Source organism: Lontra canadensis, unplaced genomic scaffold (genome assembly GCF_010015895.1).
Source record: "Lontra canadensis isolate GAN:19392208 unplaced genomic scaffold, GSC_riverotter_1.0 scaffold146, whole genome shotgun sequence".
Classification (NCBI taxonomy): Eukaryota; Metazoa; Chordata; class Mammalia; order Carnivora; family Mustelidae; genus Lontra; species Lontra canadensis.
In genome coordinates, this window is record NW_022631140.1 from 815,929 (window position 1) to 1,104,286 (window position 288,358).

General features: G+C 43.2%; 2 protein-coding genes, 1 long non-coding RNA gene and 2 pseudogenes across 10 annotated transcripts; 3 read left to right on the forward strand and 2 right to left on the reverse strand.

Moving 5' to 3' along the window:
* Positions 1–24,459: 24,459 nt before the first annotated feature.
* Positions 24,460–24,996, forward strand: LOC116859033 (annotated as a pseudogene).
* A 1,381-nt stretch (positions 24,997–26,377) lies between these two features.
* Positions 26,378–39,389, forward strand: LOC116859034 (transport and Golgi organization protein 1 homolog). Its single transcript, XM_032844027.1, has 7 exons — positions 26,378–26,471; positions 27,514–27,632; positions 27,881–27,955; positions 28,901–28,964; positions 29,131–29,269; positions 31,734–31,835; positions 39,320–39,389. The coding sequence occupies exons 1-7, from the start codon at positions 26,378–26,380 to the stop codon at positions 39,387–39,389; spliced, it is 663 nt and encodes a 220-aa protein (XP_032699918.1).
* A 77-nt stretch (positions 39,390–39,466) lies between these two features.
* LOC116859040 lies at positions 39,467–39,835 on the forward strand. Its single transcript, XR_004381078.1, has 3 exons — positions 39,467–39,523; positions 39,603–39,670; positions 39,793–39,835. It is a non-coding gene; the product is annotated as an uncharacterized LOC116859040 (long non-coding RNA).
* Positions 39,836–88,612: 48,777 nt separating this feature from the next.
* LOC116859035 lies at positions 88,613–96,044 on the reverse strand (annotated as a pseudogene).
* Positions 96,045–108,681: 12,637 nt separating this feature from the next.
* Positions 108,682–213,659, reverse strand: TNRC6A (trinucleotide repeat containing adaptor 6A). 8 transcript variants are annotated; one of them, XM_032844050.1, is made up of 25 exons: positions 213,576–213,659; positions 212,079–212,126; positions 187,010–187,097; positions 179,070–179,091; positions 157,361–157,786; positions 145,286–147,868; positions 143,722–143,898; positions 142,467–142,642; positions 141,280–141,312; positions 139,421–139,501; positions 139,025–139,076; positions 134,769–134,911; positions 134,243–134,389; positions 133,938–134,075; positions 133,371–133,430; positions 132,893–132,970; positions 132,430–132,640; positions 129,011–129,142; positions 117,600–117,758; positions 116,279–116,419; positions 114,665–114,772; positions 113,056–113,277; positions 110,762–110,832; positions 109,876–110,015; positions 108,682–109,425 (listed from the first exon to the last, which is right to left on the reverse strand). In XM_032844050.1, the coding sequence occupies exons 1-25, from the start codon at positions 213,623–213,625 to the stop codon at positions 109,050–109,052; spliced, it is 5,862 nt and encodes a 1,953-aa protein (XP_032699941.1). In that variant the 5' UTR covers positions 213,626–213,659; the 3' UTR covers positions 108,682–109,049. The 8 variants fall into 8 exon arrangements, 7 of the variants coding, with proteins under 7 accessions (XP_032699941.1, XP_032699942.1, XP_032699939.1 ...); XM_032844048.1 differs by having other exon boundaries at positions 108,683–109,425; positions 133,371–133,499; XM_032844049.1 differs by lacking the exon at positions 213,576–213,659 and adding an exon at positions 212,496–212,769 and having other exon boundaries at positions 108,683–109,425; positions 133,371–133,499.
* Positions 213,660–288,358: the final 74,699 nt, after the last annotated feature.

A 288,358-nucleotide genomic window follows, 5' to 3' on the forward strand; every position in this document is an offset into this window, starting at 1 on the left:
CATTCCACTGTTAATGATATTACATCGGTTCACTTGGTTTCGATGGTGTCAGACACATTTCTCAATTAAAGGAACATTTAGGTAAGCATGTAATTTGTGGGACAATACTGCATTCTGTGTGAATATCCTATATCCTATTTCCTAATAACCTTCATTTAGAAGATACACCTTCCAATAATGATCCTTATCTGAATCAATGACTGCATGGGAGGTTACAAAAGGATTTCCAAATTCTCTCATTTTTCTGCATTTACTACCTGCCATGTTCTCAAAAAAGAACTTCCCTTCCTCCTCCTACCCCCTGTATCACTATTGAGTCACGGAATTTTATTTATTTATTTATTTATTTTAAAAGATTTTATTTATTTATTTGACAGACAGAGATCACAAGTAGGCAGAGAGGCAGGCAGAGAGAAAGAGGAGGAAGCAGGCTCCCTGCCAAGCAGAGAGCCCGATGTGGGGCTTGATCCCAGGACCCTGGGATCCTGACCTGAGCCAAAGACAGAGGCTTTAACCCACTGAGCCACCCAGGTGCCCCGAGTCATGGAATTTTAAAACCTCAATCACCAGTTGCAGTGATTATTCTTTTTGATGTCCAGATTTTCTCAAATTCAGTCAATGAGAGCCCTTCAACGGACTTCCGTGTCCTTTTGATGTGCCTCCACCATTATTTGATTACTTCTTTACTTCCTGATCTAACAAGAGGTCCCAGACTTAGCTGGTATTTACTTTGCTCCGTACTTGCAAATAATCAGTTTCTCGTAGGATCTCCTTGAATAGGCAATGATATTTAGAAGTCATGATCTAGACTCTATGTTGATTCATTACTATTAGATGCCATTGTTTTTTTTTTTTAAGATTTTATTTATTTGACAGACAGAGGTCACAAGAAGGCAGAGAGGCAGGCAGAGAGAGAGGGGGAAGCAGGCTCCCTGAGGAGCAGAGAACCTGATGTGGGGCTCGATCCCAGGACTCTGGGATCATGACATGAGCTGAAGGCAGAGGCTTAACCCATTGAGCCACCCAGGCGCCCCTGGATGCCATTGTTTTGAGGACCTTTTTAGTACACAGAACTGGGAAAAACAATTTCCAAATCAAACTTAACAGGACAGGTTTTTTAAAAAAGATTTATTTATTTCTTTGAGAGACAAGAGAGTGGGACGAGGGGCAAAGGGAGTGAGAGAGAGAGAGAGAATCCCAAGCACACTCATCACCAAACACAGAGCCAGATGTGGGGCTCTTACGACCCTGAGATCGTCCCTGAGCCAAAATCAAGAGTCAGATGCTTAACCAGCTGAGCCACCCAGGCTCCCAAAGGTAGTTTATTTATCATTATTCTTATTCTTATTATAATTCATTTATCTATTTATTATGTCCAATTAGCCAACATATAGTACATCATTGGTTTCTGATGTAGTGTTCAATGATTCATTAGTTTCGTGTAACACCCAGTGCTCATCACCACACCTGCCCTCCTCAGGACCCATCACCTGATTCCCCCATCATTCCATCCCTTCCCTTCTGTAACCATCTGTTATTTTTTTTAATGTTTAAGGAACATTTGCTTATAATTTCCTGTAAACTGTCTATTCATGTATTTTGCCTATTTTCCTACCAAGTTTGGTCTTTTTCTTTTTAAAGAATTCTGGATATCTTAGAGATAGTAGCTCTATGTCTGTTGCATAAGTTGCAAATATTTTCACTCAGTACCTCATCCGTAATATGTGATCCCCCATTAGCCAGCCTGGAGCTAATTTCTGAAGAAGGGCTCCTTCTCCATACAAGCAAAACATGGGCAGAAGAAAATGGTATTCCTGTTTCTTGGGTGTCAGGCACTGTTCAGAAAGCTTTGTGAACATTTTCTCACTCGCCGCTTATGAAATATCTTTCAGTATTATTTCTTACCTGAAAACCATATGGCTAATGTGTTTTAGAATTCATTGTTTCACAGCTTTTAGAAAGGTACATGTATGGTACATAAAACCATGGAGCTGCATCTTGAAATCATACCAATAAATATTTGTGCATTAAAACTTATGACTATGCCAAATGGTTAGGATAAAGACTGCAGAGAGTTTCACTTCCTGAAAGGTCAGGTTTTGCATCAAATGAGATATGAGAAGCAGTTTTATTTTTCAGAGCTTCTTTGATTTTGGAATGGGGGATAGGAGATGTTGGAGCTCTATCACCCTTACGTTATAGTCAGGGGAAAAGAGTTCTGGTGTTTGTTTTCTAACACATCCCCCGACTTTCACCCTTTTCTTTTTTTTTTCTCTTTGTTTTGTAAGGAAGGGAGGAGGGAGCAAGCTGGAGAGCTTGAAGACTCGAGCAAGTACCATGAAAACCGTGGTGTCTCTCCACTTCTCCTCTCTCCGCTTCTCTTCTCTCCACTTCTCTTCTCTCCACCTTCCTGCAGCCAGGGTGAGACTGAGATGTGAAGCTCCTCGGGGAGCCCAATATTCTTCATAACGAATATTTAACCAACATCCTTTATGCACTTGTTCAACATCTGTTTGGAGGAAAAGCTGTTTGCTGCATGGGGAAGGATGAAAAAGAAAGATATAGGTGACAGTGTGCAGCCTCATCCCCAGAGTGCCAAGCAAGGCACCTCTGGCCCCAAACTTGCATGCCCTTCTCAGTCAGAAGCAAAGCCCTGCAGTTGGTCTGCTCTGCTTTGCTTAGGTAGGTGATTAGCAACTTCCTCCTTTGAATCATGTGTCCTTTATGGGTTTCTTAGACAATATCCCAAATTACTTCCAGCCACACACTCTTAGTCTCTCTGAGAAGAATTAATATACCGCACATTTCTTTGTCTTATTGCTTTTCTGGTTCCCTGGAAAGATTATCCCCCAGACAAATACGGTACAGGCCCTGGTGTGTAATGAAATATTTTGCCAGAAGGGCTTGTTTTGCTTCATTATCTCCACTTCTCTGGCTGCATAGGGCCTCCTTCAGGACTGTGGAGTTTTATGGTTTTTATATTCTGGTTTTTCATGACCTGTCTCCTTTCTCCATCAAAACCAAACTATCTTGTCTCCTTGTGCCTTAATGCACTACTGAAAATCTAGTGAGGAGTGACTGGTCTCGTGATCCATCTCTCCCACAGTTCTTTGAGACGATACCTTAGGTCAAAAGTGCTCTAATGACAAGCAGGTATTTTAGACCATAGCGTGGAGGTAGAGGAACTGCGAACTGAGGACTTTTACTTTCATAATGAGCTCACCACCCTCTGCTCAGTCTTACTCAGTTAGGTGTCCAACTCTTGATTGATTTTGGCTCAGTCATGAACTTTTAGTTGTCAGACTGAGTCCCATGTCAGTGCCAGGGTCCGCGTGCAGTGGGGAGCCTGCTTGAGATTCTCTCTTCTCTGTCTCTTTCTCTTCCTCTGTCTTCCCCTCTGACCTTGTGTGCTCTGTCTCACTCTTGCTGTATCTCAAATAAATAAACAAACCTTTAAAAAGCCAGTGAGAAGAAAACAAGCATTCAGATTTTAAAATGAGAAAAGGACAGTAAACATAAGAAAAACTTCAATCTTATGAGTAATCAAAGGTCAAATAAGATTAACATGAATGATTTATCACTTTTCACATTGGTGAAGACTTAAACCTGATAACATCCAGTGTTACTCTTCCTTTACTGTCTGAAAGGGTTTTTGTAATTTTGGTATAAATTACAGAAAGAAATTTTGTAATTTCTTCCATAAATGTTTGATAGGATTTGCCAGTAAAACTACTTGGATCTTATGCTTTCTTTCTGGTAAGGTTGTTAATAATTATTTCAGTTATTAAAATAGATATTGAACCATTTAGATTTTTGTTTTATTCTGTGTGGTAAGTTATATTTTTTCTTTTTTTTTTAAGATTTTATTTATTTATTTGACAGATCACAAGTAGGCAGAAAGGCAGGCAGAGAGAGAGGTGGAAGCAGGCTCCCTGCTCAGCAGGGAGCCTGATGCAGTGCTCGATCCCAGGACTCTGAAATCATGACCTGAGCCGAAGACAGAGCTTAACTCACTGAACCACCCAGGTGCCCCATAAGTTATATTTTTCAAGGCATCTTTCCGTTTCATCTACATTGTTGAATCTGTTGACATAAAACTGCTCATAGTATTTTCTTTTCTTTTCTTATTATTTTTTATTTTTTAAATTTATTTTCAGCATAACAGTATTCATTGTTTTTGCACCACACCCAGTGCTCCATGCAATCTGTGCCCTCTCCAACCACCTGGTTCCCCCAACCTTCCAGCCCCCACCCCTTCAAAACCCTCAGATTGTTTTTCAGTGTCCTCCATGCTATTTGTTATGTTCCACAAATAAGTGAAACCATATGATAATTGACTCTCTCTGCTTGACTTATTTCACTCAGCATAATCTCTTCCAGTCCCGTCCATGTTGCTACAAAAGTTGGGTATTCATCCTTTCTGACGGAGGCATAATACTCCATATGGAGTATTATGCTCATAGTATTTTCTTGTTATCTTTTTTTTTTTTAAAGAAGATTTATTTATGTATTTTAGAGAGAGAGTGTGAGGGATCGGTACAGGGGTAGAGGGAGAGAAAGAATCTCAAGCAGGTTCCTTCCTGAGCACAGAGCCTGACATGGGGCTCGATTCCATGACCCTGAGATCATGACCTAAGCCAAAACCAGTGAGGCATACACTTAATCAACTGAGCCACCCAGGGGCACCTAACTTTTTTAAGTGTGTAAGATCTGTAGGGATAACTCTTTTTTCATTTCTGATATTGATACACAAAAATTTTATATTAAAGGATGGTCATCCAAGTGTTTTGTGAAGTAAAGAATTAATAAGCAAAACAAAAACAAGCCTCCAACAGTGAAAGATTAGTAAACTAAAAAACTTTATCATCTTGACAGAATGAACCACTACATGGCCCTTAAAATTATGTGAAAACTCTGATGAAATAATATTGTATTCTTACCAGGATAACTAACGTTTGAAAGATTCATAATAATAAGTGTTGTTGAGGGTATGAAGCAAGTAGAACTTTTTAAAAAAGTTTTTCTTTAAATTCCAGTTACTTAACATACAGTATAATATTAGTTTCAAGCGTAGGTTTTAGTGATTCAGCCACAGTACAAAAGCCAGTGCTCCTGACAAGTGCTCTCCTTAATCCCCATCACCTGTTTCCCCCATGTCCTCACCCACCTCCCTTCTGGTGACCACCAGTTTGTTCCTACAGTTATAAGTCTCTTTCTTGGTTTGCCTCTCTCTCTCTTTCTTTGTTTGCCTCTCTCTCTCCCTTTTTCCTTATGCACATTTATTTTTTCTTAAATTCCACATATGAATGAAATCATATGGTATTTGTCTTTTCTGATTATTTTGCTTGGCATAATTATGCAAATGGAACTTTTTTTTATCATTTTTAAAAATTTATTTTCAGCATAACAGTATTCATTGTTTTTGTATCACACCCAGTGCTCCATGCAATCCGTGCCCTCTCTAATACCCACCACCTGGTTCCCCCAACCTCCCACCCCCCCACCTCTTCAAACCCTTCAGATTGTTTTTCAGAGTCCATAGTCTCTCATTGTTCACCTCCCATTCCAATTTCCCCCAACTCCCTTCCCCTCACTCCCCATGTCTTCCATGCTATTTGTTATGTTCCACAAATAAGTGAAACCATATGATAATTGACTCTCTCTGCTTGACTTATTTCACTCAGCATAATCTCTTCCAGTCCCATCCATGTTGCTACAAAAGTTGGGTATTCATCCTTTCTGATGGAGGCATAATACTCCATAGTGTATATGGACCACATCTTCCTTATCCATTCATCCGTTGAAGGGCATCTTGGTTCTTTCCACAGTTTGGCAGCCGTGGCCATTGCTGCTATAAACATTGGGGTACAGATGGCCCTTCTTTTCACTACATCTGTATCTTTGGGGTAAATACCCAGTAGTGCAATTGCAGGGTCATAGGGAAGTTCTATTTTTAATTTCTTGAGGAATCTCCACACTGTTCTCCAAAGAGGCTGCACCAACTTGCATTCCCACCAACAGTGTAAGAGGGTTCCCCTTTCTCCACATCCCCTCCAACACATGTTGTTTCCTGTCTTGCTAATTTTGGCCATTCTAACTGGTGTAAGGTGATATCTCAATGTGGTTTTAATTTGAATCTCCCTGATCGCTAGTGATGATGAACATTTTTTCATGTGTCTGATAGCCATTTGTATGTCTTCATTGGAGAAGTGTCTGTTCATATCTTCTGCCCATTTTTTGATATGATTTTCTGTTTTGTGTCTGTTGAGTTTGAGGAGTTCTTTATAGATCCTGGATATCAACCGCAAATGGAACTTTTATTCAACTTCTATTCAGCTTCCACTGTGGTAGGAGTATAAGTTAGGAATTAGAAAACTGTGTGGTAATAACTTAATCAAACTTAAAATATGTACACCTTATGATTCCGCATCTCTACTCCTAGATCCTATCAATCATAAAATCCCTGCAAGTATTCAGCGACATGTACAATAATATTTATAGCAATTTTATTCATGTTATCCCAGATTGGAAGCAATTCCATTCTCTCACCAAAAGTAGAGTGGAGAAGTACATTTTAGGTATGTTCATAGAATGGGATTCTACATTACGATGAAGAATGAACTCTTTATACAGATATAGATAATGACATGTATAAATCTCACAGGCATTATTTGGAGAGAAAGAAGTCAGACACAAAGACGTACAGACTGTATGACTCCATTTGTATAAGTGAGCAGGCAAATTTGATCTATGGTTTTAGAAGTCAGAATAATGGTTACTGACGGCAAGAGATGTAAAGGTAAAACTTGAGACCTGTTAGAGTTAAAAGGCTAGTGCTTCATTCAGCATTAACTACAGTGGGGAACGCTCAGAGGGGAGACTTCCTGAGCAAAATTTAGTTGAGTTTTTTAACTTGAGTCAAAACACTGGGAAAGCAAGTTTGCAGTTTTAGAGAGTGGGATGTTCAAATTGTTTGTCATATTGAATATTGTTGTGCTTTTTGTGGTTGGCCAGCTCTGAATCGGGATGGCCCATGGAATCTGCTTGCAATCATCTGCCACTCAGAATTTATTGCTCTTGGGATTTACTGGACTTTTCTCAGGTCCTGAAACTGCTTTTAGGCACAGAAATCACTGCCAAGTTCATCAAAGGGGAAGTTCAGTTTTCACAGAGGTCTGAGGACATGAGGGAGCCTATCGGGGTGCTGGGAATAGCTTGTGTCCTGATCTAGGTGGTGATCACAGGGGCATAAACATGTAAACATTCGTTGGGCTATTCATGTAAGATTTGTGTGCTTATTCAATGTATATTTAACTTAATTAAAATGCTAAAAATGGTATTATATAAGTTGCTCTATTGCATAGAAAAATTTTTTCTCCTACTGCTGAGTGAAAAAGACAAGTTATGCTAGAATATTTCTCCTTCAGTTCACTTCTACTAAAAGAATGTTTCTACATAAGAAGAAAGAAGACTAGTAGAATATACACCAAAATATGAGATGAATGACTTTTTAAAAATTTTTGCCACTTGCGTTTTCTAAACTTTCTCTAATGCTTATGTATCTGAGGTGGTCCAGAGCCCTCCCCAGAGCACCACAGCCTCCAGGCTCAAGAGCAGTTACCAGAAGCATCTGACCTCAACACATCTGTGACGTCACCAGCTCTTGCAGTCCACCAGAGGTAACTATCTTCATCCATGATCCCTCCGTGCCCTGTGAAGTAAGCCACATGCACTCTTGCTGAAGCATATTCCTCCCAGCTCACCTGAGAGAAGAACAAATTCAGAAACCCAGATTCACATAACTTTCACAACCATTTAATGGTGTGAGCTGAGCACTGTGCTCGCCCTGAAGGGAGACAGAGAAAAATAACACAAAATCTTCACTCTCTAGGTGCTTCCCATAGAGAAAACACACATGCAGATTTTTTGTTAAGATTTTATTTATTTGAGAGAAAACCAGAGAGAGTGTGAAAGAGAGAACACAGGGAGAGAGCACAGAGGGAGACAGAGAAGCAGACTCCCCACTGAGCAGAGAGCCCAGCATGGGGCTTGATCCCAGGACCCTGGGATCAGGACCTGAGCTGAAGGCAGATGTCCAACCAACTGAGCCATTCTGGCATCCCCAGTATCCACAGATTCTAACAGCACTTGACTCTGACTGCTGTTGAAACCATAAGACCAGTTTGTCTAGGTTCTCATCTCCCAAAAAATCTGCTTAATTAAAGTTCTAATGAACTTTGGTAAAACTCTATGTAAGCAACTCATTCTCAAATAGCACAAGAATTCAAATAGGTGTATGAGGTATCAGAATCTCTTGTTTGGAAACTCTATATTGTGGAAGAGAAAGAGACTTTTTAGTCTCAGTGTATTTGAGTTATGTTATCAAAGTTTGAATATATCATGCATTATTCCTTATAGAAATTTTGTAATACTAGAACTTTGAGAAGACAAGAAACAGAATTTTAACTCTAGAAAACAAATGGTTATCAAAGGGGAGGTGGGTGAGGGGATGGGTGAAATAGGTGATGGGGATTACCAAATGGACTTGTGATGAGCACCAAGTGTAGTATGAAAGTGTTGAACTATTGACGGCACATGGGTGGCTCAGTCATTTAAGCTAATGCACCTCAAGTCATAATCCCAGGGTCTTGGGACCCAGCCCTGTATCAGACTCCTTGCTCAGCAGGAAGTAGAACAAAAATTAGCTAGCCTTTAACTCAGAAATTTGGCTTTTGATAAGCTTTCATAGGAAATAATTAAAATGAACATCTCAAGAGTTAACAAGGATACTCATTGGAAAAGTATGTTTAATCTAAAACATTGGAAATGACCAAAATTTCCAGTAATAGTGGATATATTTTTTAAGATTTTATTTATTTACTTGACACAGAGAGAGACACAACAAGAGAGGGAACACAAGCAGGGAGAGTGGAAGAGGGAGAAGGAGGCTTCCCGCTGAGCAGGGAGCCTGATGTGGGGCTCAATCCCAGGACACTGCGATCATGACCTGAGCCGAAGGCAGACACTTAATGACTGAGCCACCCAGGTGCCCCAATAGTGGATATGTTAAATAAATCATGATACTTCCATTTGGTAGGGTACTTTGAAATTCATAACATTTTCTGTAATATAAGAAGATTTACCCATATGTGAAAATCATAAGTATAAAAGCAAGATTGAGAGCCTTCAGGGAGAATGTCATTCCAATTTTATAAAATAATATATGTACATAGAAAAATGTATATCCAAACGTTAATGACTAGAAATGGTGGGATTATGAGTGAAAAGAATTTTCTTTGGCCTTTTTCTTAGTTTTTTGAAGTTTTCTATTTTGAACATAGAGTTTTATTATTAGAAAGGTTGAATAAATAATATATATATTTAAAATAATTAAAAGGAGGCTTCCCTTTACAGAAAAAAATGGCTATCTCTTTATTGAGGAATGCCACCTAATTAATATGTAAGGAATGATGGGTTGAAAACCACCATTTTGCATCCTCCATTTTCATAATTGATTCAGGAACGAATCATCAGTGCATGCTAAAATCAAGGGGTGAAAGTTGATTGGAGAATAAGGTATTCACAAAATGTCAAATCGTTCCACACAATTACTTTTTAATTGTAAAGAGGAAAGTGCATCTTTACAATAGAGAGATATGGTAGTACCCCATTTACCAAAGGACCAATATTAACAGCTCCCAAAGCAGGACAGCACGTTTCCCCAGTAGGAAGAATGAGAAATATGCATCATCACTTATGTAGTATTTTTGTCAAAAATGTTTATCCCGAGTCTCACTATAAGGAAACAATAGATAACTCTAGAGTGTGAGACATTTAACAAGAGAACAGTCCTCTATTCTTTAAAACTGTCTGTATCATGAAAAACAAAAAAATTGTTGGAACTTGTTTTAGATGGGAAAAAACCCTCACAAACCATAAGAACCAATGAAATGCACAAACATTGAGTGAATTCTGCATTTAGAAAAGTAACAAATTTTGAATAGTTTGGGAAAAATATAAATATGGACTAAATATTAGATAATATTACAGAATTATTACTATTTTAGAGATTTTATTTATTCGAGAGAGAGAACAAAGGAGAGCGCCCATGTTGTGGGGAGGGAGCAGACTCCATGCTGAGCCAGGAGCCCTTCATGGGCCTCAATTTCAGAACCCTGAGATCATGACCTGAGCCAAAGGCAGATGTTAAACTAACTGAGCTACCCATGCACCCCAATAGTAGAGATTCTAATACCTCACTTATATCAATGGATAGATCATCCATACAGAAATTCAACATGGAAACATTGGCCTCCGATGACATTTTAAACCGGATGGACTGATTTGACACAGAGAATATTCCATCCAAAAGCAGCAGAATGTACATTTTCTCCAGTGCACATGGGAAGTTTTCCAGGATGGATTATATGTTAGTCTATAAAAACAAGTCTCAATAAATTTAAAAGATTGAAATCTTAACAAGAATTTTTATCTGACCACAATGGTATGACCCAAGAACTTGATTATGGAAGAAAGCTGGACATATCACAAATATGTGAAGATTAAACAACATGTTACTGAAGAGTAATTGGCTCAATGAAGGCATCAAAGGAGAAATGAAAAACATATCTAGTGACAAAAGAAAACGAAAACGCAGTACTCCAAAACCTATATGGGATGAAGCAAAGTGCTTTTAAGAGGGAAGCTTATAGCACTACAGGCCTACCTCAAGAAACAAGAAAAATCTGAAGTAAAGAAACTAACCGTACACCTAAGTGAACTAGAAACTTAAGAACAAATGAAGTCCAAAGTTAATAGAAGGAAGGAAATGTTATAAATCAGAATGGAAATAAATGAAATACAGTCTAAAAAGACCATAGAAAAGATGAATGAAACTAGGAGCTGGTTCATTGAAAATATAAACAAAATTGGCAGACCTTCAGCTAGACTCATGAAGAAAGAAAAACAGTGGGTTCAAATAAATAATGTCATAAATGAAGGGGGAAAAGTTAAAACTGTTGTCACTGATAGAAAGACCATAAGGGACTGCTTGAAAAATGATACACCAACCAACTGGACAACTGAGAATAAAATGGATACATTTCTAGAAACATGCAGTCTTCCAAGACTAAATGATAGAGGATATCTGAACGGACCAATTGATATCAAGGAGATTGAATCAGTAATCAGAAACCTCTTAAGAAACAGAAGTCCAGGACAAGATGGCTTCACTGGTGAATTTTACCAAAGATTCAAAGAAGACTTGGTACCTATCCTTCTCAAACTCTTTCCAAAAACTAAAGAGGAAAGAATGCTTCTAAATGTATTTTATGAGGTCAGCACTACTCTGATAGCAAAACCAGATCAAGATACCACAAAAAAGAAAATTACAAGCCAATATCCCTGATAAACACAGTTGCAATAATCCTCAACAAAACACTAGCAAACAAAATAGAACAACATGTTAAGAGGATCATGCACTATGACCAATGGGGATTTATTCCAGGGCTACAAGGATGGTTCGACATCTACAAATCAATCAACATGATTCACCCCATTAATAAATGAAGGAAAAGAAATCATATCTTAATAGATGCAGAAAAAAAATTTGACAAAATCGAGCACTCATTTATGATAAAAACTCCCAACAAAGTGAGGATTGAGGGAATGTACCTGTATAAGAAAGGCCATATATGACAGACCCATACCTTACATCATACTCAAGGTGAAAAGATGAAAGATTTTCCTTACTCCTCCAGGAGTAAGACAAGGATGTCCACTCTCACCACTTTTATTTAACGTAGTACTAGAAGTCCACAGCAATGAGGCAAGAAAAAGAAAAGACAGCCAGATGGGAAAGGAAGAAGTAAAACTTTTGCTATTTGCAGAAGACATGATACATACATATATATATAGAGAGAGAAATCCTAAAGACCACCCAAAATTGTTAAGAGTCCTATATCAATTCAGTAAAATTACAAACAAAATCAATATAGGGAAATCTGTGTTTCTAAACACCAAAAGTGAACTATCAGAAAGAGAAAGTAAGAAAACAATCCCATTTAAAGTTGGATCAAAAAGAATAAAATACCTAGAGTCTAATTAACTAAGGAAGTAAAAGATCTGTATACTGAAAACTACCAGACACTGCTAAAAGTAATTGAAGAAGACCCAAACAAATGGTAAAATATTCCATGCTCATGGGTTGGAAGAGTTACCATGGTTAAAATGTCCATACTACCCAAAACAATCTATAGATCCAATTCAATTCCTATGAAATTTCTAATGGTGTGTCATGCTAACACTTTCCAGGTTGAGAGCAGTTGTCTTGGTGTCAGGGTTCTGCTCTAAACTGTGAACCCTCACGTGGTCCTGCAACCACTTTCTGGGACTGACTGGCAAGTGTGGCAAGATCCTCCCTCCGACCAATAGTGCAGGTCGACACCACAGGAGCCCCTGAAAGTCTCACACGTGGATGGGCTAAATGCAGGGTTCAGATGGAAACGTGCTAATCTAATGGGGAAGAGTATGCAGAATTTGCATGAATATTTAAGATAAAGGTTGAGAGTTCCATTAGGTTTCAGGCCAAGGGAAGCTGCTAGAGCCAAGGCCCAGAGCTTGGGGAGGGCTAAATCTTCACCCTCCTCCCTGAGCAGAGGCAGTGAGGTGAGAAACGCTGGGGAGCGTGCAAATGATATATTTCTCAGCGCGGAGTGCACATTGTTCATGTTTGGGGCCAGATACCTGTGACAGAGCCAGGTCCCAGGTATCTGGCTCCCTGTGACAGTTTTCCTGCAGGCCAGAGGTAGATGTGACCCTCCAAATCATGAGACCTGAGGGCCTGGGTCTCCTGGCCCGGGCAGCTGCTCAGAAACCAAGCAAGAGCCATCGATCCTGCAGGAACCGCATCGGGCCCTCGGAGGTGGAGAACGTCCTGAGCGAACATCCGGCGGTGGCCGAATCAGCTGTGGGGAGCAGCCCGGACCCGACTCGAAAGGAGGTAAGAAGGACACAGAGGTCGTTGTGTCAGTGTGTGGGCAGTAAGGCAGGTGCAGGGGAGGGTTCCTGTGTCCCCTGCCTGGGACCTAGGGTGAAGGGAGGGCCCAGGAACGTGGATGTGCATTTACGCACTGTGGTCAGCAGAGGGCAGTGTGGCCTCCCTCGTGTGTGAGGGATCATGATGCTTGCGGATGTGGCTTGCTGCTGGGGCTGCTGCTGCCCATCTCCTAGTTACTGTGCCCTTCCTGCCTGCCGCCTCATTTCCCGCACACAGCAACCCCATTAATTAAGGACTCTGAGACCCTCTTTTACAGAGACAGAAACAAGCATGAGGAAATGAAATAAGTTGCCTGATCACAAAGCTCTAAAGTGGTGGAGCCGGAATGGGAATCTGAGCAGCCTGGCTCCAGAGCGCGCATTCATTGATTCCCTGTGTGCTGAGCGCCTACTGTGTACAAGGCCCTGTGCCCTGTAGTAGCGACATAAATAATATCAACAGAGTTAATCACCACCACTTATTTAATGCCCACAGATCTCTATCTACAGTAATAGTGAAAATGGTGATTATAGGTGCACCTGGATGGCTCAGTCAGTTAAGCATCTGCCATTAACTCGCATCATGATCCCAGGGTCCTGGGATGGAGCCCCACATCCGTCTCCCTGCTCAGCGGGGAGCCTGCTTCTCCCTCTCCCTCTGCCTCTGCCCACGACTTGTGCTCGTTCTCTCTCAAATAATAAAATCTTTTTTAGAAAGTAAATATAAAGTTTATTTAGCATAATGTTTAGAATAATAAGTTAAGTCTTTAAGAAAAAAATGATGATAGTGATAGGAATAACAACCAGTTTAAACTAGCTTTGTGGTTTATATGACTGATCTCAATGAATCTTGGCATCCATGCCCTGAGGCATGGAACCGTGCTGTCCCCACATCACCGAGAAGGACACGGAGGGTAAGAGAGGTGAGGTAATTTTCCAGGGAAAAAGTAGAAATTGGAAGAATGGACCCTGGTCCTGTTCTCCTCCAGAGGCTCAACTGTCAACTTGTTTTTTCCATTTCCTTAATAAACGTATACTTTTCAGACTATGAACCCATGCTAAATTCTGTCTCTGCAGGATTCTGCCCAAGCCCCGTGAGAGAGGGCTCTGGGGCCAGATTCTCCCTCCCTGTTCCGGGGGCCCTGGGTGACTCCTTCTGTCTGTTCAACAACCAGGACACAGAGGTCTGGGGAGGGACCCTCCCTTGGCCACCAGTGTCCACCTCTGCCTGGCTTGCCCAACCCCTGCTGGAGGGTGAGGTCAGGGTCAGAGGTAGTGAGGTGGCTGGGGAAGGAGGAAGAGGCCAAGGGCAGCCCAGCCTGGTGATTCCACTTACCTGCCAGACCATTTTTCCCAGCTCCATCCAGCATCCCACTGATCTGCTGCTGCAGCTGCTTCCAGATCCCCGCCAGCACCAGCAGGAGTGTGGGAGGGATCTGCCCTGTGGGGACCCAGGAATCTTGTAAGATGCCTCCAGCCCTTTCCACGGGTGCCCAATCCCCCATTCCTTCCAGGGAGCCCCAGAGCTCAGTTCCCCAGTCCTGTACGATCGCTCACTCGCTCACCCTTCCCACGGTCCAGGAATCTCTCAGTCTTGTCAGGGGCCCAGAGCTCTCCCCACAGTTCATGGGGTCCTCCTGCCATCTGGAGCCGGAAAGCTGATGTGGGCAAAGGGCAGGGCATAGCACAGGCCTGAAACAGGAGGGCCCTGTGGTTGTCACCCGGCCTGCCATTAACAGCTGTGAGACATGAGGCACTGGATCTCCGAAGACACTCAGCCCATGGAGATGATGCCGCCAGTGTCTATGTGTTCTCAACATGTGGCTTCTTCTTGTCCTCCACACAGTTATGGACACGGGCATGGACACTCCCCGTTCACTGAAGGAAACGGGCACCGGGCCACACAGCAGGTGAGCAGGACAGCTGGATCTCAAACTCTCGGCTCCCGGCTTGTCTCCAGGGGCTCCAAAGGGTTTCATAGATGGGAGGCTGACACTGGCTTTGGGGACACCTCCTCAACTCCGTGACCGATCTCACCTGTTTGAGGCCCCCAAACTCTGTTCCCTGCTCCCGATTCCAGTTCTAATCAAGGTGACTCTGGCCATCTTTCATGGAAGTCCCTGGTCCCCCTTACAGGCTGGGCCTCTCTCCTCCTGTTCACTTTTGGGCTAGTCTGACTCCACCCCTTCCATAGCTGGTCTCTCCTACAACCAGGGCAGCCCAAGTCTTGGGCTCTTGAGGTGGACAGCGGCCTCTAAGCAGAATTTAACACTTTGTTTTGTTATCCTTGTTTTGTTGTTGGCTTGTTTTTTATGGTTTCTGTATATGTATGTTTCAGATGTTGTTCTGAGGGTGGCAGGAGTGGAAGTGGGTGGGAAGGATGGGGTGGCTGGGGGATGGACATTGGGGAGGGTCCGCGCTTTGGTGAGTGCTTGAATTGTGTGAGACTGATGACTCCCAGACCTCTACCCCTGAAACAAAAACTGTATCCTATGCTAATTAGAAAACAGTTCTGTTTAAGCAGTAGTAGAATGGTTCCTATTGACAAGAAATTTACATAATAATAAAGTGGTGGTTTGTAGAGCACTGATATTCAGCTGTCTTGGGCCAAAAGGAGTTGAGAAAACATTGTGGGAGTCCTAGGGAGACAGAGTTTAGGAAGTTCAGCTCAGGACAGGGCCCAGGAGAGAGGATAACAAGGGGTTTGTCTAGTCTCCTGGGTCCCTGGCCCTGCCCACTCAGCACATCTGGAGCTGCCAGCTCTCTGGGTGTTGTCCTGGGTCCGCCAGGGGAGAAGCTGATGAAAGTCTTCTCTTAAAATGCTCTCATTCCTGGAGGTCCCAGAAGATGACATGAGAGTCTGATTGAATTGTTTCCCTGTGAGGTTCATCATGTAAAGCCGAAGCTAGTGGGTAGGAGGGTCACAAAGAGAAGGGACAGATCTACTCTGTTGGAGGTGTTCAAATGTCTTGGCCAATTAGGGATGATTTTGAGACTGCGCAGTCTTCTCAGACTAATACCGGAGGATATTCCAGCCCAGAAGACATATTTGATTACAATTGTATCATCCTCATATCATTCAGTTGCAGTGTTTCTCTTTTTCTTTTCTATTTCTTTACTCCTGTCTCATTAATAGAGGTACTTCTCAAATTCTAAACATATGGGAATTTCTAATTAGTTTTTTTAATCAGTGATTTATAGCACATTATGTTACCACAACATGCTCTGTTGTTGTCTGTGATTTCATGCCTCTGGAAAAAAAATTGAAATTTCCTTTCTGGCCAAAGTAAATGGGGTGCATTTTTTTTTAAAGATTTTATTTATTTATTTGACAGACAGAGATCACAAGTAGACAGAGGCAGGCAGAAAGAGAGAGAGGGAAGCAGGCTCCCTGCTGAGCAGAGAGCCCAATGCAGGACTCGATCCCAGGACCCTGAAATCATGACCTGAGCCGAAGGCAGCGGCTTAACCCACTGAGCCACCCAGGCACCCCAATGGGGTGCATTTTTGTAACGGTCTCCTATGTGCCTAAAATCGTTACGTCCTCCAGAGTGGATATGACTGTGGACAGATGTATGGAGACAACTGTGGGATTCAGATGGTTTGCCGTCAAGATCTACGTCTTGTGGATGTTCTGTCTGCCTTGAGTTGCTGAGAGAGGGTGGAACCTCCTACTCTGATTGTGTATTTGATTTTTGTTGCAGTTTGGTCCTCCTCTGCTTTCTATGTTGTCCAGCCAGTGGCTCTCAGATGGGAGTTTGGAAAGGAAGGAGAGAGCGCCCAGAAGACAGAACTGAGACCTGGGTTGGAGGGAGCAAACAAGAAGGATGGCCAAAGTTCCAGAGAGGACCTGTCGTTGGGATGGCACGTGGTGGGGTATCAGGTGGGAAGGGGGTTTGTACCCAACGAGGTCACCTGTGGCATCCATGTTGAGCTACGAGGGGCAAAGGCAGCTGATTGGTGGAGAGATTAGAATGTTTCTAGGTTGCTAGGAAACGTTCAAACCTGGGAAGGCTTGGTGGAATTGGATTCTTCATACCAACTGCTCCTGAGAATTTACTTTACCTGCTAATGTGTCCTGCTGACCTCGTGCTTTACTAACCTGCTGACCTAACCTCTGTGAACTGTGCTCCTTCCCCTCAAGTCTTTAATTTGACCCTGACACTGTCCCTGACCCCTTCTTCTCCTGACCAACACCTTCCCCATCCTACCCTCTATTTCCTCCCTATTCCCATCCCTAATTATCACCCTCTCCCCTCCCCACCCCTTCCTAAATCCCCCATCCCTCCCTCCCCTGCCCCCCAGCCATCTCCACCTCCTCCCTGGGCCCACAGTGCCCCTTAAAAGGACCAGGACATGATGGTGCAAAGGCTGCTCTTCTGGCTCGTCTTGCTCCAGTGTCCCAGTTCCCCAAACCTAAATGTGAGTAAATGTGACACTTCACTGGTGTCTTCCTCCTTCTTCTTATTTTTTTAATATGATTTCTTTGGCCAAAAGAAAGGGCACAGGTGATGGGGAAGGGCAGAGGAGGAGGGAAAGAGAGAATCCCAAACCAGCTATACATTGAGCCCAGAGCCCAAAGAGGGGCTCAGCCTCAGGACCATGAGAACATGACTTGACCCAAACCAAGACTTGGTCACTGAACTGACTGAGCTACCCAGGTGCCCATGAGCTGCTAGTGGTGTCTTCCTTCCGACTGGGTTCTTTCACACGGTGGTTAAATACCAGCTTTTTCATGGGGTTCCTGATGGGAACCTCAGAAGAATGACAGTTCTTCCTGAAGACTGGGCACAACAGGGCAGGTTTTTCAGTCAGCCTTAAGGGGTTGTGGCCACAGCCATTTCCATCATGTTTTGGGTCCTGTCTGTGCTGCTTGGTCCAAGAAGAGCAGCTTTGGTAGGATGGAAACCTGAAGAGACCAAGTTTATAGTGTCAAGAGGAAGGATTTGTGAAGATACAAAAAGCCATTGAGCTCTTTGTCCTCATAGGGGGGCTTGTGTGATATGTACATTATATCTCTTTAAAATTGTCTTTGAAAATGTCAGGAACTCTAATTTAGTAGGAGCTAGGGGTATTAGATTGGCCCCTGGAAGCCCAGTGATGATCCTGCTGCAAGCCTGGTAAATTCAGGGTCCATCTTCTGTGTAGTTGGTTTTCCCATCAGCACATTGTTTATATTTGTCCTGTTTGACAGCCCTGGGTATCTTAAGCATTGGTGTTGGGACTAGAGTGTTAAAAAGTGAAATGTCTTTTGTGCTCTGAGCTTCTTGGTGTGCTAACTTTTAGCAACTTCTGAATCAGCCCTTTCCTTCTGGTCTTGGAGGCTGTCCCCAGGGACCGTGTGTCCTACCAGGTCCACGGAGACCTGAGAATCCCAGAAGACACTAAGTGACCACATCCTGCTGGGATATATGTCACAGGAAAATCACTAGGAGTGATATAATCAGGAAGTGAATGAGTTGTTGTCCTTTCTTTGACCAAGTATGTGCAGAGTGTTGATTTCCCCAAAATAAGAACGTTCTGGATGTCCTTAGGATTGTCCAAATACAAAGAAATATGTGGTTCCCAACATGAATATTTCACTCTATCATGAAAAAGTAAAGCCTGTACCCCCAGAAGAGAGAGAGAGTCAGCCCACAGCCAGGGAACACCCCTGGAAATAAGTAGACTTCTTTAGATCTGCTTGTATCAGATCATGAAAGAGGGGTCCGGAAGTGTCCGTGTTCAAGAAAGACCCTTGTATTGAGGCAGACCCATCCCACATGAAGACCTCTAGTCAAAATAGACTTCATTCTGTTTCATTTGAGTCTTCAGAAGAGGGAATTTCTTGGTCGTCTTGATTGGAATCATTCCCCTCTACCTGGGCTGCTTCTCATGGATCGGTTCCCCTTTCTCACCCTCCCTCATCTCTGAACTCTTGCCTAAACGAACTGGTCTTGCATTTCCCACCTCCACCTGCTCATGGCCACTGTCGGAGAACCTAGTGTTTTTGGCCCCGCTGGCTGTCATCTAGTTAAGACTCAGCTACTGGTATCAGCATCCAGACAGCTGCCAGATGTACTGAGTGCCCACAACTGGGCGTGTTTTACATTCCTGACAAGACGGCCTCTGTCTTTTGTGCATTCGATCCCCATGATCAACCATTGTGCTGACAGCTACTGCTCTCTTCCAGACAGTGGCTATTCAAAGACAGTGTACGTTTCCCACCAGCACACGTTTTTCCTGACCTCGGCTGTGAGGGCTGAAGAGGAAAATGTTATAGATTTCAGGAGCTCCTTTCTAGAGAGGTGTGTTTGCACAAAATTCACGGTTGGTGTGAATCAGTATGAATTGCATTGTTAGTGTCTTCTACGCTGAAATACTTCTAAATGTAGTTTTTGTAAAATGACGTGTTTCTTGCCTTGGTGTTCATATCCAGGAATTTCATATTCTTGTAGAATTCACAGGCACCTGGGTGGTTCAGGCAGTTAAGTGTCTGCCTTCGGCTTGGCTCATGATCCCAGGGTCCTGGGATTGAGCCCTGGTCGGGCTCCCTGCTCAGCTGGCAGTCAGCTACTCAGTCTCCCTCTGCCCTTCCCCCTCTCTCTTTCAAATAAATAAATACATCCGTTAATATTTTCTCTCTTTAAAAAGTTTAATTTTATAGCTGTTATTGCCTGATTTAATTACAATACTAAGACAGAGGAACATGAATTCCTTCCATTGGCTTTTTGGAGATACTAAACCTCACAGATATCCTTAGACCATACATGATCACCTGATTATGCAAATCTTTATGCACTTCAGAAATCTAACATTTGGCACTGTGATTCAGAAGCAATGTGAGCATTGAAAGAAAACACCAATGTTTTCAGAAACTAAGCAATAACTCTAGTTTATTTTTATTGGAAAATAATTACATATCATATTAATGAGCAGCCTCCCATCTCTCTCACTTATGTCCTAATCTATAAACATCTGTCCATATAGCATGCTCCTTTGTACCTCTAGTACATTATATTCATGATTTCTCTCATTCTTCCATAAATTTTGGGTGTAGTTGTGGAAATGTTCCAAAGGAGTTTTCCCAGGTCCTTCATGGATGTACAATAGAAGTCACTGACTCCTCACCTATTCTAAGTTTACATTGACTTATCTTGTCTATTTTATGTTGGCTTATAAATTCTCAAGTTCTGTTAGTTATAGAAAAAAATTTTGCAATGTGCTTGTAGGTAAAATAAAATCTCTTAAGATTTGTCTGTTAGATGTTGCCTACAGCTTCAGTGTGTTATAATGTATATGTGATCACAACATCTTTTCAAAGAATGCTGTTTGTTGATATTGGACATAGGTAAGTAATAAGGAAGCCATCATCATGGTAAGATGATAAACACATTCATCACTGCCACAAGTTTGCCCCAGGTCCTTGGAAATCCCTCTGTGCTGCTTCTCCTCCAGGAGGAGGTAGTTGAGAGGTATGCTTAGCTCCTGGAGGCTGGTTGAGGGTTTGTAAAGTTGATTCTTTGTGACAGATACACAGTAAATGTCTTTGAGATTCCTCATTGTCTCAAATGGTATTTCAGCTTGTCCTTTCCTTGCCTGACCATTTCCATCTCGGCCCTGATGGGATTGAAGTCCTGTGGAAGCTTCTCATTTTAACTGCCTCCTTGGGAACTTGTGCCTTTCTCATTTACCTCTGGAGAACCGTCCTCACTGTAAGTATACTAATGTACCTTCTTTTTTTTTAATTAATTAATTTATTTGACAGAGAAAGAGGTCACAAGCAGGTGGAGAGGCAGACAGAGGGAGAGGGGGAATCAGGCTCCCCGCTGAGCAGAGAGCCCAATGCGGGGCTCGATCCCAGGACCCTGAGATCATGATCTGAGCCGAAGGCAGCGGCTTAACCCACTGAACCACCCAGGTGCCCCACTAATGTACCTTCTATACTTTCATTCATAAATAAGCAGAAAATGTTACAGTCCCTGGACATTTTCATGTCCATTCAGTAGTACAAATTTCCCTCTAATATGTCAATTTTGATTATCACCTAGATTGATGTAGTTTTAAATTTCTACTGACGTGCCTTCTTGATCCATATGTTCTTTTTTTTTTTTTAAGTTCAATCATAATTGCCAAACAGTGTAATGTGAATTTCAGGTGTACAACATGACTCAGCAATTCTGTACATTTCTCAGTGCTCAGCACAAGAAGTGCCCTCTTCCTCCCCTTCACCTCCTTCACGCGTCCCTCCACCCACCTGACCTCCCTCCCATGTCTTGTTTAGAAGTGTGCTGTTGAATCTCCATTTTTGGTCATTCTCCAGCTGTCTTTCTGTTCTTGATCTCTAGTTTGAGTCGTCTGTGGTCTGAGAGCATAATTCCTGTGATTTCGATTCCATTGGTGGTTCACATGGGTTGTATGGCCCCGAGCATGGCCTCTCTCGGTGACTTCCACGTGAGCTTGAGAAGAATGTCTGTACCTCGTTGTTGAATGAAGTGTCCTGCCGATGTTAGTGGATGCGGTGGATGGGTGATGCTGGTCAGTCCACCTGTGTTCATGGAACTTGTGCATCTCTGGGTCTGTCAATGACTGATAAGAGGGTTTTGAATTCTCCAGCTGTAGGAATGGATTCATCTGTTCCCACCAGCACTATTTTCAGTTTCTGCCTCATGTGCTCTGATACTCTGTTGTCGATGCATGCACATTAGAAATTGTTGTGTCTTTTTGGAGAATTGACCCCTTCATCATTGAAATAATGTCCGTCATGATCCCTGACGGTTTTCCTTACTCTGTGGTGTGTTTTGAAGGATCATTTCACTGGCCACAGGTTTCTAGTTTGATGTTTCTTTAAACACTATAAACATGTCATCCTTCTTGAAGGCATGGTTTCTGAAAAGAAGTGTGATGTCGTTCTTATCCTTTTTCTCTGGGGTAAGGTGTGACCGCGCCCCTCTCCCGCTTCTCCCACCCACTCCCAGCCCTGCTCTAGATTTGCAGAACTGTTTCTTTGTCTTTAGTGATCTGTAGCTGAATAGTTTAGATTAGGCATCGTTGGTGTTTTTTGTTCGTTGTTTGTGTGTGTTTTGGTATTTATCCTGCTTTCCAATGTTTTGATTTTCCTGGATCTTGATTTGGTCACTCCATAAATTTCAGAAAATCCTCTGTCATTGCTTCAAATATCTCTCTGTCCATTCTCTTCTAGGAATATTACGTGTGTGTTACACATTTTGCAATGACCTACCAGTCTTGGATTTTCTGTGCTGTCTTTGTAATCTTTGTCTTTGTGTTGCTTTTTTTAATATTAATAATTTCTTAAAATTTATTTGACAGAGAAAGATCACAAGTAGGCAGAGAGGCAGGCAGAGAGAGAGAGAGAGAGAGGAGGAAGCCGGCTCCCCACCAACGAGAGAGCCCGATGCGGGACTTGATCCCAGGACCCCGAGATCATGACCTGAGCTAAAGCAGAGGCTCAACCCATTGAGCCACCCAGGCGCCTTTTGTGTTTCCTTTTTGGAAGTTTCTACTTGACATTCTTAATGTCAATGATTCTTTCCTCTATTTTATTTTGAGTCTCTTAATGAAGCCAGCACAAGCACTCTTGATTTCTGTAATGGTGTTGTTGTCCAGAATCATGTTACAGTCTTAGAGTTTCATATCTCTGCTTACATTTACCATCTCTTCTTCTTCTTGTGCACTTTTCCCTTAGATCCAGTATCATACATGGAAGGGACTTTAACGTCCCAGCCTGCTAACCCCATCACCTCTGCCACAGGAAGTGTGATTCTCATGCTTGCTCTCTTGGGTCTTACCTGTAGTATGTCTTGTAGGGTTGTGTCGAAAGCTAGATACTGTGTGTCCTGGTAAAGGAACTGAGATAGGTGGGTGTTAGGGTGAGGTTTTCTGCTCCTCTGGCTCGGGGTTAGAGTGAGGTACTTGCCGGTGAGACAGGGAGGAGATGGCACTGGAGTTGAGTATTTCCCTCACCTCCGTGGCTTAGTCTTTGGGAAACCCCAGTTAGACTCTGGAGACATAGTTTCACTTGAGGCCAGACCTTTCTAAGAAGAAAGAACTCTTTCGAGTTTCTTTCTAAATGGGAATATTCCCCCTGTCCCTGCCAATGGAGAAAACTTCCCTTCAAAAAGAAAAGAAAAATATGTATTTGGTATGCCCATCGACCTTTCCATTTTCACTGCCTATGGGTCTGATGACATGGGCCAGGGGAGCTCAGAGGTTCCTAATCAACATGTGAAATTAAAGGAATAACTATGGTTTTCTGATTGCCCTGCACTGATGCACTCTCCCCAACAACATTATTATGACTGGTTTGTTGATAGCATGGTGATATTCCAATATCCTGGCAAGATATGGGGTTTGGCCTCAGACTCTCATCATCCTATAAAACTTTTTTTTAATTTTTATTTTTATTTATTTGACACAGAGAGAGAGAGAGAGATCACAAGTAGGCAGAGAGGCAGGCAGAGAGAGAGGGGGAAGCAGGCTCCCTGGTGAGCAGAGAGCCCCATGTGGGGCTCGATCCCAGGACCCTGAGATCATGACCTGAGCCAAAGGCAGAGGCTTAACCCACTGAGTCACCCAGGTGCCCCTCATCCTGTAAAACTTCTGAATGAGGAAATATGTTAATGGTGTCAAAATGAGGTCTTGCCTGGATGTTATTGAGCTTTAATAACATCAGGGTGACTCGAGTCTGAATTGCCTGGCTCCCCTTTTTGGAAACATCAACTGTCTTTTCTGTCATGGCTTATGCTTCATCTCTCGTCATGGGCCACTCTTTTACTCATCCGATGGCTTTTACTTCTTTTTATGACACTGCGTTTCAACAGTCTGGGAAACTTCATAGCACCTGATGTGCCATACCTGTATGTGAATTCAGGAAACAGCCAACTCTTTGTAAGGTTTCAGGAAAGCTTTGTAGAGAAGAAAAGAGGCATATCCTTGACACAGCCTTTGCTCCCTTGCCTGCCTGCCTGGCTTCTTTCCTCCTTCCTTCCATTTTCTTTCTTTTGGGACTTTAAAAAGTCCCAGGTTCTATACTTCAGTGCAGATATTGTGTTATAAAATATTTAGGAAATATGCTAAGTGAAATAAGTCCAGTAGAGAAAGTCATTTATCATATGGTTTCACTTATTTGTGGAACGTAAGGAGTAGCATGGAGGATATTATGAGAAGGAAGATGAAAATGAATTAGGGGGGCAGAATCAGAGGGGGAGATGAATCATGAGTGACTGTGGACTCTGGAAAGCAAACCGAGGGTTTTAGAGGGGAGGGGTGTGGGGAGATGGGTGAGCCTGGTGATGGGAATTAAGGAGGGCACGTATTGCATGGACCACTGGGTGTTGTACAGAAACAATGAATCCTAGAATACTGCATCAAAAACTAATGAGAGAGACACAGGACCAGAGCATGGGGACACAGCTAGATCTCGGGATGTCCGGCACCGGGGACCTTCCTAAAGGAAAGCACCAGAAGCATTCACAAAGGAAACGAACCATGTTCACTGAGAAACAACTGGCCATTTTGGAATCCTTGCTTAGCAGGAACCCATACCCCGCTTCCCAGCCTTCAGAAAGAAATGGCCTCGAAACTGGAGATCCAGCCCACCGTACTGCAGGTTTGGTTCAAGAACCACAGAGCAAAACTCAGGAAAGCTAAACAGCAGTTAGCTGGAGTAGAAGTCAAGACCAGCACTTCCAAGGGAACCATGGATGCCCCTCGAGGTTTCCCCCATGGTGCCTACCAAGATTCCCTGATTTATACAGATCACCTAATACCTTCCTTCCAACTCAGCATAAGCTCCAATCTGAAGGTTCTCCCAGACCATTCTGTTGGCCACAAAATCGTCCATGTGGGCGCTGCCAAGCCCCTAACAGATACTCCATTTGTCCCATTATGGAATCTCAAATTCTTCCCACAAGTTTCACTGCTAATTCTCTTGGTTCCTCATCTCCACAAAGACCTTCATGAGTGAAGCCAGACACAAAAGGTCACACATACTGTAATGATTTGTGACGATCTCCATCTAAGAGATTTGAGATCCACGCAACGTGGATGCATCCCAGAAACACGCCCCATGAAAGACAAAAAGGACACACAGCACCTGTCGGGTAGAATCGAGTGGAAAGAGGCACTCACCGAACTGCCAGTGGCGGGAATGTTTTGTGTTGTAATTAGGCTGGCAGGAACTTGCACTAAATTCATCTGAAGACACAGAACAGTGATACTCTATTACATGTACCACGAAAAGCAAATACGGGGCAGGCTGAAGGGTCAGCCATGGTGGTAATCATGTTGCGATCTATAAATGTATCCATCAATGCACTGTTCACCTGATACTTGTATCTCAGTAAAGCTGGGGACAATGTTCAAATTCTATCTCAATAAACATAAACAATGAAAAAAAAAAACGAATGACAAACCGTATGGTTACTAACATAAAAAAAAAAGCTAGGGAAATGTGAAAAAATGAATATTTTGTAAATGTCTACATGACCCCTTGTCACAATTAAATAGGTTGAACTTTATTGAATAGAATATGAATAGATTCGGGGGTGAAAAATAAGTTATACACACTTGTGCTGTTTATCAGAAATGGATTGTGAACTGTTTTGACTTAATCAGGAAATTCTAATTTTGTCTTCCTTTTTAATCCTGTAAATTCATGCTGCTAAGCAAAGTGATCATTGTAATATCTTTGGATTACAATCGCGGTACTATCTGTACTATAGATGTTTACTCGTAATAGGTTTTGACATCCAGCTTATGTTTGTTTCTTCCTCTCTTAGATAAAGCCTCGACAATATGAAGGTAAGATTTTGGGCTTCGGTTTTCTTTGCCACAAATTCTCGGTACCGGTGTATGATGCGGGTATAATTGGACGAGGGATAAATATGGTGACTTCTGATGTCTCACTGACTTGTTAAGTCTGGAAAATGGTTCTCTTCCCCATGTGGAGGCTAAGTGACAATGTGGAGGGAGTTGCCATCTCTAAGAGACCAGGAGGAGGAACACCTGCTGGGACTAGGCAGAATACAAGCTGTAATTTTGCAGAGAGATGTTTAGGAGGCAAGTGATGATGACGGCATGAGGTCTGGAGTGAGTACTTTGTCATGAGCTGGCTCTTGCTGAAATGTCAAGAGGAGAAAATTGTCTGAGCCGAGCAAACCGGCTACACGTAGAGAAGAGGGCAGGTATTGCCACACAAAGCATGTGTCACAGGAGAGGATTAAACTGTGGTTTTGAGTCTGAAGTGGAGGGAGGCTTTCCTGCCAGGGGAGAATGAATGGAAGAGGCCTGTGCCAGCGGGGATAATGGATAGTGTCTGAGGCTCATGGATTGTGGTGATTGCATGGTGCTGGCTGTTGATGGCCTGGGTGGCCGCCTGGCACTTAGGAAACCGTTGAATGTCATTGTTCGTTCTTGTGAGTGTGGCAGTGGTGCCGGTGAGAAGAGAGGTCTCAGAGCAGGAGAGCGCTCACAGTGGGCCAGGTGAAGAGAAGTTTGCACTTTGAGGAAAGATGAGAGAATTATTTTTTAAGAGATTCTGTTTATTCATTTGATAGAAAGAGAGAGAGAGCGCACAAGCAGGCAGAGTGGCAGGCAGACAGAGAGGGAGAAGCAGGTCCCTGCTGAGCAGAGAGTTGGATGTGGGATGCGATCCCAGGACCCGGGATCCTGACCCCAGCAGAAGGCAGACCCTTAACCAACGGAGCCACCCAGGTGCCCCAAGATGAGAGAATTAAGTGGCTCTTAGAGGAGTCTGTGTTCTAGACCTTTCATGTGTCCTCCAGCTGTGATCAGGCTCCTCTTGAGTGTTGTTTTCCTGTAAGGGTGGAGCATAACATTCTCCTGTTGCGATGAAAAAAGCTTGTCTGATTGGGTGTGTGCATTATCCGGGCCCTCCAGAGACTCTGTGTAACGTGGAGATTGTACCCAAGTGTGTTTATAGCAGAGATCTTGTCCTCCAGAGCCTCCAGCCTGGCTTTCGTGAAAGATGATCTGTGAGCAGCAGAAAGTCTTTGGAGGCCTGTGAGTTGTCACTCACCTGACATTTGAGCTTTCGTTGTGTGGAATTCCAAGTAGGACCTGGAGGTGGACGTGGGACTGAGCAGGACCAAAGGATAGTTTTGCTCATTTTGGGTTGTTTGCAGGGACCTGCTTTTGGATCTGAATTATTGGAGGAGAGATGTTAGTTGATAGGATGCCTGATTTTACTGTCTGAGCTCTGGCGATGACATCAGCATTTGCAGGGATTGAATTTTCCAAGAATGGTGCTTACAGATGGAAGAAAATGAGAAGACACTTGATTGCATTTCCGTATGTTTGAAAAACATTTTAAGTAGGAATCTCACTGATATAGGAAGTCTTAGGTTTCAAATGCTACTACAACTTGCTTTCTTCAAGCACAATGGGAATGTTAGCAAGTTAGTGACACCCAAGTGTCAGAGAATGTGTCTCTGGTGCTAATACACTGGGATTATTCAGTGTCACTGTTTTTGCTCATTATCTTAACATTCCTTTTTCTCCTTTCAGTTACTTTAGAACAAATCCGGATGAAGATTGATCACCTTAAAAAAGAAAACAAGGATCTAGAAAAAAACATAGCGAGTTGGGAGGAGAAGGTATGTGTGCCCTTTCAAATATTTCTTGTGATTTCATTTTGGTTACCTCCCCCTCTGGTAGTTCATTCTATCGATCTATTTTGTGTGATCCAGAAGCAGTCCTTGAGTAAGAGAAGCTTCACAGATGTAGCACACTGCCTTTCTCTTTGAGAAAGGAGTCACTCATTGCTAGAGAGGTTTCTCTAACATGCTATTTTGGAATTCTGATTCCTTGTTCATATGTTTTATAGGTCAGGGAAGCAAAGAAGCAAGGAGAAACAAAGAGAAAACATGAGCTTTCCCTTGCTCGAGTACATAAGTTGAAAGTAAGAATCTTTCTTTGCCTGAATTGTGTTCTAAACAGAAATAAAAGTAAATGAAGTATCATTATTATTAGTAGTAGTATTGCTATCATTTCTAAGATTGATTTATTTGAGAGAAGGAAAGAGTGAGGGGAGGGGGTCTGAAGGAGAGAGAGAGAGAATGCCAGGCAGACACCGTGCCGAGTGTGTCGCCTGATGCAGGGATCAATCCCATGACCCTGAGATCAGGACTTGAGGCAAATGAAAGCAGGAGTCAGACACTCCACAGACTGGGCCACCCAGGTGCCCCAAGGAATGAATCATTGTTACTCATTCAACATATATACATTTCAATATATTTTCTTGAAGGAGAACATCAAAAAGGTGGAAGAGATTAATGAAAATTTGAAGGACTCCCTTCATTGTAATCAGGCTCTCTTACAAGCTGAGAGAGAAAAGAATATCAAGAACGTGGACATGGTTAGAGTTAGATGTTAGTTGTCCTCTAATATGGCTTGGGAGGCTTTTGGTTCATTGGGGGAGGTGAGTGCGGCATAGTCTTGTGCTGTTGACGCAGTAGAGGATGGGCGCCTGGGAACTGCAACTCCTACTGAACCGTGAGCTGTGATTTCACTTAGGACCACCCCGATGAGGTTTCCAATTTCAAGGTCTAGGAAGTGTAGTTTATTTCACAGCTGGGTCATCATCATATTCAGCACTGCCCTCCAAGTTATGTAGAAAATCCCACAAAATACGTGATCGGTGAAGGGCGACAGCAAGCCCAATTGTATAGTAGAAGATTATTTTCTATCTGTTCCACTAAGAAAGCCATTTGTGCGGTTTTTGACATGAACTACTTTCTTGACTTTCCCCTTATTCTATTTATGCCTCAAGGGCTTTCTTTGTTGCCCTCCATGATCCTGTCCTCTTAGGTGCCCTCATATGTCTTTTCTCAAATCTGTCTTAAAGGGCCAAGATGAATTGGGGGATCAAGAGCTTGGAGCCTTGACATCTAAGAACCAAGAACTGAAAGGTATTTTGTTGTGGGGGAAGAAATCTCCATATGGTGGCAATGAGTTTGCATCGGGCAGGGAAAGAATGCCTTCCTGCCTTCAAGGTCTTGCCCTTCTCCTTTCCCCATCGAAACGGAGTTCTTAGGTCATGGCACAAACACACAAAAGCAAACTCATCCTTTACAGAAAGGAAAACGTTCCTGGAAGACCGGTGTAATGCCCTGAGTTCTCAGAAAACTGCTAAGGAAGCAGAATTGGACCTGCTCAAGAAGAAAGTGGATATGGTGGTGGAGTTCTCTGAAAAACGAAAACGGACTGCAGAAGAGTAAGCTATTGCTGTGTTGTCATAGATACCGTTGTATGATTTTTTTGTGGTGGCAAGTCTAGGTAACTGTATTTGGATCTTCTGTAATTGGATCGTAGAGTACTTTTGCCAAATGCATTCTGTAGAATTGTGCCTGCCCTTCCTATCTTGATTTGTGTAACCTGCATTTTCCTTTCTGTTCTAATGACTTGCCACACGTTGGTGTGTGATTCATTGGGGTAGAAGGGGAAAGGTACCAGCATTAATCACTTTGATACCTGGATCCCCTCTGGGTCAGTCTACATTGTCCTTTCATGTTCACTCTCATCACGTGCTCTTACCACTCCTGCATTAGGTCCATCTCTTGTTCAGTATGAGACTTGGGTCCAGAATGTGGAGAGAAAAATGGAATTCTCTTCCTGCAGAAACAGGGAAAGTTTCTTTGTAGAAAGTGTGCTGGGGCTCCAGCAATACTGGGTCCCTTCATCTGGCGTACTACTGAGATCATTTGCTGCAGCCCAGTCCCTAAGCAGGCCAGGGTATTTCCTGTCCACCTGATTTTCTTTTTCTTTTCTTTTCTTTCTTTCTTTCTTTTTTGGGGGGGCGGGATTTTATTTATCTACTTGACAGAGTGAGACGCCACGAGAGAGGGAACACACTGGGAGTGGGAGAGGGAGAAGCAGGCTTCCCTCCGAACAGGGAGTCCAGTGTGGGGCTCTATTGCGGGACCCTGGGATCATGACCTGAATCAAATGCTTTTAAGCAGATATGTAATGACTGAGCCATCCTGGTGCCCCTCCACACGATTCTCTAGGTGTAACTCTTTTGGATCCCAACCAAAGCCTGCAGTTTCACTGAGTCTCATCTTTGCTGGCTGGACCGGACCTTCTCTTGTTACATTCCAACCTGTCCCCAAAAGGTTGCTTGTTCATTTACTTTGTATTCACTCGCCTGTTCCAGAATTCACTGATGTTTCCTGGGGGAGATTGGCTCCCACTGCCAGGCTGACTTTCTCCCAGGCTTCCTTCTTCTCCATCCGGTTATCGTGTTTCTTCGTGTGCTCTTTAGAAATTGGGTGCATTTACTCACAAGTTTGCTCTCTTGTCCAGTGTTTCCTTTTATATCTCAGGAGGAGATCAGGACATTGGAGTCGCTCATTCATGTGGAAAAGCAGAACTGTTCCCTGTCTCCCCCGGAGACTCAGCTTTGTGTTACTCCTTCCCACACTGGGGGTGGGGGCCGCTCTCTCTCACAGGCACCTGGGTTCTGTTCATTGGTAAGTTCTTGGGGCAGGTCCACTGTCCTGACCACATTTCTCTCTTCAACACCATATTCCTGAGCCACACACTGACTGCCACTCCAGAAGACATTTGCTGAAGGATAGTTGAGAGACCAGAAGCAGATGCTCTTGTCCTTTTCTTTCTAGAGCTTTTGTCTGTCTCTAAGTCTTTCTGCATGAGATTCTTGACAAGTGTCCTGTTGAAACCTTGTGAATCAACACCATGAACAAAAGAGTCGAGGGCAGCCCAGCGGACCAACCTTTCTAAGCATCGCTGTTTGCTGCCTTCACCATCCATGCACTTGGTCTTGTTCAAGAACTTTGACTCGGGGCGCCTGGTGGCTCAGAAGGTTAGAGCCTCTGCTTTTGGCTGAGGTCATGGTGCCAGGGTCCTGGGATTGAGCCCTGTATTGGGCTCTCTGCTCAGCGGGGAGCCTGCTTCCCCCTCTCTCTCTGCTTGCCTCTCTGCCTACTTGTGATCTCTCTCTGTCAAATGAATAAATAAAATCTTTTAAGAAAATGTTGACTCAATGGAGTTGACAGTTTTCCATCTGAAGTCTGTTCCCCTGAGATAACACCCTGAGTATGTGTCAGTTCACATGGATTATTTGCGGACATATTTTCGGCACTAAGATTGGCCTTTTCCTACACCAGGATCTTTGACGAGGGGCCAGGGGTTGTGCTTCTAAAGCCTAGAGATATGTGGGAGTGAGTTTCCATGCCAGTGAAGCCATATTCTGGAAGGTCCCTTTGGGCTGACTGTGTGGGGCACAGCCTTGGTCTGAGGATCAGGGCTCCCTATGGAGGTGTGAGACTAATGATGGGCCCCTGCTTCATCCTAATAATGTAGGATGAGTGTAGCTCATCAGGCTTGGCTTTTCCCTTTGAATTGAAATGAGCCTTCACCATCTCAAACCAAAGACGTATTCCTAGAGGGCACAAAGTGCAATGTTATTTGGTGACATGGTGAATGAATTAAAGTAGAGAAGTATAAAGACAGCCCCGATTGCAGGGAGCTTGGCCAGCAGCCAGAGTTCGATTTTTCTTTAACCCTAAACGGGGCCTTCCTTCATTTCCCTGTTGTGTTGTCAGTCTGTGCTTTTAGCGGGGACATTCCAACATAGGCCATAAAGTGTGCTGGGAGAATAAATGGCAGAAATTCAGGACCTTGGCTACTGGACAATGTATATACCTCTCCCATCTTAGGAAGCTAGAAGAGATACTTTGTGAATTAAATGCAACGAAGAATGAGCTGTTAGCTGCCGATGAAAAGCTGAAATTAACCAAAGAAGAAATGGACAAGTACAGGTAAGTTCAGACACTACATACTATTGGCTCCTGAAAAACCTGTTCCCTTTGGATTTTTTAAGAATGTTTTAATTTTCTTATAAACCTATAATGTATTATTAGCCCCAGGGGTACAGGACTGTGAATCGCCAGCCTTACACACTTCACTGCACTCACCATAGCACATACCCTCCCCAGTGTCCATAACCCCACCACCCTCTCCCTAGCCCCCTCCCCCCAGCACCCCTCAGTTTGTTTTGTGACATCTTGTTTCATTTATTCTTTTCCTACCCCCCAATTCCCCCACGTTGCATCTCCACTTCCTCATATCAGGGAGATCATATATGATAGTTGTCTTTTTCCGATCGACTTATTTCGCTAAAAGTAATTCCCTCTAGTTCCGTCCACGTCATCGCAAATGGCAAGATTTCTTTCTTTTCATGGCTTCATAGTATTCCATTGTATATATATATACCACATCTTCTTTATCCATTCATTTGTTGATGGACATCTAGGTTCTTTCCATAGTTTGGCTGTTGTGGACATAGGTGCTATAAACATTCAGGTGCACATGCCCCTTCAGTTCACTACGTTTGTATCATTAGGGTAAATAGGCAGTAGTGCAATTGCTAGGTCATAGGGTAGCTCTGTTTTCAGCTTTTTGAGGAACCTCCATGCTGTTTTCCAGAGTGGTTGCACCAGCTTGCATTCCCACCAAAAGCGTAGGAGTGTTCCCTTTTCTGCGCATCCTCGCCAGCATCTGTCATTTCCTGACTTGTTAATTTTAGCCCTTCTGACTGGTGTGCGGTGGTATCTCATTGTGGTTTTGATGTGTATTTCCCTGCCGAGTGATGTGGAGCACTTTTTCATGTGTCTGTTGGCCATCTGGATGTCTTTGCAGAAATGTCTGTTCATGTCCTCTGCCCATTTCTTGATTGGATTATCTGTTCTTTGGGTGTTGAGTTTCCTAAGCTCTTTATAGATTTTGGATACTAGCCCTTTATCTGATATGTTGTTTGCAAATATCTTCTCCCATTCTGTCCATTGTCTTTGGGTTTTGTTAACCGTTTCCTTTGCTGTGCAGAAGCTTTTGGTCTTGATGAAGTTCCAATAGTTTGTTTTTCCCTTTGCTTCCCTTGCTTTGGACGATGTTTCTAGGAAGAAGTTGCTGTGGTTGAGGTTGAAGATGTTGCTGCCCATATTCTCCTCAAGGATTTTGATGGATTCCTTTCTGACATTGACATCCTTCAGCCATTTTGAGTCTATTTTCATGTGTAGTGTAAGGAAATGGTCCAGTTTCATTTTTCTGCATGTGGCTGTCCAATGTTCCCAACACCATTTGTTGAAGAGGCTGTCATTTGGACATTGGACATTCTTTCCTGCTTTGTTGAAGATTAAATTGACCATAGAGTTGAGGGTCTATTTCTGGGCTCTCTCTTCTGTTCCATCGATCTATGTGTCTGTTTTTGTGCCAGTACCATGCTGTCTTGATGATGACAGCTTTGTAGCAGAGCTTGAATTCCAGAATTGTGATGCCACCAACTTTGGCTTTCTTCTTCAATATCGCTTTGGCTCTTCAAGGACTTTTCTGGTTCCATATAAATTTTAGGATTATTTGTTCCATGTCTTTGAAAAAAAGAATGGATGGGATTTTGGTAGGGATTGCATTAAATGTGTAGATTTCTTTAGGTAGCAAAGACATTTTCATAATATTTGTTCTTCCAATCCAGGAGCATGGAACATTTTTCCATTTCTTTGTGTCTTCCTCAATTTCTTTCATGAGTACTTTATAGTTTTCTGAGTATAGTTTCTTTGCCACTGTGCTTAGGTGTATTCCTAGGTATCTTATGGTTTTGGGTGCAGTTGTAAATGGGATTGGCTCCTTAATTTCTCGTCCTTCTGTCTTGTTGTTGTGTAAAGCAATGCAACTGATTTCTGTGCCTCGATTTTATATCCTGACACTTTACTGAATTCCTGTACAAGTTCTAGCAGATTTGGAGTGGAGTCTTTTGGGTTTTCCACATATAGTATCATTTCATCTGCAAAGAGTGAGAGTTTGACTTCTTTTTTGCCGATTTGGATGTTTTTGATATCTTTTTGTTGTCTGATTGCTGAGGCTAGGACTTCTAGTACTAGGTTGAATAGCAGTGGTGATAATGGACATCCCTGCCGTGTTCTTGACCTTAGCGGAAAGCTTTTAGTTTTTCCCCGTTGAGAATGATATTTGCGGTGTGTTTTTCATAGATAGCTTTGATAATATTGAGGTATGTGCCCTCTATCCCTACATGTTGAAGAGTTTTGATCAGGAAGGGATGCTGTCCTTTGTCAAATGCTTTTTCAGCACCTATTGAGAGTATCATATGGTTCTTGTTCTTTCTTTTCTTAATGTATTGTATCACATCAGTTGATTTGCGGATGTTGAACCAACCTTGCAGCCCTGGAATAAATCCCACTCGGGGGTGGTGAATAATCGTTTTAATGTACTGTTGGATCCTATTGCCTAGTATTTTGGTGAAAATGTTCGCCTCTGTGTTGATCAAGGATATTGGTCTGTAATTCTCTTTTTTGACAGGATCCTTGTCTGGTTTGGGGATCAAGGTGTTGCTGGCCTCATAAAACGAGTTTGGAAGTTTTCCTTCCATTTCAGTTTTTGGGAACAGTTTCAGGACAATAGGAATTAATTCTTCTTTAAATGTTTGGTAGAATTCCCCTGGGAAGCCATCTGGCCCTGGGCTTTTGTTTGGAGATTTTTGAGGACTCTTTCAATCTCCCTACTGGTTATGGGTCTGTTCAGGTTTTCTATTTCTTCCTGGCTCAGTTGTGGTAGTTTATATGGTCTCTAATAGTGCACCCATTCCTTCCAGATTGTCAAATTTGTTGGCGCAGAGTTGCTCATAATATGTTCTTATAATTGTTTGTATTTCTTTGGTATTGGTTGTGATCTCTCCCCTTTCATTCATGATTTTATGAATTTGGGTCCTTTCTCTTTTCCTTTTGGTAGGTCTGGCCAGGGGTTTATCAATCTTATTAATGCTTTCAGAGAACAAGCTCCTAGTTTCATTGATTTGTTCTATTGTTTTTGGGTTTCTATTTCATTGATTTCTGCTCTGATCTTTATGATTTCTCTTCACCTGCTGAGTTTAGGCTTTCTTTGGTGTTCTTTCTCCAGCCCCTTTAGGTGTAGGGTTAGGTTGTGTATTTGAGACCTTTCTTGTTTCTTGAGAAAGGCTTGTATCGCTATATATGTTCCTCTCAGGACTGCCTTTGCTGTGTCCCACAGATTTTGAACCACTGTGTTTTCCTTATCATTTGTTTCCGTGAATTTTTTCAGTTCTTCTTTATTTTCCTGGTTGACCCATTCATTCTTTAATAGGATGCTCTTTAGCCTCCATGTATTTGAGTTCCTTCCAACTTTCCTCTTGTGATTGAGTTCTAGCTTCAGAGCATTGTGGTCTGAAAATATGCAGGGAATGATCCCAATCTTTTGATACTGGTTGAGACCTGATTTGTGGCCCAGGATGTGATCTATTCTGGAGAATGTTCCATGTGCATTAGGGAAGAATATGTATTGTTGCTTTGGGATGGAATGTTCTGAATATATCTGTGATGTCCCTCTGGTCCAGTGTGTCATTTAAGGCCTTTAATTCCTTGTTGATCTTTTGCTTGGATGATCTGTCCATTTCCGTGAGGGGAGTGTGAAAGTCCCCTACTCTTACCGTATTGTTGTCGATGTGTTTCTTTGACTTTGTTATGAATTGGTTTATATAGTTGGCTGCTCCCAAGTTAGGGGCATAGATATTTAAAATTGTTAGATCTTCTTGTTGGAAAGACCCTTTGAGTATGATATAGTATCCTTCCTCATCTCTTTTATAATAGTCTTTGGCTTAAAATCTAATTGAACTGATGTAAGGATTGCCACCCCAGCTTTCTTCTGATGTCCGTTAGCATGGTAAATTGTTTTCCACACCCGCACTTTAAATCTGGAGGTGTCTTTGGGTCTAAAATGAGTTTCTTGTAGGCAGAATATTGATGGGTTTTGTTTTTTTTTAATCCATTCTGATACCGTGTGTCTTTTGATTGGGGCATTTAACCCATTTACCTTCAGGGTAACTATTGAGAGATATGAATTTAGTGCCCTTGTATTGCCTGTAAGATGACTGCTACTGTATATTGTCTCTGTTCCTTTCTGATCTGCAACTTTCAGGGTCTCTCTTTGCTTAGAGGACCGCTTTCAATATTGCTTGTAGAGCTCGTTCAGTGTTTGCAAATTCTTTCAGTTTTTGTTTGTTCTGGAAGCTTTGTATCTCTCCTTCTACTTTCAATGATAGCCTAGCTGGATATAGTATTCTTGGCTGCATATTTTTCTCGTTTAGTGCTCTGAATATATCATGCCAGTCCTTTCTGGCCTGCCAGGTCTCTGTGGATAAGTCCACTGCCAATCTTCTATTTTTACCATTGTATGTTACAGACTTCTTGTCCCAGGGTGCTGTCCGGATTTTCTCTTTGTCGCTAAGACTTGTAAATTTTACTATTAGATGACGGGGTGTGGACCTATTCTTATTGATTTTGAGGGGGGTTCTCTACACCTTCTGGATTTTGATGCTTGCTCCCTTTGCCATGTTAGGGAAATTCTCTACAATAATTCTCTCTGATATACCTTCTGCTCCGCTCTCTCTTTCTTCTTCTTCTGGAACCCCAATTATTCTAATGTTGTTTTGTCTTATGGTATCACTTATCTCTCGAATTCTCCCCACGTGGTCCTGTAGTTGTTTGTCTCTCTTTTGCTCAGCTTCTTTATTCTCTGTCATTTGGATTTCTATATCACTAATTCTTTCTTCTGCCTCATTTATCCTAGCAGTAAGAGCCTCCATTTTTGATTGCACCTCTTTAATAGCTTGTTTGATTTCAATTTGGTTAAATTGTAGATCTTTTATTTCTCCAGAAAGGGCTTTTATTTCTCCGGATAGGGTTTTTTTAATATCTTCCATGCCTTTTTCGAGCATGGCTAAAACCTTGAGAGTCGTCATTCTGAACTCTAGATCTGACATATTACCAGTGTCCGTATTGATTAGGTCCCTAGCCTTCGGTACTGCCTCTTGTTCTTTTTTGTGTGTGTGTGGTGAGTTTTTAGGCTTTGTCATTTTGTCCAGATAAGAATATATGAAGGAGCAAATAAAATACTAAAAGTGTGGCAAAGACCCCAGGAAAGCTTGCTTTAACCAAATCAGAGGAGACCACAAATCATAGTGGGGGGATAGAGGGGGTAAAAGGAAGCTCAGAACAAAAAATTTAACAAAGAAAACAAATAAGGAAATAATATAAAAGAGAAAAAATATGTATACATATTAGACTGGTTACTAGAACAGGGTCACTCACTTAATTTCGAATGTATTTTGGTCTCTTAGAAGAAATTACCTCCCAAAATTTTAAAGAATGAAAAACATATATAAGGTAAACACAATGAAGGGATAGAATATGAATATTAAGATGAAAATAAATTTTTTTAAATTTGTAAAAAAAGGAGTTGATAGGTAAGTTGGTTGGGAGAAGAAAGAAAAAGAAAGTGGAGAAGATTTGCTCAGGCTGGAGAGTAGAACAAGCCTGGTGGTAGTTTTAAGGTGTATTTGATCTATTAGAAGAAGTTGTACCCCAAATTTTTTAGAAGAAAAAATCCTATGTGTATACCAAAACTGAAGTTAGATACAATGAAGGATAACATATGACAATAATAATGAAGGTTCGAAAAAGTTTTTTTATGAAAAGTATTGTTAAGATAAACTAGTTAAAAAACATTAAAAGAAGAAAGGGTAAAATTTTAAAAAAAAATTAGCAGAAGAAAAATAAAATTTAAAAAAATTAATTAACTTTGCAAGACTAAAGTATCATGAGGAGACAGCCATGAATTCCATGGTTTGCTTTCTCCTCCTCTGGTATTCCGCTGTTCTCCTTGGTAAGTGAACTTGGTCTTGGCTGGATTTCTTGTTGATCTTCTCGGGGAGGGGCCTGTTGTAGTGACTCTCTGGTGTCTGTGCCCCAGGTGGAATTGCACCACCCTTTCCATGGGCCAGGCTAAGTCATCCGCTCAGGTTCGCTTTCAGGAGCTTTTGTTCCCTGAACACTTTCCGTAGAGTTCCGGAGGTCGGTAATGAAAGTGGCGGCCTCCCAATCTCTGGCTTGGAGGAGCCGAGAGCTCAGGGGTCCCACTCCTCAGTGCGCCCCCAGAGAAAAGCGCTCAACCACTCCCCTCTCCCTGGCCTTCGGCTGCACTCAGAGCTCACCCAGGCTGTGAACAAGCGTCTCTGTCTCCGGCACACAGCTCCACCTGAAGTCTCCAAACCCCTTTGATCCCTGAGCTCTTCTGGGGGGGTCTGCCCGGATTTTATGGGGGCCCCACTCACAGAGCAGTGGCCTGTGCCACAGATTACGGTTCAAGGTAACCCCAAGTTGAGAGCTCACTCCTCAGCTCTGTCTCTGTAGTTGACTTCCCTGCTGTAATACCTGCAAGTTCTGTGACACTCAGACACCCCCAGTCCTTCTGTGACCCTGCAGGACCTGGGGCCACGCCGTCCGCACGTGGGCTTCACCCCGGTTTAGCCTCTGGAACGATGTCCCTCAGTGGACATCGCTTTTAAAAGTCCTGATTTTGTGCTCCATTGCTTGCCAGGAGCCGGACCCTCCCCCCTGGGGTCTATCTTCTCATCGCTTTGGATTCACTTCTCCGTGGGTCCTACCTTTCAGAAAGTTGTCAATTTTCTGTTTCTAGAACTGTTGCTCTTCTTCTCTTCGATCTCCTGTTGGATTTGTAGGTGTTCGGAATGGTTTGATAAACGATCTAGCTCCTCTCCTGCTACCTGATGTCATCTCAGCCTGCTGCTTCTCCGCCATCTTGACTCCTCCGTCCCTTTGGATTTTTAATGTTTGTACATTTTGAGGACTCAACTAAGTAATATACACCAAAATTCAGAGGATGTATCCAGAGAGAATTAACAGACACGGAAAGATAAGGCACAAAACAATTACGTTACTAAACATGTCCGGATCCCCAGTGTTGGCCTGACTCTGTGGGAACTGGCGCCACACCAGTGTCCTTGGGGTGGTGTCTTGAGGAAAGCAGTTTGTCCTAGGATGAGTCCTACCCATAAACACGGTAGTGCCATCTGGTGGCGCTGGTCTTTGCAACCCTGGGAACCATGGCGAGGATAGAAGTTAAAGGAGAATAGAGCTTCATGACAAAAGACATTTGTCATGGGATCACTGAGGGAAAGATTGGAAACGGGTAAGGAAGTTCTGTCAGTTCTGATCCTGCAGGCAAAGAAAAACGGTTAAGGAAAGGCTGTAAGAATAGCTTTGATCCTACAGTCCAATTATAGTCCGGTGAAAGTGTTTCCTGTGTCAGGATCAATTGTATGAGGGGACAGATAAGAGGAGGATGGCCACATGGGCAGATGATTGAAAATCACACCCAGTGTTGGGTTTTGTCTGATGAAAACAATTGTCCCTCACAGACAAGAAGTGGAAGAAATGGAAGATCAGCTGCTGGAGGCTGAGCTCACCTTCAATCACCAGGTAACCTGAGTTGTGCCCAACACACTGACCCCTTGGCGCCCCTGCAGGTGATGGAAGTGCCCTTTAGAGCCCTGAACATGGGCTTTTGGTGTGTTGGCTTTTTTCAGATCGCAGTTCAGGAGAGAAATGCTCTGGCTAACTGGGTAAGTGTTGTCTTTTTCCTCGTCTTCGTTTGGGGCACAGTCGGGCACAACCGAAGGTGGCTGTGTTTTTCTCCCGCAGATGAAGGCTCGGTATTGGGAAACAAGGATGATGCAGCAGAGCAGGGAGAACGCCTACCTGAAATACAGGTGTGAGAGTCTGACGTGCGTTTTGCGTTTGTTTGGAGAGGTGACGGCTATGCTGTTTAGTGCCTAGGAGAGGAGGTGGTGTTGTCATTCTTAGAGATGTCCATTCTTTCTCTGTGGTCAAGACTGCGCATGATGGAAGGGGAGACGCTGCCTGTGGGATCCATGCGGCGCGGACCCATGCCTGGAAGGCCCAAGTTGCAGGAGCCTGTGTGGCAAGGTAGGGAGCACGATGGGAAATGCAGCAGCCTGATTTCTGCTGTGAAACCACACGGGGTCCTTCCCGTTGCTGTGGGTGATCGCTGTGTGTCCTGGAGAGAATCACAAGCCTGCAGGTTGTCTGAAGAGGTGACAGGAGGGTGCTTTCCTCATATGCCCCCAGGCAGCAGGACACTTGTCCCCGTGATAGGTGGCGCTCACGCCGCTCCACACCTTCCCCCCTGCTGCCCCCTTTGGAAGAGCTGAGCCTGAGAAGGTGGGAGCCGAGCGCCCTTCCCACCTTGACTCAGTGGTCAAGCCTTGGCAAAAAAAAAAAAAAAGACTATTTGTGAAAAAGGGCATTTATTTACTCGTTATGGAGGTTCCTATATTTTTGTTTTATTTGTCATCTATAGGACCATATTCAGCAATGAATTATCTATTACTCCTCTCATGTTATCCGTGTAATGCCATAGATTTATTGCTCAATCTGCCTATGTTTTCTTTGTTCGTGACTATACGAATGTCTGTTTCTTCCCTGAAATGTTTACTTGTTGGCCAGTCACGCATGCTAAGTCTCATCTGCAGGATGGAAAAATGAACCATCCACCTGTGGCCTGAGAAGAGGACACACGTGCGTGTGCCTGGCTATTTGGACACACTGAGCAGTGAGCAGGTGCCATTGTTGGGAAGGAAGTGTCTCCGTTGCACAACGGCAGACATCTGTCTCTAACCGTCGTGCACATCCAGCATCCACCTATGTTGTTCTGGGAGGGATGAAGCACCTCTCCCTTCATCTGCAGCGTGTGGGGTTTAAGCTGTCATTTCCTTAGTTGTGTAAACGCCTGACACAGGGCTGCGGTCCCTTCATTGTTCACTAGCGTAGGGGTCTGCCCTTGTCCTCTGCAGTCTGGAAACTTGTGGGTAACGCTCTTGTCCGGCCGGGGAGGGGAGAATGAGAAAAAGTGGCATATGCCGGAGGCAGGTGTAGAGGGTTCGTTGGCATGTCGCTCAGTCACTTCCAGGGGGAGAAGCTTCTGTCTTTCCCATGGCGTGGGTCAGATACAGATGCTGGAGCGTCCTCCACAAGGACCAGCGGTGCTGCCCACAGGCCTCTCGTGTCATGGCGGAGCGAAGGCTGCTAAGGACATGGTAACTTTCTTCCCGTTGTTCTGTAGATAGAATTGATGGACCTTGTCTTCCAGTCATACTGAGGGGGTTGGCAGGTCCCTTGTGGTGACAGAGAGCTGCCCTTCTCCGAAAGCTGGGCACAGCAGGTGTCGCACGCGGTAAGGAGACAGTGCTGTGTGCTCTGGGAGGGTTGAGGCCTGCTCTTAACGTGAGGAATTGAGGGTGTGTGTCTGAGAGAAGGGAGGGACGCACTGATGAAAGGGCATAGCCGGTGTGTTCCGTATAAGGGAAGAACCAGAGACGTATCCAGAAGGAAGGGAGGGAGCCCCGAGTCACACAGAAAGAAGAGGTTGTGGCTGCCGAGAAGGCTGGAGGTGCTCAGGGAGAGGCTGGGCTTCTCTCAGGGAGGGTGAGGCCGTTCCCGGCAGGCCGGCAGCTTGAGAGTGAGTGTGAGGACACCGTGCGGTCCACACCGGCTGCTGCATGTGTTCACTCACACGGTGTGGATCACGCCGTTATTTGTCTCAGAATGTCGTTTTTGCCGTGAAGCCATTCACTCACAGTCTGTGAAGAGCGTTGTTTCCCTGAGTTTCTGAAAATTCTGAACCCTGTGAAAAAGTGTCGTGGAGATTTGGAAAATTTAACTTGTCTTTGGGGATTCTTGTCTGGCTGACTTTACGTCCCCCAGTGAGAAAACGTGAAGTCGGGACCGAGACCCAGCGAATGTGGCCCTCGCCTTACCCCGAGTCAGACCATTCGTGGGGGAGTCAGGGTTGGCCCGGAGCCACCCTAGCTGGAGCCCTGTCACCAGGCCTCTGCATCTGCGTCACCACCCTGCCTGCAGCTGTGCACTTCCCCGGGACTTCAGTCCCAGTGTCCTTCGGATTTGCCTGTGTTCCTGATTTCTCAGCCCAAATACCAGCTCTCGGTGGGGCCTTCTCAGGGCCCCAGCTTTTATTTTAATCCGTGATAGAGAGAGCATATGGGATTCTGAGGTCACTAGAGCAGTAGGAGTTGAAGTACATAAAGAACCTGCAGGGGCCCCTGGGCGGCTCAGTCGGTTAAGCAGCAGAATCTTGATTCCTGCTCAGGTCATGATCTCGAGCTTCTGAGATTGAGCCCCAAGTCGGGCTCGGTGCTGAGTGTGGAGCCTATCTGGGATTCTCTCTCTCCCTCACCTTCTCCCCCTTCCCTCTTCGTCACAAGTTTGTCCTTTCTCTGTCTCTGTCTCAAAAAGAAAAAAAAAATAATTGGCAAAGTATCTGGGTACTGACCATTCACTGTTCTCACTGTTTGAATGAAAATAGCTCCATGCCCATGAGCATCAAAATATGTTCATTTAAGTTCACAAAATACATAAAGAGGGTAATACCTCAGCCCAGGTAGTGGCAATTCTCATTTCAAAGACCAGGCAAAGAGCCCCCTTTTTTCTATTAAATGTCAGGTCTAGCCACAATGAAGTAAAAGATAGTTAAGAGAACAGGTACAATCAGAGATTTCTATGTGAGATGTGAAGACAATTATTGCCTATTACATACAGACTCGCAGATGAGGCCACACACTCAAGTGTTCATCCAAGGCCTCAGATACACTATGCGAAGCAGCGAGCATTTAGGAAAACATAAGGTCTCATTGTACTAACCCCAATCCTTTTGCCTTACAGGGTAATCATTTTGTAATGTGAAGACTTCCTTGATCTCCTACAACCAGGCTCCAAGGAGTTTGTATTTAGTAAACATATGAATATTTTCTGCCTGGTGGTCTGAATGCTTTCCCTGCCCATCCTGTCCCCTGTGCTTTGTCTCTCCTGGTATCCCCCCAATAAACTGTTGACGGTTCTGTCTCTGTGTCAGCATCTCCCTTCAGGGGGACCGACAGTCCCTGTCCTTCGAGGGCACAGGGTGAAGCCTTCAGACACAGATAACACCCTGGCAGCAGTGGGGGGACGGAGCATAGAGCAAGATTACCCTTCGTGGTACCTCTACTGCAAGGGACCCCAGGAACCCTTCTGGGGCTGGGGCCCAGATTGAATTTAGATCTGCTGGTGTTTGTATTCACTCTGGTGACAGATCCTCTTGAGCACATGGACCCTGCTAGTTTGGGGGGGGTAGTGATCAGCCAGGCAGGTGGCTGTCCCCAGGCAGTGGTCTGCTGTGACAGTGAGCAGAGAAGGAAGTGTCTGGAGAGGCCCTGAGAGCCTGGTGAGGAGGCCCTGCATTAATCCAGGTTTTGTGCAGGGTTTTCACCTTACCAGCTGCCCCCCAACCACAGGGGGGCCTTGAGGGGAGCTGATGGTGGCAGTTTTCTTGGTGAGACCCATGATGCCCCTCAGTCCTCCCACAGTTTCCCTGTTGAGGGATGGGCAGGGCAGAGGTCCCTGAGAGGAGACCCATCCCATCTTCAGCAGCAGGAGGAGTTGGGGGTATGCTTCTGTCCCCTTTTAGGCCCTTTTTGCCCATTCCTTCTGCAGCAGAGCTGCTGGATCCTGCAAAGCCCTCCTCCTTCCCAGGTCATGGACGCAGCCATCCTCCAGCAGCTTTGGGGTCATGGCTGGGCCACCGAAGTATCAAGGTCAGTCTGTCCACATGCTACCCAGGAGCGGCTGGTAACTGTACTACGGCAGTCACTGTCCGCCTGAGCAGCCTTTGTAAATGGCATTGTCACGCCCTGTGGCAGGGCCTGGGCCGAATGAGGGCAGGAGAGAGGGGGAGACAGGAGAGGTGGTTCCCTGTGGGGTTCCTGGACAGAGCTGCACTGAATGGAAGGCCTGAGGGTCTGCGGAGTGATAAAGAGGCTGTCAGGGTGAGACGCTGAGTGAGTGGTGGGGGGTTGGGCAAGTGCTAGCAAGGGACAGGAAGTAAGGGGGACAGGGTAGAGAGAAGCAGAGACAAAGAATATCAAGGATGGAAAGAGGCTGCTGGTCTAGGTGTGTGGAGCTGGAGCATGGACCGGGGTGGAGGAGGTCTAGGTAGGGGCTCTGAGCATTTGGACCAGAGAAGGTGGGAATCCTGGGCGTGAGATTTCCCTGAGCCCATAGCTCAGACCTCTCTGGGGCTGAACTGTGCAGAGGCCGTTTCCCTTGGGAAGATGGGCCCACCTCTTTCTGCATGGGGTTGTGGGGCGGAGCCTCAGGATCTGTCAGGGAGAGAGACAGCGCCCTCTGTCGCTCCAGCTGAGATGCCATGACTTGGAGCATTGCCGGGATGCCCAGGGTGACCAGCAGAGGGAGCCTGTGCACCTCCAACAGGAAGGGGGTGGTTTCTCTGCGTGCTCAGTCATGGCCAGCAGAGGGCGCGCCATCGGCTTTTCTGACCCAAGGGGCCTCAGGAGGGAGGGCTACTGCAGCCGCCCAGGGATCCAGCTCCAGTCTCACCACCCCAGGATGGAGAACCAGAGCTGTATTTCCAGCAGGTTCCCCCGACGCCCGGGGAGACCGTGGGGCTTTTGCAGCGACTTTTTGCCTCCTGAGGTGTGACGGAGAAGCTGCCTTGTTGGCTGAGTGCTGAGGAGGGGGCTCTGGGAGCTTCCCCAGGACGTGCTGGTAGGTGAGAAAGTACAGGCGCTTACATATTCGGGTTCTTCCCAGGGTTTGGTCCTCATTGTCCCTGAGGGCATTTGAACAAGCCCTATTTTACTCAGGGGTCTCTGGATGGAGACGTCAGGGGACACCACATCAGAAATGCTGTGTTTTGTTTGTTACTGATGCTGACTTGTTTCTGGGGAGAAATCGTGACTCAGCTTCAGAGGACCTGGAGCTACATTGGGTTGGGACAGGAATGCAAGAACCGCTGACCTTCAGGACCTTCTAGAAGGAGGAGCTGGGATCCCACACTCTGAGTTCTGCTAGACCCAGTGCCCCAGGTAAAAGCACAGACTGTCCTGCACTGCACCATGCTTTTATTACTTTTCAGTGTTTATTGTTTCCAACAGTGTTACAGTAGTTGGAAAACGAGCGCATACTTGACAGGTACCTGATTCCATAAACCTTTCTTTCTTTTAAGGTTAAATTTACAAAGAAAACAGGAATTGTTTTATTTATCCTTTCTGGTCTTCATTGGAAGGAAACTCATCAATAATATCTTCAAAACGTGCCTTGTACCTCATCTCCTTTTCTCCGTTTTCTTTTTTAACGATTTTATGCAAGTGCAGTGGTGAGGAGGGGGAGGCAGAGGGAGAAGGTGACTCAACACTGAGTGGGGGACCCCAACGTGGGACTCGATCCCAGGATCCTGAGATCAAGACCTGATCCACCCAGGTGCCCCTGCTTATCTCCTTCTTTTCAACTGAGATAGGCCATGATTTCTATTTTTCTCATGAGCTGGTAACAATCTTCAGCAGTTTTAAATTGGTTACAGTTCCCTAAGAGCTCTTTCGCAGGGTTCCACTGAGACTTCTTCTGTTCAGAGTGTCAAGACCACTTCTCAATATGCGGAAGATTGTACTAAGCAAAATTTGTGAATCAGCGTTTGAAGAGAAAGCTGCTGCTATTTGTTGAAGATATTAAAATAGATGCTTAGCACCACTGATTTTTGCACTTCCCACTTTTTTCTTTTCCTTTTTTTTCCTTTTCCTTTGTTTCTTTGGTATTTCTAATTCAGATATCATAGTCATAGCTCTTCCTGAGTTTTCCATGCCTCACACGTACTTTCAACATTCCTTCCTGTCACTCGAAAAAAAAATATCTTCTGGTGAGCGTGCAACTTTGTGTCCCGTCCGGAGTTATTGTTTACAACTCTATTAAGGTTTCCCACCCATTTGAAGCTATCATGCCACCTTGGCATATTACAAAAGAAGTGTAATCTATATGCATCCGTGTAATTTCATTTAAGTATAGTGTATTTCTTTATTTGAGATTTGCTGTTTAGGACTAAGGCCTGAGAATATCTCCCAAGTTCATTGATTTTGGAAAAATCATATATCCTAAGTATGAAATTTTGAAAGTTTGCATATTGGAATATGGAATATGAAAGATGCATGTTTGCATCTCCTAAATGGAGATGATGTCCCTATTAAGTTAAGGTTATTTGCTGAGCAAGGTGCAAGGGGACATAATCATTGTGGGGGACGAAATAATGTCTTCCATTCTCTTCCAAACATGCTGCAGTTGCTCCATTACCTTACGTCTGGATATGGGCAACTATTGTTTCTTTTCAAATTTTTATTTAAGTTCTACTTAGTTAACATGCAGTGTATGGATATAAGCAATCTTACGACGGTATCCTTTTTTTAACCATTTATTAATTTCATACATTAACATATCATTTTTTCTTCTCCATGCTAAGAAAATCAACAAATGTATCATCTGTTTTTATGACCCAATTTTTTGTTTTTAGGATTTTATTTATTAATCTGAGAGGTAGAGAAAGAGAGCATGCATGGGGCGGGTTAGGCAGAGGGAGAAACAGACTCTGCTGAGCAGGGAGCCTGCTGCGTGGCCAGACTCCAGGACCCTGAGACATGACCAGAGCAGAAGGCAGGAGCTTAACCCCCTGAGCCACCCAGGCGCACCCTTATGACATTCTTAATATGACATCTCTTATCATTGAAGCTTTTCCTCACTGATGGTCTTTGTCTGTTTTCCCATCATACCAAGGGGTAGCATTTTTCTTTGAATATTCTCAATAGTGTTTCAGGTCTAACATAATGTGGTAGTAGCATTACAAATTCTTTTTGAATTTTGTTATACAAATAAGACTGGATCTTATTATCACTATATGATTAGGCATATGGACATTATAATAGTATATAATACTCTCAGTTCAGAATCCTTCCAGAGTTTGGGCTTTCAATATTTTCTTGTGATTTCCTAAGATGTAAATTGTTTGTTGCACAAAACTTATCTAAATCGCTCCCGAAATATTCTTTCATTTTTTTTGTATTTATAAGAACTTTCTTTTTTTTAATTTATTTTTTTATTTTTTATAAACATATATTTTTTTCCCCAGGGGTACAGGTCTGTGAATTGCCAGGTTTACACACTTCACCGCACTCACCATAGCACATACCCTCCCCAGTGTCCATAATAACCCCACCCCACCTCTCCCAACCCTCCTCCCCCCAGCAACCCTCAGTTTGTTTTGTGAGATTAAGAGTCACTTATGGTTTATCTCCCTCCCAATCCCATCTTGCTTCATTTACTCTTCTCCTATCCCCTTAACCCCCATGTTGCATCTCCTCTCCCTCATATCAGGGAGATCATATGATAGTTGTCTTTCTCCGATTGACTTAAGAAATATTCTTTCATTTTAAAATGTTTTTTTCACTTGCTACAAAGCACAATGGAATAAATTATGAGTTTGAATAACTTTTGAACTTTGTTTTGGAAAAAAAACCTTCATGTTGAAATATTGTATCTTCATGGTGACAGATTCTGAGTCTGTTCTGTGATATCAGTGAGCCAGAGACGGCCCCTGTGTATTGGCAGCTACAACCCGTGAGCTAAAAACCTGTTGCTGGTGCCTAAGTCAGACTTGGTTTCCAGTCTTTTAAAAACATAACCTGGAGAGCAGATGTTTAGGTATTGACTGCCTGCCTGAATTCCATTTCTCATGAAACTGTGACTAACATTTCCTTATCATAAATAAAGTCAGTGAGTCAATCAAGCAATCCAGATTAACCCTTCAGCTCTAAAAGACCCTGAACAACTGTTGGCCTTCTGATCCCTGATGCAGAGACCCCGCACCCCCAGCCAGGCTGCAGAAAGGCATTACTTAGGCTCATGTGTACCCAGTTCAATGTCCCCAGTATTGGAAGGATTAATACGGTGATGGGCCACCCCTCTTGCAAACCTGTCAGTCTCCCAGGAAAGGGGGTTGCATGTTACTGCCACCTCGTGGTCACATCTTTTTCCTTCAGCCTTGAACTCACTCTACATTCTTCCAGTCTTGGAATGTCTTTTTAAATTTGAAATATTTGTCCTATTACTGCTGAAGGGGATGAAGGGGAAGAAGAGAAAAACGAGGTATCCTGAGAACAAGTGAGCCAGCCAACATGAATCACTTGGCCACATGTAAATTTTTGAACAGGTTCAGCCCTGCTGTGAAATATCATATCCTCTATTGTTCATTTTTTGAGGAACCTCTACACTGTTTCCCAAATTGGCTGCACCAACTTCCATTCCCACCAACCGTGTGAGAGGGTTCTCCTTTCTCCCAACTTCTCCAACACTTGTTTATTGCTTTGTCAGTTTTTGCCATCCTACCTGGTGGAACGTGGTATCTCAATGTGGTTTTGATTTGTATCTCCCTGATGGCTAATGATGATGAACATTTTTCCATGTGTCTGTTGGCGATTTGTATGTCTTCTTTGCAGAAGTGTCTGGTCACATCTTCTCCCCATTCTTTGCCTTGATTATTTGTTTTTTGGGTGTTGAGTTTGAGAAGTTCTTTATAGATGTTGGATATCAGCCCTTTGTAGTGTCATTTGCAAATAAGTTATCTCATTTTGTGGGTTGCCCCTTTGTTTTGTTGAGGGTTTTCCTTTGCTGTGCAGAAGCTTTTGATCTTGATGAAGTCCCAAAAGTTCATTTTCGCTTTTGTTTCCCTTGCCTTTGGAGGTGTGTCTAGTAAGGAGTTTCTGTGGCTGAGGTCAAAGGGGTTGCTGCCTGTGTCCTCCTCTAGGATTTTGATGGGTTCCTGCCTCAGTCTGAGGTCTTATATCCAGACTTTTCACGACAGACAACAAAGTGATGGTTGGCAGCCTGGGTGAAATAGGTGATGGGGATGAAGGAGCAGCTCGTCCTGATGAGCCCTGGAGAATGCATGGAAGCGTTGAATCACTCTGTTGTCTTCCAGAAACTAACACTGTATGTGAACCATAATGGAATTAGAAGAAAAGGAAAATGGTTGGCAAACTGTGTCAGGTGTATGGAAATGTTCAGTCCTGTCTTTCCTATTTGGTTTTGTTGGTAAATCTAAACCTATTTTAAAGTGAAAAGTTTATTAGTAATCATTGTTTTTTAATTTTTAACACATAATGTTGCATAATTAGTGCTACCATTACTTAGTAGTAATGGACACCTATTCTTTTCTATTGTTTTATTTAAATAATAGCATTCATGTTACAGAAATTGAATAATACACAACAATATAGAAATCACAGAAGGAGCTATTACAGATGTTTTATGTTAAGGTAAAACATAGATAACATTCTGTATTCCATCATAATGTAGTTTTCTAATCTAGAATGGGTGTGTCATCCCATGGCGCTCTGGGAAGTTGGGGCCTGCCATTCTCGGGGCTAATTATTCATGGGGAGATAAATCATGGTCATTATACTAGAACAATTAATACCAACAAAGGCTATTTAGAGGTTACTGGAGGGGATAAAAGAGAGTTGGTGGGGGAACACCTGGGGAGCTCAGTTGGTTAAGCATCAGAGTCTTGATTTTGCCTCAGGTCATGATCTCAGGGTCATGAGACTAAGCCCAAATCAGGCTCCACACTGAGCATGGAGTCTGCTTAAGATTCTCCCTCTCCCATGCCTGGGTGGCTCAGAGGGTTAATCCTCTGCCCTCAGGTCAGGTCTTGATCTTAGGGTCCTGGGATCGAGCCCCACATCATGTTCTCTGCTTGGCGGGGAGCCAGCTTCTCCCTTCTCTCTGCCTGCCTCTCAGTCTACTTGTGATCTCTCTGTCAAATAAATAAATAAAATCTTAAAAAAAAAAGATTCTCCGTCTCCCACTAGCCCACCCCACCCACTCATTCTTCTTTCTCTCTCTCTTTCTCAAAACAAAACAAAACAAAACAAAACAAAAAACAAACAAACAAAAAAAACAGGGGTGCCTGACTGGCTCAGTGGGTTAACGCCTCTGCATTTGGCTCAGGTCATGATCTCAGGGTCCTGGGATCAAGCCCCACATAGGGCTCTCTGCGCAGCAGGGAGCCTGCTTCCTCCTCTCTCTCTGCCTGCCTCTCTGCCTACTTGTGATCTCTCTCTGTCAAGTAAATAAATAAAATCTTTAAACACACACACACATATATATATGAATAATGTATATGTATGAATGTATACATGGTTGATTTCAAAATACACAGTTAATTGTTAATGTTTATAGGATGGGAACATGATTAGATTTTTTATTTTGTCACTACCACAATATACTGTCAATTGCTGTTCAGCTTGTAAAGCTGTGCTTATTAATACTGATTTCAAGGATAGTGAGCACTCTTAAGCCTCAGATCCTATGCCTTCTCAGACTGTAAGGAATGGGAATTTTTTCATGGAGGACAAAAGTGTTCACTGTTCTTGGCACAAGGTATACGCTGCCGATAGTCCTCCATCCCTTGTTAAAGGTGCATGTCTTTGTTCCTGGAAAGATTTGAAGAGTGCTTGGAAGAAGAGTTGCTTGAATTGAAACTTCTGGAGTGAAAGAGTGGGGTTGGAGTAGTCATGGGACAGAAGTTACTTGTTATTTAAGAAGTATCGGTGTTGGGACTGTAAGTGATCGGGAAAGTAAGGCATCCTGGCAGTCATTTGGTGTATGATGGGCAGCACTACACTAATTTCTCAGTATTTCAGATCCCATGGGTCATGATAGGGAAAACACCCATGAGAGGAGAGGGTCGGTGCCCTCTGGTGTCTTTACTGGCAAGGCCTGTCTTGTGCACACAGTGGCTGCCTCCTGCAGTTGCCTGCAGCTCTTTGCCTGAGGGTGTCCATTGGCTTCCTTGGCTTCTTTGGCCATGGCAGTGAGCTCGTCAGCCAGGTAACCAATGTCCATAAGAGCAACACTCATCCCATGCAGGTCTTTTTTCACTTGGTTGGGATGACTCGGGGCTGTTCCTCATGTATTTAAAACGTTCCCAGTGGATAGAGACCGAGTAGCCCAAGCAGTGACCTCTAAACTAACGCCCTGTCTTGTGTGTTGGCTGCACTCCTCCTTCAAGTCTTATCTCCCATCATCCCTTCCCACCAAAGACCCTTCCAGAGAAACTACTTATACTCACATCCTTGTCTTAGAGTCACTTTCTGAGGCACCCAACTCCCCATAACTCCTGGTATAGCCGAGAATGGTGGGAGTTGTCCCTCTGTGCCCCAGGAGAGGGTCTGCCTTTTAAAAGACACACATTCTTGGGAGATCTCAAAGCTCAGTCATGAGAATCAACTTACATTTTTCCCTTGTGTAGGAGAACTGAAAATCCACGAATGCAAGGCAGTAGAGTGACCTAGATAATAGTGAGATTATTCAACTTGTCACACAAAGTGGAACGCTCTGGTTGGAAGGATACATTTATTGTAGTACCATTATCAGTGGTACTGTTACTGAGTTCAAACATCCTATCCCTTGAATGCTCTTCTTTGACTCCTGTCTTGCCCATAATGGTACTTCTTGGCTATGTGCTCACCCTCAACTCATGCCCAGTCCTTATCTTTGTATCCAGTCCTCGACTCACTCTCATCCAACCCTACCCTCCTCATTCCCACTTTCTGTGTCCCTTCCTCCTTTTCTGCTCCCCAAGGTTTCCCAAGATCCATCTTGGCTCCAGACTCCCACCCTTCAGGTGTCAGAGGTTCCTTGCATCCACCATCTCTCCTGATCCCCTCTGGTTAGTAGGAGGGGGTGTGAGTATAAATGAAGGTCTTGCTCTACCTTCCCTTATATCCTGGCCCTCCAAGGGGGAAATGGGCCGCAGTCTGGAGTCCTGGATTGCCTGGATATTAGTCTATAGCAAAGGAGGAATTGAATTCAACACAAATATGTTGAACTGTAGGCCTTTGCTGGGCACCGGAAAGAGCACCAGCATATTTGAGGGAGGGTGGAGGTCAGCAGACACAGTCTGGTTAGGCTTTGCCAGGAAAGATGATCCAGATGTGAATCCAGGAACTAAAAAATGCGAGGGAAGGAAATGTAAGTAATAGGATGTCCTGGTTTTGAATGTTCATGTCAGGTATGCTCCAAAGACCTTTATTAATCATTCTGTTCTCAGGGGATAGTGCCCTACAGTACGTAAATCTCATTGTCCTCCCCATTTTGGAAGTGAGCACGTTGAGGCTCAGAGACAGGCACGCAGCTTGGGAGGGCGGGAGCTAAGATACCAACCAAGAAGGAGCCTTCCCTTCCACTCAAGACTCTCTAAGCTTTTGTAGAGCTACTTGCCACTTGATTGTTACTGGTGAAGGGAGAAAATGGGTATTCAATCCTAAGAGACTCAAAATACTCTGCATGGAGGAGAGAAAATTAAAAAAAAAAAAAAAAAAAAAAGGCCCTTCCACGAAAGAGTAGTTTCAGAGTGCCTGTCTTGGGGGAAGACGCTGTATTGACCTCAGGTCAGGGCCTACTTAGTCCACCTCTGATGAGGTTACTTATCAACCAGAACCTTCATCAGACCCTTCAGGTTGTTCCCCAAACTTCCTGGACTCTGGTGTAGACTGAGAGACTTTTGTACCCAAGCAGACGTGAATCTTTCTCAGCCTCTGGTTTCCGTGCCTGAACTTGTGTGGACTGAGAATGAGGATATCTTCATGTGAAAAGGATGCAGGAACCAGCTTGAAAGGGTCACCATTGACCAAATCAAGACAACCTGCACCAAAATGAATCATGGCAGGAGTGCTTTCCCAACACTGAATAATAATCCGTAAATCTAGAGTACTACTTAAGAGACCCTTTAGAATCAGGATTGGAGAGAAGGGAAAGATTCTTACAAAAGACTGCTCAGAAATAAAGACAGAAGTAGAAAGTGGAAGGAAGAAATCATCTTTCAAAAGCATATGTAAAAATTCAGCCACCAGTTTTCAGTAGATGCTAAGGTCTTTGCGTGAAATGATGTTGGAGCACAAGACATGGACCGTGGGAACCACAGTGAACTTAACACCACTTCCTTATAGTGAAACTAGGCTGTTGCCATGTGGCTCATGGGGCAGGATCAAAGTGAAGGGCATGATATCAGATAGTAACCAATTTTCAAAAGAAGCAAAAATAGAGAATTCTGGACAAATAAAGAGCAGATCATGAGATGGTGAATGTAAAGTTGAAGAGAAAAGGGTCCCAATGAACGCGAATGGACAGGAAGGTCAGATAAAAACCCACAACTTGACCAACCAACCAACCGACCAACCACTGTAAATTTTTGATAGGATAATCCTCTAACAGTTAACGTTGTAGATATTTGGAAAATAAAACAGCGGAAAAACAATGAACCATGCAAACACCAATGAGGGAAATGCTGCTCTGACTATAGTAATATCAGGCAAAAAGCATTACTAGATACAAAGAAAGTTGGTACAAAATGATAAAAGCTGTAGTTTACCCAGGAAAGTAAAAATGTGGGTCTTAGTTACTTGGATGTCAAACGTATAAAGGAATGTTTGACAAGACTGCAAGTAGAGGAGCACCTGGGTGGCTCAGTCAGGGAAGCATCTGCCTCAGGTCATGATCCCAGGGACCTCTGATGGAGCCGCACATCCAGCTCCCTGCACAGCGGGAGTCGGCTTCTCCCTCACCCTCTCCCCTTCCCTCCACTCATGCTTTCTCTCCTAAATAAATAAATGCAATCTTTAAAAAAATACTCCAAGAAAAATAAAATCCTCCATGAGGCAAATTTTCACAGCCCTCCCTCAGCAGCTGATAAAAAGTAGACCCCAAATCAGTAAGGATGCAGAAGATTTAGATGGTTAAGCCATCTGAATGTAGAAATAGATACATAATCAGATACAAGTACATATCATGTAGAAGTATATACAAAATAAGTATATGGAATGTATGTACGGTAATTATACATGTAGATATTATCCGCGTGTCCAATGAGCATCCTGACACAGGATGTTAGGTGGACGGTTTCCACCGCTGCAGCCTTCTCTTACATCCAAGCAGAAACGTCTACTTCACCAAGCCTCCTTCTGCTAATGAAGAGATGGCAATGAGTACTCGAAGATAAAATTAGTTCCTTACCAGACTGATGGAAATGAGTTCATCCATCTACCATGTCTAAATCCCCTTTCATTGAAAATATGATCTAAAGAGACATTCAGTAAATGCATAACGCATGTATAGCTCTGTTTAGCTTTGCATTTTGACCCTGTCACCTATGTGTCCCCAAACACTTTATTGGCAAGGTTGAAAATAAAGTCTCACAATCAAGATCATAGTGCTAGATGATGTCTTGTATCAGTGGACTTTCATATATCCTGACCTGACTGGAAATTCTTCCTAAAGGAAGAAGAAGGAAAGAAAAATTAAAATAGTGTAATGGGTGTCAGTGATTTATGCAGTAGGAATATTTGGGTGGGTAAACACAGTTATGTGTAACTTTACATTTGTACGTCTGTAGTCTGTATTTTTTGTAAAAGATTTTATTTTACAGACAGAGATCACAAGTAGGCAGAGAGGCAGGCAGGGAGGGAGAGAGAGAGAGAGAGCGAGAGGAGGAATCAGGCTCCCCACTGAGCAGAGAGCCTGATGTGCGACTTGATCCCAGGGCTCTGGGATCATGACCTGAGCCGAAGGCAGAGGCTTTAAACGACTGAGCCACCCAGGTACCCCTGTAGTGTGTATTTATCAAAGGAGGGGTGCAAGCACTACATATATTGTAATAATTTCAAATTTGGCTTCATTCATCACTCACACAGAAAGGAGAAGGTATCAGTTTCTTTGTGTCTGAGGCGCTATCACAAAGTTCTCAGTGTAGAGAACCGGCTCCCTGGGACCAGAGCTGCCTCAGTACCTCCCGCTGAGCCGACCCCCACTCCCGCTTAGAGCATTGCAGAGATTCCCAGAGTGTCCGGCAGAGGGCGACCGCGCACATCCAGCCGGCGGGGGGTGGGCGGGGGCTGTTTGTCTGCGCCTGCGCACAGCAGCCTCAGGGGGCCCAGTGCGTGCCATGGCGTCCTCTGACGCTGGGTTCTTCAGGGCCCAAAGGGTTTCTGCCACCAGCTGAGGACCCAGTACCCCTCAGAGCGCCAGGGCTGTGTTTGCAGCAGTTGGTGCCCCTGTGGTGCGATGCAGAAGCAGCCTTGTTGGCTGAGAGCTGAGGAGGGGCCTCTGGGCAGCTTCCCGAGACATGCTGGTAGGTGAGCCGCCTCCTTGTTGCATTTTTGGTGTTGTTCCCACGGTTTGGTCCTCATTTTCCTCGAGGGTATTTGAATAAGACCTGTTTTACTTAGGGCCTGATCTGTGGATGGAGGGGTCGCACGATGCCATACCTGAGATGCCGTGGCTGGTTTGTTACAGAAGCAGGCCTGTTTCTGGGGAGAAATCCCGACTCAAATTAAGAGGAACAGGAGCAGCATGTAGTTGGGAGCTGAAAACACAAAACTGCTGACTCTCAGGGTGTCTTAGAAGAATGCGCTTGGGGCCCACTTGCGGATTACTGCTGGAATCAGAGCCCCAGGTAATATCAAACTGCCGTCCAGTTTGGAACCTTCAAGGTTAGAAGTATCAGCAAATGTTGGGTTTGTTGAGAAGGAAGGAAAACTGAATGTAGGCCAAAGAAGCTCTGACTGATCCTTTGGCACATTGGGGAACTTCGGAGAGGTTCACTGTTGTCAGAGACGGGGCAATTTGAAAGGCTTTTAAAACCAGAAGTGCATTGGAGGCATCTGGTAGTTGAAATGTTTATGGCTTTTCATGGGTGAGTCTTGTTGGAGGAGGTGGGGGGCGGGATAGAGATGAGAATAGAGTTCTGCTAGCTGGAATAGTGGGGCACCCATGTGCAAGATCAAGTCCATGTCCTCCTGTTGGTTCCCCATTTATTTGGAGTGGTGGTGTGTCAGAACACCCCCTACCAAAACCTCTTCCCTCTCCTGTGACATTCCCCTTATGACTTTGCCCCTTCTGATCAAGATTTGCCTTGATAAATGAAATAAGTCAGTCAAAGAAAGACAGGTACTATACGATTTCACTCATTTGTGGAAATTATGATATGAAACATACGAGCAAAGAGAAGGAAAAAGAGGCAAACTAAGAAACAGACTCTTAACTAGAGAGCAACCTGTTGTAATCATAGAGGAGGTGGTGGTGGGGGGATGGGTTCAACAGGTGATAGGGATTGAGGCGAATTCTTGTGATGAGCGCCAGGTGTTGCATTGAAGTACTGAATCACGATTATACACCTGAAATGAATAGAACAGTGTGTGAGTTAATTGTAATATAAATTAAAACTTTAGGAAAGTTTCCTTGGAGGAATTTCAAATCGACAGCCAAGTTCTTTGTATTTAGTGGTTTTGTGTTTCAGTGCCAGCAAGGCCTTTTCTGGTTGGCCTGTCTCATGTTGGAGGGTATGTGCATCACAGTTGTAAATTATTCAAGTGACCACTGAGGAGCAGGGAGGGTTAGAAGGCAGAAACTCTCACCAGCTCCCCATGTGAAGTCTGTATCTGCTCAAGATTGAGATCAGTGAGTCAGCATCACCTCACTGGGGACAGTGTTTCTACACAGGATTTGAGAGACAACAAGTGCAGAGCCAAAGCAAGGTGACAATTCCAAACCATATGTTGGTTCTAAACCAGGACCCTTCATATTAAAGGAGCCACTGAAAATATTTATTGGCACTTGTTTGAACTGAAGGAGAAAGATGTTCTCCCTATGAAGGCCAACTCAGAGTCCTGTATGCCTCCTGGAAGTGTCCTCCACAAGTGGCTATGAGCAAAATAGTGAAATACTGGGAGAGTGCACTGAAGGAAATCAGGGAGCATGTTTGGGGACATAGGATACACTGAAAAACGTGAAGCGTTCGTTAGAGAACTTGTTGCAAGAATAGGAATACTTCTGGGACTTTCCCAAACTGTATTGTTTTTTTCAAAAGAACTGTTTAGAACTCTATGTGTTATCAAAAGTGGTCTGTTATGTTGTAATTTCCGAAACCATGCATTTGGCTTAGAATCAGGATTCAGTTAATAGTAGAGGTAAAGGAACGACTTTTGAATTCTGAACCTTCTAAATGTCTAGAAATGCTCACAAGATCAAAAGGAGTGTTTTCTGGAAAGGTCATAATCCAAAGAAGTTTCCTCCTTTTGCAAGAGACTGGGAGATGCAGAAAATGGCATGTTCTTTGTACAGAAGATGGAGGAGGAGCAATAGTGAGGAGAGGAATGCAGTCCTGGTCCGGACCTGTGGGGAAAGCTGTCTTTGTATTACAGTTTTGTATTTCAGTGGGTGCAGTATTAACCTTCTTGTGACCAGATGATGTACAGGTCGAGTCAGGTTTTAGTGACTTCTTTAAAGGTGTCCCGAGGACCCAAGCATCCATTCCCTGGGGTTTGGCAGTGCAAGGTTTGGTTAGCAGTATTGGAGAGGGGCCTCTCAGGGGAGGTTGGAGAGAATCTTTGTGGAGATCTTTCCCAGCAGAATCTCCAGGTTGCAAGGTGTGACGGTCAGGGTAAGTGTCCCCTGGGAGTGCACTGTGAAAAAGTCTGCTCTACTGCAGTGTGGTTAGGTTGAAGAGAGGCAACTCGATCTTTGCTTTATTGAAATACATCCCCTTTTCCCAACTGTGGGTCCAGAGAGGCAGTGGTCGAATGCGCGGTGTCCAGTGACTATCTCCCAAGGGGAGACACTGATTTCCACAAAGGGGTGGACTTGAGATTTAGGAGTGATGGCAATCCCTTTGACCCAGGGATCTGGAACATCTCCGTAGATTTTGCCAATTGAGTCCCCAGTAGTGCGGTCATTGTGTGAGACTAACTTTGAAGATAGAGGACAGTACCGTACAATGAAATTGTTGTAAAACTAGCGAAACATCACAAACTAGTGAAACGCCTGCATGGTTAAGTGGGTTTTCTGGTCACTGTGTACACTTCAAGAGGGCTTCCCTGGGAGGGGTAATTTTTTTCTAACAGGATTTTAGCCACAGAAGAGTCATTGCCCTTCTCCAAGGGAAAGCTTTTGTCCAGTGAGAAGACATAGGCACATTGAATAGCCCCTACTTATATCCATGAGATGAGGAAATTGCATGAAATCCAGTTGCCAAATGTCGGATGGTTCATTGAGTGGTTTAAAATGCCCAGGGGAGGATCGCCTGGGTGGCTTAGTGGGTTAAAGCCTCTGCCTTCAGCTCAGGTCATGGTCTCAGGGTCCTGGGATCGGGCCCCACATCGGGCTCTCTGCTCAGGGGGGAGCCTGCTTCCCCTTCTCTCTCTGCCTCTCTGCCTGCTTGTGATCTCTCTCTGTCAAAATAAAGAAATACAATTTTTAAAAAAAATAAAAAAACATGAGGGAGCCCAACCAATTTAAAGATGGTGAATACTTGGCTATGATAGATTTGGCCAATATGTTCTGTTCAGTGCCTATTTCAACATCCGCTCAGTCACGCGTGCCTCAACCTTGAAGGAGACATGATTTACCTTGTTATGCACAGGGCATCTAAACCGCTCTGCTATCACAGGCAACCTCTGTGGGCAGGAACTTACTGCACCCATCTTTCTCCAGAAACATAGGTGAGACATCACATTTAAGACATCCTACTGTGCGGAAATTTATTTGGCAAACTTGTTAAGGACCTACAAATGGGGGGCTTCCCCGGGTGGCTCTGTCAGTTAAGTGTCTGCCTTCAGCTCAGGTCCTGACCTCAGGGTCCTGCAACAAGCCCTGCATCAGGTTCCCTGATCAACGGGAAGCCTGCTTCTCCCTCTCCCTCTGCCCCTGCCAGCCCCTTGTACTCTCTCTCTCTCTCTCTCTCTCTCTCTAGTGTTCTATCAACTAACAAGTTAAATCTTTAAAAAGAAAAAAGGACATAGAAGTCCAACATCTTTCAGTACTTTTTTCCTTGTTTATAAATTTTACGGAAGCCCGTTTAGGCTGTTACTTGTCAATGAGCCCACGTTGAGGCGGGAGGGTCTCCCCTCAACAAAAGGCTCTAGGGTCTATGCAAGTAAAAATGACCTGTTGAGGGTGACGGGGTGGCTCAGTTGGTGAAGCGTCTGCCTTTGTCTCAGGTCCTGATCTCGGGATCCTGACATCAAGCCTGGCAGGGGTGTTCCCTGCTCGGTGGGGAGCCTGCTTCTCCCTCTCCCTTTCACTCCCTCTTCCAGCCAGAGCTCTCTCTTAACAAATAAATAAAAATCTTTTTAAAAAATCACCTGTTAGTGCCCAGGAGAAAAGGCTTTAGCAGCCTCCTCTCCCCTTCCTGGAGTCCCTGGACCACCCATGCTATCTGTCAATTGTCCATGGGCTCCCAATGCAAGAAACGGCCCTCCTTGGCCTTGGGTTATAGACCATGAAAGCGGCAATCACTGGCCATTCACTGGGCTCTCCTGGAAATAGTCTCTCTCACAGGCTCTGAGCCTTCCTGTCCAGCTGTCTAGTATTCTCTGGGTCATAGCACCCCCACCAGCTTCATAGAGTCACCAAGGCCTACTGGCTACAGGCTGAAGCCAAAGTCTGCATATCCTACCTGCAGGTGGAGGTGGTGGCTTCTGTCCACAGTGCGTTGCCAGATTCCATGGTGCTGGAGGACATCAGCTCTTCCTTCTACCCCTTGGCCACCCAGGGATTTCCTTGGGATCAACTGCGTGAATATCAATGGAAGTTATTACATTTTGGTTTTGATGACCACGTCTCCCTCCTGCTTACGTGACAGCTTCACGTCCTAGAGAAGCACCTTTCCTATGCCTTAGGAGTCTCAGATGAAATGGATGTCCCAATATCAGAGTCCATTGTGATGGAAAGCCCGAGATTAAGACTCAATAGGAAGTGCTGTCTTGGCATCCGGTAACTTCGGAGGGCCTCAGATGGCCTCATCCCATGTTCCCTTCCCACTCTGCTCCCACAGATCAGATCCTCTGGCCAACAAGCCCTCCTTAGCACAGGTACCAGGCACAGTTTCTCCCCAAGTAGTAAGCTCCAGTTCCCTGACAGCCTGTGCAATGATCCAGCAAGCCAATCATTCCCTCCTGCCGGAAGTAGGGCTCACCTTTGCTCTCCTGTTACTACATAGTCTGCACCCACAGCCCTTGTCCATTCTGTTCCCAGGTGCAATGTCCCCCATGGCCTTGCAAGATGTGTGTGTCCTTCTTCCCTAGGCCATGAGGATAGGTCGGTAATAAATTACGGGGGATCTCAGCTATGGAGCACCTGGACATCGCATAGCTTTAGGGTTGGAATCCCTCCCTTCGCCAACGGGTGAAGAAGAGAAGAATGAAATCTTTCTCACTTGTACCTTTGTCAAGGCACAATGATGAGGCTCATGGACTTGAAGTTATTTGGATAATAATCTATTTGGGGCTTGCAAGAATTCACCTGGAGCTAAAGGGCAGCCTTTATGTGAATGATGAAGAGGAAGGAAGGCTGCAAAGGCAAGAGCTTGAATGGTCTCTTAAAGGTCAAACTCCAGGCAGTGGGGGGGAACCCTCCAGTAATTACAGCAGGGAAGAAACATCACATTTCCATCTCAGTTCATCCTGACAGCAGTGTGCAGAATGGATTCAAGGGAGGCCAAGAGTGGAAGCAGCAAGATTGTTAGGGAGTCTACTGCACCAGTCTGAGACAGCAGTGGGTGAATCAGAGCACTGACAACAGGAAAGCAGGGAAGGAATGACCATATTGGGCAGGCTGAAGAGACAGCAGAATGGAAAATTAATGGAATGAGGTCCTTAAAGAAATCTGAATGGATCCTTTCCAAGGTGCAATGGAACAATTCGCCTCGAAGGACAAAGGAAAATTTGAAGGGGCTTCTGAAGAAATGAACAAGGGAGTTGACCATGGACATTCCAGGTAAAAACCACTTAAAGCCTAATCAAGGGGAGCTATTTGCGTAATTTAGGGTAGAACCATGAGCTGCTGGATTTTCGTTTAAAGAATAAGATGGGATTCATTCCCATTTCAAATGGTCTCCAAGGCAGAGTGATTTGGGGGGAAAAAAAAACAAGTCAGAGAATACAATACTCCTAATTAGGCAAATATACATAAGGCCCGAGAGAACTCAGGTTACCCATGAGTGCTTTTGCAGACAACAGAAAAGGAAATTATTTTGAAAAAATAGAAAATAAAAAATAAGCTAACAGAAATGAGACTTAACCTGGGAAAAGCAAACTTGCCTTTTTTTTTTTTCTACATTATATTCATCTTGTACTTTCGTGCTCTTCACCTTGTTTCCCATATAAGGAGTGTGTGCTCGTGTATTTGATAAATTTGGAAGACTAAAACAAGTTGATGTGTTCCCTAGATCAGATTTACGAAGACCCCTGACCCTTGTGAAAACCTTAAAGCATTACAGACATTATTGGAAGAATCCTGTGACCACAGCCTCCAAGCCCAGCAGTGTCGACACTCCTAAAAAGGTCACCGGTGTTGTGGCATCTGGGTGGCTCAGTCTGTTAACCGTCTGCCTTTGGCTCTGGTCATTATCCCGGGGTCCTAGGGTCAGGACACAGGTCTGGACCCCTGCTCGGTGGGGAACCTACTTCTCTCTCTCCCTCTGCTTCTCCCCCTGCTTGTGTGCCCCCAATTTCTGTCAAAAAAATAAAGAAAATCTTAAAAAAAGAAAAAAGTCACCACTGTTTTCACTTTGGCGAATACTTCTGCAGTTATTAAATGACCCCTTTTTTGTTAAATCATAAAAATATGTTTATTAAGCTGAAAGCAAAACTGCAAATAGTTTACATTTTGAAAAAGGACATTTGGGGTTAAGGTAGACACAGAGAGTGACTTGGGATCTTCAAAGCGTGGCCTCGTCTCTGGCTTGACAATCATCTATTTCTCTGAGAGGTCTCTGGCCGCCATTCCAACCTTCTTGGCAGGTGACAGTATATAGGGCGTGTACCTGGGTAAAGTATCAGAGATGACATTTAGAAGAAGGTGCTCCGATCCATCCATTTCTGGTCCAGGTGGGTTAATAAGAGACACAGCAGTTGTGCGGGGCTTGACATCTTTTTTGGGGGGTGTGGATCTCAGGGTAGCATTCAGTCGTGATGGGCCTGGTTTCTTAGGCAGTTTTCCCCTTCCTCCTGAATCTGGGGGCTTCATGTCATGAGCAGAGTTTTTGGGCGATGGAAAAGCTGAATGAGATTCCACTTCTAGAAACTTGATGAAAAGTCCTGAAAAAGAATGATTGGCCACAGCTTGGTGATTTGGTTTTGCAAGTGCGTTGGGGGTGCTTCTGGACCCAGGCCCCCCAGTTGCCCCGCTGGGCACACCCGCGGGCTCTTGACCGCGCAGCTGCCGCAGCTGGTCTTCTCGGATCCCCAGCGCGCTTGCCATCAGCCTCAACGCTTCCTGCCGTTGCGCATCAGCTGCCTGCAAAGATCCCACAAAGAGTCTCCTTAGGAGGGTTTTGTCCACCATTCCTTCGGACTGACTTACTAAGGTCAAGAGTTTCTTCTGTGTGTCCTCCAGTATCTCCCGCTGCACCTCATTCTGTTTCTTGAACTCTTGGACTTGGTCTTCCTTCACCTCCAGGTCGGCATTTGTTTGATGCCATCGTCCCTGTAACGACTTCAGTTTCCCTTCTAGGGCGTCTGCCTTTTCCATCCATTCGGCGAGTTCCAGCTTGAGGTTCGCTAGTCGTCGATCATAGTGCCTTCCCTCTTCCTGGGAGGCAGCAAGCCTGAGCGCAGCTTCCTCCTTCTGCTGGGTGACCACGTGCAACTGCTCCCACGGCGACTCTACCTGTAGACTGACTCCACGGCTGGCCTTTTCCATGGCAGTGGAAGACAAAATTAGTTTTCCCCGCAGGACCGTCACTTCTTCTCTCAGCTGAGCCACTTGGTCTTCTGAGGCCAAAGGTTCCCGGTGACGAGAATCTTGGGCTTCTGCAGTGAGGTGCCACCCTCTCTCCAGCTCCTAGGTTAGGCGCAATTCTCTCTCACGTAACTGGTGACCCTCCTTCTGGAGGGCACAGGTTTCCGTTTCTGCCTGTTTCAGTGCCAACACGACGTCATCTCTCTCCTGTTGACACACAACTGCCTTTTCCTGCTTTGACCGAACAGCTTCCACAAGACGGTTCAATTCCCCCGTCTCGCCCTGTTCTTTCTCTCGCAGCATTTGCTCCAGCGCAAGTGCCTTCTCTTTCATCGCGGCATGCTGGGATTCCTCCTCCCTCCGCATCTTTGAAAGCAGCCGATTTGTCTCTTGCAATGCCTGATTTTCCATGTCCTTTTCTCCAGATGTTTCCACGATCTTCGCGTTTTCCTCTTTCAGCCGACACACATGCACTTCGAAATCTGCTATCCTCTCCTTCAGACTGGTGACGGCCTGCCTCAGCAGCTCATTCTCACTCAGCTGGCCCCTCAGCTTCTCCTGTAAAGAAAGCAGCTCCTCACTTTTCGCTTGGATTTGGAGCTCCTGAGCCTGAAGGAAGTTTTGTAGAATGGCCGGTTTCTCCTTCAGCTGCTCCATGTGGGAATCGGAATCACTATGTTCCCGTGGTTTGCCTTCTCCTTCCCCCGTGGCAGCCCCTGAAGCATTCAAGTCTCTGCTGATCTTCCTGGAGGGTTCGAATCATTGTATCTTTTCCTTGCCCTGATTTTCTGAGCTCTTCTACCTCCTCTCAGAGCACCTGAGAAGACTCACTCACTCGGTCAGATTTCACGGCCTTCAGGGAGTTGGCGGACTCTGCGGAGTCGCTGGAGGTTTGGAGGAAAATCACATCAAGGTTCCCTAAAAGGAGGTCCTTGGCATTGCAAAGCTCCCCGATGCGGAGCTGAAGTTGTGCCAGTTCCTTCTCTAGATCTTGTAAGTTTATTTCATGTCCTTGGGAAGTTTGGATCTGGTCAAGAGAGGTCGTCTGGAATTTCAAAACCTTCTCGCTGTTGGTGCAAGCCCACGCCTGGAGTTGTCGCAGATCTCTCTGAAGCTGGGGTGACTCACGCTTCACATTTTGGACTGTGGTCAGCACCTGCTCTTTCCACTCTTCCATGATCTTCACTCGCTGTGTTAATGTGGCCCGTTCCTGTAGAAGCTCCTGGAACTGATCGATACAAACTCCTCCAACCTCATGACCAGTACTGGGTGTTTGCAGGATCGTCAATAAAGTCTGACATTTCTGGCTTAATGCATCTACTTCCAGGACTTGTTCTCAAATAATGTGAGACAAATTCCGAATCATTTCTCTAAACACCTCCTGGCTGTTGCTTTCCATTCTCATGGGCCATTTTTTATTTACCTCTTGCATCCTCTGGAGTCTGCTTCTTTTGCAGCAAGTCAATGGGTCATTTCATGATAGTCCCTTTCCAGATTGCTATTCTCCCTTGTCTTCTCATTTAGGACTAGATCTGTTCGCTTTTCAAAGCACACTCTTGCAATTGCCGCTGAAGTTGCTCCATGGGCCTGTTCTGGCTGTGAGAAGCCTCAGAGATTCTGCTGGAAAGACCCTGAATCTCCACATCCTTTTGCTGGATAATCCGAGTGAGCTTCCCGACCTCCTCCTTGGAGAGCCGATCCACCTGCTCGGTCAGTCGGATGTTCTGTTCAGGGAGAAGCTTCATCTCCAGCTCCTGTTCTTTGATTCCTTGGACTAATCTTTGAATTTCGGCTTTAGATGGGTCACGCTCTTCACTTCCGTTCTCTCTGGGGAGAGGCTGGCTTGCTCCCACTTCCTCATCCTCACAGGGTTCTCTCGGAATTTTCAGGCTTTTGTCGGGCAACTGGGCTTTCAGCTCTTCTAGCGTGACTTGCAGATTCCGAATCATCTTGTCTTTTGCTGCAAGGAGCTAAGCGTGTTCACTGTTCATCTCCTCCTGCCGGTGTTGAAGACGGTCCACTTTCTCCTTCTGCTCCTGTAAGGACTAAGCAGTGCTCTCTTCCCCTGCTGCTGGTTGTGAATGATCTTCTGTTTTTCTTTTATTTTCTCCTTGAGATCATCTTTTAAGTCGTTGAGCTGAAAGACCTCACACTCAAGTTCAACAATCTCCTCTAGGATTTTAGGGTCAACCAGAGGGACAGCGCGACTCTTGTTTGGCGCTCTAGGTCTCCGTTCACATGAGGATGTCCATCTGTCACGGATGGGAGATGCATGTCTTTGTCCTCCACGGATGGCTGTTAAATGTCATTGCTTCTTAAGGTTTCGGTCGACTTACCGAATTCCTCCTAAAGCTCTGGCCTTTCTCTAAGCTCTTCAATGTACACGTCTTGCTCTCTTACGCATTGTGTCTGCCCTGCGGTCCCAGCCTGGCTCTAGTCCACCAGTTATGGTAAGGAACCGCTCTGGCGGCTGCCCCGCCTGAGCCCCGCTGCCTGCCACTGTCGCCATGGTGAAGCAGCAGCTGGCCAGCCAGACCCTGGGCGGAGGAACTCGCCCTTTCAGGCCAGCTGCCATTGCGCCGGTTGTGGGGTGGGGCAGAAACAGGAGGGTTGGCTGCTCTCCGGGGGGCATGCTCCTGCCCCCCTACCACCACCAGGCACCAGGCACAGGGGGCCCGGCCAGGGACTGTGCCACACCACAGACTGGAACCCAGCTCAGGGTGCCGCCAGAGTCCCGGAGGAGCCGCTTGGTGGGTCGGTCCTTGTCATCTTTCTCCAGCGCCTGCTGTGGTGCCTAGCATTGGGTAAAAACCCCATAAACATTTTTAACTCAAGGGTAAATCTAGTTCTTACCAGATTGCCCTGGCAGGGTGAGTCCAAGAATGAGAAAATGAAAACTGGATAGAGTCAATGGTGACTCTGGCCCTGATCTTTGACTGTGTTTCTTTATTGCTCGATGCCAGCAGAGGTCGAGGCAACTACCGAGCTATGAAGGGTGTTGCTCCCAACATCCAAATGCTTTTCCTGGGGAAGCTTCTGAGGGATATTCTGTAATCCCGCCACTCCAAGCTGATGTGGTCATCCATCTCCCTCACCCAATGCTGTTCTGTCCCTGACGGTGTCCTTCAGTTTCCAGACTGCAGCTGAGTCTGAGCTCTTCAGTCCCCCCTGCGATGAAGACTGGGACAAGTTCTTTCACTGTGTCACTTCTGCCTTCAGTGTTAGGATTGCATTTGGAGGGGCTGTTGATTTTTGCTGTACCCAGATGACATCAGCAAAGTCCAGCACATCTCTGGAGAAACTGAAGGTGTGGCCCGTGAAGGAAGTCTCACTGCCATCCACTTTGCCCAGGGAATGGCCTACGCCAGAGTCCCAGCAACCAACCCAGGAGAACAACCCTGCGGGTCATAAAACTGACCAGGTCTGCTGTGGAAAAGTGTCCAGCACAGCTAGACTACCCCACCAAGTGTCCCAGGATTCCTGCCCGAGGGAGGCCTAGAACCAAAAGACAATAGGCAATTGTAGGCAACGCTCACCTGGGGCCCAGCCACTGCAGGCCAGGTGGCTAGAAAAGGCTGAGACTGGGGCCCTTCAGTAGACCGGCTCTGGCCACTGGTCCTAGACCCAGCAGCCCATCCCCATGACTTCCCACACCCCAGCTGGGCCTCTTCCCCTTCTCCCCCTGCCTTGGTGGCTATCCCAGATGGGCCCTGAGTGGCTCCCACCTGCCTGCCCTTGTGCCTGCCCACAGAAAATACACCTGGCCCTCAACTTTCCCCCAAAGTGGTATCACACTACACAAACTCCCACTGCCTTGCTTTCCACACATTACTTTTCTTCACTGAGGTGAAATGTGATGTGGAAACAAAGGCTGAAGAGCAAATATGAAATTAACCAATTTATTGTCAATTAATGTCAATTATGACCATTGACAACTCCTTGAAACAGGCAAGGAACATTCCTCTAGGGACTCAACTGTCTCTGTGTTGACACCCTGCAAAGGGCAAAAGGCAATCCTAGCCCAAATCCCCCTCCCAGGATCCTGGAAGCCTACTTTAACATATAAAACTTACTTTGGAAATTTCCTTTATCTCTAGCCCCCAAGAAACATGTTGGCAATCATCCCTCAAGCATATAGTCCACTGATCTAGGCCTGAAGGGTGTCATGACTAAGACTTTATTAGTTTTTTATTAATCATGACCTTTTGCCAACAACAGCTAGCCCCTCATGGTCCTGGAAACCTTCCTTCCAGAATTCCTTGGAGACTTACACTATCTCCAACCCCCTCAAACTTGAAAGTATAGAATAGGCCATTCCTCATGACCACATGGCAGCCCTTTTTACCTATAGGACCTGTCCCCGGTTTTTAATAAAATCACCTTTTTGCGGCACCAGAGACAGCTCAAGAATTCTTTCTTGGTCATGAGCTCCGGAGACTATGATGGCAAAATTGGAAACTCTAAGGTGCAGGACCAGAAAATGTGCCTAAAGAAGATACAAACACACAGTTCAAAAGCAAGCAAGAAAACATGAAGAAAAAATCTTCCCCAAACAGGCTGATGAGGGACTTTGATCAAAGACTGTATCTTTATGTTCTAAAGGATTCCCAGCAATTGAAAAGAAAATAAAACTGCAACATTTCCAATGGATGTTTACAAAGAAACCCAGCAGGCCAGTAAAAGGAAGGAAGGATACTCCATCTCATTGGTACAAAGTTCTTTAAAAACTGTTAAATTAATAAGTTTGGCCATTTGGCAGAATTTTTTAAATGATAACAGCCAGTGTTAGGGTGTATGGAAAGGGAACCCTCATCTACTCTCATGAAAATACAAATCAGTAAAGAGGGTCTTGAAGAACGGTTTGGCAGTAGCTATTAGAATTCACAAGGGACAATTCCTTGAACATACGCACGTGTACCTGTGCTTTCTACAGCACTGCTTAAGAGAACACCATAAAACACACAGCTATCTAAAGGATAATCGTTACTGAATACATTAAGGAAAATGGAATTTCCACGCTGAGGAGAACTAGAAAACCATCAGAAATGAGAAGGCAGACCTATAGATGATGACACGAAGATAGTCATGGGTCGCTAGGTTGCAGAAAGAGCGAGCTAGCTACAAAGCAGGACATATAAATGATTCACTTTATTAAAAGGACACCTGAATTTACTGATTTTGAGAAATACAGATTCATTCACTCAACAGATACACACTGAACTACAACCTATGTATTCATTCAGTGTGTATATATGGTCTCTCAACAAAAATGTATGGGACCCTGTATGTGCCAGGCACTGGATTATCTTTCTGTGTGTGTTTTCTCATGTGTGATGTTTATCCGTCTCTAGGTGTGCTGTTCATCCACAAGAGAAAACACCCTGAATCCTGCTTTTCTTGGTGGGGGGAGAGATTATGGAGCGTGTTTACTTTCTACTTCATACATTCCTGTATGATGGATCAAAGCTAATGCAAAGTGTAGGCTCTTTCATTATCAGTAATCATCCTGACCCACTCAATATGCAAAGAATTGTGACAGCCACAGTGTGGAGAAAACAGCTAGGCCAGGAAATGGTAAAGCCTGCACAGGATCCACTTACTATTCGTAGAAGGGAAACAAGGATGGGGGAAATGTTCTTTTCTGGGGGAGTTTCTTCACTAGGAGCATGAGCATGGCACTGTGGTTGCATAGAGGCCTGTCTGGTTGTCTGATGTTTCCTGTGTCATCTGTGTCCACCAACCACAAAGGCCATCCTCTCTGGGCATGTCTCCTGACAGGAATTATTAAGAAGTCCCTTGAACTACTCCGTCAGACTCAGACTGAAAACGATGGAACATTCTGGAAGAGGTTTCCCTTGGTTCAAAAGGGAAAGGCTTTAGAGGTGAGCAGAGTGTTACTGGCAACACTCATAATTAAAACGTGAGGGTGAAAACCCGAGCAGAGGGGCCAAGGAGGTGACATAATGGGCAGAGCAGGTCAGGTACAGACAGCGGGGAGCAATGGGGGTGGGACTGAGGGTCTGATGCTGCCAGAATGGACGCTCCCAAAGAAAGCTGGGAACAGAGATTTTCAGGAAAATCTATTTTGGCATTTTTTGGAAATCAGTGAAACACATTTTGTAAAGATTTAAGAATGAGGACCTATGCACATCTGTTTTAAATTCCTTCACAGTAAACGCAATGCAGTGTAAACGTATCACAGAAGTATATGCCATGTGACATCATGGGCGCACACATGCAGGCTCAGAGTCAGACACACACACACACACACACACACACACCATTTTCAAAAGAAAAGGGGAAAGAAAGCAGAGAGAGTTCTATAGCCCATACTGCAACACGTAGGTGAAGGGTACTTGCCGATTTGAAGCGGGTCCTCTGAATGTAATTCTATGATGGGTTGTAATAAGAACGGCTTGACTCTGTGGGAAGCTGGGAAAGACCGAAATGAGGCAAGGAGCTCAGTTTCAGCAAAACTGCAAACACCCTCTCTAGAAACGGCAAACACATCCTGCTCCTGTTCAAAGCAAGGGCCGCTCACTGCACAGGGCCTTCTGCTCCGTGACATCTGGCCTTCAGCACATGCAGTCACACTTCGGCAGATCAGGACTCAGGGGAGGTCACTAAGCAGGACACTCAGAATCGGATGTCCACTCTCAATCTCATCAGGAAATACTGAACACTCAGAAATCGCTCAAGAGGGGTCAGCAAGAATTTGCCCGATGTTCCAGTGTTTTCCAAGTTGTCTTTAGTTTCCTGCCTCTTCTCCAACAAAAGGTATAACCCAGTGCTTACTGCTCACAGTTATCTGGAAAATGGACTCCTATACAGACCTGAAGTCAGTAATATTTATGTGATGAGTCCTCTCCTCCAGGATATGCAAAAAATTAGACCTGAGAGACCTGAATCCTCTATCACAACAACCACACACAAAGGCTAATGCCTTTTCCAGCCTAGAAGCCACCTCTGGGCTTAAGCGAGAGCCCACGTACTCTTATTTCACCCGGGGTTCTACCAAGCTGGATCCTTCTCTGCAGATACACAGTCTCAGATGCCAGGCAGCAACTAAAAAGCATATTTACTGTAACAGAATCTTCTATTTGGAAAGGGTGGAAACCCTGTTTTCATAGGATATAGTAGAATAGCCTCATACTAGAAAACTATTTCCAGATGTTGAGTATTAGACATCTTTGAAAGACAAGCTGAAACTTTAAGGTTCACTAAATTTTTTTTAAATGTAAGACTTGGCATTCTATTTAAATCACTCAATGAGAAAGAAGGAAGGGAGTACAGGTTAAAACCAGTAGGAAACATTGACCTTGGGCTTGAGGCCAGGGTTTATTTATTTTTTAACATCTTAATTTTTTTTCAGTGTTCCACTATTGTTTATGCACCACACCCAGTGCTCCATGCATTACATGCCCTCCTTAATACCCACCACCAGGCTCACCCTTCCCCCCACCCCCTCCCTTCCAAAACCCTCAGTTTGTTTCTGGGAGTCCACAGTTTCTAATGGTTCATCTTCCCCTCGATTTCCCCCAACTCACTTTTTCTTTCCTTCTCCTAATGTAAAGATTGTAAAGATTTTACAAGTAAGTGAAATACAGGATAACTGACTTTCTCTGCTTGACTTATTTCACTTGGCAAAAGCTACTCCAGTCCCATCCATGTTGATACAAAAGCTGAGTATTCGTCCTTTCTAATGGCTGCACAATATTTCATTGTGTATATGGACCATATCTTTATCCATTCATCTGTTGAAGGACACCTCGGCTATTCCACAGTTTGGCGACTGTGGACATTGCTGCTATGAATATGGGGTACAGATGGCCCATCTTTTCACCACATCTGTATCTTTGGGGTAAATACCCAGTAGTGCAATTTCAGGATCATAGGGTAGCTCTATTTTTAATTTTTTGAGGAATCTCCACACTGTTTTCCAAAGTGGCTGCATGCACCAATTTGCATTCCCACCAACAGTATAAGGGATCCCCTTTCTCCACATCCTCTGTAACACTTGTTGTTTCCTGTGCTGTTGACTGGCCATTCTAACTGGTGTAAGGTGGTATCTCAATGTGGTTTTGATTTTAATTTCCTTGTTGGCTAGGGATGATGAACATTTTTTCACAAGTCTGTTAGCCATTTGAATGACTTCTTGGAGAAGTGTCTCTTCACATATCTGACCATTTTTTGACATGATTATCTGTTTTTTGGGTGTTGAATTTAGGGATTTATAGATCTTGGATTTCAGCCCTTTGTCTGTAGTGTCAATTGCGAATATCTTCCCCCATTCCATGGGTTGCCTCTTTGTTGACTGTTTCCTTTGCTGTGCAGAAGCTTTTGATCTTGATGAAATCCCAGAAGTTCATTTTCGCTTCTGTTTCTGTTGCCTTGGGAGACATGTCTTGAAAGAAGTTGTGGCCAATGGTAAGGAGGTTACTGCCTATGTTCTCCTCTAGGATTTTGATAGATTCCTGCATCACATTGAAGTCTTTTATCCATTTCAAGTTTATCTTTGTGTATGGTGTAAGAGAATGATCTAGTTTCATTCTTCTATACATAGCTACCCAATTTCCCCCAGGACCATTTACTGAAGAGACTGTCTTTTTTCCACTGGATATTTTTTCCTGCTTTGTCAAAGACTAGTTGACCTTTATCTCTAGCCCCCAAGAAACATAGTTGAGGGTCCATATCTGGACTCTCTACTACTGTTCCATTGGTCTACTTGGAAAGGGTGGTCTTTGTGTCTGTTTTTGGTCTATGTGTCTGTTTTTGTGCCAGTACCATGATGTCTTGGTGATCACAGCTTTGTAGTAAAGCTTGATATCAGGCAACCTGATGCCACCAGCTTTTTCTTTTTGAACATTTCTGTAGTGATTCCAGGTCTTTTCTCATTTCATTCAAATTTTAGGATTGCTTGTTTCAGCACTTTGAATAATGCCAGTGGAATTTTGATTGGGATGGCATTCAAAGCATAGATTGCTCTGGGCAGTACAGACATTTTTTTTAAAGATTTTATTTATTTATTTGACAGACAGAGATCACAATTAGGCAGAGAGGCAGGCAGAGAGAGATGGGGAAGCAGACTCCCCACTGAGCAGAGAGCCTGATGCAGGTCTCGATCCCAGGACCCTGGGATCATGACTTGAGCCGAAGGCAGAGGCTTTAACCCACTGAGCCACCCAGGTGCCCCAGGACAGACATTTTAACAATGTTTATGCTTCCAATCCATGAGCATGGAATGTTTTTCCATCTTTTTGTCTTTTCAATTTCCTTCATGAGTGTTCTGTAGTTCCTCGAGTACAGATCCTTTACCTCTTTGGTTAGGTTTATTCCAAGGTATCTTGTGTTTCCTGGTGCTATAGTAAAAGGAACAGAATCTCTAATTGCCCTTTCTATATTTTCATTGCTAGTGTATAAGAAAGCAACTGATTTCTGTGCATTGATTTTGTATCCTGACACATTAGTGAACTGCTGTATAAGTTCTAGTAGTTGGAATCAGAGTTTAAATCTCAGGTCCACCTCCTCTTCCACAGGTGCCATGATGGAAATTCACTTCACTGCTCTGAGCCTAGGTTTCCCCACCAGAATTCACGAGTCTGCTCTGAGCACTGAATGAGATGATCCAAGTGAAGCATTTCACATGATGCTACAACAACTCCCAGCAGAGATTCACAAACTCGTCCTCAACAGCTCTGCAAACTTCTTAAAACCTGGCCTCAGGGTGGCACCTGGAATATCTCACATATAGGGAATGTGTAAGTTTAGCCTCCTCATCATTCACTCAAACAATATTTACTATGCATCCCCTCTGGGCCAGGCACCTCTCTCTGCCCTGGAGATAACAAAGGAGACAAAACACACAGAACAATTCTGATGATCAAATTACTATAGGTCATTTCTTTTCAAGGTTCAGAGAAATGACGCTCATGGACAGAACAGTCGCAATGGAGGGTGTACTGCATTTGAAAGACTGCTCCACAGGTTGGAATGAGGATGCCGGGACCAGCAAGAAAGTGGGGAGAGGGTCCAAGAGAAGCCCTCTACATGAGGTCCCTGGCAAGCAGACTGGCCCCCTACTGACCACTGCCTCTGAATCTACCTGGCTCTGTTGTCTGGTCCAAGCCACACTTACCTGATACAGTGCAGCTTTCTCGTGACCATCACCGGAAAGTGGACCTCAAAATATTTTCTTGGGAGAAGATCTTCATCCTGAGGAAAAATACACAGTAAGTTTCCTAATTCTATATTCCCTCATACATTTACTGACCATCTTCCTGTACCGAGTACTAAGACCCAAAGAGCAAAGGAGTATTTCAGGGTCTAAATCAGGAATGATATGGTTAAAAATGCATGTTTCAGGTGACTTCAGTCTCCATGTGGAGAACAGACAGAGGATGAAAGTTAGGGGGTTCTCATAGCCATCCAGGAAGAAGGCCCAGGGAGGAAGTCATGGGGAGCCGGAATTGGGGAACAGCCACTGGGATGGAGGTAGAGAGGCACTGAGAGGCCCTGGGGAAGTAGGACCTAACAGACTTTGCCAAAAAGCAGACTGAGACAGATTAGGGAGGGTCAGGAAACCGATGTGGGGGTGGGTCCAGCATGTGGGGGATCAAATAGGATACAACAGCAAATATCACGAAGCACCCACCACGGTGAAGGCAAGCACTGTCTTTTGCTACATTTACTTTTTCCTGTGAGGGGAGAGTGTGGTGGAGGGAAAGGGCAGGCACTCTGGAGCGGGGAAATGGGGTTCAGATCCCAGCTCAGCCACTTGTCTGCTATGAGGTGCTGGGAAGTCACTCAACTCCCTGGGCCAAGCTTTCTGCATCGACAGTAGAGAAGGGACAGCACCTTATGGGGCTGTGAGGATTCCTGTAGAAAGAAATACTCCAGCGACACTCACAGCAGGACCTGCCAGAGTAAGCGGCATGGGTGGGCCTTTATGATGTACTGACACGCGTACACAGATGTGCGGCCTGGCCTGGGCTGTATGTTTATTTCTACTGTGGGCTGCAGTAAAGAAACTGAAAGCCACACCCAAAGACAACATGGAAACACACAAACACATACACTGAGTCAAAGAAACACATCTCACAGAGACACTCATAGACACACAGAGACACACAAAGACAATGGGATACACTTGCAAAGACACACAGACACACACACACAGGTACACACACACACACACATAGACACAAACACACACACAGCCCCGCTCCCCCATCTGCATCCCTAGTCTGGTCACCCCCTGGCCATCCTAGCATGTTCTCTCCATGTCTGTCATATCCAGTCACTCAGCCCTGATGACTATTCTTGAACGCATTCTCTCCTCAACCCCCAGCTACAGAGACATCCCTTTTTGGCCTCTTCCAACCACACACTATGTGTTGCCTGCAGCAGCTCCTCATGACCTTACGGACTAGCAAGAAACAAGGTGCTCCGTACCTGCTGACATGTTCGGCATTCCCCCTCCCCCATGTATTCTTTGAACACCTGTGTCCACCCATACGTCTATTCCAGAAATACAGAACCAATTTTTTTAAGGGGAAAAGACAAAGAAAAGACAGTTGCTGGTATCCAGAATCTGGTCGCGGTGTCGCTATTGCAGGCTGGGATGACACCCCCATTTCTGATGTGAGCAACTGCATAGGCAAGAGCACCATGTATGCAGACAGTCACCAGTGATGGGAAGCAGAGACTGAGGGGTCGCCAACCCCAGGATCAGCATGATGGGGGCAGAAATCATGAGCAAGCATTTCCTAATAGGAGGGGACCCCGAAGGGTGAGTGTCAGAACTGTAGGTCCAGCTACCCCCCACCCTTGTGGAAAATCTCAGGGGGTCAGGGGGAGAAACTAGAGGACAGAGAAAAAGACCGCTTCCTGGGATATCAGAAGACACAGGCTCAGCCATCCCAACCGTTCACACTCACAGCTGCTATGCATGCCTGGCCATGTACAGAACACGGTGATAAATGAGCCAGCTGAGGCTACTGGGAGGAAATGTTTATAGCAGATGAGGACATAACTTCTGCTAGGATACCTGAAAACACCCTTCCAGAATGTTACTCCCACGATAGGAAAGGTTAAGGAGAGTCTAAAATTCCAAGACAATAAGAATGATTGCAAGCAAATAAGGGACAGCATACACTCCTATACCTTGTGCTGGACTTCTTACTTTATTATAAGGAGCTTTCCCTCGGGGCATCTGGGTGTCTCAGTCGAGTGAATGGCCAACTCTTGATTTTGGTTCAGGTCACGATCTCATGGTCCTGGGAAGGAGTCATGTGTCCAGTTCAGTGCTCAGTGGAGTCTACTTCTGGACTCTGTCTCCTTTCGCCTCTGCCCGACCTCCCTCACTGTCCCTCCCTCTCTCTCAAATAAATAAACATATCGTTAAAAAAAAGAAGTTTTCAATTGGTGTCATCATATGTACATATTTGTTTTACAAATAACTTGCATATAGGATAATAAAAGCACTGCATTAATAGTATTAAAAAAAAAGATGTTTTCCCAGGTATCAGATACCCTCAGAAGAATTCTGAAAGGGGTCACTGTGGAGGGAAAGCTATCCAGAGGCACACCTGGAGCCTCTAAGGAACAGACATCTTTTTTCTGGGCTTTGGCAAGGAGTAAATGGCTGCAGCATGTGACACTTCCACTTTTGATTCTGGGATCCCTAAGCCTGTCTGACACTCTATTCATCAGGAGCTGGTGTGTGACAGGAGGTATGGAGGATATGCAGGACGGAGCCTTGCTCCCAGACAGCAGCCAGGGACAGCCATGAGGAAGGACAGCCCTCGGATTCAAAGGGGATCCCGCAGGGCCGACCGCAGCACAGGCTGCCCAAGGTGAGACCCATCCCCTGGGTCCTTGATCCTTGAGTTCTGTGGAAATAAAAGTCAGGAGACAGAGAGAAGCCAAGGTTCCTTAAAGGGGTTAACAACCCCATGACTCTTCATCTGTGGTGGTACTGGCTTTCCTGGGCCCCACTGCTGCCCACTGCCAGAAGGCAGGAGCCTTCAACTGTCCCCACAGTCTTGGGCCCGAGATCATACAGAACAAGCTTCCACCGTGGTGCAAGCAGAAAGCCTGTGACCCGCTGCTAAGCCTCTGCTGGTGCAGGCGGGGGACCATTCAGGGTGGAAGGTGCATGAGACCATGAGACTGGCAGACAAAATTTTCTCCACACTGTCTAGAAGCACAGATCTTTCAATTCAGGGATTAGCAAACTTGTTGCAAATGACCAGAAAGTATTTTAGCCTTTGCAGGCCAGATGGCCTCTCCTTGAACTACTCTACTCCCCTGTTGTTCTGATAAAACAGCCATAGAGAAGACTTAAGTAAATGGGAGTGGCTGTGTTGCAATAAAACTTTATTTACAAAGACAGGTGGGTAGGCGAAATCTGGCCCTTTCAGCCTAGGGTCCGAAAAGCAAACAGGCATTCTTTGTTTTTAAGGAGACTAGATTTTTTTTAAAAACCCTTTGGGCCAATCCAAAACACCTCCACTACATCTTTCCTACCCTGTGCTATGTGCCTTCCTTACTTTGTCTTCCTTACTACTGGAAGATTATTTTTTTCTTGGAAGGGGTACCTAGTCTCAATATAACTGGACCAGAAATAAAAATGTCAGATTTATTCCTTATCAATGCAACTACATGACACAAAGGACAAAACAAATCTAAGGACCAAGTCGAAAGGGTGTGGGGCTGAGAGGAGGCATTCCTCCAGTGGCTTCTGCTCACATGCACACATTCTGCCCCTGCATTCAGCTCCAGCTCCTTCCACCACACCATGGTCACTGAGGTAGAGATGCACCACCGACTGACGGACCGCAAAGACCCCCCTGAGCAAGCACAAGGCTCTGTACAGAGAAACAGGGAAGCAACCTGGACTTGCGGGACCTGCAGTCTATTGGCTCCTGGTTCTGCCACTAACCCGACCCATCTCGTTTCCTGTGAGTGAGCGTAGTTATACCTGTTCTTGCTCATTAACAGAGCAGGTGAGGGATCAAATCAGGGAATAGCTACGAAAGGCCTCTGTGTCATATCACTATCACCCAGCCTTGCACATCTCTAAACTGTACTGAAGACACTGTCACAATGACAATAAAATCTTCGTGATCGTCAACACGGCAAACACAGGGGCTCTGGGGCTCACAATCCCACTGGCAGGGTCTTCCACAAATGCAGAGGACACGTCTACAAGGGTTTTTATCAGAACCCTGTTTGTAATAGCAAAGAAGGACAAGCCAGGAACCCATCCTTCACGAGGGCCCCAGTGACATCAAGTATGTGGCTGATGGCAGCAGCAGGCGCAAGCAGTTGGGGACAGGGGCATGAGACTGGCAGTCACTGCATTCCTCTGAATAAATGTTTAACATATTGAACCAGGCGGGCACCTTCACAAATGAAACAATTTGGGAAAGAAGAGGGTGAATGTTCATTTACCTTTAATCTCCAGAAGGTGGTCTCCATCCCAGTCCCGAGATTTAGAATTGGACAGTGATATTCTGTCTTCTGTAGAAATGCCTTTATCTGCTGACTGATGACATGGACTCGAGCAAAATACGCTGAGAGAGAGACATAGAGACAAGCTATCTCTCAGTGAGGTCGGAAAGCATCCCTGCAGAGCCCGCCCCAGGAGAAGAGCAAATGAGGATTCGGCTGCTCTTCTACGGGGTCAGTGATTTATCTGTGGACTCTGGGGAGAAATCAGGACTTTCACATTCTCTTCCTTTTTTTTTTTTTTTTTAATTTAAAGCTGCTGGAACCAAAGTAAGTACAATCTATTTAATGATTTAATGGTGGAACTAAACATCTTAGAAATAAAATGTCCCTTGGGGGACCAGTGTGGCTCAGTTGGTTAAGCGTCTGCCTTTGGCTCAAGTCAGGATCTCAGGGTCCTGGGATCAAGTTCCGCATCGGGCTCCCTACTCTGCTGAGAGCCTGCTTTTCCCTCTCCAATAAATAAATAAAATCTTTAAAAATTAAAACAAAATGTCCCATTATTGTACTTAGGAAAGACAAGTGTTTTACATCAAAGTGGCAGATCTAAATGTTCCTCTTTGAAATATGCTTTTTTGTGGCCAGGTACAAACTAAGCTTAGGAACTTAGGACTAAGCTAAACCTCAAAATGCAAGATCATGATGCAATAATATTTTGCAGTCAGAAAATGGGGCAGATAAATGGCAAAGCAAAATAAAATAAAATAAAAATAAAACCATATTTCTTACCACGTTCCCTTCATTTCCATCCTGTGTGGGTAAAAGCCTCTATGTTTATAAATTAGCCTCACAGACCGTCCGCGGGAGAGGAAGGCATGAGCAAACATTGCCAAAAAAAATGGACTTATTCAGCTCCAGGGTGGAGAGCTTGAGTAAAAGAGATGGGAAATAAAAGAGGGGGAAAGGAAGATAAAATCTGTGTTCTAAAGCCTTGCTGCTTAAAGTATAACTATTTTAAGAACAAAATTTGAGTAAAACGTACTGCAATGTGATATAGGAGTTCTAGGTCTACTGATTCTCCTAATAAATAATTTGAGCTTGTATTTTACAAGTTATCTTGCATTTTATGTTTCTAGGAAATCATTTTTATTGTATGTTATAGAATATTGTCCACAACAGACTGGATATTGCAACAAAAATGTTAAAGATGCTCACCACACCCTATTTGGGAAGCACTCTCTTAGTGTGCTGCAGTCTGGAGATACCAGCCCAGGCAGAGGAAGAAGGAAGGCAGGCCGCTGACATGCTGCCTGGGCACCCAGCTCCCAGGGCTCCAAGGTGGGTCCCTGCCTCTGCAGCATTGGTTAGGAAAGCTGCCTCAGGAGCCTGGGAGGTAGGCTTCAGGCCTCTTAGGCAGGCCTGGCCCCATCTTCCTAAAGCCTGGTTCACCCTCAACTCTAAGTAAGGTCCATGTTCTTAATTGTCAGAGACCACCACTTTAAACTGTCTTTGCGTTTCTTACAGAATCTACCCATAGGCTGCATCTTTAGGGCCAGGATTCCCTGCATGCCCAAGGATTGGGGTCATTTGGCTAATTTCTCAATCTAGTTGAGACTGAGTCACCCTCCCATCTCAATCATTTCATTGCCTGATAGAATATAAGACTTGCAAAGCCTAATAGTGTTACTATCACTTTAATAAAGCCAAAAAAGTAATTCCTTACTTGAACAGTTCGCAGTAATATAAATGGCTCTTAAACATATAAAAGTGATCCTTAACTTCAGCCCCAAAATAAGAGGAATAAAATAAAATTACTGTAAGATACCATTTTTTACATGCCAGATTAACCACAATGAAAAGACTCCTAATACACTGTGTTGGTGTGGATGTTGGGGAATGAACAGTTTCCTAAGCCACTAGAAAGAGTGAACATTCATTTGAAGAATGAATCCCTAAAAACTCGGGCCTCTGGGATGATGACGGGATGTTGGGAGGGAGGGAGTCACTTGCCTCTGTTAAATTTGGGGGCCTTCCTCTCCTTAGGTGGTCTTAAAAATGCTGGATGGAAGCGTCAAGCCAGTAGCCAAGGCTTACTGCAAACCTGGAAGGGAAGGAAGGAGGGAGGTGAGGTGAGGTCAGTAGGTTCTGGCCCAGTTCTCAGGAACCAGGTCAAGAAGGACAATCAGCTACCTCCAAAGGCCAACAGAGGCACGTTTGGTGCTCCATTACAAATCTCAGCAGACTCAGCCATCCGTCTTGGTGCTCACATACATGGCCCCTCACCCTCCCTACGGTGGCCATTTCTTCTCTCTCTTTGCTCATGTGCCTAACTCGTTTCCCACGACCCTACAGAGCACAGCACCTCACCTCATACCTCACCTAGAAGACCTGCCACCATTTATTCCCTCAGCAAACTCACTGACAAGAACCAGTCAGACAACTCTGCTCAACCACTAGTTCTGTGTCCATAGGAAAGGAGATCCACAATTGTTTCATAAAACTCATGAATGACTACCAAAGCCTTTACCCCGGCTCTGTATTAGGTACCAGTCCTTCCACATCCCTTAAGCAGGTCATAATGGGAAAACCAAGAACCAATAAACACAACAGCTACAACCTAGAAAATACTGCAGTAGCCTGAACTCTGGTCTACACAACCTGGAAAATGCTATGGTAGCCTAAACTCTCCCCAGTCTATATTACAAGGAACCAAAGTTTTAGTGTTCTAAACCAGGACCTAAAGCCCAGATTACCAGTGAAGGTCTTCTGCCAACTATAAGGAACCAGCCTTAGGAAAACAAGAAGAAGTGGAAGGAGCCTGGATCCCTAAGGCCATGTGAAGCCATTTTGGCCTTTGCTCCTTAATGGATATCTTGGGAATTAATAAACATGTTTACCACTCAAACCCAATGGAGTTGCATGGTGAGCTCTTGGTTTCGGCTCAGGTCACAATCTCAGGGTCCTGGCATTCAGCCCAGCATCAGACTTCATCTTCAGTGGGGAGTCTGCTTCAGGATTCTCTCTCTCTCTGCCCTTCCCCCCACTACTCTCTCTCACTCAAAGAAATAAACCGTTAAGAAAAAGTAATAAATAAATCAAATTGAGTTGGTCTTCTGTTACTTACAGCGTAAAACATCCTAAGTGCTGTCCTGAGCACCTTACCTCATTTCCATTTGCTTGATTAGTAAGCTGAAAGGGGCAGGGTGCACGCGACTGTGTGTGTGTGTGCGCGTGCGTGTTTGTTTTTACCCAGCTAGGTTCTGAGTTCCCAGAAGCAGATAGACATCATATGTTCTCATCATATCCACTGACAAGGCTTACGGCTGCCCTATGGTCTGTTCTAATCCTGTACATGTCCCCACCAGTCTCCCACAGATGGCCATGTGCCCACCTCAGCAGGCACCCTAAAGGAAGCACATACCTTCAGGTACTCAAGGCAGCAACTCAACACAGAAACACACTAAGTATGTACTAAGGGACACAATTACCTACAAGCCCAGGCTATCAAGGAAAACTGACCCATAGAGTTTTACAAGGGTGAAGAGGCTCTGTTGTCTAAAATAGTGCTTTTCAAACAATAAATTGTGACACATCCATGTCATAAAATCAATGTAATAGTCTGCAAATCCCCGGCTTAGAAAATGCAGACGACAAGAGTTAAACAGGAAATATCAGCATCCATTACATACTGTAAGAGTTAAAGATTGTTTAGTGAAGTTGTTGTTGAAAAGTGTGTTCAGGGTTTAAGTGCCATGAAAAATCTGTTCTTCAAACAAACAAAACCAAATAAACTCTTCAACACAGAAAGCAAACTGGTGACTGCCAGAGGGAAAGGCGGGGGAGCAAAACTGGTGATAGGCATTAAGAAGTACATACTTTCCTTTATATAAATAAGTTGCAAAGATGAAAAGTTCCTCAGAATATCATCAATAATATCATAGTAACACTGCACTGTGACAGACGGTGACTATATGTAATCGTGATGAGCGCTGAGTAATTACAGACGTGTCAAATTACTACGTTGCACACCTGAAACTTACATAATATTGTACAGATCAACAATACTTCAATAATTAGAAGAGAAAATTGTGTTCTCACTGTCAGGGGTTTGATAAGCACTTTCCTCCAAGGGATCATCTAGTGCCTTCTAGTGGTAAAATCCAGATCTGCAGTTGAGAAAGAACCACAGGCCAGAGAAAAGAGTCCTCAAGCATGGATACCTGGTTGGAAGAGGCCTTCCAAATGATCTGGTCAACCCTGACATCCAGGGCAAGAACCTGCCAACAACACCAAGCCACTGCCTGAGCACAAAGAAAGCACTCGCTCCACCGATGTGCAGCTCTACCTGCTGAAAAGCTGACCAAGCTGCCTTCCTCTAGGAGCCCCTCCCTGGACTTCCTACTGCCCTCTCCTGGATGACACGGAGCAACTTCTGTATTCGCCCTCAGCTAACACTATTGATCCAGACAAACAATACTTGTTGAGTGTCTGCAAAGTACCAGGCATTGGGGATCCAGCGGGGAACATATGAAGTAAGGGCTTATGCCAGGTGAAGGACAACAGCATGGGGGATGGAAAGACCTGCATCAGACAAGGTCAAAGGGCAGGCCTTTTGAAAAGGGGAAGGTTGTGTGGAGTCCCACCAAATTAGAGAAAGCTGTGCAAAAAGCACTCCGGACAGGACGAAAAGCACATAGAAATGCTCTGGGCAGGAAATCCATTGGAATGTTCCAGTGGCAGAGGATAGGCAAGGAGGCTGAAGAACAGCAGAGAAACAGGAGAAACCTCAGAGATTTCTGGGGTGTGTGTGTGTGTGTGTGTGTGTGTTTTAATTTCTTTCTGTTTTTAAAATTTTTCTAGACTACCCATATGCCATATTTCATTCTAAGACACGAGCAACTTTGAGACTGAAAAAAGAAAGAAGAAACACTTTCAGCTAGTCAGTGTTTTTCCAATTGCTTAAAATTTTAATTTAATTTTAATTTTGTGGTGATGAAAAAGCCGGGACTTATTTGAACATAATGAAAGGGTAAAAATGAGTGATGCGAGTTGGTTAAATCTTTTATGTTTAGGTTTATGATCCTTCCCAAATTTATGTCTCTGTACAGAATGACATAGGGGTCAAGGTCCGTTTATTTCCACATCAATATCCAGTTCACCCAGGATTATTCACTATAAAGACTCCCCTGGGGCATCTAGCTTGTTCACTCTGTTGGGCATGGTCCTTGGCTCAGGTCATGATCCCTGGGTCCTGGGATCGAGCCCCACATCAGGCATCCTGCTCAGCGGTGAGTCTGCTTCTCCCTCCCCCCTCCTCCCTGGTCATGATCTAGCACTCTCTCTCAAATAAATAAATAAATCTTTTTTAAAAAATGACTTCTCTTTCCCCCACTGAACTGACTTGACACTCTGGGCCAAAATCAATCAACAGTACTTGTTGTGATTGATCTATTTTGTACACTGTGTTCTGTTTCATTGATCTATCTTTATGCCAAAGACTTTGATTACTGTGGTTTTACATTTAGTCTTAAAATTGAGCAGAAATGTGCTGTGAAGTGTGTAAGCCTGATGATTCATAGACCTGTACCCCTGGGGCAATTAATACATTATATGTTAATAAAAATAATTAATAAAAAATTGAGCAGGGATAATCATTGTAGGTTCTTCAACTGTGTTCCTTTAAAGACTTTTGTGGCTAGATCCTTGACATTTCCATATATATTTTGGAATCAACTTGTTCATTTCTACTAAAATAGAGGGAAAAGATGGCAAGCATTTTGACTGGGATTACATTGTCTGCATGAATCAAGTCATGGAAAACAGAAATCTCAACGACATCAAATCTTCCGATGCATGAACAAAGCATATCTCCCAATTATTTTGGTCTTCTTGAATTCCTCTCAACAATGCCTTATAGTTTTCTGTGTAAGGCTGCTTCATATCTTCCATGAGATTTATTCACAGTCAGTTTGCTTTTTTGTTGTTGTTTTTGTTTAGTAAGTAGGCTCCACACCCAGCATGGAGCCCAAAGCAAGGCCTGAACTCACAACCCTGAGTTCAAGACCTGAGCTGAGATCAAAAGCCAGCTAAGTCATCAACTGAGCCACCAAGTCACCCCAACCAGCTTATATCTTAGATGCTACTGTAAAATATTTTAAATTTTCATTCTCCTATCCATGTACGTTTATCATGCATCTGTCTGACAAAGAATTCCTATCCACAATACATAATAAACTCCAAAAAGTCAAAACCAAAAACAACATTGACAACAACAATGGGCAAAAGACTTGAACAGACAGTCCCCAAAAGATGTAGGAATGCCCACTACACACACGAAAAGGTGCCTAACTCAGATCATTCGTCACCAGGGAAATGCAATGTGAAAGCATAATGTGATGCTATTTCACCCTCACTGACAACACAGAATGTTAACAAGGATGCTGAGCAACTGGAGTGTCACTATATTGCTGGTGGGAAGTGTAAACTGATCAACCACTTCGGAAACTAGGCTAGCACTCTGATATATCCCCACCCTGTGACTAAGCAATCCCACTAAGCAAGTTCAGGAGAAATTTAAGATTTCTGTAAGAATGTTTATTGTAGCCTATTCACAATGAGCAAAAACTTAGATACAATGAAATGTCTAATCATCAGATGAACAGATAAATAAATCATGGTACATGCAAACTACATACAAAGGAGCAAACTATCTTTACACTGACAAAGACTTTCTCCTTGACCAAACTCTACCCAGTGTCCTCTGAGCCCTCTTCTCACCTAGACCTCAACCTTGACTTATCATACACAGACTTCACCAAACACTAACATAGTTTCTAACAGCTCAAGGCCCCTCACTGAGGATGGCATCAGTCCCCCTTAGCGCCTCCCTGAGAAAACTCACAGTAGCTACTATTTCTTCAGCTAACACTGAAAAATCAGGCCCCTGCCTCCCAGTGAGCAAATCCAGGAGGTTTCACAGGGACAAAGACCTTTCCTACTTTTTGTCATCTTTTCCTTCCCTGACTTTATTCAGCCCCGGCCTTACTCCCTCATTCTCTCCTTAAAAAGCCCTCTGGACAAATCCAGGTTGAGTTTCATGCATACAGGACTCTTTTCCTGATTGTAGTAGTTATTAGATTAAAATCTGTCCTCACCACTTGCACTAAGATCTGGCGCTGTTTATCTTTGATACGTGCACACAACAGGGAAAAACTTCAAAGAACATGCAGAGTGAAAGAAGACCAAAGAATACATGCTGCATGATTCTGTTTATATAATGTTCAAGAACAGGCAAATCTAATCTACCATAGATCCTGAAATCAGAAAATGACCAGTGGGGGTAAGGAGACCAACTAGAAAGAGATACAAGGGTAACTTCTGGAGTTACAGATACACTTTATGTCTTGTGTTTGGGGGCTGGTACACAGACACACAGTTGACCCTTCAACAATGCAGTGGCTAGGGGTACCCATTGCTGTGCAAAAATTTGCATATAAATTTTTTCTCCCCCAAAACTTCACTACTAATTGCCAACCATTGACCAGAAGTCTTACTGATAATAGAAACAGTTGATTAACACATATTTTGTATCATAAATGGAATATACATTGTATTCCCTCACTAAAGTACGCTAAAGAAAATATTCAGAAAATCATGAAGAGGGGCGCCTGGGTGGCTCAGTGGGTTAAAGCCTCTGCCTTCAGCTCAGGTCATGATTCCAGGGTCCTGGGATCAAGCCCCACATCAGGCTCTCTGCTCAGCAGGGAGCCTGCTTCCTCCCCTCTCTGCCTGCTTCTCTGCCTATTTGTGATCTCTGTCAAATGAATAAATAAAATCTTTAAAAAAAAAAGAAAATCATGAAGAAAAGACATTTTCATTACTGTACTATATTTATCGAAAAATCCTCATATAAGTGGACCCATGCAATTCAAATCCATGTTGTGTACATTTCTTAATGCTCAACAAACTGAACACTGAACACCTGAGCATTTTATAAGTTATCTCTTTCTCTACCCTTCCCTCCCACCTCCATTTTCTTCCTTCCCCTCCCCCTCTGTCTTTAGGAATACCTGGGGTAATTCTTTTCTTTTCTTTTTTTTTTTTTTCTTTTAAGAAGGCTCCACTCCCAGCATGGAACGCAACATGGGGCTTGAACTCACAACCCTGAGATTGAGACCTCAGCTGAGATCAAGACTCACACACTCAACCCAGTTAAGGCACCCAGGTACCCCTACCTGGAAAAATTCTAAAGGAAAAAAGAAATAGATGAAAGATGTGACTGACCCAAGTTCCCCTTTCAATATTAACCTACCCCTTCTTTAGTAAGAGGATACCAATTTTTATGAGGTACCAATCTGCCCTGTGAGAAATTCTCCCCTCCACATGTTCCTGCAGCTAGGGGTAGGACCACATGCCTAGTTCTGGCCAATGACACATATGTTGAAATCTTCATGGTAGGGCTTCTGAAAAGCTATTGCTCTTAAACATGTGCATTTTGTCAGTGTCCCTTTCTTTTCTTCCTTCCTGGAGTACAGTGGCTCAAATGAACTAAGAAAACGGTGCTGTTCCCTGGTACAAACCTATTACTCTGAGAAGCACACTATGGGACCTCTCAATCAATTCACAACTAAGTTACATTGCAAGTCAAAATGTGTAGGCATCAAAATGAAAAAAGCAAGTCCAACTGGAAGTGAGGAAGGATATGCACATGGCTGTGTTAACGCATATATAAGAATTTGGTATCTAAGTGACATTTCAAATCCATGGGGGATATAGACCATTGCTAGGTGGTGTAGGACAAAAAGGGCTACCTTATAACATACAAAATAATATGGATAAATGGTCTAGACAATAGAAGCCAAAACCATAAAAGTGCTAAAAGAAAATGTAGTACTGATTGAAAATGTCTTTTAAAGCATCATCTCAAAGCCACAAGCCATGAAGTTAGACTGTCAGATTTGGCACCATAAAGATTCAGAATGAAATGTATCATGAAATTTATGATACAAACTAAACTCAAAGAAAAGAAGAGTTTGGAACAAAATACTGCAACAAGTACAGAGGCCAAGGACTACCATTCTACACATAAAAAGTTCTTAGAAATCAACATAAAGGGGCACCTGGGAGGCTCAGCCTTTGGCTCAGGTCATGATCCCAGGGTCCTGGGATCCAGCTTTGCTTCCAGCTTCCTGCTCTGGTGGGGAGCCTGCTTCTCCCTCTCCCTCTGCCTGTCACTGTGCCTACTTGTGCTCTCTCTCTCTGCTGCTCACCTTGCTTATGTTTGTGCACGCTCTCTCTGTGTCAAATAAATAAATAAATAAAATCTTTTTTTAAGATTTCATTTATAAAAAAGTAAGTAAAGATATCATTTATTTCTTTAACAGAGAGAGAGATCATAAGTAGGCAGAGAGGCAGGCAGAGGGAGAGGGGGAAGCAGGCTCCCTGCTGAGCAGAGAGCCCGAGGTGGGGCTCAATCCCAGGACCCTGAGATCATGACCTGAGCCCAAGGAAGAGGCTTAACCCACTGAGCCACCCAGGCGCCCCAAATGAATAAATAAAATCTTAAGGAAAAAAACCTCAAAATAAAAAATAACAAATCAACAATAAAAACATAAATAATCAAACAGACAACCCAGTAGGAAATGAAAAGGAGAAACGGTTCAGGTAAAAAACTATCAGTGACAGTGACCAACTAAAAGTACTCAGTCTTCCTACTGATTATAAAAATATAAACAGGGGCACCTGGGTGGCTCAGTGGGTTGAGCGTCTGACTCTTGATTTTGGCCCAGGTCATGGTCTCAGGGTTGTGGGATCCGGCTCCACTCGGGCTCTGTGCTCAGAGGGAAACATGGTTCAGATTCTCTCTCCCTCTCCTTTTGCCCCTTCCCCATTCTCTCTCTCTTTCTCTCAAAATACAAGGAATCTTTTTCTGCCTACCAGCTGACAGTTTAAGAGACTGAGACTATTCTGTGATGAGCATCTCACTTACCATGGGTGAGAACAGAAATTGACATAACCTCTTTTGAGGACCATTTCATAGAAGCTTCTCCCCTGAAATCCATCTCACTGGGAAATTCAAACACACATCCAAAAATGTTCATCACAGCCCTAATAGCCACCCAAATGATGAACTGAAGTATCGTCACGGAAGTACAACCACACTGTGGAATACCATTTAGCCGATTAAAAAAAAAGAAAAATGAGGCAAGAACTTATATGCCCACTTTATTTAAATTAGGATACTGGGTGGGGGAAATGTATTCACTTTTGTCATTTAGAAAATTAATCCTAAAGGGGCACCTTGCTGGCTAGTTGGAAGAACAGGGGATTCTTGATCTGGTGGTTATGAATCCAGCCCCAAGTTAGGGACACAGATTCTCTGAAAATAAAATCTTAAAAATTAAAATTAAGTGTAAAAGAAAATAATTAGTATTCTAGATCTGAAACCATTGTTTTCCATAAATATTTTCCAAATTTTAATTTGTTCCCTTTTTCAAAAAATGGGGGGGGAGGTGGTGAAAAGCCATGATTTATTCAACTTTCTTGATGGGCAAGTCTGGCAGCTAATTTATCCTCCTTAGAATGAGAGTATTCTCATTCTCAAGTGACCTATATTCTCTGGGGAGGGAAAACAGTCACCCCCACCTTCAGAATATCTCAGATCAAAATCTCAACCTGTTCTCTGGGCTGAGCTGTGTAGATGCCAACACTGTGCTGGAAAGGCCTAGGCTGTCCAGAAAATGCTGCCTCTGCCAAGAGGTGATTCTGTGACCCATTTGCACGTCAAGGGGGACATTTTTCTGTTTGTTTTTGTTTTTGTTTTTTTAGAGTCTACAGTGCTTTTTATATTCATCTTAGATTTATACATTTCATATATGTGTTTAAAGCTTCAGTTAAGGGGCTCCTGGGTGGCTCAGTGGGTTAAAGCCTCTGCCTTCAGCTCGGGTCATGATCCCAGGGTCGTGGGATCGAGCCCCACATCGGGCTCTCTGCTCAGCAGAGGGCCGGCTTCCTCCTCTCTCTCTGCCTGCCTCTCTGCCTACTTTTGATCTCTGTCTGGCAAATAAATAAATTTTTAAAAATCTTTAAAAAAAAATCTTCAAGGGACACCTGGGTGGCTCAGTTGGTTAGGCGGCTGCCTTCGGCTCAGGTCATGGTCCCAGTGTCCTGGGATCGAGTCCCACATCGGGCTCCTTGCTCGGCAGGGAACCTGCTTCTCCCTCTGCCTCTGCCTGCCTCTCCCTCTGCCTCTGCCTGCCTCTCAGCCTACTTGTGATCTCTCTCTCTCTCTCTGACAAATAAATAAAATCTTTAAAAAAAATCTTCAAATAACAGTTCGATGCAAAATAAAAAATATAGATGGAGCAGTAGTTCTCAGGCACATAATTTAGGAGGAGACTGGAGCAAGTTTTTTCCTAGCATATAGTGAATATTATGACCCAAAATAGTGGAATGTTTCCATCTGACCTCGCTGCCTTTTTGATTGAATTTTATTACAGTGAACAGCTTTAGTAGGTATGATATTGCTAATTGGAAAGAATGAGGCTGAAGTATTTTCTTGAAGTCTGTAAGACCTAAATGATTACTTTTCTCCTAATTGAGCTCCAAGATCATCCAATGAAAATAATATTGTCCATAAAATATCTGGAGCATCAGCCTAAGAACCACTGGCCATGGTTACTCAGTGTCTTCAGGCCTCACAGGATGAGGTAATGGTATGACGGATTTCTTCTCAGTGTCTCTGGAAAGAGCTTTCCTCATATCATAGGCATCCTCATCAGGCTCCCTGTTGCTGGTTGAGTGGGACTCTATGACCCGTCCTGTACACGCTGTAGCCCAGCCGCTTGTGCATGTTAACTGCAACTTGGTTAGAAACTCTTACAAAGAGATCACTGAAAAATCCACCCTTTCTTTCTGAAATCTCCTCTAATAACTCCATAACTTTAGCAGCCAAACCAAGGCATCAAAATTTTGTGGCAACAGAGAGAGCAGTGATGTGCCTGTGCCATTCTTCCCTAGCTACTGAGCCTACTGCATTACCCGTGATGTAACCCATTAACTCTCCACCAGGTGCCTCCGCAAAAATGAAGTACTCTGGCTAGTGGGCAAGGTACTGTAAGTAAAAAGGAATCCCATAAGTTTCTGTAAATGGATCAAAGTTTATGTTGTTGAAGCGAAACAGGTCATCGCATGTGAAGGCCCGGAGCATAGTCACTGCACCGCCGTCGTGAAAGCTGGCTTAGGAGGCCCCCCACTGACAAGGGGGACGTTTTTTAATGAGGTTAAAATCACATTAACAGGAATTCTCACAATAGAATTTCAGAAGTCTTACAGCCCCTGGCCTGCTTTCTAAAACACACAGACCACTAAAAACCAGTGAAATAGAACATGGCAATTTGGAGACCTCATCAGGAAATAAAACCTTGAGCATCTAATTCAGTTCCTCATCACTCTGCTGGCTGAGAAGTACTTACTGGGGTCTACAGGGCACGAGGCACTGAGACACACATGGTCCCTCCGGGCACCATTATTCCCACAGGGTAAATAAGATGTCTGTGTTGCGACAGGACTGACTGCCATAAAGGACATGCACAGAGAAGAGATTAGTGGGCTAGACCTTGTCTGTAGGTGTCAGGGGCCTCTGGAGGGAGCCGCATCTGACATGAGCTAGAAGAGCCAGAGGCACCTTCTTGAGTCATGGGGCTCATCCACATCCAATCTGTCAGCACATCCCGTCAGCTCTTCCTTCAACATGTACCCAGACTCGGGTCGATCAGCAGCACTTCCACACCTACTACCCTGATCCAAGCCGGCAGCATCTCTTGTCTTGGGGGAGAAAGTGTCTCAGACAGAGGGAGCAGCCAAGCTGCCCCATGACCAGCAGGCACAGGGCACATTGGAAGGACTGACTGGGTCCTATAGGGCAGGGAAGGTGAGCTGGAAGCAAGACTGGAGAAGGAGGACAGAGCAGCCGTGCAGACACAGAAGGAACGTTTGGGTTCATCTCCAACAGCAACAAGAAGCCATGAAACTAAGCAGTGACATGATAGAATGGGCCTTCCACACACCTGTGGCTCCAGGGGAACATGGGAATCTGGGGAATGGAGAAGAACCTGGAAGCTAACTGAGCAGACTAACCATGGCTCAAAAGACAAATGATCATAACTCGGACTGCAAGAGCAGAAGCAAATGTAGAGAAAACATGGTAGATTCCAAAAACTATTCAGCAGATAAAATCACAGGTCTGGGGGAGTGACTGCAGAAGGGGGAAGAAAGTCAAAGCAGATGACTCCTTCCTTTTGCACGGGGGAGCTGAAGGACACAGTGATCCCATTCATGGAGCTTGGTGGGTGGAGGTGGCAAGAAGGAAAATACAGGAAGGGAATCTTGAGAACAGTTTTGGAAAGACTGGATTTGAGATAACGCTGAGACATGCAAATGCAGATTTCCAGTTGGCAGGAGGAGTCCCAGGGTACCATGGGAGGATCATGAAAAGCAAAGGGAGTCACTCCAAGCAGTACAGATTCTCACCTTGTAGCTCATGGGGAATCAAAAGGTTTCCAGTAATGCATTAACAGGAGAAGATGTGGGATTCCAAAAAGATCACCCTAGCCAGAGCAGGAGCACATGGTTGGGAGAGGGAGCTGGAAGAGAAGCAGGTAGGATGAGGAGGATGTGTTGCAACAGAGCATGCAGGAGAAGGGACCTGAACCAGGGGTCTGCCCACAGGGAAGGAAAAGAGAACAGACTTGCCCTCTGTCACAGTGCAGCTCCCATGCGGCTCCTGGGGATGGTCGAAAACCCAGAGCACATCACCTCCCCCACTTGGAACCCCTCGGTCCTCCCGCATTTCACTCTCTGACAGCCTCTCCAGAACGCTCTCTTGCTCCCTGCTCTCCAACACAACATCAGGTGCCGCTGACACAGCCCTGGGCTTCAGTGTCCAGGCTAGTTCTCCTGTCTGGCAAACACTTGTTTGTCTTGTGAAGACTTCCCTCCTCCACTGGGCAAGAAGGAAGAGCAGTGCTGACATTGAGGAGGCGGCCTGGCACCATGAGCAAGGCTGCAAGGCTGGTAGAAGTGGCCTGGCATGCACAGAGAGGCCATATGGTTCCCCTGTTGGACACAAACGACCTCGCAGAACAGCAGCACAAGGTGACCTGGCTAGGGAGAAGAAGGGAGACAAAATAGGCCCACTCAGACAAAACCAGGTGGTTGGTCCACCACAAAATACCAATCATCCCCTCTCCTGGCTCATAGGAGTGAATGCCTTCCTTCTGAATGACACAGTTCATCTCACTACTCACACCTCCCTCTAGAAAAGACTGATGGAGTTATCCAATCCCAGCACTGATTCACCTCCCATCATCAGCACCCAGCCCAGAGCACACCCCTGCTTCCTTGAACACTCTCAAATACATCTGCTCAAAGCCCAAATTTTGTATGTTCTTTCTAACACCTTTCTTACTGATCAGCCCCACAGTGCCCATGATGTGGGTTCTCCCCAATGATGAGTAATGAACCCACTGTGCTTAAGGACAGGTGTGCTCCCAGTGGCCTCTGGGGAGGACGCTGACCAGTGTCATGGGAGGAAAGGTCAGTTCCCTTTCTTGGAGGGATGTTCATGGAGTTCCAATCTGAAGGTTCCCATCTTCTCTGTGAAGCAGGACCCATCCCATCGCCCATGTTACGTAGAGAATGAAGGAGGAGGGTGGCATCAATTACAGGGTTGAGGAGAGTGCAAAAAGTCTGCTGGAAGGATTCCAGAGAGTGGGAAAGGGAGCTGCCCAGAGAACCATAGAATGGGGGAGCTCCGTGAGGGCACAGGTGAGGCTGGTTCACAGGAACTCACAGTCATTCTGAGCTGCCCTGCTGTGTGATTCCCACCATCAGGATTCAAGGTGAACATGGATGCCTTGTTTCACCCAGGGTTTGGGGTTTACTCAGATGAAAGGCAAGGGTAGTAGAAGCATTGCCAGGACAACGGATGAATCATGGGCTGGGAATTCTAAGCTCAGCTGAGAGATGAGAGCCTCGAGGGAGAATAAAGAACAGAAAAATCTAAGGAGGTCCTCCGGAAGAGCACACTGACGGCAGAGCAGAAATAACAGATGGAACATGCGGGAAAGAAGAGATCGGGGTTGAAAGGAGCTTCACTGCTCACGTGTGAGGTGGTACAGCACCAGGGTGGAAATCCAGGGCACCATGCTGGGAATGGTGGCAGAAGTCATCACGCCAAAGTAGGCATTTGAGAAAATGAGTGCCCTGTGTGGAAGCTGGGTGCTCCATGTGCACATGGAGGCCACCTAGGCCTGTAGCAGGAGACATAGTGGAAGACTGTGGGCCCAGCACCCAAGTCTTCCATGAATTAGTTTAGTAATTACGGGGGGTTAGGAGAAAACAGTAATGATGAGGCCAGCGTGCTCCACCTGGGGACCATGGATCACAAAGAAATGGCATGGGGGCAAAGAAGAGGGAGGACAACAATCTTGAATCCCCTGATCCTGAAAATGCAGGGTATGAGAACACAGGCAGCTCCTTTGGGGACTTAAGGAACAGATGTACACCAACCCCCCAAAGGGATAGGGTCAAAGCAAAGAGAGGGAGGTAATGGCTAAGGAGAGGCTGAGGAAAGAGAGGAGGCTGGCGATTATGGACACCGAATTTCCCAGGTCATTCATGGGGAGGAGATAGGGATGGGGGTCACAAGCTTAAAAAAAAAAAAAAAAAAAGAAGAAGGAACTGCCTTAAGGGAAGAGCAGGATGGGAAGATAAGGGAGAGAGGGATCGGGAGCCACGAGAGTTGGTGATCACGGTAAGTGCTCGAAAGATTCCTATTGAACCAAATAGAATTATTAAAATATAACAACATATAAGCCCAATATGTCCCATAGAAGAGTTCTAACTGTAGGATGGTGGGAGTGAGAGCACCAGTCCATGATGAAGGTCAGGACACTGATGATGGTGACATGGTGCTGACACTCACTACCAGTCTTGAACACCTGCTGTGCGCCAAGCACTGGGGAGAACACTCCACATCTAGCTCTTCCAGCAGTCCTTTCAGACAATTCCTTGCATGGCTAGCTCCACAAGGGCTCCGCACTGATACCAAAACAGCAGAATCCTAGCACTCCTGGGAGGCCAACCGGCTTTCTTAATGGATTTTGGGGCTTTATGGCTGTAACCTAAGGCAGCAGGAACCAGCATGACCCACAGCTAGGACACAGTCAGTAACGTTAACCAAATAATATTCAGATGGAGGGAAATCATGGGTCACCTGGGTGGCCCAGTCGGTTAAGCATTGGACTCTTCGTTTTGGCTCAGGTCATGATCTGAGGGTTGAGAGATCCAATCTCACATCAGGCTCCACACTCAGTGTGGATTCTGCTTGAGATTCTTTCCCCTTCCTTTCCTTCCTCCTCCTCTTTCCTCTGCACATATTCTAAAATAAATGAATAAATCTGTTAAAAAAAAAAAAAGAATGGAGGGAAATTAGAAGTAGTAATAATAACTTGGGGAAGGCTTCCCTCTGGGCCAGATCCTGTGCTGACTGCCTTGGATCTATTTCTCATTTAGTCTTTACATCCCAAAGGCAGGTTACCACTCTTATCCCCATTCCAAAGAGAGGTCAGAGGCAGAAAGGGATTTGACCATGATTCATGCAAGGAATCCCTATGGTATTAATAACATGACTTTCTGACAAGATTTAAGAGTTTAACACACCACAGTGAAGTGGCCGATCATGATATCACAGAACTTGAAGGACAGAGCCCTGTAAAATATCTCCAAACATTAATGTATGGATTTTCCTAATCCTTTTGCATGTTGTTCAGATGAAGGAAAGTCCAGCACAAAAAAGCTGTCATGAAATGTATCCACATGGCAAATATACCTGGTCTTTATAGCCCGGGACCTATCCCAGAAGATTCTGACTCAGTGAGTCTAGAGGAGGACGTGAGCATCTGTGTTTTGTTTTAAAAGCCCCACAGGCTCTGCTGATGTGCTCTTTGGGTTCAGTGCAATAGCCTTAGAGTCTCTGCGATTCCAAATCCAAACTTCCCCTACAATGCTGAGATGGCTGCAGACACAGCGGGGTAGTGGAAACTAAGGCAGAGAAGAACAGAGAAATTATAAAAACCATCGAATAGAGAGTCACGAAAAGGCAAACTTGAGTTATACTACTTCTCCGTCCTTTTGTTGTGTCTGTGTTACTCTATAGTTAATTTATTTTTTTTAAGTAAGCAGGTTTGCACAAACTGTTACCAACAAATATTAAATAAATCCATACCAACAACAATTTTAAGTAAACGAAATCGGAATGTGCTACTAAAAACTATTTCCTTTCTCTCCGATAGTTTCAGTGGCACTTCAGAGTCTCTTAGCAAACAGCAGCTCATATGAGAAAAATTATTTCTAATTCAACAGTGCCACACATGGGTCAGCAGCACCTGAAAGCTGGAGAACAAATGAAGTTGGGTGGAGTCCATTTACGTTCACAAACGTCACCACAGACTGCCTCCAAGTCTTCAAAACTTTTGTATTTATCTATTCATTGAATCAACCACCACTAACACCTACTACATGACAGACATGGCACTAAGTGTTTCATTAATGTTAAGTATCATTTCTTCTTTCCAATCATTACTATCATCCCCATTTCTCACATCAGGAAACGGAGACATACAATGGATTAGGAACATGGCTTATAAGAGGGAGAGCTACAATCAGCTTGGATCTGGACTCCATGTTTTAAATCACTATGCTTAGTCTCCAAGAACCTACAGAAAGTGCAAGTCTTAACCCCAAACCTTGGTTTTCCCGACCCTATAGTGGCCCCCATGTGGCCCCAGCTTCAAGGACATTCAGTTCACACTCCTTCCCTGCTCTAACGAAACACCCTCCCACATCCACCATTATTTCTTAGCCTTCCGGTCTCAGCTTAATGACAAACTCAAACGCACCCTGTATTTCTCAGCACTCAAGGAAAAACTGTAATTATGTATTTCACGGGTAATTATTTGCTTCCTGTCTTGCCCAAACAGGTGGTGAGTACCTCAGACACCTGTCAGACTATTTAACATGTGTTCCCAATCACCACCCACCACCCCCCACCCAGAAGGAAGGGCCCACCACAAAGTACACTCTCAACAATTTCTGTTGAACGAACTACACTCCAGCCTCGTGCTTGCCAATATGCCACACACATCTGTGCTCACAACGCTGCCCCCACTACACCCCTGAGAATGCAGACTCCGGTGGCCTCCACGCAAAAGCTCTGGAAAGTACTGGCTCTGTGCACCAATATTACCCGCTCCTGGGCCCGCACTCGACCCCCCCACCCCGGCCTTGACTGGCCCGATGTCAGGTGCACGATGGGGATCCTGACAACCCCCAGTGGAATGTAATCTACTCAAGAGGGAGAACTTCTCCCCCGTCAAGACGACACTTACTCGGTTCACGTTGGTCTTCCAGAAAGACTTTAGCCCCAAGAAGGCCGACACCCTGTTCCCGCCGCATCCCGAGTCCCGCTATCCCCAGGCCCCGCGCACAGCACAGGTGAGATAATTAGCAGCTCCATAAATGAAGCCCCGCTCTGGGCTCTTCACAGGCGTGAAACGAGGGGCGCATGAGGTGACAGCTACCTTTTGGCCAACCAGCGTGTTCCTGAGACACACGCCCGCCTCCCACCGAGGCTCCAGCCCCCAGAGGACGCCGTCCACTGAGCCCTCACCCCGCAGGTACCTCTGAGCAAAGAAGCATCTTCACAAGCGCCGCGCACTCCCTCGTCGTCTGTGTCGAGGAGGAAAAGCAGGAAGTGAAAGAGGGTTTCCTCAGGTCCCCATCCTTGGGCGCGGGGGTTCCGGGATGCTGTGCCCCGCGGAGAGATGTAAGCGGGCTCCACAGGTACTGAGGGGGAACCGCCAGCTTCTGAGACCACAGCTCAGTGACGCGGCTCCCGTCAGCCTCGCTAACAACCTTCCTGCTCATTGGCGCGTCTGCCCAGTCGCTGATTGGATAATTTCCCCGCCACTTCAGCCCGCAGAACGATTTATTGGACTCCTTTTAGCCCCGCCCACACGCCCGGGAGCTTTCTCACTCCGGGGTGGGGGCGCCCATGTTAGTTAACGCCTATTCTCTCCTCAAGACATCTACAAAACATAGTTTGTCTCTTAGGTGTTATACGCTGTCCTCAAGTTCTTCAGTTTTCCTGGAGGACTCCGCTTTTTCACTTGTGGAACTTGAGTGGTTTTTGGCAGATCCTGAATTTTAGAGTTACTAGTGACTCTGATTCCAGAGCCATCCTTCTGTAACAGGTTTTGCAGGTCTTTAATCTTTTTTTCACAGCCATTTAATTTTTTTTGGTGCCTGTGAATAATTTCTGCCATTTCCTGTTCGTAGACACTCTGTAATACCGCCACTGCAAGATGATGGCCATCAATTTCCCTCGTTTGATTTTGTTCAAGTTCCTTGATGGTATTCTGCCCTTTGCAGATTTCATTTGGCTCTAAGCTATTTGCTCCCTGGGATGAAGATTGGGACAAAGTCTGACTTTAGCCCCCAGCGTTAATATTTCATCTGAGAGTCTGTTGATTTCTTGCTGTGCCGAGATGACATCAGCAATGTCCATGTCATCACCATGGAAAATTCCCCTCCTCAGCACATATCTGCTGAAATTGAAGATGTGGCCTGTGAAGGAAGTCTCACTGCCATCCACTCCACCCACGGAATGCCTCAGGCAGAGCCCAGGCCACGAGCCCAGGACAACATCTCTGTGTCCAGGGAACTGACCTGGTTCGCTATGGAAAAGAATCCAGTGCAGTTGGACTGTCTCACCAAGTGTCCCCAGAACTGCTGCCCAGGGGTAGGCTAAGAATCAGAAAACAATAGGAGTTTGTAGGCAACCCCCAGCTGAGGCCCAGCTGCCCCAGGAATGGCGGCTCAGGCTGCGGGGAAACGCAAAAACCCTTGAGCCTTTGGAAGCCTGGCTCCAGCCGTTGGTCCTGGTCCCAACCGCTCATCCACATGACTTCCCACACCAGGCCTGGGCCCCTTCCCTTTCTCCCCCTGCTTTGGTGGCTATCCCCAGTGGGCACTGAGTGCATGCTCCTGCCTGCCCACATGCCTGCCTGCCTACAGAAAATGCAGCTGGCCCTCCACTTTCCCCTAAGTGGTATCACAGTACATGAAGTCCTGCCGCTTGTGGTTTCCATGTAACAATATTGTTTTAAACTGAGGTGAAATGTACAGTCACACACATCCATCCAAGAGAGCAGATCTTAGGTGCATCTGACAAATGTCTCCACTAGTGCAGGGGACAGCGCTTAAGGAGACACTGGACATTTCTAGCCTCCAGAGGCTCCAACCTGCCCTGCCCCTCCCTGCTCATCAGACCTGCAGGGAAAGCACCTCCTATGCTGGGTTTCACAGTTCACCCGTCGCCCGCCATATGCACCCTGCCTGCCCCCTGCCTACTGCCAGTGTGCAGCCTAGCCTGGGCAGTGGGCTGCAGCTGTGATAGCAGTGCTGGGTCTGGGGGCTCCCTGCTCTGCACAGGACAACTCCAGGGCTCGGGCAGCAGAGGCCCAACCATGGACCAGGTCCCAGGCCTGGAGCTCATTGACCAGCCTGACCCCGCACAGCCCCAGGAGAGGGGTGGGTGGCACCACTGGAAGGGACCCTGTGAGGGTGGGGTGCAGGCCAAAAGCTGCCGCCTAGGTTGGAAACAATGTAGCTGTGCCAGCCTGTCCCCCCGACCTTTCCCCCAGAGCCCCCAGGCCTGGGCCTGAGCCTCAGCAGAGCAGCGGGGTGGGTCATCCTCCTGGGATGCCCCAGGTGTTTCCCTCACCTCCACCTCAAGCCCATCCTGTGGGCCCTGCAGAGCATCGCCCTTGGGGGAGTGGACCCAAGCCTTTCCCTGCCCTCCCCCAACCCCGCCTTTTGCTCTGGGCAAAACTCTGGTAACAGGTGTGCCCGAGGCCCCGAGGGTGCTGTGCTCTGCAGGAGGCATTCTCTGCCTTTCCCGGTCACCGCTGTGGACACTCCACCTCCAAGTCCCTTAAACAACAAGCTATGTACTGTTGAATTCAACACCTCTCATCCTCTCAGTGCATTGGATTCCTCATGCCAGTGGGCAAGGAGCCAAAGAAATGAGGGACAAGTGCAAGTGAGCTTCCCTGATTCTGAGTACATGAGGCACTCGGGGTGCAAACACAGAATGGGGGCAGGGAGAAGTCACCGAGGCATCCTGTGCTGCCCCCATGGCCCACGTGAACAGAAGACCGGCAGTTTCAGGAACCGTGGTCCAACAAGGGCAAGGGCTCAGAGAAACCTTGCAGGGTAGCGGAGGGTGAAGGTGAGGCATGGGAATGAGGAGCTCCGCACCAACTGCAAGAGCAGGGATCATAGTTTTACAAATTCTCCTGCCTTGAGATTCGCTCGGGTCCATACACTTGCCTTCTCCACGGGCTCCTCCTTCCAGCCATGAACCATACTTGAGTGTTTCCCAAATGATCAAACACAAAGACAAGTGGAAGCTTTTCTGACCCTTTGTCTCCCTCTAGCGGCCACTCTATCTTCCGCTCTTTCTCTCTGTAGACCGGTTCCCCAGGGAGACTCATTTTACACTGGCCACTTGTACATCCACACCCCAGGTTCTGAGATTCCCATTTCCTCTTGCCGTTCCTCCATCCCATGCCTCTTTGAGTTTTTGAATCTCCCTTCTCAGGCACCGAGGCTCCTTTCTGTTCCTCAGAAACAGAAACAGAAAACAGAAACAGAAACATCATCTGAGAAATGATGGTGTTACCCAAACCCTCACTCTATATCCATTGCCATTTCCACAGCATCAGCCCTCACCCCTGACTGATAAATCCCCAACTGATATCTCTACTTGAGATTTCTTCCTTGTACATACGTATACCTCTCTATCCATCCCTGCACCCACCCTTCCACTCATCCATCCATCCTCCTTCCATCCATCCATCCATCCATCCACCTGTCCATCCATCCTTTCCTGCCTTCTCTTCCTTCCTCCCTCCCTCCTTTCCTCCCTCCCTCCCTTCCTCCCTCCCTTCCTTCCTTTGAACAATATTTTCTGAATACCTACTATGTGCCAGGCTAGGAGCTAAGGATAGAGCAATAAAGAAACATAGTGTCCATACATAGTGTTCACCCAGCTGCCAACTGGATATGGATGTCTCCACTGGGCTGTTCGCCAAGCTCCTTGACTCACCAAGACCCAAGCCAAACTCTCTGCTACCCCCTCCAACAGGAAACCCACTCTTATCCTCTAGGACCCACGCCAAGGTAGTAGCAGCTGGCAAAATCAAAAATTCTGGGAGAAGGAGAGATTCCTCTCCTTACCTCTTCACAGAGCCAAGTCGATCTCCTGGGTTCTCCCTCCTGCATTTAGCTTCTTCCCTATCTCTACACCACAGTCCTGTTCAGACTGCTCTAATTTCTTGCCTTAGTTCCATTGCAGTTTCCCGGCTAGCCTCAACTCCCATCCCAGTTCCTCCTCCGCAGCCATCCAGAGGGAAATGGTCAATTTCCACTGTTCAACCACATTGCCCACCCTAGATCATTTTTCTGCTCTGCCTGCTGGGCTCTGTGGCCCAGGAAGCTGAGTCCCATGGGCTATATCACCTGGCCTCCTTTGCTCTCTGGCATCCAGTTAAATTTGGCCAATGGGAGGCACCAGCAGGAGATCAGAGGCTGGGGGTGGGTAGCTGAGGGTTTCATGCTTCCCTTTGCCCCACACACCAGCCCTGCTCTCTCAATGCCCCCTGCTGGGGCCGGCGGTGGCTTCATCCCTCCAGGCTATAGCTCTGCAGATTATTCCCTAATCCTCTTCAGCCTAGGAGTAACTGCTCCCATAAGAGACAGACTATAGGTGCTTCACCAGCATTCTCTGGGGCTACTAAGGCTGTATGAATCTCAATAAACTGTCTCTTTATGAAATTATCTTTAAGTTCTTTTGAGCGTGATCTCTCTTTCATGCCAGAATCTTGACTCATAAGGCTTCCCACTGTCAGCAGGATGAATTCCCTATGACACACTCCACTGGCATTTCATTCTCCCACATGTTAATGTTCCTTCTTCTATTCCTGGAACCTGGGGTGTGTAAGTGTACCTTTATTTTTTGGCAAAAATTTAGAAGGATTTTCTAGGAGAAAGGCTTCCCTGGGTCTAACTGTCTAGTCTTTTAAGCAGTAATCTAAAAAATTATTTTTTCCTAGGGCACTTGGCTGCCTCAGTTGGTAGAGCAGGTGACTCCTGATCTTGGGATTGAATTTGAGCCCCATGTTGGGGGTAGAGTTGATTTAAAAAAAAATCTTGGGGCACGTGGGTAGCTCTACTGGTTAAGTGTCCAACTCTTGATTTTCAGCTCAGGTGATAATCTCAGGGCTGTGAGATCGAGCCCCAAGTCAGGCTCTGCACGGAGTGTACAGTCTCCTTAAGATTCTCTCTCTCTCTGCCCTTCCTTGCCTCAGGTTCTCTCTCTTTCTCAAAATAAATAAAATCTTTTAAAAAAATTTTTTTTTCCTGCAGACAAGGGGATTCATATCATTACATTCTCTTTGGGGTATGAGCTGCAGAAACCCAACTCAAAGGACTTTAAGCAAAAATACTGGCTCACACAGAGGGACCAAAGCTTCAGATCTGGCAGGATCCAGGGTCTCAGATCACATCAGCAGGACTTGATTTCTCCAGCTCGGCTTTCCTGTCTTATTTTTGTCCTCAAACAGCCTTTTTCTTCCTCACGGTCTTGAGAAGTGGCTAACAGCCACTCAATTTCAAGTCCAGTAGAAAACAAACTTCCTCAACAGACTTGACAACGATCCTTCTAGTCCTTGGCCAATAATGGTCCACCCTGGTCACATGCCTATTTCTGGACAAATTGCTGGGGCCAGGGCAGGCAAGCTCTTTGTCCCCACAATCCTTGGGGTGTTCCCAAAGAAAATCGGGTTGGAATTTCCAGAAGGGGGAGGGTATGCTGGACAGACAAAACCAGTGCTTATCTATCTACTGTCTTTGCTCACTGGCTCATAAGGAGGACCAAGTAAAAAATGTCTGGCTGGGACATGGCTTGTGATGGGTTCTCCCACAAATGTGTGGCCACGTCCTTCCCTTCTCAGAACCTGGAAGTCCACAGACTCCTTCGAGGACAGGATGGATGTGCCTGAGATAGATACAGGCCTTTATCTTCTTCCTGTAACTCCTTTCCTAGCACACTATCCCCCAGGGATCCATACGTACCCTATGAACCATTCCAGATTCTTTCTACCCTGTAGAAAGCACTGTAGGCATAGGATGCATGTGCAACGCACTGATTTTACCCCCCCCCCAATAAAAATGAGATCAAACTTAAAGGGTCTTCTGCAATGATGTTTTTCACTTACCTACATCTGAGAACCCCTTCCTTGGGGCTTGATGTAGCTTTATCTCATTGACTTAGTGGCAGAACATTCCAGCTTCTGGATGAACTATATAGTTCATATTTAATCAGCCCCTTTTTGAAGCAAATACGGCTGGTTAGTGCTCAATAATCTGGTTCCCTTTGTTTCTCTAATAACAAAACACTCACATTTCCAATGGGGGCATGACATTCAGCATAAAGATCACATGTCACAGGCTCCCAGGTGGGCGCTGTGAAGTTAGGCCTCATGAGAGGTGACCATCTTCGATGCAGCCACATCGGGGTCCTGCCTTCCCCAGGCCGCTGTCTTTCTTCTCACTGGCTAGCATGTGACTGTGGCAAGACAGTATCACAGTTACCAAGGACAGAGGGAGCATGGGTACCAGCCATGGACTCCTTATAGCCAGACCGCTGAGTGACAGAGCAGCCACGGTTCTCTGTTGCCGAAGTCACTGTGCTTTGGGGTCTCTAGTCAAGCTGGTGTTGCTCGTGGCCCTCAGCACGTGGTCTTCCATCTGCAGCATCCGCATGGCCTGAGCCACCCTGCCCCCCCACCTGAGAAATCCGACTTTGCATTTTTTTTTAAAGAGGGAGAAATTTTGTTTCTAGCATGACTTTTTTTTTTCTCTTTCTTTTAGTGTTTATTTATTTATTTTTCTTAATCCTACACCTAGCCTGGGGCTTGAATTTATGACACCGCCATCAAGAGTCCCATACTCCTGAGACCTAACCAGCCAGGTGACCCCTGACTCTGCATTTTAACAAAATCCCCAGGCGATTCCATGTACATGACAGCCTGAGAAGAACTGTTCTGATACAGTTAATGAAGGGCATTTCCCTTGGTTGTTGGTTTCCATTCTAAGCAGGGCTGCCGCGAATCCACGAATTCTGTGCTCTAGAGATAGCTTCTCTCTCTAGGTCAGATCCTCCATGTGGGATTGCTGATCCATAGAAGATAGCCCTTTACAAAAGTGGTGCTTTGTTTTTTTAAGATTTTTATTGATTTATTTGTCAGAGAGAAAGAGAGAGAGAGAGCACAAGCAGGAAGAGCGGCAGGCAGAGAGAAAAGCAGGCTCCCCACCGAGCAGGGCAGTCTATGAGGGACTTGATCCCAGGACCCTGGAATCATACTGAGCTGAAGGCAGATGCTTAACGACTGAGCTACCCAGGCGTCCCCCTTTATACAAATTTTTTTTTTTTTAAGATTTTATTTATTTATTTGACAGAGAGAGATCACAAGTAGGCAGAGAGGCAGGCAGAGAGAGAGAGGGTGAAGCAGGCTCCCTGCCGAGCAGAGAGCCCAATGCGGGACTCGATCCCAGGACCCTGAGATCATGACCTGAGCCAAAGGCAGCGGCTTAACCCACTGAGCCACCCAGGCGCCCTTTATACAAATTTTTTACCGTGTTTGTTTGTTTGTTTGTTTTCAAAGGTTTCAATAGGATCCTGTGGGAAAGCCTGTTAGCTAATCTCTCTTCAGTAGCTTCTCAAGGCTTCTTCCAGAAAAAGGAAGTCGTGGTGCGCCCCCTGGTGGCCACTTTCTCCACTTACAGGCAACCGCCTGTTGGTCCCAAGTGCGTCTGGGGCTGAAAGACCTTGCGGTCCCCCAGACTTAAAGGCTAGAAAACTCACAGCAACAGAAGATTGTGCTCTGGCAGAGGCTGGTTGGGCGGCTTCAAGGCCACTCCCCGCCAGAACCGTTACAAAGTTTAGGTCACAAAAATGTTGCTTGCAAGGTACTTTCAACACTATAATGCAAGACTGACCAAAGAGAGTCTTTTTTTTTTTTTTTTTTTGGTCTTTAAAAAAATAAGGTTATATGGAAGCATGTTTGATGCGTAGTAAACCATGCATTAAAAAATGTCCAGTGAGGGGGCGCCTGGATGGCTCAGTGGATTAAAACCTCTGCCTTCGGCTGGGGTCATGATCCCGGGGTCCTGGGATCGGGCTCTCTGCTCAATGGGGAGCCTGCTTCCCACGCTCTGCCTATTTGTGATCTCTGTCAAATTAAAAAAAAAAAATCTTTAAAAAAAAATTGTCCAGTGAGGGGACGCCTGGGTGGCTCAGTCGGTTGAACTAAGTGTCTGCCTTCAGCTCAGGTCATGATCCCAGGTCCTGGGATTGAATCCCATGTCAGGCTCCCTGCTCAGCAGGGAGCCCACTCCTCCCCCTGCCTGCAGCTCCCCCTGCTTGTGCACACTCTCATTCTCTCTCTGATAAATAAATAAAATATATTTTTTAAATGTCCAATGGGGGGCGTGTGGGGGGCACAGTTGGTTAAGTGTCCAAGTCTTGGTTTCAGCTCAGGTCATGATCTCGGTGTTGTGAGGTTGAGCCTCAGGTTGGCCTCTGTGCTCTGTGCAGTCTGCTTGAGATTCTCTCTCCTTCTCCCTCTGCCCCTCCTGCTTGTGTTCTCTTTCTCTCTCTCTCTAAAATAAATAAGTCTTAAAAAAGAAAAAGAAGAAGGGGGAGGGGAAGGAGAGGGGGAAGAGGAGGGGGAGGAAGTAGTAGTAGTAGTAGTAGTAGTAGTAGTAGTAGTAGTAGTAGTAGTAGTAAATGCTCTTGGAGTGGGGGCAGATCAATAGAGACAAAAACACAATCCATCTTTTCCGGAAACCACAACCCACTGGAGACAGACACTTGAACCTGTTTTGGTTTTGCTAAGCACTGTTTTCCTAACTACTCTACGACCAGTAACTCAGCAGCAGCTCTGACCCAGCTTCCACATGCTCTGTGGCTTTCTGAGAACAGTCTCACTCTGGAATTCATTCATCAAAGTTCTCCAGAAAATCAGGAACGACAGGATATGTGTATGTAGAGAGAAACAGATCTATTTTAAGGTATGGGCTCACATGATTATAAAGGCTGGTAAGTCCAGAACCTGCACAGTAGTCCAGGATGCTGGAGCCCCAGGAAGATGATGCAGTTCGAGTCCAAAGGCTGTCTGCTGCTCAATTCCCTCTTGCTCAGGGGAGGTCAGCTTTTTTGTTCTAGCCAAGCCTTCAACTGATTGGATGAGGCCTACCCACATGAAGGACAATCAGCTCTACTAAAAGTTTACTGACTTAAACATCAGTCTCATCCAAAACATCCTCGCAGAAACCTCCGGACCAGTACTTGGCCATGCCCTGGTCAAGCTGAGGCATAAAATTAACCATCTCGGATTCCGTCTTGTTTATTCTGAAACCCCACTCTCAATCTGGATTTGGAACTTCCCATCTACCCTCCCTATGCTTCTGATTTCCAGAAACCCTGTTCCCTGCCTCTTCCAAGCCTGGCTCCTGCGGGCAACTTGCACTCCCCTCCCCTGCCCGTGCTCACCTGGCTGTGCTCTCCCAGGGTCTATCGGGTCTCTTTCTGCAATCCTCTTTCTGGTTCAACCTCTTTCCCTACCACCATTCACACACACCACCCAGCCGGCTGCCTTTCTAGGACAGGAGGATGGCTCAGACCCAGTTTCCTTCCCTGGGCTCCTATGAACTCTCCCCTCCCTGCCCCACCTGACACTCCACTTGACGTTTCAGAGCAGGAGCTTGGGCTGGGCCTTGCGCGACGGGGGAGCTGCGTCTCTCCCGTCCCTGAATATGGACTGATTCCGTTTGGCTCAGCAAGTCTTGCACAGAGGGGCTGCTCCCAAAGGCTGTGACCGGAGGAGGAGGAGGTCCCCAGGCCCCTTGTGAGGCATATGAAGGGCTGGGAGAGGAGCAGCCCGCCCTCACCAATGGGCCCGCCAGAAGTCTACAGGGCAGCAAGTCAGAAGTGCTGCAGGATGGACAGGAAGCCAGCAGGGCCTGGGGCACTGAGCTGGTGGGGGGCAGCAGAGTGGGGCAGGGAATGCAGGGGTTCTGAGTGCAGAGGAATGACCCCTGGGGTGAGGATAACCTGAGAGATTTTTAGTCAAAGGAAGTAACAGCTGCATGATGTGCAAATAATGCTTTGCCCGGGCCATGAGTTGGCTGTGTTGGGCCAGATGTCTCTCTCTCTCTCCCCAACTTTCTGATTTCCCCCTTTAACTTTTAACCAAATTGGACTGAATACACCAGAACTGAGGAAATTCTTATGTCCCTGAGTTTTTGATAGCTCCTGTTTGTGTATGGCAAGTGACACTGATTTTCCACATGGCAACAACATGGCCAATTTTCTTTCTCCAAGAAATTAATTGGAAAAGTTGGTTTTAAAACCTAGAAGTGGGCGCCTGGGTGGCTTAGCGGGTTAAGCCTCTGCCTTCAGCTCAGGTCATGATCTCAGGGTCCTGGGATCATCGGAATCTATGCTCAACGGGGAGCCTGCTTCCTCCTCTCCCTCTGCCTGTCTCTCTGCCTACCTGTGATCTGTCAAATAAATAAAATCCTGGGCGCCTGGGTGGCTCAGTGGATTAGGCCGCTGCCTTCGGCTCAGGTCATGATCTCAGGGTCCTGGGATCGAGTCCCGCATCGGGCTCTCTGCTCAGCAGGGAGCCTGCTTCCCTCTCTCTCTCTCTCTCTCTCTGCCTGCCTCTCTGTCTGCTTGTGATCTCTCTCTGTCAAATCAATAAATAAAAAATCTTTAAAAAATAAATAAATACATAAATAAAATCCTTAAAAAATAAAATAAAACCCAGGAAGTCAGTGGAAACCAGGGTGGTTTGGTGATGGGATAATGTAATGGGGGTCCATGAGTTGGGTTCAGCCTATGGACTGCTCAGGTCCCAGGGTCACCTGAAGTCTGTCTCCCTGTCAGTCGGCTGGACCGCAGGTGCAGGTTCTCTCACGGTCCAATGCCCAGAGCCCACCACGCATCCAGGGTTGCAGAAGCCATGTGGCTGCTGTGAGCTGAACTTGGGAATAATGCACGACTGGATGTGTGGAAGTGTCTAGACCGCCTCCTGCAGGTGGCCGGTGACTCGAGGACATCTGGCTAGGGGAAGAATGGCGGGGACTAAGGCCCGAGCAGCTGAGAGAGGTTATGGTGGACTTAGGAGTCATATGGCCACTTAGGGAGTAAGAGCTGTAATGATTTAAGGATTAGGCAAAAATGAAAACCACTTTTTAATTTTTTAAATCAAACACTTTATTTCCACATAACAAGCGCAAAAAACTCCCAAACACTTTAACAATACAATTAACGCAGTTATGAATTCAATTATATACTACTCAAAGCCCCAAAAGGTCAATCAGCTTAACGTTCCAAACATTTCCAAACGTGGTTTTTCGAAGCTACCTTTGGTTTTTGGAAAAACCAGTATGGAAGTCAATATACATTGAATGCATTGAACAACAGTTGCTTATAGGAAGGTGTCCAACATTAGCTCACACCTGGCAAGCCGGAGCAGGATCTGAAGTCATACACTGGGATACACACACAGGTTTTGCCCCAGAGCTCCCACGGTCAGGAGAGGGCCGTGAAGGGGGGAGAAAAAGGCCAGTCCAGGTTGTGGCATTTTCTTATTTTGTAACAGAGGTATGAGAGTTTAACACTAGAACACTGGCAAGTCATTAAGCTTCATGTTCCAAATGGTCTCTTGCTGAGGCTTGAGATGGGCACAAATGGTGGGGAAGATGAAGTCACAGGAGAGCTTTGAGCAACAAGATCCCAAAGATGCTCAGAGAGGGTAGGAAGGAGCAAGCTACAGTTTCCCATTGTTCTCACATTATTTCAGGGTGAAATTGTGGAGAAGTTCGGATAGAATGTTCAAATATTTGCTTAGATTTGTACTCGGTTGCTCTATGAGGACCCTCATATACAGCAACATTGAAACGTTCATTGTAAAAAAGAGCGTACAAAGAAATTCACAAAAAAGAGACAATTAATGTTGAGCAGCCAAAAAGTCATGGTTTATTATATCGAGAGGGATTTCATAATTCAAACACAACCAAACTGTACATTTTACAATCACATTCTATTTGTAAACAGTTAAAAGCCACTGACTTCTTTTGCATCTTAGGACACAAACAGTTAGATCAAGGCAATGAAATGATGGCAAATTCTGCGCTGTTAAAATGTTTACCCTTGTTTGGCCCGTCTTCTTTGACTAAGCAAGCATTATAATACCATTTGTGGGCAAAAAAAGGGGGCGAGGAGGAAAATAGGTTTAAAAATGGTGTAACTCGTTAGTTTGCAACAACATTTAAAATTTTCTTTATACAACGAACAATTCTGTAAGCCCAATACCTTGGCTACAGTATGCATAGTTACTGATTTCGGCTTTAAGGTACAACAGTTCAACATGAACACAGTCACAGGAGAGCAGAAACAGAGAGAGCCACTTGATGGGGTTACAAAAAATTATCACCTATTAATTATTAGCAAACCATCATCACTCACTAATAAAAAGACAGCATCTGAAAGCAGAATGTCAACTCCAGCTTTAAGCATTTTTTTGTTTTTTTCTTTTTTTTTTGGCAGAGAAAATTCTTTAACAGAGCAATATGTAGTATCAGTGCTAAAAGTTGGGGTTTTCTGTTTTTTTCCTATAAGAAACTACAAGGAGATTTTTTTTTTATTTTTTTATTTTTAAAATTTTTTTTTCCTAACTGGGGAACTGGTTTTCCTGAGAACCATGCTCTTGGATTTAGGACAGGAATAGAAAACAAAAGAACATGGCCAAATGCTGCTCCTTTTTCCCAGAGATAGAAAGCATCTTGTAAATCATCCTCCATTGTTTTTTTTTTTTTTTTGTCTTTTAAATTTTTTTTAAATGATGGAAGAGTAAACATTTTTTTTTCTCAAAAAACAAACAAAAAAATCTGTAAACAAGAAGGTTCACCGTGAGAACCTTCAAAACAAAATGGAAAGCCTATTCAAAGTGCAGGGCCCGTCCTGGGTGGCAGGGGGGCTGCAAGTCACAGCTGTGGCCACAGTTTTTCAAACTGCAGAGCGAAATTCTTTAGTTTTAGAACATGAAAACACTGGTGCAATACTTTCATTAATAGTCCTAAGTCAGCATCAGAACTCGGTCTTTTAAACTCCACGACACCACAGTAAGGTAGGCAAACATCAAGGCATAGTAGAGAGCGCACACCTTTAAGAACATCCTTGAGTAAACATTTACACTGGAACAGCTGCCCCCCCATATTGCCGATTAGACGAGAGAACATCATTCAGTGCAAAGTTAAAAGCTCATACATTATCAGCCCAAAAACATGGTTTTGCAAAAAAAAAAAAAAAAAGAAAAAGAAAAAGGAAAAAGAAAAAAGAAAAAAAGAGAAAGAGAGGAGGAGAAAAAAAAAAAAAAGGGAAACAGCAGGTAAAGGATGGGGAGAGAAACAGGGAAGGAAAGGAGGGAAGGGGCAGGGCGGAAAAAAGAAAAGAACCCAAAGGCTAAACATGATAATATACGCGAGTGAGCTCATTCTACACGGTTTAGCATGTATGGCGCTATTTGGGAGTGTAAATAGATAGATACCTTTTCACATTATAATATTGGCCTGCATGATTCAAGTATTCAAACTGATATGTTTCAGGGAAAACAAAGTGGAAAATGTGCAGAGAAGAGCTGTTCCCACAGGTGGCCCCTGGCTGCAGGCGGCGAGCCCAACTTAGTGCTCCTTTCTTTCGCTTCTTGAGGTCACAGTTCGTGAGTCTACATCTACATGTTACATGGACTCTCCACCCCCACCCAGGTGGTCAACAGAAAGAAAAGCATTAATGGGGGATGGGCTGCTAATTCCCCGGGGGTCGCTGCTGCTGGGAGGACCCCACAGGCTTGTGGAATAATGTGGGGTCCCCCAGAGTGAAGTGCCGTGAAGGTCTCCACAGTTAGTTCCCGACAGCCCAGCACCATTCCAGTGATTGAGATCGGTCCGGCTGGAGAACGAGTGGGAACAGTCGAGGGAGCCCAGCCGGCTCTGGCTGGACCCGAGAGACTGCCAGCCAGGAGAAGGGGTCAGAGACTGACTTTGTGCAAAGAAACGGCTGATCTCCTCTTCACTGGCAAACTCAGCAAGAATAGTAGTGTTCCCCAATACACACCTGGAGGGAAGAGACACGGGACGCAGTGAAGACTCAGGGTGTCTTAAGGGTCTGGTTCGAAGTGAGGGGTGCACCCTGCCTCTGCTTGACAGCCAAGGGGGCCGGCAGCAGCACACGTGGCCCAGGGCTCTCTGGGGCCCAGAGCAACACCTGCCCCCCACGTAGGGCTGTGGTATCCAGATGGATCATGGCTTTTTGTCTCCTACAGGTGATCTAAGAGATTTTCTAGGGCCATTTTGAGGGGCAGTGCTTCCCCTTAGGAGGACTGACCTTGGAACCCAAGACAGAGCGAGGCTGCCGCCTCATGAAGCACTCTTACCGCAGGACTCCACGCGCCGGCCCGGAGATGACACACAGTGTCATCGGCTGTGCTTCCACACACAAGGGAACCCAAACCCTTCCAATCATGAGGGCATTTTCCAAGTGGCACGCACCGGATGTCCAACTTACATGTGCAGAGACTTTTGTGCCTTCACTACCTCTTCTTTTGAACTGTAACGGACCAAAGCATTTCCATGTGGGAGGTTCAGGTGGAATGTTATCAGTGGGCCATGCTGCATGCACAGAGTACGCAGAGTTGAGCCATCGATCTAGGAAACAGAGCGTGGGGAGCCGCCGATTAGATGCGCCGCCACGCGGACCATCAGGGAGGTCGTCCCAGGCCGGGACTCTGCCGCTCTTTCCTGCCCAAGGTTCTTCACTCGGGCTGCCACTCTTCACTGGGCCTCACTGCTGTGACGGGGCCCAGTGCCCCCCTCCCCACCTCCACTGCTCCCAGAGCCATACCTCTGTGGCCTCTAGACTCCGGGGCATTCCCCAGATCCCCACTTCCTTAGTTAGCCATGCCCTGCTGTGGCTTCATGTCTTCTCTCTTCCCTGCCCTGAGGACAGGATTCATCAAGGCACTGCTCCCTGGGAGAGGAGGGGGTGGGCTCTTAACATCCAGCCTCCAGAGGAGGGCTGGTCCGGGGCCTAAGGAGATGTTCTCATCTACGAGGGCAGACCAGGGCTTCTTGACTGCAGCACAAGGACCACCTTCAGGGGAGCGCAGGCCTAATCCTAGCCCAGACCTACGCCATCAGTGCCTCTGCGGTGAGACCGAGGCGTCTTTTTTGGTCGGCTCTGAGCACGTTTCATACTATAACAAACTGGGTCAGACCATAGCCTGCCTGAGGCATCCAAAGATCATCCGCTCTTACTTCCTTGGTCGCGCCTTGATGTCTACTCAGTAGCACGTGGGAGGCCTAGGTCGAACCTGCTCTCAAACCAGACTGGAGCCCTCTGTTCCCGTGTCTCCCGGCACATGCCTATAGGCCAGGACGCCTGGTGCTCTTACCTGAGGTGTAAGGTTCTTTAGAACAAGCCAATTTGTTATTCTCCCTGAGCTGCTCTCACCCCAGCTGGAACCTAAGGACAAAGAAGGACAAGTCAGTTTTCCTCAGCTAAGGCACGAAGGACATTTGGACAAACACATCTCAGTCAAGTGACAGCTGTGCAGGAGGAGCACGCGGGTCCCTGGCGCCCTCCCCTGCCCTCCCCACTGCCTGCACCTCTACCCGGAGTCATCTCACCCGAGGCTCCGACTGCCCTCACGCCAGCTCTGAGCAGGCTTGACTTTCTAGGGCAGGTGGCTCTGCCTCTGGGAAGAGTGAGCTCAGTCAGTGGCCAGCTCGTCACACGGCAGGCAAGGGGGCCATAAAAGGCCATATCCCTTTTCCATCTTTTCATTTATAAAGCTAAAACTATCTCAAAATGGCACCTACGAGGAAAGGCCTCTGTGATGATCTAAGGTATGATCTGATAACTCTGCATGCATGAGGGATTTAAAAGCTTGCAATCAGTTATCCACTGACAAACGGATAAGGAAAACGTGGCATATATATAAAATGGAGTACTACTCAGCCACAAAACAGATGAGGTCTTGCCACGTAGAACATGGATGGACCTAGAAGGTATAGTATGCTAATGAAATACGTCAGACAGAGAAAGGCAAATACTGTACAATTTTACTTGTCTGTGGAATTTAAAAAAACAAAACAAATGAACAAAGCCAGCTCAGACCTATAAACACAGTGAAAGAACTGATGGTTGCCAGGGCAAGGGTGGGGCGTGGGCAAAATGGGAAGGGGAGAGGGAGGTACAGGCTTCTAGTTAGGGAATGAATAAGACAGGAGGAGGGAAAGGTTCAGCGTCGGGAATACAGTCAATGGTACTGAACAGTATGTGGGGACAGATGGTAGGTACACTGGTGGCAAGCAGAGTCACGTGGAGACTGGCTGAATCACTGGGTCGTCTGTCTGAAACTACTGTAATGCTGTGTCCCCACTGGACTTCAATCAGGAAGAGCCGGCTTGCAATCACCCGGACGTTTCTGTGTCTGTCTGGCTCCCAGGGAGCTCCAAGACTGGCCTTCCTGCTCAGCCCCAGGGCGCCCGCGCTCCCAGCAGAACTTGAGGATCCAGTCATTCCTGTGAGCGCCCGAGGTACCTCACCAACACGGCGCCGTGCCTGAGGAAAACGGCTCTGTGACGCTGCCTCCTGCCTCTCCGACGCTGCACTGGCTCACTCATCCCCGTCTCTAGCAAGGAGCGCTCGTGCTTTCCTGGGCGGCTCGCCTTGCCATACGTATCCTCTCTGCTTGGCCTGGCTGACCCTTACTGGGTTCCATCAGCCACCTGCCCGTGGGACCCCTAGGCACCAGACCCTCTACCGTCACTGTGCTGCTACCGGCCACATGGCTGGCACCAGATGCGCCCTCGGACCGGGAAGAACCACTCACACAGGACACCTACTACATTCGTGTACGTCTAGTAGCTTGGATCCTTTCATGGAATTAAAATCACTCCCCCTCCCTTAAACCTTTCCCCCAAAGGAAACACTGCTAAGCTTTCTTTCAGCTGATCGCCTGCCTAAAGACTGGACACTGCTGTGAAGTTTTACTATTTTCAGGCTAGAGAGGAGAAAGTCAGCTACAGTTCTGAGACTGAGGAGAATGAAGGCTGAGACCATATTTACTGGTAGAACTGGCAGACAGCTAGTTTGATCTGTGTGTGTGTCAGGGCAAGGACACAACGCCAGTCCTAAGCCAGTGAGAGTCCCATGCAGGAAGAGCAGGGAGGGAAAGGACACAGCGCGGGGGGAGGGCAGTTTTCCTGGGAATGCCGGCCCCGCAATGTTAACTACCGGTACCCCTGTCCGCTCTTGTACTTCCTTGCTGAAACAATACACGGGAGATCACCCTAAGGATACAGGCCAAGCTGCCACCCAACAGGCCGGCTGGGCTGCTCCCACCTTCCCCAGCCCCTCCAGGCAGCACACTGCTGCCACGAGCAGGAAGTGAGCAGATGTTCTCAGGCTCCAGGAAACTTCGAAAGAGACGGGATATCCATTACATTAACCTGACCACTGACTGTGTGTGGCTTTGGCCACATGTTCTTAAGTAAACCAGGTTTAATTCCAAGTAAATTTAAGATTCACAATTTAGAAATTTAGAGCCGCACGTCTAAGGTCAAATCCTACTTTATACTGGGTAATGCACATATGTCTGTTAGACTCACTGTGCGTACTGTGAGTACTCCTGTTCAGCAAAAGAACCCCAAGAAACCATCACAAGCATCATGTTTGTCTTACCTGGGGTGTACCTGGCGTCAGAATTTCCCCATCCTCCACCTACACGAAGGGGAGAGTTATCCCATGTAGACAAGGGTGGCTTCTGACCAGTCAGTCCCGGAGGTGGGCGGGACGGAGCAGTGATGTTTTTAGGTGGTAAAGGGACCTTCCACAGCTCATGAGCCAGAGAGGTGTTTGTAACTGAACCAGGAGACCATGTCAATTTGGAATCACTATTTCTGGCTACTCACAGGGGAAAAAACACAGTGGGCGGGGGGAGGGGGGGAATAATACTTTTAGAAAAGAGAAAATTTAATGACAGCACCCATTCTCCCACAAAAAGCAAATCAACCAAAAAGAAACCCTACTAAAAATCCCCAACTCAAAACTGCCCCCAAAAAGCCCCACAAAAGCCAAAAGGAAACTGTCCCCTTGACTCAAAACACTCAAACCATTTGTTATTAAAAATTTTAAGACTCATGAAATTCCTAGCCCAGTGTACCAAACTATACCGCAATGGAAATCAAAACAAAACAAAATACACTGCTTTCAACTGCTCTGAAACAGCACCTGGGAACTCCTTACCTTTAGGACCATGACCGAGTCACTAGAGATCATCACATAGGTCATTAAATAGATCTTAGAACTCTCTGGTTTACATATGGGAAAAAGGACCACAAAAGTAGCCCCAACTCAGGGAGTCCTCACAGCAGACGTTCACCAGGCGTCTCTCTGTGCCGAGCGCCAGGCTGCTGGGCACTCGGTGCATACTAGCTCTAATCCTGACACACATCCTACCGAGGTCAGAGAGGTTAAGCAACTTGCCTATGGGTCCCGTGCACAGCCAGGATTCAAATCCAGGCCTGTCTGGTTTAAAAAAAAAAAAAAAAAAAAAGGAAAAGAAAAGAAGAACAAGAAGAAGAAAGCTCACTTCCTGATGTGTCCTGCCTCATGGTAATGGGGGTGTGCAGGGATCAGGCACATGGTAAACTCGTTCAAAATAATCCTACAAAACCATGAAGGGGCAGAAGTGGATGGAAAATTCTGTAACTTCTGTCACTGTCCATTATGTTTCTACTTGATTCATAAAGTGCACCTCCCTTAAGTGAGTGAGACTCAAAGTGGTGGGAAGCCTGGTCACCACAGAAGCTGTCACTGGTCTCCGACAGAACAAGCAGAGAAAACTCAGTGCTGCTGTAGGCAGACAGTAGTCGGACATGGCCAGAGCTCCCAAGTACATGATTGCTTTTCTAGCAATTCTAAGGTCAGGTTTCCTACACTTTACAGAAGTATCAGACTGCAAAAGATAGGACATTACAAAAATAAAAGCTGCCTCATTTGAGAACTGCTTCAAATTAAACTGCATTTAATGAGCTGGCTCTCAGACAAGAGAGTGAGAGGGGCTCAGTGAAAGGAGATTGTTTTAGAAAAGACTGCTGGGTCTAGCCAATTTTAAAAAGGGACAAATGGTGTTACAAGTATTTTCCCAGGCTCAGAAATATATTCTCCTACCTCTGGACTAAGAATACTTCAAATAGAGAGAAGAGGGTTCCCCACAACAGCCCCCGCCCCAGGTGCCGAGTACCCCATTCCTCTGACAGGGCCTCAACAAGCCCGGGACAAGGCCCACCTGAAGTGCTTTGTGCTGTACTGCTGAGGGGAACGTTGTAGTTGGAGGCACGAATGGATGACCAGGCACTAGTTGAAGGCAGCGTGGTGTTCAAGGATGAGGATGACCCTATGTGGGGGAAGAGCCCAATTAGTGATTCCCAGAGGAAGGGGCATGGCACATGAAGAATAAGCAAGAACTTCCCGTGAGGTTGCAATCCAACCGTAGGCCAAAAGAAAGAAACAGATGCTGGGGTTCAGGCACGGTGCCCACAACTGCACCTTCCTACCTGCTCATCGTTCTGACTGTAGCTCAGAGAGGTAGGAAGTAGCTTCCCTCCTCTGCCTGACACTCCAAGACGACACTGGCTCCATGTCCCAATCCAGGCTCCAGAAGGAGGGCTAGTTCCTCCTGCCCCAAAGCCAGGGACTGCTCACCAGACCACCCCCTCCCGCCGGGGCATGCTAGTACCAGCAGGTCCTCACCCTCCATCACGCCCCACAGCAGCCTCCCAAACCAGACTGTCCCATTTTTGAATCCCCCTCGATCACTCGCCCCGCTGCAAGCTGGACTGTCATCCGGATCTGTAATAGCTCCAACCTGGCCTCCCACTCCATCCCTTCTGCCAGTCACTGTCAGACCATCTACCCTCAATGGCAAGACTTCCACTCAAAACCTTCGACGGTTCATGTCTTCTAACATCAAATCTAAACTCCTCTCCTGACCAACAATCTTCCACAACAAGAAGTCCGTCTCTGCAAGCCACAAGGTTCTTCCACTAACTACATACAAGGCTGTGAGACTCTACCCTTGGCTCTGTCCCCGTTGTTCTGCTGCCAAAGCTGTGGGTACTTTAACTACTTCTACACAGTGGTCTGTTAAATTCAGCCATTTTCGAATGAGGAGGATTCTTTCCTTGCCATTGTGATATGGCAAACACCTGTTAACAAAATCACACATTTAATGTAAAATGCTATTCGTATCTTGTTATAGATTGTCTAGAGGAATAGGAAGATGTAGGTTTTGAACGGAAACAAAATATTTTCTTTCACTCCCTTCACCTTCCTTCAGGTGCATGCAGAGAATACTTTAAATGACTGGGGTGAGGGAAAACTATACGGTAGATGGTAGGATGACTGTATTTGAAAACCCATTAAAAAGTGCATCCGAAGTGGAGGGACCCTTCAAATGGTCTTAATTTTTCACTTTTAGAGAGACAAAGAAAGCTAAATTGGTTCTTCACACGGAAGTCCTTTAAGAACAAGGGTGTATAAATGAATGATAACATCTTTTATAAGAAATGCCCACTTCTTAATAATCACAACACTGAAACTTGTAATAAAGTAGGTAACAACCTTTCAGTTGCTACTACAATTCCTGGAAAGCAAGTATTTGTTGGTACTTTGTGTTAAGTGAATGTATGTGTAAACCATATCAAGTGACAATAAATCCTCGTCATTTTTAAAGTGGCAAAGAATCACCTATGGGAAAATTGAGAATTCACTTTTTATTTTCATGACTCCCTTGGATGTCAGGTGCTGTGATGGGCTAAAAGTTTTTCATCCTCTGTGAACCATTCTTACATCACATCATCCAGCGTCTTTCAGAAATTCTGACTTGTACCCGCCTACGTACCACTGTTCCTGTCCCTGAGGTGGTCAACTTCCCGCACAGTATTAATTGAAAGATTGTTTATGACACTGCCAGGAGTGACGTAAGGGTCAGTTTCAGGGTCAATGTTTGGATAACCTTTCCATGGTTCACCAGGGCGAAATTCTGGAAACAAACACATAAAATTAGTTTGGGCTTAATCATCCATCACTTAAAGATCCATTATTAAATATCCAAAACTTGTATTCCTAAAGCCTGTGCAATTCTCAAATATTTTCCAGTTAATACTAGTACTCTATGAGGCTGATTTAGTACTACGGTTAGTGTAACATAAGCTATTTAAGAATGACTTGTGTATTTTTGCAAATGAAATCATTTCTCAGGGTTCATATATTTTTAAATAGGAACACTTTTAAAATTTATTTATTTTTTTATTTTAAAAATAAAAAAAATTAAAATAAAAGATTTTACTTATTTATTTGACACACAGAGCGAGACCATGTGCGCACAAGCATGGCAGGGGGAGAAGCAAGGAGAGAGGGAGAAGCAGATTCCCACTAAGCAGGGAACCCAGTGTGGCACTCGATCCCAGGATCCAGGATCACGATCTGAACCGAAGCCAGATGCACAACCGACTTAGCCACCTAGCCACCCTTATTTTTTTTTAAGATTTTAGTTTTGGGGTACCTGGGTGGCTCAGTCGGTTGAGGATCTGCCTTCGGCTCAGGTCATGAGCTCAGGATCTTGGGATCAAGTCCTACACTGGGCTCTCTGCTCAGCAAGGAGTCTGCTGCTCTTTCTCCCTCTGTCCTTTCCCTTGCTCATAATCTCTCTCACATGCTCTCTCAAATAAATAAAATCTTAAAAGAAAATTATTTTTAAGTAATATCTACACCCAATATGAGGCTCGAATTCACAACCCCTAGACCAAGAGTTGCACGCTCTACCAGCTGGGCCAACCAGGCACACCTAAATGGTAACACTGTAAAGTGTTTCATAAATCACAAGCAAACAGAAAAGAAGGCTGTTAAGTCCATTACCGGTAATGTCTCAGCCCAAATGAAACACCATCAAGTTAGTCCCCTAACCGAAAGAACTGAAAGACTGTGTAGATGAAGAGGAGCCCTGAATGTTTTTTTTACCTTACTCATCATGCCGGCTGGCGGGACTCCCTCCCCCTTCACTGCCTGGAGCATAAAGGCACTGGTAACAGGCCAGACTGGCTCCTCTGTTCCTTCCCAGCCCTAGCAGAGCACGGGCTGATCCACCCGAACTGGCCTACATCACTAGAGCACTGAGCGGGAAGGACACCGTGAGGGAGGCAGAGCCTCAGTCCGCACTTTACCTGGTGGCCAGTTAACACTGCTAGAGCCGTTAGGCGATTTGGCACGTGGCCAGCCATCTCCTATTGAACCCGGAGGGCTGGCTGGAGAAGTACTGCTGTTCATAAAGTCATAGGGAACAAATGGAGACTCTTCCAGCCTGAAACCACTTGAAATAGCACCTAAAGAGAGAAAAATGATAAGAGAATGTGAGGCAAAAGGCACTGGAGAATTTATTTCTTGTAGCTTCTCAAATATCATAAGAACACCCTATATGAGCTTTGTGGGTTCCAAAGTGCGTTCTGTAGACTGTGTGAAAAGTCCAGGAGGAAAGCAAGCCCTGAACTCTCTTCCAGATGTCAATCACTTTTAACTCTCTTATGTCCCGAGATCTGAACATTATCATAGTCAATTTTATTTCAAGGAGGATAATAAGGAACATGATCATCAGTAAGTGACCAGAGCATGGGTACAAACTTATTTCCAAGTCATTAGAACACTTGTACTTTGCCCTAAACCGAGAACAAGCACAGTGGACTCCTTGTCAGGGAGATGTGTGTTGCTGGTGAATGAGGTGCACCAGAGGGAAGAAACACAGCTCCAGTAAAGAAAGATTTATGGTGGAGAATGTTCTAAGTGGCAGAGAGGGGAATCCAAGAATCCAGGAAACTGCTATGACCACTCCATGTAATGAGAACAAATACGCTTTTGATCAGGATGTTTACATTTCTACCTATACACACCCCCTTGTGATTATACATAGCATCGGTAAGGATACCTGTTATCCAAATGAGTGTGAAATCCCACAAAAAGACAACTTACTCTCACTTAGAAATGATCATTTATCTTTGGCGATTTACTCCCTACACTCATTTTTGAACACATCTTAAATGACTAATGCTTAACACACGCAGCAAACACATCCCTCTCTCAGTGGACCTGCTGGGTCCAGGGAGGCGGGCAGATAAAGGGGCAGGCCCTCCCCACAAACCCGGGAGTGCGCAGAGAACAGAAAGGGGAACATGGGTGGCAGGGAGGGTCGCGCTGGCGTGAAGAAAGGGTCCAGGGAGGAGATGCCGGGCGGTGGGCACAGCGTGCACAAAGACCCGAGGAGAACAGCAGCTTGGCATGCGTGAGGAACCGAAAGACTGTTTGTCTGAAAAACAGTCAGCAGGAGAGTGAATAACATACAGGAGTGGAGCCTGACCTTGAGGGGCAGGGATGACCCCGTAGGTTTTGTCTGAAATGTCTGGAACTGGAAGGTCCTGAGGTGTGCCTGCTCCAGTGGCCCCAGGCCCTGCCACCCTGGACTGGCCTACACCCTACCTATTCCCTGAAGGCATCAGATTTTGCAACACCCTCATACAGAGCTTTGCAGGACACAGCCAGGGCTGTAAGGAGAGAATTGAGACAACCTCACTCATCTGTGGTCCCTGCTGCTGTTGCATAGAGAACGGAAGCCACGGGGGCAGAGACAGAGGGGCAGCTGCCGAGGCGGCGAGATGCTACGGACACACGACTGTGCATTTTGGCGGGACAAGGGGCACTAGTCACAGATGGATGGATGTGGAAATCCGAGAAAGGAAGAAATCAAGGACATCTCTTACACCCAAATACGCAGCACGTGACGGATGGATAACCCAAACGTGGCATCAGCCAACACCACTGTAAAACAGAATGAGTGCTAATGCATGTTTCAACAAAGATGAACCTCGAAAACATTATGCCCCACCAAAAAGCCAGTCCCGCAGGACCGGATAATATATGCTTTCACTGATGTGAGTGGTCCAGTGAGGCAAATCCACAGAAAACGGACTCGTTTTTATGCATGTCTGGGAAGGAAGGGAAGTCCAGAAGGTGCGAGGAGCAACCCCTCAGGGGCTCTTCTGGGACAGGGGTAAATGTTCGACTCCCACGATTCAGAGTATACTAAAAGCCAACAAACGGTATACTTTGTAAAGAGAATTGTATTACATGTAAATTATCTCAATAAATTTAGAGAGGGAGAATCTTTCTCAAGCTTCCAGCTTTAATAACCCAATGGGGGAGTGAGGGTAAAGAGGAAAACCAAACACCCACCCACTTGTGCCAGCTTTGGAGCAGGTATGAGGAAAAGTCCTGATCACCGATGTTATGAGCTTCTACAAAAATATAGCAGAGCCTTGAATGTTGCTTTAGTCTTGTTTACTCCATGACAAAGCTTTGCCTGGTGGCACCCACAACACCCAAGCTTCTGTACTGGTTACTGAATGGGCGGAGCTGGCCTGACGGGACCTCATGGCACCATCACTGCTGGGCACTGACCTATTCCTGACGAGGCCTCGTTATTCCAGCAATTCCAGCCCTTCTCTTCTCTGGCTTCCTTATCTAGTTGCTTTTATCTGAGTAAACTGTGCATCTTTTTTGTAAAGTGAATTAAAATCACTTGGGAGGGGCGCCTGGGTGGCTCACTGGGTTAAACCTTTTCCTTTGGCTCAGGTCATGGTCTCAGGGTCCTGGGAACAAGCCCCACATCCCACTCTCTGCTCAGCAGGGAGCCTGCTTCCCCCCTCCTCTCTGCCTGCCTCTCTGCCTCCTTGTGATCTCCATCAAATAAATAAGATCTTTAAAAAAAAAAAAAAGATAACATCACTTGGGAGCTCAGCAGGGGTATGAGTAAAGCAGCAGTTGCATGTAATACAGTAAACAAGCACAGACGCCACATTTTAAATGATTAATTTTTCTGCAAGAACCTGAGCTGATAAAAGTACTCCCCCCTTTCATTACAGAAAATTCATATCTACTTATTAAAACTTCATTTTATTAAAAAGGAAAATAGGCTTGACAGAGAGGCAGCTAGAGTCCAATTATATTATATTAACCGCTGCATGGGAGAAGGTGTGGAAAATGGAAGGTATGGATGTCCAGGTGGCAGGTGTAGTGGGACACAAGCAGACTGGATTCACACTGGAGACCTACTGTTGTCTTAGAAGCAGGCATGTGGGGAGCCAACAATGAAGTCCCCAACCACGGGCCACTTAGTGTCTTACCCCGTCCTAGTGCATCAGTGCTTCACAGGTGTTGCCTCATTCATTCTCAAAACATCACAGGAGGTACCATTTTATATTCCCACTTAGGGAATATAACAACCAGAAAGGTTGTTACTTGACCGTACGTAGCTAATAACCAGCAAAGCTCGCTCTCAAATCCAGGGTCTGTATTTATTTTGCATTCTGTCACCTGAGTCAACTCCATTCCCACTTTTTTTTTTTTTTTTTTTTAAAGATTTTATTTGTCAGAGAGAGAGTGTGCACAAGCAGGGGTATTGGGAGAGGGAGAAGCAGGCTCCCCACTGAGCAGAAAGCCCAATGCTGGGATCAATCCCAAGACGCTGAGATCACAACCTGAGCCGAAGGCAGATGCCCAACCAACTGAACCACCGAGGTGTCCCTACCATTCCCCTTTTTTTTTTTTTTTAGATTTTATTTATTTATTTGACAGAGAGATCACAAGCAGGCAGAGAGAGAGGAGGAAGCAGGCTCCCTGCTGAGCAGAGAGCCCGATGCGGGGCTCGATCCCAGGACTCTGAGATCATGACCTGTGCCGAAGGCAGCGGCTTAACCCACTGAGCCACCCAGGCGCCCCTACCATTCCCTTTTTTTAAAAAAAAGATTTTATTTATTTGACAGAGAGAGATCACAAGTAGGCAGAGAGGCAGGCAGAGAAAGAAGGGGAAGCAGGCTCCCCGCTGAGCAGAGAGCCCGATGCAGGGCTCAATCCCAGGACCCTGAGACCATGACCTGAGCCGAAGGAAAAGGTTTAACCCACTGAGCCACCCAAGTGCCCCTAATTACTGCATTTTCTTAAAACTTCTTTTCTCTGCGTTTTTCTCCTCAGTAACAAGCTGAAGGCAGAGGCCTAACCCACTGAGTCACCCAGGCATCCCCCTACCATTCCCATTCTTAAGAAAAATTCCAAATGTGATATGTCACCGAGTGGCAAATTCAACTTAGAATTCAGGTCTGTTTGATTTAGGGTCCAATGTTCTTTCTACCACATGACAATTTCACCTTCAATATCTGATAATCATCAGTCCAAGGTTCACAAACCAGCAAGCTGACCTTTAAGCCAAGTTTAGTCAAATAAAGTTTCAAGATAAAATCCAACAGAAAGGAACGAATGTCACAAAAAAGTCCTTTTGGTATTAATCAGAGGAACAAGTGTGATGTCACTTAAGTTAGAAAGCAGAGAGGCTCTCCTGCCTCTCCTTCCATTATTTTAAATCGCTATGTCCTATCAATTCTGCTTCCCTACAGCTGTTCTTTTGGTTTGTTCGGTTTTTTTGCACAACTGCAAAGATTTCTGAATTATTTTATTTTGGGTCCCTCGTACACAGCAAAGAGTTGGATTCTGCTTTATGAGTCAATGCGAATTAGTTTGACCCATTTATATTTATCAATTTGATATATATTTGGTCTCAGTTTTTCATTATTTATATGATGCCTTCAATTTCTTTGTAGATTCTTTAAACTCTCTGAAAACGTGGTATCTGTTTTTATCTTTTCTGAAAATGTGGAGTGCTTCTATTTTTGATTTAGTGGGTGTCTTTATAACTTGTGTAATCTTGTCTTCAAAAAATTTTTATTGAGATATAGTTAATATAGAACACTGTAATAGTTTCAAGAGTACAGCATAATGATTCGGTATTTGTATACACTGCAAAATGATGGCACAGCTCTTGATGGCAGAGCATAGTGACACTGGGTCAGGCTACAGTCATCTCCTGTCTGGCTAAGCTCTGGAAGTTCCCTAGCTGATCTGCCCCGCTACCTCCACTCCCCAGGTGGCCACACTATAGTCAGAGTGATAATCCCCAAACACACATCTCACCATTTCCCAGCTCAATTCTCTGCAATAGTGAGCCCTCCAGGACAGGGGGGCTAACACTCAAACTCTTTAATCATCTATAAGGCCTCCACACCACCCCTGGGGGCCAATCCCATCACCTCTGCTTGGTTAACTCCTGTTATCTTTCATATCACAGCTTAAGAGATCACAGGCCTTCTGGAGTCCGTTCCCTACTGCCCTCTACCCTAAGACTGAAATATTCTTCTACATATGCATTCCCCCCTGCCCCAGAACACTGTGCTGGGTGCTTGGCTGACAAGGGAACAAGATTTTATAAATAACCTTCTAGCCAAAGGATCTTAGGACCAAGAAGCATAGCAGATAACTTAGTCCAACCCTTCTGTGATGCAGTTTCCTGGTCAGATGTCCTTGTCTCCATTCCACCCCTCTTCCCTTAACAAAGCTGGCTTTTCTTACTCTGGAGGGGGTACGGTAAAAGGTTAGCACAGTAGGCCTGGCATACATACTGTAAAGCGCTTCAGGCCTGGCCCTCAACCACTCCTGGGCTCCTCTAAGTCCACAGAATATCTTCCAGGTAAGAGCACCTTTGCAGACCCCGGGCCTCAGCCAGGCCAGATTGTTTAGGGCAACATGACTTCCAGTCATCACCTGTTTGTGTCTGCCTGAGGCCTGGGTCTTACTGTGTCCTCGTCTGACTTCTGAGAGAGCTGTGGGGGCTTGGAGACTGAGTCATGCAGGTGCCTGGTGCCTAGGTGACTGACCCCCAGTAAAAACCCTGGACACCAAGGCTTGGGGGAGCTTCTCTGGTTGGCAATACTTTGCACGAGGTTTCACAACATTTGTTTCTGGAGAAATTAGGTCCGTGAAACTCCACTGGGAGAGGACAATAGGAAACTTCTCCTGGACTGTGCCCTGTGTGCCTTTTTACTCTGCTGATTTTCATCTGATTCTTTTGCTGTAAAAAATCATAATCAGAAGTACTACAGCTTTTCTGAGTTCTGTCAATTCCTCTGGCAAATCACTGAACTTGAAAGTGGTCTTGGAGACCTCTGAAAGGGCATCTGCCCTTTCTTTTCTGCTCCACAATGAACTTACTAGCTTTCTAAGCTTCCCTAAATGGTGATAAAAAGAGAACCCACCTAAGACTGTGCTGCAAGTGGTCAAGGCCAGCCCAAGGCCTTCCCCACAGGTCTCTTCCCTCCCTGGGCTCAGCTTATGTCTGATGTGAGTCTGAATACTAGTATCTCATTTCCCCTCCTGACAATGACCTCTACATGCTGCTCTACTGCTAGAGGACAATAGCCCCTCTTTTCTACAACAGGGAAACACAAATGCCAAAAAGGCCACTGGTGTTTATAAAGAAGCAAAGAAGGCTGGCTACAGGCAAAAATCCCATGGTCCTTCCCCAAACAGAAGCATGACTACAGGCAAACATTTCTCTGGTTAGGGACTATAGGAAAATCTCTCTCCACCAATGGAAAGGAAGGGACAGGTGTAAGGGGAGTGAGAAGAGAAATGAAACAAAACCAACCACACTCCCCAGCTAAGTGCAAAGGCAAATGGCAAATGATGTCATCACTGAGTTGAGCAGAGAAGACAAACAGGGAGGGGCAATGAGCCTCAAGTACGTGGGCAGCAGCCACCCCACTCTGGTGCTTACTGTTTCCGAGCTTGGTGCTGCCAGACCTCCACATTTCCAAAGAGATGCCAGAAGTCTGAATCTGTACATGAAAGTTCCTGCATGTTTACAGAGATGTTGGTGATGTTGAAAGATGACTTTCAACACAGTGAGGGTCTAACAAAACATCAGCTGTGGGTTGGCAGATTTGGGAGCACTCCTGAATACAGGTAGATAGGAATTTTATTTTTGTAAGAAAAACTATGCCAAAGTATAAGAGACAGGATAATCAACATTTCTCTCTCTCTCTTTTTAATATAAGGAAAAGGGAAAACAAAGCCAACAAATAAAACAACCACACCTGAGAAGAAGATTCTACATCTCTGCCAGGACAGAGAGAAGCTAAGAGGAGTTGTTGTTACTGGTCAAGAAGGAGCAGTTCTGGGAGGAAGTGAGGGTATGAGCAAGTATCATTAAAAAAAAAAGCACTTTCTGGGGCGCCTGGGTGGCTCAGTGGGTTAAAGCCTCTACCTTCGACTCAGGTCATGATCCCAGGGTCCTGGGATCAAGCCCCGAGTCAGGCTCTCTGCTGGCGGGGGAGCCTGTTTCCCCCTCTCTGTCTCTGCCTGCCTCTCTGCCTACTGGTGATCGCTGTCAAATAAATAAATAAATAAATAGTAAATTAAAAAAAAAAAAAAAAAGGCACTTTCTTCAAACAGATTGAAAACTTAAAAAAAAAAAAAAAAAAGTCCCCCCCCTTTTTTTTGGGAGAGTGAGCGAGCAAGCACAAGTGGGCAGAGCAGACTCCATACCCAGCACAGAGCCTGATGCAGGGCTTGGTCTCACAACCCTGAGACCATGACCAGAGCTGAAATCAAGAGTTGGACATTAACTGACTGAACCACCCAGGTGCCCCTAAAAAAGCCAACATTCTAAGACTTGAAATTTAGAAGGCTCTTACATACTGATATCACACTTTCTTTCTGGAGCAGAAGACCAAAACCACAACTAGGTCAAGGGCTATTTCTGAAATCATTTTTACAAAGAAGAAAACAATATAATCATAAAGAAAGAATAAAAGCAACCAAACATTATACATCTTATCAAACATTCTTGATTCTAAGGGGATAAAATAGAAGTCTGGTGATATCAAATAGTATCTATGAAATGAAGACTACTGGCCTTGGGTTAGTTAATATTAATCATACCACCTGCTAAAGTAAAGGAAACAAGAACATTCCTGGGGTGGGAGAACAGGTAAATATTAAGTAATTTGTATTATTAATAGAAAAATAATTTTAAAATATTTCTAAAGATTTTATTTATTTGACAGAAAGAGAATGCATGCACACACACACGGAGGGGGAGTGGCAGGTGGAGGGAGAGGGAGAACCAGGTTCCCTGCTGAGCAGGGAGTCCGACGTGGGGCTCGATCCAGGATCATAGCATCATGACCTGAGCTGAAGGCAGATACTTAACTGACTGAGCCACCCAGGTGCTCTAATTTTTTTTTTTAAGATTTTATTTATTTATTTGACAGAGATCACAAGTAGACAGAGAGGCAGGCAGAGAGAGAGAGGAGAAAGCAGGCTCCCTGTGGAGCAGAGAGCCCGATGTGGGGCTCGATCCCAGGACCCTGGGATCACGACCCGAGCTGAAAGCAGAGGTCTTAACCCACTGAACCACCAGGTGCCCCAGGTGCCCTAATTTTTAAATTTTTAAAAACAAGTGAACAAGCCAGCACAAGCAGAGGGAGGCATAGTGGGAGAGAGAGTCTCAAGCAGACTCCACGCTGAGCATGGAGCCTGACACGTGGGGGGCTCCATCTCATGACCCTGAGATCATGACCTGAGCCAAAAATCGGAAGTTGGACGGACTGACTGAATCACCCAGGTGTCCCAGAAAAATAATTTTTAAAAAATGAAGAGAAAGAATGACTAAGTTTCAAGAGTCAAATTAAGTAAATGAAGAATGGGGGGGGGGAGAGAATGATAGGGATATAGATTGAAGTAAAGAAAAAGTACTGACATCTTCTTTATTATTCTGAAAAGAACATTCCTAGAATACAATCATTGGGTTGCTATATAAGAACAGAGGTATTTACTGCTTAAGCTAATTACTAAAACACTTAACAATTTACTGCTCACACTACAGATTTGTGCAAAAGGAAACGGTATATGCAACAAAATGCAGTGAAAAAAAGGTCAATATTAAGTTTAAAAAGAAGACAAAGTAGGGACACCTGGGTGACTCAGTTGGTTAAGCTGAGGTTCCCAGGATCGAGGCCCACATCGGGCTCCTCGCTCAGGTGGGAGAGTCTGCTTCTCCCTCTGCCTGCTGCTCCCCTGCTTGTGCTCTCTCTGACAAACAAATGAATTCTTTAAAAAAAAAAAAAAAACAGGACAAAGTATAAATACGAAATTACTTTATTAATTGAAGCCGATAAAAAGCAAGTAGGACAAGAGGCTGCTTACAGGAAGCCTCTGCCACCCAAAGCCTGCACACCAGGTCCCAGGCAATAAGGGGAAACTGAATGGCTGTTACCTTATTCAGTCCTCTCACCATTTCTGGGAGGTTATCATTTCCTTTTGCAGATGCAAACACCATGACTTGAGGAGTTTAGGAACTAGGAGTTAGGAGTTTACGAGTTAGGAACTAGGATGGAATCCCAAGTGTTATCTGACTTCAAAACCTCTGCTGCCTGAGGACCCCTTGTATCTGTATCTGCCAGGACGCCAAACACTGGAGAACATACAAGGGACGGTACACCTGCCACAGCAGTGCAACGAAGGAAAGAGGCAGGTCATTTTTACAGCGAAACTGAGGCTCAGATAAGCGAGGCAGACATGGAAATATCCATGTTAACCCCAAAAGACAGAAAAACACATGGTAGAAGCATTTTATTGGCTCTCCACATCTGACCCCTCCAGACACTCCTTTCACCACTAGCGGCTCCAGGATGCTGCCCTTATTCTTTTCTAGGCTCTGTTCCTCTGAGGCGACCTTATCCACGTCCATGACCTCAACACTGTGATGAATACCAAACATTATTCTAGCTCAGATTTTTCTTCCAATTGCTGGTCTCTATTCCTAATATCTTACTGGGCTTTTCCATGTTGTGCACTACCCAAAATACTATACTTGACAAGCCTAAAATCAACTCAGAATCTGTCCCACCATGCCTGCTCTGATTCCTGCATGTCTGCCACCATTACCTACACTCCTGTGCTCCCACACTCCCGCCCAGCAAGAGTTCACGGTCCCACAGAGCGCTCAATGGAGTGACTACGCAGGTACGTCACGGATGATCACATGTTTGCCCAAGGAGTTAGGCTACTTACCCAGCCCTCCTATCCTTAATTCTAAGGCTCTTTCTCACGCATCCCCTCCGTGTCCACTGCTTTCTGTCTCGCACTGCTTTGAGTCTTCTGTGCTTTGGGTAGCCACCACTTTCAAGTTCTAAATGATTGATGGCATAAAGTTGTCTGTGATTTGCCCCATACCTACTATTCTGGCTTTGCCTTCCTCCTCCTCCTTCTCTGCCCCTCACCTCTGTGACAGGTCCACACAACAGAACCTACCAGGCTGTCCTGTTTTTGCTTTTCAAATGCTATATACTCTTTGGTATTCTTTCTTTACTCCTTTGCATGGCAAAGGGATGTTCTTGTTTCCTTTACTTTAGCAGGTGGTATGATTAATATTAACTAACTCAAGGCCAGTAGTCTTCATTACATAGATACTATTTGATATCACCAAAGACTCGGCTCAGCAGTCTCTCTGTGAAGCCCTTCCACACCCACTACACCCACAGTTCCTCATTCCTGACTCAATCTTCCAATGGACTTCACATTATCATACTATTTTTACCATCATATGGATTCACATTTATAGCACCTATCACAGCATACTAAAGTTGTTCACAGGCTTATTTTTGTGACCAAACAATGAGTTCCTTCAGGGTATTTTTCCTGGCTTACATATGCTCAACTGTGTACATCCATGTCCAAAAGTATCTACGTGCTCCAAGTGGCCTAGCACAGTCCTTGGAAAGCAGAAGTTACTCCATTAACATCTGCTAGATGAATTGATAATTTAAATAAGATGAAAATGATGTTTCTAAAAAAAATTTAATTAACAGATGAAAACACAAGAATATGAATCTATATGATTTACACATAGCAACAACATATATTAAGAAAACATGCCATTAAACAAAAAACTGGCAGAAGTCAAACTATGCTGGGAGTTTTTAATATTCCCCCCATCATACTAAATTGAGTATATGCTAAGTAGAATATTAGAACAATAAAACCAACTATAGAAACCTAAATGACCATCAAAGGGGGAATAATTTTTTTTTTTAAAGATTTTTATTTATTTATTTGACAGAGAGAGATCACAAGTAGACAGAGAGAAGGGCAGAGAGAGAGAGGGAAGCAGGATCCCTGCTGAGCAGAGAGCCCGATGCGGGACCCGATCCCAGGACCCTGAGATCATGACCTGAGCCGAAGGCAGCGGCTTAACCCACTGAGCCACCCAGGCGCCAAAGGGGGAATAATTTTTAAAACACAAACGTATACTCAATCTCTATTTTGTACAATACTGTAATAAAAGTTAATTTTGCTTTTTGATTTTAACTAAGATTTAATAATAAAGCATTTTTCAGTAAAGAGGAAAGGTTGTAAGAGAATTTGGCTAAAAAAGACATTTAAAATAAAATAAAGGCCTAGAAGCGCCTGGGTGGTTCAGTTGCTTAAGGATCTGGCTCTCGGTTTCAGGGTCATAAGACTGAGCTGGGCTCTACACTGGATGTGTTACCTGCTTAAGATTCTCTCTCCTTCTCCCTCATCCCAGCCCTCCCTCTAAAAAATAAATGAATAAATAATAAATAAAATAAAGCAAAGACCTAGATTTAGTAGTCTACAACTTTTTTTTTAAAGTGCAACATGTAAGAATGTTATTTCCTACCATGTTTGCTGGAGTTTTGATCCAAAGATGTGTTCACAGAAATGCTGTCCACTGTAGTCCACTTCCTTAGTCTTGACTGTGGCTCTTTAATACTGTTCATATCCATATTTACATTCAAGTTTGAATTCAAGCCTAAAAATAAAACAAGCGAAAACCACTTTATTTATTTTAAAGATTTTATTTATTCATTTGAAAGGAAGTGAGACAGAGAGAACACAAGCAGGGGGAGATGCAGAGGGAGAGGGGAAGCAGACTCCCCACTGAGCTGGGAGCCTGACGTGGGGCTCAATCCCAAGACCTGGAGATCATGACCTGAGCCTAAGGCAGATGCTTAACCATCTGAGCCACCCAGGTGCCCAGAAAAACCACTTTATAAAATACAGCACATTTCCCTTCTGATACCATAACTTCCATTTTCTGGAAAAGCACATGTATCTAATCTGTTTTCAATCCTGTGAATGTTCCTTAATAAGTATCACGCTGCAAATGTGGCACAGCCAAATGATTACAGACAAAGGCAAGGCAGGAAGAACAGACACTCTGGGCCGCCAGCCAAGGCTGTGCAGAAATAACATTGAGAGAAGAGCCATGGCTACATTATCAGAGAGCAACAAATAAAAATCCTTAACAGCTATTCTACTATCAATAACCCAATGTTTTCAAACCATCAAACTGTTAAAACCACAACTGTGTCAACTGTGGAAAACTATTTCCTCATGTAATTTTGGTTATTTTAAAATTCTTTGATAAAAGAAGAGATAATTTTAAGGAAGCCAATTATTAAAGTTTATCTCCAATAAAAGATTTTTTTTTAAAGAGTTATTTATGTATTAGAGCAAGACAGTACGTGCACAGGGGAGGGCGGGGCAGGGGGGGCAGGAGGAGAGAGAATCTCAAGCAGTCTCCATGCCTAGCACGGAGCCCAACACCAGGCTCTATCTCACAACCTTGAGAACCTGACCTGAGCCAAAACCAAGAGTCAGACACTCAACCTACCACCCAGGAGCCCCTAAAATAGATCTCTTTAGCTATCCCCCAGGAGCACCATGCATGAAGAAATATTAATAAACACTTGCAGTTGTTATCTTTTGCTTGTAAACAACAATTTTCAACTGACTGGCCAGACAAAAGACACTGTCACTTGAAAGTAAAAATGTCTTGCTCTAGCAACTGTACTTAAGGGTGAGACTCTCATATCTCAAAGCACAATTTCCTTGAACTTGGATGATGACACACATCAGATTCAGATACCCTCTTGGAACAAGGATGGAAATTTCCATCTTAGATATTCTGGTCAGAAAACTGACCGTTAAGCCAGGGTTTCTTAAGTTTAATCCAAGGACCATCAATATCAGAATCATCTGAGATGCCTGTTAAAAAAAGACTCCAGTGGGAACCAGAATCTTTGTTTAACACACACCCACATTGTTCCTATTCTGAATTTCAAAACAAATTAGTGGGGCGCCTGGGTTGCTCAGTGGGTTAAGCCTCTGCCTTCGGCTCAGGTCATGATCTCAGGGTCCTGGGATCGAGCCCCACATCGGGCTCTCTGCTCAACAGGGAGCCTGCTTCCTCCTCTCTCTGCCTGCCTCTCTGCCTGCTTGTGATCTCTCTCTGTCAAATAAATAAATGAAATCTTTAAAAAAAAAATTAGTTTTCAATACTTGAGTTTCATGATAGTCCATGTGATTGATAACAGGTCATTCAAACTTAAAAACTTTAACAGTGTGAATTCTCTAATATCATCCCTTATTTTTGGAGAGAGCAATTACATTTGCTGCTCTCTGGACTCCTTAGCTAAACCCAAGACTGGCAAATTTTTCTGTGAACCTGTGAAGGTTCAGACAGTAACTATCTCAGGCTCTGTGGGGCACAAGGTCTCAGTGTCTCTACGTAACTCTGTTGTAGCAAAAAAGCTGCCACAGAATAACACATTAACAAAAGAGCAAGGCTGTGTTCCAATAAAACTTTATTTACAAAACCAGCCAGCTGGCCAAATTTGGTCAACAGGCTCTAGTTTGCCAGTGCCTGATTTAGACAACCATACTGTGTTTGTACAGGTTCAGCAGACTTCTTAACCAAGAAGTAGGTTTTTTTTAAAGGATTTGTATTTATTTATTTGGGGGGGGGGCACGTGTGCCTGCACATGTGAGCACACGTGCAGGGGGTGGGGACTCTTCAAGCACACTCTGTGCTGAGCGCCAAGGGAGCCTGAGGCTCAATCTCATGACCCTGAGAACACGACCGGAGCCAAAACCAAGAATTGGACTGAATCACCCAGGCACCTCGGGAGAAGTATCTCTTGCTATAAAGCCAGTCAGAACAGGAAATCCCATATTTAGAAACTTACCTCCTCAATGGCCCAATTTGTATGTCTAGTATGCAAACAGCAAGAGTCACTTCCCTTCACTGGTTAAGATCACAATGTCTCAATGTACTTGAGTATTCTTTCACCACACTACTATTGTCTCTGGGATCACAATGTAGATAAATTCTAAGGTATTTATCTACATTGGTAACTGGCAAGGGAACTGCTTCCGGAAACCTAATGAGATTGCTAACCATCCCAAGGACTCAAAGTGCAACCCACGTCCAGCTGAGAGTCCACAGCAATACCAGGGAGAGCCAAAATGCGTACTGTCCAGCCAGAATGAAGCAACAGCAGGCCCCAGGCCCTGCCCACAGCCCAGAACATGCACACTAACTGACTGTCTTGGACCCAGTTGGGCCAGCAACCAACCAAGCTGGTTTACAAGAAAACACGGTTACAGGAAAAGACAGAAAAAGCAAAATGAAGAGGGTGTGATCAAGGCTCAAAATAGAATCAAAGTCACAAAGGAGAAAAGAGACTCAAAGAAGAAAACATTCAGGCCTGAAATTTCCAGAGGGAATAATGCCTGGGGACAGAGCAAAGAAAGGAAAGAGGGAGCAACTGCAGGGACGACCAAGGCAATCCTCCTCTAGCCTTGATTTTCTCCACTCAGACCAGAGACCATCCCTCACTATGTAGGTGAGAATCACAGTTCCAGGTTCCGAAAGCACAGATGTAACTGTTCCCAGCTGTACCTGCAGAGCAGCGCAGCTCAGAGCATCTCTGGCACGTGGTTACTGCTAACCTTCCCTCTTCTACCCTATAATGAAGCTACCTGGGGCTTCAGAGCAAATTCATGTTTATTCTAACCCACTGAAAAAGAGCAGGGGGTTTGGAAACAGCATCGTTTTCTTGCATGGAAAGAGGCCTTCCCTGAAGCAAGAAGACTGGCTGAACCGGCAAGAGGCAAAGCAGCTCTTGGAGAGGAATGGGTCCCAGGGCCGGCATGGTTTTCCAGAGGGGACAAAACTGTGCCGCTCGAGGAGCAGACACAGTAAGCCAGGGGCCCCAGGCATCACCTGAATGCTCAGGGTAATGAGAAACCTACCTATCGGGAAGTTGCTGAAAGCATTTATTGGTGATGGCCCTTTTTGCAGCTCGGGTGTAGTGTGGGGCATGACATTCTCGAGGAAAGATTTCATGGCTGGCTGATGGAGTGGCTGCTGCTGAGATGGCGGGGTCTGCTGCTTCGCCAACAGGCTGGGATCGAGTTGCCGGGACTGCTGCATCATTTGCTGCTGCACGCTAAGAGGTCGACCCTGGAAACAGAGAGATGATTGGGAAACACGGTGGACAGAAAGGCTTCCCAGATAGCCACATATTCCTCCTCACTGCCCAATTCACCCATCCTCCTAGGCAGGAAGGTGAACAATCAGCTGCATATAAGTTAAGAGGACTTCTAGGCAAACAGGAGACTTAACCAACCACATATTCCACTCTATCTTAATAAAGGCATTTCACATCCCGTTACAATTCTATTGCAAGGAGTTCAGATTACGGACGTCATCTACCTGCTGGTCTTGCTGCTGCCGGTTCCCAGAAGGCACGCTTCTCTGACTCTGGGCCCTTTGCTGCTGCGCTAACAATCGCTGGAGGGAAGAGGGTGAAAAGGCTGTCAGCGTCTCGACGTCACAGAGCTGCGAGCTTCAGGTGACTGCCGCGGATGCACACACCTACAGTGTAGCCTCATCTGGCGTCACCTCTTCCTGGGACTCCCTGGCCTCAAGCCACCGTAGAATTCGGTCTCTTGTTCAATATAAACTTGTACTTCATCAGGGACATTTTCCCCAGTCACCCTACCCCCACCACCCCCTCAGACCCGGCTGGGGGTGCTCACAGAGCAGCCTGTCCTTTGAGTTCATGGTCTGTCCTCACCGACAGACCATAAGCTCCCTGAGGGCCACAGCGCCGGCTCTGTTTGCTGCAACACTTCCTGCACATGGTTGACACCCAATAAACGTATATTACTAAGGCTGTTACTCTACTTACCTGTAATTGGGAGATCTGAGAAAGCTGGTTTAGTTGGGATAGCTGGTTCAGCATGGCTACCTGTTGTGGGCCAAAGAGCGGATTCAGGCCACCGTTGTTTGGTGCATACTTCAGCAATGAAACTGGAACCTTAGGATCACAACGGCAGGTTAATAATGTTGATCAAATAAGTCAAAACTAACTAAATGTACGGTGTATTCTGAACTGTCAATAGAACAATTAAATCTGTGGACTATTTACTTGGAGGGCTGGTTATGTTCTGTCTTCTTTATTGTTCATATGTACTTCCCTGGGTTAACTAAAAGATGACAGGGTGAATCTTAAACCAGCCAATTTACTTTGCTATTGCCCTCCTCCCCTTAAGGTGTTTTACAGAAGGTAATGGTAAATTTTAGGTTTCATTTGACTTGGACTCATTTTCTTTACCCTGCCCACATCCTTCTGTAAGGACAGCTGATGCTGAATTAGCTGCATCTCAAAGACACTAGGATGAGCCACTAGCCGCGTCATTCAAATATCAAGTTTCTCCAGGTCAAGAGAAGAGAGGAGGAGGGCAGGAGTGATTACCTGAGGGGAGAGTAATGGAGGAGGCACTTGAGCACGGAGATTAGGCTGAGATGAACTAAGAGGTTGTGCTGGAGGCTGCTGCATGCCCCGGGGTTGTGCTGCTGTGTTTCCAACACCAAACATACTGGGATTGCCATTCTACAAAACCAAACGACAGTGAAAGAATACCAGTGGGATTCTTCAGGGGCAGACATCCCAACACTACACTGTATTATTGATTTAAACACAGTAACTACATGTGAGAGAGATCTCATTACTTATATAAATCATTCAACAGAGAGCCTAAAATACACACGTGGACTTACCTGTCTAACAGAATTCAAGTTTTGCATACCCAGCCCTGCTATGGAGCCAAGGGCCTGGTTAGGTAGTGCACTATTTGAAGGGGGAAGCTTCATGCTTTGACTGGACATAAACTGCATGTTTTGGGATTCATCTGCTACAATGCCATCCTGAGTGGACAGACAGAAAGATGTGCAACACCAGCCAAGCAAACAAGCAGAGGGAGAAATCATTGCAGGAACAGAAGAGAAGTCACGTGACATTGCAGCACCAACAGGAAACGGGTAGAAAACAGAAGAGATTAGTGTTAATTCTAGAGTACATAAAAAGAACCAGACATATTTTACGGGATTAAGAAGAAAATACAAATGCAATCCCTATGCTAAACTGAAACATAAAGAGGAGAATGAACTACGAATCCAGTAACAGCACCGGATTATAGTACTTTATATTAAATGCCCTAAACCACTGATGAGAAAATTATGCTATTAAGTGTACTGGTTTATCAGCCACAGGGGTAAAACAAAACAAAACAAACGAACAACTTACCTTATCAAAGTAAGGGCTGCGCTCCATGGAAGACTCTTTGGAAATCTGAGGCCGAGAACCAGGGCCTTTCCCGACCGTTCGATTGTAATCACCAATATTTAGGCTATGTTTATCTATCTCCATTCGTTTGTCCTGTAACATTCCTAAGAAATGCAGGAAACTATGTTACTATGTAGGAAAACAATCTCACTGGTTTCAGATAAATTTACAGCAGAAAGCAAAATATTCACTCCCTGACATGACTTCTGCCTTGACAAGAACATGTACAAAATGCATTCAATAAATTTGGCATGCCCAGAAGTAAAGTTGGGTTTAGCAGATACTGTTATTTTACTGAACCAATTCACTTGAAAACAGACCAGTACTAAGATGGTTAAGACTTCTTCCGTCATCTTTAATCTGCTTAATTTAGTAATAAAAACATAGTTCCCAGATACAAATAACAAAAACAGCCAAGACAAAGCACCATTGGATAGATGCACACTATGTGCCAGGCACTGTTCAAAATGCGTGTTCGAATTTAATGCTGGTAACACTACTATTATCATCTCCGTTTAGCAGACGAAGAAACTGAAGACCAGACTGGTTCACATCTTCTCTGTTTTTCTCTGTCCATTACTCTCCTCATTTTGACTTCTCTGAAACTTTAAACTCAATTTCTTGTCTACCGAACCTGTTATTCCTATAGATTCCTTATCTCTAATAATGGCCACTTATTGATTGCTTTAATGGCTCTCAGCTCCAAAGTCACCCTTTTTGACTGCTGAGTGAAAAGCACATCCGGGCTCTTTACATTTTTCTTTTGCCAGGCTTTGTCAGTAGAGGGCGCGGGAGAGCCACCGAGGGAGGAAGTTCAATGCGCTCACTTGGCTGCTTCTCCACTGCCCCATTCCTGCAGCACAGGGTGCTCAGCCACACCCCCTGGCCAGCGTCTCCCAGCATTCCCACATACCTCAAAACCGTGAGACACCTCTCTATGAACAGCTTTGCTCAGCACCCTAGAGGGCAGATTTCCAGCAAGTCCCACCAGCACAGCAGCATAGCAACTTCTCTGCCATTCGGTGAGCCAAGGAGGCGGCATAGCGCTATCCTCACAGAAACACACCCATATTCTGGATATCAACTTGCTTTTCCTGGCTGTAATGCTTCTGCCACCCGTGGTCTTGCAGAAGGCTTAATTCTCACAGCACTGCGTCTAATCAAGGAACTCACTCCACAGCAAGAGGAGGACAGTGATGGGATCATGTCCATGGGATCAACTGGTCTGACTGCATACATCATCACCCAAAAGTAGCTAGCCAAACTGATAGGCAGAACTGATTACAAAGCAAGTCAGGGGACAACATCCTCAAAGGACAGGCACGTGGGTGGTACAGTTGGTTAGGTGTCTGACCTTTTTTTAAATTTTTTTTTTAATATTTTATTTATTTATTTGAGAGAGAGACAGTGAGAAAGAGCATGAGCAAGGAGAAGGTGAGAGGGAGAAGCAGACTCCCCATGGAGCTGGGAACCTAATGTGGGACTCGATCCCGGGACTCCAGGATCACCACCTGAGCTGAAGGCAGTTGCTTAACCAACAGAGCCACCCAGGTACCCCATGACCTTTGATTTTAGTTCAGGTCATGATCTCAGGTTTGTGAGATCGAGCCCCATGCCAAGTTGTGTGCTTATCTCGGAGTCTGCTTGAGTTTTTCTCTCCCTCTATCCTTCCTGTGTTCTCTCTCTCAAATAAACAAATCTTAAAAAGGGAGAGAAGGGGGATAGGCTTCTGCCTCACAGGACACAGTGTCTTCCACATCGCCAGAATACAGAGGTCTGGAAATCAAAAGGTGAGAATGAGAGTGGCTTCTCTCACTATTATACCTCATAAACCACTCAGAGAATTCTTGCTTCCCGGTCTGGCAACTCTGCAGGTTTGGAGATCTCAAGAGACAAAATGGTTCTACCAGGACACACGTCAGGCAGCTGAATTATAAGATGAACACTACACCTGGACATTTTGCCTTCCTGTGCCACTGAACCACAGGCAAAAAGGAGCTGGTATATTGGCTGGCGTGATTGATTCTGAGCACCAAGGGGAAATGGGTTTTCTAATATAAAATGAAGGCCACAAGGATTCGAATCCAGGGGTTCTCTGGCGGGCGCTCTTCAGTATTTCCAGGCCCACTAGTAAAGGTTAAATAAGAACTACAGTAATCAAGAAAAGGTACATGAATAAGGGCTCAGACCCTCTGGGAACAGAGGTTTGGGTCACTGGACCAGCAGAACACAGGGTGCTGAGGTATGGCTGAGAGTGGGGCAGCAGGAATGGGTGCTGCAAGAAAGAAGCCATCCACACCAACCACAGCTTGTGACCACAACAGAAACGTGGGCAGGACTCGCTCTGCATGCTTTCTATGGCTCATTACACGAGTGTGGTTGTATAGGCTGACCACTTCTTCTCTTTCCCATTTATATTTTATTCACAAGATACTGAAAGTTAACTTTACAACTGAGTCCTTAGTCTCAACTGTGACTGACTTTGAGCAGCCAATAATAAATGCAACAACTCTTGGGACTATGTCTATCTCAACTTGATGAGAGGGCAGACTTCCTCACCTGTAGGAAAGAAAGCTATACCTAGCTAAGAAGAGAGACAGTCACTTTGCCACTACAGTGGAACGGAAGTGTGTGCACAAGGGTGCGTACGGAAGATGGGTGGTCACAGGGTGGGGTGAACTGTACCAATCATCAACCCACTGCCTCTCAGCTCTCACTGCCCCCCAAAAATAAAGGGATCTAGACCCTTTACCTATTTTTCCCTTTGCCAGCTGACACTGCAGCTTTGTCGGTAGAGGCTGCAGGAGACACCGCCAGAAGACCAATGGTGCCTCCCAGGTCCCGGTGCTCTCTATTGCAGCACAGGCAGCTGCCCCAGACACATGCCCTGGCCAGGCTTACTGCTCCCACCAGCAGCCACTGTGGCAGTTTTGTAGCAGAGCTCAAGTGAGACACCTCCCCAGAAGGCAGATATCCTGTGGTTCTAGTGTGGCACCACAGTGACATCTCTGCCATGTGGTGAGCAGAGGGCCAGGTCCAAGGGTCTGGATCTCAGCCCTGGCTCAGATGCACAGTCTCTCTGTCCTAAGGTTAGTGATCTCTCCTTACCTCTACTACTATACCTTCTTTTGTGGTCCCTCTACTTCTTACTAGTCGAACCTTTACTATGAGAATAATTCCTCATATTTATATTAATAAACCTTCCTGCTCAAATCACTGTGTAATTCACTCTCCTGCCTGGAATCAGACTGACAGAATAACACTACCACCTACTAAAGTGTCCAGTCAAGAAAGCTGGAAATATCTCCCTCCCCCTGCTCCTTCTGTTTCTCTCTCTCTCTCAAATAAATAAAATCTTGAAAGCAAGCAAGTAAGCAAGCTGGAAATCAGCTTTCACCACACCCACCTCCCACCTCCACAATGAATTGGTTCAGACTGGTTCTCAACTTTGTTGATCCTAATTCCTTCATCTTCACTGAATAAAGAGGCTGCCCACCTACTATCTTATTTAGAGCTTTGAAATCATCATTGGCTACTGCAACAAATCTCGAACCACTTTTGATACTTATAGTATCTTTTTCTCAGTCTTCTGCCACCAATCTCTTCTGTCCTAGGATCTGTTCAACCTGTAGCCACATTTTTTAAAAAAATATAAATCCCAATCATGTCATTGTCCTATTTAAAATTACTCAATCCCATACCTCCAGAATGAAGTTCAAAGCCCCCAGCTCCTCATGATTTAGCATCTGCCTCATATTCTAGCACCCTCTCCCAGTCGAAGCTTCTCTCATTACCACACTCCCACCACCACAATTAATTTATATTTCTTCTTCTACTGCATGGAACTACTTCCATTTCTCTAGCCCGGTTCAACTTGTCTCTGTCATATGATCTGGGCCTTTGCACCTACGGTTTCCTAAATTACTAAGAGTCTATCACCCAACCTGGATAACTCCTTTTTGATCGGACTAGATCTGAGATCATCACAGACTACAATCATGATGACCTTAGACCTGCACAGTGACTTGTACTTTGAAGGCAGTCCATTCATACACCACCACACTCTAGTGTATGCTGAGAGCACAGGAATGCTGTGACAAGAACTCAGATCTCCACTCTCTTGGTCCAGGTCAGTGCTTACTTAGAACCATGACATCACAGAAACATTTGTCCATCCATGATGAATATGAACCCCAACTGATTTAACTTTTTCTTACCTCCGGAAAGATCCATCTTATTGCTCTGTACATTTTCTTCTGGTGAGTCTCTCTGAAGTAAGAAAACACAGTGTGTTAGCAGGTCTTAATTTATCAATGTAAATAAATTAAAGATGAAATTTTTTACTTTACTTTACTATTTGTCAAAAATTAAGGACTGAAAAACTCTTTTCATTGCCTAATAAAAAATTTTCAAAATAAGATGTGATCAATATTTTTAGCTAAAATTATAAAAATAAAGGCGGCTTCAAAGCCAATTTTACTCTAACCTCCAGCACATGCATACAACTGAAAGACAGTAGTAACTTGTTAAGAAAACCAAAAAACCGTAGTACTTAGAGTAAATTTACAGACCACCATTAAAAGGGGAGGGGGCTGCTAGGAAAATACACTTACCGAAAAACTGATATTTGAAAACTGTTTAACGAATGGATTTATCCAAGCTTCTTCTTGTTTGTTTCCACCTTTCATGGTTCCCTTTGGAAAACAAAAGAGTAGAAAGCTACCATGGCCACCTCTATTGATCTGAGCACAGTGATGGATTAATAAAAACTTCAAGACAATTCCCAACTCTCATTTTTAGCCAATTAAATTCTCCTCCAACAAACTCTTAGCAGAGCTGTTAACAATTACAAATCAACTTATTTGATTTTCAACTTCCTTTGCTCCAGTCCTCTGGTATAGCTGTAATGTACAGAGAAATCTCTAAAGGCAAGTAGTCAGAAGGAAAAGACGGAAGCAAAGGGCCTTGACGACCCACAAAAAGAAAAAAGATCCTCAGAATAATGAGAACTGCTCATCAGTTTCCAGTTTCCAACTGGACTGTGTTCTAAGTGCTTCATTACAATCTGGATTTGTGGAGTTCTGACACCACACTAATGTCAAAGTAGTTGTTAGGTTCCACAGAAGCCAATGTAACCAGTAATTTAATTATGCTATGAGCACTGTACTGAAAAAGCATCCCATGTTTCCAAATGAAAAGCTATTTCAAAATTTTAATTTGTGTTGCCGAGGAACACAGTACCCCAGCGGCAGCTGAGGCTGGCCCTCCCCAGCGCCAGCCCTGGTGCTGGCTGCCATGGCTGGCTGGGCATGGGCAGGACAGAAATGACTTTGAGACATGCTTTGAGGGAATATGGTCCTCGATGATGAGCCTGGCTGACAGGAGGCTAGATGCCACAGGGACCACGGGGCCAGCCACTCTTGGTCTGTCACCTTAATTCCCCTTTCCCATTGCTACCGCCTGTTCCTTCCGACCACGGGACAGAACATAGCTTCACGATCCCCCCCACCCCAAGCGCAGGTCTCTGAAGCAAGCACCTAACCCTCGCCACGGTTTCTAAAGTCCTCCTTGATTCCTCTGTCCCCTACCCCCCCGCCCAATGCCTAAATGGCTGCTGAGGCCTTCTGTCCCTTCTATTCTGAAATGCCTCTCCCATCAGTCCTTTGCACTACACATCCACTCTGGCTTCCCAATTCAGGCCCTCACTTTTCACCCGAACGAATGCAGAAGCTTTCCTGACTGAGATCCCCCAACTCTGGTCTCTCCTCTGTGCCAATTATCTTTCATAGAATCACTGGTCAGCTTTCTTTAAATAAAGTAATTAAAAAAAAAAAACCCAACTCATGTTGCCTTCTATGCAATTTCACTGGCTCCATATTTTATACAGAATAAAGTTCAAATTCTTTGGCATGATAATGAAAAGACTTTACTATCTGCCCTTACTCTTTTTTTTTTAAGATTTTATTTTTATTTATTTATTTGACAGAGCGAGATCACAAGTAGGCAGAGAGGCAGGCAGAGAGACAGGGGGAAGCAGGCTCCCTGCTGAGCAGAGAGCCCGATGTGGGGCTCGATTCCAGGACCCTGAGATCATGACCTGAGCCGAAGGCAGAGGCTTAACCCACTGAGCCATCCAGCGGTCCCATATCTGCCCTTAATCTAACTATAGAGCCAGATCTCTTGTTACCTCTTTCCAGAAATTCTACAGGTTACTAGTCAGGCTATTATTTTCCCTGGCACACCCCACCCACAGGCATCTTCCAAACTCAAGTGGTCACTCCTCAGCCCTCTCCTACAGCCCCACACTAGACTCTGAGCTCCTCAAGGGTGCAGCTCATTTCCTAGTGTTTTTGAATCCCCAGCACCAAGCACAGTACCTGGCACACAGCAGAGGCTAATTAAGTGTTTGCAGTTGCTTTCTAAAAGATTTTTACTAGCAGAACAAAGGAGAAAGAGTAAAAAGGCTACACACCCTTTCCCTTCTCCTTTTTTTGCCACTCAGACCCTGTAAGGAAAGACAAAGTCACAAAACAGCATGGTCCAGTGGGAAGAACACAGGGTTTGGAATCGGAAGACCTAAACTTAAGTCCTTGCTCTGTCACTTACTAGTTATGCATCTTTGGGCAAGTCACCACCTTTTCCGGTCTCAAATTCCTCATCGGTATTCTACCTCGGAAGGTCATGAGGATCAAATGGCTTATGTAAAATATGGGAAAGCACTTCAAAAGCTATATGGAGAGGCAATAGGCAAATTCAGCCACATGAAACATATTTTTAAATGAAAATGGTAGGTCCTAGACTGAGAATCCCAGGATTAAAAGGGAGGGACCCTGGTGGGCAACTAGTGGAACTACTGGATATTTGACCTCTAAGGTCAGGGGGTGGCGGGAGACAGGGGAGACCGGTTCTCAAATAGGGTGGGGTAGGGAGAACCACCTGGGGGTCTGGGCACATATTCTGAAAATGGTCCCCAAAAGAATCTGACACCAGCATCAAACAGCACGTGTTAAGAACCAGTGTTCTACGTCAGTGCTTCTCAGCTCTGGCTCTGCATCAGAGACATCCGGGGTCCGATTTCCAGAACTGTAGGAGGCCTGGGGTACAGAAAGCCGTACTTGTAAAGAACGCCATAGGGCTCTGATGCACCAGCTGGTCTGGGAATAAGATCTGTCCACATATCAGAGAAAAATCAAACTCTGCTCATTCCTAGGGATTTTTGTCACAGGACCTTCCGGGGGAGGGGGAGGGCTACGGATGGGGGATAAAAAAGATGGTTATTCTGGATAAAGGGGAGGTCAGGACTGCAGGTGAGGTGGAATGGGAGATGAACTGGCAGCGCGACGGAAAGAGTCAGCATGGAGATCTGCCCTTCTCCTCACCCCCACCACTGCAGGCACCACCCTGGAGTGAGGGGTTGTCCCAGGCAGCACTGGTGGAAGGGAAGGAGGAGAGAAATACCAAGCTGTAGCAGTGGGGAGAAAGGAAGTTCCTGCAGTCTTCCGTTTCCTAGGTGGCTGCCCATACAAGAGGCTATACCTAAGTTGGGGACTGCCTGCACTGTACTGATTGCCATAAATGGGCAGGAAGAACATTAATTTTCTGAGGGTAAACTACCTGTGGAATTTAAAGTTTCAAGAGCTTTGCCCTTGAAATGTTTACCTTCGATGACATTTTCTTTGTATATGGTGGCCAATTTAAAGATGAGTTAAGCTCTTGAGATGAATTACTATTCCACATTCCAATCTCTACATCCTCTTCCTCTTCCCAGCCAGTGGGGCGATTTCCAGGCAATGGCATATCATCACCACACCAGCCATCTTGCATAGATTTTGGCCCTGATTGTGGATTTGTGATATAAAGAAAAACATGCTTTAATCAAACAATTCTTTCTGGAGGATGAGCACTCATTAAGGGAGCTGGGAATTTAAAACAAAACAAAACAACAAAACAAAACAAAACACTTTTATTTCCCTTCCCAAATCTACATGGTAGGATGCATGTTTTATACTGAGTTGAAGGTTCCACTAAACAAGGTTTTTTGTTTAGAGTAATCTCTACACCCAATAAGGGCCCCAAATGCATGACCCTGAGATCAAGAGTCATGTGGTCTACCAAGTGAACTGGCCAGGCGTGCCTAAGAAAGAAAGAAAAAAAAATTTTTAAGAAGTTTTTTTGAATTAAAAATTTCAGGGGTGCCTGGGTGGTTTGGCTTGGTCACTCAAGTGTCCGACCCTTGATCTTAGCTCAGTTCTTGATCTTAGGGTCGTGAGTTCAAGCCCTACACTGGCTCCACACTGGGTGCGGAGCCTACTTAAAAAAAAAAAAAGCAATGAAACATCTCTCTCGCTTTTTACAAACAGAAGACTCCTAATGTGGAACAATGGTGGCCTTATTGTTCATACTCATTTAACAATCTGGATGGCAACACACAGGGCAAAGAGGATCGAGGACATTTCAAAGAATTCATTTTGATAGATATTTTCAAAGACAAGGGCCACAGAGTATTACAAGTCATAAGCAGAAAAGTATCTCAACTCTACACTCAGCCTTGGAATTCCTATGGAGTACCCCACACACAACTTAAGGGACAGTGACAATGTTCATCCGAATGTTGCATGTTGGATAACATGAAAGTTGGTTGACTAGGTAATCTTATTTGATAAAATATAACTTAGATTTAATGAAGTACAAGCAAATCCTTATCAATTAACACAGTTCTAAGGAAAGATAAGGAAATTCAGAAAGCTAAAAGAGCAAAACAAGTTATAAATTCAGAGGCAAACAGTGAATCATCTAGTATAATGAGACACAGGTACATTTATCAAGGATATAAAAATTATCTGATTATTTAATTATAGACAACGAGAGACCACCACTGCGACAAAATAGCTACCGGGAATTATCAATAACTTACCAGATTTGCTTAATGCTTGAGGACCAACAGAGCTGGAGCCCCACGTGGATGTGCTGGATGCCGCAGCAATGGGCTCCCCCCAGCTGGGACCACTGTCTATGGGTTTACCCCATGCTGAAGTACCATTATCCACAGTTGTGGCTGGAGTAGAAGGCTCCCCCCAGGGCTCACCCCAGCCTTTAGAAAGTATGGGAAAAGAAGTCATCAGCACATGGTAGGGTGGTGCGGTGGAATAAGGGGCAATAAGGAATACTTAGGGAACAAAAGATGAAGACCTCCACATTCACAGATCAAATAATGATGCTGTGATGGGCAAAAAAAAAAAAAAAAGGAGGGGGGGAATCTGTTTTTATGCAAAGATGACAAATCATTTCCCATTATCATAATTTAACTACATGGTGTGAATTTTTTTTTTCCCCTCTTCTTTCATAATTGCCCTCTGGGTATAGACCAGATTGTTTTGAATGACCTTAATAATAGCAAGCCTCCTCCTTTGAAGATAAATTTAATTTCTGGAAAAGTCAAGTCATTCTGAGCCAAACCTACTGAATCCAAGCAGGTAATCAAGCTGGGTAAGTATGTGTACTCAAGTTTTACTGTTAAGTGCATGCAACGTTTCAGCATCACTGTTCTGGGGCATAAACAAATAAATAAATAAATAAATATCTACAAGACTAACATACCTAGGCATCTTATTTTTATAGGTGTTGGACAATCCTCCTTAAAAATTCTGAGGTATCAAGTTGTGCAAAGCAAAGCCACAAACATTGTTCAATGGAACCAAAACAGCATTTCCCTTAGATACATACCTGTTTCTTCTAAGAATTAAATCTAAATTAATACAGTAAACTACACCTGGGGGGAAAAATTGGATGCTGAAAGGTTAGCTCATGAAAACACCCCTATCACTACCTCTGAAGGGACTATTACTCAATAAAACATCATTAACAGAAACAATGCATTCCAGTGACACTTAATGAAAATGCCATTGTCAAGATAATCTGCAGATAGGAATTAGCTCCTGGTTATGAGTGGGAATATGTGGGAACAGGCCAGAAAGGTATTATCCAAAGTTTTACGTACACAAACATACACGCTGTCTAAATAACAGTTAGCCTACTTAAATAAATCCCTTCTGAGGCTAAACATAGCACCTGGTATTTAGAGAGTATTGTATCTGGATGCTTATTTTATGTCTGAGGACACTGTAATCAAATAACAAAACCAAAAAGTAATGGCTTGACTCAGAAGAACTAGGAAGTGTAGGGCACTCCCACTTGACTCCACTTTCCAGACTCCACCTGCTGAAGTCTTCCTAGCAGAGAAGGGAGACTCACAACCAACAGGGACCACAGGCAGAGCTCTGATCCCCGTTGTTCAATGCTCCATCTGTTTGTTCCTTCCCCAGAAGTTTCTCCTGGATCAGAGGGGAAAGCTCTTTGTGTGCATACCCAAAAACTCTGTCAGACAGATCAAATGCGGCAACAGTACGTTGGAGAAATGAGGCTTACAACAGCGTGAGCGATCTTCTAACACGGTCAGACTCCACCGCATGAAAACTTACCGGAGCCACTGCCGGCCTCTCTGTCCGAGGCGGCACTCGCAGACGGCAGCAACTGGTGTACCTGTGCTTGCTGGTCTGAGCGGCCACTGCCATTCGGGACGTTTTTGTTCCACAGGTTCACATTTTTGTAGTTGTATTTGCTCGGATCTCCCCAAGCCGAAGTTCCGTCGTCAATCTCCATTTTGCGACGTATGGACTCTGGGGACGGCTCCTCCCAGCCTGTGGGCTCTTCTTCTTTTGTTGGGGCTGGTATAGGTCCTCCCAGCCAGCCGGTACCAGGAGGTCTGCCTGTAGCTGGTGGGATTGCCCAAGACCCGACAACGTCTTGTTGCTTGTTCCAGTCTGGAGAACTGACTGGCTTTGACGAATCTCCCCAACCTAGAGACTGACTAGACTTTGGAGGCTCTCCCCATCCCTGGGAAGCATTAGGTTTAGAAGATTCATCCCATCCTGATGAATTATTTGGATTTATGTTATTTCCCCAAGTAAAGGAACTAGTTTTCCCAAGTTCGTTCCAACCGGAAACAGACCTGTCACTGTCACTACCTCCTGAGCTAGATTTCTTATTAGCCTCACCCCAATGGTTACTCCTTGAAGTCTCCCCCCAGTTTTCACCAGCAGAAACGGACCACCCTTGGTTTGATTTTTGTCCATCACCCCATCCCTGTTTGCTCTTTTGCGAATCATTCCATGCGGACTTCTCTTCTTTGCTGTTCCCCCACTGATTGCTCTTGACCATTCCTGTAGCAGCAGAGTCATCTTCCCATCCCCCCTGGCAGCTTGAGCCTTTGGAATCTCCCCACCTCAGAGCAGGTTTGGGATCTCCCCACCCCGATACAGATGAGGTATCATTACTAGTAGGGCTAGTCTTATCTGTACATGCCCCTGAGTTAAAAGTCTGTGTTGCAGAGCTTCCCCAGGCCTCTGTCCCATTGTCAGTCTTTCTTTCCCCTCTAGGTGATGTTTCTGTATCCCAGGCAGTATTCTGCTTAATAGGAGTCTGTCCCCAACCAGAGTTGGAGAGGACACGTGGATCCAAGTCAGTTCTGTTTACGATGCTTTGGAGTAATGTGTGCTGATCAATTTTTCTCCTATCTCTACTCTGATTTTCCCCAGTTGCTTTCTCCTCGAGGCGTCCAGTGCTTTCTGTACTACCTTCACTCTCCACTGTACCTCCTGTTTTGGCCCACACACTGTTCTGCTCATTTGTCTGAGATGTGGCAGAACCCTGATCCTCTTCCTCAGTAGATTTCCATCCGTTTGTAAACTTCTTACCGTTGCCATTTGCACTGTCATTGGAATGCTGATTGCTAGGCAGTTTGCTCCACTCCACGCTGGGTATATTAGTGCCAGTGTTTTGTGCGGGAGCTCCCCATCCTCGACGACTTCCTCCAGAATTTGCGCCATTTCCACTTCCCCACGACGCACTCTGGGAACTCGCTGCCCCAGACTCCCACACGCCTCCTCCTTTATTTGTGTTCACTTGAAAGTTAGTGCCCATAGGCCCATTTATGCCAGGCTGCATTAGAGTTGCATTCACAGTGTCACCATTAGCTTGGCCGTTAGGGCTCGAACATTTGTCTCCAGAGTAATTAGAACCATAGGCACCCCACGTAGTACCGTAAGAGCCTCCGCTTTTTGGCTCTCCATTGCTAAGGTGAGAAAGGGAAGTGCCATTCATAACCGACGGAGCCTGTATCTGAGGATGATTCATTGTGCTCACACGCCAGGCCCCTGTATTACTAGGCAGTTCATTATTCTGTACTGAACCGGAGTTTGGTAAACTAGAGGTCATAAAGTTAGTAGTGTTATTTGGTCCAGTCATCTCAGTGGTAATATTCTGAGGTTGACCACTGAATGAAACCTTCTGTGTACCACTTACTTCAGATTCACAAGTTTCCTGAAGGCTTCCCCAGGTACCATGGGTGGAAGAACCACCCACTTTAGAGTTAATACTCTGATTGTTAGGCATCTGGCCTATGGTACTGCACTGAATATTGATGCCAGAACTACTGCTCCCTACAGGCCCTTTGAGGGCAAGTCCGTTGTTGTCTAATACTGGCCAGGCACCATGGTTGCTAGCTGAATTCAAAGTGCTTGGATTTAACCCTCCATTTGATGAAGAACTTACAGTGCCCCAAGCATTCATTCTATTGTTGCTACTTTCTGATTTGCTTTCAGGAGCATCCACAGAGACCTGACATGTGCTTATTATGGCTCCATGGGAAAAACCCCATGGCCCAGTACTACTTCCATGGCCCACATTATTGCTGCTGCTACCAACCACAAACTTGTTTTGGGAACCAAGTCCAGTGCTATTCCGAAGGCCATCTTTTTCACCGCTGGTGCTCCCTGAAGCCATGATAGTGATGTTTCTCTCTGATTCAGAACTGGAGGCAGAATCAGCATCCATACATTCTGAAGCCAACTCTGGATCACTGCCAGGGACTGAGGGCCATGCTTCTTTTTCAAGGGAGTCGTTTACAACAGCATTCTTACAATTTGTGCTAGAGTCACTCGGAGAAGACCCAGGTCCCCGTTGCGAATTTTCATAATGGGATCCTGAAGTATTGTGGTTTATATCTAGAATAAAGGAGAAGTACAAAAGTTTATGAAGTATTTGAAAAGATGATAAATAGGTTATGAATGTATGTGGTTCCTCGACATTAACTTGGCCGTATGGTTACAAGGGCACTACTTATATCCCAGCTACCAACTTTTCTTTTCCAATCAGTAATTCCACTCGGGCAGGGTATTTTGCTGTTTTGTTCACTGCTGCTATCCTATGAGCCTAGGGCAGTACCTGGAACGTAAGAGCCCCTCTCAACAGATACCTGCTGAATGAACAAACTGGTATTTATCAGCAAGTGAAAGAATTTTGGTATGAGCAAGAACTAGGTGGTAGTAACGTATTAGGATAACGAAGCAACCCAAGCCTAGAGGCCAGACATGGGAAAGAAGGGGCCGGGAAGGACATGGGTGAGGACAAATGAACAGGTCGAACGTGACTACATGGATTAGAAATATATCAGAAATCCCTTTCTGTCTTGCCATTCTTAGAGGAGCTTTTTCATGCCAACTGTCTTGAGTATTAGAACAAGTTTATAAAAACTACAAAGCCTCTTCCATTTTATTTCCTTTTCGTTAGTGTTTTTATTCAACCTGAAATACTGCAACACAAGTACAAATTTTTTTTACCTGCATTCTCCTTCCTAAAAATACTTAATTTACCTTCATAGCCATGTTTTAAAGATCACAGAATTATGATGATTAAAAAATCGAGTGCTGACATTAAACACCATTAATGACAGTCAGAGAATCCTAGAATCTTGGGCTCACCACTATATATTATCATCTAGTTGTTTTCCTGCAGGTAAGAGGCAGGCAGTTCTCATGCTTCTGACACTTCCCCAGATTTATTTCTCTCATTCGGTTTAAGGATCTGGTAGTTAAAAGTTCTTCAGAGATATTAACCTGCATAAGATGTCTGCATTTAAACTGTCTTTAGGGAGTTGCTTATTTTGTGGTTCCTGACTAGAGCAGTACTCAGAATCCCACATAGTGATTTTTAAATAACACATATGTTCAAGTCACATCCCAGACCTAAGGAACCAACTGCCAGGGATTACAGGCCTAGAAAACAAATATAACTCACTACTGGTATACTGCTAATATGGAAAATCAGGTTCATCTAGCAACATTTTCTCTCAAAGCACAACTGTCAAGCAGCAAAACACTATGAGCTAGAAAGAATAGCAGAAAAAAGGACTAGAGAGAGACCAAAAGTGTATACATAATTCACCAAATCCATGAATTTTAAAGTTCCATAAGAGACTCTGATCTCCACTCCCTGTTTGGGAATCACTGTTTCAGGCTGCCAAATAAAGTTTGTCATCTTTCAGTGCCCGTGTGAGAAGGTTTTTCTCACAAAACACAGGATGCCTAACAGCCTGTCTCACAGGGTAAAAACAAACCAATACGCCAGCACCTGCACCACCAGCAACATCATTCAGCACGGATCATGGATCACATGTTTTCTGAACATTTCTGTCACTGACTCCTTGGAACAACCCTAGAGCACAGATACGACTGCACTTTGTAGATGGGGAAATCAAGGCCCAGAGGTTAAGTTACAGCAAATCACAGGAGGAAGGCAGAATTCAGCAGTGGGTAATAAAGCTAGGTGGCTGAGAACATGGCTGGAACTCTCACAGACACCTTGATTCAAGTTCTGCAGAACAGGGCTACAAACAGTACCTCTTCACTCAGCTGTTAACTGTACTGTCCTATGTGAAGTATTTAATTCAGTGCCAGCTTCAAAGAAGGGCTCCACAAGGGGCAGTTTATGGTATGGTGATTAAGAGCAAAACTCTGCAGCCTGACTGCTTGCATTTAAAGGCTGCTCTGCTGTTTCCTTATGTGATCACAGACAAGATCTTCAATCTTTCTGTTCCTTAGTTTCCTCATCTGTAAAGTGATAATAGTAAGAGCACCTGTCTCAACAACTGCTGGAAAACTAAGTGGTTAATAATTAAAAATGCTTTGAATATCTGATTCTAATTAGGTACTTAATAAATGAGGGCTGTTACTATCACTAATATATATTGATGACTCTCGTGATTTTTTCAGTCCTGTCTCCAAAGCACATTTTTCACTCTACCATGTCTATCTCATGAAGAACAAATTTAGAAATCATACAACTTGCTTACTTTAAATCTCTACTTAAGGATCTCAAACCGGTTGAATGCTAACTCCTGGATTATTCCCCCACAGATGCCTCTTCTCAAATGGGGAAAAAAAAAATCCTGTTTCTTTATGGTTTTCTTCATCTCAGTAAGTTTCCTAAAACCTAAGATTTATTCTTGCTCACTTACTGTATATGGTCATATGCTCACTTACTGTATACACCACCAAGTCCCAAATCCACCCACATTTCTCCAGATCTAACAATCAAGCCACCATCACCATCATCCTCACCTCAAAGATGTGAGTAAAAGTACCTGTTGCCACATTTTGTTTTCTCACATGTACCAGTGTTTCTTGCCATATCCACCCAGCAGGAGTAAGAAAGTGTGATTGGGAATGTCAGACAAAACGACCTAGGCTGCGCACAAAAGGAAAGACCCAGAATTTAACAGTGAAACAGCAGAAGCATTCTCATACCAACAGGGAAAAGGCAGTGTTCTTGTCCTCAACACTAGTACTCAGGCTTGTGCTACAAGTACTGGCTGATGAAAGAGGACCCAGAAAAAAGGTAAGGATAGTGGAAAAGAAACAAAATAGATTCACATGTAAAATGCAATAGTTTTCCTGTATACCAGAAGTAGTCGATGAGAAAATATAACTGAGAAAAGATCCTAACTCTAACAGCCACTAAAACTAGAAAGCAATCTGGAATAAAGCTAACAGAAATACTTGAAGTCGTATATGATTAAGTTTTATTGCAGGCCACAGAAAACAACTTGATTAAGTACAGAAACTTGTCCCTGAATAGGAAGATAGAATAAATCTTAAAGTTTAATTCAATTATAAGAAACTGCTAACAAGACTCTGTAACTTGGTTAAAGTGATTTAAAAATTCACATAAAACATAAGAGAATGAGAGAGAATCTCAGTAGTGGGATAGGGGCAGGGGGAGCTACAGCGTCAGGCGACAGCTAACCAGCGCCGCACTGCCCAAGCAGCTAAGCTTCAGCTCAACCGCACCAGGAAGGCAGGGACAGCCCCAGGTGTTTGTCAAATTTTAGAATTTTACATCAGTAGGAGAAAAGGAGTATTTGATACTTTAAAAAGATTTCTTAAAATCAGACAGTTTATCAAAAATAATTTGATCTAATTAATGCTTAAAAGATGAAACTATGAAGTTAGCAGTGAATGAGAATTTTTTATGCACGAAAGGAAATACACCACAAAAGAGATGACAAAGATTTTACTACTTACCCAAACTGTGAAGTGATTTTATGTCAGAATACATCAGAAGCAAGAAAGGTAACAAAGAAAAAAACCCCAGCAAAGAGCAGCATCCGTTCTGCAAACCAAACTCTATCACCTTTAAAGTTAGTAAAAACGTCTTTCAGAATCTGGTCATGACCTGGTTTGGAGGAAACGAGAATGGTCTAAATTTGTTTTTTGCTATAGATTCCTACATATTTTGGGAAAATGAGAGACACCATCAGCATTTATTAGCTAAAATTCTATTTTTAATCTAAAAATTACTTGATACTTTCAAAAAAAAAAACAAAATTAAAAGGCTATACCAAAAACTGTGTCTACCAAGAATCTTTTGGTTATGAAAAATGTGTAGCTCACACAGAGGTGGGGGGAGATCCCAGTCTAATTAAAGCTGTGAAAAGAAGAGGCCTCCTCAGCAATCGCAACTAAAATGCTTCAGAGAGAGATTCTTTCAGAATTGGGAGAGGTAAAAATTTTGGTGTTTCCCTTACAGACAGGAAGCCAAAACCCATCATCACAAATGATCCAGAGGATAAACATAGAGGAACATAATTAACAATCCTGTTAAGTTTTTCCAGGGAACAGTAAGACTGAAGCCCCGAGCTAGTGGGAGGAAAGGGGGCAGTTGGGTTTTACTGAGCATGGTACAAAATACAAATTTTTACACATTGCACTGATGTAGGCAAATGAAGAGTTGGAAGACTGTGCCTTACCAAAGAACACTGGAAATCCATCAGCTCCACTCTCACACAAAATTATCTAAGGAGAACTGGAGGCAGCTGTAGCACTACACCTCAGAAAGAATAGTGCATTTCATAGTGCCTATTCACAAAGATCAAAGGGGATATGTGGGTAAAGAGCAAAGACTGGCAATCATTCAAGTGATTTGTAAAGAAACAGTATAATCTGCTCAGGAAGAATTTAGGTCCAGGAAGATTCATTTATTTTTATTAAATATATAGCAGGTAACAAACAAAATAAACATGTGCCTTCTGCCTTAACGACTTTTCATTCTCACCAGAAGGGTGAAGTCTTCAGAAGTATATGTACTCTGGTTTTAGAGTATTTCTGGGAAGTATGACATAGTATCACTTGGGAACATGAGAGAACCTGATGTGCACAATTTCAAATAGCACTCAGTGACAAAGGTCAAAATGTTTCTTTCAGTGATTCTGGCCTCTAAGTCCAGGGCTGGCAAACTTTTTCTGTAAAGGCCCAATTAGTGAATATTTTCAGCTTTGCCAGCCAGATGGTCTCTGTGGCAACCACTGCCATTGTTGCCTGAAAGCGGCTGAAGACAACATGTAAAAGATGGGGCGTGGCAGTCTTCCAATAAAACTGGACTGAAATGGGCTGCAAGCCATTCTCTGTTCTAGATTAAACACGACAAAAGCAGTACTACCAACCAAATGCAATGCACGGATCATGACAGATGAAGTGAGGTTGGTGGGGAGACAGCCATAAAAGACAATCTAGGGGCTGCTGCTCTAGACCAGATGGTGAGGGCCCCCACTGGGTGTGTGGTGATGGCTGTGCACACAAGCGAGGAGAGCTGAGAGACATTGTGGAGTTGAAATCAGCAGGTCATGAGAAACTGGAGGCCTATGAGATATGGAGATGGCCAGCCACTCAAACATGATTTTAACATTTCTAGATGGGTGGTGACTGGGTGTGCCAACCTTCTGAGCAAGAGAACTCAGGAAATGACACTGGTATGTGGCAAGACGAGGAGCTCAATTTTGGATGTGTGGAGTTTGAGGGGCCTGACATCAGCTAAAGACATCCAGAAGGCATGAACCTAAACCTGGGGAGAGAGGTGAAGCAAAGTCATGGGAGGGAAGAAAATCTGAAAACAGGTCAAAGAAAAGAACAAGAATGAAAGACCTTTAAGGAAGAGAAAGTGATCCAGTAAGAAAAAAAATGTAGGTATCTATTAACATGAAAACGGAAAAGGCTGGTTTTTTACCAAAGTTACAACTAAAAATCACAAGCCTGGATTTGACATTCAGAAGGCCAATGACCTTAGTAAGACCTATTTTCGTCAAGTGAGCAGGAGCCAGATGACAGAGGGTTGAAGTCATGTATTAGAGACTGCAAAACATAGACTATTCTGTAAGGAGGAAGAGGAGAGAAATTCTATAATGTCCTCAAGAGACTGGAGGTTTTTTTTTTTTTAAAGATGATACAAATGTTAACTATGTTTATAGACACAGTAAGATCCAGGACAGGAAGGATGGATAGAACACTGAAAAAACAGTAAAGAGCATAGGTGAATGGACAATATTTTCATCTTTAAATGTCTCTGAGAACTTTAACTTTTTCCCCCCATTAAAACAGCCCCATTTCTTGGTCATTCACCATTAGAGCTCAAATGTCCTTGCGGCTCTTAAAAAAAAAGGGGGCAAAGCAAAATTCAAATGCAGTAACGGCTATAAAGAGTAATACAGACAATACCCACACATTCCTCCCCTTAAGAAATACACTAATAGAGAAAACTCCTCTGAACCCTTTCTCTGATCACATCTCCTTCCTTCCCCAATGGGTCACTGAGTGGTAACCACTCAAAATCTGAACTCATCCCTAAGCAATACAGAAGCTTTATATTTTATATAAATGGTATCATACTATAAACAAACAATGACATTCTTGGGACAACCAGTAGAAATGTGAACACAATCTATCTATTACAGGATTTACCGAATGTGTTTGCCCTTTTGCTTAAGGGTGGATCGTGGTATCATGGTTGTATAGGAGACTTTCCTTATTCTTAGGGAATTTCCTGTGGAAGTATTAAAAGTGAATTATAATGAATGTGCATATGTGGGCATATATAATGTACATATGATGGAGAAGGTGTACATGTCCAGTCAAGGAGGAAGGTGAATGAAGGACTGGGAAGGAAGTATGCGTGTGAAGTCAAGATGGGAAAACATTAACAACTATTGGATCTGGTTGCGGGGTATATGGGTATTTGTTTCTCTCTATTCTTTTAGCTTTAGGGTACATGTCATTTGGATGATAAAATGTGGGTTGGAACACTCTGGACCATAAGAACAATACTGCTGCCAGCCCTGTTAGGTGTATGAGTGCCCCCAGCCCACCCCAGATCCTCTACTACATGAAGCCCTGTAAGCCCCCCAGCTTCAAGAGTTATTTGGGCAGTAACAGAGCCCAACACCCTAAGGCTCTAAGAAATCAACTGTCCAAGAGAATTCTTGATGTTGACCGAAAGCATCACTAAGTGTCTGAGGTATAGCCACAAACTGGCAGCTGAGCCCACAGAGCTGTCTGGGTTGACCAGAGCAGGGTTCTAATGGCTTAGAAAGGTATTCAGATGGGGTACAAAGTCAATATATTTACCCCAGTTCCCATCACTCCTTTTCATCTTCTATGTCACTTACCTGCTAGCCTGTGAAGGTGCTCAGCTTACGACCTGTGATTTATAAAGTACCAGTTCTCATCTAGGGACCACCCCTGCTCCCTGACTGGACTGAATGAGTAAGAACTGAATTATGTGAGGACAAGGGAGGTGCATCCAGCACTGCACCCCCTCACTTTCATCATGAAAATTTTAAGTAAATATCTATGTATGTATATATTACATGTATTGACCTACATGTCAAATCTACTTGTATTTGCTCAGGAAACAAAAAAGTTGAACACAAATACAAAAATAAAAACAGTTACGATTATGTTCGCACAGCTAGGAACTACCTGTGATTCACAACAGAGAACTCTGGTGTTTGTGAACTATCGCTCATGCTGTCTACAATGTACATGACACTGCTCTTCACTGATCTCTACTATTAAGGCGAGGACTGAATGTGTTAACATAGTCTGTGTGCTGCAGCGAGCACCCCAACAGTGTTAGTTACTGGATCATATGATTATTACTGTTGTAAATAACCTCAGAGGTCAGGGCAGACCAAATAGTCTGAGAAGTCTTCCCTTGTTCAAAAACACCTGATGGTCTCTTATTGGCTCAAGCGGCTACTATGCCTCGTAGCACCTACACAGATACTTTAATGTAAGTATGTGACATGCTGGCAAGTGGGGATTCACAAATGTTTTTAAAAAAGACAAAAGCACAAATCTGGTTTTCCTGCAGAGGGCTCTGCCTTCATTAGCCACATCAATTCCAGACCTCAGCCAGAGACTGCTGCGCCCTCCTGGCTTCTATCCCCACCTCCACATGAACGCAGGCAGTGCCCCCTTATAAAGTCCTCTGCAGAACAGGCAGGGTACTTGTCCTTCTCAGCCTTTTTTGAAGATTTCTTCCTATGCTCACATAGGCCTTCTCTTCATCTGAATGCACATCAATAATACTTTCGGGATTTCGGACCCATACCCATTTGTGAGAAACATTCTTACACTCCTATTGTCTGCATTTCAAAAACAGCTTTCTTCTTTCACTTCCACAATTTTTGAAAATGGTACTCAACATACCATTTTCTAAATTTACAAGCCCGCTTCCCTGTTCATTTTGTTTATGAACAAATGGTGGTGTGATACCACCACTGTTTAGTTTGTAATAGGTACTCAAGCCTTCACTGTGCGAGTAACCTCTCCAAAGGCTTTGATCACATTTTTTAAAAACATACCAATGACTCATTATAACTGCTCCCAACCTCATTTCTCAGATGAACTTCAAGCCAAATTAACTGCTTGGTGTTACATGTAGTATGTCTAAACCAGACTCTTTTTCCTGAAGAGGATGGGCCCTTCTATAAATGTTTGAGGAAAGATAATTCATTCAGTACCTAAATATCAGGGGCTAAGCTATGTGCTTAAACACATCACATTAATTCAATACTCAAAGCAACCATATGGTTGGGCACTAATATCCATACTTTACAGCTTAGGAGAGGGTCGAGGTAAGTTAAGGGATTTGGCCAAGCCACGTAAGGTAGTAAGTGGCTGGGGGAGGGGAGTAGTATTAACTCAGAGTCATAATTTAATAATAATAAATTCATAATAATAATGAATTCATAGTAATTCCAATAATAATGTGCTGCTCTAATCACCTATGCTAGAAAAATCACGTTTGCGTCCTCTTCCTCCTTACCTACTGCATCCAATATACTGCCGAAGTACAGCAAGGCTATTACAAGCACAGCTTTGCAGCCAGACAGATCTTGATGTAATTATAAGCCAGGGCTGCTACTGAAGAGCTGTGGAGTACCATTAATAGAATGGACAGGGAAAGTCCTGACATCTATAAGAGAGCACAGAGCTAGAGAGTAACTCTTGCTGGGACGGTTAGCATCGGCTGCTCAAATGGGATGTAGACCCATGGAGCAATTAAGTAACGTGCCCAGGTCACAGACACTGTTGTTTGTGGAGCTAGGATTTAAAAACCTGGTCCATTTGGCTCTAGAGACTTTGTTCATAACCAGTATATGTTAGCATTTTCATGCGTGGGAACCTTAATTCTCCTCAATTCTCTATCTGGCTTGTAGTAAATGCTTCAAAATAGTTTGAGAAATGAATGGACAAACAAGCCGTCAGCACCTATCAGAACATATTGAAACAAAGTGGCCTTTGAGAAAACTGTAATCACAGACATTTTCTGCCTCCCCATCATTACAGGGCTCAGAAAGGCCCTTCTGTGGCCATCACTGAATGCATGTGCTGTCTGAATACCACTTCCACGTGCGGTGGTCTTCCTTGGGTGCAGGGAAACTAAGTGACCACCGGCAAGTGACTAAAAGTCTTGGTGCCTCAGTTTCCTCTACTGAAGAGGGAGGATAAGATCACCTGGGCCTCACAGGACTGTTGAGGATTCATTGCAATAATATGTGGAACTGCTTAGCACATATGCTTGGGGGGGTGTGTGTGCTCAATTTTAGCTGTAGTCTTATCAATCTAAGCTATAAACTGCTTATAAAAATGGGTAGAACATGGAGGGAGGGTGATTAAAATAATCATATAAAAAGTAGGATGGGCAGTCAGCTTACAGGAAACATTTTAGGATTCCCCATTCATAACTCCCTGCACGGAACTCTTCTTTTGCAATGCAGATATTGACGGACACAAATACATCCCCACCAAGCCATGAATGCATCAACTTGCTGCACTGCTAATGAAGACGGTGGGAGTCTCATAAGAAATGCCTTCTCTCACCTGACTGGTTTTTGCTGTTCTGCACCTCTCCGTTATTTTGTGGCTGTTGATTTGTTAAAGCACTGCTTTCTGACTGGCTGCTTAACACTTTAACAGCAGATCCCAGGTTTGCTGCTATGACAGGAAAATGCTGACCCCTCTTTAGAAGCTGTTTGTGTTCCTGGTGGCGAAATCGTGGCGGTACTTCTCGAGGATACCGAGGCAAGGCCTGTGCTGGCTGCGGCGGCTGCTGCGGCGGCTGCGGGGACTGCGGGGGCTGCTGGGGCGGCTGCTGTGGCGGCTGTGGCGGCTGTGGCTGCTGCTGCTGCTGCGGATTGTTGGCTGTGGCTCGCTTGGCATTATTATTAGTGCTGGTTGCTGTGGAAGTGCCGTTATTAGAGTTGGCAGGCTGAGGCTGGCTTACACTGGGCTTTATCTGTTCTGGCACTAATCCCAACAAAAGAAAAGGGGTGGAAAAGATTAGCCAGTAAAGTGTACCTCCACAGTAAGCCATCTAAGTAAAAAGGCACTAAGAAAAACAACCCTAAAGGAACAAAAGTTCAAGCGTGCAAGGATATCCTCATTCACAGGCTCAGGTTTTCTTAGGAGAGAGTCCGGTTTTACTTCTCCGACTACCCCTCCACAAGGAAGGGCACGGATGCCACTGGCATCCCCTGACCTCGACGACAGCTCCGACTCATCAGCTCTGGCCCATATTATTCTGATCAGAGAGCAAGCATCGATTACACAACTATGGAGCTCACAACAGCTCAAAGAGCAAAACTGGCAAATTGAGTTTTGGTTACCCTAAAAGAATCCTCAATTCCCTGGAAACTATTCTTAATCTGCCTCATTTTTAATGTGTTTGGTCCCTATTCTTCATCTTTGAAAGACAACACAAGAACAGATAGAAAGGGTAAAAAAACAATCTGATCATTTCTTTACAAAAAGGCACAGTTAACAGCATTTTTTGTTGTTAAAACATAAAGTCTGGATCAAACGGGACAAACTCAGAATGGGGAGGTAAAAACAAATATTACAGAACGACAACTATGAAACTAATTAAAATTGGAGAAGTAACTTAGATACCCTGTCTTAAGCAAATCTGAGAAATACCACTTGTCCACTGTATGAACAATGTAAAATTATAAACAGCAGATTTCTAGACTCTTAGAAGAGATTCAATAAGAAAACAGATGGAAATGCCTTAAGCTGGTGAAGATATACCTGATCTCTGAAACTACAGAGAGGCAGCATGGTATATGAACTTTTGGTGCCAGATGGACCCAGGTTTTAATCCCAGTGCTGCCTTTACTAAGCTTTGTGTCTTTGGGCAAGGTGTGTATACCTTACTGAGCCTATGGTCCCCTCTGTAAGATAGGGATAAAACCCATACCTTGCAGGGCTAGCCTAAAGTTAAATATGTTATCACTTTATAGAGCACTAAACACTAATAGTAGGTATTTTTTAATGATTGACACAATACCACCTTACACTTCTGTAACAGCTGAATGTTTCTGTGAGAGTCTGATGCATCTTTACAGATGCCACTGTCAGATACATAAAGTAAAACATCTCCATGTGACCAATGAGGATACTTGGGAGAAAAAGCTGTTTAAGAACTGAGAGCTCCAGGCCTGAAATTCGAATAGCCTGCCACCAGAACTGGGTTATCTCTGCGTCTTCCTTCTTGTCTGTACGGTACAGGCTGTCTTGGTCTAGTACCCAGCATAATGTAAAAACCCAGTAAGAAGAGGTTATTCCATGGGCCAGTATTTGTCAAATGTCTACTATGTGCATGATGCTGAAATAAAGAGGTCACCAGTATTGGTTCCAGTAGCCACCCAGTATTGGTTCCAGTGGCTACCCAAACCCATTTCATTTCCCGTACTCTCTCCCCGCAGCTCTAGAGTCTCCTTCATTTAGCAGTCCGGCCTCACTACTGCCTTCTTTCTCTGAGGCACTGGTGGACTTAGCCTACCTCATTAACACTAATACATCTTTTAATACATGATCTGACCTTTTTCAAAAGTAACTGATTTTTCTAAAGTAATACAAGCAAACTGTCATTTGGGAGGCCCTGCACTGAAAAGTCACTAACATTCTATCTATGGCTTGGAATCTTTTCCATTCCTCTTGAAGGCAAGTGAAAAGCCTCACGTTAAGAATTTGAGCAAAGTACACTCTAGGTCTAATTACTCTATGTGTGAAACTTTCGTCTCCCAGACATCTTAATGCTTCCAGAAAGTACCAATAATGTATATTCCTTTGCCACAAGGAAAATATGGCACTAGACTATTCTAAAGTACCTCTGAAACAAACAAACAAAAAAGATAAAGTATATGTAATTATAAAATCACAGAGAACACAAAAACTCTAACTCAGCCTTTACATGTTTAGTACCAGGCTCAACATGGTATCTGGCAACTGAACGCGACCTTATACCACTTACAATACTACCCAGTGCTAAAATACAGGCTTGCCTGTCACTTTATCACTAACAGGAAAAGAAAAGATTGTAATAATTTAAAACCCAAATAAGATACTGTTCAAAGAGATGCAAAATGTTCTTTAATGCAATCAAGGAACTAGAAGATAACCTACAGGCAAACACTGTGAATGGCCTCCATGAACGATGTACAAGAACCTCAACACTCCATTAAAAGTGACCAGGAATTCCAAAGCAGGATTTATGTCTGTCATGTAGCAGCCCCATCCCTACCGCATATTCAGAGAGCTGCTGTACTTATGGATGAAGTGTCATGGGGACAATAAGGCTGACATAGGGGCTCATTTCTGGAGCCAGAAAATTTCACCAAAACCAGTAAAAACGTTAAGACAATGTACTATTGATTATAAAACTGAACTAAATAACCTGAAATGAAATCTCAGCTATAAACGTGAAATGTACTAGAAGAATAAAGGAGAAGTTAGCAGTGTATGTAAGTAGGGAGGTAAGGATGGGGTTGCTGGGTAACAGATATAATTACTGAATAATTTTGGCTACTGTAATATATGCAGTTAAAATTTAGGTTAATTATGTCAGTAAATATCCAAACCATTGGAAAGAGGGGGAAAAAAATAGAAAACAAGAAAACCTGATCCATTCAACAGATACAGAAAAGGCAATAAAAGAATTATTTCAGAACTGCAGTTAATCTGTAATACAAAAGAATATGTCAAGCATAAGCCCCCAAAGATCTGTAATCAAAATAAATGTGAATGACTCAAATTCACTTGTTAATAAAGGGCCTTTAGTTTGTTAAAAAAATAAAAACTTAACGAATAGTTTGCAAAAATTAGTCCTGAAATAATACAGGAAGTTGAGCAGAAAGTACAAAGACAGATGCAGGATGAAAAATGCTAACAAAATTTAAATAAAAGCGACATTCATGTCAGGTTTTAAAAAGTCAATCAGAAAAGTATCATAAAGAATGAGATATCTCATGCTGATAAAAGAAACCAAATAAAAAGATATAAATAGTGAAGACTCCTATGTACTGAACTTTAGTATCAAAACATGCAAATCAAATGGAGACAGTAAAACTGAAAGAAACAAACAACCTTTTTGTGACAAATACCCATGGAACAGTTATAGAAAGTACACACACACCCCATACAGCACTAAAGAAAACATCACTAATTGCAAAAAGTACAAGTAATACAGATGGTATTTCTGAATTACATGCAATCCCATTAGAAACAACAAAACTAGCAAATAAAACTGCCTTAAATAAAGAGCTGAAGAAGAAATACCAGAACTGCAGGGTTATCAAGAAAATACTACTGAAAACTACACATAATAAATTTTAAGATATGGCTAAACCAGCACTCAGGGGAAATTCCTAGCCTTAATTATTTTCAACAAACATGAATGAATATAAAGCATCTTACTCAGGTTAAAAATGAACTAAAGGAAGCAGAAGGAAGTAGCAATCAATGACCTTAGAAGTGAACTAGTAACTCCAAGTCATGAGTTTAAGAAAAAATTTAACAAGTTAACTTAATTTTTAAAAAACGAAAATGGAAAAAAATGAGATGATTTTCTAAAATTCAGATATCTCTGGGGTGCCTGGGAGGCTCAGTTGTTAAGCATTTGCCTTCAGGTCAAGTCATGATCTCAGGGTCCTGGGTTTGAGCCCCACATCTGGCTCCCTACTCAGCGGGAAGGCTGCTTCTCCTCTCCTACTCCCCCTGCTTGTGTTCCTTCTCTCACTGTGTCTCTGTCAAATAAATAAATAAAATTTTTTAAATTAAATTATTTCTTTAGGCTCAACTCTAGAAATAATTTGAAAAGATGGGGGAAGGATTTAACACTGACCCCACAAAAGGCAAAAAAATAAAGATTAATTAGCACAGAAGAAATGGAGGAATTGATTAAATCCTCCATCAGGATCAGACAGTTTGATCAATATTACCATACATTCTTTTTAGCATACTTTTAAGAAACATGTAATCTAAGTCTAATGTTATTTAAATTGTTTAAGAGCACAGCATAAGATGGAACATCAACACTGTTACCAGTAAGTCTGACAAAATTTTAGTAATCCTACAGAATGGGGAGAAAAAAGAAAAAATATAAATCATTCCAGGAATTTTAAAAAATAAAAAAAGACATTAACTCCAAATGTAGAGATTCTGGAAATACAAGAAAATACTATGTATAATATATACTTATAAAACAAAAAAAACAGTTAAAAGGAACAATGTTCCGTAACATGGTTTAGCAAATCTTTCCTGTAAAGGGCCAGAGAGTAAACATTTCAGGCTTTGCAGGCCATCCAGTCTCTCTCGCAACTACTCAGCTGTTGTAGCACAAAAACCAGCCATAGACAACACGTAAATGAATGAATGTGGCTGTGTTCCAGTAAAACCTGATATACAAAAATAGGCCATGGACCAAATTTGCAAGCTATAGTTGCCCAGTATCTGCTCTATAAAATATAATTTACCAAAACCAGCTCAGAAGAGAAGATCCGATAATAATGACGAAGACACTGTAAAACTCCTCCAAGATTTACTTCTCCAAAAACCACGTGGCCCAGATGACTTTGCAGGGAATGTGCTTATAAAATCCTCAAGAAACATCCTATCAACCTCCATAAACTGTTCCAGAACAAAGAAGTGCAGATTCAAAAGACTGACTAGATTCAAATCTTTGCTCTGCAACTTACTAGATGCATAACCATGGCCCAGGTACTTAACCACCCGGTACCTCTGTTCCCTCATCTGTAAAACAGAGTTAAGTATTAATACCTCTACCAAGTAGGGTTGTTGTGAGGTTTTAACAAGATAATGGATGTAAAGAACTGAGAACAGGACCTGGGACCTGGCACCTGGCTACCACTCAATAAATGTTAGTGACCACTATTGCCATCTAGATTAAAAAAGAGGAGTAAGGATGACCCTCAGGTTTCTCACATGGAATGTGGGTAGACAGTGGTACCATTTACCAAGACAGGAAACAGAAGACAAAGACTAAGTTTGGGAAACACGTCAGAGAAAATGAGTTTAGTGAGTTTAGTTTTTAATGTGTTAGGTTTGCTGTTACTACAGGACAGCAATTCTCAAACATTTTGGTCTCAAGACCCCTTTGGATTTTTAAAAGTTAGAATACCAAAAAATCTTCTGTTTATGTGGGCTACAATTATATTTACCGTATTAGATATCTAAACAGGGAAATTTTAAAAATATATTAATTCATTAAAAAAAAAAACTCCTACATGAATGACTATATATTTTCTGAAATAACTATTTTCCAAAACAAAAAACCAGTGAAAAGTATATACTGTTTCACATTCTTCTCAATTTCTTTAATATCTGGCTTAACAGAAAAGTACATTTTCACATCTGCCTCTGCATCCAATTTGTTTTAACATCCACATTATGGAACTTCTAGAAACCACTAAGTACTCATGAGAAAAAGTGTGAATAAGACAAAGTCTTCCAATCATTATGAAAATAGCCTGACCTTGTTGATCTCATGACAGTTTCAGGCAGCCTCTTAAGAGTCTTCAGATAAACTCTGAAAACCACTGATATGGATATCCATGCATAGAATGCAACTGAATATACGGTTCTAAAGTTCAGTAGAAGTATGAACTAAAAATATAAATTTAGGATTCATCATACAGGTGGAAAAAAGTCAGGAGAGTAGAATGAGAAAAAATGTCAAGACCAAAAGGATGGGTTCCCATGGTAGAGAGAAGTAAAGGCGAGAGTAAGTTAGGACTGCCAGAGAGGCACAAGAGAAGGGGTCATTTATTTTAGAAAATGGTCTATCTACTCAAGCAGGGATTTCTTCCTCAAATTCTCCCTATCCCCAATAGATTATCTCCTTCATAGAATTCAAATGCATCCTTATCATCTACAATGTCCCTCCTGTGATTTTGGCCCTCCATCAATATACTCTTGCAAAAGCCTGCCAATTGGTCTCCTTGGCTTACATCTTCACACTCCCTTCCCCCAATTTTTACCCCCTCCTCCAAATCTATCATCTCTCTGCCCAAGTTATCTATATCACTAAAGTAACATCAGAGATCATCTAAAGTCCTTGGCATGGGGCGCCTGGGTGGCTCCGTTGGTTAAGCCACCGTCTTTGGCTCAGGTCATGATCCCGGAGTCCTAGGATAGTCCCATATCAGGCTTCCCCTGCTCTGCAGGGAGCCTGCTTCTCCCTCTCCCTCTGCCTCCCAACTCCCCCTGCTTGTGCTCTCTCTCTCTTGCTCTCGCCCTCTGTCGAATAAATAAAGTAAATATTTTAATAAACAAATAAATAAAGTCCTTGGCATGGCCAGATTTATATCCTGTTACGTCCACACACATTTCCTTCTCTCCCACACCAAGTGTCTGCAACACTCCAAAAGATACCATTCCTTTTTGTGATGCTTTGTGCCTAAAATGCCTTGATGTCTTTCTTGCAAATCTTTCTATCCAGCTTTCCCAGGAAACAACTAATCATCACCCACCCCCAACCTAGGTTCTGCTAATCTTAAAAGCATTTTATGACAAGCAATTTCCCCTCCTCTATTCCCATAAAACCCTTCTTAATGCATCCCTTCCACTGCACCCACTTACTTTAAGTGCTGGCTTTTCCTTTCTCCTTCTCTTTATCATTCCCAGCACCAAATACAGCAAATGGCCAAGAGCTGCTAGCTGAATGAACAACTGAAGAACTATCAACATACGATAGGGTGAACCACTGTGCAACACTGACATTTAAGAAGTGGACTAATTAAGAACCAGTAAAGAAGAGAGAGCAAAATCAAGAGAAGTAGAAAGAATAAGGAAGATGATGGTAGCTGGTTAGTATGTTGCTGAATAACTCAGTGGTTACAGATCTCTGCTCAGGAGGGAAAAAAAAAAAAAAAAAAAAATCCAGAGCCAGCATCTGGAGAACAAGTTCAGTCAATATGGTTGTTAATCTGGGAAGATACCCTTATCAGCCATGACATCATACATATCGTCCGTAACACCAGAAAAGTATTTTTAAGGAATTTCATTCAGTCAGTACAAAATACGCATAGGCACTATAACTTTTTTATGTTACTTTTTTTTTTAACGTTACATTTTTTTGCCAGACTGTGACCCAACTGGTCTTTCGCAATTTAAAGCTGATGGGCAAAACTTGCATAGGCCCAGAAATAAACAATTAAAAATTTTTTTAGAATAGAGAAATTACTTGTGCAAAGAATTTAAACCAACATTTTCCTAAATCATGCTCCAAATCAAGACTTCCCACTTTGCAAAACAATAGAACAACCAATATTACAGTTAAATTATTAACTTTTGCTACTTTCATGTATTTTATATTTCTTATGTATAAACTTTCTATCATTCTGTAAACCTGAAGCTGTTCAAAAAAATAGTCTATTCATCGCGGGGCAGGGGGGAGCAACTGTCTTATGTTAAGGTAAAAAAAATCAAGATTAGATACACAATTTAATATCTTAAATCCTAAATATACCAAATTCTCAATTTGTAGATTTTTTTACTTACTTACTGTTGTTATTAAAATATTAATATTTACGTATTTTAATCTTTAATATAACATTTTAAAATGCCATTTAAATAAATTTATCTCAGAAAACAGTAAATGAGTGAACTCTATTATCTAAAAGTTTAACAGAAACAACAGTTTAAATATAAAGTAGCCATTAACATCCTGAATTACACTACTTAATACCTCAAGCCTTTCCTTTTTTTGTATCTTTCCACCAGAGTCTGTAACTTAGCTTTGTGTAAGAGTTTTCATATTGGCTACATTGCAGATCTCCTAGAAATATTGGCTTAAGTATACAAAAATATCATTTTAAGACATGATTTCATTTTAAGAGAATGAAACATTAAACTGCCCTCCAAAAAAATAAAAACCATATACAGATTTGTGTTTAAATTCTTAAAAGAAATGAAATAGTTGAAATTACCAGTTCAAAATAATACTCAATACACATCTATGAATACACTTTTTAAGTGCTTTTTAAGACTGCTTTAGGCAAACTTTAAATTTACCTAAAGTAACTATTTCTTTTTTTTTTTTTTAAGATTTTATTTATTTTTTTGACAGAGATCACAAGTAGGCAGAGAGGCAGGCAGAGAGAGAGGGGGAAGCAGGCTCCCCGCAGAGCAGAAAGCCCAATGTGGGGCTCGATCCCAGGACCCTGAGATCATGACCTGAGCCAAAGGCAGAGGCTTTAACCCACTGAGCCACCCAGGTACCCCTAAAGTAACTATTTCTAATCTCAGTATGTATACAGAAAAAACAAAACCATCATGTTAAGCTCTTTGAAGGCAAATGTTGAGTACCTGTGAAAGCTCCTCAGTGGGAAAATGTTACTCTCACATAAAAGCAAAAGTACAGGATTTTCCTAAGTATTTTATTTTTTTAAGATTTTATTTACTTCACAGAGAGAGACACAGCAAGAGATGGAACACAAGCAGGGAGAGTGGGAAAGGGAGAAGCAGGCTTCCCGCTGAGCAGGGAGCCTGCTGAGGGGCTAGATCAGAGGACCCTGGGATCAAGACCTGAGCCAAAGGCAGATGCTTAACAACTAAGACACCCAGGCACCCCAGTGTTTTTTATTTTCACTAAGAAAATTTCCTACCTTCTCAAACAAATATGAGTAGGTGTAATCAACAAGATAAAAATGTACTAAAGCAATTTAGTAACAAGCCAGAGTTTCCAGAAAATAAAAGGCAACATTTCTAGCTGTCAATAATTAGGTTAAACTCCAAATGCTTGCTTGGTACCTCAGAAAATCCTTACCATTGCTCAAATGGTATTTTAAAAAAATAAAAGTCATCTATAAACATTCTTTAAAATCTTCATCACAGAGAATGATTTTATGCTCTTAAAAGCCACAACTTAACTTCTGGAAGAAAAGCTAATATCCTACAAACTAGTATATTTAAACTGTAACTGCATTTCAGGCAACACCACATATAAGATTTGTCGTTCTTCCCTACAGTTAAGGTTTCCAGTAAGTAATATAATCTCCTTAAGCCTAACCTCTCAAATCGATCATTCTAGCTGCCCTGCTCAAACAATAAGGTAGTTTTCAATAGTCTTCACTTTAAAGAATCTGCTTCATGATCAGAGTTAGAGCAAACAAGTATGGGTGAAATCAATTCTTCCAGACTTCCTGATTAATAGCAGCCGAGTCACACCAGGGCAGTTTCAAAAAGCACAAACCTGATGAAAACTTCAAGCAGATTAGAAAATTCTCTATACCAAGAAATTCCAAAGAAGGGGGCTTCCAACTTCTGTTGCTTTGCAACTCCACAGCTTTCCGCAGAAAATGGAGGAAAGGTACGATGTCACTTTACTGCTGTGGAGGTAATGCTCACCAACTTCCCCTGTATTTGAGGCCCAATAACTCAAATTCCATAGCCTTATATTTTAAGAGGGACAGGAGGGTAAACAAGAAACCAGAATAATGGTTAAACAATGCAAAGACCATTGTATTCAATTAAAATTGAGCCTACAAATCAAATTTATTTAAAACTTGGCCAAACATTGTACTACTATAAAAATCCTCTTCTTACTCATTAATAAGCATCCTGGATGATTTATAATATAATTCCCCTTTATGATATACATTCCCTGTCCTATACTAACTTAATTCATTCTGGAATGCTGAAGGGCACTGAAGGCACAGAAGGGCCAAGTCTGGCTTTTAAGTTGATACACATAGAGGCAATGCTAGAATTTTCATTGTGGACAAACAGCTGCAGTTTTAAGTGCCACTAGTCAACCTGGAAAATATTCAAATGCTTGTCAATCCACTAACTTCTGCTAATCCTTAGCAAGTTGAACTAAATGGCTATTTGATAATGTGGAAAACAACACTTAAAAGCTAATATGAAATATAACACACCATATTTATACTTTAAATAGGTACAAAAAAATCTTAATATTTTGGTTAAAAAGTTCCTAAAGTAAGGAAAAGTAACACATACCAAGGTATCATAAACAACTGATTCAAAATTAAATACTGAACTTAAACTAAATATTACACTGAATTCATTTAATATTATTTAAAAAATTTTTTTCAATTCATTTAATTTTAATTCACTTCACAAATCATCCAGAAATGGGAAGCATAACTTTTCCTGGGTCTTAGGGAAGCATCTACCTCCAATCCCTCAGGGAACTCAATCTTCCTACTCAAACATTCCCATATCAAATTACTAACACAAAGAGATACACAGCTAATTTACCTTGATACAATCTTCTACTCTCCAGCAAAATGCTTGAGCAATCTGTTCTAAAGTACAGACCTTCTCTAACAGCTGGAGGATATCCACACAATATTCACAGCATGGTATTTCCAAGATGTGAAGTTAATCTACCCATCAAATCTTGTCCAAATATGTGAGACTTAGAACATTACGATGATAAAAGATACAGTTTTCAAGCAGAGGTACATGCTTTAAAAGAAAATAAGTCAGACTACCCTGTCGTCTCTTTCAGAACTTACCATTTTAGAGGTGATTTTTTTTTTTAAAGATTTTATTCATTCATTTGACAGAGAGATCACAAGCAGGCAGAGAGGCAGGCAGAGAGAGAGGAGGAAGCAGGCTCCCTGCTGAGCAGAGAGCCCGATGCGGGGCTCGATCCCAGGACTCTGAGATCATGACCTGAGCCGAAGGCAGCGGCTTAACCCACTGAGCCACCCAGGCGCCCCTTAGAGGTGATTCTTAAATTTGTTTTATTATAACTACTATGGGGATATTTAAGAAAAAAAAAAAAAAAAAGATTCTTTAGCCTCATAGATTTAGTAAGTCAGTATCTGTATTTCTTCAAACAAGGGTCATACGTGGTTGTCACATCTAAGTAAATTTGGAAAACTGTTCTGACAGATACTGCTGCTACATGTAGAGAGCTTTGGACTTCCATTAGTGACTTAAAAAAAAAAAAAAAAAAAACAACCTTAAAAGTTATGCAATAAAGGAAATGTCCTAACTCACTGAAGATAATAAATTATTTAGGAAATACAGGACAGTTAATTTTTTTTAATTAGAAAAAATATAAAGTTCAGGGCGCCTGGGTGGCTCAGTTGGTTAAGCGTCCAACTCTTGATTTAGGCTCAGTTCGTGATCTCAGGGTCATGATATCAAGCCTCAGTCAGGTAGATTCTCTCTCTGCCCCACTCTGTTACTCCCCACTTGTGTGCTCTCTCTCTCTCTTAAAAAAAAATAAATAAATAAAGTTCAGATAAATCAAACAGTTAATAAAAAGCTTTTAGAAAATATGGGCAAAAATTTTTCCAAATCTGGATAAATGGTAGATTTTCCCAGCATAACTCAGTCAAGTAATCAGTGAATAAAAAATTGTTAAGTTTGACCAAATAAAATTATACAGTATTGTTTATTTTTGCAAGGGTGTGTGTGTGTGTGTGTTTATTCCAAACTAAAAGGCAAACTAGAAAAATATCTGTCCTTTAGAACAAATTAAAGGGATCCACTCTCTCTCCTCTCCCACTGTCTATCCCAATTTTCCCTAAATGAAGGAAAAGAGGTACTGTTTTGGGATAAGGCCCTTAAAGCTAATTCAGGGAAACATCCCACAAAGTCACTAGAGTTTAGGGTCAGAGTTTAACCTAAGAGTACAAAGGTTATTTACTTTTGCTTTTCTTGCTCTAAAATATATATTTGCATCCTCTGCATATATACCCCTATGCGGAGTCTACTATTGGGCAAAATTTAGATATTTCTGCCTGATACCTCAACTTCAGAACAACTTCAAACGTATGATATAATCTATAATTTTGGAAATATTTGCATCAAATATATGAGACAGAATGCTAATAAGTTTATTATACAAAAAATTCATGTAGGTGCTCCTGGTTGGCTCAGTGGGTTAAGCCTCTGCCTTCGGCTCAGGTCATGATCCCAGGGTCCTGGGATCGAGCCCAGCATTAGGCTCTCTGCTTGGCAGAGAGCCTGCTTTCCTCTCTTTCTCTCTCTCTGCCTGCCTCTCTGTCTGCTTGTGATGTCTCTCTGTCAAATAAATGAGTAAAATATTTAAAAAGAAAAAAAAAAGCTCATGTAAACTGGTAACAAAAGCTCTAAGGCCCAGGAAATAAATGGGTTAAGAACAAGAACGGGAAATTCATAAAATGAAAAAGGCACAAGTAATTAAACATATGATATTCCATTTTACCAATAAATACAGATCAAAGCAATAAAATACCAGTTTGGGCCTGCCAAATTTATAAAGATAATATACCCCATTCACATGCTGCAAGACCTATTCCTCGCACTATGGAAGATGCTGCACTGTGATTCACCCATGCTGGGTTGGGCTCTACTTTAATGAGAAGAAAAACCAAATCACCATCTGGGTGAAGAGGAACTCTGATGTGACTGGGGACACTGCTGGTATGTCCAGCTGGGAGGCTGAAAGGTTGCTAGGATATTGCACAACCACAAGGTTGGGAATTCAAATTCACTAAATATTAGCTAGATGCCAGGCACTCTGATACCACTCTAGCCTCACGATTCTATAAATTTAAAATATTATTTCCATTTTACAGATGAGGCAGTCAAGGCTTAGAAGAAGGCTTCCCATGATCAAACATCTAGTAAATGGCAGAGCTTTAGTTTAAAACCAAATTAGGCCCCCAAACCAATGTTCCTCCTAGTATAAATTAAGTTTCCCCTTACTTATAAGAGCAAAATCAAACTCTCCAAAAATAGGGAAGTCACTAATTATAGCGTAGTCACTCTGAAAGCTGCAAATCAAAACTTTCTATAATAAGATGTCTATACTCAGCATTTACTAGTCTCCGGTTCTGAGATTTATGTTCTATATTATTTCATTCCCACAACATCAAGTAGCCTGAATTATCTCCTTTCCACAGCATCGAACTGAGGCATGGAGGTTAAAGAACTTGCCCAAGGTCACAGAAACAAGAACTGTAAAGGCACTATTCAAATCCAATGCTATCTGACTCAGAAGCCTGGACTTTTAACACTACGCTGTGTTTATGCTAGAATTCCATGATTATCATCTTCAGTAGAAGATTCAATACTTTTTGCTTCAGGCCAAATGCTTTCTTTCCAGCTGCTTTTATCCAGTGCATTTTCAATGAGGCTGCAGCAGAGAGAGCGCTCTCGGTACTGTTCTGAAGCACAGATACTACTCTTACTAGAACTGAAGAACATAGAAGTGCGAAGCAGAATATATACTGTGTTATTTCCTAGTCTGGAGTTTTCTCTTACCTGGTTATAGCTGATAAAGCTATTCTTGCTAATCTCTCCTGACTTCTCCAAAATTTAAACCAAACCAGAGGACTTCTGATTTTTTTTTTTGTTTGTTTTGAAGGTGTGTTTGTTCCTCAGTAGATTTTTTTAAAATTTTTTAAAAAGATTTTATTTATTTGACAGAGAGATAGACAGCACAAGTAGGTAGAGAGACAGGCAGAGGGAAAGGAGAAGCAGGCTCACTGCTGAGCAGGGAGCCCAGTGTAGGGCTCAATGCCATGGCCCTGGGATCATTGCTGGAGCTGAAGGCAGACACTTAACTGACTGAACCACTTCAGATGCCCGATTTGTCATCTTTGAAACTGAAGACCTAACTGCTACCAAGGCAGAATCTCAGGGCTTAGGACACAACCTTAGGATACTTCCACAAGTCTCCAACAACTATGGAGTCAATCGTCCCTGAATCTACTTTCCAACAATAGTTTGCTTTGCTGACTGCACTGATGTCTGCTTTTCTCCTATTTCCCCGTCTCTGCCCCACCAGAGCTGCATCAAAAACATATGAAGTTACAAAATCTTTCACTGTTATTTACTTCAATAATTTGTTGGTATTTAGAAGCAAACATAACTACATATGCTAGAAATAAAATGGCCCTGATCTTACAAGCATAAAGGAGTCCTTAGCATCCTTCACTGCCTCACTGAGTATATAAATTTATACAAATTGTTTTCCTTTCTCTATAGAGGGAAAGGAAAAACAGTGACTTTGATATACCTAAGTGACTTTGATCTACTATTTCCCTTGGAAGCAGAAGGCCATTTCTCCCCCTACTGTTAGTGCTGAGCTACAAAGAGAGTTACAAAGCTCAAAGACACCTTCCACAGGAAGAAAGATGTATGCCATTAATAAATTCTTCATCAGCAAGAAACTCTGCTTCTCCTTCGAAGAGGTCAGCACACATCTGTCCTCACAATTTCTCATAAAGTCTCATATGTTCATAAAGTGAACATACTATGATAGCACATTTGGAATCAGAACCTAGGCTGCCCAGTTATTACTTAATACCTGCCCGTAACACAGAAGTCATGATTCTATTCTATATTATGGAGAAAAACACTGCCTAGAAGGCCCAGTTCTAACAGAACTTCCCTACCTGTGTGACAGAGTCACAGGCGTGCTGTGAGGCGGAGAGCCTCAGAAGCTGATGCTCAGACTCAGCCACAGTAGCCCCTTCTGTTTCCCTAACAGCCCCAAAAAAGGCCGGTTCCTACATGAGCCACTATGTGAACAGTGTCAGGCAACACACTTCCAGTCACATCTATTTAGGCCTCAGTTTCTCCTCTGAAAATTTATGTAGCACAGGAATTCTTTGTCAAGCTACCAAAATTCCTGAATTTCATTATTACAGGATTATGACTGAGAGACTTAAGACTTTATGAAGTAAAAAGCTGAGACCACAGGTAAATATATTTACCGCTACTATAGTAAAACAAAAAGATGAAGCACAGTTGGGACAAGGACTTGGGAGTTGGTTTCGTTCATGCACAACAGTGCATGAAACAGGGTCAGCAAACAATAGATATTTCATGAATGTTAAACAAACAAACAAAAACAAGGACACTTTATGGATCCCAACTCTGGAAGAAAGGATTGCCTGACAATTATTTTTTATTTATCTTTGTTTCCCAAGATGACCTCAAGAGACTGCACAACATAGCTGATACTGGCAGTGACGATGAAAAGAAAACGGAAGACTGCTTACTTACTAATAAGAAGGGAACAAACTAAACACTTTCTTCCTTTGACTCAAACAGTCATTTCAATCCTATCCCCACAGTTAAACTGTGTCCTCTGCCTTTCCCAGCTTTCTCAGTCAATAAGCTTACTGAAGGTAGGGGCCTCACATTTGCCCGTGCTCCTCAGAAGGTACTTCTTCCCTCCTTCTGAAGATTGCATGAAATGGAGGCAATGTGGGTTTTTTGTCAGTCTCTTTACATTTCCCTGAAAGAGGTGGAGCAAGGCATTTCAAACTTAATTAGTTTTGCTCCAAAAAGGGACAGGTTCTAACTGTGTAGAGGTCTGATGCCAGGAGGAAGCTTTTAGAAAATCATCTTCTTGCTTGGTCCTCAAAATTCATATTATTCTTTTTCATCAACAAAGATGAAGCAAACAGTTTCAGAGCTTTCTCTAATGATTCCTGAAAAGCCAAACACTTTACACATTGCAGTTGTCAGATGCTCCCTGATTCACAAAATTACACTGGTGATACAACTTTTTATTTCTTTGTGCTTGGGGAAGTACCATAAAACCTGTTAAAAGAGCTTTCTGGGAATCTTTTTAAAACATGCATTGTTTTAGTTCACTCACTGAGTATTATTAAAGCACTAGCGCACCCTTCCTACTTTGTTTTCCATGTAAATACAGGGCTGTTTTCAAGGAGAAAGTAGCAGTAGAGCCCACTAGAGTTAGTCATCAAATCCTGGCTCAGCCACTCACCAGCCGCATAACCAAAAGGCAAATGATTTTTCTTAGCCTCAATTTCACTTCTAAATGTGAGGATACTATCTCCTTTCAAAGGGCTGCAGAAGGGATTAAATGCAGACTTGTATTGTACTAGAACAATATGTTCTAGTACTAGTTCTGATGAAGGCCTACTCCCATATTAGTTTTTAAATATCCTACACTTCACGAAGCCTCAGAGTTCCCAATCTGCTGCCCTGATCCTTCTACTAAGTCCCACACATTTCCCAAAATTCAAGAGCTAAAAGATTACTCTTAGCATATGAAACTTTTAGGACCCTGCTCCAGTATGTGTTCTGAACCACTGGTAACCATTCATTATTAGTGATTAAATATTTAGAATATTCCCCTTGGTTAGATTAAGTATATATAAAGCAGTGCCTGATACACAGTAGGTGCTCAAAGTTAGTCATCAGGATGTCTCCAATATGATTTCACATGCCCTGACTTAACAGCTTTTGAATATTTTGATCACTCCCCAGGAGCAATGGAGCTAAGCAATAAAATCATGTTCGACTTAAAAAAACAAAATTGTGGGGACCTGGGTGGCGCAGTCAGCTGGGTGTCCGACTCTTGATTTCAGCTCAGGTCATGATCTCAGGGTCATGGTATCGAGTCCCGTGTCTGGCTCCGCACTCAGCGCAGAGTCTGCTTGGGATTCTCTTTCCCTCTCCCTCTGCCCTCTCCCTCTGGTTGTTGTTCTCTCTCTCTCTCTCAAATAAATAAAATAAATCTTTGAAAAAAAACTGTGAGGCTAGAACTGAGAAAGAATTTAAAAAAAAAAAAAATAGAAAAGAACTGAGCAAGAATAATGGCTTCCAAATGTGCAAGGAACAAACATGTGTTGTAAATGCGGACTCAATTTTCATTAAGAATTTTTAATTAGTCCAGAAAGAGAATAGCAGCAATAAGCTATGCTTCCCCAAGGGATTACCAGAAAACAAAAAAAATCTTTATCCACTATTCTCCATCCATTCCTGTTTCCATCTCAGCCTCCTTCCACCTGTCTTCAGAGCTCTGGGGTATGTTATTCTATGGGATATAACCTGCTTATAAAATCACCTGAAGAAAGCACTAGCATGAGAAAGAGGAAGGGAGGGGAAGGGGAGGGGAGTGAAATGGTGGATGAGAGAGAGAGAGAGAGAGGTGTTAGCTGTCAAAAATTAACAGCGCTTATTCTTTTGCAAGGAATGTATAATGAGCATGCTTCCAAAACAAGTCAGTGTCAGAGCTGAAAAGCAGTTTTTGAAAAATTACCTTTTTTTTTAAGATTTTATTTATTTATTTCACAGAGAGAAATTTATTTATTTCACAGTGAGAGAGAAAACACAAGCAGGGGGAGTGGGAGAGTTAGCAGGCTTCCCACTGAGCAGGGAGCCCTATTCGGAGCTCGATCCCAGGACCCTGGGATCATGACCTGAGCTGAAGGCAGATGCTTAACGACTGAGCCACCCAGGTGCCCTGAAAAATTACTTTTCTTAATCAAGTTCCCAAAGGCATTCTGAAGAGAGAATATTAACTCCTTCTCTTCCTTTACATTATGTAAGGCCACAGGACATCTTAAAATGTATCCATCTATTCCTATACCTCACCATACATTTTTCAGCTTTTCACTCCCCTGCTGTTTCAAGATATTCATACATATTTTAAAGCATTTCAAATATTCAAACATTCAAATATGCATGCTCCTTAACAGTTTTTCAAAGTTCAAGTCACAAGGTAAGAATAAAACTTTCAAGAATTGCATTCTGTCTCACATTATGCTGGTCCACATTTTCATTAGATGAGTTATGAATCCACTGTACCAGGAAATAAACATTGACTTGTGTCCATGTATGAAAGTTGGTCAAGAATTTAATTTATGAGGGGCGCCTGGGTGGCTCAGTGGGTTGAGCCTCTGCCTTCAGCTCAGGTCATGATCCCAGGGTCCTGGGGTCGAGCCCCACCATCAGGCTCTCTGCTCAGTGGGGAGCCTGCTTCCTCCTCTCTCTCTGCCTGCCTCTCTGCCTACTTGTGATCTCTGTCTGTCAAATAAATAAATAAAATCTTAAAAAATAAAAAAATAATTTAATTTATGATACTTTACAAGACTCCAACTTTTACACAAACTGTCTTACCACTGGGCGGAAGCAACATTAGTGTTATTTAACCAGAAATGGCAGTAGCCTTAGAAAGAACAGCTCATTTAGGCAGAATTCATAGAGAGTGCTGCAGCCTAACTAGTCATGTTCAGTCTGAACACTAAGAGGGGGACTCCTGACAATCACAAAGACTCTAATAAAAATTCAAAATTCAGCCCCCAGTCACAGCAGCCCTGTTTCCCTCAAGTACTTAACAGCCAGAAGTTACCAGATCCGGGCCTGATATAGACTCTACTACAGAAGGACAAAAAGTGATGTGGACCGTAAAAACTGCAAGAGAAACTGCAATTCTTGGTTATGCAGAATCTCCTGATTTATAAATGCTGCCAATGGGAAACGTAAAGGGTAACCAACACACTGTGTGGAGACCAGAGGAAACTGAAGAGACAGGACAACTAGATGCATCTGTGTATCTGGTGCTGGATTTTAGAAATGAGTTAACGGAAGACAGAGGGAAATCTCAATAAAGTCTGGAGTTCCATTAATACCAATATTAGTTTCTTAGTTTTGACAAAGGTGCCACAGAAATGCAAGATGTCAATCATGGGAAAACTGAGTGAGGTTGAGGTGTATGTGGGAAAACTCCCTACTACCTTTTCAACTTCTCTGTAAGTCATAAATTATTCCAAAACCAAACATTCAGTAAACCTAATGACTGTGTGTGCCAAACCTGTCCCACAAATTTCCAGTTTGTAATCTCTAATCATCATGAACCCCAAATCACAGATAACACAGACATTATACACCACACAAAAATAAATACATTTTCATACACCAGAATAATGTGGCCAATCACAGAACTGCCATTGAAAAGGGTGGAGTAAAACAGGTGTCAAAGCAACAATACATTTTGAAGTGACTTTCATACATTTGAGTAACCTAACATTCTCAGAACTCTGTAAAGTTTAAAATCAAGAAGATTCAAATACATTCATATTTTATGTACGGATGTAAAAGGATGATTTACATTTGGAAAGGATATAAACAGCAGGCATTCAAAGATCATGCTGGAGAAACAAACACCCATGGGCCAGTCAAAACTCTAAGATGGACTACAATCAAGTGCCCAAATTTAAGACACATCATAACATCCTAAGAAATCGGGAAGGGAGAATCCATGGCCATTGGAGTGATCCATCAGAAGATGAGCTCTGTGAGGTCTGGAAAGCCTAAAAGGCCTCTTTCGCTAAGAAAAAGAGACAGAAACAGGAATGAACATGAAAGAGATGAGGATGCTCTGAAAAGTATAAAGGAATGAGGGACAACAGGCTGGTTAGATCACAGGAGGTCAGATTAAAGAGGGCCCTGAAAGCCAAGCAGAGGAGTTTGGTCTTGAAGCAGAGCAAAGGGACAACTTAACATCCCTATAGAGGGGAGTGGTGTGTGAAAAGTGAGCTTGAAGAAGATGAATTTGGTCATGTTCCAACAAATTAATTTGGCAATGTTGCCCCCTACATCATTCCACACCCCTATAACTTTCTTACACGTCCAGATTCAAAGCCACAATTGAACTTTGATTCCCCCTCTGATCTCACCAGTTGCAATCCTGTGAATTCTAGACCTCCTACATCTTCCATCCATCTCCCACCCCTGCTGCCAAGACCTCAGTTCAAATCGTCTTTACCCTCTCTATTCCCCCACTTCCCTCTCTGGTGCTGCACTCTGTTGGTGAGCGCTAGACAGTCCTGACAAGGAGAAGCTCCTAGGCATAGCTTACGCCTGTAACCTTCGCTGGCTCACCACTCTCTTTCTACAACTCAAACTGGTAGTTTGTTTATTTTGATTCCAGTATAGTTCATGCACAGTGTTACATGAGTTTCAAGTATATAATACAGTGATTCACCAATTTCATACATCACCCAGGTTGGCTCCCTTCTCTCTAACCAGTATGAAGCCCAACGATTTCCCCCTACCTCCAGGCCTACATTCTGTCCCTTCCCCCCAACATCTCCACACGTATTCTCTGAATATTCCCTCTTCTTATCCACCTGCTTCCTCTGCCCAGAGAGTGCCTTTCTTCTCTTCGCTCCATCTTTCAGCCAACACTTTCATGCACAGTGTCTGACAGCTTTTTTAAAAAAGAACAAAAAACCAACCCATGTCACTCTTCTGCTTAAACTCTTCAGTGGCTTCTAACTGCCTATAACATAGAAGTCTAAGTTCCTTAGTACACAGAGCATATAAGGCCTTCTCTTGACCTACCCCCTACTTATCTCTTCAGAAAAACCCTTCTACCCCACCCATTCATTGCTGGATATTTAAAGCTCTAGGACTATCCACTGCAAATACCACCACATTATTTCTTGTCTCTGTACCGTCAATCATGCTGATTGATCCCTCTGCCATTTCATCTCTTCTTGGATTGGCTGTTTCATCTTTTAAGATTCATAATCTCAAGGAGATTTTCCTTAACCCCCTGTGTCAAATAAGCTACTCATTAATCCTCTGTGTTCCAGGACAACAACGGCATTTCTACCTGAAGCAAATCATATTATACTATACTGTGTTTAGGTGTTTCCCTCTACTGCCACTTTCTCCGGTAAAATATAAGCTAAGACTGTTCTTGTTCACTCTTAGACACTTGCAGCTCATAAATGTTACTTTAACAAAATGCTGACCTCAAATAAAATCAGGCAGTACTGAGCTGCATTTCTCAACCAAATGCAGAGGTCGTAATTCTGATATAGCTATACGTGAAAATTCAGGATCTTCAAGCCTAACAAGTTTAGCATCTGAGAGCCCTACACCTTTCATTACCAGGTAGTCAACTCTTGGGAGGGTGAAGAATTCCTGATTCAGGATCTGAAAGGAATGATGTTCCTGTTTCCTTAGCAGCCTGAAGGCTCCTGCTTGACGGGTACTGGGAGCTGCTCAGCCTGGCAAAATGACCATCAGGTTAGCAATCTACTATTTTTCAGGAATTAAATATAGAGTGGGTATCATGGTCTGCCTCCAGGAAGGAGTGGGGCACAACTGTTTACAGAGACCAAGGAATAAAGCAAAGGATGAGGTAACAGTCCCAGAGATAACCCCAGATAAGAAGACTTTTTTACACAGAAGCTGAAGGGAAGGTACATGTGCTCAAAGACTCAAATCAAGGGAGTATGTCAAGAAGTGGTGCCCATCCTAGGAGACAATGTTAAGGCAGGTCTCAAGGCGGCATATTTTGAGAGCAGTAATATAGTAAACCATTAACCCCAAGAGATGACTCCAAGGTGTGTCACTGAAGAAGTCTGTCCCCACCCCTCTGTTCTTTCATGCTCCTGGCTCTCCCAATCCTGGAGGTGAATAAAAATGCATATCAACAACCTTGCTTTAATGAAAAAAAAAAAAAAGATAAAAATAGCTTTAAACAACGTACCTTTGATTTTTTGTTCAGTGGCCTAAAATAAAAACAAACAAACAAAAAACAATGTAAATATGAAACTGAAAGAAATGGATTGTTATGATAAAATGTTAATATATTACTATTATATAAGACATATACACTTTTATTAAATAAGGAATTTGTCATTTAGGTGAACTGCATAGGAAAAGATATGCAAAGAAAGCATGCTTTTCCCACAGATGTGCCCCATTGTCCCTGATACAATGTTTATTAATAGAGAATGTTTGAAATGTTTCTTTAGATACAGATCAGAGAAGACATCATTGAATGACAGTAAATAATAAAAAAATGGCACTGCACATTTCTCATTATTTAATTTTTAAATGAATTTCCTGTAACTGTCACCTTTAACATTTAATGGATCTATTAAGTTTTGCATAAGTTTAAATGGTTTCAAAAATTCTTATTTCAAATGATAAAAAAATAAATTAAGTTTTCTGGAAGAAAAGCTGAATATAACCACTTGGCCAAATCAGTAATAAATTTAACTCCTGGAGGTTAGGCTGCTCTTTCAGGTAAACGTAGTTAAAACTTTTAAGTATTTTTGAGTGGGAAAAAATTTCAAACATATCTGTCACTTCTGACACATCTGATAATTCATTAAAATTACTGTGTTCAGAAGCTAAACTGACGCCAAACCTGCTTTGCCACACTTGCCCCGTTGTCCACCGTCTCTGACATAGTAAGAGCAGAGCTGCCTCAAGGTACCTCATTCAAACTTCAAGGGCCCCAAAAAGAAAGAACAGATTACAGACAGAGGCCACAAACAAAAATCAACTTTTTAGTTCAGGCCAATTGCATGGGAGTCCTAAAAATAAAAGGTACACGGACAGGCAGGGAGGTGAGGAAAGACTGAATAATTCGTAGCCAATAACCAGGAATTGTTCCTAAATAAAGATAAAACTTCCTTAAGTGCCATGGGGCACAATAATTTTTCTTACTCATATTAAATTATTGTTACTAAAAATAGCATTTTTTGAATTTGATCATTATAGAACTAGACGGTAAAGGACTCTATGGCAATTACCCTAATCCTCAAGCCATACCAAACAATCTTTCCCTAGTGAGCCAGTCAGTTCAGACAGTGAGCAACTTTACCAAGTTTTAGAGCACTAGTGTTATGCTAAATAATGGAGGCCCATCTTTTACTTCATATGGATCAAAAATTAAAAAAACAAAAACAAAAACAAAACTGATGGAAGGACAATGGCAAAAGACCAGTTAACTAGCTAGAACACTTATTTTACTTCTGCAGAAATTGTTTTTAAAATCTGATGGCAGATGATCAGTTTTATTAGAGAGACCTTGGTATATGAATACATTATGAGAAGTACCATGGCAAACAATAAAATACATAATTTTCTGAAGCCAAAACATTATAGTACAAAAATTATTTTACATACTGAAAATCTTTTTTTTTTTTTAAACTCTATCCTAGTCTCTTCCACAGTTTACTTCAAACAGAAACTAAGTTACAATATACAGAAGCCTTGATCACAGTATCCCCAAGATAGACAGTGTTGCTTTCACTGGCCTTAACATAAAGGATATGTAGTCTCCAACTCCTCCAAAAAACTCCAAAACAAGTCCACATTGCTTCAGAACAACAGTCTACTCATTCAGTACTCTGTCATCTACAGAGAATGGCACACAGAAGACATCTAAAGGTGTCTGCCCGTCAGAATACTGACTAATATACTGAAGGAATTTAACAGAACCCAAGAGCTCCTAACAGATTAAGCGGAAACAGAACTCAGCAAATGCCACTTCTTTAAAATAAGGCTTTGTGGGTTGGTCCAGGGACCTAGCATATTACTCAAACTGTTCAAAAGAGAATTTTCCTAACAGGATCGGTGATTTTATGAGTGTGTCTGTCTGTCTACACTGTTCAAAATGGCAGCCCTGTCCACATGTGGCTACTGACCCTTGAAGTAAACCGAGTCCAAACTGCTTTGTGTAAAATAGCAGTTTTGTACTTTTTGTTACTTAAAAAAGGTAAACTATCATTAATAATATCTGATACTGATTACATGTTAGAATTGTAATGTTTTATATATATTTGCTTATATAAAATATGTTAAAACTAAGTTCAAATTTCCTTTTTACTTTTACATGACCTTGTCATTCAAACTCTCTGGGTCTCAGTTTCCCAATTCCTCAAATGGGGGTTTTGGGAGACGACCGTACTGCTTATCATTCAGGGCTATTATGGGGCTCAAGTACAACACAGAAAGATTTTTTCTTTACAGTATTATTCAAATGTGAGATTATCACTGAGGACCTTCTTGTTTAACAGAATTAAAGGATTCTGTCAAATCTATAAAAATTATTTCCATATTGAGTATCTTTTTCTTAAAAACAAAAACAGAAAACAGAGGCGCCTGGGTGGCTCAGTCACTAGAGCATCCACCTCTTGATTTCGGGGTCATGAGTCTGAGCCCCATGTTGGGCACAGAGCCTACTTACTATCAAAAAAAAAAAAAAAAAAGAAAGAAAGAAAGAAAGAAAAGAAAAGAAAAGAAAAGAAAAGAAAAGAAAAAAAAGCCTGAGCTGTGATTCCACAAGCAACTGCTACAAGCGCTTCACTTCATGAAGGAAGCTGTTAGACAAGCGGCAAACACACAATATGCCACCTTTTCTGTCAGGCTCCGCACCACTTTCCCCTAAGCTCCCTACATATGTGTACCTGAATGGCTAAGAGCTCAGTGTCTGAAGTCAGACTCTGAATCCTGGCTCCACCATTTAACACCTGATGTGACCTTGATTAAAATTAACTTCTCTAAACCAAAGTTTCCTCATCTGTAGAATAGGAACAAAAACACCTACCCCAGAGCTGTTGTGAGCCTAGAAGGATCTAAATCATAAAGAGCTGGGGGGAGAGTGGCCCTTAAGGACCCGCCGGGCATGCAGGAAGCATGCAAGAGGTCTTAGCCACTGCGGCTGTCACCAGCCACAGTGGCCAGTACCCTGGCTTGGTCCTTTCACTCTGGGAAATGGCCCAACTCAAACACACTCCAGGTTCCCAAGTCCAGTTTTTTTTTTTTTTTCCTCTTTTCCTAATCATCTACCATATCTTCACAGTGCCAGGTATTACAAACTAACATCAGGAAAAAAGAATTGATGGCTAGCTTCGCCTATTTTAAATGATATAATTAGGGGTCAGAAAGCTTTTCTAGGATTTCTTCGCAAGCAGCACTCAGCCTAGACCTCAGGCTGGCTGTATACAGTGTTGTTGTTGGTTTTTTTTATTTTGTTTTTGTTTAAAAAAAAAAAAAAGGGGGAACTGAGACCAAGTGGAGACTAGTCAGCTGAAATCCTGTGAATACTTGACTGCCCTGCTCCAGGCCTGATTATGTTACCACCCAGGCTACTGAGAAACTTTCGCTCATTGCGCTGCTGAATAGGATCCTCAGACCAACACGGACTTTGGGAGACATGATGACTGACAGTAAAATTTCTGAAAAGGGGAATGAAAGTTGGAGGTTTTCTATAACGTAGTCGCACTTAAACCCAAACTGAGTACATTTAAATCCACAAAGCCTGTAACAATCCCCTCAGTTCCTAACACAGTAACAAAAATAGTCATGAATGCTGACTTAAAACATTCTCAACTCTAAAAGATCCCTATTTGTATTGTTGCTTCCCTCCGGCCCCTCAACCATTATATGCTTTCTAGGAACTACAATTACATGCTTAAAGTAAAGGTTATACTAAATTATCCCTCTATAATTAACCTATTTCTCAACCTCCTTTTCCCTTCATTACATTTCTCTCAAGATTCCGTCTACAAATTTCTTCTAAAAACAGAACCTGGAGATTAACAAGCTACTGGTACCACTGTTGCCCTTTTTAAGTGCAGAAACTACATTCCCATACTGTAACAAATTATTTCCTAAGCCTTGGAATTAGAAGAGATAAGTAAATAGCCCTCTTAGATATGAAATAGAAAGCTTTTCAAAACACAGAACTAAAAATAAAGCCGTCCAGTCACTGATCTCATTGTGAGAGATATACCCAGGCTGAAATATAATGAAAAGCATGTAATTTTCATGTAAAATTTCTTCAAAGAGGAATTTAGATACTTAAAATTTATATTTAAGTAGACAAAAAACTACCATAGTAAAAACATTATAGTAAGCCTTGCTGGTGTCTCATCATTTATAGAAGGAGCTGTGCTACTTGGTTTTTATTTAAAATAGAAAATAACCTGTGATCTGAATATGAATTCCTTAAAAAAATACAAAGTGTATTTCCTTAAAAAAATACAAAGGGACCATGTTTCTGTACACACAGAAAAAAGACTTGTTAAATGCCTTACAGAAAGTACCACGATATATTATTTGTGGCTTTAAAGTTCACCTTTAGGTTGTGAAAAATAAAGCAGAAAGTATAAAGAATAGATAGGGGTGCCCAGCTAGCTCAGTTGGTGGAATGTGTGACTCTGAATCTTGGGGTTGTAAATTCAATCCCTAGATGCAGTGTAGAGATTGCTCAAAAACAAAATCTTAAAAAAAGAAAAAAAAAAAAGTACGAAGGACAACACCATGGCATCGCACCTAATTTTTGAAAAGTGTCGGGGAGGGTGGGTGGGTGGTGTCTAAGCAGCTTCCCATCCCATTCCTAGTTCTGTCACCCTGACAAAATCATGGTTGGCCTCTTCAACTTATTTTAATGCTTAACTTCTTTCTATCTAAAATGAATAGATCAGAACAGATAGTTACCTGAAATCTTTTTCAGGAATAAAAATATATAGATTTTTAACATGTGCATACATTACATGAAACCTGCAGATTGTTTCTACTGTAGTGATTTTATGTTCCAACATTCATATAAATGGGCCTGCCTACCTGTCTTATGTAGATGTCTGCCACCAACCCGCATACACCTGCTGGCTCCTACTACAGACAAAAAACAAGCTTGAGGAAACTTGTCTTAAAACTCTTCTGACTCACAATCTTTCATATGGGCTGTAAGTGTGCCATCTTGGGATTCTTTTTTGTTTTGTTTTTTTAATAGCTATTTGGTAACAGCCTATAGAAATACCAGCTGTCTTTGCTACACCAAAGTGTGTTACTCAAATTCAGTTGTAAGCTGATTATTTGGAATTTGAAGAACAGTCTTACTTACAGTAGCAGTCTACTCTACTACACTTAACATTTATTAGAGGTATTAAACTTCCTTTATATTGTGTTCAGTGGCCAGGGTGCCTGGGTGGCTCTGTCAGTTAAGCCTCTGCCTACAGCTCAGGTCATGATCTTAGGGTCAGGGGATGGAGCCCCACAGGCACTCCCTGCTCAGCTGAGATTCTGCTTCTCCCTCTGTCCCTCACCACCCCAACTTGTGCTCGCTCTCTCTCAAACAAATAAATAAAATCTTTAAAAAATAAAATATATATATATTGTGTTCAGTGGTTAAATATTACTGTGTCTACGGGATACACAGGAATATCCTACCAATACTGAAGATCTAGCAAAAGAAGAAAACACTCCCCAATATCCCTAAGCCTCTGTGATGATTCCAGTAGGACATGGTTAGGGTGAGAGACTGGAACCGAGTGAGGCAGAGTTGGAGTGGGAGACAGTATAAAAGCTGTCATTTCAGATCTGGTGAGAGGCTAAATGGCACAAAGTCATCATTCACATGTTAAAGACACTGACTTGGTGAGTCAGAGATTTAGTTATCAGAGAATATAAAGATGAACCTTGGCAATTACAGCCATTATTTGTATATGTTAGAACCTTAAAAAATTTACTCACATCACACATTATAAAAATGTAACTTTTAAAGAAATCATTTGAGCAATGACCTCCCTTTCTCAGAACTTTCTCAGTAAATAGGGTAAATCCTAAATAAACAGACTTCATTATATAGTACCTTAGGCTTCTTCTCTAGCCTTTCGCAGACATCCTAACTTTCAAGCTACATACTGAATTCCTTAGAAGCAAGGATCAACCGGCTAACACAACACTCAGATGCTTGCCAAACCACCGTTTCTACATAAAGTACACCTAAGCGTCTTCTTCAACAAGTCTCTGAAGTTTCTTAGAAGCTCTCTTCAGTCAGTAAATCGCCTTCACAGCACAGACCAAGAGTTTCATAAGCCTCCCCCAACCTTAACTTACAGAGGATACAATTTTTTCCACACCACAACAAATCCTCAGCTAAAGACTGATCACACTGCAAAGACCAGCCTGTACCAACAGGCCTCTGACAAAGGTCTATGGCATCATCAGTGCCAAAACTCTATACTAGAAACCTATTCTAAACCCTATGACAATGCATCCCGCCCAGTCACTCCTGAGAGCAAGCAGAAGTCTAAATGCTAGGGCCACCTATCGCCTCTACACTCTCCATCGTCCAATGCCCCCCTACCTCCCACCCTGTAAGTACTTGCTGATCACGCTGTCAGCTCAGCACTCCAGGACGAAATTCTCTTTATCCCTTTCTATTCCCTTACCTGGTTAACTCCTCCCAAGATGTACTCCTGTCACTCAATCTGAAACAGAAGCATCAACGGAAGTCACTCTCCCTTCATATTCTTCCAACAAACTCTGTGGGTTCTTGCCAGTCCCTGTACCAGCATCTGAGCCTCTAATTTCTACCTCTTCCAATTCAAGCCCACAGTTTGCTAAGACAAACATTCTCAAGCACAAACTTTTACATCAGTCTACTGAAATGTCTTTGGTGTTTTCCCCAACACTCAATGGCTGAAACCAGCAGAAGAGTCCACAGCTAACACCAATCCTCTGCAGTCTCATCCTGTGACACTTCTGCCCTTGGCGTCCCACTCCCACCAATCAAAACCCATACTTCTATAAGGCTGTGGGCGCTTACTGCGGATTTTACTCTGCTTGGAATCCCTTTCTATCCCACTCCTTGTTCACTTGGCTAATTTCAACTCTAAGAAAATTTTCCCTTCCGTTGGTCCTATTCCAGGCTGAGTCAAACAGTTCCCTGTCTTCAACAGCTCCCCACCTACCACAGATTTGGACGCTGTGTTTTTCCCTACTAAATAATGTGAAGAAAAGTGTACAGCTGCAATACAGTGCCTGGCACAAAAGAGGTGTAGGTCAGAAATTAAAGTCAGAACTGCCATTGATACAGAAGTGGAACAGTGATATCACTGGGTCATTTAGAACATTTTTAAGGTCCTTGAAATGTTGATACAGTAGGAGATGAGTGCCCAGCACTGTCATCAGGATTATTAATTTGTAAAAATCAAAAACAAAAACAAAAACAAAAAAACTTTATAATTATGAACATAATCTTTCCTTTTCTATGATTTGTACTGTTTTGATTAACAGTTTGACAGTGTATGAGGCTAGAGATCTTCTGCAGCAAATTATGTCTTAGGCTTATTTTCAAATATCTTACTGTAAACAGCAAATTCTTGAAATTAGCCCAGGTACTAAACAAAAAGTAGAAAGGAAACGGACACTTTATTTCCTATTATGTGCATTATGCGTATTACGTTATCTCATTTAATTAAATTCTCCTCTGACAAAACATAAGGAAACTAAGGCCCAGAGAGGCTAAACAAAGCTGAAGGACACACCGTGTAGCACGCCCTGTGGGAGAGCCAGATTTCAATGCAGCTACAAATTGCTCGCTCCTCTCACATATGGAGAGATGCATATATTATGAAATCCTAGGAAGAGCTGATTGAAAGATAAAGACCTACATAAACCACTTACCTTTGAAAAAACTACCGGCAAGATTAAATAACTATGCATTAAATTGTATACACTTGGCAAGTTACTACATATGCATAATCAAAAACATTAAATATTAAAATGAATCTCCACTGAAATTAAAACATTCAATCAAATGCTTTTAAAAAATCCAATTAGAGTAGTTTTCTTTTTAAATCTGTTTAGACCGCTTAACATAGATAGTTGATACATATATACTACCTTCTTTTGAGCAGCTTCCTTCTTTTTCTTGTCGTCTTTTTTCTTTTTCTTTTCTTCCATCAACTGTTCTTCTTCTTGCACTAAATCCCTGAACCACACAGTTGCAATTAACGTTCCCAAAATGTATGAAGAAATAAAAATAATGTTGCATACAGGTTCATTTTCACTCTTATTAGAAGACATAGCAAATTACTCTCTTTATCATTCATCAAAATAAAACCCAGCTTGCAACCTCCATCTAACTCTGAAGACACTACTTAGTACTCTGCTTTAGGAAGTCAAAGTAGCAGAGCTTTGAGCTTCATTCATGTCATATCATGGAAGACAACCTAAAATTAGCAAATTTAACTCTGGGAAACAAGCTACACTCCCTGATTCTAGAATGTAAACACTGTGTGAGCCAGAGTTACCTTGCTTCTGGCCCCAACTATCAATTAGCAGTTAGTAGCAATGCCTCAGACCTCCCCACCATCCTCTCTGCCCAGGTATGTGGGGTACTGTTGGCTTTCCTTGCCCTAAAAAGCTTTATTAACTATTTTTTAAACACAAGTTATTCATAAAAAGATCATGTAGTTCAGCTTTACAGTAATTTTATAGCCCATAAATATTCCAAACTATTCTTTCAGTACATGGGAATCGATAATACACTCATTATATAAGTTTGTTTCAATTCTTAAAATAACAAATGCTGAAAGTTGTCAACAGAACCCCTGGTTCAGGATTTCAAAATGATAGACTGAGTAAATGGTTCTGCCTCTTCTTTTCCACTCCACCTTACTGAAATGAAAGGAAACAAGGTAATATACATCTCTTCCGAGCTGAGGCATACACAAAAGCAAAGAAAGCTACAACCCAAGAATAAACACAAGAAAAGTCTTGAATGGATGTATGTGCCACCCTCTGGCAGAGCTCTAGAGAGGCTCCAACAGAGCTAGGAGAGCAGAAATAGACACGGAGCAAAAAGACTGCCTAAGGAATAGAAAGGCCACAGCTATTCAACTCCTCCTAACCACTTTCCATCCCCAAGACTACATGGCTACACATAGCAGCTACACTTGAATCCTGCCTAAAACCAAAGAAACACTCTCTAAAGAATCAAAACCTAGGCAGGAGGCAGGCAGGGCTCCTTCAAGAGGTCTGGTGCCCCAGATCAAAGTCCTCTTTATTGGAAACTACCACCACTCTCCTCCATCACACCCTAGACTAAAGCCTGCCAATCACCATACTTCTCAGATACAGAGCTCAGTACCAGTCTTTCTGGTCAAGGTAGGAGCCTCTAAGGAATGAGGAAACTTCGAAGAAAAGTTAAGAGGAGACTCACTCCAGTTACCTACATTAATAACCCTAGATTCAAGAACCTAAACCTTCATCCACAATATCAAGAGACAACCAAAAATCAGATACTTGACGAAAATCAACAAAGAGAAAATTTCTAACTCTGCCCTGAGGAAGCAAGGAAGCTTCCCAGAGGGAACATTATAAATAACAGACAGGTTCAAGGCAAGGTTCAAGGAACATGAACCAGATATTTGGGGAACTGCAAATAACGTATCAAGGCTGAAAAGCAGATGGCATTGGGGATGCAGAATAGAAATGGGAAAGACAAGCAAACACAGAGGAAACTGCAAGGGATGCCACAGGTGGAGCGCAGTGAGATCACACTGTAAGCTGGCTTGCTGACGGAGGAACTGGGTGGAGCCACAGGTAGGCAGTGAAAAGCAACCTGAGTGACATTACGGATGACTGCCGGTGATCCAGCAAGGTTGAGTATGTGACTGCTGAAGTCAGTGAGAAGTTGGAAGGAGATAACTGTTGCTATACTCCCTTGTCATTTTCTTCCAAGTAGGACTGCCATGTGGCTAACAGAGTAGCAAAACAGACTGACGCCAACCACAACCATGACTCATTCTCCCCTCTTCTGTGTGAGGGAGGCAAGGAGAGCGAGCGAGCTCACACTGTAATCCTGGGTAAGTCAGGGACCGAGCTAGCCACACATATGATTAAGAGTAAAATCAGTAAACAAATGAACTTCTATCATTGTCATGTCATCCATCAAAAGCAGATTACTAGCTCTAACTACTTAACCTTCTACAGCCTCAGTGCCCTCCTTAAAACTGGAGATTAATTTCTGTACTTCTACTTTGTACCCTTTTTGTTAGGATTAAATGAAGGTGCTTACTTAACACAGTGTCTCTAGTAAGCACTCAATGCCTAGTTAAAAACTCCTTTCACCAGTTCTCAGTGGGATCCATGACTGTCTTTACTTTTGTCAAGATTTATGGGCACTTATGATACAGAAACATCAGGAATCTTCAGCATTTGTTCTCTGTGTCCTCCTGTGATTAGACACAGGTCCTTGATCCAATCTTGTTTTCTGTCTCTATAACTCTACCCTATGGCATGCTCCCTTACTATTTACCTGGAATTTTTCTCTCTCCTCAAATTTCATTCTGAAGGCTTTTTGATGAGGTTAGCAAGTATTTTCCTAGCCCAAAATGGTGGTTTTAGTAGTTAAAAGATGTAATACATTACCTCTCAAGGAACTACTACAGTATCAGCTGATACTCTAAGCACAGTGGCAAGTTTTGTTCTTCAGCACTGTCACCACCGCCACCTGACCACACCTGACCCACATCTTCTCCTTCAGAAAGTTAAGTGGAAAAATATATAAATATGCCACCTGTGCCCAAACACTGGCTTTCAGGATTTAAGTGCTAGTAGATTCGTTTAAGGCATCTGACTTTATCATTTACGTATCTAAGAAAAGGAAAGGGCTGATGGATCTGATCGGTCTAAGTGGTCCATTATATTTGACATATGCCCCACAAAGACAACATTCCGGTCAGCAACCATTCATTCCTTGAATTGGGTACCCCAATTCTGCAAGTCCTGGACCTAGGAACAAAAACAGACTTCAATGTGATTAAAATGTCAGTGATTAAGAAGGTGTGCGTGGCTCAGTCAGCTGAGCGTCCGACTCCTGATTTCAGCCCAGGTCATGATCTCAGGGTTGTGAGATCAAGGCCTGGGTCTCAGGCTCCGTGCTGAACGTAGAGCCTGCTTAAGATTCTCTCTGCAGGGGCGCCTGGCTGGCTCCGTCGTTAAGGTCATGATCCCAGGATTCTGGGATAGAGCCCGGCGTCAGGCTCCCGGCTCAGTGGGAAGCCTGCTTCTCCCTCTCCCACTCCCCCTGCTTGTGTTCCCTCTCTTGCTGTGTCTCTCACTGTCAAATAAATAAATAAAATGTCAAATAAATAAATAAAAATCTTAAAAAAAAAAAAAAGATTCTCTCTGCTCCTCCCCACCCCCACCCTTTCTCTCCCTCTATAAATAAATAAATAAATAAATAAATAAATAAATAAATGTATGTCAGTAACTATGTTGGGCACTTTATGTATATTTTCCCATTTTACTATCACTTTTTAAAAAGTGATAAAGATGTGGGACGCCTGGGTGACTCAGTCAGTTGGGCAGCTGCCTTCGGTTCAGGTCATGATCCCGGTGTCCTGGGATCGAGTCACACATCGGGCTCCTTTCTCGGCGGGGAGCCTGATTCTCCCTCTGCCTCTGCCTGCCACTCTGCCTGCCTGAACTCATGAGCTCTCTCTCTCTGACAAATAAATAAATTAAAAAAAAAAAAGTGATAAAGATGTTACCCGTTTACTGAAGAAGAGACTGAACCATAGGAAAGCAAAATTAATTGTTCAAGGTCATACAGCTAGTACAGGGTAGAGATAAAATTCAAATCAAGGCTCTCAATGTCCTGGTCTTTCCTCTAGAGCATGAAACCTCCCACAGTAAAGTACTAGCTCCTTTTAGAAGCCACAGAGAATAAACCCTTTGGCCTTAGACAGATTAACTGCTTTATCTTCTTCCTTACAATGTATCTTTTCCCCAGACTGTGTGCCTCCACAATCCTTTCCTTATATCCTTCTACCTTTTACAAGAACACTTAGAATGTACAGCAGGAAAGACAAAGTATTAGATTTCCAAGAATCATGGCTGTGTGACAGGAGCAAGAACCGGGGGGAAAAAAAAAAAATCAAAGACTGAACGACGACTGGTCTGAAGAGGGAATCAGGTACTAGTGATCTTTAAGAGAGCAACTGCAGGGGCACCTGGGTGGCTCAGTGGGTTAAGCCGCTGCTTTCAGCTCAGGTCATGATCTCAGGGTCCTGGGATCGAGTCCCACATAGGGCTCTCTGCTCCGCAGGGAGCCTGTTTCCTCCTCTCTCTCTGCTTGCCTCTCTGTCCACTGTGATCTCTCTGTGTCAAATAAATAAAATCTTTAAAAAAAAAAAAAAAAAGAGCAACTGCAGGGGCACCTGGGTGGCTCAGTCATTAAGTGTCTGCCTTTGGCTCAGGTCATGATCCCAGGATTCCGGGATAGAGCCTGGCGTCGGGCTCCCTGCTCAGTGGGAAGCCTGCTTCTCCCTCTCCCACTCCCCCTGTTTGTGTTCCCTCTCTTGCTGTGTCTCTGTCAAATAAATAAATAAAATCCTAAAAAACAAAGAGAGAGAGAGCACACTTAACTACAACATTTATTTCGTGAATGTGGGAGATACAACTAGCAAATGGCTGTAAGGTCCCACATCTGAGGAGTTCAACATTTTAAAAAGAAAGAGAAATAGGAAGGTAGCTCGAATGGTACCAGAAATGAGCAAAAATGTCCTCGAGGAAAAAGTCATCATGGAAATGCCAGGTGCATGACAGAGTACACAGTATGCTATGGTCTGTGTAAAAAGCGAGAGAGAGGATATGCACTCTCCTTTCCCTGTATGTGTACAAAATGACTGTGAAGGAACACCTAAGGAACAAATATTGACTGTGGGGAGGAGGAGGGAGGAACTAGGCCGGTGGGGGATGGGAGGAAGGGTCTCACTGTACAAACCTTTTCACATATTTTAATTTCTGATTCATCTGTGAATGACAGCATTGAAAAATTAAATATTAGGGGAGCCTGGGGGGCTCAGTAGGTTAAGCACCTGCCTTCAGCTCAGGTCATGATATCAGGGTCCTGTGATCAAGTCCCAGTGCCAGGGTCCTCACTGGGTGGGTAGTCTGCTTCTCCCTCTACCCCCACCCCTGGCTTGTGCTCGCACTCTCTCTCTCTCTCTCTCTCTCAAATAAATAAGTAAAATCTTTTAAAATAATTAAATATTAAAAAATTTTTCAAGCATTAATATTAAATAAGTAAGTTTTAATATTTAAAAAGTAAAAGACTGTTCTCAGTTTCTGGTTTGCTGGGAGATTTGGTCATGGGTGCACGCTATATTTTGTTAGATTTCTTGCCTGTAGCGACTGAAGTGGTTAAATGATTTCCATCTTTTGATGGCTAATGTGATTAACTGTATTGATGGATTTTCTAGTAGTGAACCAAGCTTACATTTGTTAGTATAAACCAAATTCTAAATACTACTTGTGGGGTGCATGGTTGGCTCAGTCGGTTAAGCAACTGCCCTCGGTTCAGGTCATGATCCCAGGGTCCTGGGATGGAGCCCCACATGGGGCTCCCTGCTCAGCAAGGATTTAGTAAAATAGTAAAGATTTTTTTTTTTTGCTCTCCCTCTCCTCTCCCTGCCTGCTACTCCTCCTACTTGTGCTCCGTCAAATAAATAAATAAATAAATCCTTTAGAAAATTAATAAATTAAAAAAATAAATACTATTTTTTAAAGACACTGCTAGTTTTTTTCTTTTTGATAAATACAAATTAAAAGATGAAACTATAGGGCACCTGGGTGGCTCAGTGGGTTAAGCCTCTGCCTTTGGCTCGGGTCATGATTTCAGGGTCCTGGGATCAAGCCCCGAATCAGGCTCTCTGCTCAGCAGGGAGCCTGTTTCCGACCCCCCCCGCCCATCTCTCTGCCTACTTGAGATCTCTCTCTGTGTCAGACAAATAAAATCTAAAAAAAAAAAAAAAAAAAGATGAAACTATAATGTTATACCTTTTTTTCTTCTCTTTTGTTTTTTTTTTTTTTTTACTAATTTTATTGGTAAAATGTTCAAGAGTAATAGTATCTGGCAACAATGAGAGTTAAAAGGTTCTTTCTCTCTCACATTTTACACTGCCAGTGGAAAACTACTACAATTTGTTGGGAAGTACTGTGGTAAGAATTTTAACAACTGAATTTATACACATTCTAGGCAGCCACCCCATTCTGCAGAATGTTATCTGACAGCAATAAACCCCTAGAACGCAAGGCCATGTGCCCATCATACTTCACTGCAATGTCCACAAGGGCTGGAAAGCAGAAAAATAGAATGTTCATCAATAAAGAAATGATTCTTCAAAGGCATAGCATAGCATGTTGTATTGGAAAGGAATTGATTTGTTTATTGATATGAAAACAAGTTCCTTTTTAAAATTTTTTTAAAAATTTTACTATTTTACTAAATCTTTAAAAATTTTTTAAAGATTTTACTATTAAGTTACCACTACACTCAGCATGGGGCTCAAACCCACAACCCCAAGATCAAGAGTCACATACTCCACCGACTCAGCCAACCAGGAGCCCCAGGAATATTCCTTATTTAAAATAAGAAAAGCAAACTGCAGAAATTTGAACATATTATCCCATAGTTTTTTCAAGCTTTCTGTATATGTATGTGAACTTTATACAAATTTAGATAAAGACACGAGGAAACACTCTCCTAAACTAGGAATACCAGAGTAACCTCACAACTGGACCAACTACTTAAAGAAGTTATTATGTTTTTTAAAAAGGGCAAGTCAGGGGCTCCTGGCTGGCTAAGTCAGAAGAACATACAACTCCTGATCTTGGGGTAGTGAGTTTGCATCCTATGCTGGGTGTAGGGATTACTTAAATAAATTAAAAAAAAAAAAAAAAAGTATATCTCAATTTGAAATGTTGTGTTATGTGTTATGTTACTTTTGTAAATTAGTACTAAAGCAATGTTTATGAAAACATCATAATATCCAGGATTTGCTTTCATTATCCAGGCCCCACCCCATGGCTCCAAAAAGCAAAAAGAGAAAAATGCAACATGATTAACAAAATGTTGGCAATTGCTGAAACTGGGTAATGGGTCCATTTATCTTCCTGATTTTGTTCTCTTCTATTGCATATGTTTGAAATTTTCCACACTAAAAGATAAAAAATTACAAGCCTCCACACGAGTGATTAAAGGCAACAAGATGGGGAGATTAGAGACAGAGGAAGAAGAAAAAGTGTGTCAGAACCAGAGTCCTGGGAGCTGGAAAAGAAATGGGTAAGGCAAGGGCCCATGATGGCAGCAGGACACATATGGGATCTAGAATGCCCCTCCTTGTCTTGCTCTTCCTGATGCTTGATGGGTCAGTTTTTTCTATATCCCCAACATGACTATCATTAAAAGTAATCACTTCCAAAGGGTACTCTTGTAAAATGCTGAAATATGGACTAATGAAGTGCACTGTTGAAGAATCTGGAAGTATCTAATATCAGATTCTCAAATGTAACTATGTAATGATCCATTAATTCCAATCAAAGCCCATAAAAAAGAAATTGTACAAAAATAGGTACTGCAAAATAGCCTAAAAGCCAGTCCGTAGAGAAAAGTTATCAGAGCATAATGTACTCATACCATGGAATCCTACAGTAGTTTAAGAAATGGAAGGGAGTTTGTAGATGTCCATGGTGTGCAGAAGAGTTAACAGCAGGTCTGAGACTGTGATCCTTAGAAAGGCTGGCCCTTGACTGGTGTGAAGGAAGCTGGACTTCAGAGAGGTTCCCACCATTCCCTAACTGGTAAGGATAAACTGTACGAACAATACAGTTTATGCTGAAAACCTTTCCTTTTGGGAATCTGGAATTTTAGTACGTTTTAGACAGAGGGTGCATACATGACTGGCCCCTGATAGAAACCTTGGGCACTGAATTTCTAATGAGCTTTCCTGGTAGACATTTTACACATGTTGTCATAATTTGACACTAGACAAATTAAGCATGTCCTGTGTGACATGACAGGGAGAGAACTCTTGGCAACTTGCACCTACTTTCCTCTGGAATTTGTCCGATGTGCCCTTTCCCTTTGCTGATACTTTTGATGAAATAAATCACGGTCATGAGTGTAACTGTATGCTGAATCCCAGGGAATCATCAAACCTGAGGGTGGTCTTGGGGACCACCTGACAAACACGGATTTACAGGGAAAGATCTCTAGGACATATTGCTGAGTCAAAAGAAGGTCAATATTCAGATCAGTGTATCATTTGTTAGAAAAACAGAAGAAAATCCCATTACAAAGTAGACATTTTCCACAGTACAGTAGGGAAGCAGAACCTCAAGGTACCTGGATGAGCTGACTCTGCGTCCAAAATTGTTTAGTGATGACCTCTGCAGTGTTCAGCCAATAAAACAATAATACTGGCTTAGGAATTCCTATAAGGTGGGGCACCTGGGTGGCTCAGTCATTAAGGAATTCCTGTAAGCCAAGCAGTCTCTGTGGACTGGGAGAACCTAAGCAGAAAACACAATTTTATTTTATTATTCTTCTCTTAGAAAACATAATTTTAAGCTATAATTTCATAGAAACAACTTAAACACACCTGAAATAAGGAAACAAGTAATCATTTGGTGGAGGCTGTAAAGCAAGTTTAGGAAAATAAAACATGCACATGAGCTGTTAGAGATATGGAAGGCTTCAAGGAGCAGTAAAAGAAGCTGATCTTGAAGGATCTTAAAGAAGAATCTTCTACAACGAGGTGGGCCTTTTCAGGCAAGGGCGCACAGAAGGGCATGGACACCAGCAAAGCAGGGAGACTTGTCAGCATGGTGATTTCAGGAAGCAGGACTGACAGGGAAAGAAAAAGGGAGGAAAAGCTGGGTGAAGTTGGACATACATTGCTAAACACGATAAGAAAGCTGCTGCAATAATTCGAGTAAAGGTGCAATGCTCTACGCCAAAATGGCAGACCAAACCGGAAATGAAAAGCAAAGAGTAACACCAAGGTAATCATGAGAAACTGGAAAAAATGACAGTAGTAAGAAGAATGACAGGAGAGGTAGATTAATGGCAACTCCAGATTTTAGAAAGTAAACATTTTAAAATGGAGATTCTGCTGTTAAAACTGATTATACAGTAATGGGACAAGGAGTTATTGTTTTATGAAACAGAAGACCTGGGGCAGCGTTCCAGAGGGCCCAACTAGTCTATCAGTCAGCAACTTACCATAAGGCTGCTCATCACAGGCAGAAGCCAGCTGTATGCAACAAGCTGGTTATGAAAATACATTTCACATCTTCTGCCAAAAATGCTCTTCTCCTACTTTTCCCCTTACACTCTTTCTCCCAGCCTTCCTGCTTCCTCTTTTTTAGCTGCTTGCCAACCCTCCCTTCTCTTTTCATCCTTCTCATCCTCCTACACATAAATTAATCACCAAAGCCAGTCTAGCACCCCACAGCACAAAGCCACCGGTAACCGTCAAAACTATGATCTCGCCACATGGTAGAGATGGAAACCCAGCTGTAGCAAAAATAGGCAAGAATGAAATCAGGGGTTTGGAGAAGTTTTTCAAAACCTTTGGCAGTGATATGAAGAAAATAGAGTAAAAATGAAGTTTTACAAATAAAGACGACTAGTACTTATTTGCAGGTAGAAAAGGGGTCAGGAAATAAAAGTATTGGAGAAAGTGGTGGCAGGGAGGGTGGCACAAGAGAGGCTAGTTTCCAATCATGGCCAGTTTAATTTCCACAAATGCTAAAGGAGTTCAATAAGTGATGCGTCCATAAAATGGAATAGTATGCAACTATAAAACAGAGACAACCGTCCATGTTCTGGTAGGAAAGGATCTGGAAGGCCTGCAGTTAATTGGAAGAAAACTAAGGTTCAGTATACTATGTTTTGTATTAAGAGGAAGCGAGATAAAAATATATATCCCCACGTTTTGTATTTGCATAATGCTGGAAACACACATAAATAACAATACCTATTTGTGACAGGAATATGGGGGCAAAAAGGACCAGAGAAAGAACGGCAACAATACTGTATATTTATAGATACTACTTGATTTTGAACCATAAAGCACAGACCGAAAGCTTAGCTTTGGAGGCATGGATGGTAGTGAAGAGTCAGTATCCCTTCCTCCTAAGAATGAAGGGAAAATAGGGGCGCCTGGGTGATTTAGTGGGTTAAGGCTTCTGCCCTTGGCTCAGGTTGTGATCCTGGGGTCCTGGGATCGAGCTCTGCGTCGGGCTCTCTGCTCAGCGGGGAGCCTGTTTCCCTTCCTCTCTCTGCCTGCCTCTCTGCCTATTTGTGATCTCTGTCAAATAAATAAATAAAATCTTAAAAAAAAAAAAAGAATGAAGGGAAAATAGGACAGAGACAGCAGTGACTTATCAGATGATAGAGTCTGGATCTCTTCAAAAAGCAAGAGGTTGAGTGTACAGGAGGCTTCCACTGGCCCCATAATCTAAGCAACAAAATAAGGCAAATAAACGATTACAACCCATTGAATAGAATAATGTAAGAATCTAGGAGTCCTTACTGATACTAACAAATGGATGGATGGATGAACAAACAGAGTAAAGGGAAAGATCTTGAGGCAGAACATCAACTAATGTAGAAAGAATGACAGCCCTGAAAGGTCACTATTTGGTGATCCATTGATTCAGGCAAGAATCCTGATGAAAAACAAGGTATTTTACACAGTCTCTAAGTTCCCCCAACAATAATTATTAATTACAAAAGCAAAAATCTGAATTTTATGGTTATAAACCTGACTTATTACCACCTTAACCAAGTAACTGCAGTTATCATCATCAGTAATGCGACAAATGAACACCACGCACCTCCTGAGAGGACACACTAGCTAACACACGTGTTCTGCGCTACTCCTGCCAAAAATGCATAACCTGAACCCAGTTGAGAGCAAACATCACAACAGCCGGTGTCCACAGCTGGGGGAGGGTACGTTTCTGCGGCTTTAAGCCACCACGTCCATGGTGGTGTTTCGGTCATGGATGTACCGCAAAGCCAAGAACAAAGGTGTTGGTCCTAATGTGTGCTGATGACTTGCCATCTCAGTAAGAAAGGACTATCTGCCCTGGGGGGGGGGGGGGGGGAGTGTTCTGTTCCTAGCTCACTCTGAGACAGAGCAGCTGCCCAGGCCAGGGAGAAGGCCTCGGGCTGGAATCTGTGTGTGGGTTTCCTGACATTGTACCCCAAAGCCCCATGGACATTCACAGTACCCCATCCTTGTCTCCTTGCTTTGGTTCCTTCTTGCCCCATCTGGCAAGAGGTTCATAAAGGCATATTCTGTGAACAAGGACTAAAGCCCCAAACAGCAACCTGTGGAAAGTGTCACTGGCCCTTTGAAGTCAGAGTGAGATCGGCCAGCATCGTCCCTTTGGGCCTTGACTTGTAGCAAATATCCGGGGCTGGGTGTCTGGCCCATGTGAATATTAGAGAGGAAGTTTTAGAAGGATCACTGGATTTGGGACTGGTTCTTACAAAGCAACAATATTAAAAATCATTTTGTTTTAAAAAAAAAAAAAGAGAGAGAGAGAGGAAACATCAAACAAGTATGAACTGAGAGACATCCTACGGAATGACTAGCCTGGACTCTAAAAAATACCAAGATCTTCAAAAATAGAGAAACTTCCAGAATGCAGGTGACTAAACGAACGTGAAAACCAGAAGCAACCTCTATTTCTGAACTGAATCTCTAACAAGAAAAAGTTTTCTGATTTACTCTAAAAGGAATTATTGAAACAACTGGCAAAATTTAAGTAAGATCTATAGCTTCACTATTAAGACTGTACCAATATTACTTTCCCAATTTTGATAATGGTACTGTAGTTACTAAGGAAATGTCTTTGGGGTGCCTGAGTGGGTGGCTCAGACAGTTAAGCATCTGACTTCAGCCCAGGTCTTCATCTCAGGGTTGTGAGTTCAAGCCCTGTGTTGGCAATCTACTAAAAAAAAAAAAAAAAAAAAAAAAAAAAAGTCTTTGATTTTAGGAAATAACTATTTAAAAGTTTTTAGGGCTAAAGGAACATCATGCTTTCAGGTCATTCTAAAAGGATCCAGAAAAAAAATTACTGTTTTTTTTCTTGTATGTAACAAGAGAGAATGATAAAGCAAATGTGTTTGAATGCTAGCATCTGAGTAATACAGGTGAAGGCTATTCAGGAATTCTTTGCTCTATTCTTGCAAAATTTCTCTAAATCTTAATTATTTTAAAATTAAAAGCTGGGATGCCTGGGTGGCTCAGTTGGTTAAGCGGCTGCCTTCGGCTCAGGTCATGATCCCAGTGTCCTGGGATTGAGTCCCACGTCGGGGTCCTTGCTTGGCAGGGAGCCTGCTTTTCCCCCTCTGCCTCTGCCTACTACTCTGTCTGCCTGTGCTCGCTCGCTCACACTCTCTCTCTCTCTCTAACAAATAAAAAAAATTAAAAAAAATTAAAAGCTTACGGGGCGCCTGGGTGGCTCAGTGGGTTAAGTCTCTGCCTTCGGCCCAGGTCATGATCTCAGGTTCCTGGGATCGAGCCCCACATCAGGCTTTCTGCTCAGTGGGGAGCCTGCTTCCTCCTCTCTCTCTGCCAGCCTCTCTGCCTACTTGTGATCTCTGTCTGTCAAATAAATAAATAAAATCTTAAAAAAATGAATAAATAAAATCTTTTTAAAAAAATAAAAATAAAAAATAAAAAGCTTAGAGGGGCAATGGGTGTCTCAATCATAAAGTGTCTGCCTTCAGCTCAGGTCATGTTCCCAGGGTCCTGGGAACAAGACCCGCATCGGGCTCCCTGCTCAGCAAGAAGCCTGCTTCTCCCTCTCCCTCTGACCCTGCTTGTGTCCCCTCTCACTGTCTCTGTCAAATAAAGAAAATCTTAAAATAAAATAAAATGCTTAGGTTGAAGACACTTGGGTGAGATTAGAAACAGAACAGATACCCTACCACAATGACAGAAGCATTCTGTAGTTTGCAAGTGCTCTGAGAGATTATCCATTGGAAGCTGAAGGCTGACACACAGAACTGATGTTACTGCTATTTGATGCTTAGAAACCAAGGATCAGAAGGTCTAAATGACTTGTATGGTAGGTACAAGGTAATGGTAAGGCTGACCCAAAACCTGGTTTGCTAAACTACCCTCCTAAACTCTACTCCTCTTTTGAGGCTTAAGTTAATTACTAGCTCCTTCATGATTCTTTCCAACTCCCACAAACTTCACCCTTCACCTCTCATTAAACAATGTTCATTTTCTAATTATTTCAGATGTTAATCTCATTCTTCCAAATAGGACTGATTGCTGCTCTGAGGGCAAAAACCAGTTCTACTTGTATTGTACACCCCAGCATTGGGCACTGCAATTAAATTCCTGCTTCTTTGCTTTTATTAACACTTTAACTCTATCACTAACCACCAGAGAGGCATTCTTTTCACTCTTACTTTTACCCACATTCTGGTTAAGGACCATCCTACTTCAGTCTCCAATACCTACTTGTGTAAGCACTTTATTTCTCTTAAGGCTCCATCTCCTCATTTATAAGAAGTCTCAAACTGTACCTCCTCCCCAGGGGTGTTGTGAAAGTTAAATTAAGTAATGCAGAGAAAGTGCTTAACAGATGTATATAATGTATACACTCATTGTTAGCTACAAGACAGGTACAAAACACTGCTCTAAAGCTAAGGTTAGGACACAAAGGTTCCAACTGAAGGGACAACCTACAGTAGAAAACAGAACTGATGCAGCTCTTTGAGTGGAAAACAGTTTGGAGGTTCCTCAAAAAAAGTAAAGATACAACTACCAGTGAGCCAGTAATCCCACTTCTGGGTATACAACCAAAGGAAATAAAACCAAGGTATCAAAAAGGTTATCTGCACTTCCATGTTGACTGCAGCATGATTCACAATAGCCAAGATATGGAAACAGCCCAAGTGTCCACCAGTGAATGATGTAGATGTGGCACACATGTGTCAATGTTGTGTGTCTCTACACATGATGGAGTATTATTCAGCCACAAGAAAGAAGGAAATTTCTGCCATTTCCAACAACCTGGATGTGCCATTAGGGCACTGTGCTAAGTGAAGTCAGTCAGACAGAGAAAGACAAATACTGCGTATCACTTTACATGGAATCTAAAAAAAGATGAACTTGTAGAAACAAAGTAAAACAGTGATTACCAGGGACATGGAATGGGAGAACTGGGGAGATGCTGTCACAGTATACAAACTTTCAACTAGAATAGAAGTTCTAGAAATCTAATGAATAGAATAGTGATCACAGCCAACAAAACTATTATATACTTCAAAGTTGCTAAAAGACTAGATCTCAAATGTTCTCACCAAAAAGAAATGCTAATTATGTGACATGACAGAGGTGTTAGCTAACACCATAGCGGTAATCATACCGCAATACATAAACATATCGTATCAGCACATTCTACACCTTCAACTTACACACAGATTCCAGTATCTTTAAAACAAAAAACAAAAAAAATAAAAAACAGCACACAAGGGCAATGCACTAACCACTGGGGGGCGGGGGGTGGATGAGTTGTCAATTATATCCATATAAAGCTGGAAAAAATTAAAATTAAAAAGCAAAAATGAAAACAGAACTCAATACATAAGAACAATTATTATAGCACAATGAAGAATAAGATAGATGCCAGAACAATTCAAGACCCCAGATTCCAAACCAGACCAAACCAAGTACCAAGTACCAAGTACCAAAAAAAGACAAAGATACCAAAACTCCAGACCAAACTCTTATGAATATAGACACCAAAATCTTCAACAGAAGACTAATAAATTGAACCAGCAACATATAAACAGGACTAATGACCATGCTCAAAGGAGATTTACCCCAGGAATTCAAGGTTGGTTTAACATATGAAAATCAATATACTACAACATGTTAACAGAACAAAGGACTGAAACTACATGATCTCACTAGATACAGAAAAAGCATTTGACAAAATCCACCCTTTCATGACAAGACAAAAACACTCAAACTAGAAATAGAAGGAAACTTCCTTAACCTAATAAAGGGCATCAACAAAAGCCCACAGATCACAACACACATAACAGTTAAAACTGAAAGCTTTTCCTCCAAGATGAGAATTGAGACAAGAATGTCTGCTCTTGCCATTTCTAGTCAACACTGTACAGTAGGTTCCATTCAGAAAAACTGAGCAAGAAAAATACGTAAAAGGCATTGAGATTGGAAAGGAAATTGTAAAACCACCTCTATTTGCTGATGATACAGTGTTACAGAGGGAGAGTACTAAAGAATACACACACACACTGACTACAAGAAATAATAAAGTTTGGCACAGCTGCAGGATACAGGATCAACATACAATATCAACTGATTGGGGCACGTGGGTGGCTCAGTCAGTTAAGCATCCAACTCTTGATTTCAGCCCAGGTCACGATCTCTTAGTCATGAGATCAAGCCCCGCATTGGGCTCCACGCTGAGTGTGGAAGTCTGCTTAGGATTCGCTCTCCCTCTGCCATCCCCTACGCCCCCCACCCCACCGTGTGAGAGCACTCACACACTCTCTTAAAAAAAAAAAAAAAATCAATTGTCTGATGTGCTATAACATAGATGAACCTTGAGGACATTATGCTAAGGGAAGTAAGTTAGTCACAAAAGGACAAAAATTGCACAATTCCACTCATATAAGGCACCTAGAACAGTTAAATTCACAGAGACAGAAAACAGTATACTGGTTGCCAGGAGTTGAGAGGATGGAAGAATGGGGAGTTGTTTTTTAACAGGTACAGAGTTTCAATTTTGTAAGATGAGAAGAGTTGTGGAGACTGATAGTGGTGACATTTGCACAACACTATGAAAATATAGTTAATGTCACTGAAATGTACACTCAGAATTGGTTAAGATGGTAAACTGGACATAACAAAATTTTAAACTTTTGTGCTTCAAGGGACATCAAGAAAAAAGGCAACCCATTGAGTGGGAGAAAATATTTGTAAATCATGTATCTAATAAAGGACTTGTATCTAGAATATATAAAGAACCCTTATATGGCACTGGCTAGCTAGTTTATAGGGCATGAGACTTCTGATCTCGTTTGATCTCAGGGTTGTAAATTTAAGTCCCATGTTGGGTGTACAGATTAAAGATTTTTTTTTTTAAATTCGTTTGATGGGGTCAGGGGGCGGGGGGGGGTGTCACTGGGAGAAGGCGAAACAGGCCCCTTGCTGAGCAGTGAGCTCAACATGGGGCTCAATCCCAGGACCCCGAGATCATGATCTGAACCGAATGGAGACGTTTAACCAACTGAGCCACCCAGGAGCCCCTTGAAAGGACTTAAAAATAAAATCTTAAAAAGAAAAATTCTTGTAACTCAACAACAGAAAAATGACCAACTTTTAAAATGGACACAGGATCTGAATAGACATTTCCCCAAATCAGACACATAAATGGCCAATAAGCAGGCAAAAAGATGTTCACGTCATTAGTTATTAGGGAAATGCAAACCAAAACCACAATGACATACCACTTCACATGAAGATAATGAAAACAAACAGTAACAAGTGTTGTTGGTAAGGAGAAACCGGAGCCCTCATACATCACAGTAGAATGGCTCAGATACTTTGGAAACAGTCTGGCAGTTCCTCACAAAGTTAAACACAGAATTACCACCAGCAATTCTGCTTCCAGGTACGTGCCCAGGTGAATTGAAAGCATTATGGTCACTTACCCAGGAATGTTCATATCATTGTTTTTCATGACAGCCCTAAAGGGAAAACCCTAATAGTGCTCATCAACTGATGAATGGATAAAGAAAATGTGGTACGTCACAGTGCCTGGCTGGCTCCATCAGAGAAGCATGGGACTCTTGATGTTGGGGTTGTGAGTTCAAGCCCCACATCGAGCATAGAGATTACTTAAAAAACAAAGAAAAAAAAATTTTTTTAATGTGGTATGGGGTGCCTGGGTGGCTTAGTTGGTTAAGCATCTACCTTCAGCCCAGGCTGTGGTCCCAGTGTCCTGGGATTGAGTCCCACATCGGGCTCCCGGATCAGCGGGCAGCGTGCTTCTCCCTCTCTCTGCTGCTCACCCTGCTTGTAGTCTCTTGTTCTGCCACTCCCCCCTGCTTGTGCTCTCTCCTCTAACAAATAAAATATTTTTTTAAAAACGTGGCATAGGGGCGCCTGGGTGGCTCAGTGGATTAAAGCCTCTGCCTTCGGCTCAGGTCATGATCCCAGGGTCCTAGGACTGAGCCCCACACTGGGCTCTCTGCTCAGCAGGGAGCCTGTTTCCCCTCCTCTCTCTCTGCCTGCCTCTCGGCCTACTTGTGGTCTCTGTCAAATAAATAAATAAAATCTTTGAAAAAGAAATGTGGTACAGATATAAAATGGAGTATTTTTCACACTTAGAAAGAAACAAGTACTGATACATGCTACAACATGAATGAGCCCTGAAAACATGCTAAGTAAAAGACAAGACATAAAGACCATGTATTATATGATCCCACTTATATGAAATGTCCAGAATGGGCCAATCCATTGTAGATTAGTGGCTGCCAGGGGTTCTGGGTAGGGGTGATGACTGCACAACTCCATATACGAAAAACCACTGAATCATATACTTTAAAAGGATGGATTTATGGTTTATGTTAATTTCATCTCAATAAAGCTGCTATTAAAAAGTTGAGGGAAGGGGCGTCTGGGTGGCTTAGTTGGTTAAGCATCTGCCTTTAGCTCAGATCATGATCCTGGGGTCCTGGGACTGAGTCCTGCACTGGGCGCCCTGCTCAGTAGAGAGTCTACTTCTCCCTCTGCCTCTACCCCTCCCCACTGCTCATGTTCTCTTACTCTCTCCCTCTCAAATAAATAAATACAATCTTTTTTTAAAAAGATTGTATTTAGGGGTGCCTGGGTGGCTCAGTGGGTTAAAGCCTCTGCCTTCAGCTCAGGTCATGATCCCAGGGTCCTGGGATCGAGCCCCACATCGGGCTCTCTGCTCAGCGGGGAGCCTTGCTTTCTCCTCTCTCTCGGTCTACTTGTGATCTCTGTCTGTCAAATAAATAAATAAATAAAATCTTAAAAAAAAAAAAAAGATTGTATTTATTTATTTGACAGAGAGACACAGAGAGAGGGAATACAAGCAGGGGGAGTGGAGAGAGAAGGTGGCTTCCCGCTGAGCAGGGACCTGATGTGGGGCTTGATCCCAGGATCCCAGGATCATGACCTGAGCAGAAGGCAGATGCTTAAGAACCATTAATAATAAATTAATTATTTAATTAATAAATAAATTTAAAAAAAAAAAAAGAAAAAAAGTTGCGGCAGTGTAGAAGATGCACTTGATGCCCCTTCCTATCTTTTACATGGTAAGAGTCTCAGGTACGCATATGTCTCACAACACCTGGAGCTTCACAAGTAGAACACTATGTAAAACCTATGTCTCTGACATCCTTTGTATGGTCAATTATCAAACAGTGAAGTAATGCTTAAAAACACATTTAAAAGCACTGCATATTTGAGCACCACATAGTACTATTTCCTTGTGTTTTAGAGGGCTACCTCAAAAGAATAAGACCAAAGTCAACAAAACACAGATGTCAAAATTATAAAAATATTCAATTATCACTGCGGCAAGCTGTTCAGTAAATGCTAGCTGCCTCAAATCCCTTAGTAAGAACAGCAAAACAAGTGACTCGGTTTAATCTTGTTGGTTATTATACCAAATCCAATCAATCACTGTTTGCAGAAATTATCTTTTAAGGTTCAAAGTATAAAATTCCTTAACCGAGTTTCAATCGGTTGTTAACATTCCATCTGAAGCGGGAAGTCAGCTGAGTCATCCACATATAACAGACTGCTGCAGATTCAAAATGTTCTTCCCTAGTTACAAGAGTAGAAAGGCTAGGATTTCTGCTTCATAGCCAACTCACACACCCAGAGTATGCAAATTGTTTTAAAAATAAGACCACCTTCATAGGAAATTTAAGCTATATTTATTTCCATGGGTCTTGTTTTTTTTTTGTTTTTTTTTTTTTTTTTTTTTAAGAGAGAAACTATGCCTTTGTCGAACATTACTTTCTCTCTTTGAGGCTTAAAATCTTTTCATTGCCACTGTTCAGCTCCTCTGATATCCTCCTTGTAACATGTTGTTTCTTACTCTTTGGAGAGCCATGACCCTTTGAAAGCAGATAAATGCTAAGAACCATCTTTTTTTTTTTTTTTTTTTAAAGCACATATTCGATTTTTCAAAGTACTTCATACCATCTGTATCCCTGTATAAAATCCAGGATGAGAATCTCTGTTCAGTGGGACATCCTTTTTCAGGATGCAGATTGCAAGCCCTGTTTTATTTTCTGACCCAGGTTATCAGTTTATCAGTGGTGAAAGCTGAAAACAAGCAGCTTTCATGTCTAACAATTAGGGAGCTACCTCCAGAACGACCCTTCAAAAAAGTGCAATTGTCACAAGCGATCAGTTTAAATATGAAGACGTGTAATTACTGTAACCTCAACTATTTAAAATTATATCTCAGTTTGACCTAATTGTTGGCATGTCTGAAAATGAAAGAAACAATGAGTGAGCAGGAAGGTAAAAGTACTGGGTCCACTTTCAGCTAATTTGCTTAAAAATGGTGGGGGAAGGAGCCCGATGTGCTGTCCTGAGAGCACATAACCTATACATTATTCCTGCCAAAAAGGTTTCACTGTGGGCACCTGGGTGGCTCAGTGGGTTAAGCCTCTGCTTTCGGCTCAGGTCATGATCTCAGGGTCCTGGGATCGAGCCCCGCATCAGGCTCTCTGCTCAGCAGGGAGCCTGCTTCCCCCTCCCTCTCTCTGCCTGCCTCTCTGCCTACTTGTGATCTCTCTCTCTCTGTCAAATTAAAAGAAGAAAAAGAAAAATCTTAAAAAAAAAAAAAAAAAAAAAGGTTTCACTGCATCTAATCCTACAGAAACCATCAGAAAAATCCAAACTTAAGCCTGCAAAAACTAGTCTGGACTACTCCAAAATGTCAGGGTCATGAAGGGGAAAGAAAAGGGTAAGAAGCTGCCTCTGATGTAGGGAAATTACAGACAACTAAAAGCAACTCTGGGTTAGGGAATGAAGGGTCAAAAACCCAACATATTTTTCAAAAAAGTTACTAGGATGGCTGGGAAAATCTGAATAAGGACAGAAGGGCATTGTGACAAAGTTAAACTTACCTGTGAGTGATAATGAGATTGTTATACAGAATGCCCTTATTCTCAGGAGATGTGTGTTGTCTTACTTAAGGATGAATTGGCCACGATAAAACTATATGGCAAAATATTAATAATAGGGAGAGATCCAGATGTTCGCCGCACTAATCTTGCTATTTTGCTGAAGGTTAGAATGATTCTTTAAAAATTTTAAATGGGAGGACATTTTGACTTTGAGTGAGACTGTCATAAGTCATTCTGAGCAGAAAACATACAGCACATTCTATTTTTGTCTCTCCAATCATGGGCAAGACTTCTGAGGTTGCCAGAAAACAGAACTGTAAGGGACTTTAATTTATCCTTGCAGACTTACTTCAGAAGCCCAAAACACAAGAGGTTACAGAGTGGTACTCAGACTTTTTAATGATGTTCATATTTAAATTTTCCAGAGGGCTGTTATGCATTTTTAAATTAAGCTTACAGGTTTTTGATTCATTTATTCTATCAATTGACTACCACACAGCTGCCAAATTAAGCGAGGAAGAAACCTACCAATATGAATTTGTTGGCCTACAAACCGTATCACAGGAAAGCAACAGAAAACCTTAATAAAATTGGAAGTAATTTTTTTTTTCTCAGATAAAGGTGGATGAATTGCCAAAAGTAGGATCCACCTTAGCTAGACAGACCTAATGCTCTGGTTTATTCCTGCTGTCCCTAATCTTTTCTTATTTAGCACCTGTCCCAGGAAAAAGTGCCTCAGATAACAATGTCCAAATTTAGATGCTACATTATATGGCACTACAGCATCTTTAACAATTTTTCTTAAATGATGGTGTATAATAGTTGGTTTAGGGAGGAAAAATCAGCTAACATGAAGTGTTAAACTTTTTCGTAAGACAATATACTCTACATTATAGAAATAAATTAATTACTAAAATGGGCACAAAATACATTAAGTGTTCTTACATTTTCAGAAAGAAATGAGAAATCAAAGTTATTTTTCTATTACGCATTATAAAATAAAATATTGCACATTTGCAAGACCTCAGTAGTTAAGAGTCAAAAGACCTGTTGGAATCCCAGCTCCATCACTTGAGAGAATATAACTTTGATTGAGTTACTGGATCTGTCTTAAACCATAGCTTTCTGACTCGTAAAATGGAAGAGATCAGAATCCTGGCTGGTCTCTCTAATCTCACGGTCCAGCTCTAAATACTGAATGATTCTATGCCTTTGGGCTCCAAAATATTTTTTAAAATTAGATCAGTTGCCTCGGATTTTTTTTTACAACTAGCAAATGTAACTTACCATATTCTCTTACCAAACTCCTATTTCTGTTCTGACCTCTCTTCTGTTCCGAGGCTGGGTCAATCTCTCATTCACCCACGATGTTTAAACCCCTCTCACAACTAATCCCAGCTTAGTTGACTGCCAAATCCCAGATTCCACTTTCTCAGTATCTCCCACTCTCAGCTCTTTTCTCCCAACACTGTAATTCAGGTCTTCATCAACACCTGCCTTATTCTATCATACCACACCACCTTACCCAAAAGCATGGAATAGCTCCATACTACCAACAAGATCTACGCCACAAGATCTAAATCCTCAACCTAATACTCAAGAACCTCTGCATCTGGCCCTGCTCTTCCGCACCAATCCAAACTACCCACTGCTATTTCAAACTCCCTGTACTTCCTGGGATTCTGTACCACTAGTTCTGTTGTTCTTACTTTGCCCTTTTCTCTGCCTTTCCAAATTGAGTTCATCCTTTAAACTTCAGTTCTAGGGGTGCCTGAGTGGCTCAGTCGGGTAAGCATCTGCCTTCGGTTTAGTCATGATCTCAAGGTCCTGGGATGGAGCCCCGCATCAGGCTCATCTGCTTCTCCCTCTCCTTCTGCCCACCCCCACGATTTTGTACACTCTCAGATAAATAAAATCTTTTCCAAAAAAATTTAAAAAAATAAAGTTCAGTTCCAGTGACCACTCCCACCCCATCACAGTTCCCTTTTTTGAATGCCCATGATAATGACATAAAGTGACACATTTTAACGGCCAACAGTGTTATTTAAAAATATAGTTTACCCCAGGTAGTAAACTAAATTTCTCTTCTGCCAATTTTGTTTAACTGGTACTGGCTACCTGGCACACTGTCTTGAGGATTCGCCACTTAGCAGTGGGAAAGGAGAATGGCAACACAACGCCAACATTCAGAAACTAGAAGGTTCAATCTAGGGGCCCACACAATAGGATTTGTACTTCCAATGTATTAAAAGATGTCAAAATTAACGTTTAAATATTTAGCATTAAAATTTCATACGTTTGGTTCTCTGCAGGGAATATGAAGATCTAGAATGACAGTTCTCAACTGGGGGTGATTTTGCCCCCCAGAGAACATTTAGCAATATCTAAAGACATTTCTGAATGTTAAAACTGGGAGGGAGTGCTACAGGCAGATGCTGCTGACGGTCCCACAAGGCACACGGCAGACCTCACAATAATAAATTATCTGGTCCAAAATGTCAACAGAGCCCAAGTTAAGAAACTCTGATCTAGAAGTATCAAATGTACCTGTGGGTTCTGCCTCCTCAAAGATATTTTCAAGTTTTTCAAGATGAAGAACCATGCCTCTAAAAAGAGACGATACAATATGATCCAAAGCCTGACAGCTCCTCCAAAACCAGTGATGTGGCCTCCTGAAAGTTACTTAACCTCTTTATGCCTCAAAGTCTTCATCTGTAAAACAGGAATAATAGTACCTACCTCACACCATGACCCAGGGATCAGATGAGTCCATGTAAAGTCTTCAGAAAATGTGCCAGGCAGATAGTAAGCATTCAGTACACTTACTACTTCTGTTCTTCCCCTCCCAAGTGCCTAGCCTTGCATTTGGAACATAGAAGTAGCTCAAGAAATGTTTGCTAAAGGAATACAGAATAATGCCTTGATTTCCTGGGGAAAACATAAATGCTTCAAGACATACACACTCTCCTTATTTGGGAAAAAGGAAGCACAAACCTAGAGATGGAGCTGAAGAGAAGCATTTGCCCACCCAATCACACCTCTCCCTCCTTGGACCTTTTAACTTTTAGGCAATGCTACCCTCCCACAGTCCTGATATACTGCCTTGTAATCTCCTTAAAAATTGTTCCTCCTCATTGTGCCTGACTACCAACTGCAGTGTAGAGCTATCCTTAAATATGGAATGAGATGGTAACTTAACCCCTACACCATCTACTTTGTATTAGTTATTCATGTACATATGACAGTCTTCCTACCAGATTGTACATGCTCTCTGTGGCCAGGGACGACACTGAACTCCTTTTCATACAACCCAGGGGACCTCACACACCTTAGGAACTGACTAGCCCAAATCTCTCATTTTATAGATTACATACAGAGGCTAAGTGATTTGCCAAGAATCAAGGTCATATTGTAAGTGGCAGGGCTGGGATTCAAACTCTGATACATAACTTATATAGAGACTCTACGTTCTCTCCAACTGTAATAGCACATGAAAATTATAACTGGTAAAGGGAATTTTTAATTAAGCCCCAGAAAACCTCCATAGAAATTATACTGATATAGTTACCTGACAAAGCAAAAATGGGAGGAGAAATAGACTCCAAGCTCCCTTCTGCTGCTGAAAATTCAATCTGTTTCTTTAATGGTCTCATATCTTAACATATATTTTTTTTAAGCTTTTGACAACAAAAATTACTAAATGTCTAAAGAACAGTTGTTTAATCAGTGATGTCAGGCTTAATTTCCTTGAACCGGTCCCCATAATTATAAGAAATGATAATTATAAGAAAATCTCTTATTTGGTAAGCCAATGATGCCCACCCTTCACCCACTGAGAAGATTTTTTTTTAACTATCACGTTACCAGATTAATATCTATAAAACTCAAAAAACCAGCATTTGTGATAATTTTATATGGTGAAAAATATTCACATGATTTGAACTGAGTGTTATTAACCTCACCATAAACGTAAAACTTACAATCGTAAAGGACAAACTACATTTAAGACTTAAGATAGGAGAGATTTTATTTTATCCTGTCCAAGTGAAAAAGAAAGCTGCTCACTGATAAGGTTCATCCAGAAGTTTCTCTGAGTTTCCCCATACGATTCAAAAGACAACGGCCAATAAGGACAAGACCGTAAAAAAATGAATTTGAAAAAGAGTTAAATATAATGCAATGTTCTGATGCTTTAAGCAGTTACAGCTCGCTAAAGCTAATCGTTTCCACAAAGGCTACGTTTAAAAATCAAAAAACTCCCTTTGTGGTGGAGATTTAAGTTACCAGTGCAAAAACACTCAGGCCCAGCAGAAACGATAAGCATTTAATGGGAATAGATCTTTAATTATTTTACCAGTTGATAAAAAGAGCACACACCGAACACGACACAAATGTAGTTTCAAAAGAAAACAAAACGCAGTTTATGCTCGGTAAAGTTCAAGGGCAAAACTGTTTCCAGTGCAACAGAATCCGCCTGACTACAATGTGTTGGGGGAAAAAAATGCGAACATAGTATCTTCTTATAAAGGCAACAATTTGAGTTACAAAGTAATAACGGTGAAGCCAAAACAGTTTGACAGCCCGCCATAAGGGCCGCCTCAATCATGAGTCACACAATGCCTGCAACCATTTACAATAGTAATTAATGCACAAGTCCCCTAATTAAATTCTAAAAGGGTGAGAATGCTTTAACTAAGTTTACAAGAATTGCTTTTCGCTGTTTTTTCTTCCCCCAAAGAAAAGAACACACGCGTAATTACGCATCTCCCCGCAATCCCTCCATACAATATTCCCTCCGGCCTCTTCTCCCGAATGCCAATTCCCTGCGTGCGAAAAGAAAATGACACCGGGGAACTTCTAAACCCAGAAAGGACGAACCAGAGTGGAAATACACGATTAATGGGGCGACAGACGGAAGCTCGCCCATCTTACCTGCTAAGATTCCTTTCTACGTCTTTGGTAGCTTTAGCTTCCAATTCTCTGCAAGAGAAAAGAAAAAAGAGAGAGAGAGAGATGCGCGTGAAAACGGAGCCGCTGCGGCAGAGGCTCGCGCCGGGGCGGATGGGGGAGGGGAGGGGAGCCCGGGGGTGCTCACAAAGCTGCGGGGCTGCAGCCCGGACTGCGGGCAGGAGGCGCGGGCGAGGCGCAGCCCCCGGCCCGGCCCCAGCGGCGCAGCGCGGCCCCTCCGGGCCTCCTGCCCGGCCTCCGCAGAGGCGCCCCCACACCCCCCCGCCGGGGACCGAAGTCTCGGGGACGCCCGCCGCCGCCGCTGCCGCCGCCCGCAATCGCGGGCCCTGCGGCAGCGCCCCAGGCTCCTCCCGCCTGGAGGGAGGCCCCCGCCCCACTCACCTCATGTGTGTAAAGTGCACGAGCAAGTGGGGCGCGGCGAGTGAGGCTCGCGAGCCTCAAGCCCTCCGCAGCGCCGCGGGGAGAGGCCCGAGCCGCTGCACCAGCGCCATTTTCTACACCGACCCGCTGCCGCCGCCGCCGCCACCGCCGCCGCCGCAGGCCCCAGACCGGAAGTGAATGCCCTGTTCGGCAACCCCTTCCGGGGCCGCCGCGGCCACCGGCCTCAAGATGGAGGCCCTAGCAACTAACCCCGCAGCCGGGGCAGGCCCTTGGCAACCACCCGGGTGCGGCTCGCGGTCGGCCGCCGGACCTCCCTGAGGGGAGGGTCACCGCCTCCGAGGCGCCCTGCACAGCGGCTGGGGTCCCGCCGAGCCCCGGGCCCAGCCTTCGTCGCCGCGGCCGACTGCGATCCGACTGGAATCCCGCCCCTCCTCCTCCTCCTCCTCCTTCTTTGCTGCGACACAAGTTTCCTTCCCTGCCGCCCGGCCCCTCCCCCACCGAAACACACCAAAAAAAAAAAAAAGGGCTAAACCGCAAATTCTACCCCTGCCGCAGCAAGATGAGCTCGCGCGGCTTTTGAAATCCGGCACTTGTAATTATTTTTGACCTTGGGCCAATTATTTAACCTCTCTGCTCCTCTGCTTCCTCCTCAGGTAAAGAATGCATACCTGAGGCGGACTATAAGCCTTAAAAGCGATTTTTATCCACCGAATTTTGCAGACCGTTTGACTCAGCAATTCCCCTGGCATGAATTTCTGTTCCGAAAACAATCCCGGACATCCACAAATATTTCACCGTCAACATGTTAAGTCCCGGGGATGATGATGGTGAAAAATTGTAAACGGCCAAAATGTCCAACACTCTGAGGTGGCTTTAAAAACTGAATTACTGGCGTGCATTAGGGTACTGCAAAAATGATGGGGAGGAAAAGCAACGGCGTGTGGGAAAGTGGTTACAATAGAGTAAGTGAAAAAGCGGGTTCCAAACTCGCTTCCACGGTAGGAAACATGTAGATACAATACGATACATACGTGTAGTAAAGTAAAAATACCTAAGTGTCCATGGGAGAGTCATACATACCTACAGGTAGATACAGCAATATACTCCCACGTAGATACAATAAGATACATGTGTTCGTGTGTATATGTGGATCTTCTTTCCGTCCTCTCCAAAAGCCTTTTTTTTTTTCCCTCCTAATCAAAAGCTGATCCCTCCTTTGGATGCTTAAAATCCACTCCTTCTCTGAGACCTCACTCTAAGGATCATCCTGTTTTCCTCTTTCTAAACTAAGTCTTTCTTTCCATTGGATTTCAAACATGACCAAATCTCCCCCATTAAAAAAACAAAACCTCCCTTCACTGCCCAGTTCTTACCCTCTCTGAGGGAGATGTGTAATAAATAGGTTAATGAATAAATGAAAGAATGCACAGAAAGTCCTAAAGCACATGCACCAAAATGTTAACTGATGCGGATTTTAATTTTCTTTTATCTGGCTTTTTTATTTTGTTTCATTTTTACACAATGAGCATGTTAAAACACCCCCCCACCCCCCCCCCCCCCCCCCCCCCACACACACAAATTTTAAAAAACCAGGTTTATAGGAGTGCCTGGCTTGTTCACTTGGTGGAGCATATGACTCTTGATCTTGGGGTTGTAAGTTGGTGTCCCACATTGAGTGTAAAGATTAAAAAATAAAATTTCTTTTAACAGAGGGCCAGAGGGAAGAGGGAAGGACAGGGAAGAGAGAAAATCTTAGGCAGGCTCCAAGCCCAGCACTGAGCCCAAGGCAGGGCTTGGCCTCAGGAGCCTGAGATCATGACCCCTGCCGAAATCAAGAAAACAACACTTAACCAACTGAGCCATCTAAGGCACCCCAAAAATAAAATCTTTAAAAAAAAAAAGTCATGTGGGGCGCCCGGGTGGCTTAGTTAAGTATCAGATTCTTGATTTTGGCTCAGGTCATGATCTCTGGGTCCTGATCTTGGGAGTCTGGGATTAAGCCTTTGTGGGACCCCCTCCTCAGTGGGGAGCCTGCTTCTCCCTCTCCCTCTGGCTCTCCCCCTGCTTGTGCACTTTCTGTCTGTCAAAGTGTTAAAAAAAAAAAAAAAGATTTACACAATGTGAAATGTAAAGGGCACCAAATAAATGCTAAGTGACTTCTTTTCTGGCCATCATCCCTAAGGTCCATAGATATATATATTTGGTTTGGTTTTTTTTTTATGGTTCTTTCTACTTGAAATGTTACAAATTATGTCATTTCTTTAGGAGTTAAAAGATAAGAACATGTATGTATAGCACAGTGTGCTTTCATGCCAGGTTTATGAATAATTTTCCATGACAGCATAACAGCATAAAAACAGTATTTATCAGTATTTACAGAGCTGTTAAGATTAGCTGATTTTTTAAAAAAGATTTTGTTTATTTATTTGACAGAGATCACAAGTAGGCAGAGAGGCAGGCAGAGAGAGAGAGAGAGAGAGAGAGAGAGGAGGAAGCAGGCTCTCCACTGAGCAGAGAGCCCAATGCGGGGCTTGATCCCAGGACCCTGAGATCATGACCTGAGCCGAAGGCAGAGGCTTAACCCACTGTGCCCCCCAGGCACCCCATGATTTTTTTTTTTTTTAATAAACTTCCTTAGGTTTGAATAACCCACTGGTTGTCCATTGGGACATATAGCTATGCCTGGTTTTTGGTTGGGTTTGGTTGTCATAACTGGATGCTACTGGTATCTACTGGGTAGAAGTCAGGGGTTCTGCTAAACATCCTACAATGCAAAGCACAGCCCCACAATACAAGAGTATCTGAACCAAAATGCCATTAGCACCTAAGATTGGGAAACCCTAGAACCAATTCCCAGCCCCAGGGAAGTTGAGAAGGTAGGATTTCTTGGAGATCTTTCCAGTGTGATTTGACATAACCCCTCCAGGGCTGCATTATGAAGCCATGCTAATCACTTTTTAATGAGCTCTTATGCATAGAGGTAGATCAAAGAAGAATGACCTTGTAAGACCAGCAGGGATTCCTTATCAGTAACCTTCTAAGGAATGTTGTCTTCTTAGTATCATTTCCCTTTACTAAAAAAGTAGTCTCTCTTTCTACTATTTCGCATTATCATACATATTCTAGTAACTTCCATTAAAAAAAAATATATTTAACACAATGAGCACTGACTAACATATAGAATTGTTGAATCAGGGGTGTCTGGGTGGCTCACTTGGTTGAGCAGCTGCCTTCCGCTCAGTTCATGATCCCAGGGTCCTGGGATGGAGCCGGCATAGAGCTTCCTGCTCAGTGGGAAGCCTGCTTCTTCCTCTCCCACTCCCCCTGCTTGAGTTCTCTCTCTCTCTCTCTCTCTCTCTCGTTCTCTCTCGATATGTCTCTCTCTGTCCAATATATAAAATCTTAAAAAAAAAGAGAGAGAATTGTTGAATCATTACACTGTATATGTATATTAACTATACTGGAATTAAAATTTAAAAAAAGAAAACACACAAAACAGAGTAAAGGGATAGGTGAAATGGGTGAAGGGGATTAAGAGTACATGTATCATGATGAGCGCTGAGTAACGTACAGAACTGTTGAATCGAATCATATTCTACACCTGATACTAATATAACACTGTATGGTAATTATACTTTATTTTAAAGAAGATATACGTTCAAATGATTTTCTAAAAATATTTCTTGCTCCTCACATGGAGACATGGGTTATTTCTTTGAATGGATTTGCAGACCATTCTGTAATTCATGTAGACAATTGTTTTGAAAACAATAAAGATGTTAAAGTAAAATAAATAAACAAATAAATAAATAAAACAACAAAAACAACAAAAACCAGTTGATGGATCCTCACTCCTCCACAGCTCCTTTTTTCTGCTCTCCTTCTTAGAAAAGCTTCTTGGAAAGTGTTAGAAAAGTGTTCTACTGCTCACCTCCTGTCCACTTTCACCTGACATTGCTTTCATCCACCCAAATTGCTCTTATCAATGTCACAAATGACCCTGAAGCTGTCAAACTCAATGGCAATATTCCTAACCTGGTCTTGGCTTATCTCTTAGCTGTATTTCTGCAACTGGTCACTCCTACCTTCTTTTGAGAGTCTCTTCTCTTGGCTGCCTTGGCAGCCCACTCTCCCTGAAAAATTTTTTTTTTTTTTTTTAGATTTTATTTATTTATTTGACAGAGTGAGAAAGATCACAAGTAGGCAGAGAGGCAGGCACTTGGGGGCGGCGGGGGGGCGGGAGCAGGCTCCCCACTGAGCAGAGAGCTCTGATGCGGGGACTCGATTCCAGGACCCTGAGATCACAACTGGAGCCAAAGGCAGAGGTCCAACCCACTGAGCCACCCAGGTGCCCCTCCCTGAATTTCTTTTTACCTCTCTATCTTTTCCTTTTTTTTGTATCCTTTACCAGCATCTCCCAATATACCAAATAAATGTCAGGATCCCCAAGGCTCCATTCCAGACCTCTTCCCCATGTCTCTCCACTTTCTCCTTGGGATGGATGATCGCATACATTCTCTTATATCTAAATACTGTTTAAATAGAGATGCTTTTCAGACTCCTAGTCTTAGCCTGTATCTCACATGTATATCCCAGAATGCCAAAATGACAGATCACCCATGCAAGAAATATTTATTGAGCACCTACTGTGTGGGCTTTTTACTCTGCCTTTTGTGAGGAACTACTTTGGTGGATTAAATCTAATGGGGCAGAGATAGATATATTTTTTTAAGCAAACTATAAAGTGTATAATTACAAACACAAGTGCACAGAAGGAATGTTGTTCTAAGCAAATGTAAAACAAAGGAACATCACATAGATTATGTGTCCAAAGAAAGTTTCTTTGAAAATGTCAGGCTTTGGGGCACCTGGGTGGTTCAGTGGGTTGGGCCTCTGCCTTTGGCTCAGGTCATGGTCTCAGGGTCCCGGCATCGAGCCCAGCATCGGGCTCTCTGCTTGGTGGGGAGCCTATTTCCCCCCTCTCTGCCTGCCTCTCTGCCTCCTTGTGACCTCTCTTTCTCTGTGTGTCAAATAAATAAATAAAATCTTTAAAAATAGAAAAGAAAAAGAAAATGTCAGGCTTCACTGAGAGCTGAAGGCTGAGGGACAGCCAACCAGGACCCAGGGAATAGGAGAGGAAAGTTCTCAGGCTGGAATTTACATCTGGGCATCTTCCTTATGGATGAAAACAAGCTTTGCACTGCATTTGGCTTTAAATCCTCTGGAGCCACCATTTTTATTTTACTCACATAATCAATTCAGAACAAAACCAGAAACGAGATCTCGTATATAGAGTAATGGGTTTCATTACCACTGCTCATTGAAGTAAGCAAATGCCATTTCCTACAACAAGCGGAGTCCCTAGATTCAATGAATATTAGAATATTTTGTATGGCTCACTGTTGAAGTTTACAGTTTGAGAATTTGGATATAACATGAAATGCCTTTCCAAAAATAACTTTTTATGAAATAAGCTGTAACTATCTCAGAAAACTTCTCACTTCTTCTTAGCATAATAAGAAGCAGGATGTACAAATTTAAATTTAAATTTAAATAAGACCTTTTCTCCATTTGTCTTTCTTCTTTAGGTTCTTGTTTCTTTGGTTTCTGAGGTTACCAGAACATAAATGTTCTCCAACCCTCTCTTCTTTCTCTCACTGGGAGGAGTAAATGACTAGCTTGACTTAGGAAATTATGTGCTTGAAAGAAAATGATTTTTTTTTCCTCCCAAGTCTTTACCAAATGTCATCATGATATATCTATATATGTATTTTTTTAGGCAAAGCTCACTCAGAATATTCTTAAATTTAGAAAATTTTTCACAATAATGTGTAGATGGGAGTTGAAGGCATGAACATGAATTAGATTTCCTGGAGAGAGTATTTATTTTGTTAAAATTTATTTGGCACTTCTTATGTGCCAGGCATGCATTGTTGTAAGTGCTTTACAAATATTAACTAAACATTCATTGTTTTCCTCCCATGACTCCATGAGGTAGGAAGGTGATTCCCATTTTACAGATGAGGATAAATAACTTGCTCAAAGTCACATAAATTGTGGTAGTAAAACCAAGCAATTTGGCTCCCGAGCCCATGTCACTAACCCCTACATTGAGACTGGTTTATCTCAACCATAGTAGACTCTGCAGGACTTTTTTTTAAAGATTTTATTTATTTATTTGACAGACAGAGATCACAAGTAGGCAGAGAGGCAGGCAGAGAGAGAGGAAAAGAAGCAGGTTCCCCGCTGAGCAGAGAGCCTGATGCGGGGCTCTATCCCAGGACCCTGGGATCATGATCTAAGCCGAAGGCAGAGTCTTTAACCCACTGAGGCACCCAGGCACCCCTCTGCAGGACTTTTGATAACAAATATTTTTTTAAAAGATTTTATTTATTTATTTGACAGAGAGATAGAGATCACAAGTAGGTAGAGCAGCAGGCAGAGAGGGGGAGGAAAGCAGGGTCCCCACCAAGCAGAGAGCCCGACTCAGGGCTCGATTCCAGGACTCTGAGATCATGACCTGAGCTGAAGGCAGAGGCTTAACCCACTGAGCCACCCAGGCGCCCCTGATAACACATATTTTATATTTTTTAATACCACCCCTTACTATCTGCAAATGAGCATCATAGGTAATATAATCCACCTAACACATAATTTCAAAACATGTATATAATGAATTATCTCTGATTTAAAAGAGAAATAAGAGAGGGCACCTGGGTGGCTCAGTGGTTAAGCATCTGCCTTCGGCTCAGGTCATGATCCCAGGATCGGGCGATCAAGCCCCATATAGGGATCCCTGTTCCCCCTGCTTGTGTTTCCTCTCTCCCTGTGTCTCTCTCTGTCGAATAAATGAATAAAATCTTTAAAAAGAGAGAGAGAGAGAGAGAAATAAGGGAAACGTAAGTATAAAATAAAATGTCTTTCACCAGGTAAATGCTTGGGAATGGTCTCCACTGGAAGCCTCAGTAAAGCAGGCAGGTGCTAGTAGCTCTGTGTAGAATCCCTACTACAAATGTAGACGGACACGGTGGTGTCACTTCGATTACTCACACACCAAGAACTGTGGTGATATTGGAGGCAAAATTTTTCTAGAATACAAAACAACTCTCAAGTTCTGAAACAACTAGATGGTAATTCTCCTTCAGTCGACGTGGTAATTGCATTAATGTTAGGGTCTATTAAAACTGAAAACGTAAGGAGTTAGGTCCTTGGATAATTATAAACACACCTTCTGCCTGTGTGAGTGTCCAGCGAGAGAGAAGGAATTTCCGTTTTGTGGGACTCTCCAGCATCCACAGCTCCTATCCACTGAATCTTAGCACACCACCACCACTTTGTGACAACCGAAACCACTTTTGGGGCGCCTGGGTGGCTCAGTGGGTTAAGCCTCTGCCTTCGGCTCGGGTCATGATCCCAGAGTCCGGGGATCGAGCCCCACATCGGACTCTCTGCTCGGCAGGGAGCCTGCTTCCCCCTCTCTCTCTGCCTGCCTCTCTGCCTGTTTGTGATCTCTCTCTCTCTCTGTGTGTGTGTCAAATAAATAAATTTTTTTAAAAAAGAAAGAAAGAAACCACTTTTAACGGTTTCCCCAAACCCTCTGAGGAATGGAGGTGAGATATTATTTTATTGAGAACCACTGCTCTGGAATGAGAATATTCTTGAGGAAGTCTGGTACTCCAGGGAAGAAACCAGTGAGGGAGGAGGAAAAACGGGATAACCGTAGTATAATGGGGCCAAGTGATGCCTCCCAGACATCTCAGACTGACATGTCAAAGCTGAGCCTCCTTCCCCCTCCTCCACTCCCTTCCCCCACTACACACAAACATATCCCCAAAGGGACAGTTTTCCTCAGCTCAGTAATAACACTACTAGTCACCGAGAGGCCCAGAAACCTAAGAGTCAGTTTTGACTTTTCCCTCTCCCTCACCCAATGCATCAATAAATTATTCCATCTCCAAACTTCTGTATTTCCCGTCTTCTGTTTCTTCACTGCAACCTCGCTAAAAACTCCACAAATTCTTTCCTTTCTCCCTCTTTTATTTTTTGGTCGTGGTATAGTTTATATAAAATAAAATGCACCCATGTGAAGTGAAAAATTCAATGAGTTTTGGCAAATAAATACACACATGTAACCACTACCACAGTCAATACATAGGACATGTCAATCACCGGAGAATACTCCCTCAGGACCCTTTTCAGTCGCTCATCTGCTACCGGCAACACACACATACACAGGACACCAGAAAACTGTGTTTCTGACTTATATCCCCATAAATGAGCATTGTCAGTTCTAGAACTTATATAAATGGAGTCATACAATGTATCTATCCTCTGTGCCTGGCTTCTCTTGCTCAATATCTGGGAGAGACATTGATGTTGAAAGTATCAGAAGTTTGTTTCTTTTTATTACTGAGAAGTATTCCATTGTTCACCATCTTCCATTGATTGACATTTGGGTTATTTCCAGTTTGGGGTTATCATGAATCCAGCTGCTAAGAACACTCTTGTACACGTCTCTTTTGGGGGATATTCGACATATGTTCTTATTTCTCTTAGATAAATAGCTAGGAACACAACTACTGAATCACAGGAGAAGTGTATAGGAGAGCTTAACTCTATGAGAGACTCTAGAACGTTTCCAAAGTGGTTACACCTGGTTACCATTCCAATCCTGGGAAGAGTTCTATTGCTCCATATCCTTGAACAGGACTGCACATGTTCCCTCTTTACCTCTTGAAATCATTCTCCATGTAGCATCCTTTACGACTTTTTCTTCAAATGAAAACTTAATCATCTTACTCTGCAGCTTAAAATAATTCAAAGACTTTCTAAGGCTCTTGATTCAAAGCCTAACCTCTTTAACATGGTCTGTGGTGCCTCCTCAATGGTATCTCCGGTCATTCCCCCTGCTCTTAAGTCCAGGTAATCCAAGGGCCCTTCTTTCACTTTCTAAAATGTGCCTAGCTCCTTGATGCAGCTCGCTGCTAACCTCCCACTGGAAGGACTTTCTGACCACCACCTGTTAGGTGTCCCAGTGACATATTCCAAAGGCATTCTCTACTCCTTTAATAGCACAAGCACATTTGTGATGTAGTATTTCTGTCATTATTTGTTTAATCTTTGATTCTCTGGATTCTTTGTAAGTTCCAGGAGAGCAAGGACCATGTCTGCCTTCTTCTCACTGTATCTTTAGCATCTATCACAATGCTTCCATTCCTCAGGTATTTTGGCTGCTTAAAATTCCTGGATGGCTCTCTATATTCTATAGGATACTATTGGAAACCCCTTGCCTAGCACAAAAGGCCCTTCAAGACTTCTTACCAACCAAGCCTGCCCAATTTCTTAGAACTCTTATTTTGTGTTCCAGTGATACTGAGTCATTCCTACTCTCTCACATTTTTCAATGCCTCTACGACCTGAACATGTTATTTCTTCTGAGTGGAACACCTCCCTTATTGTCTACCTAATAAACTCCGACCTCAAAGCTTGGTTCAAATGTTTTGATGAGCCCTCCTGGGATTCTCTGGACCTCATAACAACGTAGATGGGATTCAAGTCCCAGTACTAACTTAGACTTCTCTGACTCTTGTCCCCTCCTATTCCGGTGGAAACTCAGCCCTCTGGAGGAACCCCCGTGAGCATTTATGGCTAGAATTGCACATGTTCTCATGATATAATTCATTTTATTCAGACATTGCTGGCATGGAGGGCCTCAGAGAGTGGGGACCTGTCTGTTGGGTTCAGTGCTGTATTTCCTAGGACTTACAGCTGTGCCCCGGAGGTATTAAACATTGAATTAATATTTGTTGAATGATGAAGAATGAATGTCTTTGTTCCAAGCAATTCCATAATGTGTGTCAAGGAGCATCATTGTTCTCCCAGGTATTTGCTTGTTACCATCTTGACTGTCAGCATGAATTAGATTCATCTAAACATCTGCTTGGCTTCTTAGATCTGCTGGGTTTTGCTTTATCTTGCAGCTGCAAACAACATTCTTTCTATAAGGCACTTGTTTTCTGTCAGACCCACTGGGTACCTTCACTGTTTTGTTGAGAAGAAAGTGGGTACTTCTGCCCCTTACCAGGTCGCTCAGACATTCAGTGTTAAAATAATGAGTTATTGGGGTACCTGGCTGGCTCAGTTGGTAGAGCACACAACTCTTGATCTCAGGGTTGTATGTTCCAGCCCCATGTTGGATGTAGAAATTACTTAAAAATAGAATCTTTCACCAAAAAGTCAGTTATTGTTTCCTGATTTTTTTCTATGAATGGACCAAATGATAATGGCATCCTGCTTTTTCCTTGAGGGCCAATCTTCTTCACTCTCAGTCCATTCATTTGGATAGAGAAATGTCACATTGAAACATTTTTATATTTTAAAACAATTCTGCTGGATGTCCATATGGAAGAAATAGTACCTCAACTCATACCTTGAATCATATACAAAAATAAACTCAAAACATTTCCTATGCCTAAATATGAAAACAAAAACTATGGAATTTCTAGAAGAAAATATAGGAGAAATTTTTGTGATCTTGATTTGGGCAATGATTTCATAGTTACCAGAAACACAATCCATAACACATAAAAATTAAGAAATTCTGTGCTTCAAAAGATGCTGTTCAGAGAATGAAAAAACAAGCCACTGACTGGGACACAAGTTTTGACATAGGCATACAGCCAATCACGTATCCAATAAAGAATTTGCATCCAGAATATACAAAGGAGATACGATACTCAATAAGAAGAAAACCTATTTTTTAAACGGGCCAAAAATTTGAACAGACACTTCAATACATAAGATACCCAAATGCTCAACATTTTTAGTTTAACTAGGGAAATGCAAATTAAAACCACAATAAGATAATACCACACACCTATAAGAGTGTTCAAAATTAAACGGATTGGCCTCCCTGTGGCTAGTGAAGATGGGAAAACATCTATACCTCCCATACACTGCTTGGGGGGATGTCAAATCATTCAATTAATTTGGAAAGCCATTTTGATTTTTTTTTTAAGATTTTATTTATTTGTTTATTTATTTGACAGACAGAGATCATAAGTAGGCAGAGAAGCAGGCAGAAAGAGAGAGAGGGGGAAGCAGGCTCCCCGCTGAGCAGAGAGCCCCATGTGGGGCTCCATCCCACAACCCTGGGATCGTGACCTGAGCCAAAGGAAGAGCTTAACCCACTGAGCCACCCAGGCGCCCCCATTTTGATTGTTTCTTAAGAAAATAAGCACACACCTAACATATGACCTAGCCACGTACCCAAGAGACAAGAAAACATGTTTTCATACATAGATTTGTGTGTGAACACTTATGGAAGTTTTTATTTCTAATACCCCCAAACTATGAACACCCTGATTATCCATCAACAGAAGAAACAAATTGGTGTATATCCATAAAATGGAATATTCTTCGGCACTTAAAAGGAATGAACTTAAAAGGAATTCAACATGGATGAATTTTAAAATAATTATGCTGATAGAACTCAGACCCCAAGAAAGAAGAAACTATCACACAATTTAAATAAAATTCCAGAAAATGTAACTTATTCTATAGCAATCGAAAGTAGATCAGTTCTTGCTTGGGGATGGGGAAGATGCAGGAAAGGGGAGAGAAAAAGATTACAAAAAGGCAGGAGAAAACTTCTGGGGGTGATGGAGTTTTATTACCTTGATTGTGGTGATGGATTCCCAGCTGTATACATTTGTCAAAACTTACTAGATGACACATTTTTAAAAATGCAATAGGCCATGTCCACAAACAAAAAGTCTGAGGAGAAACGGGACATTTATATAATATCAAAACACCTCCCACAAGACGCTTAAAGAGAAAAGAGTACCTTTACGACAGAGAAGCCTGAGAGACACCACCTTAACAGAGTCATCAGAGGGAATGTCCTCAGGAATGGGACACCTCAAAATCTAGCAGCACTTGGACGGATGCAGTGAGAAGAAGTTGCAGCTCTGTTCCTCTCAAAGGTGCCTAACCTTTTGTGAGGAAAGCTCAGATCAGCAAAACTGTGGCATGTTCTTCAGAATAACTGGCTTATGATTCTTTTAAGTGTTAAGGTTAATGAACGTCAAAGAAAGACTGAAGACCTGTTTGTGCTTGAAAGAGATGAAAGGTAGAGCAACTAAAAGCAATATTGGAGGGGTGCCTTGGCGACTCGGTAGACTGAGCAGCTGACTCTTGACTTCAGCACAGGCCATGATGTCAGGGTTCTGAGGTGGAATAGCACATAGGGCTCCCTGCTCATTGTGGAGTCTGCTTCTCCCTCTCCCTCCCCTTGCTCACTCTCATGCTCACTCTCTCTCTCTCAAATACATAAATAAAATCTTAAAAATAAAAAAGCAATGTTGGGATTCTCAGCTGCTTCCCTTTGCTAAAAAGACATTATTAAGATAATCATGCGCTTAGGGGAGCCTGGGTGTCTCAGTTGTTAAGCATCTGCCTTTGGCTCAGGTCATGATCCCAGGGTTCTGGGATTGAGCCCTGCTTGGGGGAAAAAAAAAAATCCATGCTCAGCGGGGAGCCTGTTTCTCCATCTCTCACTCCCCCTGCCTGTGTTCTCTGTCTCTCTGTCTCTGTCCAAAATCTTAAAAAAAAAAATCTTAAAAAAAAAAAGATAATTATGAGCTTAAAAGGAGTCTCTGGATTAGATAACATCAATGTTAATTTCCTAATTTCAGCGGTTGTGTTTGAGGAGAATTTCCTAGTTTGTAGGAAATATGACTTATTCCAGGGTGATGAGACATGTATTTGTGTCTATTTCCAGATTGTGTCAGCAGTTAGTTCCAGAAAAAAGTTCTTTTTCTGTACTTCCAACTTTTCTGTTAGGTTGTGATGGTTAAAGAAAATTATTCTATTTACACCTTTGTTTACATAACTGAGATCTCTGGGACATAGATCCATAGAAGTAGACTAGCTGGGTCAAAGGATATGAACATTTAAAAATATAATAAATATTACCAAAATGCCTTTCAGAAAGATTGTGCCAATTTATATTCTTACCAGCAATTTATGAAAGTACCTATTTTGTTACTCATTTGGGGCACTATGAAACACCTGTGTCTCTGCCAATCTGTTATCTCATTTCAATTGATATTTATTGAGTCACTAGTGAGGCTGAGTAACAGTCTACGTGTTTATAAGCAATTTGTATTTTTTTGAGCTATATCTTTATATTCTTTGTCCAATTTTAAAACTATTCCTATTTTCCTTTTTATTTCTAAAAGTTCTTTGTATGTTGAGGAACTTGACTTTTTTAATCTGTTGTGTGGATTTAAAAACTATTTTAAAACTGGATCTTAAAACTATTCTAGCTTGCTACCGACCTTTTAAACTTAGTCTGTGTTATTTTTAAAAAGATTTTATTTATTTATTTGAGAGAGAGTGAGAGAGACAGAGGGAGCGAGGGAGAGAGAGAGCAGGAGCAGGGGAAAGCGGCTGAGGAAGAGGGAGAGGTAGAAGCAGACTGAGCAGGAAGCCTGGCACAGGGCTTGATCCCAGGATCCTGAGATCATGACCTGAGCTGAAGGCAGGCACTTAACAACTAAGCCACCCAGGAGCCCCTAGTCTGTGCTATTTTTGTACTGTGCAGCTATTTAAAAAAAAATTTTTTTAGAGAGAGAGAGTTTGTATATGCATGTGTGCATGTGCAAGGGGGTGGAGAGGCAGAGGGAGAGAACCTTAAGCAGGCTCCATGCCCAGCATGAAGCCCTATGTGGGACTCAATCTCACAACCCTGGGGTCATAACTTGAGCCAAAATCAAGAGTTGGACATCTAACTGACCGAGCCACCACACGCCCTCCTCCCTGATTCATAAACAGCTTTACTATATACTAGCTTCTCAAATATATCTGGGTTGATTTCTAGATTCTAATCTGTTTTGTTAATCTGCCTTTCTCTTCCTGTACAAGTACCAAACTTTTTTCATAAACACAGCTTTTATAGTATGCTTGATACCTACTAGGGTTAATCCTTCTTTATTACTTTCCTTTTTCAGAATTTTCCTGGCTAGTCTCACTTGTTTATTTTTCCATTTGAACTTCAGACTCAGTGAGTCAACTTCCAAAAAAACCCTCATAACGTACTTTTTTGGATATAAAATTAATGTAAAGTTCAGTGTTGTGAAATTACACAACTTTACACCATCAAATCTTAATGGTGAACAGGGTATGTTTTTCATTTGTTTCTTCTTTCATTTTCCTTCATTTTTGTTGTTGCCGATGTGGTAATGGTTGGTGTTGGCCCTTTTTTAAGTACAATATTTTCTTTCTTTCTTTTTTTTTTCCTAGCTTTTTTCTGAAACATAGTAATGCTGTTGATTTGGGGGTATTCATTTTTATACCAACTACCTTTCTGACTAAATTCACTGTTTATGAGAGACTTTCAATTAGTACTCTTGGATTATCTAGATATACAATTCTGTTACTTAAAAATAATGATCAGATTATCTTTACATTGGAATTCTTAAACTTACGTCTTACATCTAGAATAGTGTTAAATAATAGTGGCAATATATTCCTCTTACCTCGTTGCCAGCTTTAATGGAAAATGCTTCTAGCATCCATTCTAAACATGATGCATTTTATAACTGAAATGTTTTTATCATGTCAGTGATGGAGGTTGAAATTTATTAAACACTCTTCAAGTCTCTTAAAAGGGTCATGTGGTCATTCTCCTGTAGACAGTATTTAGGGTTCCTATAATATCAATAAAGAGTCAGTGTGACAGGGACACCTGGGTGGCTCAGTACTTTAAGTGTCTGCCTTCAGCTCAGGTCATGATCTCAGGGTCCTGGGATCAAGTCCCACATCGGGCTTCCTTCTTAGCAAGGAGTCTGCTTCTCCCTCTGCCTCTGCCTGCCACTCCTCCTGCTTGTGCTCTCTCTCTCTCTCCAAATAAATAAAATCTCAAAAAAAAAAAAAAAAAAAAGAGGGGCACCTGGGTGGCTCAGTCATTGGGCATCTGCCTTCAGCTCATGTCGTCATCGCAGGGTCCTGGGATCAGGCCCGCGTCGGGTTCCCTGCTCGGTGGGAAGCCTGCTTCTCCCTCTCCCACTCCCCCTGCTTGTGTTCCCTCTCTCACTGTGTCTCTCTGTCAAAAAAATAAAATCTTAAAAAATAAAAGAGTCTGTATGACAAAGAATTTGAGGGTCACACTGTCTGGTTCAAGTTCTAGATCTCCCGATTGCCCACTTGGCAACTTTCTTAGCTTATTTCTGTCTTTGTTCCCTCCTTTAGAAACAATCACCCATGGATACCTGGCTGGCTTAGTTGGGTTAAGCATCTGCCTTTGGCTCAGGTCATGATCTCAGTGTCCTGGGATTGAGCCCTGTGTCAGGCTCCCTGCTCAGTAGGGAGTCTGCTTCTCCCTCTGCTCCTCCCGGTTGCTTGTGGGCACACAAAAATGAATAAAATCTTACACAAACAAACAAACTTAGTATTTATGGAGCAAAAAGTGCAAAGCTGGATGAACTGCTATAAAAGTTAATAACACACATGCAACTCCACCCCCAGAAGATCCCCACATCCTCCTCCCAGCTTCAACCCTACACCCTTCCCCACAGGAAACCACCACCCTCCTTGCTAGCAGGTTGTGGTACACTATGGTTTTAAGGTGCTATTAATTTTGATTTGTGTATCAACATTATGCTGGCTTTGTGGAAAAGTTTGAAAGATTCTCTTTTCACTGTGTATGAAGGTGAACCATACCAAACTGCAAATATTCAACTGTTTTGGAATTACAAAAATAGCAATTACGTCAGAAAAGATTTAAATAATGGAAAGACATCCAAAAGACTCAATATTTTTAAGGTGGCAACACTCTTCAACTTGATCGAGAGATATAACACAGTCTGTATTGGAATCTCAGCTATATTCTTTATAGAAATTGACAAGCCAATCCTGAAATTTATATGGAAATGCAAGGGACCCAGAATAGCTATAAGCATCTCAAAAAAGAACAAAGTTGGAAGACTCTCATTTCTCGATTTTAAAAGTTACCACAAAACATAGTAATTTAAACAATTTGACACTAATGCAAGGATAGACACGTAGATCAATGGAATAAAATTGAGAATACAGATGTAAACCCTCACATTTATGATCAATTGATTTTCAACAAGGGTGTTAAAACAATTTAATAGGGAAAAGAGTAGTCTTTTCAACAAATGGTGTGAGGACAACAGGATATTCTTTTTCTTTTTTTAAGATTTTATTTATTTATTTGATAGACAGAGGTAATGAGTAGGCAGAGAGGCAGGCAGAGAGAGGAGGAAGCAGGCTCCCTGCCAAGCAGAGAGCCGATGCGGGGCTCGATCCCAGGACTCTGGGATCATGACCTGAGCCGAAGGCAGAGGCTTTAACCCGCTGAGCCATCCAGGTGCCCCACAACAGGATATTCTTATGTGAAAGAATGGTGGCACCTGGGTTGCTCAGTCATTAAAGGTCAGCTATTGGGCTCCCTGCTGGGTGGGAAACCTGCTTCTCCCTCTCCCACTCCCCCTGCTTCTGTTCTCTCTCTCCTTCTCTCTGTCAAAGAAATAAATAAAATCTTAAAACACACACACACACACACAAATGTGAAAGAATGAAGCTTGATCCATATTTCATGCCACATACAAACCTTAACTCCATATGAATCAAAGACCTCAGTGTAAGGGCTAAAAACTGTAAACCTCTTAGAAGAAAATATAGGGTAAATCTTTATGATCTCAGATTTGGCCATGGTTTCTTAGATATGACACCAAAAGCACAAGCAACGCAACAAAATAGATTAATTAAATCAGCTGGACTTCATCAAAATTAGAAAGTTTGATGCATCTAAGGACACTATCAAGAAACTGAAAAGACAACCATATAATTTAAGAAAACCTTTGCAACACCTGTGTTTGATGAGGGACTTATATCTAGAAATTAAACATAAGGAACTCTTATAACTCAAGCATAAAAAGACACATAACCCAAATAAGAAATGTGCAAAGGATCAGTATGAACAGTCCACCAAGAAAATATACGAATGGCCAATAGCACATGAAAATTAGTTCAACGTCATTAGTCACTAAGGAAATGTAAATCAAAGCCACAATGAGATATCACTCATCACACTAGAATTGTTGTAATCAAAACAATAATAACAAGGACTGGTAAGAATGTGGAGAAGTTGGAAACTTACATACTCTTGATGGAAACATAAAATGATGTGGCCACTTTGGAAAACAGTGTAGCAGTTCCTCAAAAAGTTTAACATGGTTACCATATGGATTTATCAACTCCATGTCTAAGTATCTACCCAAGAGAAATGAAAACATTTATCCACACAAGAACTTTGAATAAATGTATTCAGCGGTTCTGTTCATAATTGTCAAGAAGTAGAAATATCCCAAATGTCTATCAACTGATGAGTACATAAACAAATGGAGTATATCCATTCAATGGAATATTATTTGGCCATAAAAAGGGATGATGTACTAGGGATGCTTGGGTTGGTCAAACGGCTGCCTTCAGCCCAGGTCATGATCTCAGGTCATGACTGAGCTCCCTGTCCGGTTCCTGCTCAGCGAGAAGTCTGTTTCTCTATCTCTCCCTCTGTTTCCCCTTCCCCTGCTTGTGCATGCACTTTCTTTCTCTCTCAAATAAATTAAGAAATAAATCTTTGAAAAGGGAGGAGGGATGAATTACTGACACACACTACAACATGAATGAATCTTGAAAACATTATGCTAAGGGAAAGAAGCCAGGCAGGAAAAAAAAAAAATCACATGATTATATGTCTCCATTTATATGAAATGTTCAGAATAGGCAAATCCATAGAGACATGTAAATTAGTGGTTGCCTACAGCAGGGGTAGGGAGTTGGGGGCCTGGGAGGTGACAGTTAAAGTATATTGGGGTTTCTTTTTGGGGTGATAAAAATGTTCTAAAATTGATTGTGATGCTTGCACAACTCTGTTTCTAGAAACTATTCTAGAATAGTAGGCTTTTTTTTTTAAATTGCAGTATAGTGGACACACGTAATGTTCTATTAGTTACAGGTGTCCATGAGTTGTACACTTTAAGTGTGTGAATTGTAGGGTATGTGAATTATATCTCGATAAAGTTGTTGCCAAAAAAAGGCAATTTCATATGGTTCAACCTATGACAGTGTCATAGGTTGTCAACCTATGTGACAGTGTCTTCAATAGCACTGACAGACTATGGTGTGGCCTGAGGTTTTTGTTTTTGATTTTAAGATTTACTTGTTTATTTGAGAGAGAGAGCAAGCATGAGCAGGATGGGCAGAGGGAGAAACTCTCAAGCAGACTTCCCACTGAGCACAGAGCTCCAACATGGGGCGCAGTCTCACAACCCTCAGATCACAACCTGAGCTGAAACCAAGAATTGTATGCTCAACTGACTGCGTCCCCCGGGTACCCCGGTAAGGAATGAAGATTTGGTTGAGCTTATGTCTGAGGCCTGGCCTTTTGTATAGGAGAAGGAAAAAGAGCCAGCAGAGTGGGAGATGAAGGAATAGGCATGAGGTTGATGGTTGGACCCCAGAGTCTGGGTGGAAGAAATCATCTTGGAGGGAGTCCAGTCTCTTTTCTGTAAGACCAGAAGAAGGAGAAACAGATAAGGTCAGATACTAATTAGTTGGTGGAGTAGAGAATTTTTTTCCCTCCTGGCCTCAATTTTCTTAGGAAAAGAGGAACAATCATTTGCAAAAATGAGAGGAGAGCAGGATGGTAGGTTTGAGGAGAGGGGAAAGTTGCTGAGAGTTTAGTAAGGGGAGGGGGAGGGGGTAGAGAACTCAGAGGGAAGCCAGGGAGTATCAGAGGCCCTGTCCTGTGGACAGCAGAGGAAGGATTTCTGGAGTGCAGGAGACCCGGCTCCTGAAGGGTCCCCTCCAGGTCCCTGCAGCCATGTTTGGAAGCCACCTCCTCCTGAGTCATCTCTGCTTCAGCCAGACAACCTCAATTCTTTGAACGTTACTCATACATCTTGGCTTTGAGCCTCTCGCTCTGGACAATCTCCTGCGAACTGGCTGCCTTTGGCAACTTTCCCCCCAGAACTGAATGTTCTTACCCTATGAGGACTGATCCAAGTCCACCTCCCAGGTTCTGGGTCCTATGCCTTCATTAATTCAGCCTGGGATGGCCAGATTCCATTTGGCAGCCTCCTGGCATTGGGTCAGTAACAGAAATTGAAAGAGCTGAGGGAGTTCTGTGTGATAATGTGTCAGTCCTCCTTGTTAGCCACAGGAGAAGGTGGAATGGGAGGAGACCAGAACTTTGCTAAAGACACTGGAAAAGATGATTAATGTGTTGAGACATGGAGAATGTCTAGTGGTGTGAGATCAGGGATAAGGGATGGAAACATCTAGATGGGATGTTCCCTGGGGCCAGGATCTCATTTGGGAAGGCCCGCCGGATAGGCTCAGTGCCCATCACCTTGAACCTAGTTACTGAGTACAGCCAACCAAGCACCTCCACCCTGGAGATCCAGAGCCGGTGAGGATTCAGGAATGCAGCAAGAGAATGGGAAGAGTGTGAGGGAAATCTCTAGGTTAAATTTTTTTTATAGATTTTATTTTTTTTAAGATTTTATTTATTTATTTTAAAGATTTTATTTATTTATTTGAGAGAGTAACAGAGACAGAGAGAGCACGAGCAGGGGAAGAGCAGAAGGAAAGGGAGAAGCAGACTCCTGGATGAACAGGGAGCCCAAGGTGGGCTGAAGTCCAGGACTATGGGATCATGACCTGGAAGGCAGCCGCTTAACTGACTAAGCCACCCAGGAACCACCCCCCATTTTTTTTTTTTTTTTAAGTAATCTCTACACCCAATGTGAGGTTTGAATTCATGACCCGAGACCAAGAGTTGCACGCTCCACCAAATGACCCAGCCAGGTGTCCCTTGGGGACACCTTTTTTTTTTTTTTTTTTTTAAGCGGTGGAGGGGCAGGGAAGAGAGAATCTCAAGCTTGCTCCCCACCCAGCGTAGAGCCCAAAAGGGGCTCAGCCTCACAACCCTGTGATCATGACTTGAGCTGAAATGAAGAGTTAGATGCTCAACTGGCTGAGCCACCCAGGTGCCCCCCTCAGGGACACCTTTTGATATCTATTATCAGATACTGGGGTTACTGCCAGTCAAAGTCTCTGGACACCAGGAGGTACAGGGTCCCTGATTCTAGAGGGGGCTGGATAAAATGTAGTAGAAGGAATATAGGGTTTGGTGTCAGGTCTAGATTTAAAAGCCTGTCTCAGGACATGTGGGTGGTTCAATCCATTAAACATCTGCCTTCAGCTCGGGTCGGGATTAGTAAAATATCTCCCTGTCTCCAAGGCTCAGGACTTTGTCTAAGCAGGGGTGGAGGGGGGAGGTGATGGGAAGATAATATAGGGCTGGTCTCAGAGGTCTCACCTCCAACCCATTATCTCTGAGCCCAAACACACACTTCTAGCATGAATTCTTCCCCAGGAAGCTTCTCAAACTCTCAGATACATGAAGAGAGCAGTGGAATCTCCTCCACACCCCTCCACACCCTCACCTTCCCCCTCCCCCCAGTCAGCCATTCCCTTTCTTGAGGCAATAGTGCAGTGACACTGTCTGAGGGAGTTATACAACACGCACACCCCCATCCTCATGGCACCCTTCTATGCTTTGGAAACTAACCAACCTCAGGCTCAAGGGGAGGAGCCTATAAGTGAGGCCAGATCAGTGGGCCCCACATCACTAAACTGCTAGTGATTGGTTCAGGGCCAAATCAATCATCAGACTGAAAACTGGACCAATCTTATGCTTTAGCACAAGGAACCAGTGTCAAGGCTCAGAATGCTTCTGAACCGTGCCACGTCCTTTGGAAATAAGATACTCTGAGATGTGAGTTCTTATGCCCGTATCTACCCCTTATTTTTATTCAGTGATGCATATTATTAGTATCTTTAGCATTTTTTGGTGCTCTGATAAATGAGCTAAAGTCAGCAGAACTAGATTCCCCAGAGATCGGAACTGCCATGCACCCCTTCCCCCACCCTTGCACATAATGTCTGACATTGCCAGTTGATAGGCAGTCAACCTGATGAGCCCAGCTACATGCTAAAGGGCCTACCCTCCTTGGGAACATCTGGACATGTTAACAGGGGTGTTCTCAGGGAGTGACCTCAATGGCAGCCTCTTGGGCATCATGGAACCTAGAGGATCAGAAGAGGGCATGTGGGGGTCAAGGGGAGATGTTCATCTTGACCACCAACCTCACCAGTGAAGCCAATCACCAAAGCTAAAAAGACTCAATCCTGTGCTTTGGGTTAAAATGCTGGAGAAGCAAACTTGCTTTTCCATGTTGCATGTCAACAAAGATGGCCATAGCTTCAGAAGCTCTAGGAAGCCCTCTTGAAATCCCAAGGAAGTGACCATAACTGAAAACCCAGCCAACTCTGAGGTAATGGAATGGAGACTCAGAGAAAAAGAAGAGTCCCATGCCGTACGTACACCATGCTTGGACCATCTCATTTGGTGACACAGTACAGCTGAAATCACCCTAGCTAACAGAGGGAGACATCGTACTCTGGGGTGATTATACACATGTTTCCAGCATCAGAAAAACTGGAGGGTGACTTGTCCTCCCACTACTTGCTAACTGTTTGACCTCACTCCCAAGAATCTCAGTTTCTTCAACTGCAAAAGGAGAAAGAAAGTTTGGTGGGACAGGCCCAGCATGCTAAGATTCCAGGAAAGTCCCAGTACTTTGTGGGTTTTTCTACATCACATGAAAGGGCTGGGAGCCCCAACAGCTCAGTGGACCTGTTGGAAGTGTCAGCTCAGCCATTAGTGGGTGCTGGGCCTGTGAGAGCTCTCAGGTCTGGCCCTTGGATCAATGGCTAGCACCACCGTCTGAGTCCACATGTTGGGTTTTTAAAGATAAGTGGCTTTAAGTGGTTTGGCTGCTCTAGTGCTGAGCACAGGGTCCTTGGCTAAGCTAGAACCCCAGGCCACAGCCCAAATAGCCCATGAGGTCATTTCCCCTGGGGGCACTGCCACCCTCCCAGGTGTTGGAAGAGGTGGGATGGTGGGCCAGTAAGGGGGAGGAGGACCTCCCAGATTCCTGCCCACATCTAGTCCTGGAGCTTCTTGCTTCCCCTCCATCTGAGATACTTTACTTTATCCCCTCAATCTCAGAGATGACCCAACCAATGTCGCACGACAAATAATATTTTGGAGAACAAAGCCAGAAATGGTGGTTGTTTCGAAGTTACTTCTGCTTTTTTCCATACCAGCCAAGCCCCTCCAAGTGAGAGAACACAAAGTCTGATTTTCTCCTTAGAGCAAGGGAGGGAAAAATCCCCAGGAACAAACTATGAATCCATAGCTTACTAAATTACCTTGCTATAATACAAGTATGTTTATAATTTTTCCATAGTACTATTATTATTAAATTATTACTTTAAATATACAGTGGTTGGAAATACATTTGCCAATTTATCCTCAGGTAAATAAAGCTTTGACTCAAATCTGAAGCCTCTAGGATTTATGATAAATAGCTCAGTGCAGCGTCTGGCACCCATTGAAACTGTGATAAATGTTAGTTTCCTTCCCCGGGTCTTCATGAAGAAAAATTCCTGGTGAGGTGTTAGATATATAGGATTGACTACCACTTTTTAAAAAATATTTATTTATTTATTTGAGAGAGAGAGAGAAATTGTGTGTGGGGGAGGGGCAGATGGAGAGGGAGAGAGAGAATCTCAAGCAGACTCCCCACTGAGTGTGGAGTTGGACAGACTCTGGCCATGACCTGAGCCAAAATCAAGAGTCAGGCTTAACCAAATGAGCCACCCAGGTGCCCCTAGGGTTGACTACTTCTTCTTTTTTTTTTTTTTTTTTAAGATTTTTATTTATTTATCTGACAGAGATCACAAGTAGGCAGAGAGACAGGCAGAGAGAGAGGAGGAAACAGGCTCCCTGCTGAGCAGACAGCCCGATGCGGGGCTTGATCCTAGGACTCCGGGATCATGACCTGAGCTGAAGGCAGAGGCTTTAACCCACTGAGCCACCAAGGCACCCCTAGGGTTGACTACTTCTTAAATAAAGAGTGGAAATTTTAGGATTACATGTATAGTATGGCACTATTTGTGTACTTGGGGGGAAAAAAGCACATAACAACAGTATATAGAATCTATACAAAAGGATCTGTTTAGAGAAATATCTGGAAGGATACCCTCCAAACACACTGAGAACAAGGTCAGGGAAAAGAAGCCCAGGGTTGGTGATGGAGACCAAAGGGGACTTTAGCCTTACCTGTCACATTTTAATTTTTTTTAAGATTTTATTTATTTAATTGACAGACAGAGATCACATAGTAGGCAGAGAGGTAGGCAGAGAGAGGTGGGGAAGCAGGCTCCCTGCTGAGCAGACAGCCCAATGTGGGGCTTGATCCCAGGACTCAGGGATCATGACCTGAGCCGAAGGCAACGGCTTAACCCACTGAGCCACCCAGGTGTCCCCACATTTTAATTTTTTTTAAAGATTTTATTTATTTTTGCAAGATAGAGAACACTAGTGGGGGGGGAGGGGCAGAAGGAGAAGCAGACTCCCCGCTGAGCTGGAGACTCCATCCCAGGACCCTGGGATCATAACCTGAGCTAAGGGCAGCTGCTCAACTGACCCTGGGTGGCTTAAGCCTAATTCTTTATAAAATTCTTTATAAAAAGGAGAATCCATTTAAGCATTATATATATAATTAAAACAACATTCCAACAACTTAACTCACAATAAAAAAAAATGTTGATGAGAGAGGAGTCAAGTAGCCCAGAGTAAGGGTATCTACAAAGCACACTTTGCTCTGCTTTTTGACCTTGAGTCTTGCCCTCAAGGGGTTTCCAGAACATTATTTGTTTGAGAAAGGAACAAGGGGTTCTTTTTCTGAAATCTGGTTGACACAGTGCTCCACGTTCCAAAGATCTTCACCTTCTGGGTCTGTTCCTGTCCTCCAACAAACCCCAGGTAGCCCCTGGAGGTGATGACTATAGGAACTCAATGGGGAAATGTGGGGGTCACAGAGATAGAGATAATCAAGAATTATGGTGAAAAGCCTAGCCACTTCTTGAGGTCAGACTTAACTATCTTTGATGAAGGAGAGTTGAAGGAAAGGAGGGACAGACAAGCCTCCCACATACCACCCTAAGAGGAAACCACCCTTAAAAGAATTTATACCACCCTGGAAGGAACCCTCTACCCTTTCCTTTATGATAGATGACAAAAACCTGACTGGATGACAGGCATATGGAGGGTTAATCAGATTAAAACAGCCCACCAAGCCAATAAAAACCCCTAGACTTAGAAACTCCTGTGGCCACCTCCTTGGGTCTCCTCCCTCTTTGGTACTTTGTACTATTACCCAATAACCTTTACTTTGTTTCCCACCACCCTTCACCTGGTCTACCTCTTCATCTTTTGAAGTGGTGTGACCAAGAGCTGTGGGCACTGAAGGAAAAGAAATCCTATAACATCTTTACCCTTTATTTAAAAAAAAAAATACTCATAGTTTATTTTGAGAGAGAGAGAGAAGGAGGCAGGGCAAGAGTAAATGGGGTGGAGGGGCAGAGAGAGAAGGAGAGAGAGAATCTCAAGCAGACTCCATGCTCAGTGCAGAGCCCCACACTGGGCTCAATCTCACAACCCTGAGATCATGACCTCAGTTGAAATCAAGGGTCCGACACTTAACTGACTGAGCCACCCAGGTGCCCCTATCTTCACCCTTTAAAAACCTTTATAGTTCCTCTCATGGATACCTTTGAAAGATTCCACTCATCTAATCACACATAGCCTTCATAACGAATTCGTTTTCTCTTTCTTTGTCTTTTCTGCTGGTAGCTGCTGAGAAACGTGACTATGGACCCTACTAAGCGTCATACAATCAAAAAGGAAAACAGGGTGCTGTTGAATGGACCCAGGTCCAGAACTAATGCCACTATGCCATCTTGGGTGGCTTACTTTTCATCATTGGCTTTTGGTTCCTTATCTATAAAATAGAGACCACGTAAAATAATGTTCATGAACAGACTGGAATAATGCTTTGGGTTTTCATGTAGTAGGCATCCAATAAATACTCGGGTTGTTTTATCATAATAGTAATAACTTTTGTGATCCTAGTCAGCCACAGAATACAGAAAGGTACTGTTCCTCAAAGCTTTTTATTGATAAAAACCTCTACTTTTGAGGGGCATGGATTGGGAACCTCTGGCTAAGTAATTTCCCTTCCAACTCCTTATTCCTCTCCCCTTTTTAAAATTTTTCTTCACAGGATGGATCACCCTATCACAATTTTTTTTTTAATTTTTAAAGATTTATTTATTGGAGAGAGAGCATGCACACATAGAGGGAGAGGGAGAAGCAGACTCCCTGCTGCACCATAGAACCAATTTTATATGTGTACTTATTCATTTTCTTTATTGTCTTTTCCTCCTCTAAGATGTTGGCTCTACAAGGGCAGTGATTTGTGCCTGTCTCGTTCACTGCTGTATCTCCAGCAGCTAGCACAGTGCTGGCACAGAAGAGCTCAAAAAAACATGTTGGATGAATGAAGAAATATTCCTAAATTTTCTCTCAGCCTGTCATAATGGTCCCACAGTCTCAGAGCATTCGGAGTCTGAGGAATAATCCTTGTCAACATATCTATTTTAAATATATTTTTAAAATTTATTTTTATTTATTTGACAGACAGAGATCACAAGTAGGCAGAGAGGCAGGCAGAGAGAGAGGAGGGGAAGCAGGCTCCCTGACAAGCAGAGAGCAGGGCTCGATCCCAGGACCCTGGGATCATGACCTGAGCTGAAGGCAGAGGCTTTAACCCACTGAGCCACCCAGGTGCCCCTCAACATGTCTATTTTAACTTCCAGTCCTAGTGTCACCTTCACTGTCCTTGGTCCACGCCCCCACCAGACACCCTATAGCATGAGCCTACCTCTATTCTTAAATCCCCTTCACTGTCCTCACTGCCACCAGAGGGCTCTTTTTAAAGCATTGGATCTGGTCACGTTACTCTTCTCTGGAAGCTCCTATGTTGCCTCTTGATGGCTAGTTTAGTCTCCAGGCTACATGTTTATACCAGTCAGGATGCTTCTGGGTTTTTGTTTTTGTTTATTTATTTATTTATTTATTTATACCAGAAAACATACCTCCAACTGGTTTAAACAATAAAACTAATCAAATCCGGGCGCCTGGGTGGCTCAGTGGGTTAAGCCGCTGCCTTCGGCTCAGGTCATGATCTCAGGGTCCTGGGATCGAGTCCCGCATCGGGCTCCCTGCTCAGCAGGGAGTCTGCTTCCCTCTCTCTCTCTGCCTGCTTCTCTGTCTACTTGTGATCTCTCTCTGTCAAATAAATAAATAAAATCTTTAAAAAAAAAAAAACTAATCAAATCCAATAAGGAGTCCAGATATGGAGTGAACTCCAAGTCCAATTTGACCCAGTGGCTCCTGTCTCACTTGCCTCTGCTCAGTCCTACCTAGATTTCATTCACAGGCTTGTAGAGAAAACAGCCTCAGTGCTGGCCTCGTTTCCTCACCCAACAATGTCCAGAAGAGGGGTGACCAATGTATCTTGTGCATCGTGAGCCCTTATCTAACTCACTGGACCTCAATAGACTGAGTTGGGTCATTGCCTATCCTTAAACCAATTCTTTTCTCTGAGAAAATGCCATATGTAGATTCCAGATTTCTGAATCACTGATATAAAAGAAGAAATATCCAAATTGGCTTTTATCAATCAGGATCTCTCTTTTCCTGCTTTCTTGGAGCTGAGGGTCAATGCCTCAAGGTATTGCTTCAGAATGTCTGAGAGAATGTAGAAAGTGTGCTGAATGGACAGCACAACTTCCTTTATAGTTTACTTCATAGTATCCCGTACACCATTGTTTTGATCATCACAGATGTCACTTTGAATAAATGTGTGTAAATGAGTAAATGAATGAGTAGGGTTCCACTTGCTAGGAAAGGAAAGAAGGATGTCCAAGAAAGTTGGGAAAGCCTATAAATCCATGGCATCTTAAGGTTTGTTATAACTAGAGCCTAGGGTGGTGGTCTAGAAAAAATTTCTAGAAATTGATTAAGTGAATGATGAATGTATTAGTCAGTGTTCTTCAGAGAAACAGAACTAATAGGATGTATAGATTAAGGGATTTATGATAAAGAATTGACTCACATGATTATGGAGAATGAGAAATCCAAACCCAGGAGAGCCGACGCTATTGTTCTAGTCTGAGTCTGAAGGCCTGGAGAGCCAGTGGTATAAATCCCAGCCTGAGTCTGAGTCTGAAGGCAGAAGACTTATGTTCCAGCTTAAAGACAGTCAGGCAGAGAAAGAAAATTCTTTCTTATTCAGCCTGTTATTCTATTTAGGCCTTCAACAGATTAGATGAGGCCCACCCACACCAGGTAGAGCAATCTGCTTTACTCAGTGTACCAGTTCCAGTGATAACCACATCCAAAAATACTCTCACAGACATATCCAGAACTAATGTTTAACCAAGTATCTGGACACCCTGTGGCCCAGTCAAGGTGACATGTAAAATTAACCATCACGGTGGGTGTTAGTCAAATTGTATGCATGACAAGGAGGTCAGACTCATCCTTTGGCCATTCAATTGTTCACATTTTCACTGATTTCCTAATCCACAGACTGTGTTTGGAAGTGGGAATAAGATGGGGAAATGATGCAGATATGATCCCTGACCTCAGGGAAGTAAGGGGTGGTATAGACGTTAAGTAGCTAATTAGCTACCCTCCTCTGGTAGGGCCTCTCTCACTGCTCAACCTCCAACTCTCCACAGAGACTGAACATCAACCTCCTCTGGGTCCGTGGTTCCTTGAGGTCGTGGCAATAATACAACAGATCTAAGAGTACTGCCCTAGATGCCTGCACTCAATCATTTAAACCTCAAGCAGCTCTGTGCAGCAGGTGCTAGGACACTCCCCACTGAACAGAGAGGTTAGCTAATTTGCCTAAGGACACAGAGCTGGTAAGGGGTAGAGTGGAGACCTGAACCAGTCAATGCCATGTCAGAAGGCAGACTCCTAGCCACCATGCTATGTCATGCCCCCAAGTGGCTATCCCTATTTTACAGATGAGAAGACTGAGGCTCAGGCTCAGGCTCAGGGTTTGCCCAAGGGCATGGAATTTAGGAGCTGACTCTGAATGCAGGCAGGCAGCAGAAGCCGAGCTTCCCATTGCGGTTCCACACCACCCTGCAGAGCCCTCTGTCAAGGCAACAGGCATTCTGCATAGTGTGTAGCCGTCCACATGCCTATCCCCACTCTCCAGTGGACAGGCTCCTCAAGACTAAAGATCCAACCCATTTGGCTCCTTTCTTCAGTTCCAGCACAGTTTTGGCATTTAATCCAATACCCAAGTGTTTGTTGAATGAATAAAACTACTAAAAAAAAAAAAAAGAAAGAAAGAAAGAAAGGATGAATGAATGAATGGATGAATGAATGAATTAATGAATGAGTGTTAGTGAAATTTCCACTCGGGGTACGACCTGTGATAAGGGGGACTTAGAAATATTCTTTGGAAACTGGGGATGCGTGTGAGCCTCTGTGTCCTCAGTCGCAGGAGGAAACAAAACCCTGGAAAAGGAAGACAGAGAGAAAATGGGGCGTAGCAAGGATTCCGGGTTGGATTCCATGACGTCACCCTCAAGCTGGATGTCTGGGCTGGTAAACAAAGGTTCTTGTGACATGGGCCCGGGCTGCGCGGCCCACCCGGCCGGCGTGGGGGAGTCAGTTAAAGTGGCCTGCCTCAACCCTGGCCTCCACCCCAAGCTTTAGCCCAGACGCCTCTGCATTCAGCAGGTATCTCGTCCAAGGGAAAACCAGGACAGGAAATCATGTTGCCATGGAGACCAGAGAGGCCCTTCCAGACACAGGGGAAAATAAACACGTTCTGGTTGGACTTAACCCCCGCAAAGCCAGGGTAGCCTCACCTCCTAGTCTGAGAGATCCTGCTTTTCTCTACAAATGCCCAGGAGCCTCTCCTCCAAGGGCTTTCGGCACCAGGGGCTCTGTGAGCCTGTGCCCCCTTAAAGTTCTCAGCAGGCAGGGTCACCCTGGGGCTGAAGGAGGAAGCCATTGCTTTTGCCCAGACCTAAGATCTCCTCAGTCTCCTTCATGGCCGAAAGCTTCATGCTGACAAGGACTCATGCTGGGCACATTTCTACACACCGTTGGTCTACGAACTCATTCGATCCCCATGACAACCCAGTGAGAAAGACCTTGTTATTATTACCATGCCTATTTTACTGACAAAGAAACTGAGACACAGAGAGACTAAGTGACCTGCTCAAGGTCTCCAGATAGTTGACAGCAGCACCAGAATATGAGGCACTTTGAGATTTCTGGGCCAACAGAGAGTATTGCATGCTGAAACCTCCAAAGCTAGCTGTGTGACCCTGTATTAGTTAAGTCACCTCTCTGAGCCTCGGTTTTGCCCTCGGTATGTAGGCATCTACCTCGAGGCACTGATATGGGGTTAAGTATGAGGTACATTTATTGAGCACTCCCTGTATGCTAGGCACTATGTTGGGCCTTGAAACTACAGTGGGAAGGAAGACAGATGTAATCGCACAATCGTACTGGGGGCAGGTGCCTTCAGGATGGGGGAAGCGCCCTTCTGGAAGCCCTGAGGCAGGAAAAGGGTTGGCCCCTGAAGAACTGGGAAAAGGCCAGAGGGACTGCAGTTCCCAGCACCGTGGAGCTGAGTGCCAGAAGCTGCATCACACAGGCTCATGGCAGATTTATCTTAACTGGGGGAGGTGGCGTTTGCTCCCAGGCCTGATTCTGAGGGGTGAACACAGAAGAAAGTCAGGTTTCATGTGTGCTGCTAGGGGGTCCGTTGTGCCTGAAGGGGCTACCACTAAGGGTTGGCTAATTACAGACCAAGGGCTAACCCTGGCTGGCCGCTTCTTTGTTGTTGTTGGTAATTGTTTTCTAAGGTTTTGAGAGAGAGAAAGAGCATGAGAGACAATGAGCACAAGTGGAGTGGGGAGGGCAGAGGGAGAAGCAAACTCCCTTCTGATCAGGGAGCCGATGTGAGGCTCCATCTCCAGATCCCCAGATCATGACCTGAACCGAAGGCACAGTCCTCACCCACTGAGCCACTCAGGTGCCCCACCACTGGTCTCTATATGGCCCGTGGACTAAGAGTTATCTTAGAAATTTTAAGTCATTGAAAAAGAATCCAAAGAAATATTATTTTGTGACATGAAATTCAGATATCAGTGCCCATACATAAAGGTTTACTGGAAACCAGCCACACCCACACTTACAGATGGTCTCTGGCTGCTTTTGCTCTGGGAACACAGCGGTGGGTAGTGGTGACAGAGGCCCACAAAGCCCAAAGTATTGATGCTTGGCCCTGTACAGCCTTGGACAAGATACCTCTGGCTTTGGGGAGCAGAGTCTCACTAAGGAGAGATGGTACCTCAGGAGTTCTTCAGGGGAGCGAGGCCAGGAGGCAGCAGCCCTCGGTGAGTCAGAATAGACACGATAAAAAATGAGCTGGGCACTCTACGTTGTCACACATAAAGCCCTCCCAACAGTCCTTCTGAAGTAAGAACCGGGATTATCCTAACTTTCCAGAAGGAGAAACAGGACCAGGAGGAGCTAAGCAGCCTGCCCAAGGTTACGGAGCTGGTGGGGGACAGAGCGGGGACCTGAACTGGAGCAGCCGAGTCCAGAATCGGACTTTCAGCCTGTGTTCTGTGCCCCTGTGGAGGCGTGGCAGGCGTGGAGGCGTGGCTGGCATGGCTGGGGACTTGTCCACTGCACCCCACCTGAGCTACCACCTCACACATCACAGAGGCTGCACAGAGTCTGACCCACATCTTCGCCCTGTGTTGCGGAATTTCGACATTTGACAACAGGTTTGTGCTGACTGTTGCCTTCTTGCCGTTGGAGCCAAGCTCTGTAGCCTTGAAGAGTACAGAGCTCAGGAGCCCTCAAGACCTACTGTGACCTTGGGCAAGGGAGTTCATCTCTCTGAGTCTCAGTTTCCCCCACTGAAATGTAAGTGCCTGCCTTGAAAAATTGCTGTGAGGTTTACATCCAATGACACATTTATTGAGCATTTACTATATGCTCTATGCCTTATGCTCAGGAAGGCCAAGTACACAGGCGATTCAAAGGGTTACCTTACCCTCTGGCTTCCCACTGGTTTTGACTCCAGAGGGAGTCCCAGAAGGTGACTGGGGAGGAGGGAAGGAGGAGTGGGAGGTTAGGATATTAAGTTGCCAGCTTCCAGGCATTTGGGTGGCTCAGGGGGGTAAGCATCTGTCTTCGGCTCAGGTCACGATCCCAGGGTCCTGGGATTGAGCCCCACAATGGGCTCCCTATTCAGCAGGGACTCTGCTTCTTCCTCTCTCTCTGCCTCTCCCCCTGCTTGTTGTGCTCTCTAATAAATAAGTTTTCTAAAAATCTTTAAAAAAAATTGCCAACTTCCTCCCTGTCTGGTCTCTAGGTGGCTTAGAAGGACAGCTCCTGCCAGGCAGCCTTCGCCACCTGTGCCCCTCTGTGTCCTGGTTATGGTCCTTCGCCTCTCTTCTGTTGGCCTCTGCAGGCCTAGGGTGATAATAGAGCCTGCTGCACTTAGTCCTTGAGGATGCCTGTGGCATTGCAATACCCTACTCTCCTTCAGGAAGTGTCCCTTTATTAAATGCTCCTTGAATCACCTCATTTGAGTGTGTCTTCTCTCTCCTGCTGGGACCCTGACTATTGTTCTCTTCATTTATATTGATCTCCCAAGGGCATGGGTAGGCTCAGTGCACTGTGCCTGGTCTCCAGCTCCCCAATACAACATTGATAGTTAAAGAGCCAATGCCACCTGATGTCAGAGATGAATTATATCCCACACTGCTGGGGGCGTGAGGGGACACAGGCACTTGTGCACACCAACGGGTAGGAATGTAATACAGTAGACTCTAAATGCAGAGGGATTTGGCAACATGTTGTAAGATTTAAAGACAGCCCTCTTGACTTTGTGATTTCATTTTTTAGGAATCTATCTCAAGGAAATAATCATATTAGTATGAAAAGATGTCCTACTGCAGAATCAAACCAACTGTCCGTCAGTAGTGACGGACAAATGAATGCACTTGATGGATATTTTTTGAGTAACTACTGAGCTTCAAGCATTGTGCTAACCCCTAAATATTTACAGTAGTCAAAAAAATTAATAGTTCTCTACATAAGAGCATAGAGAGATGCACACAATATATGGGCATTGGAAAAAAATCAGGCTACAGAACAGTAAGTAAAATAGGATCCCATTTTTATTCATTAGGTTTAGAAAAAAGTATGGAAGAATATAGAACAAACTGTTCATAATGGTTAACTGGGGAGAAGGAGTTAGCACGGACTTTCATCCTTTATTTTATAGTCTGTATTACTAGAGTAATATTTACCCTTTTCATCCTTTGAGTTAAAATTTCAAAAACTAGAGATAGACAGAGTTTAAGTCCTTCTTAACCACCCTGAGGTAATCACTACTATCTGTGGATATGTTTACTTCCAGAATTATTTTGCATTTTACATGCATTTACATAAACTTACATGTAAGTATAGACCATATATTGTGTGTTCCATTGGCTTTTTTTTCTTTTACATGAATAATACCCTACAATAAGTATTGTTCCACACTTTGTTTTTTTAAAATCCAATGTCTTGAAAGCCTTTTCACATTAGCATAGATGGACTTAGCTTCTCTTAACTACTCCAGAGTATTCTTAGTATGAAAATACCACAGTTAACATAATCTATTAGAGGGTTTAGAGCTTGCAATTTGAAATTAAGCCTTAGGTCAAGTATTAGTTATCTATATTTACAGAACAAATCACTGTGGAATTTAGCAGCTTAAGACAATCAGTATTTATTTTCTTACAGTTTCTGTGGATTAGGGTCTCCCACAAGGTGGCAGGCAAGGTGTTGGCTGGGACTACAGTTTCATCTGATGGCTCAAGTGAGGAAGAATCCAGTTCCCAGCTCACTCACACAGTCGTTGGCAGGTCTCCTCGCTGGCTGTTGGCTGGAAGGTCTTCCTCAGTTCCTTTCCATGAGGGTCTTTCCACTGGATAGCTCACAACATAGCAGCAAGAAAAGGCAGAGAGAGCAAGAAAAGGCATGCAAAATGGAAGCCGGAGTCTCTTTGTCACCTAATCTTAGAAGTGATATTCTGTCACGTCTTTGGCATATTCAGTTCACTAGGCCCAGCCTAAGTGTAAGGCGAGGAAATTATATAAGGGCATGAACATTAGAAGACAAGAATCATTAGGAACCATCTTGGAAGTTACCTACCATTGGAAAGGTAATCCAGTGATCACATGAACCATGGATACAAAGAGAGAGAGAAGAGAGGAAGTGTAACCTATTCAAGGAAGGGACTGTCCATCAATTCAACAGATACATTCTGAGCACCAACTTTGTGCCTAGGCACTATCCTAGGTCCTGGGAATAAAATGGTGAACAAGACAGACCAAGCTGAAGACAGACCTCAGGGAGTTTACAGTATAGAAGAAGCAAGACAAAGCAACTAGAGAGATTATGAGCATGAGGAACAAGAAACAGTGGTCATGCAACTTGCAAGGGATTTCACAGGTAGACGCACCGCAGCTGTGACTGGTTGGATGTGGTGAGTGAACGAGGAGGAGGAGTTCAGGGTGACTCCCATGTTTCAACGTTGGGTAACTTATGGACTCTGGTGCCTCTGCTTGAGGGGAAGAAAACTGGAGGGACAATAGACTTTGGGAAAGATAGTAAGCCCAACGTCAGACACGTTGAGTTTAAGGAATGTATGGGACAACCAGGGGATATTTGAGAGTCAATTAGACACGAACCTAGGAACTCAGAAGTGATGCCTGAACTGGAGACAGAAGATAAGGCATCAGTGGCATGGTGGTTGTATTGAAAGCTCCATCAATGACTATAGAGAGAATAGAAGGCTGGTGGGATTCTGACAAGAGGGAACACCTAAAGGGTTGTGGAAAGGAAAGAGAAGGGCAAAAGGAAGGAGGAAAAAGGAAAGAGAAGATAAAAGAGCAGTCAGAGGGACAAGGAGGGGATGCCAAAGATTCTGCTAGAGAAAAGAATCAGAAAATAAAGGAGTGATCAGCTATGTCAGACAGAGTCAAGAAAGCAAGATGTGTCCCCTGGTACAAAAAGGAGGTCATCAGTGACCATGATGAGAAGAGTTTCAGGGGCAGACTGTGAGGAGAACAGTTTCAGAAGTGGTGAGTGAGAAGAGGAGAAGGTTGAGGAGTAGAGATAGGGGGTGCAAATCACCCTGGACTGTTTTCACCCCGCTGGCACATATGTGAATTCTGAGGCATTATCTGAATTAAATGTCCATCCTTGAAGTTATTTTAGCATCTGGGAGGCCGCCAGAAATTCCTTTTTCATTCAGTCCTGTTGCTGTGGTTGGGAATCATTCCATTAAGCAAGAAGAATAGGATTGCTTTCGACAGGTGGGGGAAGAGAAGGAAGAAAATCCAGGATGGCACATCCTTCTTGGGCTGTCATTGTGAGGTTGTGTGACCTCCAGTAAACAGAGAAGGAAGGTGTCCAGGAGTACCATGGTGGGTGTGGTGCGAATTCCTGGATCCTATGAGGGTACTCAACATCCCGTATCTAATGTGAATGTCCTTCCAAAGCCGAAATGCATTCGTATTTCTTTAGCAACCTAGAATCTTAGGAAATTCTGGCATTTGTTATTTAAGTAGGAAGAATCATAGTTCTCCTTGTGCGAAATATCCTCGTGTACTTCTCTTGCAATTTCCATTTGTTCTCTCTGTCCACCAGAGGCCTTGTTTCTTTGATCTCCTCTACCCCCTTGGGATCAGAAAACTGCATGAAATTGGTGATGTTGGTTGGAGAATTGGAGTGGGTTAACCAAAATGGTTAGTTGGTAGCCCTTTCCATAACCTTTTGGTGATCCTTTCTAAAAAAGTTTATGAACATGATTGCTCAGATTTAGACCAACATATACGTGTGTGTTGGGGGAGGGATGCTTTCAGAGAACATTTGTGCTTAAAAAGGTTACATTTCAGGGTGTTAGCTTCTGTCAGAATACATTGACAAGTGTACCTGCTTTTGTGTGCCACTGTGTTGCAATGGAGAGGACAGGATGATGCACCTTCACCTATCACCGTTATAAGGCTCTATTAATTGCAAAATCCCTTTCTAGTTAGTCTCAGATTATTAATTCCACCCAGGAAAAATGGTACCTCCCTGTTTGTGAGCCCACCAAATCACTTACTACCATTCTACTTTCAAATCACCTACCGGTTGGAAATAAAAAATAAACCATTGGTAAACCTTAGCATTCTACCTGAATGGCTTTCTGTTGGGAAGTAGCATTTATAAAGAGGTACCTAGGACTGGAAAATCTCAGAACTCACTTGCCAGGGGCATTTTCATTTTTACCTGTTTTCCAAATAATCATACCCCCATAGCTGTTTTGTTTTTATTTTCAACCACCCTTCCCAACCTCCATCTCGTTTTATTAATCCATGTTCAGATGCTGACCTGCACTTAGGACCCGAAAAGAGGTTTTGTGAAATGTTATTGTCAATAAAAATGATTTGCAATCTGTCGATTTTGCTCCTGGGGAGAGACTCATGATGCTTCAAGGTCTGTGTGATGTCCCCTCAACCAGGCTTCGATCATCTCCAGGGGAGTTTGTGTAGCTCCTCCCCTCCATCAGTTCCGGAAAGTGAACCTTTGTTGTGTTCTATCATTAATTTTAGCTTTGATACTCACTGCCAGTTCTTTCCCACCACAGGGAAGTCAGAAGCTCCATGATCTGATTCTTCTTTTACTTTTTTTTCCTTTCTTGATTAATTTCCTCTGCATTTCCTAAGTTGTTCTTTTGTTGTATTGATACAACTTTCTCCTCTGCATTTCTGCTTTTCCTGTCTTCAGCTGCAATTTTGACGAAGTTGATACTTTTTTGTATCCGTTTCTTCTTTTCACCCTTGGTTTAATATCTGCCCTTTTACCTCCTTGAGTATAGACCGTTTTTCAAACATGCTATCTGCTTGGCAGTAAATCTTTGTTATCTCGAGAAACATTTTCCTCTGAGCTCTTTGGTCTTTGTAATTCGTCTCAGGCTGCTAAATATTTTCACAAATCCCAAGGTTTTATTTTTTATTCATTGATAATCTATTAGTTTACTTTTTTTTTTGATCCACATATGCGTTGCTGGAATGTCTTCAAGATTGAGTAGACACTTCAACCAATACAGATGGCCCTGATTTTTACGATGGTTCGACTTGGATTTTTTGACTTTACGCTGGTGTGAAAGCCATATGCAATCAGTAGAAACCGTACTTCAGATTTTGAATTTGGATCTTTTCCCGGGCTAGGGAGATGCAGTATGAGCCTCCATTATGATGCTCAGCGGCGGCAAGCCACAGTTCCTGGTTGGCCACAGGATTACTTTAATACTGTCAGACTTGTTAAGTCTAGTGTTGAAAGTAAATTTTGGACTTGTGCTTTTAAGAAATACTCTCAATAATATTGCTAATGTTGATGTTGTTATTGATACTGCAGACATTTTGATGCTACAAAAATTACAGACGATAGCTCTCAACTCCCCTTCCTAGGCTACACCCAGAAACATGTTTCAAGGGGTATCTGATTGCCAGACCCTGCTGCTAAGAATGTAGTCTAAAGTGATTGCAATGTAAGCTGCACAGAGACGGGAACTTTCGTCTGTTTTCATTCATAACGGCATTTCTTTAGCCATTGACAGTCCCATAGCTATCTCACAAAAATATCTCTTGAATAGTTGAAGGGCTGTTTCATGGCTTGGATGGTGGGATTCTCCCATCATGCCAAAACCTGCTTCCTTTCCATCGCCAAGTACATGGCCCTCTGCAAAGGGAACCCGCTGGTAACTCTAAGGTGAGCAACAGAACAGTGTTCTGGAACACAGGCTTTGAAGCCAGGTGGCTCAGATCAGAGTTCACTTCTGCTGCCTAATAGCTATGTGACCTTGGGCCTTGGACAAGTTACTCAACCTTTCTTTACTTTTATTCACACCTACTATGAAAAATTTCATGCACAGAGAAAAGTTGAAAGAACAGTATTATTATGACTCATGTGATATACCACTGATAACCTAATGATGAACCACCAGGGTTCAACTGTTGTTGACATTTTGCTATATTTGCTATATATGTGTGTGTGTGTGTGTGTGCATAAGTGTGATACTATAACAAAAATCAATATTTGGTCTTTGTCCCAGGTTCCTGGCACATGGCTCCTAAAACATGTGGATCCCTGGGCAACATAAGTGTGCCTTTTGTATGCTAATGAATTACTGGTGGCTGGGGTGGGGGGTCCCTAGATAGCTCCAGGATTGGGGGCTGGTCACCAGAAAGACCCAGGTACAATGAGATGATTGGAACTTTCAGCCCCATCCCCAGAGGGGCTGGAGATTTGAGTCAGTCGCTCATTGCCAGTGATTTCAGCAATCCTGCCTGTGTGATGAAACCTCCATAAGGTCCTCCAAACGACAGGGTTCAGAGAGTTTTGGAGTTAGCAAACAACCTGAGAGGCTGGGAGGGTGGTGTGCCCCGAGAGGACACGGAAGCTCTGTGCCCTTCTCCCCTACCCTACCCTGTGCATGTCTTCCATTTAGCTGTTCCTGAGTTGCACCCTTTGTCATACGCTAGTAAATATAAGTCCAATGCTTTCTTGACTTCTGTGAGTCATTCTAGCAAACAATCAAAACAGAGGAGGGGACTGTGGGGACAACCTTGAATTTATAGCCTGGCAGCGAGAAGTAGAGGTTACAACCTGGGACTTGTGATTGGTATCTTAAGTGGGGCAGTCTTGTGGGACAAACCCCTTAACCTGTGGGGTCTGTGCTGACTCTGGGTAGTTAATGTCACAACTGAATTGAATTGTAGACCCCCATTAGAGTCCAGAGAAATCAGAGAATTGGCTATTAGGAAACGTCACGGAGTAAGTATATGCACAAGTAAATTATAGGCATCACGACAATTTTTCCCTAAATATTACAGCCTGTGTCACCCAAAAATAAGTACGTTCTCCTACATAAGCACAATGTTAGTATTAACTTAGTAAAAATTAACAATGATTCCTAATAGCATCTAATATGCAGTCCGTATTTAAACTTCACCCTGTGTGCCTCAAACGTGTTTTATACTGTTTTTATTCTCCATATCAGGGCTGAAGGTAAGGATCACAAATTGCATTTGGTTATTAATCTCTTTACTCCTCTTTTTTTTCTAGGAAAGATCCTTACCCTTTTGTAAATGACATCAGTATTTTTGAGGAGTCCAGGCCAACTGTCTTGCAAAATGGCCCATGTTCTGGATTTGTGGGGTTGTTCTTCCCTAGGGTGGGACACTTAACCTGTCTACGTCTTAGAATCCCACCTGTGAACTGGGTGTAGGAACAGAGGTTGCCACCTGGCTAGTACAGGCTACTGCAGAGCTGATGCAAGGTTTATGTGCAATAACACTTGCAAAGGGCTTTGTATGGTGTCTGGCACATAGTAAGTACTCAATAAATGGTCAGTTATTATCATTGGGATCAGCACCCTTATCCTCATCTGCATCATCTCCACTATCATCCTTGGTGCCTAGGCTCCAAGCTGCTTTGACATGGGAACTGTTTTGATTCTTTCCTCACTTTTCTGAGGTATTTTGTACTCATCTTGACCTTGTCCTTCTAACCAGGAGAACCAAATCGAGGAATTCTAAACCAAACAAATCTCTTAATTCCTCCAAGGACTGGTGTTTCCCCTTACCTGTTCTCCTAGGGACATGATATATATTTTTTTTTAAGATTTATTTTTATTTTTGAGATGGGGGAGGGCAGAGGGAGAGAGAAAAATCCCAAGCAGACTCAGTGCTGAGCACAGAGCCCAACGTGGGGCTCCATCTCACGGCCCTGAGACCATGACCTGAGCTGAAACCAAGAGTTGGACACTTAACTGACTGAGCGACCCAGTCGCCCCAAGGGACACCATCTTTCTGCAGAATGATTTATTACCCCAAATGGCTCAGACAATAGTGAGGCATCAGCCAGTGCAATGCCCACCCAAAAAGGAAGGGGGTGCTTTGTCCCTGTTGGCCCCTGTGGTGACCTTGATGTTGAGGTTGCTGGTGCAGCTGCTGCAGTGCTGATGGAGGGAGGCTGGGGAAAGGAGATTGGCTGGCAAGGAAGGTGAGGAATGTGCTGCCAGAACACTGGGCTCAGAGCCAAATGCTAATGATGATGGGGGGTTGCTGGTACCCGCTGTCAGCGTCATCTAAGGAAGTGTGGGGGACGGGGGCGGGGGGGGGCGCTGGTGGGAGTGGGGAGGTGAGAGAAACAGGAAAGGTGAGAGGGACTGACAGGTTGGAGAAATCCACTTGTTCCCCTAGGGTCCACCCTCCCTTCAGACCCAAGCTGTCTGGGAGAAATTGTGGCTGTCACCATAGCAACAGCCAGCAGCTGATGCGTGATGCGCAGTGTCTTTATTACAGAACCTCGGTCAAGCTTGTGCCAGTATTTTTCCACCTGAATCTCATTTCTTCAGAGGAACGAGAGACCAGAAGCTGGAGATGGCATGGGTGGGGCCGCGGGTATTTGGAGATGGAGTAGAGATGGGGGAGTTCTCAGACATTCTACTGAAATTCTGGGAATTGTAGTAGATTGAAGAGAAGCAGCTTTTTTTTCTTTTTAACGTTGCCTTGATAAGACATAATTTAAATATTCAAATTGCTTCAGAATTCCCTTAAATTATACATGAATTGCTGAAGCAGAGTTCTCGTTGCCTTTGGAAAGGTACAAGTCATTGCACTCTGGAAACCCTTGTGGGAGGAGTTGTCTCTGGTCGTGAAGAGCACAAACCTGGGAGTCAGACTGGCCTCAGACTCACAGTTCTGCTACTTCCCCGCCAATTATCTGAGCTCATTAAGCTTCAACATCTCATCTGTAAAATGAAGGTAGTAAGAGTAGCTTGTAGGGTTGTGATAAGAACAAATGAGCAGATGCATAGAGAATTAAGTCCAATACTTAACTCACATCAGGCGTACAGTAAATGGTTGCGACCCTTACCACCATCTCTATTGCTCCTACGACAACCACGCCTCCCATTACCATGACCGCTCCTGGTACCGTTACTGTTTCTGCTCTTACTATTACTACAATTGCTACTGTTAGTACTCCTTCTTCCCCTCTTCTCCTACTATCATTGGGAGGATAATGCAATCTGGCTGAGTATAGGATTATGAATCACTGACTACTCCCTCGTCTCCCACGAATGGTACTGGAGTGCTGAATTTGCCAGCACCTTTGTGAGGAGCTGGTGTCAAAGACTGGGAAGACCTGGTTGCTGCCCTCACAGACTGTGAGATCCAGTGCCAGACAAAAGCATGACTTCACCACCAACAAGGGAAGCCTATAAACACGGGAGGATTTTTATTAGAAGAGATTGGTTGGAGTCAGGATTTTCCCAAACTTGTCACTCTACTACCCCTTCTCTATTTTTGTCCTCTCTGAGAACCACCCACATTGATATTTATTTAAGGTTTTCTCCTTCAAATTGGTTCCTTTTTTTATTGGTCAAATAAAGGCGGTTTTGAAGGAAACTTTATAGCGCCATGAAAAATGTAGAACTCGTATCTCTCGCCACGAAAGAAAGTGACTGTAAAAATAAAAATGATGGAAACAATTCAGGGCTTATACTTTTTTCCTCCTGCAAGGTTCAAGACCTAGGTTCACTTTGTGTCATACAAAAGGGAGGCTGGCGAGGATTCCAGGGATGTTAAAGACACACCAACATCAAAAGGAAATTTCCCTGTGTGATCAGAAGTATTGAAAAACTGAAGGGAGGTTGATGATTTGATGATACCCAGTATTCCCTGCGTGTCCCACCTGAAGTCACTGCTGACCTTGGTGAAGGGCAAATAATGAGCTCTTTTCAGAAGGGGAGGACTGGGGCAAGAAGCAGGCCCGAGAGCAGACCGCGTCTCAGCGGCATCTAAGTGTTCAGGGGCCAAGAAGACAGGTGGGTGCTCCAGGAGGAAGGCAGAGCATCCCGCAACTTGAATAGTTCAGACACTGACATGTCTGTCAGGGAGGCAGGGAGGGAGTGGACTGACAAGGTCCAAATCATGCAGGCTTTCACAGTGGCACTAAGGGACTCAGATTTCATTCCCCAAAGGAACTATATTAAAGAGCAGAATGACAAGACAGTCACCTGGGCACTAGACACGGAATCTTCATGACTCTGAGGTAGACAATACGCCCCACCCCGTTTTACAGCTGAGAAAACGGAGGCTGGCCCAGGTTAAGCAGCTTGCCCAAGTGTGGTAGATTGCAGAAATGACCACAGTTCTCCCTCCCTCCCTGTGGCTGTCACCTTGCAAATGACTTTGCAGCCCTTGCCATCAAGAAAGGAATCTGTTTTCCTGCCTGCTGGCCTTGTGATATTCTGGGCTCAAAGGAATGCAGGGGAAGAGATGAGGGGCCAAGGCCATGCATGATTCCAGCTGTGCTCCTGGAACCCTGACATCACCATGTGAGCAAGGCCTGGCTGGCCTTTTGAGGAGCGAGAGGGACCAGGTGGGGTGGAGCCCGGTTTTTCTGGCTAAGACCCAGGCATGTGACAGAGCCCAGTGAATATCAGCGAAGCCACTTCTCCAACGTCCAGCTGACCACAGGCACGTGAGTGAGCCCAGACAAGCCCAGCACAGCCACCCAGCTGACCATAGACCCATGAACAATAGTGTGGTGTTATTTTCAGCCATTTTTTTTCTTTTAGACTGGCTTTGGTTAGTAAAAACTACCAAAAAACCCCCAAGATATCTTGAAGAATAAATGTTGCAGTTAGGATGTGTTCCTGGGCTGTGCTCTTTTTCCTTTTTCTCAGCCTGTGCTTTAAACACCATTTCTCAAAAACACTCAGAAAATTTCCAATTTACATTGGTGCGTGTCATTTCTGCAGGACGACTGCTCGTAACTTTCCACTGATCGGGCACCACACATCAGCTGCCTTGTACAGAGGCACTTCACACGGATTTGATTGATACACCAGCAGAGCGTTGGCAGAGGAGGGGCGAAGAAATATCTGTACCCCCTAGAAAATTTCCTGCAAGTCGCACCGCCAGTAGTTCTTTTAAGGCTGCAGTTCTCAGCCAGAAGTGACTTTTGACACACTAGGGGACATGGGCAGTGTCTGGAGACATTTTTTATTGTTATAACTGGGGAATAGGGTGCTACTGGTGTATAGGGGGTAGAGGCCAAAGGGTGCCACTAAACACATCCTACAATGCACAAGACAACCCCCCAAAACAGAATGACTGGGCCAAAATATCAGTAGTGGTGAGGTTGAGAAACCCTGTCTGAAGGTAACCTGGAAAAAAGACCATCGTGAGGACTGTGACAGACGCTTCCGAGAACTGGCTCTCAAGCCTGTCTATGAGTTAGATTCATCCACGGAATTTAAAACAAACAAACAAACAAACAAAAATACCAAACCAAAAACGATGCCCAGCCCTGATTTCCAGAGACTCTGATTCATTTGGGGTTAGGCCATTTAAAATATTCTTTCCAGGTGATTGGAATGTATGGCTAGGGCGGAAAGCCACTACCTGAGAAAATGTACTATGATAATGAGTCATACAAAGAAGACCGAAAAATGATGCTTAGAAAATGCATTTGCCCCTTCTCCTCGTCAAAATAGCTTGTCCACCCTCTTCGGCTCCCCTGGCCATGGATGCTGCTGGCGACCCGCCTGTAGGATTCCCTCTGGTCCTGTGGCTTACCCCCTACCCCTACCCCTGTTTCTGTCTGTCTTCATGTTTGTTCCCTGCCACCCTTGCCCCAAACGAATACTTTTTCTCTGATGCAAATCTATGTGCTCACAGCAAGCGCTTACAGAAAGTATTTCAGGCCTTCTCCTAGGCTTTTCTTGGAGATTTGGGGATTATAGGGAGGACACTCTGTCCACAAGACTTTTCTGACATCTCCCTGTTTTCATTCGTCCCTCCCTTCTGTGCCCTGTTCACTCAGCAGGCTTGGGATGGTCAAATGTTGCACATTTCACAAAGAAGACTGGCTTTGGATCTGCCCCTGGAAGATGACCTCAAAGCCCTTGGAACCACCTGCGTGAGAAGAGTGTCTTTGGATACTTGAAGCCTTGGGCCCTGCTGGACAGTTTATGCGAACTGTGATTTGTGGTGGGGATTCCAGGCCCTCCTCAGTCTGTGGGACTTCTGGACAGGCTGGAGACAGGGTTATGAGGGGCAGTCACAAAGTCCTGACGTGACTGACCCCCAGTAAAAGCTACAGACACCAAGGCTTAGTGGAGCCTCTCTGGCTGACAGCAGTCTGTGTGAGTTGTCACACGTCACTGCCAGGAGAATTAAGTGTCGTCTCCATGATCCCACTTGGAGGTATGACTGAAAGCCAGTGCCTGGGCTCTGCCTGGGCAGGTTTTCCCTTTGTTGGTTTAATCCGTATCTTTTCACATAGCAAACATTAACTGTGACGATACCAGCTTTTCTGAGTTCTGGGAGCCCTTCTAGAAAATCATCAGACCTGAGAGTGGTCTTGGGAATCCCTGACACATCATCCCACTCCTTGACTTCTGCTTCTTCCAGAATGAACCAGAAGATTCTTCTGTCTGTCTCTTGCAAATTCAGAGCATTTGTATTTCATACTCTAAGTAGTTTATCAAGAAATTTCTTTCAAGTAAATCCAGCGTTCCCTATGGAAGTGATGTTGGTAAAAACAATTTTCCTACCTTATCTCCTTTTGCAAACATGCCTAGGAAGCATGTGTGTGTGTATGTGTGCATGTATGTGTGCCTGCATACACACACACTCATACACCAGAACCAGGACTAGGAATTACTTTACTGCCAGTATCTAGGCACTATTTCCAATTACTGTAAAGTCAGTGAAAGAAGAAGGAAAAAAAAAAAAAACACCACAGTGGGCAGGGCACCTCGGATTACCTCTCTGCAAACAATATGAGGTCTCTTTATTCCCCCACCATGGTAACTAATGGCTGCATTGATCTCATCACATACCTGTACCATAATTTTCTAACCAGTCCTCTATTGCCGAATAATTGCATTTCCAACATTTTTCCTTTTCCAAATAAAGCACCAGTGAATATTCTTGTACTAGTAATCATTAGACTCTGCTATAATTATTTTCTTAGCATCAATTTCTACACATGGGACTTCTGAATTAGAGAGCACAGATGTTTTTTAAGATCTCTGATAGAGTACATCTTTTGGGGATTGTATCAGTTAAAAATTCCACCAGTTTTATGTAAACATGATCATTTCCCTGCTTCCTGATCACACTGGGCATAAATTACTTGTTCCATTAATTAATTAACTGCTCTATCAGTAAAAGGATGGTTAATTAAATTACGGTAATTTTATATTTCAGAATATTATGCTGTAAAGAACAAGGGGAGTTTCTGGAATATAAAGGTGGAGAGAAACAAAAAGACAGACTTTTCCTATCCTAATACGACAAAATGAACAAAAAATTATCAAAATCTAGAATTAAAAAAACCCCACCAGGAATATTTAGAAGAATACAGGGAGGTTTATGACCCCATCTTATGGCTTTAAAGTGCCAATGGAGGAAATAGAGAAGTTTCAGGGTATCTACAAGCAGCTTCTTCCCCTGTATTCCAAGAAGAAGGGTTGAAGAATGGGTAGAAGGTACAGGTGAAAATACTGAGTAATATCCCCAGTTTGGAGAGAAGCCAACTGAGCGATGAGCCCCAGCCCAGAGAGAAAGTTCCCCCATCCCTTAGAGGAGAAGCCCCTTGCCTTCATCTCGCTGTTCTAGCAGAGTGAGGGGAAAACAAGGAGGGGCTGGCGGTGTTTTTCCCAGATGGCAGGAAAGCAGGAAAGGAGGTGTAGACTGGTTTCAACCACCTCACTCTAACCATCCCCTGTCATAAACAGAATTGGACAGAAGAGGAGACAGCAAAGAAAATAAATCAGGTAAGTTTCCTGAGGGCAGTTATGACAGGTGGAAGGTGCATGGTGGCTGTCCCCCAGCCCCACTTTTTGGCAAGTAGGGAAGTGGGTGGGATCTCTGGAAAAGCTGGGTGAGACATTTTCTAACATTGACAAATGAGGAAGTGGAGGTTTAAAATATTATCTAAAAGTATAAAGGTGGGGCGCCTGGGTGGCTCAGGGGGTTAGAGCCTCTGCCTGCCGCTCAGGTCATGATCCCAGGGTCCTGGGATCGAGCCCAGCATCGGGCTCTCGGCTCGGCGGGGAGCCTGCTTCCCCCTCTCTCTCTGCCTGCCTCTCTGCCTACCTGTGATCTCTGTCTGTTAAATAAATAAATAAAATCTTTAAAAATAAAATAAAATAAAAGTATAAAGACGAGCTAAAATTATAACGCTAAAAATGACCAGAAACACATAGATACAAAGTAATGTGAAGCAACGCAAACATAATGCTTGTATCAAATTGGAAAGAACAGAGGAAATGTTAAAAACAGAAAATAGAGGGGCACCTGGGTGGCTCAGTGGGTTAAAGCCTCTGCCTTTGGCTCAGGTCATGATCTCAGGGTCCTGGGATCGAGCCCCGCATCAGGCTCTCTGCTCCGCAAGCAAGAAGCCTGCTTCTCCATCTCTCTCTGCCTGCCTCTCTGCCTACTGATCTCTCTCTATCAAATAAATAAATAAAATCTTAAAAAAAAAAAACCCAAAACAGAAAATAGAACATGTGAGAATTAAAACAAAGGGTATCTTATTTCAATATGTGTATGTGGAATTTTTTTTAAGCTTTTAAGGAATTTAGGGGCACCCGGGTGGCTCAGTAGGTGAAGCGTCTGCCTTCAGCTCAGGTCATGATCTCTGGGTCCTGGGACGGAGCCCTGCGTCGGGCTCCCTGCTGAGTAGGGAGTCTGCTTCGCTCTCTCTTGCCTTCTGCTCCCCACTGCTCGTTCTCTTTCTCTCTCAAATAAATAAATAAATAAATAAAATGATGCACAGACCTGTACCCCTGAAGCAAATAATACATTATATGTTAATAAAAAAAATAAAGAAGCAATTTAAAGAGAAAGCCTTTCAGACTGGGTCAGAAAAACAAAACCCAACTTTGGGTTCAAAACAAAAGAATATGTCAAAATTTCTCAGGAAGGTTGAAAGGCATGAACAAAGACATGGCAAGTGAAGTGAACAAAAAGAAAGCTAGGTTCATGACATTAATATCGAACAAAATCGAATCTAAGTTTCAATGTGGTAATGAAGACCTATGGAGGGATTTTATAATGACAAAGGGCTCATGCCCTCCACAATTAGGCTAAAACTTCCAGTATTAAGAGAATAACCAAAAACAACATCAAAATAATCGGATCATCAACTTCCAGCATACACCAAAGACCAGCAGACTTAACTGCAGCTCCTCTCCCATGATAGATAAGGAAACTGAAAATAAAGAGTTTGAGGACCTGAATGTATATTTAATAAAGCTAATTTTGTCATTTTGTATCAAATGCTATACATTGATAATACAGAATAAACCTTTTCATGAGCCTGTGGACTATGTCTCAGCCACAAAGAAAATCCTGACAAAATTTTAAGAAGTACAAATAGTACAGACCGCTTTCAAATTACAATACAAGAAAACTAGAAGACTCACAACAAAAGAAGAAGGATTAGAAAATAATTAGAAGTGGGGGGGGGGACGTTTGGATGGCTCAGTCCGTTAAGTGTCGGCATTTGGCTCAGATCATGATCCCAGGGTCCTGGGATCGAGCCCCGCTTTGGGCTCCCTGCTCAGTGGGGAGCCTGCTTCTCCCTCTCCCCCTGCTTGTGCTCTCTCTCCCTCTCTGTCTCTCAAATAAATAAACAAATAAAATCTTTAAGAAAAAAAGGAAAGCACTAGAAGGAAAAACCTACCACCTATTAGGGTAGGGGGAGGAATTTAGGGAGAGATCAAAGAAAAATTGTAAACCAGAATTTCCCCAGTATCTCGAATAATGAAATAAAATCTAATAGATGACAAAAACCTATGTCATATGGCTAAACTTGGGTTAAGAGGAAAATGCCTAGCCTTTAACATGTTAGTAAAGAAGGCAGTGAAAATTAACAAATTCAGTATGCAATTGAAGAAGTTAGAAAAAGAACAACAAACTATCCTAAGAAGTCAGAAACAAGAAAATAATTTTAAAAACTTGTGAATTTGAAAGCAAAACAAATTAAGAAAAAGAAATTGATTATCCTAACAGCGAGTCTTTGGGATGGGGTCAGTTAGAGGAAAATGGATAAAATCTGAGTTGGCTAATTTAAAAAAAAAAAAAAAGGAGGAAACCACCAAAACCAAGATTAAATATGATGCACAAAGAACATCACACAAGGGAATGAAAAGTCTTCGCACCTTGCAAGACTTTGTGCAATTAAATTAGAAAATCTGGGGGTTCCTGGGTGGCTCAGTTAAATGTGCTACTCTTGGTTTCGGCTCAGGTCATGATCTCCCCATTGTGAGATCAAGCCCCATGTCTGGCTCTGTGTTCAACGCAGAATCAGCTTTGGATTCTTTCTCTTTTTGCCCCTCCCTACTTGTGCTCTCTCTCTCAAATAAATAAATAAATAAATAAATAAAATCTTTAGAACAAATTGAAAATCTGAATGAAACAGATGTTTTTCTAAAAAAAAAAAAAAAGTAACTGTACCAAAATAAATACTACATTAGAAATTTCCAGACAATAAGCAGGAACAAAACTGAGAATGTTATCAACAAGCTCCCTGAGGATTTCTCAGAGGAATTCTTCCAATCAGCCAATAAATAGACAATTCTACTCTGCATAAATTATATCAGAGCACAGAGAAGGAAAAGATGTTCAAATTTTCTGTGAAAGCCACAGCAAAACCTGAAAATCATGTCACAAAAAATACATACTAAGCTCATTTATAAATATCATATCTTAAATAAGATATTATTTAAAGAAAACCTAACATATTTCAGGAATGTAGGAAATGCTGAGTATTTGGAATTCTATTAATAAACATTGGCCCTGGGGCGCCTGGGTGGCTCAGTGGGTTAAAACCTCTGCCTTCGGCTCAGGTCATGATCTCAGGGTCCTGGGATCGAGTCCCGCATGGGGCTCTCTGCTCATTAGGGAGCCTGCTTTCCCCTCTCTCTCTGCCTGCCTCTCTGCCTACTTGTGATCTCTGTCTTATAAATAAATAAAAATCTTAAAAAAATTAAAAAATAAGCATTGGCCCTCATATATCTTGGTTAAAAATCATAAAATAATTTTAAAAACTTAATTTAATCTAAAAAAACTAACATAGAATTGACAAGATATTCTCATATCTTTCTAAGTCTCAACTGGATCTCTAAGACTCCTTTTTTAATTCCAAATTTTGAAACACGTACTCTATTTTCCTTGATAAACCTCTCTAGAGTTTTACTGATTTTTTTTTTAAAGATTCTATTTATTTATTCAACAGAGAGGGAGAGAGAGAGAAAGAGAGAACACAAGCAGGGGGAGAAGGAGAGGGAAAAGCAAGCTTCCCGCTGAGCAGGGAGCCTGACAGGGAGCTGGATCCCAGTATGAGGGGCTTGATTGGGATCATGGTCCAAGCTGAAGGCAGACACTTAACAACTGAGCCCCCCAGGTACCCTGACTTTTATTGATTTCATCAAAGATCTGGATCACATTTAAATTTAAATCTGGATTTATTTAACACTTATTTCTCTCTATTGCTTAACTTTGTCATGTCTGCTTTTATCAGGCTTAATTCCATCTACCTGTTATTTTACTCCCTTTAATTGTCTTTCATACCCCTCCTTTAAGCTTTTATTTCTAAGTAATCTCTCCACCCAACATGGGGCTCAAACTCATGACCCTGAGAGGAAGAGTTGTATACTCACAGACTGAGCCAGACAGGCACTCCTCATAACCCCTTTTTATCAGACACATTTAAGGGGTGCCTGGGTGGCTCAGTCAGTTAAGGGCCTGCCCTCAGCTCAGTCACGATCTCAAGGTTCTGGGGTCAAGTCCCGCATTGGCTTCCTTGCTCAGCAGGGGGCCTGCTTCTCCCTCCGCCTGCCGCTCCCCGCTGCTTGTGGGCTCCCTCTCTCTTTCTCTGACAAATAAAACCTAAAAACGAAAGAAAGATCTCATTTCTTTTCATTCTTCTTCTTCTCCTTCTTCTTTTTTAAGAGAGGGAGAGAAAGAATCTTAAGCAGACTCCATGCCCAGCACGGAACCCAATGTGAGGCTCAGTCTCACTCCCCTGAAATCATGACCTGAGCCAAAATCAAGAGTTAGACGCTTAACTGACTGAGGCACCCAGTCACCCTTAATGTCCTGGAATCAGGAAAAGCTCTGGTAAGACTTTCCTCCTTACTTTAGTCATGTCATAGGAATAAAGGACAATTACAATAGGAATGGTTTAAAAACACAAAGCAGAATCTCGCTTTCTTTGACAATTTCTATCACTTTTTTTCAGTCAGTGCTTTGCTTTTTATTTCAGATGTTCATAAAAGTTATTATCCTTCAGGGAGATTGTACTTTCTACCATAAAATAATACTCTGCCTAAAATGCTTCAGTTATGTGTCCTCTTTCCTCTAGAATTGCTATTACTGTCCTGTTTCTTTTATGTTTGTATTCCTGATGTACTCTGGAGCACCCTTCCCTTTTACCCCCCCTAAGGATTTTTTCCCCCTTTAACACTTTTTTTTTTTGCCTTTTGAGAGATGTTTATGAATTTTATTTTTTGTTATTTTTTTATTAACATATAATGTATTATTAGCCCCAGGGGTGCAGGTCTGTGAATCGCCACGTTTTACTCACTTCACGCACTCATCATAACACATACTCTCCCCAGTGTCCATAACCCAGCCACCCTCTCCCTACCCCTCTCCTGGAAAACAGCATAGAGTTTCCTCAAAAAGTTGAAAACAGAGCTACCCTATGACCCAGCAATTGCACTACTGGGTATTTACCCTAAAGATACAAATGTAGTGATCCGAAGGGGCACATGCACCTGAATGTTTATAGCAGCAATGTCCACAATAGCCAAACTATGGAAAGAGCCCCCTTAACACATTTGATTCGCTTTTCATGACGCTGGTCTCTTGGAAACATGACACATCTAGATTTTTTAAATCTAGAGTGTTTTGTTTTTAATTGGGTTGCTTAAGTCTTTTTTATTTCTGTTATATTAGGTCTTATCATTGTCCTCCTGTTTTGTATTTTCTGAAGGTAATGCTCTCTTGTTTGCTTTTTCTTCTTAAATTTGCAGTATGAGTCATGCTGTGTTTGTTGGTGTTATGGTTCTACTTTTTATAGATTAATTCATTTGGGTTTTAGTCAGAGACACACATCCTCTACTTAGAAAGTTTCCACAATGCAGTCTTAGGCTGAATTTCTAAGGCTGTGATCTTACAGAAGTGGAATGCAATTTCAATTCAGGGAATGGTTTAAACCAAATGCTCCCAAGAAGCTCCAATTTCAGGACACGTTTATACAGAGTTTGAGAAGATTCTCTGGTCTCTCTGCTGATTTTGTTGTCTTTCTGGACTAATCTATTTACTCAATCAATGTCAAATGGAGAAAGGGTAATTTGGGATACAGATTAAATTATCAACCCATGCCCTATAGGGCCTGGGGTAAAAATGGATCTATTGGGAAGGCAGAAAACTGGCACTGGGAACCTATTCATTTGAAACTGGGTTTTTCTAAGGTAAAAAAGGGCACACTGGGGACCCCAAACACTTAGATTCCCCAGCCCCCTCTTTCCTGGGAAATCTTATGTTGTGTAGATCCTAATTACCACGTAATCAAAGTCTATACTGAAGAAACAAAGAAAGCAGAAGAAAAGAACAGTGGATGTGAAAATGGGAACTACAGGAACAACTGGAAAATGTTGTCAGTGGGTTGGATGCTAACTGGGACCGTGGTCTGGAGGCTTTTAATGCAACAGCAGCATGTGATGGGTAACCTGGATGCTAGCCAAAACCCTGGTGGAAGCAAGCCTCATAAATTAGTTTTGATCACTGTTTGGCATTTCCCATTTTCAGTTTACAGAAAGGCCACCATATAATTTGTGCATCTTCTTTTTGAAGAATTACTTTTGACATATGCACTAAATATTATAACCATGTGATAACACTTATTTAGACACCATATAATCTGTATTGCAGTTAATTCTATTTAATTGGTGTCTTTGCTCATCTTTCCACTTACCAAGACTTCCCCTTAAGTTTTTTTTTTCTCCCAAGTTAATTTTAATTATATGAGTAATATATTAATGTATTCTTCTTATTAAATCCCAGTTAGTCTAAACTTTCTCTCTCCCTTTAGAGACACAGGGGTAACCACTCTGGTGTGTATCTATCTATCTAACTATCTACCCAATTTAAAATTTTTTTTTTTTTTAAATTTGGAAGAGAGAGAGGACAAGAGGGAGAAGCAGAGGGAGAGGAAAAGCAGACTCCCCACTGAGCAGGGAGCCCAATGCAGAACCCTGAGATCATGACCTGGGCCAAAATCAAGAGTCGGAGGCTTAACCGACTGAGCCACCCAGGTGCCCCCCAAAAATAATTACATCACATTGTATAATTTGCTAACCCCCCCACCTGTGTAATGTCTTAGAGATCTAAGTAAATATCTATTTCATTTTTTTTAAGTTTTCTTTTATTTGAGAGACAGAGAGAGACAGAGAGAGCGAGCGCTGTCTCTGTCTTTGGATGAGGAGAGAGGGAAGAGAGAGATTCTCAAACATAGTCTCCACTGAGAGCGGATCCTGACACAGGGCTCGATCTCACGACCCTGAGATGATGACCTGAGTCGAAATCAGGAGTTCGATGCTTAAGTGACTGAGCCCACCAGACATCCCAGTAAATATCTATTTTAAACTGTGGCATAAAATTCCTTAGAATGGATACACGGCAATTTTGGGAGGTCATAATCCTATTGATCGATATCAGGGTTGTTCTGGTCGGTGACCACAGTAAACAATGTCGCAAGGAACATCCTCCTGCCTGCTCTCTGGTGTACATAGGGAGGCGGCGGGAGGGGCAAAAGTGTCTTTAGGGAAGAAACTAAGCAGAAGAATCGCTTAGGCCATTTATTGTTGTGGTTTTGTATTTCTACTGTGCTATGCAATATAGTAGCCACTAGCCACATGTAACCACTAAGCACTTTCACTGTGGCTAATGTGAGTGGAGAATTAACTCTTAGTTTTACTTAATTTTTAGAATGTCAAAACTTAATCAGTGTAAGACGTTTTTCTGTCAAATTCCATTTTATCGAGATGACAAACATAATTGCATTCTAGCAATTGCATCACATGAAATATTGCTACACTGTAGGGTGTGTGCTGGGTACCTATAGCATACACAGTGTTATATTTCTGGGATTACATGTGAACACACCGCCAATCTACTAGGTATCAATGCACTGATTCAGTTTGAATGATCTTTTCTGTGCACAGACATAACACCATCATGTGTTTACTTGAATATTTTATGCAAACAGTATAGGCTGCCTGATAACACTCGTAAACCACAACTGGTAATTAAGTCAAAATCCATATTATTTTAATTATCATAAAATCCAGTCATTTTTCTATGTAGGGACGCAATTTTAAATTTAAAATTAGGCATACAATGAACGCAGAACCAAATGGAGATGTAGAAGCTAGTACTATGACCAGAGGAGGGAGAGAGAGAGAAAGAAATGAAAACACAGAGACTAAAAGAAGATAAACTACAAATTTCATGATGAATGGTAACTGTAATTTGCTGGGCAAAGCAAAACAAAAATGCTGTGTTTGTTGTAGAACAAACATTTAAAAAGATAATAAAGTAGAAAATACGGAGGCATTTTCAGCAAACACAGAGTGAATTTGATAAGAGGTTTTCTTTCAACATTCAAAAAAGAATTGGTGGCAAGGGAAACAAAAGCAAAAATAAACTACTGGAACTACATCAAAATAAAAAGCTTCTGCACAGCAAAGGAAACCATCAAGAAAATGAAAAGGCATCCTATGGAATGGGAGAAGATATTTGTAAGTGATGTATCTGATAAGGGGTTAATATCCAAAATATATAAAGAACTTATACAACTCAACACCAAAAAAACAAACAACCTGATTAAAAATTGGCCAGAGGACCTGAATAGGCATTTTTTCAAAGAAGACATCCAGATGGCCAACAGATACATGAAAAGATGCTCCACATCACTCATCCTCAGGGAAATGCAAATCAAAAACACAGTGAGGTATCACCTCACACCTGTCAAAATGGCTGGCATCAAAAAGGTAAGAAATAAATGTTGAGGAGGATGTGGAGAAAAATGACCCTTCATGCACTGTTGGTGGGAATGTAAACTGGTGCAGCCACTAGAGAAAACAGTAAGGAAGTTCCTCCGAAAAAAAATTAAAAATAGAAATACCATACGATCCAATAATTCCACTACTGTGTGTTGAGCCAAAGAAAAGTAAAAACACTAATTTGAAAAGATATATGCACCCCCGTGTTTATTACAGTATTACTCACAATAGGCAAGATATGGAATATTATACAGCCTTTAAAAAGGATGAGATTGTGCCATTTGCCACAACATGGGTGCATGGGCGGACCTAGAGGGTATTACGCTAAGTGAAATAAGTCAGACTTAGAAAGACAAATACTAAATGATTTCATTCATATGTGGAATCTAAGAACAATGAATAAACAAACAGAAACCAGAATCATACCTGTAAATTCAGAGACCTATGGCTGATGGAGAAAAAGGGAGAGAATGGGGGATGGACAAATTGAGTGAAGAGGGGTGGGAGGTACAGGCTTCTGTTATGGAATGAATATGTAACAGGAATAAAAGGCACAGCATAAGGAATATAGCCAATGATACTGTCATAGCACTGTGTGGTGACAGAGGGTAGCTACACTTGTGAGCACAGCATAAGGTATAGACTTATGGGTTTTACACCTGAAATGAATGAAACACTGTGTATCAATTGTACTCAGATGAAGAATTCTTTTTAAGGAGGAATTGATGACACACATGACAAGATGGCCATTATCACCTCCCTGTCATGAAGGAAATGCAAATCAAAACCACACAAGATCCCACTTCACACCTATTCAGTTGGCTGTTACAAACACTAACACATGTTGACGAGGAACTGGAACCCTTGTACACTGCCACTGAGAATGCAAAATGGTGCTTTCACGGTGAAACACAGTATGACATTTCCTCAAAAAATTAAACCTAGAAATACCATATGACTTAAAAACTCTACATCTCTGTATATACCCAAGAGAAGGGGGTCCCATAGGAATTTGTGCACCCACATGAAGAGCAGCATTATTCACAAGAGCCAAGAATCGGAAGCAACTCAAGAGTCCACTGGTGGATGGAAGGATAAACACAAAATGGCAGAAGATTACGAGGGAATATTAGACAGCCTTAAAAAGGAAGGAAATTCTGACACATACCATAACAATAATGAAATTTAAAGACATTATAGTAAGTGACACAAGCCAGTCACAAAAGGACAAACACTGTATCATTCAAGTTACACGAGGGGCCTAGAGTAGTCAAACTCACAGGGACTAAACATTAGAATGGCTGTTGCCAGAGGCTGGGGAGAAGGGGGAGTTAGTATTTAAGGAAAGACTCAGTTGCAGAAAATAAACCAAGTTCTGGAAGATGGATGGTGGTGACGGTTGCACAATGTGAATGCACTCAATGCCACAGAACTGTACACTTAAAAATGGTACATTTTATTTGTCTGTTTTGCAATAGAAGAAAAAGAATGGATGAGATTAGTTTCCTGAAAGCAGAATAAAATGTTGAACAAAAAAAGTGTTTTAAATAGGTTTTAACAAGATCAGAGAGTATAATTTTGGACAGGTAGAAAATGATCTGGATTTTTATACACCCATGCATTCACACAATTTTTAGTGAAAAGATGGTAAATTATTATTTCAGTTGTGAGAAATTTTTTATAAAATCACGAGAAAAAGACTAAAAAGATATTCTTATAAAAAGGGAACAATTTTCAATTAAGCCACCAAACAACTGCCCACAGAATAAAAACTTACTAAAGATAAATTCAAATTTTGAAAAAAATAGTGAATTGTAGACAAGCTATGCCATGAGACACTTCTCAATTAATACTGAGTATAATTTGTTTTATTTTTATTTATTTATTTTTAAGAGTTTATTTAAGTCATCTTGCCACCCACTGTGGGGCTCGAACTCATGACCCTGAGATCAGAAGTCACATGTTCTCTGACTGAGCCAGCCAGGCACTGTGAGTATATTTAATTTTAAAGGTCTTCCAAATTTACGAAGAAACATTGTCAATTCATTGTGTAAAAATATAAACTGTAACAGAGATTTAAAAAAATTTTTTTACATCTGACAAGGAAGAGACTCAGTTAGATATGAAATAAATTAGTTTCTATCATGCCAGATGGTGCTCCAGCTATGTTCAGTTAAAAAAAATCTGGATTTATTGTAATTTCAAAACAGGAGACTGATGTTTCCCTTATTCCTTCATTCCACCGTATGATATATATTGAAAATATTTGTGTTCGTTTTCAGAAGTAGACTCTGTGGAAAGTGTCATGGATATAGCTGCTAAAATTGTTCAGTGTATACACTCAAATGCTGTGAATCACCAGCTTTTGGAAAGGAACAGAAAGCAATAAATGTGATGATCTTGTCTCTTTATCTATGTTCGTTGGTTGGGTCATGGAAGTTTTTTTTTTTTTTTTTTAAGATGTTATTTATTTATTTGAGAGAGAGAGTGAAAGAGAGCATGAGAGGGGAGAAGGTCAGAGGGAGAAGCAGACTCCCCATGGAGCTGGGAGCCTGATGCGGGACTCAATCCTGGGACTCCAGGATCATGACCTGAGCTGAAGGTAGTTGCTTAACCAACTCAGCCAGCCAGGCACCCACATGGAAGGGTTTTACAAAGATTTACTGTGCTGTGAATTCTAATCAAGATTTGCTTGGAACAAAAGGAATTCTTGACAAATATTTAATAATCAAAGACAAAACATGGTGATCTACGTTTTCACACTGATATCATAGTATATATGAATGAGATAAATTTGAAGCTCTAAGGACACAGAAATCTTCCTTGTGACCTAGCTAGAAGGCTACAAGAATTTACATTGAAATGGAAGCTTCTCATAATAAACAAATGATTTATTGAATGATTTAACACATTTTCTTTTTTTTTTTTTTTAAAGATTTTATTTATTTATTTGACAGTGAGAGATCACAAGTAGAGAGGCAGGCAGAGAGAGAGGGGGAAGCAGGCTCCCTGCTGAGCAGAGAGAACCCGATGCGGGGCTCGATCCCAGGACCCTGAGACCATGACCTGAGCCGAAGGCAGAGGCTTTAACCCACTGAGCCACCCAGGTGCCCCCACATTTTCTAATATAAATATATATGTAAAAGATTTTTAATTGTAATAACCAGCACTATGTAAACTATCTACAAAACCTACAAGAACAATGTGGAGAATGTTGTGTTGACATTGATGAACTTAGAGTTACTTTTCAATTTATGCAATACCCCTTTACATTCCATGTTAATGATACTGAGTTGATATGAGTCAGTCAATTGACATAACTTGGACAAACAATAGTTCTAATAAAGACGAATTTGTTTTGTCGATGTGGAAGTGAGCATTAAGGGAAGATTATTTTTTGGTGCTTGATCCTGCAACTGGAAAACTTTGAAGTATGCTTGGAAGAGCTTGGGTATGTGACTTGACTTTTTTTCGACCATAAATACAAATACAGATTAAATATTTCTAACAAAAATTCAGCATCTAGATTGAGTTGTGCTCAGTATAAAATAGCTCTGGATTCCAAAGGCTTAAAACAACCACACAAAAGAACGTATCTCATTAATGATTTGTTTATACTGAATATATGTTGATGTGATGAAATTTTAGAAATACTGGATTGAATAAAATGCAACATTAAAATTAATTTCACCTGTTCCTACCTTTTTAAATGGGGTTACTAGAAGATTTTATAGTATATATGTGGCTTGCATTAGTATTCTATCAAACAGCACTCATCTAGAATCCCTCCCTTTTTATTAGTGCCAGATCTCCTCTGGGAGAATTACCCACTGGGATTCACTCCGACATGAGGGTAATGAAGGCACTTGCCTCCTCTTGCAATTCCCACTGAGGAGGCAGAGGGAGCCCCATCTGAAGAGGGTGCCATGGATCCGAATGATATGGCACTTACTCCTGGGACTTCAATTCTGGAGTAAGTGGTGCAGAGACAAGGATTGTCTGGAAGTGGAACTCAGTATGATGTCAGTGGCAGTGTGTGGACCCAGCTCTTTCAATTTCCCAAACTGTATTTCTGCCGCGACAGGGATGGGGTGGATGGGTGTTGGAGAAGCAAACACGATGTCCGCTAGAGAAGCAAACATAATGTTCACCAGAGTGAGGTGCTGAGTCAGGTGAAGACAGTGTCACACATCAGGTTTGAAGGGTTAGGGAAGCTTCCAAATAGGGACTAAGCAACAAAGGTGGAAGCCAGGAAGCTGGCAAGGGGCTGGAGTGTGGAGTGCAGCGTAAGCTGTCCCTAAGAATGAACGGTGGGTGGGGGTGGTAGCTGACAGAAACCACAGCGAGACTAAGTAAGATGGAGATAAGGCCTCCATATCTGTCCTAATCAACAGTCCTGCTGACCAAACCATCCTCTGCATTATGGAGTGAACAGCTGGGTTAATTCAAGAAAAAGGACTCTCTGGAACCACAATGTCATGGCAACTGTGGAGGAATTCTACTTTCTCTATAGACCAGAGCTCAGTCCCTCTATTATTTCAGTTCTGGGGAAGGGTCCAGGTTGTAACTGGGCTCCTGCAACCCATGCCGGAGTTCTGAGGGCATCTCCCTTCTTCACTCCTGCACCTGAGTCCCTGTCCTAATGCATTGCTTGGGGTGTAACTTATTTGTCCCAGAGGCAGGAAATCTTCCTTGAATCTCAACTCAGTGACCACAGCCCTGCTCTGGCTTCCTTAGTTGGAAGCCCAGGCAGCTCTGGGCTGAATGAACTGACCCACGGCCCCCAGGATGAGTGATACTACCTGTTCCATTCCTCGGGCAGCGGAATGTCTTGAGAGCCAGGACACCTGGCTTCTAGGCCTGGCTCTGCCACTAGTTGCATGACTTTAGGCAAATCACATCACCTCTCTGGGCCTCAGTTTTCACACCTGAGAAACGAAGGGGTTGCATTATATTAGTGATTCTCTACTTTTAATTACTTTTCCCTCCCAAACATAACCAGTGATGTATATTTTACCTAAGAGACACACACCCATATGCAACTGCTGGGTGCTAACTGATTACCCCCCTTCCTTCCCCACTCAAGAAAGCCTATCAGAATGCAGGGAAGAATGTAGATAATTTGACTGCATTTTTTTAATATTAAAAATAATCACGTGCAATCTTTTGACTGCAACAGAGTTATACTTATTGAGGATTTAATTATCCACCTTCCAAATAAAAAGGGAGAGAGAGGGAAAGAGAGAGAGCCCAAGAAGGAAAAGCTCATCACTTAGTGAGGAATGAACATGAGGTGGGAAACATGGACCCCTCATTTCTTCCATTGGTCCCAGTAGTTGCAAACCTCCCATCCTGTGCCTTCCTTCCCTCTGGTGAGGTTCTCATTAAGCATAGGATCTCTGGTAGGACCTCTTCCTTAGAGGGTTTTGTTTTAAGATCTGTTTATTTATTTGAGAAAAAGAGAGAGCGTGAATGGTGGGGGCAGAGGGAGAGGGACAAAAGAACCTCCAGCAGTCTCCACATTGAGTGTGAGCCCTACGTGGGGCTCAATCTCACGACCCCAAGGTCCAGACCTGAGCAGAAACCAAGAGCTGCTCACTTAACCAACTACGCCACCCAGAGGGCTCTTCCTTGGAGGTTTTAAAGGGACACTGACTACAGTTTTCATCTTCTACACTGGCTTACTGACCCGTGGGCAGATGCTACAGAATTCTCCATAGTCTTATTTACAGATCTCACAAGGCACCCTTGACAACCTCTGAGTTTGTGCACCAAGACTGCTGGCTGCTGAGCTAGTGTCTCTGAGGTCTCTCCCTGCATCCAAGTGCTGGGAAACAGCTGCCTTCAGCCTCCTACCCGCTACCTGGCTTCCCCTACCTGGTACTCCTCTTCCACATTCCTGCCTAGGACAAGCGCTAGTCAGTCTTTCTTTTCTTTCTTTCTTTCTTTTTTCTTTTTTTTTTTTTTTAAGATTTTATTTATTTGGAGGCGCCTGGGTGGCTCAGTGGGTTAAGCCTCTGCCTTCAGCTCAGGTCATGATCTCAGGATTTTGCGATTGAGCCCCACATCGGGCTCTCTGCTCAGTGGGGAGCCTGCTTCCCTCTCTCTCTGCCTGCCTCTCTGCCTACTTGTGATCTCTCTCTCTCTATCTCTCTCTCTCTCTGTGTCAAATAAATAAATAAAAAGAAAAAAATCTTTTAAAAAAAGATTTTATTTATTTGTCAGAGAGAGAGCATAAGCAGGGGGAGCAGGAGAGGGAGAAACAGGCTCCCCACTGGGCAGAGAGCTCGATGTGAGACTCGACCCCAGGACCCCGGGATCATGACCTGAGTCGAAGGCAGATGCTTAACTGACTGAGCCACCCAGGCATCCCTACCACAGTCTTTCTTGTCAACATTTGTATCTGCTTTACAGTTGTTACCCTTTGTAAGCTGCACGAGGACAAAGATTGTGCTAGTTAATTCCCTGCGCTGTTGCTGCCTGCACGGCAGGTACTTGGCGAAATAGTTACAGAATACAGGACAGACTAAAAGACTGAAAACAGAAATAAATGAAGGAAAGGATTCCTGTCAACTGATTTACTCCCCTTTAGCACATAAATATGTGCTAGTCTTTCTCAACTTTTATGATAAACACTCACACAAACACTAAAGAGAAATTGTCAGCCCCACATAATTCTCTCCTAACGTTCAGAGCCAAGGAATTTGAAGTATTTGTCAGCATGCTCCGTTTCCCCTTCTTTGTATCCCATCTCTCCTCGAACCTCCACAATCTGGCATCTGCTGCCTCCACACGAGTAGAACTGCTTCTACCATCAAGAATCTACATGTTGCGGTGCCTGGGTGGCTCAGTCGTTAAGCGTCTGTCTTCAGCTCAGGTCGTGATCCCAGAATGCTGGGATCGGGCTCCACATCAGGCTCCCTGCTCAGCAGGAAGCCTGCTTCTCTCTCTCCCATTCCCCCTGCTTGTGTCCTCTCTCTCACTGCATCTATCTCTCTGTCAAATAAATAAGTAAAATCTTAAAAAAAAAAAATCTACATGTTGCCAAATCCAATGGACAAATTTTTTTGTCTTTGTTTTACTTGTTTCCCTGACTCTAAGACCTAAAATTAAGCGGAATGTCCATTGAATGCATTTATTATTCTCATATAAGCAGAGGGAAGGCAGAAGTGATTTAAAAAAAAGGGGGGGGGCGCCTGGGTGGCTCATTGCGTTAAGCCTCTGCCTTCGGCTCAGGTCATGATCCCAGGGTCCTGGGATCGAGCCCCACATTGGGCTCTCTGCTCAGCGGGGAGCCTGCTTCCCTCTCTCTCTCTCTGCCTGCCTCTCTGCCTACCTGTGATCTCTGTCTGTCAAATAAATAAATAAAATCTTTAAAAAAATGGGAATAACAGTAAAAGTAGATACTGTTTCTGTATTCCTAATATGATCGGTTTAAGGGGAGACTAAAGACAAAACCTTTTCGAGATTATAGAGATGCATTGTTGTTATTCACAAACACACACACACACACACTGAATCCCTTCAATGTGCCTGGCATTGGGGAAATAAGACAAGGCAGTGGATTTCAAGGAGTGTCCCTCTGGTGGCTGTGCCCTCTATAATAAGACAGTTAATTTTGAATTTAAAAAATAATAATGAAAACTGCTGGCATGTAGTATTCATATAGGAAATCTCCCATTTCAAAAGTTCAGCTGGATGAATTTTCACTAACTGAACACACGCGTGTCAACAGCACCTCCGTTAAGAAACAGAATGTCACCAGAGCACCCACTGTTTTCCTCTGGACCCTCTCTGCTCCACAATCACTGCCTTCCTGACTTGGAAAGGGTAGATCCATGTTGCTCGAATCCATGTTTCATTCCCTGCACGAATGGAGTCATACAGGAATTCACTCTCCTATGCCTTGCTTCTTTCATTCAACATGGTATTTGCAAGATTTATTGAGACTGTGCAAGGAGTTGTACATCATTCATTCTCCCTGCTGTCTGGATTCTCTGGTAGCAATACCGGCTACGTCCCCACATGGGACCTTCCTTCCCATAATAACTGTGGTTCCCTCTCTCTCAGTAATGTCTCCCATCCCCCTTCCCTTCTTTTTCTGCATACCTCCTATCGCCATCTAACATGGTACACATTTTACTTATTTCTTTATTATTTGCCCCTTTCCCAGATTGGAAGTTCCATGGAGTCAGGTAAGTGCTGGATGAATTCTCTCTGAGCAAATGAACCTCAGCTACTTCCGCATGGTGCCCAGCATGCTCATAGCTGGAGGGAATGTCATGTTGCCCAGACAGAACAGATGGGTCAAGAACTGCAACAAAGTGTCATTTAGCAAGGGGCCAACCTGATGTGGAGCCACGTGTGGCTCTCCTACTGTGACATCTGTACCTTAACCGTGAATATCAATGTGCAAATCCTACATAAAATGCTTGCCAATAAATTTCAGAAGTTTATTAAAATGGAAAAAGAAAACAGTCCAGGAGTATTTGTCAATTGGGAATATCCCTTAGGGGTACTGGGAAATTGGATGTGGACTTCCCACTTTTACATCCTTTTGTATTTTTGGAATTCTTAATAATAAAATCCACTGATTTAGGAGTTAAAAATTAAAGAATAACATGCCACACTTAAGTGCAGTCTGCCTTAGTACTGTAAAAACTATTTAATATTTACAAATGGATATTAGAGATACCACCAAGCCCTACAACATTTTATAAAAATTACAAATTAAGACCACAATAATAGAAGAATGCCTGGCTTATAGTAGGCACACAGATATTTCTTGAATGCATGAAAATATATCAAGATGTTAAATCATGCCAACAGGTCAAATAAGGAGAAAAAACTCACCATTTAACTAATAAATACCAAAAAAACATTTAGAAAGAATTCGGCATCCATTCCTGACGAAAACCCTTGGCACGCATTAAAGAAAACGGTTTCCACCCTACGCCTCTCTGCAAACCACTGCAATCTGGCCGTTGCTGGCACCACGCCATGGAAACTGCTTTCCCCAAGGCAATCAGTACCCTACATATTGCCAAATCCAATGCACTTGGATGGAGACCAATAAATATGTAATGAATTAAGGAATAGATGATAAAAGAATCTCAGATCAACAGTCAACATCACACTTAAAACACCAGAGTTGAAAAAAAAAAAAAAAACCCACCAGAGTTGTCTGTTCAAAGTCGGAAATTAAACCAAGATGTGAGCCACTATTATCATTTGACATTTTTCTGGAAGCTCAAGCAAAAACAAGAAAAAAAAATGGAGACAAAACAAAGTACGGCTATTGGAAATAAGGAAATAATAATTATCTTTCTTTGCATGAGATCTAGGAGAATCATTTAAAGAACTATCAGAAATAATGAGAGGTCTAGAAGTTTACAAAGTCAATACCCAAGGAGCAATAGTTTTTCCCAAATGTCAGCAAAGGGAATGTCTATTAAATGATGAGGTCATTGAGAAAGTAAGATAAAAAGAAGGCACAGAATCCCACAAATGAGAAAGAAAACAATCTTCTGTGAAAGTTCTGTAAAAGTTGTAGAATTTCAGCATTGCAAATTTATTTTTTAAAGATTTATGTATTCGAGAGAGAGAAAATAAGAGAGAGTGAGCACGGGCAAGGAGGGAGCAGAGCGAGAAGCAGACTCCCTGATAATTATGGAGCCCAACTTGGGGCTCAATCCCAGGACCCTGAGATCATGATGTGAGCCAAAGGCAGACGCTTAACCTACTGAGCTACCCAGGTGTCCACAGCATGACAGTTTTAAAAAGGAAACATTATACAGAGGATAATATTTTTTTCATTGGCTAAAGGTGAAAAATAAATGATACTTAGGTTGCAAATTTTATATTGAATTTTAAGTGAGAGAGATGGGCTTGATATCTAGCATCAGGTACAGCTTAATTACGAGACAGGGTCAAGATTGTTAAAATGGGGACTGAAACCATACACAAGTTCCCTTGTTGCCCTCTGTAATGTCTGATGGGAATTCCTGAATTTGCAAGGTCAGCTGACCTGAGATGGTTAATTCTGCTATCTTGTAGGGAAGTAACTTGACGAATGCAGGAAAGTCTGTGAACAAGTATATAGACGATGAGCAAATAAATCAAAGATCTGGGATTAATACTTCTGTTAGCTTTAGCAGGAAGTGAAATCCTTGTGATCAGTTGTGGGTTCTACATAATTTTTAGGGGGTGTGAAACACTTGAAAGAATTTGATGTATCTAATGTGCATTTGGTTAGAAATGTATCGCTTGAATTGTCACACTATTCTAGGTACTGAGCATATAGTGCTGAAAAGACAGATGAGGTCCCTGTCTTAAAAGAGCTTATGAAAAGGGCACAGAAAACAAACAAAGAGATAAACAAATGCTTAACCAATACGATTTTTTTTAAAGTCACTGATGCTGTGAAGAAAATAAATCTGGTTAGAGATAGACATGAAAGGAGGGGTGTGCTTTAGATCAAAGACTTCTCTGAGAAGGTATTTGAGCTGAGATAAAAAAACATATGAAGGAGCAAACCATGCAGAAGTAGAGCAGTCCATGCACAGGAAACAGAGAGGCAGAAATGAGCTTAGTATGTTCCAGACTCTGCAAGGCAACCACTATAGCTGTAACACAGTGAGTGAGGGGGAATGGGGGTAGAAAGCAAAGCAGGTGCTGACAACCATGGGGAAGGGTCTAGATTTTATTTGTATTTATTCGTATATATATATTTATTTATTTTTATTTTTATTTATTTTATTTTTTTAAGATTTTATTTATTTATTCAACAGAGAGAGATCACAAGTAGGCAGAGAGGCAGGCAGAGAGAGAGAGAAGAGGAAGCAGGTTCCCTGCCCAGCAGAGAGCCCCATGCAGGACTTGATCCCAGGACCCTGAGATTATGACCTGAGCCGAAGGCAGAGGCTTAACCCACTGAGCCACCCAGGTGCCCCGTATTTATTTTTTTTAAGATTCTATTTCTTTATTTGACAGAGAGGGAGAGTACACATGCAGGGGGAGCAGCAGAGGGAAAGGGAGAAGCAGGTTCCCCATGGAGCAGGGACCTCTATGCGGGACTCAATCCCAGGACCCTGAGATCATAACCTGAGCTGAAGGCAGGTGTTTAACTGACTGAGCCACCCAGGTGTCCCTATTATTATTATTATTATTATTATTATTTATTTTTTAGAGAGGGAGAGAGAATCTTAAGCAGGCTCCATATCCAGTGTGGAGCCCCTTGCGGGGCTTGATCTCATGACCCTGAGATTGTGACCTGAGCAGAAACCAAGAGTTGGACACTTAACCAACTAAGCTACCCAGGTGCCCCTCTGGATTTTATTTTTGATGTGAAGGGAAGTCATTGGAAGGTTTTAAGCATGGGCCTAAGTGATCTGTTTTATGATTTCAAAAGCCCATGGGGACTGCTGTGAGACTGATCATTTGCAGTGAGGAGGGGGACACCAGAAGCAGGCAGACCAGTGCAGATGCTCCTTATGCAGTCCAGGTGGAGGGTGATATTGGCTTAGAAGATGATGATATGGTGTAAATGGACAGAAGTCAATAGCTGGGAAATGTATTTTGAAGGTGGGGCCAAAGAACTGGACTAGGGATTGACTGGGTGCAGGATATAAGGCAATCAATCAAGAACTTCTAGGATTTGGAATGACACAGCTGGAAGGATGGTGGGAAGATACTGGGGGTGGGGTGGGTTCAAGGGCATGCACGTTGAGGGGAAATCAAGAATTCTAGCTTGGACCTATAAAATGTGGGGATGCCTCTTGTCTACCCAAGTGGACATGGTGAGTGGGTAGTGGGATATGAGGAAGCACGGGCGATCCGTCCAATGTAGATGGTTATTTCCAGACAAGAGACCTAAGACGCCAAAAGGAAAGGATTCAAGCGGAGTGATGCTGAGGTTTGAGGCCTGAACCCCAGGGGGCATCCCAACATTTAGGGCAAGTGGGAAGAGGAGGAGGGAAAAAAATGAACTGAGAGGGAGCAGGGCAGACCCAGAACTCAAAAGAAAGTAATTAATTGTGTGGAATCCTGCTAAGATGCTGAGAAAGGTGAGGAGAGAGACTGGGCCACTGGACTGGCAAACTGAAGGTCATCAGTGGACTTCACCAGAGAAGTCCACTGATGACTTGTAAAAATGTGATTGGAAAAAAATAAATAATAATAAAAAACACGTGATTAGAATGGGTAGTTGTGGGGCAAAAGTACCAGTGAAGATCTACATATCATATGTCTAAATATTTAAATGTTAACAATTGAGCAAACTACTGAGTAAAATATTCTCTTCCTGGGGCACCTGGGTGGCTCAGTGGGTTAAGTGTCTGCCGTCAGCTCTGGTCATGATCACAGGGTCCTGGGGCTCCCTGCTCAGCAGGGAGTCTGCTTCTCCCTCTGCTCCTCCCCCTGCTCATGCTCTCATGCTCTCTCTCAAAGAAATTTTTAAGAATCTTTTTTAAAAAGAAAGAAAGAAAGAAAGAAAGCAAGAAAGCAAGCCAGCCAGCCAGCCAGCCAGGCAGGCCAGGAGCAATTTTTCTAATTCTTCCACTGTAGAGGAGGGGAGCAGCTTAAATGTGCAGCAGATCCAGCAGGCTGGTAACTCCAGCCGTAGGAAGAAAAAAAAGACCATTCTTTTCTAATTGCTCTTGTATTTATAATAGCATAATAAGTGAGATCATCCGCTGAGTGTAGGAAGAGACAAGTTGTGACAAGTGATCTGGGAGCACTTAAAAATGGCTAAGATGGTAAATTTCATGTCATGTGCATTTTACCACAATTAGAAATAATTTAAAGAAGGGCGCCTGGGTGGCTCAGTTGGTTAGGCATCTGCCTTTGGCTCGGGTTGTGATACGAGGGTCCTGGGATCGAGCCCCACCTCGGGTTCCCTAACCTTTGGGCGGGGGGTTCTGCTTCTCCTTCTCCTTCTGTTCCCTCCCCCCTTGTGCATGTCTATCTCAAATAAATAAATATAAAAAATAATTTGAAGAATTATAAAAAGGCTAATAAATGACCACCCTCCTCCAAAAAAAATCTATCTGTGAAAACAGAAGAGTAAATATTATTCAGGAAATGAAATATTAGAGGGGCAATGTTAGAAGCTTACCGGAAATTTATGGGCATATATTTGAAAGCAAAACCAATAAACATAATTGTGCCTGTTTTTTCTCCTGCTGCTTTCCATTGCCAGGTGAAGTACATAAAAAGTTCTGTTAGGGGAGTTTGATTGATATAAGATTTGTGTCTTTAATTAAAAATACTTAGGAGAATTTGATTGATTTAGATGGCAATGGAATGTGTAGAAACCTCTGGATCAGTAAATAATTTCAGACTTAAGATGTTTTGTAAACAGTGTTTCCATGTTTAGCAATTCCGTTTGTTACATTTATAAGTCTGCCTTGTCAGACATGTGGAGCACTGAAGAGAATCAAATTTGCAATTGTGGTTAAAAATGCCAACGCTAAGGGAATGTTATTAATCAAGTTTGTAAATGATGGTTAAATATTTAGGGGAATTTATTATATCAAATTTACAAGCTAAATTAGCATTGATCTAAGAACAAATAAAAATCTGACAGTCATTAACTTTACATAAGAGATAGCGAGACATATAAACAATATGATCTGTGGGTTGCATGTTAAAGGCTTGGGGAAAACTAGGTTTTTGAATCTATAACTTTAATACTCTGAGCATTAGTTAAAATACAAGTAAATGTAAGTATACTCCTGTTTGCACTAAGGCCCAAATTTAGGTGCTAAAAATAAGACTGTTCTCTGTGAGATGCCATCTTACGCCAGTCTCACTGTTTTATTTTCTCAGCACAGGTATCTACTGCTCATGTTCCCAAATCCTACTAAAATAACAGAAAAAAATATGGTAGTCTCTCATTACCAGTGTTTTTTCTTGCCACCGTTTAAGTTACCCAGGGTCAACCTCAGTCCAGAAGCCGATGATCCTCCTGATTTATTGTCAGAAGGTCAGTAGTAGCCTAACGCTAGGTCACAGTGCCTACGTCATTCACCTCACTTTATCTCATCATGTGGGCATTTTATCATCTTGCATCATCACCAGAAGAGGAAGGGTGAGAATAGGACAGTAAGATACTTTGAGAGAGAGACCACATTCATATACTTTTATATAGTATATTGTTATAATTGTTCTATTATTTTTTATTATTATTATTAATCTCTTACTGTGCCTAATTTAAATTTTTAAAAATAATCTGTTATAAGCAGATTTTTATTTTATTTTATTCTTTTTAAAGATTTTATTTATTTATTTAACAGCAAAGGAGAGAGAGAGAGACTGCACACATGAGCAGGGGCAGAGGGAGAGGGAGAAACAGGCTCCCTGCTGAGCAAGGAGTCCAGTGTGGGACTCGATCCCAGGACCCTAACCTGGGATCATGACCTGAGCCAAAGGCAGCCACTTAACCGACTGAGCCACCCAGGTGTTCAGCCTAATTTAAAATTTTTTAAGGACTTATTTAGTTGAGAGAGAGAGTGTGTGAGTGAGTGTGGTGGGGAGGAGCAGAGGGAGAGAGAGAGAATCTTAAGCAGACTCCATGCTTCAGATAGAGGCTGATGCAGGGCTTGATCTCATGACACTGAGATCACAACCTCAGCTGAAACCAAGAGCCAACACTTAACCAACTGTACCACCAAGGTGCCCCTTGTGCCTAATTTATAAATTAAACTGTACCATAGGTATGTATGTGTAGGAAAAAAACATAGTACATAACAGGGTTTGGTACTATCCATGGTTTGGGCATTCACTGGGGATGTTGGAAGATATAAGCCGTGGTTAAGGGGGGCTACTATATATATATGTATATATATACATATATATGTATATATAATATGCATATAATATAATATATATTAGTATATATAGTGTGTGTATATATACTTTTACATATGTATGTACTATATATGTATATAAAGGTACATATTATATATATACACATATATATGTATATAAAATATACATGCAAATTTAGCCTATAGATCCATAATTGCCAAAACCAAGAAAGAATCCTAATCAGTAAATCAGAAATGGTGACAAATTGTTGTAAGACGGACTATATAAGGGTTTGAATCAATGGCAAAACCAGGGTAGAGAAACTTGAGGCTAAACACTCTGGAGGGAAGGCAATTCTTCCCAAGGAAGCCTGGGGGAAATCCAAGATTAGAGGAAACAAACACAAAGAATGAAAGAGGTCCCCCAGGGCAGTCCTTGAGGTAATTAAATACAGGGTTGCATTTGGCCTGGCCGGATCAGACATCCCCTTTTGGCTGGCAGCTCCAGGAGGATAAAGTTTCTGGAGTAAAGACCTTAAGACTATTTTTGAACAAGAGAATAAATACCTCTCCTGGGGAAGGTTCTGAATTTGAAGGTTGGCCTGGATGGGGAAGCAGAGCCCTTCTTAATAAGTCTCCATAATAATAGGGGCTGAGGCTGGGGACAAAGAGGAAACTTGTCCCCAGAGCCTACCCCCACAACAACCACGTGGGTAGGTCTCCAAGGTAGGACACTCCAGAGTCACAACAGGGGCTGCAGAAGAAGGTGAGCAGTTGCCTGGATAATATTTATAAGTAACTCAGTCTGACAGTATGTTTACTCCCTATCTCTTAGAATCTCAGGAACTGGGGTGCCTGGGTGGCTCAGTGGGTTAAAAGCCTCTGCCTTCAGCTCAGGTCATGATCTCAGGGTCCTGGGATGGAGTCCCTCATCGGGCTCCCTCGAAGCAGGGAGCCCGCTTCCCCCTCTCTCTCTGCCTGCCTCCCTGCCTACTTGTGATCTCTCTTTCTCTGTTAAATAAATAAATAAAATCTTAAAAAAAAAAAAAAAAAGAGTCTGCCTTCAGCTCAGGTTATGATCCTGGAGTCCCAGGATAGAGGGCACCCCCTCACCCAATCGGGTGTGTGTGAGGGTGCCCTCTATCCCTGCTCAGTGGGGAGTCTGCTTTTTCCTCTGACCCTCCCCTGTCTTCTGCTCTCTTTCTTTCTCTCAAATAAATAAATAAATAAATAAAATCTTATTAAAAAAAAAAAAGACTCTCTGGAATTGGCTCTTGAAATAAGAACAAGGATTCTCATTTAGACTGAAGCTCCAGCTTCCAACACTGTAAAGTCTAGAGAAAGGAAGTGGTGGATATAAGAAACATAGTATCTAAAAATAACTAGTAAAACTTATGGCTCTATCTAAGTAAATAAATCTAATAGAATTTCCTAAGATTTCACTTTTGGAGTTGGGACGGGAAAAAGCTTGAAAGTATGTTATGGCTTGAATTGTCCCAGGGGAGGTATAGTTGCAAGTATGTCTAGATCCTGCCAGGAAGATATCTGTTTAAGGAGATTTAAGATAAATCGGGTTGGGTCATGCAGCACATTTCTGGGGTATTGGTAATATTTCATTTCTTGATGTAAAAAATTTAAGCTTGCTTTATGTTCTTTTTTCCAGTGTGTATTATGTTTCTGTACTTGTGGCATTTTATAATAAAACATTAAAAACAAAAACAAAATCAAGAACGACTATTAGATTTTGGGTTCTCAAACCTGGCTTAGCTTTAAAAGAAATGGGGGAGGGTTTAAAAATATATTGATGTAGAGAACACACACCAGACTAAAAATTAGAATCTCTGGGATGGACTCTCACATATGTATCTGAGAACTGCTGTACTAGAAGAATAAAAATAAAAATAAATAAATTCAGCAGGAGGAAACATTAATCACAATATTATTAATGGGTTAAATTCCCTAATTAAAAGGCAGAACCCAAACAAGATCACCAAGATCCACATTTTCTCTGTTTCTCAGGTTTCCTATCAGTATTGGCTCTGTTCTCAAATTCTTGCAGTTATGAGATTGCTGTAGAAATACTGTCCCTATATTCTTTTACAATTGCATTAAGAGGGAAAACTTTTGAGCTTGTGCCAGAATTCTCAGCAAAAGTGTCATGGCATCTCTCTTTCTAAGATTTATCTATTTTACAGAGAGAGAGAGAGAGAGTGAGAGAGATCAAAAGAGAGCACAAGCAGGGGGAGGGGCAGAGGGAGAGAGAGAGAGAAAGGATCCCAAGGAGACTCCCCACTGAATATGGAGCCCAATGTGGGGCTTCATCACAGGACCCTGAGACCATGATCTGAGCCAAAACCAAGAGTCCAATGATTAACCAACTAAACCACCCAGGTGCCTCAGAATCTCTCTATTGTGACCATGTGCCAATCATTTATCCTTGAACCAATCACTATGACCAGGAGACTTTGATTGATTAGACCTACTGTATAGGCATGGAGTGGAGTCAATACCACCAGAATTAGTGGGATGAGAGTGTGGGGGGAGAGTTTCAGTTTGGAAATCAAGTTCATACAGCAAGGGATGCAGTATGATTTGCACTTACTTGGTATCTGAATTTTGAATAACAAGTAGCAAGAGTTTGGACAGAGGGGTGCCTAGGTGGCTCAGTGGGTTAAGCCTCTGCCTTCAGCTCAGGTCACGATCCCGGGGTCCTGGGATGGAGCCCCGCATCGGGCTCTCTACTCAGCAGGGAGCCTGCCTCCCCCTCTCTCTCTGCCTGCCTCTCTGCCTACTTGTGATCTCTGTCTGTCAGATAAATAAATAAAATCTTTAAAAAAAAAAAAGAGTTTGGACAGAGCAGTCTACCAGCCCTACTAACAAGAAGAATTTGAATATACTCAGATCCTGAATTTGGGAAGAAAGAGTGGAAATTGCAAGAGCATTATGGTGTGAAATATCAGGTTAGTAAACTGCAAACTGTTTGCAGTCAGTTGTTGAAATATATAATACATTTCAGATAAATAAATATTAATTATTTGGATTAATGACAGATTCAACTTATTTTTGTTCTACTAAATTACAAAGCACTAACTAAGAATTATGGGCTATTAGATAAAGCAGCAAATGTTTAGTGGTCCTGACAAAGGTTTTATATGAGTGGATCGGACATATACCTAGAAACAGTGGTGAGGTTTCTCATCAAAGACCACTTTTTTTTTTTAAGATTTTATTCATTTCTTTGACAGATTGAGAGAGCACACAAGCAGGGAGAGTGGCAGGCAGAGGGTGAGGGAGAAATAGGATCCCCACTGAGAAAGGAGCCTGATGCGGGGTTCGATCCCAGAACCTTGGGATCATGATCAGAGTTGACAGCAGATGCCCACCCTTGGGCCACCCAGATGCCCCATCAAAGACCACTTTCATGAACAGCTAAGTCAAAGAACAGATCTTATCCAAAGGTTGGATGGTTTCACTTGGGTGCTAGTTGCAAATGAATTTTTTTAAATACTTTATTTATTTATTCATGAGAAACACACACGTGCGCGCACACACACACACACACACACACACACACACAGAGGCAGAGGAAGAAGCAGGCTCCCAGCCAAGCAGGGAGCCTGACTCAGGACTTGAACCCAGGGCCCTGGGATTGTGATCTGAGCCAAAGGCAGACACTTAACTGACTGAGCCATCCAGGTGTCCCTGCAAATGAACTTCTAATGTTTTTTGTTTGGCTTCAGCTCTGAAAAGAATTTCTCCATGTTTCCTGGCATTGCGTATGGTTATTAAATAGTAATATGTCATTGATTTCTTTCAGAGAATAAAGAAAATCAAGTGTTAGCAAAGAGTCAATGCCTGCCAATGAAGCCTCCTGCATCAAAGTTCAATTTCCTGATATCTTATCCTCAGTACTGCATATCCTCAGCACATAATATCCTATTATGTTAGACTTAAAAGGAGAAGTTCAAGCTTTTCAAACTCCTGACCACAGTGTGTTGACATATCACTTGAAATCAGAGATAACATTTCTTCACAACGCTGATGATGACCACAAGGACCAGATTTATGATTTCTGGTCTTTCACAGAATCATTAGTGTTATAAACTTTATCTCCTCCCTCATCTGGATTATTCACAGGAGAACCTTCCCCTTGGATGGCCAGCCTGCTTTAGCGTGGAGAAGCAGTTCTGGTACCTGTCACCCATTTCTTCACAAAACACAGAGGAAAGACATATGCTCAGGGACTGAGATGTGATTGTGCTAACCACTTTCATTACTTCTTCAACTCTTAGTTAAGATCAGGATACATAACTGTTCTTAGGAAGTCAAGTGGTGAGCAATTTAGTACTCACATATAACTATGGGTGAGTGGTCAAGAGAGGCTGATGGTAAAAATGTCACAACCCCCCACCCAGCCAGACCTCATCCTATCATGTGGTAGCATCCTCCCTATCTGTGCGTTCGCCATGTGACTGTGCTGTGACCCAGTGGGATGTCAGTGCATGTGACAAGGCAGAGACTTTATGGAGTGCTTGCATTCTTGGGCTGGCTTGTTCTTGCTCCTGGGCCTTTGCTGTGTGAACAGACTTGTGCTAGCCTGCTGAAGGATGTGACGCGTGGTGTAGCGTTACCCCAGTTGTCCCAGATAAGCCTGTCCCAGGCTGGCCAACTGTTGCCTGGAAATACAAAAGAAGCCAGCCAAAAGTAGCACCACTGCCCACAGGACCCACAGCCCAGGCTGCCTTCATGGTCATGGGACATTTGTAGTCACACAGGGGCTCTGTGTTAAGAAGACCCCGTGCTTGGTTTAATGTTCTACTGTCATTGTCTTTAAATTCTTAATCATTTTTTCAATGAGAGGCCCTGCATTTTTATTTTTATTTTAAGATTTTATTTACTTATTTGACAGAGAGAGAGAGATCACAAGTAGGCAGAGAGGCAGGCAGAGAAAGAAGGGGAAGCAGGCTTCCCGCTGAGCAGAGAGCCCGATGTGGGGCTCGATCCCAGGACTCTGAGATCATGACCTGAGCCAAAGGCAGCGGCCCAATCCACTGAGCCACCCAGGCGCCTGAGAGGCCCTGCATTTTTATTTTGCACTGAGTTCCACAAATTTTGTAGCTGACCCTGCCTACACCTTATCGCTGACATTGGGGTAAGCCTTGCTGAGATGGGAAGAACCACCCCGTTGGCCCACAGACTTGTGATATATATATATATATATATATATATATATTAGTATTTATATATATTATAAATACTAAGTAATTTATTATTATATAATTTAATTATATAAATATATATTATTAATATAATTATAATATTCATATAATATATAATATTATATATTATATCATATATAATATATAATTTATAATAATTATTATAAATATAATGATATAATTATAATGTAATTATAATTATATATACACTATATACAGTATATATATGTGTGTATATATATATATATATATATACTTAGTATTTAAATGACTGGATTGTGAAGTTGTTTTGCACCATTGTACCAACAGATACTGATACACCAAACCTTTCTTTGTGGGACACATGTCTGGTCCTCCATCAGCATTATCTCAAATATGCTCCTGTCTCACCAAAAAAATACTAGATTAATTGATAAACAGAACTCAGAATTACCAAGTGTGTCCTTCTCATTCATATATGTACCACAGGGGTGCAAAGAGCTGGTTCATACCTTCCCCACTAGTGCTTTCACTCAGCTGTAAAACAAAACATTGGCTGTCATCATTACAATAATCATTCCACCATCATCTGTATGTGCCTTGTGTCATCGGGCTTGCTTATGGCTACTTTTGCTTTCCCTCCCAGCCTTTTATTTGCCTTGAATTTGAGGCTGGCTTTATAAGCATGTTGACTACAGAATGACTTTCATCTGTTGTTGCTGTTCTTTGGCTTCTTTGCATTTAGAAATAAAATTAATCAATTTCATACCACGAAATATTTTGCATGTAGTCCAGGAAAGTCTACTCATTGACCAGGGAGGTTATTCTATTTTGGAAATGATGTGACATCTCTGAAAGCATCATGAAGCTCTCTGACAGAGTTTTCTAATAGAGTGTACATTGGAGACAAGAGAGAGATAAATCCCTTGCTCAAAAAAAAAAAAAATCCAGTTTTTAGATATTCATAGCCACACTTTCCATTCACACTTTGCCTTTCAGCTGCTTGGGTGAAATCATCACATTCACATTCACAGATGCTCTTGTCCCAACAGATCCTGGAGTCCTGTTTGCTAATTACGCTTCTGAGTTGCGGTGTTTGTACTATTTTTATCTTTGCTTTTACACTTCAATAAACCACTCTTTAGTCATTAATCTATTTTTGTTCATCAGAACCATAACAAAACATAATAGTAGCAACAAGAAATGCAAATTTTACACACATAAACAATAATATGCAAATGATATAGCTACAATAAACTATATCCTAGTAACTGAATTTTTTTTTTTAAAGATTTTATTTATTTATTTGACAGACAGAGATCACAAGTAGACAGAGAGGCAGGCAGAGAGAGAGGGAAGCAGGCTCCCTGATGAGCAGAGAGCCCGATGCGGGACTCGATCCCAGGACCCTGAGATCATGACCTGAGCCGAAGGCAGCGGCTTAACCCACTGAGCCACCCAGGCGCCCCTAGTAACTGAATTTTAACTCTACCTTGCAAAGAGTCTGACCATTTTGAGCCATCTGCGCCCTTGCACCATTATTAGGAACATAATGGTCCTTGATAATTCTTCTTCCTTTTCAAAATTAAAACATTCTGAAGCATCTATTTTCCCATTGCTTATGTCACAGAAACTGCCAAACAACTTGGAGATGATTTGTTTTACAGACAAATTGATCCCATTTTAGAAACAGTGACCCAAAAGATAAAGCCTGAACTCTTTGACGTGAGATATAAGCCATCTACTAGTTACTAGCATAGGTATGTGTGTGTGTATGGAGTATAACAATGACAATAACAGCACCACTTTCTCTTTACTGAGGACTTAAATGATGCCATGTGATCAGTGCTAATCTAAGCATTTCAAATGGATTCTCTTACTTCAAACTCACAATAACAATAAGCCTAGAAGGGAGGTGCTAGTGTTGTTATTATACATGTATAGAGAGTACAAAGGTACTCTCTCAGGAGCACAGAGCTAGTAGGAAGCTAAGCAAGAATCTGATTCCAAGCTTGTCTAACTCTCAATGACCCCGTTGTTTGGCATCCCTCTTTGACCTCCCCTTCCTGCACTCTCTCACAAACATGCACAGCCTCCGTATGCTCCAGCCATACCACACTCCTTCCCCTTCCTCAGTGATCTTCCATCTGTGTCTGTGCACACTTTGCTCCCTATGTCTGGGATGCTCTCTTCCATTTCTTACCTTGTCACCTCGGTGAACTCTCGCTCACCCATCAGCACCCCACTGAAGAACCTTCTTCATAAAGTCTTTCCTTCCACCCACATCCCAAGATTTTTACCTTTTCTATAATACCCTACATTTTATTTCTTCCCGTTCTCCAGATAAAGATGCAAATATGTCTAGAGTGACAGCTGCATTATTAAGAATTACAGTATGACAGAACATAATTTACTACATTGTATCTGATTGTTCCCTCGTCTATCATTAGTCGACTCCACTTATTGACTTACATCTCAATGAATAGGCAATTCCTTACCTTAAAAATGTTATTCTCAGGTGGTCAGAGAGCAGAATT

Excerpts from the sequence above, each read along its gene's own strand:
- LOC116859034 (XM_032844027.1), top strand. The coding sequence starts at position 26,378 with ATGGTGCTGGCTGTTGATGGCCTGGGTGGCCGCCTGGCACTTAGGAAA. Across the intron at positions 27,633-27,880 it reads AGGATCTAGAAAAAAACATA|GTCAGGGAAGCAAAGAAGCA; the intron begins GCGAGTTGGGAG and ends TATGTTTTATAG. Across the intron at positions 28,965-29,130 it reads TAAGAACCAAGAACTGAAAG|AAAGGAAAACGTTCCTGGAA; the intron begins GTATTTTGTTGT and ends CATCCTTTACAG.
- TNRC6A (XM_032844048.1), bottom strand. The coding sequence starts at position 213,625 with ATGTATCTTATTGTATCTACGTGGGAGTATATTGCTGTATCTACCTGT. Across the intron at positions 147,869-157,360 it reads GAACAGCAAAAACCAGTCAG|ATATAAACCACAATACTTCA; the intron begins GTGAGAGAAGGC and ends CCTTTATTCTAG. Across the intron at positions 116,420-117,599 it reads CAGTGTTAACTGGCCACCAG|AATTTCGCCCTGGTGAACCA; the intron begins GTAAAGTGCGGA and ends GTTTGTTTCCAG.